The following is a 283747-nucleotide window of genomic DNA, read 5'->3' as shown; positions in this document are numbered from 1 at the left end:
TATTACCATCTTTCTCTACACTTGGCCGTTTTGACTCAGTGACTTCCTTTGGAGACAGATGCTGCAGTGCACCATCACCTGTGGACTCATTGCCCCAGGGGAAAGAAGACACTCCTACAAACATTGTGTATCTTTAGCATTGCTTCCAGGCCTTTTTTTGTAATTATTTGTTGAGATTCAATTGACTAAATACAGCACTCAGTGCCATCAGAGGAACGTGCACAGGGCCAGCAGGCCGTGACATTGGAGATTTGGAAGAGCCGTGACCTTCTAAAGAGGCCGCCGGAGACCATGTATGTTGTCTAAAATGGCACTAGACAGATGTCTTTGGAAAAGGAACGCAACTCATTTATTTTAAATATGTGCAGACAATACTGATTTATTGAACACTCAAATTACATCTTTCTTTTCCTAAAGGACACTGAATAAATGCAGCAAGACATATCAATCTTGTCCCATTTAAATCCACAGTAAAAAGAATCCTTGAATGCCACAGGGACTGGAGTTCAGCTATTATCTTGGAAAAGGCTAGTCAATGTTACCATTCTCCCAAAAATCTATGATGTAATTTGTCTGATCTAACTGCAAATGTCTACAACTAAGCTAGTAAATCAATCTGCTTTTGCCCTTCCCCAGAAAAGGGAGTAACATGCACTTCAGTACTATGGTTCATCTGACTGACTGAAGACTTCTGCTTTTGCATAAGCTGGATTGTGCCTCCCAAGTGCCTGTTTCTACCCATCGACAACCAAGGGAGCATTGGATAGCTGGGTCAGATGTAGACCTCTGCAGATGTACCATCTGTATCAGGGCAGAAAAATTCCTAGCCCTAATTTCTGGATGTATAGGTGTAACATATATAACTCTGTAACAGATACACCTGACTATCATGTGTCTTGTTCTTTTTACAGTTCCTGTGAAGTTACTAGTCATGGTTATTATTAGAAATGAGAAAAGAGGTGCATTTTTCCCCCCTTTTTCTTTCTATAGAGTTTCCTTTACTGGCTAGTGGATAAGCGTGGCTTCCTAAATAGAACATTTTGGATTTAAATACAAACATAACTTTAATATCATATAGAACTGATCCTATTAAGGACATTTTAATTTCAAATACTGAACAGGAAGAATACTAGCACGGCCCTATCCCTTCCTGCAAAAGTACTGACTGTCCATAAGTTCCAAGAGCAACAGTAGCATGTACTTACCATGTACCTAGGGAGGTAGATTTGTGTGTGGTTCATCTTCTACCAACATTTCACAGTGTTTCTGCTGGACAACATTCTGAGATGCTACAAACCACCAGAATAAATAGCATTGGCCTGGGCAATTAGACCCGGGTGGGTGTTGCTGTGCTCATTCATACATAACAAAAAGCAAAATGCAGATATGTATTTTCTATTCACTGGTGATATACTTACCAAATAGCTCATATAGCAATGAAAAAATAAGCATGAAAGAAAGTGAACAAGTACCAAGTATGTCAGGTTCAGCTTAAAAATATAAGGAGGGAGGAGTGTGAATGATATTCCCATGCATACTCCTTCTGTACTTTGCTCTACTACAAATAGGGTCAGACCAACACAAGTGTTTAATTTCATATTTGAGACATTTCATAAAAAATGTAGTCCCAAATTATCACCCAGATTGTGCGCACTACATTTTGTAAAGCAAGGAGACTATTTTCCCCAGTGGGAATATATGTCACCACAGCGTTGAGTTTTCCATGGATAAAAAGAATACCTGAATCTAAGAGGTACATGAGAGTTATTTTTAAAACCATTCTTTATATAGAAAATTGTTATGTGCCTGGAGAATGAACACTTGGCAGGGTCTCCACAAAAGAGACCCAGAAAAACTATAGCAGGACTGCTTCAGGTCAGCATGTATGTCCATCCCCTGAGTGGCTCAAGGAACTCTATGCAACACCTACCTAAATTAACATCATTTGTTCAATCAAATAAGCTTAAATTAAGTTCATATTTTATTTATGTACATACAGGCAACACATAAACATATATAGATATATATGTGTATCTTACATTCATTAACATCAACCCAATGGCAAGAGCACGTGCCCTTAAAAATCTGTCCTGATTGATTTTTTCCTTATCTTAATGTGCTCAACACCTAGTTAGGATGGTAATTGGTGCCTGATAAGTACTGAGACAGATGGCTATATGGACAGGGTAGGCTAGGCTTGACAAGTTTTATCATGTTAGGCAAAGCATATAACAACATATAAACCCAGAGTTACAGGCAGTTGAACTGCAAATAGGCAATACATAGAGCACAGTCAAGATACTCACTGCTCTGAAATGCATGTCATTCATCAGGCAAAGTTAGGATTGCATGCCGCATACAAATTGGCAGCCTGAAAACATTGTCAGAACAACGTGTAAATCATGCCTCTTTGACCTGGCTGCCTCACTATAATGAGATATTGAAAATAAAGAATAACTTCTTCTTGGAGGTCTGAAGGAGAGGAAGCCAGGAGGCATTCCTATGGGCTTAAAATAAAATTTTTTAAGCAGTGCTAGCCGGTCCCACATCATACACACCATGAGAAGGGCACATAAATTTACCTTCATTAGAATGAAGTAAATCAACATCTGAATAATTACTGTGCTTCCAGCGGTTTGCCAGCTGATAGGGTCAGAGGCTGACAACACAAAACTGAAAGACTGTGAGAGTTGTTTCAGCTTTTCATCACAAACAGGAAAAAAATGAGAGGTGGCTGTGGGCAAAATCCAATTTTTAAAAGAACCAGTGCAGTAGTGGTACCGAAGCAAACTCTTCTATGTGCCTTGCCTTTTCTGTGTAGCCCCCTCTCCCTGGCGGGGCCGGTCCGGGTGGCCGTGGCAGTGGCTCCCACCCTATGCTCTCATCCGAGGGCAGCACCGCAGGTTCATGGGCACAATTGCGGAGCAGACCTCTGGGCTGTTCCCAGCATGTCCAGCCCATGCCTGCAAAGCCTCTTTCCCACTGCTCTTCCTTCCAGGGATCATGCCAGTTTTGTTGCTGGCTGGCCACTGCTTGCCCTTGTGTCTGGCAGGAGAAAAATAACCAAAATTATCCCAAGCAAACAGAAGCTAAAAAAAGCAGCCAGCGTGGCAGCAGTCCCCAAAACCTTGGAGTCTGGCCTTCCTGCACATGCCTGCAGTGTTGCAAACTGCACTGCAGAAAGTGGTCGTTCTTTGTGCCTCCCTGCAACGTGTTGCTCCCCTCCGCTGCTCATGGTCCTCCTCTGGCTGGGCAGGCTGCAGCACCTTTCTCACCAACACACCAGCCATCCTCATTTTACACCCACTGAGTCTCACTCTCTGTCTTGCCAGGAAAAACCTTTCAGGCCCATCCAGTGCATCCGCCCTATTAAATGCTTGCTGTCAAGCAAGTTGCACCAAAAAAGGCAAGGTTGGCATTGGCCCTGCCTCAGCAGCCTTCCCACATAGGCGTCTTCTACAAACTGGTTGGAAAGCCTCATTCAAATGGATATGGGGCTGCTGTGAGCCACATCCCCACCAGCACTGGGTATGGAGAGGGTCCACTCCCATGTGATCAAGGAGGGAAGGGGGAAAACAGACGCTACCTTACTGTGACCCTTTGGAAGAAGTCTGGGTCTCTAAGGCCCAAGTATTAGGTGAGTCATACTAAACATGGGAGAACAACTTCTGTTTTCAGCCCATTTACATTATTTATTACTCTCTCCACATTTTGCCTCAAGAAATGCAAAGTGAATGCAATCTATCTCTTCTGCTCTCTCTTTCCCTCACTCCACATCCCAATCAGCTGCTGCCTTGTGTCTTTGTGCTCAGTCTTGCAAAGGTCTCCCCTCCCTGGCTTTTCTCCTCCTGCCAAAGGCGATGCTTCCTGTGGATATTGTCCAAGGTACAGTGAGAAATTCCCTCCTGCAGGATGGTGGGGCCAGGCTTTTCTATGTTGATCGTGTCCCCTGGTAAAAAGCAGTTCCCTGCAGACACCCTTGTTCATGCTGTGGACACCAACACCTAAGCAGAAGGAAGGGAGGGAGGGCAATGATCTTCATAAGCGTTTTTATTTTGGGCAGAACCTGGAGTGACTTTAATGTAAACGCCTGATCTCCAGCTGGACAGCATCCAGCCCCATTGCTGTACCTGTACCACAGTGGGGTCTGAAGATGGCCATCACAGCAATCCGGTTTGCAATTCATTCCTGCTGCAAGGTACTATAGGGTCCTGTTTGTTTATTTAAAACCATAGTAGACACTTAACCAGAAGTCACAAGACCCCAGATGGGTACTAGGAAGGTGAATTATTTGATTAGTGGGATTGAGTGTGATCAGGCTCCTAATCACTCACAGCAGACTCACTTGCCTCTTTCATGCTTGCAGGCAGGCCTGAAGTACATCATCCTACATTAGCAGTCACAGGGGAGATTAAGCTGACAGGACATGTGGTGTGTATTACCCAAACACAGCTATCCACATTACTAAGTATTGGCTGAATTGACTACACCATTTGAAGTTCAGTCCTTCCAGGAATGAGGTATCAGCTGCACAGGGAAGAAGTAAGCCCAGGCTATTATAGTGTAAAGAGAAGGTTACCCCATAAAAATAGCACCTAGATCACATGTGTTCAGTTTCTTGCTTAACCGTTACCAAGGTAATTCATCTAATGGTACTGGAGCTAAAATGAAAGTTAATACTGTGATGGGACACTCTAGAAAAGCACACTGGAGCAGAAATGTTTTTTCAGTATTTATAGAGTTTGCAGCATTTTATCATGTAAATAAAATGGTAAATACACAAAAATAGCCCAAGACAAAATTATTAGCTTACTCCTACCCATCATCTTACACGTGCACCTTTTAAACCATCTGCTGTAGTTTTTCTGTAGAGGTATGTACAGTCCTGTGGCCTCTAGAGGCTACTGTAATATGAATTATTAGTACAAATGGCAAGCAAATCTGCTTCACTGACATCCTGAAATTAACTCACAAGTGCTTTATGTAAGGAACAGAAAATCAGTTTAATTCCTGTACATAAATCTTCATTGGACAGTACGACATTTCCTACAGTCTTCCTTAGAAGGGCAAAAGGTCCCACATACCTAACTGGAAGAGACAGATTTCTTCTTGAAGACTGCAGCACCAAGACCATTGCCATCCTCCACATTGCCTGCAAGGCTCTGCTCTTTAAAGACCTCAGAGACACCACAAAGAACCTGTGCCAGCCTTCCATCCAAATACCAGGACTGCAATGGGACATGCAAGCCTGCACACAATGTTAACTGAGACAGTCTTTGTATCCTGCACACTTACATGCATTTTGTGCAAAAAAAAGGTGGCACGCTGGGCATATCTGTATCTACAACATGCTCCATGCAGACATAATGAAGCCTCGGTTGTAGGTTAGGTCTCAGCTGCTCTGAAGCACTGCTGCTGCACAGAGTGAATGTTAGCTGTGCAGAGAGCACAACTTCTCAGTCTGTGTTCAGGCCATGTCTACCTGGTGTTGACCATATTGTTTGCACAGGTCACGGTGCTCTAGCTTGGTTTCTCCAAAATCCCGGTGTCCTTTATCTTGGCTTGTGTGACATTAGTAAGGGTTGTAAAAATACAGTTTGCTTTTCTGCATAATGCCCCCCCAGCACACAAACCCAATTAACATAATGCGTCAGCTGAGAGATTAGATGCTGGAGCAGGCACACGGTTCTTCATCTGACAGCATTGTACTCACCCCTTAGACTTTGGTTACACAAAATCTGCTAATTGAGAAGGAAGCTCCATAATTTCTTGAGTTTTAAGAGCTCCTTAAGAAATCTTCCTGCTTCAGTGCCCCAAATAACCCCCTAATAGATTTAGCACACTTGTCACATTTAATGCTAGCAATTAGTGAAACAATCTGCAGCAGGCCAGAAGCATCAAAGAAGCCTCTGTGAGTGAACTCCTCTGCCCACCAAATCAGTGCAGCCATGGGTGGTGGAGGTAATAGGAATGGTCATTTTTGCTCTTGTTCCTGTAGGGTGGTTCCACCTCCAGATGAACCCAGGTCATCCTCAGCCCCAAAGAGTCATTTTTGCATGCAGGCATCACCAGATAGTGGTCTTCGCATGTTTTAACTTAAAAACCAGGGGGATACCCCTTGGCCCTTCAGAGTAATACCACTTTTACAGCCAGCTTTCAAAGATGTTGCCCTCTTCTAAGATTTTACCCTCTTTTAAGCAGCATCACTGGGGTTTTGGTCTCAGAGCAGTCAAGGAAAGACCTGACAAGTAGATGAAGCAGTGTCTAAGTAATGTTGTAGCGTCAGTCTCACCACGGAAGATGAAGATTCAGTGCCTGCTTAGTGGAAATCCAAACACAGATAGGGTAAGTGCCTTCCCCCCACTGTCTTGGGAGCAAGGGAAGGAACAGCTGTCAGTGCTAATGAGATATAGAGCAGGTGATGTAATTATCATCTAAGAGCCTGAGTAGGATGAGGCAGATGTTGCTTTCAGGGTTCATTGCTTTCCTAGTGACACCTGCTAACCAGCTTACATGATACCGCCCTAGCCACACCAGATACAGCCTAATATAAAATGAACTGTTTTGAGTAAAACCAAAACACTCTAGGTGATATCAAAGCCATACTTGAGGCTGCCCTTAAACAGTGGGAGTCCCAGCAGGAATTGAAAATGGGGCCATAAATTACTCTTAAATAAAGTAAATATGCCAATCCTGCTTCCTGAGAATCTGTCTCCAAGCTTGTACATCACCACAAGTCCCTTCTTCCACAAATGGGATCAGCAGCTTTGCATAGAGCTGCAGAGGACTGGTGACTCTCCACTAATCTGCAGGCTGAGAAATAAGCTAGTTAACCATGGATTTGAGGTTACTGTAGGAAGGAGGGCCCAGCTGACGTCCACCCAATCAGATTCAAGTGGTGCTGAGGAATGGAGGCAGCTCCCAACACGGTGGGAATGGCACAGGGAGACTTTGGGTATGTAAAAACCACAGTTCCATGTCAAACCGCAGTCAAGCACTTGAAAAAAGGCCCAGCATGACAGATCATCACTCAAATAGGGAGGATGTGTTTGGGAACTTGGTTTTGCTGTAGGAAAGATGAAGGAAAGTGGGAAGACCTTCTGGATCAATTTAAACCCCTGTGGCCCAAGTGCAATGGCGTAAGAACAACTGTATGCCATGTGATGCTTGGATCCATGTTCATCCATGCTACTGAGGGCTGAGAACAAGTGGACAAGGGTGATAAAAATCCATTAAACATGGGACAAGGTAAGTGAGTTAAGACTGTAAAGTGCTCTAAAGAGAATCTTGTACCACTGGAGCCCAAAGTGTTACCACAACACAGACGTCTGGCAGCAACTGGTGCTCTGTAAATCACTGTAGACTGAATTAGATTAACTCCAAGGGAACACGTGGATAGGTCTAAAATCACCCCCATGAAATGTGTTGCCCTTGCTCTTAGGCCTGGCTGGATTGCAGGGAGCAATATAAGATCATACCTAAAGGGAGAGGGTGTCAACAGGCACAGAAGAAATCTGTTTTTGCCACCAGTCCAACTTGACAAGAGAAGAGGACTTTTTATTTTCTAGTTGTGTTCACTCATTTAAATACTTTTCAGGTAATTAACACTGGGCACCAACAGAGCTGATGTTCCCTGAAGAAGAGTGAAACATTCATTACCCTTCTCCTCTTCCTTCCTGAAATGATTGAGGTGAAAGAAGGGTTAGGAGAGTCTTTTCTGGGTTGTCTTATTTCTCTTTTTTCTTTCACAGTAGTTCCAGGAATGGAAAGTCATTAATCACCTATCATCAAGATGGCAGATAAGAGTTGCATTGGGGTTAGTGAAGATTGGAAAAGATCATTTAAGCACGGCAATTAATTGAAATGAGTAAGATGGGGACAGATGCTTTATTCAAAAATAAGTAGCAGGTGATAGGCAACAGAGTTGAACTGGTATTAAGAAAAATTGAGTGAGGAACCTTAGCTGACAAAGGCGAAAAGTAGAAAATGAGTTATAAAGTAAAAAGAAAACACAGTAAATGCATAGAGAAAAAGGTTTATAATGATAATCCCTGTTTATTTATTGTTTTAAGTTATTCAGCTGGAAACTCTGACTCTGCCTTTCCTCCTAATTGTTAGCCATGTCAGTACTACATAGACAAAGCAGTGGGAGCCAAATACCAGCAACCTTTGACGCTCCAGAAGAAGAATGCTTCAGACAATTAGACTCCAGGTACACCACAGATATATATCCTGCAATGCTGCAGCTGCGGAGTTGCATGAGCTCTCATTATATCTTTTGCTGGTTTTATGCATCCTGTGCTTTTGGCACAGCCACCACCAATTCCACCATCCTCCTTCTCACACAAGCCTTCCTCTGTGTGACTTGCTGGGAAGCTCCTGCTGACCACTCACCTCTCCCAGATTCGCTGCAGACTCGCAGGGTTGTTTTACAGGGGCAGACAATATCACCAAAACCACCTCCCCCTTTTATCTCCTTTCTGAAGGAGGTGCCAAAAGCCAATGAAATAGCCTGCTTTGAAGAGCTAACACAACACAATAAAACCTGCCCACAACCTAAAAATACCTAAAAGATTCATGAGGCCTTTCCTTTGAAAAGTCTTACAGTCAGAACAACTAGGGATGAAACACTTTTTACCATGTTTGGCCATAAAGAGCCTGCATTCATAAAAGTCTCTTGGAGATATGATTTAACTGACATACAATCTTTTAACGGCAATCAGTTTCCATATGGGTTACTTCTACCTCTTTGTTAAGCTCAATACATTCTCTACTAAAGAAATTTGTTGTCCCATATCCATGCAAAAAATTTCCTGATGGCATATTCAGAGTTGGAATTTCATCAAGATAAGTAAAATCTTGAATCAAATGCTTCAATTTCCACAAATTGCAATTTCTATAAGAAAATGGCATTAGAAAAATTTTAACTCACTCAACAGACATAGCAACAAATGCTACTTCTTATATATTGTGGTGTTGTAAAGATGCAGTAGGGTTACGGGGTGTTGTGGTGTCCATTGGCAGGTTCTGCCATGATTCCCTCTTGAGCCTATTTGGATTTTCAGCAGAGATCTGGTGCGACGTGGTGAAATTACACCAGAGAGTAGGCAAAATCCCAGTTTGCCACTGGAGCAGCTGTCAAAAAAAGCTTTGATCTCAGAGAAAACCTGAGGAAGGGAAGGGTTTCCAGGAGGAAAAATTAATTAAATTCACTGATATTATCAGCCAGCTACAACTTGTTACTCTCTAGAAGAAAGGAGGAAACAGGACTGAAACTGCATTGCAGAGTTGTATGTTCAGAAGTCAAAATTTCTCTCCTAACTGTTACTGAACAACTCACAGTCTTTAAATTGGGACAGAGGCATCCAGGACTAAGTTTTCAGCTTCCCTGTGCCCAGAATGTCTATTACCTAGTGAATCCTGACGTCCAACCGCAAAAAGTCAGGGCCTCTTGGAAGTTAGCCCTTGGAGCAGACTTTTGTCCTGGACTGGTGGCTTCCAGATAAATTAGCAGCCCCTCAGTCATCACTCTCCCTTTCACCTTCATTAAAAAAAAAAAAAAAAAAAAAAAAAAAAGGTTTCAAAAGGGTATCCTTCCCATTGTGATAGCTAGCAAAATAAAAAAAACATTCACCTCCTGGAGCTGACAACTGATCCTTGTACCACGTGTGAAACATCCAGTTATGACTTTTTCATTCCTGCTGAATAAAAGGCCAATTTTAATAACTCTTTTATGCCTTCTAATCAAAGTTCAATATTTGGTGCAATATTTTTTTTGCATAAATATCCTGTTCAGCTGCCAGCTGGAGCACGCAGGCCAGGTTGATCTAAAGCATCAATCTTGAGGAAATTGGAGAAGTTCATAATAAGCTCTCAGTCATATTTGCAATGCAAGATTAACACCATTTCTGCATGACGGCTCAGTCTAAGTCCTGAAAGACCAATAACACCCAGAGCAGCTGTGATTAAAGTTCACACACTGGGCTGTCATTTAGTGGACGTTACATTAATTACAGTCCTGCTGGCTTCAGAGGAGAATTGTTCTGCTGTCTTTTAGGATACCAAGGCTGTTGTAATCACATGTATTCAAAACAAATCTCAAAAAATTGAGAATAAATCTCAAAAAAAACCCCAATGTTCAGGTAGCAACTTAATTAAGACTGGGAACTTGCAACTAGCTCTGCTGCAACAGGGCAGATTCAACTTTCTAAAAATGATGTTTTCTTCAGATATGCTGGCTGGCACAATTCTCTTTGCATTCACTATTACTGCTCAGTGTATGGGGCATGACTCATGATACATCACAACGCAGACTGATAGCTAGAGAAAATTGAGCTTCTGAAAACTGAGATTAAAGGGGAAAAGCCACAGGAATAAATAATAGCATAGACAGATAGGGCTGGAGCATACAAATGAGATGTCTCAGAATAAGTTTTGGCCAGTCATCTAACCCCTGGTAGTGGGCTGTGGACATGCTTTATCTTCCTAGCATCCTAAGGGATGTGTGAGGTAATTAAAAGAAGTCAAGTATGAGGCCTTCTGCTACCAAGTCCAGGTATGCTGGTACTTGAGGGTCAGAAGCTTGTGTATTTTCTAGCATCCCCTTGTTTTTAGTCATCTGATAAACAGCGCCAGGCCACCAGCCAGCTCTGCCCACCTGCAGCTTGCAAGGACAGACACTTGCAGCAACTCCCCTGTGATTCAGGTCTCAGCATAGCAAACCATTCCCACCATTCCCATCCAGCAAACCTCCCGCTTGGTTTCTGCAGCTCTGCCCTGGGTGTGGTGGGTCCGAGCACAGCCACGCACCTTCCCAGGGGAGGAAAGTGCAGTCTGGCTTTCCCCCCTCAGTAGAGACATTTGTGGTACAAGTGTAAGTAAGAACTGCACTCCCATCAATGTATTTTAATTTTTTTTTTTTACTTAAGAGTCTGACTTGAAAATTCATCTTGCAGTTCTTCCTATGAACTTCATATTTGTCAGGTGGTGCCTTTTATGGTGCTACATGATCTCAAGTGCTGCTTACAACTAATAAATCTCTTTGCAAACTTCACTTTGGTTTAAGGAAAAGACTACATGTTACTTCTAGTATTTCATACTTCTCCATACCTACAAATGCACATGTAGAGCATAGCGCATGAGCCGAGCAGAACACGCTTTACCACCTCTGCTGCTTACTTTTGGGAACAGAATAGACGGCAAGTTCGGCAACTGGAAGGAAAACAAAGAGGGGACAGAGAGATATCAGAGAGCAAAGAGAAAGAACAGCCCTCTAAAATCTCTTGCTGCTGTTCTGCCTCTGTAGATAAACACACATACATAAGTTGATTATTGGGCCTCTTTTTTTTCCAAAAATGACTATCTTTCAGTAGTAAGATGCAGAGACTGATGTTATAAAAGGGTGGATGGTTTTAAATTAAATTAAAAGAAGACAATAACTTCATAATGGCTTTTCCAGAACATAAGCGTCCTTCCAGCAAAAAAAAATCTGATATTATCGTAAGAGCCAAAAAGCTTTCACACCCAAATTGCTACAATATTGCAAACTAAATCCATGCAACTCATGTATTGTTTCTTATTTTTAGCCTTACTAGCCTTGCACTGGGCATGCCACCTGCCCTTTTGTTCTGCCTTGCTTTCCATAGTCAGAGGCGAGCTGCTGAAACACTTCTCAGAAATGCTGGGACGTAAGTGCCCAGGAAAGTCATCTTGTGTTGGTCCACCCACACACCCTCCCACTTGACAGACATCTTTTGTTAAATCAATACCACAGAAAAGCCAACAGAAAGATCATGTCTTTCTTTGTGCAAGTGCATATAGCACTTCAGCATTGATGACCCTTGAAACAACTGGGAGCAAAATAACACCGGCAACAGCCTCTATTTTCCTGAAGAAAACAGTGGAATCCCAGAGGAGTAAATGAAATATCTCTGCTCCATCATTGCTTTTAAATGATGGCCTTCGTCCCCAGTGAGGCGAGCCCCAGCAGTGCCGGAGGGGTTTTGTGTGGGCAAAAAGATTTAGCTGCCAAGAGCTTGCAGTGGGATGGGGGTCAGACTAAACAGGTCTTAATCCTGCTTCCATTGAAGTCAGCTGAAAGACTCCCACAGAGAATATGATCCAACCTCTCGCTGCCTGTGTTTTAGCATGGAAAAGAATTAAGGAGCAGGTTAAACAAGATGGATTAAGAACAATTTTTTTCAAAAAAAACGTGATTGAAGAGGGAGAGAAGGAAGGGACAGAGATTGATGCATTTGGGAGAAAACCTAAAATTTCAAGACAACAAGAAGAGATACATAAATGAAACATAATCATTAGTAAATAGAAGTTTTAAGTTTAATGCCTACATATGTATTCCTTAAAGAAAAACATACTGGATCCAGTGAAGGTCATATATGCCCACCTAAGGAGATGTTACAGCCAGGGTAACAGTGATGCTGTATAGACTGTCAGTAAAGAATAAGTTTCCAAGGCACTTCTGTGTGAGGTGATGCATCCTGGACAAGAGGATGCTAGCCCAGAGGCACCATCAAATCCCTGTCTATGGAGCAACTCTAGTGCAATGATGTGAAAACAATCCTTTGTTAAACATTCTCCCTGGTTCTCTGATAAAGGATGTAATTGCTGATACTACAAACACAAAAGAAAATTAGAAACCAATAGAAATTGATATGGAGCAAATTGCAATGCATAAAATTGATTCTAGATTTTTTCCTTAGTGTCTCTATTTTTCCTTTTTTATATGTTCTACACATTAAAACTTGGAGTTTATGCTGAAGATACCAGGGGAAGATCTACGACTGTCAGGACTAGGAGAGAGTTTTCAGAGTATGTTTGGTACAACAGAAATTGTATTAAGAACTGCCAACATTGATGCTGAAGTTCCGGTCCAGCACTGGACAAGTACAGCTCCAATGTTTTCAGAAAGTCATGGCAAAAGGTATTCACAAGAAGGTGAGATGCTTGTAAGCTGAGCCATTCAAACACACTGTGTGCTGGCACCTGCAGACCCAAGATCTCTCCTAGATGGATGAACAGAGACACTTTTTCTCTGAGACAGAGAAATCACAGACCTTCAGATCAGGACAGTCGCATCCTGAAACTCACTGAAAAGGATACAAGCTCTACAGGTTTCTGACCCAGCACAAAAGAAGCTTCAGCAGGATGCTGTAGGGATTTAAAAAACAGATCCCAGGATACATTAAAAAAAGAAATATGTGGCCTACTGTAAGGGAGAGTGTTACCTGTGCAGGCAACACAGATAAGATGAACACCAGCTACAGAACTAGTTGCAATTTAGGTGCTGAAAAACTTGGTGCTGGAAAAGGCATCAAAAATTATGCCAGACACATAAAAAATGACTTCCAGCTAGGTAGTTATTCAGAAGCTCATCAAAAGGATGGTTTCTGAGTAATCTGTTCACCTGTGTTATCACTTTCAGAGAGAGAGCCCAAGGCCAGTGATAAGTTCTTCCTTCCAAGACAGACATAAAAAAGCACCAAGGACTCAGAGATGAATGAGACAAATTCAGACCAGAAATAAAACCCATGTTTTGAGGAGCAAGGGTAACTGACCAGTTGGACAAGACACCAGAAGAATGGCAGAGTTTCAGTCTGAGAAAGGGATGACAGAAAATAATCTTCATCTTGCCCTGAAGCTACTAGCCTCAAGACAGCAGTAACCCTGCAAAACCAGGAATAACCCAGGAAATGTGGGAGATGGTGTAAGGGTCACATTTGAACTTAACCTCTCTGAACCATTGTTGAAAATCATTGTTATTAACCTGAAACATAAAATGGGAATGAATCACTGAAAGTCTTTGAGAGGCCTTTCATTATAAGTATCCTTGCACTGAGTTATTGAGTGTACTTCAAAGAAATGAAAAGGAGCAATTGTACTATCCAAGAACAAGGAGTGGAAATGATTTTAAGCCTTAAAAATGGCACTTACTTTTTTCAAGAAGTGTTGCCCAAGTGTTTGCAGCATTAGTCAGAGTTTTCAATTGTCTAAGCACAGTTAATCTCAACCTTGAACCTGGTTATTAGTCAGCCAGCCACTGGGAAGTGGAGGGGAGGAGGGGAAGGTTTTGGTGTCACACAGGTGTCAAAGCAACCCTAAAGAAGCCAGAGGAATCACAATAATGTAAAACACAAATACTCTGACTCTGGGGATTGCACCCATGCCAACGTGACTGGCACATGAGCAAACAGCACTGAGAAGCAGCCCTGAGTGCAGATAGATGCCTGCTGAGCCAGTCCTGTAATATGCAAAGAGCTTCCCCAAAACCCACGCTCCCAGATGGTGAGCGGCAGCAAGCACTTGTAAAAGTAGCGTTGGAAGTGAAGTACCAGAAAATAATCCAATAGCCACTTGTGCTCTCCTGTAGCCTAAGGAACTGGTTTTATGGAGGAAAAGATGGTGGCCTTAGGCAGGTTCCCTTGGTGGCCAGCCCTGTGACCACACCTGGAGGTATAGCCACCATTTCAGAGATCCAGCTGCTGACCTGGGCAGATGTGGAGCTGCAGCAGCAGGGCACAAGGGGAATAGCAGTCACTGTGGGTCAAGTGCATGCACATGTTTCTGTCACTGCTACTATGTGTGCCCTGAATAACCCAAGCTTGAGTGAGACTAATGTTTGGATAGTACCAGTGTATTAACTTTGAAGTTGCATTTTGCAACCCCAAATATCAATGACCACGCAGAAAAGCTGATCTGTGCTAATGGACCTACCACTGACTTAATCTTTTATCTTAAGGAGACAGTCACAAGGAAGTATGAGCCTAATTCTTCCAGAGATATATTTGCCATCTGGGGGGAGGGTTGGAAAAAAATAATTTTGAAGAACTACATCATCCATTTCTTAAGGGTGGACAGACTCTTAAAGAGTGCCATCCTTTTCTTGTGGGTGGACAGACCTGGCACGTAGTGACCAGCCATATGAGCTTATATGTCCCTGGTGTGAGCAGAAGACATGCTAGTGTATGTCTGCTGGCAATGGCACAGAACATTCCTGATCAGTGCTTTGAAAGCAGCTTTTCCCCTCCTCTACATAACTATGTAATCTTTTAACGCGATCCTGGGAATTATCCTTTTTCCAGTGCCCCATTTGACTTTGTTGTTGATGTCATGGAAAAAAAGCAGTCAGTTGTTTACCAGAGCATTTGATTTCTTATCAGCAGATCTGGCTATGAATAATTATACCACATATTAATACCATAGTAAGCCAGCTAATGGGCTACAGACGCCTAACAAATAACAGGATGAGAGAAGAAAGGGCAGATTGGCAGGAGGCTGTTTGCCTTTGCGAGGGTTGAGTTATAGAACTGGCCAGGCTTCAAAATTGTGAATCATTAAGAACATGCACACAGCAGTTTTACATCAGTGAGTTCTATTGACTGTAGAGGAGCTAATATTGATCTACTAAACATATGGGAGTGGGGAAGCAGGTCCCACATAGTTAAAAATGTGTTTTAATGTCTGTCCTTTGAATTCTGTTGGTTCCCTGAAACACCCATGCATTTCTGACATCACGACCAGACCTTTATCCAAAGCCTTTGAAATGATAGATGTTTCCGTTCAGGTTCACAGTGACAGAAACCTTTGATACATGACTGAAAATATATGATTGTGAGTTACCATGCTTATTGTACCTCTCTTATCATGTTAACCCAATTTGCAATACCTACATTCATGTCTATATTCATGGAGATGGTTTTAATATTAAAAAAATACAGAGTTATCTTGCCTTTCCCTAGTAGTTGGGATTTATCTTCATTTGCAAATGGGGCAAAAATATTGCCTCACTCATCTGCAGTCATATCCATTGTAAACTATGACATGAGCAGCAAGGAGCCGCTGTACAGCACTTTGTTCTTCACTCCTGCAAGGAAGGCAGAATGAACATTGCAGACCGTGAAGCCGTGCTGACACCAGGGAAGGGAAGTCAGATTATGATTGCTTTTCTACCCATACATACACTTCGTTGTCCACTATAGGAGATAGCACAAATTAGCCCACTGGCTATTAGAGGCTATTTCATGGGGCAACAACAAAAAAACTTAAGGAGAAAATATACTTAGCCTGTTTTATTCACAGGACTTAGAGACCCTGGACTACCATCAGTCAGATCATGACCATATGGTCTTTCATTGGTGTGTTCTATCACATGTTTGCATACAAATGACACACAAACATTTTGCATGCTGGCACATAGTAGGTAAACACTGAATTTAGGGATCTTAACTATAACATATGATTTTTCTTTACGTGCTCAGTTCATGCTGCTGGTCATACATGGATCTTTATTCAATATTTGCATCTCTCATCGAATCTTAACATTTTCTTGAATTTGTTCATAAGACCTCTCAGCAGCACGGTCTCCCGTCCCGTTACCTGTTGCTAACAGCCTCTGACTTTATTCTTCCAAATATCGCAGTCACATCCCTGTCACTGTGAGCTGTAGCACAGGGCTACAAAAAATGGAAGCTGAACACAGTCCTCTTCTTTCATTCTGATAAGCAGGCGCACATCCACAAACACTCAACTGTCTTGGCAGCCTCCAGTAATAATAGTCAGACCTGCAGTCTGTTGAAAAACAGAGAAGAATCTGTCTGCAGGGTAGAGTTACGTGAAATACAAGACATTCTTCAATTCAAATGCTGATTTTCCATCTCTCCCCTGTAAAGAAATAGCGAGTGTGTGATATGCATCTGTTTCAAGGAAAAGTCTGTTTGCAACATGACCTCCACACATTGTGGACTGTGTACCGGTAAACAAACTAGGCATAATGGAAATCTATCATTTCAGGTTTGGCTATTGAAAACCAAGAATATATGTGATTTAATTTTCAGCTGTTTACGAAGAGGATGAACAAGGCACAGAGCTCTTTCATTTCTCCTGTTAATCCAACACGCCTCATGGAAAACCTGAGCTGTGGCCCTTTGTGACCCTTTTCCTTCGCTTTTATGTAAGAGAAAGAGAGGGAGACCAGAGGAAATTAAAAAAGCAAGGGAGATAAAGTGATGTCTCAAATGACCAAGACATTGAAAAAAATTCAAAACCAGCAACTCCCCTTGAAGTTTCCAAGTCTCCGGTTTCCCGGACCCTTCTAGGGAACCAAATTTCATACCTTGCTGTGGGGCACAATATTATCGGCCTCTTCTTCTTCAGAGAAAGCACATGTGGTTTAAAATGATGAGAGACAAATAAATATTTACTCTAAGATTAATCTTGACAAGCAAGATCTCAGGGAAGGACCAGTTTAGGGCTCATTGGCTGCCTCCCTTGCAGAAACATTTGGTAATTTAAAAGTTGATCACTTTAAGTCATTCAGTCACAATCAAACTGTAGGTCAAATTGCATCTTTGTTTTCCCTGAAGTGCTTTTGGAAACAAATGAGATCACTGAAAATATAGATTTGTGCAGAATATATTAGATATTTACAATCTATCTATGTGCAGTCAATAGATGATTTCACCATAGAGAGGAGAGTGTAAGTTAACGCAAACAGACTGGGTGTGGCAGAAGCTTTTATTTAATATCAAGTGTATTTAATACAACCATTTTATTACATACTTCTGAATGAAACACAGTCTTTCTGACTGCTGTTGACCTGCACCTGCACAAATGAGAAGAAAATCTGGCTTACAGAGCAAGGGATAAAAAGATAAATAGAAACCCTTATTTCCCTGAAATAAGCTGTGAATACTTGAATGTTAAGGAAACTTGGCAGTTTCCAATAACTGAAAGTTATTTACGGTACTTATACAATGACTAGATTCACACCTTTTTCTTTATGATACATTTTTGATCATTATTATTCAAAACCAGTTTGATTAAAAAGCAATCTTTGGTGAATTCATTTCTTTTGCATGGGGCTTCTAATAATTCTAATTACTATTGTAATAATCCTAATACCTATTAACTGTCCTCCCTTTCAATTTCACATTCTTCAGCTCAGACAAAATCCTGTTAAAGTTTTCACATTGACTCTTCTCAGGCATCGTGGCTGTTGGATTTAAACCACTGCACTGCATTGTACATCCTCAGCTTAACAGGTCTTGCACCTGCTGGACCTTGAGCAAACTCTATAGAGGAAGCCAAGCAAGTCCAACAGGAATAGGAAACTTGCTCTCCCTGGGGCTGTGACTTATCTTCTGCCACAGTGCAATCACTTGGCTTGCTGGAAGGGAAGAACTGACCTTCAGGAATGATGGGCAGAAACCAGAAGAGAGTAGACCTTCCCTGTTCTGCAGCACAAAGCAATGCAGTCCTTTAATAATCACCGGGTTGGAGAAGACTCACTTTAAAAGGCATACCAGAATTTCACCTAAAGGAAGAAGCAAGCATTTGAGTGGTCATGAAGACATGAAAGAAAACAAGGCAAGGCACTTGCTCTGCCCCATCTGAGCTCCAGATACCATGAGGCTGCCCCATTTGAAGTTTTGTATTTCTCACCATCAGTCAATTTATTCAATGCTGTTTGAAGTAATAAAGTCCAATGAAATAATATATCCCCACTGCTCCTTTTCACACGGATCCTGGACTCTGCTTAGAGCTTGGATTTCAAAGTTTCATATGCGTTCCTTGCACAGAGAGCTAATTACCTTGGCTAGATGACAGACCACATTACTCAGGACACTGGCGAAGCCAGCAAATTAACTGAGGATCACATAACTTCACAATCCCCATTTCAATGAGATGTTAAAGTGAAAACTCTTTTCAGAGTTGTCATTCTCTGGTCCATCTCCACATCCCAAAATAATTTTGCCCAAGGAGGGGGCTACAGAACGGAGATTGCTATCAATAAAATCAAATTTGCAAGAGAAAGGGCTATACTGCTAGCTTCATAATGGGAAGCTGTGGTTACCTACAGTGTTTTGGTTTTTTAATAGCAATAAATAGGTGGAATTGGAATAGACATCTGATTCTAGGAACTAAACTGAAAATAGGAGCCTGTACAGTAAGTATTCATGTGGCATTATCCATAATAGAAGCAGAGATACTGCTGCTATTTGAATTAATGACCAAGAAAACCTGAAGCTGATCCCCCAAGGAAAAGGGTGTACAATGCTGTCTCTCCCTGCCCTCATTTTAAGACTCAAACTGGTTCAAACTGTTAATGCGATAAATATTCAGCAATTTCCTTTCCTCTACCATCTACCTCTCCTATTTTTACCTTGGTAGGCATCAGTACCATAATATAGGCTCATTATGTTGTGCATTGGGCACAATTTTGAATGCTTAATAAGAAATCCTCCCTTGTCCATGTACCGCTGTTGAACCCAACGGGACAATTTGTGGGGTGATTATTTACGTAATTAAGGGTTGTGCTACAAGATGTGGAGCTGACTTAGCAACTTGTTCTGTGTCTTTAATAATTTCTATTAACATATTTATTAACCAAGTCAATATGTTGAGGCGTATCATAATTGTTATTATTTCACTGTCTTACAACAAACAAGGGAGGCAGAAGGGAGAGGGAGAGAATCCCACACTTACAATAACCACAAGGCAGGTCTCAAAAAATGGAAGGAAGGAAAGGAAGGAAGACACCAGGCAAATGGGACACTGAAGAGAGTAGATATGAGGCAATACAAAAAAATTGTATGGATGATGGCAAGAGAGCAACTATGATATACAACGATTTTGCAAAGCTTCTAATATCATATCACAAAACCTTACTGTCAAAGTTAGTTCAAATTCCTTTGGATGTGAACACTGTCACCTGGACAGAAACTTGATCAACCAGCTCTGAAGTCAGGATGATGAGAGCAAGCAGCAACACGAAGCTGAGAGATGAAGCGTATGGTCAGATTCTGCCCAGATCTGAGGTTTTGGGAACTTGGATACTGTGGCAAGTACCACAGAACTGAATTCCGAAGATTCATTGAAAAAACTGAATGGCAATTGCTGATTTAGAAGAAGGCGCAAAAGGACGATGAGAAAACAGAGCAAATATTACTTAATGGGAACTATACACGCTGGTCAGGATGAAAGCACGCAAATTGTTCACCATGCAGGATTACGGCAGGCATGAGGTGGGAATGGCCATTTTGGGGTCTGACAATCCAGTGACACCAGTGACTTGTTTCCAGCATCGGTGAGGACCAATGAGAGCAGCGGTCGGCAGCCAGTCTTTGAGGAAGGTGGGAAGCTCAAGGCACGCAAGAAGTGGTCCTTGCCCTGACTTCAGCCCCACTGAATCAAACCTCTGAGTCCCCCCTGGACAGAGCAGTCCCACCTCTTACATGTTCCCAGGGAGGAGAGAGTTTGCAGCATACCTCCACCCTGGGCTGCAGAGAAGCATTTTCCAGGATGCACGGAGAACAAACATCTCTGGTGCCTCCTGGCCTCCCCGCCCCGAGCAGAGCTACCCTTTACAGCAGTGATTCTGCCAAGAAGAAGGTTTCTCTGATCCTCCTGAATTTGTCCCATTGCCTGATTCAGGTCTTTCTTTGAAGAGGGTTTGGGTTTGCCCTCCCAGTTGTCATTGTGCTTCTGGGGTCCCAGGCCCCAATGTTCACAGCCCAGTTTGAATCTGACATGTCCCTGTTGAAATCAACTCAGATTCCTGTCTACTGGTGGGAGTCAGAGCAACCACAGGCCCACCGCGACCAGGCATTGAGACCACACACACAGCTTGTACATGTACAAGCAGACCAGCTCTGGAGACCTGATCCACCCACATTTGCTCTGCGGTAGCTCTAATTAGGCTGAAACCCAAGAAACAACAACAGCTGTCTCTCCTGAAAGTCACAGCTCCTGGGCACAGTATACACTATTCACAAACATCTGGTGCAGGATTTAAACTTGTTGCAGTATGCTTACCAGTGGGTATTTTAGCTCTGCTACTATGACAGCATTACATCTTATTTAGTTCCGTAATTGGAAAAATCAGGATTCGTCTGCAAAAAAATATTTTACTATACACTTTAGTAAAATAACCTTTGGAAAGGGTAAATGCTCTGACATTGGGAGTGGCGACAAAACAGGTTTCTTAGCCAAGTTGCCTAATTACATTTCCATAGACACACAAGGAACCACCCCAGACCCGAAAGCCACATGGACACACTCTGGTGTCAGGGGTTTGTATCTACCTCCCGCCTTGGGTCAGCACTCACTGGGCCACCTCTCTGCTTTCCAGGTCAGCCTCACACCTTTCTGCCATGCCTCACCAACATGTTTCTTGCCACCTCTACTGTGCTTTCCCTCTCCATCACCACAGGTCATCCGGATTGTGTCAGTGCAGGAAGGTTCATCCTCCTCCTTGCCCCAGGAGATGCTGGCTGGGACAGGATGTCTTGACGAGAGCAGGTGTACAGGCATGTGCCCCTTTTCCAGCTTCAGCAACTTCCCATCAAACTGCGAGAAATACTCCTGACTGGCTCCTTCCACACCTGCCCACTGGAGGGGCAAGGAAAAGAAACAGAGAGAAAGCAGAAATTAATTCCAGCTTGACTTCAGTGCACTTGTTAAGAGTGTTCCCTGCCTGCCAAATAAAAGCACCATGGTAACAGCAACAAGCAAATTAATGAATTATAAAACACTGATCTTTGCAAATTGTAGCTGTAGCCATAAAGCCCCATACAAGGAAAAAATCATACAAATTCAGAGGCACGCGACACAGATCTAATACAACTGCACAGCTCCCTTGCCTAGCCAGATAAGGGTGCCGAATTACAGTCATATGCAGGGATCTGAAGGACTGATTTCAGATGGGGAGCTGGTGTTTTGTCCACTCTGATTTTGCTTTTGTTGCCATCGGACTTTTGCCATGGGAGTCCTTTGGGGAAAGAATTAAATCTATTGTTATTCTAACAGTGGGTGAATTTACAGTGAAAATCATGCGACCATTCTCTATTCCAAATCACACTGCTTTTACAAGTTCCAGCTTCTTGCTCAAATAGCAATACAAGCAAATTTCAGAAAGAATCTGAATCATCTAATCTGATAATTAGGAAAGCAAGCACAAGTAAAAAGTCTTGATATTTTAGGTATTAATGAGGTGCTTTTTATTTTTTTTCTTTTTTGAGGGATTGTTTGGCCTCCTAGCAAAAGAGGGTTTTACTGGGGGATTCAACAAAAGATTGGAGATTGTTTTTCTGGGTGCTTAAGGAGTATCTCCTAAATGTGAAGAAGCAAAGGACAAGCAGAAGCCCCAACATGTCTGGAAAAATATAAGAAATGGGCAACCTACCAAACAGCAGAGTTGCCTCAAAAGAGGGAGAGATTGTTGATTAACAACTGAGAGTTGTGATGAAGGATGAAAAGCTGAGTTTTAACTTTCTTGAACTGGAGCTGGGGATGACACATCAAGAGGAAATGCCAGACAGACACGCTGAGATTTCATTTGGACACAAGCAGATGGGTCTGGAGCAGAGAGACTGATCTGAGGCTTGTCCATATAAAGACAGTAATTAACTTTGTACTTACAGATGAGTCAGGTACACAAGAAAGGAGAAGGAAACCACAGGCAGACTGCTCTACTAGACTCAAAATATGAGCTCATGCTTTCCTTCCCTGTTTCCATGCCCGTGTAATAATGTGTGCACTTTCACGTCACTTGTTTAAGTGATTTCTTATTTTAACACAGAAATCAGATTTTCCACAGCCCTGGGCCTTCAGAGGCGTCCTGCAATACAAGAATATGGTACTGACAACAGCACACATTTTCAGAAAAACAAGATGTATTTCAGTTTGGGGAATCTACAGGGTTACTGACATATGTACAAAGAGTGAGTTATGTATTAAATATTGCAAGCGAGTGAGAAACATTGTATATGACACTTTGAGAAGAGAAAAATGAAGTCTTACTGCTATACCTTACTGACAGACCTGGAGACTGAAGCTACTGGCCTTCCTTTTTACTGACCAGATCTGCAGTATGACTTGAAAGTTGTCTCTAGAGCCTGCCAAGAGGGCATCAAGCTGATTTAGATGACAGAGGGTAATTTCTTTCAACACAGGACTTTGTACATGGGATGTAGAGGTTCTTTGGCTCCTGGGGCCAGTCAGGAAATGCCGTGTCCGGAGTGCTCTGTGGTCAGCTCATCTTCACAGAAATGCAGCTGCTTCAGTGTAGTTCCCAATAGGGCATGAAAGATGTGGGATGACCCTTCACACTAGCAGTAGGACACCTTGACTGCTACTTGAGCCAAGACTAACAACATATTCAGTGATGTTTCAACACCCCACACTTGCCACACTCACTGGTCAAAATCAGCGCTGCAGAACACCTTCTTGGACAGCTCAGAGCTGAAGACTGTCTTTAGGTTGGTGCTTGGAAATGCATTCCGCTTACAATACCTCTAAAAATCTGCCCTCTGTCAGAAAGATGCACATCTATGCCGACTCTCATCATTTCATTGTAAGCTTCTGACTGCTTTCTGTTTTTGCCAAAGCCCCAATATCCACCAACATGTAGCAGCCCACAGCTGATTTCGGCAGCTGCAGTCCTCAGTAGCCACCAGCTAGTCAACACCAATGAATATTCTCATTGCTGTTACCCTTCTGCCCATCCCCTTTGATGCCTCTTCCACTTGCAACATCTTCAGGTAAAGGCAACGCTGGTGCATGGGTTTGGTGCCCAGACCCCTGTGCAGACGTGCACAGCACACATGCACTGGTTGTTATCCAGGCAGTACCATAGCAGCCATAATGGCTAAGGGGACACTAAGGCTGTAGGGTGGATAAGGAAGTAGGTATATGGGTGCACCTGTATAGACAGCTTGAAAGGGAGATTCTGTTGCATGTGAATTTTTCAATGCAGCATCGTATCTTCTGAATAAACATCAGTTTTACCAGATCCAAATTAAGCATATACTGCTAATTTAGTTTGCCATTAAGCACATTTTGCAGTAATCTTTATTAGGATATGAAACATTATTACAGCCCTGTTGGCTAAATGTAGCTATTTTTCACTCAAGCACCAGAATTTTCTTCGGCTTCTTCGTCTCCTCTTTTCTCTTCAGGTCATTTGAGTGACAGCTCAATGTACTGCAAGAACATTGGAGGGTAACAGATTACTGTGTGCTGCAGTCAGAAGGTCCATGCTGCTGCATAAAAATGTATTCTCTTCATTATTACCTATTTGACAAAGATTTAAGAGGGTTTTGCAGCTGAGGGCCACATGTAAAAAGACTACAGATCATTTCCAATAGACAAATTGCAAAAAGCCTGGGTAAGTTACAGTGAGATATACTCACCTACATTAAGGAGCTGATGAAAGCACATCTTCAGGGTGCACACCGCATCATGGGAATGAAATTGGAAATAGCAGGCAGCAGCACAGCTGGTTGAAGATTCTAGGGATTACATATTCTTCCACTGGAAAATGGGATTTTGTTGAACTGGGAAACAGTAAAAACTCCAATGTTTGTTTGTTTCTCTGTTCATTTTACTGTTAGTAAATGGAAAAGCAGACTGTGTCTGCAGCTGTATGAAAAGGAAAATCTGCTGCTTTTGAGCTGCTATAGAGCACTGCTGGAGTCATAGTTCATTTCCCTATTGCTCTCACTTTCCCTTGGGGCCCTGGTCCCCAGCAGGATCAGACATACCTGGAGCCACATCAGCCTTCCCAGAGATGCCACTGATGCAGCACCTGCTGCATCATGTCTCCCCAGCAAGCCAGGGGAGCAAACATGGCATCAGAGGCACAGCACATCTGCCACCGGTGCCAGGAGTGAAACGCAACCTCCCTCCCTGCTCTCCTCTATCCTCACCTTCATACCCTGGTGCTGAGCCTGAACACTTGTAATTCATGGTAGACATGATCCTGCACAGCAGAGCCTGGGAACCAGCGCTTGGCCAGAGAGCTGGGAAACAGCGGGGAGGAGGACCGGAGAGCTGCATGTCCCATGAGGGTAGTTCAGGCAGATGGAGAAACTAATGACAGCTCATAATGTGCAAAGCACTCAGAGAGAAAGCCAGCTTTACATTCTTGTGTGTTGATCCAGATTATGGGAACCCACATTAATCTCTTATTTCATGCATGACTGCTCTGCAGTACCAGCCATCAGGAGCCTTGTACTCTCCCTGGTTCATCTATATAATCCAAAGGTGCTGGTAGTGATCTTTGATGACCTGAAAGGTCAAAGAGATATTAAACCACAATGCAGTAAATCACCTAATACTTTACAGAAGAAGTAAAATTAGCTGGTTGGTGAGTGGTCAGATAGCAGAGGCAAGAAGGTGCTATCAACAAGCTTTTGAATTCAAGCTGATCCCAGTGATACACACATCTTAGTCCGTGGGCTCCTTTGGAGAGTGTTCCTGTGTTTAAATAAGAGACGTCAAACGCAACCCGAATGCTCCATTAAACCAAACTCGCATTTGCAGGGAGCTGTGCAAGGGCTGTATTACTTTAGCCCATGCTTGCTTTGCTTTTAGAGTTTGGTTTTGAACAGCACTGAAAATGTGTGCTTTCACCTTTGCCACTTTGCAACACCAAACCAAAAATAACTACTATAATCAATATTATAAATAAATGCAGAAGAAAATAAGCATGTCATTAGGAAATTCCTTCTCTTGTCTAAGTGGGAATGATTCCCCTCTGAAAGTAATTCCCATGAACAGGGTTTCCAGCATCTCTTTCCCTTAGTGACTCTGATGTCTGTGTAGCACAAGCTTACTGCCTTTTCTCTGTGGACGCACCACTTTCCTCCACTCAGACACTTACTTTCATAGACCTTGTAGGAAATTCTGATCTTTGAGACAGATACACCTCTGTCAGACACATGTATGGACAGAAGGACTGGTAGATTCACTGCCTGATCCCACACACACAGCTCTCCCTGTGGTCCTGAGTGGCCAGAGCCTGTACAGAAGAGGGGCATTGGAGACCTGTCAGAGATGACAACACTTCTCTCCCTCCCCGCTTTGCCATGCCGGTGACCTTTCCCAACCCCAGCCGACAAACTGGGAAAGGAACATCTGCTGGGGGACTGGTGGTGAGAGCGCGAGCAGCACAGCCCAGCTGTGATGCCACTGAACAGCAGGGAGGACCAGCGTGACAAGCGAGACAGGCTGTCAGAGGACGGCTGAGCAGGTGGCACAGCCACCGGCTCTGGGGATGGCACAGGAGGCTCGCGTGCAGGTACCGTCTTGCACGTAGATTTGTGCAAGGGTTTTGCTTGCCTGGGACCTCATGCTGTTCTTCTGTTCACCTCTGACTGAAAAAAGGGAAAGCACATGAAGAAAGAAAGAGACAGGGAGAGAAGAACATCCCTAGTGCAAAGCAGTCACTAACTAACTTGGGTGTCCTCTTTGTAAGACAGAGGACCCAGTTCAACTCCCTCCCAAATCACAGGAAAGGCTCTCATGCTCTGATCCCCTTCTCCCTTGCTTAGCAAGCTACAGCTCTACAGCCTGGTTCCAAGTATTTCCATTCTGCAGGTTTTAGAAACTTCTCTATCACCTTGAAGTCAAGTCAGCAAGACACAGATGTATTCAGAATTTCTAAAAGTGTTACCCCACAAATCTATGCCCTTAGGACAGGCAAACCTCTATAGGGTCCGCTAAGGACGTTTCTATCTTTCTCATGTTGACTGTATTTCTGCCTAAGAACGCAATCCTGTCCTGCCCTTTTCCCCTCCCAAAGAGGTGCAAGTAAACAAAAATGGAGTGGTTGTTTTCTTGGCAGGAGAGAAAGCACATGTTTTCTGTGAGCCACCAAAACAAATGAAATTGTCTAAAATAACCCCAACAACTCTAAATTTAGAAAGTGTCAGAGCATTGTTTATGCAGTGCTCAGCTGATGGATGGGATGCTGAAAGCAGACCAAACCTCAGTGCCACTTTGAATACCACCTACTGAATAAACTACTCATGTCATCAGCATGAATAGGCAGCTGCATTAATGACAGTGCCTTGCCTTGCTTAAATCAGGGCCAAGCTTTAGTCAAGCAGGGGCAGGAAGAGAGATTACAGCTTGAAGGTGCTACAGCTTGGAGCCAGAGCCCAAGACAATGGCCTTACCATGCAATGAAGTAGTGTGGAGGTAATCTCCTAGCTTCACTCCAGGTTCAGTGAATCCATGCTCTAAATTCAAATTATATGATCCTGAGCTAATCTTGACAGGACTATTGCATGCAGGCAAAGGACTACACTAATGCAGCTATATTTGCTCCATTATTGGAGCATATAATAAGTGCTATGTAGAAACAACCTCATCTTAAACAGGCTTGAGTACTCAATCACTGCAACAGAAGGAAATCTGGAGTTTTCTCTGCACCCACATCACTGTTTCTTCTTTTGTCTTAACCCAGAATTCGGTAACAGAAAGTAGAAAGACATTAAGTTAGGTCCCGTGAAAGAAATATTGAGAATTATGAATCCTTTGTCGTTCCTTCTCCACCATCTTTGCTGGATTTGGGGTTCCATGTAACGCTGTGGACACATTGGCCTAATGGTTCCTCTGGACAGCTCTAAGAAGTTCCTTGTTCAGTGTCCAAATTAGTCCCCCAAGTTGGTCATCCAAGGGTTTCAGATGCTTTGCAAGAGAAAAATATGTCTGACTTCGGGTCTCTGGTAGAAAAAAGTGAAACAGAAATGCTATGTAAGACCATGCAGAGAGGCTGGAAGGGTGAAACAGAGGCTCAGATGTTGTTAGAGCAACAAGCCATATCTTGTCTGCATAGTTGCACATTGTCACATACTCTTCTGGTTCTAGAGCCCAGTCATCCAAGCGGTTTTTGCTATGCTTACAAAAAAAAGGGAATCTTGTAAAACTTTAGACTTTGCCAGAGAATAAGAATAAAATCAACCAGTGTTAAAGAGGAGTCCTACAGATAACCTCAACAGAGGGTGGAAAATAGGAATTCAAGTCAGTCAAGCAGTCAATTAGGATGGATCGGTGGGAAAGCATAAGCGGCTCACACTACTGCTGACAGTGCCAAAATTGTCAGAGCATGTGCTTGACCCAAGCTCCATGTCTGGGGCTTTCCTGGACTACTCCATTAACATATCAAAAACAGTGAAGAGCTGAAATAAGACAAGACGAGTACCAGAAGATTCACTTAGGAGAGGAGTAAAGAATACAAACATTACCACAGCAGTGCTCTCCATTGCCTAGATGACAGAAAAAAGACGGTGAGAGAAGTGGAGAGTTTTAAAATTATGTCAGAGAGTGTGAATGTCATGTTCTGTTTGTTAGAAACCTTCAAGTCTCATCAGGAAACAGTTCATTAGAAATTCCTCTGCAGCTGGTACAAAATGTCTGCTCCAAGTGACTCAACTATTCTTTAACCTTATTAATAACCTCTGATATAAGCATAGTGTGCCTAGAGTTGCAGTGGCAGACATTATAATAGTTATTACAGTGCATGTATGAGCTACTATGAGACAGGTATTGTAAAGTTAGTAATTAACCAGAGTGCTATTAGTGATGCATTTCAGACAATGTGATAGTTGGAGTTTGGTACTTCTAGAGAGCAATTTATCCTACTTTTACATAGATATCTAGGATATCATGATCAAAACAATATACCAACTAAAAACATGACTGGAAGTTAAATGGTGGTTATTTTTAACTTTCTTTTTCTTGGTACCAGTATCAGATTCTCCAGTCAGGCTAATTGTCTCACTCAAGTCTTTGACAGTGTGAACCAGATCTTAACCTCCTTGCATCCAGAGTAGACAGTGTGACCAGATCTTAACCTCCTGCATCCAGAGGAAGGATGTGGACAGCGGCTCGTACCCAAATAGTCCACATTCCTAGACACGTAGGTGTCAGCCGCATACGCTGCACACCAGGAAGTCTGCTTTGCCAGGTCATCCTTTCATCCTCTTTCCTTTCAACTGTGAAGGGGAATCCAAGTCTCACGGCCTCACTTCCTGGTACCTACCTCCACAGAGCAGATTTACTCCCTTCTTTAGCTCTGCTGGCATCTGCCAGATGCCTCTGCTACATTACTCGTAAGCGATCTCCAGGACTGCGACTGGTACAACTGCAAACTCGTGCATCTTTGACCTTCCTAGATAGTGCACGAGAACAGATCTCTATTTTTTATTCATCCTTGGGCAATGAAAGTAGGGGGGGAGTAATCTTCATAGGGTGGCATAGATTTAAGGCTTCTGCAGATTAACTTCTTCTGGGGTTTTTTTTTCAGTAAAATGCAGCACAAGGACTCCCACGCAGACATCTTCATGCATTAGAGCTTACAAAATCAGATCTTGTTGTCATTCATTTTATCTTTCCTTTTCAAAGGGAAAAATACAAGCAACAACTTGCTATGGTTAACGGTAGAATGGATTGCTATCCCTTGTAAAGAGCACTTTTTACACTGCATTCAGCCTTCTGTCTGCTACAATTTCATTAAGATTAGCAAATACCTGTGTTTTCAATGGAGGTTCATCTCATCAGCCACCAGAAAATTAAACGCATACTTACTGCTCAAAGATACGGGTCATAGAATCAAACATCTCCTTTGCTCTATCTAGTCATCGTCTGACAACTGGGAGCCATAGCATCAAATTTGAAGCTAACATTTTTCACATACCTGGAACACCCAATACTTATTTCTTCCCTGTAGACAGAACACAAGGCAACAGCAACATTGCAGCAGCTTTCACATGTTACCAGTCTCCATGCCCAGAGTTCAATGAGCTCTGGAACAGGCTGACACCTGTGCAGTGGGACATTAGACATCCACTTTTTTTTTTGAAGTGTATTCCTCCTCCATTTCAAATTATCTCTAAAACACGAACATTGCATATTTTACCTTCATTATTCATCACTAGCCGATTAGATAAATAGAGCAGGGGTATATCAACCAACATTCCTGTAACCTCTATGGAGACCGCTGGGTAAGTTTTGCTCCTAGATGTAAGAATTACCCCACCCAACACTAGAAAATCCAGGAAAAAGAATAAAACTCCTGTGAACGGCAGCTACATGACAACTATTTAGACCAAGACATGCGGAGGAAATTGGATACAGATGAAGCTCCAGGGGACGTTAAATATGGATGGGGTACCTTGAAAGAGAAAAGACAAGATGATGTGTCTTAAAAAATGCACTAGGTTGAAAGATTCACTGCTACAAAAGTCCAGGACAATCAGAAACCTGCTGCATTACCTTGTGCAACACAGCTTGACAGTCCTTTGACAGATTTCAGGCAAGACCTATTCATTCTGAAAGGGTGTGGCCAAAAAAGGGAGACAAAAAAACCCACAACAACCTGGAGAGGTTTTTTAGTGCTTGCCATTTCAGAATGATGACAGCTAATTATAGCAACTGCTCTCGTTATGGGTGACCTCTGCTCACAATGAGTGGTACCTTGTTACTGGAGCAAGCTGGGGAAATGAATTAAATCACCCGGCATAAGTCCTCACCCCTTCAAAGCATAGCAGAATCTGGCCCCTAGTCAGCTATGCAGCCATCCTGCCCCCAAAAATTTCCACTAGAAAGGACTTACTGCTGTAATGGAAAACACTGCAGCAGTACATCGCTGTGTGGGCTATACGTGACCTATCCGAGCCTAGAAAGCTACAAAAAAACCCCAAACCCTAACAAAAGAGAAGAGATAATCAACAAACCTATGGTCTTACTTTATGTTACTGTCAGGATACACCTGTGGTTGGTTTTTTGCTAATGCTTAAAGGAATGTCTGTATTCCTGACTTGTTTTTGTCTCAATGAATAAATTCATGTCACGGACAGCTTGGTTACCTGGCTACTCGCAGACATCAAAGGGGGTGAGACATCACTATGAAAGGTGGGCAAGAGATATTTTTATTGCATCTTTGATAAATGGTCATGGGAATAAAATTAAAACAACTTATCTTTTTTCTGAATAGAGGATGAAAGTTGTTCCTACCTTTCGGTGAGCTAAGGAATCAAAACCCTTCTATCACGATGTTGTTTGTGCATTCTAACACTTCATAAGAAAAAAAAATCTTTTCAAACCCCAAAATATAATTTTTCTTGGAGAAAAGTTAGAAAGATTATTTAGGCAACATGACATTTCTTTCTGGATTTTTTTTTTCCATATAGAAATTTTTCATCTCTGCTGCGATTTTTCTACAGTCCATTTTGGCCTCCATTTTTTTTCCATAAGAATCTCCATTGAGCTCCAGGCTTTCCTTTCCTATTCTAAGTCAAATAATTGAATCACGTTGCCTACCTGTAGCTTTTCTTCAATATGGCAAAAGAACTATGATAAAGCTAAAGCAATTTGAATCCCATGCTACTGCACACCAAATTACTCTGCTAGCAGAGGGAGGAGTTCAAAGGCTATACAAACACGGACTATTTTTTTTTTACAATTCATTAAATTGCTAAGAAGCTTTGTAAAATATTCAGTATCTGTATTCAGTGATAAAATAATCAAATATGATGATGCACACATGAACTTCAAAAGTAGTTTCAAAGCTTTGATGGAGCACTTCTCGCTTAAAAGACTCTGTGTGCAAGCAATGTGAAGGGTTTAAAAACTCTACCAATTTGATCAAAAAGGGGAACAGGAATGCTTTTGTATTTATTGAGTTGCACAACAAAGCAAAGTGTCTTCTCTTCTAGAAAGGCTGGGAGTATATGTTCAGAAAATATTAGCAATGCTGTCACCCCAAAAGGTTAAGAGAAGGATTTACTTATCTGTAATGATTCATGGAACTTACAAGACAGTGTACAAATGGGGCTAGGAAATGCATGGGCAGAAAATCTTAGAAGGAAATCATTGTGTCAGGGCACTGAGCAGATAGATCCTTTCGGTAATGAAACAAGTGTTCTAATTCATAAATCATGTTTGTCAGGAATAAAGAAAAACAGAATCAAAGTTGGTACTTTTTGCCTTTACCACACACTGAGCAAAAAGGTTCTCTCCCTGGAGCATAACAGAGAAGGAAGCATTATTTGTTGATCTACACCAACGAGGCATGTCTGAGTGATGTTTTCCACCCTTCATGTGGTGTTTGTGCTGTATATTATCAATATTGGCTACTTATGCCAAGGTCTCAGTTGTCATCTAAGTAAGTGCTCTGCTGTGACTTGAGTTTTAAGCAGCAAATTGTCAATGTCCCTCCAAGAGATGGACACTGCAGTAAAACCTGTCATTTACTTTAATGGCCCAGATGTCAGAGAGAAGTTTCGTCATGGCAGATGAAGCTGCCTGTTAATCCTCCCCCTCTGCAGTGAGACCAATGGGATTGCCATGCTTATCCATCTAGCGAAGCTTCCCACATAAATTAGCCCAAGCAATTTCCAAAAGTGTAATAAATAAGCATCGACCTCTCACTGATGTTCACTGGATGGCACTACAGATGAGATGTACCCAAGGACATAGTATTTTGGTTCAGCAGATTGCAACCTTGGGGCAAGAGCAATACTTGACGTGATGCAAGAGCTGACCAGAAAAACTTCCCAGAGACACCCAGGATAACCATGATTTGAGTAGCGTTCTCCCTACTTATTGTAAACTACAGCATTGATACAGCTTAAATCCCGTACCAGTGCTAGATCTTCCCCTACCATCAAAAGAGAGCAGCTAACACTACAAAAAGGTATCATCTCTCCTAACTTTTATGATCTAAAATTTAGGCACCTATGTTAAGGCAGTCATCTGGTTGCCCTCCATAGCTGACAGAGAGTCATATCCATACAACAGTTCACGTCACCCGTTTTAGATATTTATCCCAGAGTGCTCTTCAAAGATGCCTCCCTTTTACCTTTAGGGAGGAAAAAAATTCACCCACAGTGTTTGAGGTGATTTAACATAACAATGCAACTGTGCACTTGAGCAACAGACACATTTTGTTTGCCTGAGACTGCTTACACTCTAGAAGTCTTCTTCAAACAAGAAGTGCAAACAGCTATGCTGAAGCTATTAAAAGTGAAAGAACAAAGATACTGGGTCAGGCCAAAAGTCTAGCTAACATAATATCCTGAATCTAACAGTGCCCCCAGGAGATAGTCAGGGAGATATATACAAAACCAGGACATAGTGTGATATTTCCCTGATTTGTCTAACCTCAGTATAATCTTACATCTCCAGATTTCCTTTGTGTCACCAGAATTAAATCAGTGAAGTTTTAATCAAAGCATGTGCAGATTTTCTGTATATCTAATTCAGCAATAGTATAATTTCTTGTCTATACAGGCAGCCTGCACCCGACCCTCAATGAAGTTACACATTCAGGTAGGGTTAAATGGTGTGCAGATGTTTCTAAAGGTCCTTGCTTATGGAATAGGATTTTATTGACCTCCATGTCCTGACACAAAGCAGAGGTTAAAAAAGACCACCTATACACCAGACTACAGGGCAGTGTCATGATCTTATTTACATACATACATTCAACATAATCAGAAGTGTGAAAATGGGAAAACAGTCCTCACGGAAAAAGTTCAAAAATGCAACTATCCTGTGGTGGACCTTGGTTTGGAGCAAATGTAGACTTGAAGATGAAGATGTTCACTGTGTGTCAGTGTCTCAGATGGGCTCATCTATCAGAGGGAATGAAAAAAATAAGTCATTCAAAGTGAATCTCAGCTTCCAATTGGGAAAATAATTGCATATCATGCGAGCCATAAGTAACAGGGGAGAGGCAGGTTTGTGCCATTAAGAATGACCCTGTTTTGTAAACCTTGTGCCTGCATTGGATCTGCCATTCCTAGTGGGGGTATGCCTTTAAAACCAAAACTTTGCAGCTTTGGGCATCTATTTCATACATTTCTGTGTAAGGCAAGACTGAGAAAACTGAGGCAACGTTTCCCTTCATTGAAGGAAAACTCCACATGGACTCCTGTTAGCTTTGGGACAGGTCTGTCTGAGGAGTCACAGAAAATACTGTGAGCGCATACAGGTGTAGACCTAGCTTGAGTTGAAGGTGGTGGTGCATCCTGGGTTTGCTCAGGACATGAATATGTAAAAAAAAGGCACACGGTTTGCTGCATCACAGGGACAGCAACAAATGCCAGGAGCTGAAAAATGAGAGCTACTAAGGATTGGCACTTTTACAGGCAAGAGACAGTAGACAGAAGAGAAACCAGCTCCTCACAGAGTTAGAGGTGTCCTTGGCCTAGAGGGAGGAAACAGTTGTAAATCAGGGCACCGTCTGCGTGCTGTTTCAGATTGCTTCCTTCAGTAGCGGCAACCCAGTTCACAGACCCCCTGATGATGGTCCCACGGATGATTTACCGAGCTGTTGGCAGAGAGTATCAACACGCACACATTACACTTGTCAGTGCAGGACCAAGGGAGCCATTATGGAGAGCCATATCTGTCATCCTTCTGCAAGGCACAGAGCCGTGTCCAGTGTTCACGGCGAGGAGGTGAGAGAAGTGAGGCTTTTATTCCTTTCCTTCTCTTCCTCAGGAACTTTCAGTATTTAGCAAAGTCCGTGAAAACTGACCAAGAATAATGCTGGGAAGCAGAAGGGCTTTCAGTTGACAGTGTGCGGGAATGCTCTGTATTAGTCCTGTCACCAGTGTGTCACTTCCATTTTTTCCAGCTAAGAACTAATGGGCCAGAAAACTTTTAAACTATTCTAAAAAACTTTCCTTTCCTTTCCCCAGGACCACCAACCACAGATTAGCCCATACCATACAACACTGTCTCTCACTGGCCACTCTATTCCAAAGAGCACAGGCCAATTGCAAAGGTGACTTAGCCCAGTTAAAAATTCGACTCAGGCTTAAAGCTATTACAATACTATACATTTCATTGGAATTTCAGAGCAAACTAAGTTGATTGATGGGGGAAGCAAAAGATTCATCTCAAGTATAATAGTGTCTCTTCTCTACATTTCTCACATTTCCTACAATAATTTGTGTCTAGAGAACTCAAACTGCTTTTCAGATGTTAATAAATTATCTTTATTCATCCTAAATAATGTATCTTTCCCTATTTTGCAGAGGAATGAGAACATCAAACGAACTTGCCTGATTTCCACTTCTGAAAGAGCTAAGAACAAACTTGGACTATTCCAATTCTCAATCCCATCCTTGGTCCACATGGAAATATCTTTGAACCGGAGTACAATATAGGGTTACCCACCTTATATTTCACCAGATCAAAATGAATCCTTCCCTGTATGTGAGGAGTAGGCTGGAAGATTCCTTTGTTCCTTTCTATCTCTCTCATGTGAAAAGATGAAGGAAGGATAGAAATTGCTTTGTCTAGCCTGAAGAAAATAGTTCCAAGTCCTCAGGCTCGACCACACTCTGACAACAGTGGAGACAGGAAACTCTCTAGGTCCAAGACATTTGTTATACTTCCTTAATTTTGCTCCTATCCATGCACATGTTACATATGCAAGCAAAAAGAGGAAAAAAAGGAATAAAAGTGTTAAAACTAAAAAAACCCCTCTTTTAAATAAAGAATTGAAAGCTTTAGAATTCAGTTCATAATTCTCAACTTACATTGGTTCTCAGTATAGGCATGGTGGTTCATCCATTTCTAATCCTGCCTTGTGGACTAGTAGTGGCAGAACTTGCTAGCTTTCCATCAGTGGAAAGCAGGAATCAAAATAACTGGCAGTTTACATCTTATATGTGCTCTCCTTCCATTTTATACTTGAACAGTGGTAAATATGTAATTTTTATGCACAGTTCATCAGACAAAAACCATCTACTTGTTTGTTTACCTGCTCCCAAACTAATTGAATAATTAGTTCTCCAATGAAAAATGCAGTTCTGTCAGATACAAAGAAGTACAGACTGCAAAAACACTAAGATGCCTCCAAATCTTCCCTCTTGGCAAGTGGATGGGGACCCTCTTCCTTCTGTAGAGCTTTCTGGAGCCTTCACCAAAATGATATTGAATCAGGCTGGAAGGTACTCATAGCCCATTTTTCCCTGTGTGCTGGTTTTGGCTGGGATAGAGTTAATTTTCTTCGTAGTAGCTGGTAAGGAGCTATGTTTTGGATTTGTGCTGGAAACAGTGTTGATAACACAGGGATGTGCTAGTTACTGCTGAGCAGTGCTTGCACAGAGTCAAGGCCTTTTCTGCTTCTCACCCCACCCCACCAGCAAGGAGGCTGGAGGTGCACAAGAAGTTGGGAGGGGACACAGCCAGGACAGCCAACCCCAACTGACCCAAGGGATATTCCAGACCATATGATGTCATGCTCAGTATATAAAGCTGGGGGAAGAAGGAGGAAGCGGGGGACGTTCGGAGTTATGACATTTTGTCTTCCCAAGTCACCATTACACACGATGGAGCCCTGCTTTCCTGGAGACAGCTGAACACCTGCCTGCCCATGAGAAATAGTGAATGAATTCCTTCTTCTGCTTTGCTTGCGTGCACGGCTTTTTCTTTACCTTAAGAGGTAAACTGTCTTTATCTCATCCCACAAGTTTTCTCACTTTTACCCTTCTGATTTTTTCTCCTATCCCGCCACGGGGGGGAGTGAGTGAGCGGCTGTGTGGGGCTGAGTTGCTGGCTGGGGTTAAACCATGACACCTTGATATCTTTGTCATCCTTTGGCAAACATAAAGTTCTACATGTATATCTTTATGACTCAATCAAGGTAGTTCTCTGCTAGTACCTCCATATAAAACCCCACTCATAGTGCTGGAATAAAATAACAAATCCACTAACCACACAAAAAAAACCAAACCAAAACCAAATTAAACAAAACAACAACAAACCCAAAAACACACAGAACAAAACAACAACAAAAAAAAAGCCAAAAAAAGCCCCCAGAAATGTAAACAGCAAATACATTGTAGTTTTTGCATCTCTCTGTGGACAGCTCTAAGAAATGGTACTTTGTCCATCTCAGAGCTCTCACAACCCTGGCATTATTGCAGAATACTACGGAAACTATCATTTCTATCAGAGATTTGGTTACCCCACTTACAACCAGATGCCTTTATGCTTTTACATGTTATTTCACTTCCCAACCTGCTGGGACCAGTCACAAATTGTCTCTGTCTATTGTTGAACTTAATAGTTAACAGTATGACTTTGCCTAATTAAATAGGACAAATGCTCAAAGGATACATACCCTTCAAAAAAACTCAAATCAGTAAGTACCTTGAGAGTTGTTTTTATACATAAACTATGGATGAATTGTCCTCAGAGACAAATCCTTTAAATGTTCCTTTAATTGAATACATTTCACCCCCACCTCATCTCAGAGCTTGCTCTCTCCCTTTGGTACCTTCGACTGCCACGTCTCCAAGGTTTGCACCTCCTCCTGGGAAATAAAAAGCCCAATGTGCAATAACCTCCGATAGCCTCACAGTTCCAAGGAGGCTTGACGGCAAGCAAGGCGTGTATGTAACCCATACATGCATCAATCCCTAAGCTAATGCTGGGTGAAATGCCAGAGGTGATCAACCACTGCATTCTGGCTATTGCTTGTGGATCCTCAATTTCCTGAAACCTTCACATGCCCCAATTGTAACTGCAGCATCTCCCCAGCAATCCTCAGTGCGCTGGAGAGTGAACCCTGTCTTCGTTTCATGCTAGTGCCAGGCATAGGGGAGGCTGGGATTTAACACTTCACATCACCAGTTGCAAGCTGAGCTCCTCACACCTGGCAATGAAGCATCCTTGCTTATCAACATGACTGTGACTTTTACCTGCTTCCCACACAGGGAATCCCAGACCAGAGATTGGAAAGAGTTGGGTTTTGTGGAAGGGTCAAGTTTCCACGATAAGAAAATGTTAAAAAAAGTACTAATGTTAAGGTTTGGGGGGGGGGGGGGGGGGGGGGGGGGCGGGAGGGGTGGGTTTTGGGTTTGGTTTTGGGTTTTTTAAATCACCAACTGAAATGCCACACGAGGCCTAGGAGAAGCTCTGCTTTGGATATCTTGCATCCTTATTTTCTCCCAGAGCCTGTGCTGTCTGGATCAAGTTACAGCTCCCATGGTTCACTACAGTATCTCTTGCTGGTCTAGAGGGACTTGAGATCATAGGAATTACACAGCAGCTTTGGGAGACAGAGAACAACCGTGATGCTGGAGAGGAGTTTGGAGCAATGACAGCTGTAACATAGCATTCCAGAAATGCTTTGGGTTTAGGCTGAAGCATTTCAGTTTGGTAACAAAAATTGCATGTGCATGATTTCTAACTTTCAGTTGCTCCATTTTCTGAGTAAATAAAAGGTACTGAATGACATACATGGAACATTTCAGCCCAGCAGAGAGAAATATGTGCAGCAAATCAATATTTTTTAATAACGTACTTTCAACAACTGCTCTTCTGACAAAAAAAAAAAAAGAGATGGCAGGGCTGCCTTGCAGAACCTTTTCACAAAGTGGATCGTGCCCTTCCTCCTCCCCTCTGCATCCCATTGAATCAGGAAACTACAATTGCTGTTGGAGTTAAAGCAACACAGCTATCACGCTTAAGAAGGCAAAAGAGGAAGATATTTTCCTGAGCTGGCTCCCTTCAGAGCTACTGCCATGCCTGAGCAAACACCCAGTGCTCCCACAGCTAATCCCTGGGAAAGCTAATCCTGCCTGTGAAGTTTTACCCAGGGAGTTTGTCGGTCGGTGATGGTGCCCTTTCATTGCAGCTGGACGGGTAACGCCGTCCCGCTCTGCCCTCCACGCAGCCCACTGCCTCCACCCATGGGGACTGCCAGGTTTATTTCAGGAGTACCACTCACCATGTTTAAGAAAAAGCCACACACTGTGAACCGTAAAATTAAACCATTAAAATGAGACAATACTATTCCTCATAGTTTTCATGACACAGAATGCAATAAGATTACATTTAACACTGAGTTTCCATTCAGAAATTGTTAAAATCACCTACAGATCTTCTAAAGAGATGTTATGTCAGTAACATATCTATCTTTTGCTACTTTTATTACTGCAAGTTTACAAGCAACCCATCAAGTTACTAACTTTCATGCCAATTGACAACCTCTTATTAAATTAACTGTTAACTGATACGTTAGTAACAGGACTTTCTATGAAGTGATGAAAAATGACCTGTTGGACAAATGGTTTGTCTGGGAAAACTCTGGAAAATTTGGTTGCACACAATGAACAGTAAAAGTTTAGAAATGTTGATTAAAAAATCTGATTTTGGGAAGAGGATGTTGCCATCCTGAGGCTTCAGTACTTAAAAATAATATTTTCAAGGAATATTTCATTGAAATTAGGTTTATTTTAGACAATTTAGTGGCCCTTCTGGCCTTCTAATCTGTGAGTCAGAACTGATACTAACTAAGAAACTCATTGGAAAGCAAGAGGAAAAATTTCAAATTAATGAAATTGTGCAATAGATTAGAAAGCACTATTCTCAATTAAGGTTTTGAACGGTGATGCCGTCATCTCACATTTTTCCAGCTGGCTAGGACACTGATGTTTGAAAACATTTCTAACCATTAATACAAACAGTAAAATTAAAACTGAACTGTCAGGAAATATACAGGACACCCGAGGGAACACTGTGTTTGAGGCAAACGGCTGTGCTCTCCCTGCAATTCCTGTGAAGGCACAGAAGCCATCAGACAAAACAAAGACTAAAAATAAAGAGGCCCAGCTCAGATTTAACAGAGCAGAGATTATTTTCTTGCTGAGCTCAGATATTACAAGCTGAGTGAACCATCCTCCTTTAGAGGGTCATGTTGCTTTGGGGCCATGGCCAGCATCACTGGACCGATCTTGCACCTCAAGACCTTTGGATGCACCATGCTGCACCAACGGTGGTGGAAGAGGACCGCAGCACGCTTGGGTTTAAGACCTACTTTACTCTTCTTGCTCGACCCATCTTTTCCCCTTTCCTCTTTTGTGTGTGGTCAGTCCCTTTCCACTCCCCACCACAGACCACAGGGCTATGCCAGCCCCTTCCCCACTCATGGTTTTTGGGACAACACACCACCACTGCCTTCCACAGGGCAAACTTTTACTCCCAGGGCTGGAGAGCAAGGTAAGGAGAAACTACAGAAACTAAACACAGACTCTGATGGTCACACATTGGACCAGCCCTCGGACCTGCCCCGGTGGTTTAAGTGAGTTGGTTTGTTCAGATTTGTGCCTAGCAGAGCCAGGAGCACCCAGGGCTGGACAAACACCAGCAAGAAAGCAATGACTGGAGATTTTTTCTAAACATGAGCAGAAATGCATCAGCTTCTTAAATGTTTAGGGAGACTTTGTTGCTCTGCAGCCCATGAGGTAAGTATGATTTTGCTGTTTAACGCACACGTAGACAACTTGCTGCGAACAGCATCTCTTTTGCTGGGCATGAATTAGGTCCTTCCAGAGTTTTTCTTTGTAATGTTTTGTGTTCATTCAAATAATGAAAAAGGTTATAGCCTTCGTAATAATTATCTCAAACAGAGGCATTAATGAATCATTCATCAAATGGAAGGGAACAAGTGTTATATAAAATGCTTTAGAAAACTTGCCTTTGTTCCAGTAATTTAGCAGCTGGCAGCTGCCTCATCTTCATGCACACACACACACGGGGATTAAAACAAGAGAAAAATTAGGCTTAAAACTACCATGGCCAAAGGCTAGAGGGTAAAATTTTCAAAAGACCCAGCATGATTTATGCACTCACATCCTACCCAAGAGCACAAGTTTTGAATTTCCATGACACTTCTCCTCTTGCAAAACCATTATGCAGAAATCCAGTTCCCCTGCTGCTGCAGCAGCCCCAAGGCACAAAGGCAAATGCACATCCCCACCCACAACCCACAACACTGGCACCTAAAAGTGCTCTCCAGAAGGCTGGGCTTTTCTCAGAGACTGGTCCCTAGAGAGGTAAACCAGTGTGACCAGAACAAAAGCACTGTTACACTCCATGCCCAGTGCTGCTTCTCCAGGCTGAGTGTGGAAGCTCTCTTTTGCACACTCCAATCAAATACTGCAGCTGAAGTGCTCCTTCTACCAAAGGGTCAAACCTGCCCACTTGATCAGTCATATCTGCTTGCTTAATATATATGCTTTATCATCATTAGCCACTTAAACAGAAGACAGATGGCTGCTATTGGGCAGGTTTGGGGATTTTTCCATTTCTCTCCTCAGTGTGACGGGTAGCGTGTTATTGAATAAACAGACAAGCCAGATCCTGGGAAAGGTCAGGATTCATTATGAGTAAGAGGAAACAACTTATCCCCCACATGCATATAATTGGGCCTGACTTCCATTAACACGAGGCAAACAGGCAGCTTCCAACCGGGTACCTCAAGGGAGCGTTATAAAAATAGCTGCAGGCTCAACCAAGTTTAGCCAGACAGGAGTGAAGACTAGCACAACAGCTAACAGGGAACCACAAAGGAGATTAGAAAGAGACACAAAGGAGACTGCAGATAACTGCTTGCCCCCCAGACAAGTATTTTGCTCCACTCCTTGTGAAGCCCCCCAAGTTAGTCTGGAAGGGACAAAACAGGGAATCTTTCCAAGTATTTTCACCACATCTTTTGTGAAGATCTGACACTAAAGCAATACTGCTGCTTCTGACTAATACTCACGTTTTTGACATTGTTCTTTCCCTGCTGTTAGTTTCAGCCAGACAGAGTCTAACTCAATAGTCATTATCTCAGGAAGATCGGCTGGTCGGATACCGGTTGGCTTTAGGAAGACAGGAGTGTCAGCACGGTTGATGCTACAGCCAACTTTCTGCTCTGGTTGGATGAAGTCAACGGTAACCGATGTCTTCAAAAAGTTAACCAAAGTCTTGTGACCACCCTCAGGAAGACAGCCAAGAGCAGTGTTTCACCAGCATGTTTCTGCTTTGAACTGAGACAACAGACAGAGAAACGAGCACAACCTGCCACAAAAAGCCTGCATTGACATGCCCAAATCTGGTTCAAATCAGGTTGTAACTCCCAAGATAAACAGCTTCCCCTGTTTAAGCTGGTTTAATTTAAGTTTGCTCAGCAGATGTTTCAAAACAGTGCAAGCACTCAGTGTAGGTCTTTGCAGCACAGCCTGGCTTTGCACCGACACACCAGAACCATTCTCGCACAGCGAAGGTGTATTCAGTGTGTCGGGCAGTACAACCTGCCAGCCTTACCCTGCTGCTTCGGGAGCCGCCACCAAGTGCTCAAAAACCAGACAGCAACCACCTCCTGTGCACAGCCATGCCAGGCAGCCTTCACCTCCCTGCAGCCACAGGGATGGGGCAATGCAGTTAAGCATCTGTCACCTCTCTACACTTATGGGATGGAGCTATCTTTTGCCTTAAATTGTCCTGAGATGTAGCAATCTTCAGTTTGTACCACCACATTTTTAAAAAGTAGATCACAGGTTCCAGTGGAGACCCACACCTAGATTTACTCACATCTTGCATAGTTTTTCATCCCTGTGCAAGGTAGAGGCCCTACCACAGAACTGAGAGACTGACTTCTTAAGAATAAAGAATTTTAAAACCTAAAATGCATGCAGTTTCAGAAAATTCATTTTAAAAAAAAAGTGAAAGCCAGACATGCTTAATGAAAAAACTCTAAACCCATTTCAGATGAGATCAATAAATAGAAACGAGTACTGAATGCAAAAAACCAATGGCATTATAGAACAAGAAGTGGAAGTTCGACCCACACTTTAATGGGGCACAGTGCAATTTCCAGATACATAGAGGTTGCATCCCTCATCCAAACCTCACAAGGTATGAGACCCTCCTGTCTTGCAAAGTTAGTGTCATAATCTTCAACAATAACACCTTTACTACGAAAGACTGTGAATGAAAATATAGGCTCTTTGGAATATAGGTGTATGATAATACACAATATTTCTCAGCTTAATCTATCCCAAACCTGAAGTGAGGTAACTGCAAGGTTAAAGCCCAGTAGACTCACTCTTTTTTTTTTTTTCTCACATACTCGTTTTTTTCTTTCTTTTTTTTTTTGCTGCCCCTGGAGAGTTTAACTTTTTAGAACTTGATCTGATGGGTCTGCAAATAACTGCCCCAAGTTTTAGTAATCCACGTCTAATTGGATGAATAGCAATGCAAAGCAATATAATTGCTGTAAGCCAGTTGTGTTGGACAGTGAAGAATCTGCCCAAAGGAGTGAAAAACTGCACTGGTCACTCCCTTTGCTGACAGCAAGAATTTTTCAGATGAAAAATGCTTCCTTTTTGCCATTCCATACCCCTGAAATTATTGTAACCTTTTAATATGAAAGCAGAAAATGGCACCATTCAGGAATGCATGCTTGTTATGTAAAGTGCCATAAACATGCCATCAAAGTTAGACTGTGCTTAAGCCTCATCAATTTCAGAATAGATTTGGGTGCTCTTCTGAATGGACATCTAAGTACACTGTAAGATTTGCAGAACACCTCCATCCTTGGAGGACGTCTGAGCTGGCTGGAAAAGCACAGCCTTCCTGCAGAGGAGCAGCTGCTTTCTTCCCTGGGCATAGATGTGGCACCGAGGGAGAGCGGAGACACTAATTAATTAGCAAAACTGGTTTGATAAAATGAGTGATAAAATGATGGGACTAAAGAACATCACTAGCAGTACTAACACTTGCAGCTGAGGTGAGCAAGGTCCTCCCAAATGATGATGGGTATGACTAGTCTGGTTTGGACAGGGAGGAAAGATTGTTTGCTCCTGCCGATTTAGCAGAGAAAGGGATTAAAAGGCTTTTTATATCTTTTCTGTAGTTCCTCGTGAACAGTGTTGCTAGTGCTTTCAAATGAAGGGGAACATCCCTGAAACGCAATAAAAGCCCTGACTGTTGGCTTAGCTACTACAGGGAAGATTCTCAATATTAAGAAACCCAGGTAAGAGTTTCCTGCAGGTCTCGCACTGACAACAAAACCGGTAGGAAAAGAAAATAATGTATATATGTCTTACAAAAATACAAGAAATGCAACACAGTATTTTGCCAATAACAATTGATTAGAGACATTGCTCTGTCCTCCAAAACACTTTGACAGCTTTCCCAAAAGAGATGTGATTTTTTTTTTTTAATCTTTAATGACTCTCAAGTCACGCAACAGGCAGTTCACGTAATTCATTAAGCTACATTGCTGCTTTCCTTGCTAGCAGCAAGCAGAAAAACACAGACTTGCCCTTGCACCATTTCTGTGCCTATCGATTATATCATTAGGTAAGCAAATTGGTTACCTCACTTCAGACTCAGTGCTAAATTACAGTCACTAAGGTTTGTCATCACCTTAATAGGGTATCGACTGCCATGAAAAGAATACATTGCAAATCCCTGTATCCCAGGAGAAGTGATTGTGAAGGAGCATTCTGAGCTCTGATACACTCTCAAGCATGACACACATTGTAAGAAACTGTAATTCATAGCAAGGTCAAAATTCAAGCCATTGTATGTGTTGCAAGCAGTCATTTTAACAGATCAAATAGGTTACCCATCAAATACAGATTTCCCTAATAGTTAAATTGTCAATGAACAGCAAACTGGCCTCCCTGCAGACAGAAGCGTTCACGACGTGTTAGTGATGGCTGAACTTCCTAGGGGACAGAGATGGGGCAGATTTACAGGAGCATCCCATAGCAGGGGTGATTATCTGGTCCTGCAGGTCCGACTCCTGGGTTTTGTCTCTGGCTCTGCCATTCCCTTTACTGAGGACTTTGGGCTCTGCTTACCTCTGTCCTGGTGAGAAAAGGGGATCATATTGCTTTCACCCAGCTGCAAAACAGTCCCGATGGGGGGAAATAATTGGTCAAAGAAGTGACTAAACCTCACCAGATACAGGAGTAGGCTAACCATTTGTCTGACTCTTCCTACTCACAGAGTGTATGCTTTGAACAAGAATGACAGCCAGCAAAGAATCTACTCCAGCCTGCTCTCCCACTTTTCGCCTTATAACACAGATACAGTGAGAGCATTTTCTTTCTAGGCAGGTCAGCTTAAAATCCTCTAAGAGCCCCAGAAGGATATACTGAGCCAGGGCTGACAGCACATCCTGACTTCGGCCACGGGCAAAGTGCATTATCACCGCTCTGCAAAATGCCCCAGCCTGCATTAAAGGGGCAAAGTCCAAAGGCAAGTTTATTTAGGTCCTGAAAGCAGAAAGATGGGCAGATATCGCTCTTGTCATGGTCAGGGAAGATACCACGCACACTGGAGATAAGGTCTCCAACCCACGGCAGCCAATGTAAACATACACCTTATTTCATCTGCACTACTGACGAGTGAAAAAGTAGATACAGTCTTCTGGAAGAATCTCTTTGTTAGTCACAGCAAATGTTCATTGACTTCCATCGGCTTTTAGATTACGCCCTTAATTACTATTAACTTAGGCTGGGGGTTGCAAAGCAACTTAGCAGCAAAAAGACTGCAAACCCCTGAACTGCCCAGTCACTCTGCCAAACACCACGTTTAGGGTCAGTTCAGGTTTGGAGTGGCCATCCAGGTTCTCACCTACTTAATCTAGAGGAAACAGATTGCTTTATTCTGTATGTGAGAACATGTATGAGTATTCCTTCTCCACATCCATGTGCACTTTTCATGGGGTTTTGCTAGAAAAGAGAGTTAGGCAGCAAGTTATTCATATTTCTGAAGAAAGATTATTAACAGTATGTGACAGCTCTGCAGGCAGCAGTGTGATTAAAGTGCTCCCCAGAAGGCTGTGCAAGCAGATCATACAACGCAAACCCACAGTGGAAGGAGAGCAAGACACGGGAGGAGAGGAAGAAATGGAGAAGGACTCTGCACAGCTCTGGTGCTAGGGCTGGAGGAAAACAACCCCTTGGCCATCTCAGCTCTCATCTTACCTAAGAAAGAAATGGAGCTGTGCACTTCCCTCTGCAATGGAAAAAAAATTGATGGAGAACAAAGCACAAGGAGCTCCTGTCAAAGGAGAAGCCATGGGTCCAAGGCAGGACGATGAAACATTGAGACCAGGGAGGTTTCTTATTCCCTGCAGCTTACCTCCAAGCTCTGAATAGACATTATGAGAACCCATCATTAGGAAGGGCCTTATCATACCTACCTGACCCCCGAGCAGTACCAGAACAGTTCATTGAAGGATAAATATAGCCTTGGTGTAGAGCTCTCTGGACCACAGTAGCTGGATGGTTTTAGTTAGGTTTCTTTGTAAAGATATTAAGGAAGCTTACCAATGCCTGAGATGACGAATTCAATGAAAGATTCACTCAAGCACACACAGAAATCTAAGCAGGTCCAAGGAAAATAGATAGCTTGAAGGCCTGGCCTGGATCATGGGAATTAAAGAGTTTGAGGCATATTTATTCATGGAATATATACTCCCTTAAAAACAGTCTGATGTTTATTGAACTGGTATCTAAATAGCTTTATCAATACTGGATCTATTTGATGGGTGTCTTTTATGGTTTCTCTAGAGCAGGAACATTAGACTTCCATGCAAGGACCCATGGATACTCTCAGAAAACGGTTCTGTGTGGCAAGCTGACAGATCAGGTGTACTCATTCCCTACCATTTGAATTTGAAAGGAAATTTGGGGTTTATGCTCCTCATTTTGTTTGCTTCCATATTTCCAAGAAGTTGAAAAGCTTTTTCTGGCAGGGCTTCCTCACCCCAGAGCAGGAGGAGGCTCTTGCATTCTGTTTAAAAATGAAAATGCAAACAAGCACACCTGCACAGACAATGTGTAAACACTAACCTCTCTCTCAAAAATACACCAGGAGAGAGAAATTGTAAGGAGAACAGCATTTCTTCCTGAGGACCTGCTTGTTCCTCAGGGTTCAGTAACCCCTGTGTGCCTGAGCACGTGGGTTTTGTAAGGATGCCATCTAACGTACAGGTCCTTGCTGCACCGGAGTCGATGCAAGGACAGTCGACCCACTAACTGGGCACCAGCACAAGCAATCGCTCTCTGCTCCCTGAATGTCCATGAGCGGTTGTTCTGCCGCCCGAAACATGAGCGGTTTCCGTGAGCCATTGCCTGCAGCAAGGCAGCTCCTTCCCCAAGTTCAGCCATAGGACAACGCGCATGGACACTACGTCGCTCTGCTAACCCCAAACCTGCAGCAGCAGGGGTAGTGCTCTGGTCAGGCTGAGCTGTTTGTCTTCCGAGAGGAACATACCTCTTTACACCCTGCTGTAGGATGCTCTAGGATCCCATGCGTAGGATGGACGGATGGTCCTCCAGCTGAGACTGTAAAACCTGAAACTGCACACTCCGCTGGAGACCTCACAGAGGTGCTCTTTGCTGCAAGGGTCCTTAGAAAAGTCAGAGTGCGCAGCTTTTTCAATAGCACCTTGGGAACACGAGTCCCAGTTTCACAAAGTGATGTGATTTGGCGTGTTTAAGCCACTCAGGTGCTTTAACTTACTCCGTCAACAGATTTTATTTTTTTTTACTTCCAATTCTAGGAAGAAGCAGAAATTACAGCAACATGGGGATACCTGCACCTGGATAACAAGGGATGATGTGAGAGGGATGCAGGAGTCAACAGCGCTTACAAGTAAAGACGTGAGACATCTGTGCCGAGAGGGTGCCTGTCCCAAAATTCACCTTGCCAGAAAGAAATTAACAATGACAAAGTTTGCCTAAGACAACAATCAGATGGACTGAACAGAAACGGGTGAGGAATTTCCAAGAAACTTGAGGAAAGGCGTCAGCTTGGAAACTAATGTGAAAGGCACATTGAAATTTGCAGCAGTGGGGAGAAAAGTGGTAACAGCAGCAAGCAAACCCCAGTTCAGCACGGTCAGAAGGTTAGGAGGGTTAGTTATAAGAGGGAATTTAGGCATTTATAGGCATTAATTAACATCTTGTATCTAGTCCCATGGTTTACCTGTTGTATTGCTAATGCTGATGCTCAATATGCAGTTCACCAATTGCCAGTTCATTAAATGCCCATAATGAATCAACAAAATGCTTTGATCCTGGTTTGATTTAAATCATGCGAGTCAAGCAGTTTTTCCCTGCAACACCCAAGAAATTTTCCTGACTCCAGGGGAGAATGTAAGAGGAGGATCAGGCTTATGGGTCCAAATCCCAAATCCTTCGCTCAACTCTGAACACATGACTCACCCAGCAGTAATGGTCCCCATCATCTGGAAGTTTAGAGTACCATTTCAGTTCTTCACAGGGTGCTTTGAGATAAAAGATGCCATATAAAAATATTTTATGTTTAACACTTTGGCAGGTGTGACATTCCAACTCATAAAGGATAATCAGAGATATATATAGGATAACACATTACAACTTTATCTTATGAATCAACCCCAGCAGAGCTTAAGTGCTTATCCAGCAAATCAGACAGAGCAAAACCAGAAACCACCCAGAGGATTTTTTTTAAAATGTTGTATTTGATTCCCTTTCAAACCCATTTTGTTTTATTATTTTTTTAAGAGCTGAAAGAAGTCAGGTTAGATATTTAAACTCAGGTGCTTTTTCAAATGGGAACAGATAAACTCAAAGCTCAGCTATTTAAAGCCTACATAAACCTTAGGGGTTTCTGTAGCTTCGAGCAGAACCATATTGCCATTTATGCTCCATTCAAGGCAAGACAGATGCAGTCCCAAACCCAAATATGCCTGGATAATAAAAACTGCTATAAGCCAGGCATTTTCTGAACTTGTGCAATCAGCTGATTCTCTAACAGAGACTTTCTTTTTCCCAACAACAGCTTTATATATACAGATTAAAGGACCCAATCCTGAAGTTTTTATTCTTGTGAACTTGTGAATATGGCTGATCTCAACCCTCATAATTATGTGTTGAGGTTTTTTTTCCTTCAGTAAGTTTCTTACATCCACTGTTTTTTTTTTCCAGGGGATTTAAAAGCTAACATTAAAAAAAAAGACCAGGAAGAGAGAAATTTGTACACATAGACCAGTGTATCAACTGAGTATCAACCAAGATTTGAAATATGATGGGAATCAGTAAGTTTGGGGGTTTTTTTCTATGTAGGAAACAAACTGCAGGAGAAACCTAGCTCAAAGCAGTGCCTGTAGTGCAGGGACAGGGAGAGAGGTTGAAGAAGCAGTCGTCTCTGGTTTGCCTTCTGAAGATTCTCCATATTCTTGAAGGATGTAACCGGGCTCCAGGTAATGGACTGCAGCAAAATTTGTTTACTCCCAAGATTCTTTATTTAGCTAAGGAAAACTGTATAATCCCTAAAGCTCCTCAGTCTTGGGTGCACTTGCATAAAAAAGTCTCTCTCCAAAAGGCTTCCCTCCAAAATGTACTCCTTATAAGCAACACAGTGCTGTGCGTGGTCTGTAAAGCAGGCTATCAAATCCACCTTTCAGTGGTCAACAAAAGGAGCAGACCACCTACCTGATCACAAATGATCTATGCACACAGATGCTCAATAAATTCCCATTTTTTATACAAAATCAAAACCCTGCCCCTTGTCCCTGCAACCTCAGCCCTGTCACAAGGACGTGCCTGACACCTGACAGCTACTAATGAACTTTCAGGTGCTGCAGTGACCTACTTTTAAATAAAATCTTGTCCTGCTTTCAGCTGGGATAGAGTAAATTTTCTTCTTAGTAACTGGTACAGTGCTGTGCTTTGGATTTGGTGTGAGAATACTGTCGATAACACACGGATGTTTTGGTTGCTCCTAAGTAGCGCTTATACTAAGTTAAGTATTTTTCAGTTTCCCATCCTTTGCCAGCAAGCAGGTGTTCAAGAAGCTGGGAGGGAGCATGGCCAGGACAGCTGAGCTGAACTAGCCAAAGGGATATTCCATACCATAGAATGTCATGCTTGGTATATAAACTGGGGGGGCATGTTGGCTGGGAGGGGTGGATCACTGCTCAGGCATTGGTCAGCAGGTGGTAAGCAATTGCAGTGTGCATCACTTGTCTTTTCTTGGGTCTAAATTATCTCTGTTATATTCCTTTTCATTATTATTATTACATTTTATTGCTATTATGATATTTTATTTTAGTTATTAAACCATACTTAACCTACGAGTTTTACTTTTTTTCCCCCATTTCTCCTCCCCATCCCACTGGGAGCAGGGAGGACTGAGCAAGCAGCTGTGTGGTGCTTAGTTGCTGGCTGGGGTTAAACCATGACAAATCGGCACAGCAGGTCTAGGAAATTTACCTTCATCATTCTCTTGGCCTGAACATCCAAACCACATAGCAACCGCCTGTAGCACAAACACAGATCTTTTGTTCGTGGTTTCATAGAGTTCTGGCCACTTTAGCCTCAAGGTGTGCAAAGCAAATTACATTTCATATGTAGCTTTTTTCCTTAAGCTATGCATGTCAACAGCTCCCATAACTCTTTCAAGAGCATCAGAAGAACATAGTTTCTTGTTAAAAGTATGTTCTAGACAGGAAATTTCTTTTAAAGCAAACTACTTACCAACACCTCAAATCAGCCCATTTAGTTTCCAGGCCACCACATCAGTGCAATTAATTATGATTCTTTTCAGTACCCAAATGTCCTTTTACTTATGCCAGTACTGCACTGATGTATCCCTCACCTATGCGCATGTAGGCTCCCACCTCCAGAGGCAGCTTTTAATGCCCACCACGGGATTTCTCAGCCAACCCCCTGTTTAGAAACCCCAAGACTTAAATCTTGTACCTTTTACCAAGAAAGAGTCAGCAGTGCCAAGGAGACAAACAAGATGCTGTAGGACTCACACCAGGGAAGAGAAAGCAGTGCTAGCCCAGAGCAAACCCCCTGCCAGGTCAATGCCCACCTCTGGCAGAGATAGCAGATCACCCCATGGGCCTGGGGCGTGAGCCCTCCCCAGTGTCAGATGTCCACAGGACTCTGTCCTTCAGGCATTACCAGCACAAGAAGGGCTCCAACTTCCACCTACAGCTGAGAAGAGAAAATTCAAAGAAAATTTATTTCCATGCTACTTTGTTACGTTCATAGATTTTTGTCTCCCCTTGCTTACATCTTATTTTTGCAACGAGCATTTTCACAAGAACAAGGACTACCCATGAGGAGTTCATCAAGCCTTACAGCTCAAGGTACACCTTAGGTCACAAATCCTCACCTCTGACTTCATCGCTCCTGCAACAGCCCCGTGCGGGGTCTCTACCAGAAATGCTGATGGTTCAGGGTCTTGGGTCCTGCTTTTGGGCACATGCTGCAACCAGTAGCAAAGCATGAGGCAGAGACGCATGGAAAGAGCAAGCAGTATACGCAGAACTGTTTACAACCCAAACTAGTTTCAGCTGACATGGAGCCAGCAGCACTGTCATTTTGGTAGTTCAAGTTTCTGGGAATAAGACAAATATTTACAATTAAATTTTTCAGTTGCAGCTGAACAGTACATTCGATCACAAGAACTGGAAAGCCTTGATCTACTAGAAGGAGAGGGTCTACTAGATCCCATAACCTATTTCCTTCCCAAGCACGATCACTTTAATTCTATTTGATTTTAAAATCTAAAAATTCTAATGATATACTTTGCCAAAAGGGATTGCCTATGAAAAAAAGATCAGAGGGGTGTACAAAATATATCCCATCTCACTCTGTTACCATTTTAAGTATCCAAAACATTTTAAAAAAGAAATAAATCTGTGAAGGGGCTCCGTCATAGCTGGACTTTTTATTAGCAAATTCAGCTCGCCCGAGCTTTGGAAGACGACAGAGAGACCTCTTATGAAAGAGCGGTGTACTGCAAACACACATACCACACCACTTTCTTGGTACCTTTCTTCCTCTTTTCCCTCTTTCCATACTAATTTGCTCTTTAGTGAACATACCCATTTCCTCTTCCCCATCGATTTCATCTCAGCCACCAGCATTGTAGTGGGAAGGATACATCCAGGTCCCACAGCTGACAGGACACACAGGCCTTCTGCATCTTTGGGAGACCCAGAAGGGTCTGGTCCCTGACCAATGTTTTGTGCTCAAGTAAGAGAGGGAAGCACCCTCAGAGGAGCTGCTCCTGTGAGCCCGTTTGGAGGGTCAGTCTAACCCAAGAAGGAGAATGAATTTTCATCCATCATAAAAACTTCTGTTTATTTCAACAGACTTGAAATCAGATCCTTACATGTTATCAAAGTGCTTTACAACGACCTGGAAGTTTATATCTTTTATATTTTTTGGTTCTTAAAGAAGGAAGGACGTAAGAATATAAGCAAGTCAGAGACAGTGGAGGAAAATAAAACTATTATGACAAGCAATAGACACCAAAAAACCCAAAGATGATGTATGGAAAATTATTTTCTCTAAAATGAGAAGCTTTTCTGCATCTTACAGAGTTTCAGCTCCATTTGGTTGGTGGCAGAGCTGGGTATATCGCACACTAACAGTAAAAGTGGTTGACACAGAGTGCAAGTTGGCTTCCATGAGGGATCTCTACACATGCACCCTTAGTAAATAGGATACTGTGATAGCATCAGGTAAGTTGTCTGTATATCGGTGCTCTAAGCGCTTGTGTACCCTGCCTCAACTCTAAGAACAGCTTCATTCTCATCACAGCCTTCCTCATCAGAAAGCTTTTTATACAGTGCAAGGCTAATTCAACAAGCCTTGCAAAACAAATGTACTCCATCAAGCTCAGTGATAGATGGCCCTTTCTTCCACCGGCTCAAACCCCAGATTCAAGTGCGCACCCCCCACAGCCGGTGTGGGACAGGGACCTGCAGTCAGTACTGCCTCGCTGCAGCTGTGGATGGCAGCAGAAGAGGGATGGCTTAAATCCATGACTTGAGAGATCAAGCCTCAAAACTTGGGCTAAAAAAAAACCCAGCAGAATACCTGGCACAGCCTGAAGAATCAGGAACCAGAGGTGGCTGCAATTGTTTTATTGGCCATTGCAAGGGAAATATAAGTAGCTGAAATAAAGGAAGAAATAAATTTGCTGTCAGACACTGGCTTTTCGTCAGTTAAGAGCAGTGATGAGCCATTAAAGGATGACTGCACACAGACACTCCAGTGTTTCTTTCTGCTGTCTGTTCATTTTTAACAACAGTAGCACCAGTGGTCAGTGTTTTCTGTATCGGGGCAGCTGCTTCCAGGCAGTAACTTGGAAAGGCCAGTACCATTACGGCACCTGCAACATGCCCAAAGTGAAAGCTAGTGACCACGTGCTGGGCTGCTGTCTCCCGCGGTGGGGAGAGAATTGCTCACCAGCACCTCAAAGGCCTTTTCTCTGCCACGTGCCTCATCTTCTCAGGACGATGCTGGAGGCTGGTGGGGGAAGACGAGCACAGGAACTTGAAGAAGCAGAGTGCAATAAAAATTGTGTATTTGCTTCTAGCAGAAGGAGGACATCGGGGGAAAAAAAGCTGGGGAAAGGGAGGTTGCTGACAACCCAAGTCCTCCTCTGAGATCCTGCCTGGTGATAAACCCACACTTTCAGCTGCCTCTTGCCTACCCCAGCAGTTTCAGCTGCTTGCAAATGGCTGGTCCAGAACGACAGCATCCAAGCTGTAACAGCACAGGTCAGCCTTAGCACAGCACAGGGACAAAGGTCCTCGGCTCTGAGTCAGAGGAAAGAAAACAGCCCACAGAGCTTGGTAAGATACAGAACAAAATAACATGTTTTATCTCCAGCATCTCCATCCACCTTCAATCTGTTTATCACTCAGGGACGTGACTTACAAGACCATGCCCTGTTCACCTCTGTCTGGATCCTCCGTGGTATCTGATGGTGTCAGATGGCACATCACTGACAACTCTTCCACTCGTCTTGGCAACAGGCACAAATCTTGGTGCTTATCTCCACAACAGACAAGCTGAACAGGAGATGAGGGCTAGGCAGCGGCCAAAATGGCCAAACCTTCAAATTGTAAAAAACACAAGGTGTCATTCACTGCCAAAGGATGTTTGCTACATGCATGGTTTGCACCAGTGAAACCATGCCAGGAAAAAACAGGGTGTACAGTTTCCCAACAGGGAAACCTTGAGGGATATTGGTGGGAGAAGGAGAAAAGACTGCCTTCGCAACCACATGCAAGGTGTCAGCCCCGTTTCCGCAGAGGCAGCCGAGGAGTCTAACTAGCCGCTGGCACAAGCTGCTGGCATGGGTGGGACATCCCTGCTGGGACCTCCCCACCGGGATGGGTGCTGGGCAAGCTCCTCTGGGGCATCCCCTTGGGACCAGCAACGCGAGAGAGGCTTCCCAGGGAAGCAGGTGGAGGGAAGATGTCTCCTCAGCATATTTCCCCAAGGAGATTCAGAAGAAAAAAATCAAATTTCCACACCCGCTGCCCACGGTAGCTGTGGCATGTATCTGGAAAGCTCTGCCGGCACACCCAGTCCTCTCTTGTGCAGAAGTAGGGACATCATCAGAGCTGTCCTCTGGACCACACTCGTGCTGAGGAGATGTCAAGATGATTCCCATTTTAAAACCGGTCTTTTTTTCCCCTCTGGAGACACTATAAGAAGATGTCTATATTTAAAAGGCTTTTTCTGGACTCATTTCAAAGTCAGGGGAATTTTGTGCATCCTGGAGAGAAACAGCTGTTCGTGTCAAAGTTCATTTGCAAATAATCGCTGCAGCCAGACCAAAACCTTTATGTGGAGCTAATTCCCGTGCAGAGAGGAGCACCCAGCAGTGCCCGGGTCCCCCCATTTCTGTGCCAAGAGCACCACCCGGTGGCCTCCCCCGCCATGGCGCTCTCCCTCAGAAACCGTAATAAAACTAAAATACTTGAAGGGGAAGGAAAAATCAGAAAACTAGGGCTGTACAAAGAGCTGTATGAACAAGATGGGCAAAACCCCTGTGTGTTTATTGTATGAAACCCAGCCAGTAAATAAGCAATGAACAAAATCCTGTATTACAGACGTCTTGTGGAAGAGGGAAGAGTCACAGGGTGGGTTTTGCTGGGACCAGCTGAATGTGCAGGGCTGCAGAGGTTTTGAGAGACCAAGGTCTGGTCCCACTCATGGCAGGCACTTCCCGCCTCCTCCTCCTCCAGCACCTCACCTCCCAGGAGAGCAGCCCTGCTCCTCGTGGGGAGCAAGTACCAGCATCCCAAAGGTGTTGCATCACACAGCAGCATACCCCTGCTCCATGGGCAACTCCCTCGGGCCATCAGCAAGCCGATGCAGGTCCAGTACCACTGGCCTAGGCAGTGATGGGCACCCACCTCCCCACTTCTACCCTCCCTTCACTATCAGTTCACATCTACACAGGGTGTTTCACAGGCTTACTGCATGTTTCTCTGAAGCTTTGAAGACCCTGGGGCCTAAAACTGAGCCTTTAGCATGCACCTCTCAGTAGTTTTTTTCGCATACAGTTCCCAGGCTTTGGCTGGAGTCACACACTCGTTGGATTCCCTGGGGCATGCTCACCAGAGAAGACCTTCCTGAGCACAGTGAGGTTTCTGTGTGTATCCTCCAGCTGCCTGAAGCAGGAATCCATTAAATAATTCAGTTCTGGCAAGGGAGACAGCCCTGTGGGAAATAATTTGTACAAGTGTTATTGCCTGTTAATGGAAATCTTCAGGAAGAAAAAGAAAATCATAGAATCATAGAATGGTTTGGGTTGGAAGGGACCTTAAAAGATCATCTAGTTCCAACCCCCCTGCCGTGGGAAGGGACACCTTCCACTAGACCAGGTTGCTCAAAGCCCCATCCAACCTGGCCTTGAACACTTCCAGGGATGGGGCATCCACAGCCTCTCTGGGGCAACCTGTTCCAGTGTCTCACCACCATCACAGTAAAGAGCTGCTTCTTTACATCTGACCTAAATCTACCCTCTTTCAGTTTAAAGCCATTACCCCTTGTGCTATTACTACATGCCCTTGTAAAAAGTCCCTCTCTTGCTTTCCTGTAGGCCCCCTTTAGGTACTGGAAGGCTGCAATAAGGTCTCCCCAGAGCTTTCTATTCTCCAGGATGAACAACCCTAACTCTCTCAGCCTTTCTTCATAGGAGAGGTGCTCCAGTCCTCTGATCATCTTCGTGGCCCTCCTCTGGACTCGCTCCAACAGGTCCATGTTGTTCTTTTGTTGGGGACCCCAGAGCTGAACACAGTACTCCAGGTGGGATCTCATGAGAGTGGAGTAGAGGGGGAGAATCACCTCCCTTGACCTGCTGGTCACGCTTCTTTTGATGCAGCCCACGATACAGCTGGCTTTCTGGGCTGCAAGCGCACATTGCCAGCTCACATTGAGCTTCTCATCAACCAACACCCCCAAGTCCTTCTCCTCAGGGCTGCTCTCAATCCATTCTCTGCCCAGCCTGTATTTGTGTTTGGGATTGCCCTGACCCATGTGCAGGACCTTGCACTTGGCCTTGTTGAACTTCATGAGGTTCGCATGGGCCCATCTCTCAAGCCTGTCAAGGTCCTTCTGGATGGCATCCCTTCTCTCCAGGGTGTAGACCACACCACACAGCTTGGTGCCATCGGCAAACTTGCTGAGGGTGCACTCAATCCCACCGCCCACGTTGCTGACAAAGATGTTAAACAGCGCCAGTCCCAACACCGACCCCTGAGGAACGCCACTCGTCACTGGTCTCCACTTGGACATCAAGCCGTTGACCACAACTCTTTGAGTGCAACCATCCAGCCAATTCCTTATCCACCAAGTGGTCCATCCATCAAATCTATGTCTCTCCACTTTAGAGGCAAGGATGTTGTGCGGGACAGTGTCAAATGCTTCGCACAAGTCCAGGTAGCTGACGTCAGTTGCTCTTCCCTTATCCACCAACACTGTAACCCTGTTATAGAAGGCCACCAAATTTGTCAAGCATGATTTGCCCTTAGTGAAGCCATGTTGGCTTTCACTAATCACTTCCTTATTTTCCATGTGCCTTAGCATAGTTTCCAGGAGGATCTGCTCCATGATCTTGCTGGGCACAGAGGGGAGACCGACTGGCCTGTAGTTCCCCAGGTCTTCCTTTTTTCCCTTTTTAAAAATAGGCATTATGTTTCCCCTTTTCTGGTCAGTGGGAACTTCCCCAAACTGCCACAACTTCTCATACATGATGGATAGCAGCTTAGCCACTTCATCCACCAGTTCCCTCAGGACCCACAGATGCATCTCATCAGGCCCCATGGACTTGTGCACCTTCAGGTTCCCTAGATGGTCTTGCACCAGATCTTCCCCTACAGTGGGCAGTTCTTCATTCTCCCAGTCCCTGCCTTTGCCTTCTGCAACTTGGGCAGTGTGGCTGGAGCACTTGCCAGTGAAGACTGAGGCAAAAAAGTCATCGAGTACCTCAGCCTTCTCCATATGCCAGGTAACCAGGTCTCCTGTTTCCTTCCAGAGAGGGCCCACATTTTCCCTAGTCTTCCTTTTATCACTGGTGCACCTATAGAAGCTTTTCTTGTTGCCGTTGATGTCCCTGGACAGATTTAATTCTATCAGGGCTTTAGCTTTCCTAACCTGATTCCTGGCTGCTCAAACAATTTCTCTGTATTCCTCCCAGGCTACCTATCCTTGTTTCCACCCTCTGTAGGCTTCCTTTTTGGTTTGAGTTTCTCCAAGAGCTCCTTGTTCATCCATGCAGGCCTCCTGGCATTTTTGCCTGACTTCCTCTTTGTTGGGATGCATCGCTCCTGAGCTTGGAGGAGGTGGTCCTTGAATGTTAACCAGCTTTCTTGGGCCCCTCTTCCCTCCAGGGCTTTATCCCATGGCACTCTACCTAGCAGATCCCTGAAGAGGCCGAAGTCTTCTCTCCTGAAGTCCAGGGCAGCAAGCTTGCTGTGTGCCCTCCTCACTGCTCTAAGGATCTTGAACTCCACTATTTCATGGTCACTGCAGCCAAGGCTGCCCTTGAGCTTCACATTCCCCACCAGCCCCTCCTTGTTGGTGAGAACAAGGTCCACCATAGCACCTCTCCTCGTTGGCTGCTCTACCACTTGGAGGAGGAAGTTATCATCAACACATTCCAGGAACCTCCTGGATTGCTTATGCCCTGCTGTGTTGTCCCTCCAGCAGATATTGGGGTGGTTGAAGTCCCTCATGAGGACCAGGGCTTGTGAGCATGAGGTTGCTCCCATCTGTCTATAGAGGGCCTCATCCACTCGGTCTTCCTGGTCAGGTGGCCTGTAGCAGACCCCCACTATAATGTCACCTGTTCCTGCCCTCCCTTTAATCCTGACCCATAAGCTCTTGGTCAGCTCCTCATCCATCCCCAGGCAGAGCTCCATGCATTCCAGCTTTGGGCAGCACCCCCTCCTCATCTCCCCAGCCTGTCCTTCCTAAAAAACCTGTATCCTTCCATTCCAACACTCCAGTCATAGGAGCCATCCCACCATGTCTCCGTGATGCCAATAAGATCATAGCTCTGCAGGCGTGCTTACGTCTCTAACTCTTCTTGTTTATTCCCCATGCTACATGTGTTTGCATAGAGACATTCAAGTTGGGCCCCCAATGAAGATGACTTGCTGGCTGGAGTGGCTGGAATTCCTTTGTGCTGCTCTTCAGGTGCTCTCCTGCTGACCTGTGATCCCTCTCCAGGCTCCGGGCATCTATTACTGGCATCAAACTGGTAGGAGTGGGATGGACTAAGGTTCCCCTCCAGAGCAACTTTAGTTGAAAGCCCTCTTCGCTAGCTTGGTGAAGCTTCTATTAAGATGGAAAAGGAGTGTGTCCATCTAACAAATAATTCCCAGTAGCTATGCCACGAGGCCCACATGCAAAGGATAAGAAAGCTCCAGTGCTTTTAGTATAAAAACTCCTCAGAGCACTATAAGAGCTGAATGGATCCAAGGGAAAATTGAAAATTAATCCAAGGGTGCAACAAAGCCACACTCTACCTGGTCCAGGAGACCTTATCAAGAAGGCAAGTGGACACACCAGTTACCTGAAGTACTGATAAATAAAGACCTCAGAATGGTATGAGCATGAAGGAGGGAAGGGTCAGGCAGGGCTGATTTGAGAGCGAGCAGCCTACATCAAACACCCGCGAGCTCAGCCTGGCCACATGGCACTGGCTGACGCACAGGTTCGGGTCATCTGATGCACTCTGAGCTCACTAGGTCACGGGAACTGTGGCAAAAGCATTCAGTCAGCTTATGTAGTCCTTCACCTCTCTTTTTCTGCTATCATTTCTCTTTCTTTTCCTGTCCTTTCCACTTTCATTTTCCTTATGAGTTTAGAAAGAACCGTTTCTATTATCTGTAAACAGACCAGCTGGCAGGTCATGAAGCCCCAGCTGTGACAAATACTACATATGTGTGACAAATACATCCAGCATGTACTTGTGCTCTTTATCTTCTGGATGTCACTTCGCCTAAGTACAGCCACATCATGAGAGTTGGTTTTTTGCTAAAATATCAAAAGTGCTTTACTAAAAGGTAGAATTACCTACAAGGCTCTTCACTTCAAGAGACACTTCAAGACACTGCAGTGCTGTAAACCTTTATCATTTTAGTTAATAGAAAAATCCATCAAGTATTTTGTACTGTGAGCAGTATAGTTTCTGGGACAAGTCAGCATCACTAGAAAAAATAAGATAAGTACAAACACATACAATCATTACAGTCAACATGCACGTGCACACACGTGTTGTGTAACAAAATGTAGTGTCACGCTTTAGTTTCCTAAAATTGCAAAGGCCCAATTTTATAGGCAGATATTGAGAAGATAAGCCCACACTAAATCAAAACTAATATTACCTGAGTAGGTGCTTTCTCCAGGTGTTAGCAGCCATTTGATGAACATCATCATAGAAATTTCATCAGAATACAAAAAAAAGAAGGAAAACCCCAAAATTATCTGTCTCATGCTCTTTGGGAATTTATTTAGATGTTTTTGTTTTAAACCACTGTTCCTTTGTTCATAAGGAATGGGTGATCACAAAAATAGCATTTGCTTTTAAAACACAGTAACATTATTGGATTTTACTTTGACATAAACGTTCTTGATATCACAATCTGTAAAGCAACATTTTCAACAGGTCAATACAGTTTCCTAAGCCATATACTTTCCTAAATATACTTTTTCTTATTGTCATTTTTCCCCTCTGAAATGCATTTCATGCTGTAACACTTGTCAGCTTGAATCTACAGCCACATCTATTTTTCAAAGCCAAGTTTGCAGATTCTAGCAAAGGATGCAGGCAAGAAGATGGTTTCTCTGCAGCAACTGCAAAAATATTACCTGCTGCTCACTTTTCACTGTGAATTTCCACAAGGATTGGTTTCAGTAGTGAAATTTTGAAGAAAGGCATTGGATTTTTTTGTTTGTATGTACACATTGTATGCACAATAAGAGTCCACCCTGGACAGTCTCTGGATGCTGCTCCACAGAAGGTATTTTAAATAGTCCTTGTAGACCTCCTTTTTCTTAAATCTCATAGCACTGATCCAAGTACTTAAAATCGTCATATAAAGTGCCACTAAATCTCAATTCTCAAAAGTATTTCTCCAGCAGCAATATCCCAAGCTATAAAGTTTTGTATATGCTGCAGCCACACATAAAGAAATGAGACTGGTGCAAAGGGGGAAGCAAGACCCAACCTGGAAAGTGCTTGTAGCTTACACACAGCACTGAAATGAGGCATAGATAGTGAAGTGAGATGAAACATACACTTAAGCATAGGTATCAATCCCACTGTAGGCTTGATCAGCTAAAAAAAAAAAAAAAAATCTGAGAAAATGACAGTAAGCCTACTGAAGAACAGACGGATGTCCCCATCTCCCAAGGATTTTCTAGCTGAAGGCATGAACCAGCCCCGTCATATCTCTAGAGAGGTGACTGTGGAGGGAACAACCTTCAGGTGCAGAAGGAGAAAGGGAATAATCTGTTCTCCAAACGCATTCTGGCCATGAGCAGAAGCAATGAGCTAAGATTTTGGCAAGAAAGACTCACTTGGCAAGAGAGAAATTAGGAAACACTTTCTGACAGTAAGAAAATACTATTACAGATTGCCTGAAAAGCATACAAGATCTTTTTCTTCAAGCTTTGAAAGAACAGGCTAGCCATTGTCCATCAGGAATGCCAGAGGCATCTTACCTTGGAAGAAGATGGAGCGGTGACCTCCTGAAATGCCTTCTAGTCCCCTGGAGAGTCAGGGAAAACATCTAGGGGAGACTGCAGCAGATAAGCAAGCTCTTAGCTACCCCTTTGAGCCTGGGCTTTTCCCTTGGCAACACTTGCAAGCTCAGGTCTCCCATTTGTGACATTTTTCCCTTTCTCCACACCCCATGGTAGACAGCCTGGACCCACGGCACGTGGGCTCACAGCTCACGGCGCTGCATCGTGCGACTGTGCAGTGTATGGCCCAGGCTGCAGGGAGAGCAAAGGAGGGAGCTGAGTACGCAAGTCCCACACTTGTTGCACAAAGTCTGGTGGAGCTGTTCGGTAAAGAAATCTTCTGACCTGAGCTCACCACTGTGCCTGGCTGGCTAGGAAAAGTGAGTAATAATCATATCTGTTCACTGGACCCGTCACGCACATAATGCTTTTAATATGCATTACTATATGTGGTTATAACTAAAAATTGCCGCTTATCGTTTAATCCCCAACTGCCCTTAAACTCATGTGTCCCAGACAGAAGTTATTTCATCTTTTAAGTACCATCTGCCAGCACTTCAGATACTAACTACCATTCAACACCACCATAAGAAATGTTTGTGTTGGTACATGTCAGCCTCAAGCAGGTTACGTGCTGGCCTCCTGCAAGATGTGAAGGGAAGCTGTCATTCTCTAGCAAAACAGAAGTCCAGGTGAGAGAGTCTGAACCCGTGCTTACGCACAGAGCAGCCTCCCTCAGTCCCTTGCTGCTCTACTTGCTACTACCACTGCTCCTTGCTACTACTAGGGATTTTCTCTTTGCATTTCCCCTGTTGAAACAAACCCAGTTATGAAGGCTGACTTTTTAACTCCAGGTTAATTCAAGCTGCTTTGAAGATACTTTGCAGCAATGAGCAAATACCTCCTGTCTCCCTGGCTGCTTTTAAAACCACCACCGAGAGCTGCCTTTGCCTTTCCCTGGCTGAGGATTTCCACTTGCACTCTGTTTTTCTCCAGTGTATAATTCCCTTCTCCAGACTAACCTTTTTCAAACTGAACTTACTTGGGGGAATCTACCCAATTAGATATTTAAGTCAATTAGGCTGATTGACAGCAGGATTATGTCTAGCATATTCTTAATTGTGAATGCAAACACTCAGCTGGAATAAATACCTGCCTCATAAGGACTTGCTGAGGCTTAATTAGTTAATGTTTGTAAAGAGCTTTGAACACATGAAGCACTGTACAAGCACCAAGTGCTATTCTCACTGCTCCTAGTAGCAGAGGCTTCAAAGTTGGACGTGGCTAAGACAAGGTGGAAGGATTTCAGGGACAGAAGGTGACCCTGACCCAAGGCTGCTGGGGACCTGTCCTGGTTTCAGCTGGGATATAGTCAATTGTCTTCCTAGTAGCTGGTATAGTGCTGTGTTTTGGGTTCAGTGTGAGAAGAATGTCGATAACACACTGATGTTTTCAGTTGTTGCTAAGGAACGTTTAGACTAAGTCAAAGACTTTTCAGCTTCTCATGCCCAGCCAGCAAGAAGGCTGGAGGGGCACAAGAAGTTGGGAGGGGACACAGCCAGGGCAGCTGACCCAAACTGGACAAACAGGTATTCCATACCATGTGACATCATGCCCAGCATATAAACTGGGGGGGAGTGGGGCTGGGAGGGATCCCTGCTCAGGAACTAACTGGGCATCGGTCAGCAGGTGGTGAGCAATTGCATTGTGCATCACTTGTATATTCCAATCCTTTTATTATTATTATTGTCATTTTATTACTGTTATCATTATTAGTTTCTTCCTTTCCGTTCTATTAAACTGTTCTTATTTCAACCCACGAGTTTTACTTTTTTTTTTTCCTATTCTCTCCCCCATCCCACTGAGTAAGGGGGGAGTGAGTGAGCGGCTGCGTAGTGCTTAGATGCTGCCTGGGGTTAAATCACGATAGGACCACAGCTGCAGGAGTGAGAGGACAGACCGATGTCAGGTAGGGCTTTGCTCTAACTAAACATCACTGGTCTTCTGCACTCATGAAGCCTCTCTTGTTCCTCAGCAGGATGGCAGCAGCCCCCGACCTCCAGAGCTCCGCACCAGCCCTTTTCCTCCCACCGGAGCCAGCCTGGGATCAGCTTGGCTGGCAGGGCAGGAGTGAACCCCGGATCCCAGCTGTCCTGCACCCCCTGCTCCAACATTCCTCCCAGGAAGGAATTCAGGTTGCTGTGCTTTTATAGAAGGCCTATTGTAAAGCCATTCACAGAGGTGTCAAGGCACTAATGCCTGATAAATAAAGAGCTAAAGTTCATTAAGGCCTCTGAGGATCCCCAGAAGGATCACTGTTATTATTACTAGCTAACACAGAAGTAGGAAAGCTTCATGTTAACAAAAAACATCCACACACCTCAGCGATGCAAAGGATCTCTTTCCAAAGAAGCAAATCTAAAAATAAAGTAAGCGTCACCTTGAAAACCTAAATATCTGTGGTTATATGGGGTTAAATACAGATCCTGTTTTGCAAGTTGAATTTTTCACCTTAAAGGACTACACCTGAAAACCAGTAAAATATCTAAGTATAATAGCTAACATACCAACGAAAATAAAGCATGCTTTTTTCAGCCAACACAGAACTGTCCTATTCAAAATCGCAAACGTGTATGCATATGTGAACTGAAAAGCTTCTAGTCTGGGACTCACAAAATACAGTTTGGACTGGTATAAAGAAAAAATTCCCCAGAATCCAAACCATTGTAGCCTGCCAGTAAGAAGGCTTCCACTTAAAAAACAAAGCTGTCCCATCCTCACCCTTACTCTCAGTCCATTTGACACTGAAAACAAATTGAACGACAGCAAATCCGGGTTCCTTGATTTACCTTGCCAGAATGAAGCTGCTGAATTCTTCATCTGTTCTCTTCCCAGAATCCCTCATACAGGATCTGTCCAAGAGTTCATCCAAAGTATCCTCCTGGCAAAGGCTGTTTAGTTGTTGGTACAATTCATAGCAGTCCATCACCAATTCACTAAAACAAAGATCTGATGACACTATTTTTGATAGCAGGTTTTGAATAATGTATTCTTTTTCCTGCCACATGGAAAAGTAGTAACACTGGCAGACAGCTCCAAGAACTAACACTACAGAAGAGCCAGCACAGAATACAGCAGTTATCATTAAAATACACATGCACCCCGCATGGAAGCCCCTAACCTGAAAAGCTTCAAGCAATAGTTATGTGCAACTAAGGGGCAAAAGTTGCCATCAGTGTACACCAGCTCAAATCCATTGAAACACACAGGAACGCCCTCAGAAACACCAGCAGATCTTTTAATTTCAAAATGTACATTTTGGAAGATGTTCGTGAAGGAATCTTTGCTGATGGCAAGTATGTAGGAGCTTCATTTAATGTCATAGAAATCTGTTTGTTTTCCTTAAAAACTGGATTAACAACCAGCAGAAGATATTTTAAATGGAGGGTAGGATTTTCAAAGCTAATTACTGCAAAAGCCTAAATACCATTATTTCACAGAAAGTGATAACCTAAACCCCTTGTTGGTGGCTTTTAAGATCCCACCCTCAAAGCTTAAAATAAATAAGAGAAATATTTCATCATAAAAGAAATACAGGATCATTTTCAGTGACCTTCACATTCAGTGGTCTGTTTTGGCAATTAGAGAACCGATTCATTTTCCTCGTCATCAAGGGTCTTACCTGCATATCTTTGTTCAAGTTTCCCTCATATTTCCTGCAACCTTTCCCCAGGTGAACTGTGTATGTAAACACAGGTTTTAGAATACACTAATTTTACAACCTTACCAGTTATTTGCCATTAATTTATGTGAGGCTTCATCTGTCAGGAGAGGTTTATTACTGTTACATTCGAACATCCAGCTCTGACTGTTTATCCCTTCAACATTAACTGTGTGAGTTACAAAAGCTTTTAAAAAGAAATTTCCATAAAATTCTGGTGTGGCTGAATAATTGCTGAGAGTTATTTACATGGTGGAGCAGTTTTGCTTTTATTTCTTTTAAGGGATTCTCCTCCTGTCCCATTGCTAGGGAATTACAATCCAGGTAGGATAAAGCTAGCACAGAAATAACTGGGGAACCATCACAGGAATGTTACACCCTGGCAAGGGAAAAGACTTTTTTTTTTTTTTTTTTTAATTTCACTCATACAGCTTTGTTAGATTTGTCCACAGCATTGATTTACTTAAGAAAATAAAACATTTTGGCAAAAGTTAAGTTTTTCTTCAGCTTTTCCTCCTCTTGGTTTTTTTCCCCACTTTTTTCTTTTGTATCTTTTCTTTCTTTCAAACGGTGAGGGGCTATTTTACATGGTGTCTGTCTCTCTTTGTTTAAAGCAAACAGAAATAATACCCTATCAGGACACATGCTGACCTTTAGCCAAACAGCCAACATGCTCGCATTTTTAAGGACACAACTTCCATTTGAAATACTGGTCAATATTACCTCTTTCACCTATCAGTCACCATGTGAACATTATTTTGGCCAGTATGTTTCCAGCCAAGCTGAAATAAATAAAATGTATTCGACTGTGGTGGGTTGACCCTGGCTGGGTGCCAGGTGCCCACCAAAGCCGCTCTATCACTCCCCCTCCTCAGCTGGATGGGGGGAGAAAATATAACAAAAGGCTCGTGGGTCAAGATAAGGACAGTTTAATAAAGTGAAAGCAAAGGTCGTGCACGAAAGCAAAGGAAAACAGATTATGTTATTCTCTACTTCCCATCAGCAGGCGATGTCTGGCCACTCCCTGGGAAGCGGGGCTTCAGTACCTGTAGTGGTTGCTCCAGAAGACAAATGTAAATAATGAATGCCCCCCCCTTCCATCTCCCTTTACTTAGCTTTTATAGCTGAGCTGACATCATATGGTATGGAATATCCATTTGGTTAGTTCAGATCAGCTGTCCTGGCTGTGTCGCCTCCCAAGATCTTGCCCAGCCGCAGCCTGCCGCTGAGGGGCGTGAAAATGCTGGGGAGACAGCCTTGATGCTGTGCCAGCACTGCTCAGCAGTAGCCAAAACACTGGTGTGTTACCAACACCTTTCTAGCTACCAATGCAGAGCACAGCACTATGAGGGCTGCTATGGGGACAATTAACTCCATCTCAGCCAGACCCATTTAGTTCCACCCTTACACTAAGCACATAGGTTTCTTCTGAGCCTGTCAAATAATAAGTTTATATGCTGAAGCATTACAATGTCATTAAAACTGTCAACATTGCAGGCTGGGTAGTTGCAAATGCTTTGGATCACAAAATTGCATTCTTTTTGAAAATCCAGCAATAAGGTCTGCTTGACAGTGTACCATTGCAGTTAATGATCATACACTTCCATTTTCTAGAAAACTTGTCTTCATTGCTGAAATCCTTGACAAGTAAAGATTATCTAAAATGTTTTACACTGAAATTCTTCATGAGAAATGATGCCTTCTTATAATACAACAGTTGTCACTGAAATCGAGAAAGCTTTACCAACTAACACAGCAACGACGATGCAGGAATAACCTTTTGTTTATGATGCATCACATTTTCCCAGTGATTAGAAGGAGCACCCCTTATTCAGTCCTGCAGTCCCTATGCTATATAGCAATTTCAAACACTTTTGGAAGTTGACTGTTGTAGCACCTACTTATCTCTAGCAATGTACTGCATGGCTCAGTGTTCTCACTAGGTCAAATATTCTTATTGCTTGAATTGCTGAAACACTTACTACAGGAATAATCCTGCAGTTCTCTAAATCTTTAGATGGTTCCAGCTCTTCGTTTCATTTTCTGAATTCAGAAAACAAAATATATTTCCAGAGACAGTTTAAAGTTATTAACTTTACTTTTTTTGTTTTTCCAATTGCTACATTATCAAAACAGCTCTAATTTCAAAAGATAAAATTCTGCAGGAATACATCATCTGTTTGTAACTCAAGGCAACAGAATTAATCAGCAAATTGGATGATACAAGGGGTCATCTCTTCTTTTCCAAAGAAATAGCATGTAGCAGTGACAACTTTAATGGTCCAGTTTTTAAAAAAATATTGCTGGACTCTGACTTTAACTACTAGTGACACATGAAACACAGTTGAATCCCACTCCTAACAGCAAATCATTAAATCAGATTTAATTAGCTGCCTATACATACCGTGTAAATGCAGTGCAAAAAAATTGTGTGATTATCATAAGTCAGTCATTTCTAACAGTCTACAGTTATTCTAAGAGTAGTGAGGAGGCTGCCGCCTCTTTAAGTACCAATATGTAATAAATGAGAGCCTGTACTAATTCTCACTGGTAGCCACTTTATCACACATGCTGACATCCAGAAAACATTTTTTTTATTTCTACTGCTTCAGCTGATACTGCAGGCCTGCAGGAAAATACCATTTTTAATAACAGAATGAAAATATACACAAGCTACTAAGAAACTGTGTCCTTTGAAAAAGCCACTTTTGCAATCAACTCTTTCAACTAGGATGCCTGTTTCCACAAATAATGCAAATCTTTTTCTAAACAAACTTGAATTTTACAGAATAAGAATTAATGATGGGAGAATTCAGTTCTGTGTGCATTAAGCTTCAATGAAGCTAGCTCTGCTTGTCATGATTGCTCTAACATCACAGCAGACGTGATTAATGCAGTACAGGGACAAAAATGATGTTAGAATGAATCTCAGTTCCAGTTTTGCAAAGAATTGTGTTGGTTTTGATGGGATGACATGCAGCAGCAAAGAAAAACACATCTGTAAGTATTCAAAGGACTGCAGCACTAGAATGGGTCCTTCTAAGTGTAAATGAAAGTACACGCAATACTTAATGAAACTGCAAACCTTTCAAAACAAGCATTTCCCGAATAGATGAATTATCAGAAGAAAAGAAAAAAAAAAATCTCAAAATACTTGGCTATGCAATTGTTTCCCAATTTATTGGAAAGAATATTGAAGTATAACATCCACTAAATAGTTTGCCTTTATTGGGGTGGGGAGGAACAACCACTTTTCTGCTGAAGTCTATAACATATTTTAATTTAGAAAATGATATCTTCAGCCTAGTTGCAAATAAATCATATTGTAGAACAAACAGAGCTAATATACACTGTCAGCCCAGTTAAAGTGCCCATATTCCCTTCAGGAGCAAGAATGTCAACAGTAAAGATTTGTACTGGTAGACTCAGAGGACAGAAAAATGCATGCCCAGAAACATAAAAAACATTTTCCATACATTGCTTAATTTAAAGAGAACTCTAGGCGACAGAAGAAATGGTAGGAGAAAGACTTCAGACTGATAACTTACTTGTCTTTGGGAAGATCAGTTCATAAGCACAGCAAATTTACTATATTCTCAAGCAGACTGAATACCACCCCAAATCTGGATACTTGCAGAAAAGCAAGCAGTCAGCTCTGGAAATTTCACTTTCACAATAGGACCATAACCCCAAAAGGCCCAAGCTCAGAGGGTAACATCCCACTATCCCTCTTTCACCCTACAGCCAAAAAATTGCAGTAACAGAGATATGAAATGCCCACCTATAAAGCCAGTCAGAATAGAGATGGCAGATTTAATGGGGTTTGAGTTCAGCTATTCCACAGAGTAGCTAAACAATCTTAGATGAAGAAGAGGGATCCCTGAATAAAAGAAGTTAAAGCATCTGTGTCTCAGAGGAAACAGAGTCTCTGCTGTACTGCCAAGTTTCAATCACAAGCCTCTTGGGGACACATTTTTAGATATTAGGTGACTAACAATACAAGCAAGGACCAAATTCCCATTGTTCATTTTAAGGCAGTTATGCACTATGCAGTGTGAAACGCTAGTATCTCTTGCACACTTTCAGATGCCTAAATACTTTCAAAAATTTTTGCTCATTTCCTGCAGTGGCTCCATTCCTATTTCCCATTTCTAAGGCCAGAATTTCCTGAAGAAAAACATATTAATTTGTGAAGATTTCACCGTCTTTCAGTAATGGGAGTCATCCAAGAGAAGAGAAGTAGATGACAGTAGGTAGATGACTGGTAATATAAAATAGGTAGGTTAGGTCTAGGATCAATGAAATGTAATAGCATATATGAAAGTGAAGAAGTTGACCTTGGTGGACAAATGGAGGGGGACATCCAGGGACCACTTTATCTTTAGACAGCGGAAAGTCTACCACTGGAGGGAGCTACTACTTAGTTTGTCAGTCCACAGGCAGTCACTAAAAGCCTGGACTTAATGTTCAGAAATTCCTAACACAGCCAAGTAAAGTTTATGATGCACAAAGCTAGTAACATTGGCTTTCAAGGATGCTCAAAATGCTTCATAGGACTTCTTGGCTGATCTCTAGGAGTAGCACATCCTCACGTAGACCCCAGCTATCCTGCAGTGACCATCTTCGTCACTACTGTAGTTGAAATTTTTGACTATGCTTTAAAGTGCTGACCCAGTAATAAAAAAAAAATAATAATAATAAAGCAACTCTATGAGGCATGTGTGTCACTAGGAAATTAAATACAGATGACCCAATTCTATATGTTTGGATTTTGGTGCCTCAAAAGTCTGAGAAGTCTTACAGTTAGGGCATGAAAATATGAGAGTGTGCTTAAAAACTGCAACCAAGTAGAGAATAGCCAAGCCTATGGGTAAAGATGACGGAGAGTCAAGGTCTCTGGTTTCTAAATTGAGAAAAATTTTGGAATGTCAATACCAGGTAGTAATGAAATAACCCTGGAATAACTAGAGCTCAGTCAAGATCTCTGGTTGTGAGATAGGAAATCAACCAACACTTTTAAGAGGCATGAAAGGATTCCTACTCAGCTGATTTGCAAAAGCTTGCAGGAAACAAACAGGTTTTTCCCTTCTTTTGCCTTAGACTTAGCAAATCCTCTGTAAGTGGATCTTTTCTATTGAGGTCTGCAATATGAATTAGCTTTTGGGGGTTTTTTGTTTGTTTTTCTTGGTGGTATATTCTGACTTTCTTCATTGTTACTATCTAAGGAGCTAGGGACACTGTAACTTGTTTTACTTTCAGTGGAATATAAGGCCATATGAGAGTCTAAATCACAAAGATTTAATGAAGGGCAAGGAGGGATATTTCTTCTTCCTAAGGAATCAGCAAGAACTTGGTCTCTGTGAGACTTTAATCTTCCCCAGCTTTGAGCTTCCTCAGACTTCCTGTAGACAACAGAACCAATCAAGAAATGCAAGCGTAAGGGGAAGATGACTGTAGAACCCAAGGAGACAGTAATCTTTAGAAAAATCTCAGGAAAGGAAGTAAGAACAGCAAAAATTCTCATCCCTAGAGTGTGAATTTGGTTCATGTATCAGAAACTATCTTACAGAGCGTAAAGATCAGGTCTGTGTTGGAATGTCATACAGTGGGAAAAGAAAAGGTTGAGAAAAGGCAGTAGGAGATGAGGGGACACTGGAGATCTTTGAGACCAATAAGGGATATTCACCTTTTTTTCCGTCTGAGTCCTCTCTAATCTTAATAACTTTCAACATCAGCAAGCAATGCTTGAAGCTGAGCTCTCCAAAATTGTATGTGTTCTCACTGCTTCAAGCAACTTAAACCGTAACGACTGAGGACCTAGACTCCTTAGAACAGCGCAGAGGTAGAGCAAGAACTCTGCAAGCAATGGGAGAAAAGGAATATCTAAGTAGGAGAAAGAAAGAAAAAGGCAAAAACCCTGAGAAGAACCTGGAAACTTTTTCAGCCTCCAACCTGAAGAAGGAGGGCCTAATGCCAAATGCCTATTAGCAACACCAACAAACCAGTCCCTCAGCACTGCCACAGCACGGTCTGTACTTACAGATGCAATGCGGTGACAGTACACAGCACAGTCCATATTTACTCTGTCTGGGACCCAGAGAATGTGAGAGAAAAACAAAATCTTTGAAAAAATACTACTAGTATATTCATTACAAACAAATTCTCTATCTTCTGCACTATGAATGAGGCTGTAGACAGGTTCTTAAAGGTGAAAAAGGCAACTCATAACAATCTCCAAACTGTCAGATTCACTGCTGATAAAATATTCTTTTTGTCACTTCAAACTTTATTCCTAAATGACTATATTAAAAATAAGATAATTACAAAATATAATATTGCAAGTCAGAAGCTATTTTTCAACAGTTTCCTATCCAAAATAGACTTAAATTAACAGAGGAGAAGTTATTACTAGTACTCAAAGACCACGCAATGCTTTTAGAATATTAGGTTACACATAGCCTTAACTCAGGAAAGCACTTAAATCCATTCTTGTTTTCAGGAAAAGGGAAAGTCTTCCTGACTCAGGGCCTCTAAAGGAGAGGTATGACATATCATATAGATACTGCTTGGGCATACAGTAAAGATTTGACTGGTTTGTTCCACAAATTCTTGAACTCCACAGCAAGTCTTATTCCAATATGTATTAAAAATAAGCCAGTTCAATTGAAAGTGCAATTCTCCTTTAAGAGCCAAGTTGTCTCTACTTTCATCCATCATTTTTGCAGCAAAACAGTCACAAGTTGAAACACAAACATGATGACAGTACCCCACACATTTTGGTAATTCAGAAAGTTCACACAAAATATTAGCACTCACCAAAAATAACATTCTGGTTCATATAGTTATGAAAATGTTCTACTGATTCTGAAATGTTTCTGACATTTCTCATTATGAAATACATAGGCAGACCAGCAGCTCTGCAACTGTAAAATACCCTCATTCATTTCTACAAGCTATGAATTCAATGCTAATACCACTGATATTTTAACATCGATATTATTTGCTAGTGCGTGGAACTTGTGGACAAAGCATTATAAAACAGACAACTCAAGTGCTTTTCGGATTTGATTAGTTAACCAAAAATTCTGAGATTCAAAAGCTGTTCTAGGTCATAGCCCTTCTCAGGACTGTATTTTTCCCCCCAGGATTTCTTTAAAAATGCATCCAATCAAATTACAAAAAACATATGCAATGAAGAATCTGACACTTCCCCTGGGAGACCTTTCCATAGCCAACAAGTTGTTGTTTTTCCCCAAGTTGAATTTTAATGTAATTTCATTGCATTGCCCATTCTCATGGAAGCAAGGAGAAAGAGTTCCCAGAGAAGGTAACAGGGAAAAAAAACACAAAAAAAACAAAACCAAACAACCAAACAATTGCTAAACTACACTGAAAAAGTGTATAAAAGCAATTCAGCTGTGAAGTGTATTGATGAAAGGGGAACCATGAAGGTAAGGGTTAACTTAAGTCACAAAAGCAGATTCCCAGCTTTCTCTTCTCCATCACCACAGAAGAGCCACAGATGCATGAGGATGTCTCCTAAGAAAAAAATAAGTATGAAAAAACACTTGGGTTATCATTCCATAAAGACACCTTTGGGAAAAGAACCAAAGTTCCCTTAGAATTGCTTGACTTCCTACTTCCCAGAGTAGGAAGAAAAGCACTTTGAAAGCTGTTATTACAGTCTTGAAAAGGTATCAGCCATGATATCTTCCTACTTCTTCTCATAAACAAAACTACCATACTGGACAGCACTACCATAGTTTTCACAGAAACATTGTACAGTCTATTGCTCTGTCCATGAGAACATCCAATGAAAGATGTTGCCAAGTGAGATATCATAAAATATCCGATTTAGTCTATAAAGATGTTTCTTCCCTCACAACTTAATAAATAGTATCTTGCTGCTTATTTAACATATCCTACAGCTAAAGAATATATTTACTTTTTTTAAATTCCTTCACCTTCCCTATTGCTAGCAAGAATTGGTGAAAAGACAGTTTAGAGAATTAGTGCAGGATGTGTATGCAGACAGCTATTTTGAAAACATTATAAACACAAAACATTATAAACACAAAACTCCTGGAAGTTATCATACAAAGAGAGACAAAAGAAAACATTTCACAGTCATCGGTAGTGTCAGCCACAGAAGCAAATATTTGTCATCTAAAAGAGATACATAATGTAAAAGCCCAAATCAGTATTAAAAGAAAAATAATAGATACCCTCCAGGAAATATCTAGTCCCCACTGCTGTCAACAGAGAGACTCCTAAGTAACATCAGAGGGAAGTAGATGCAAATTTGATCTCTGTCCTTCAGAGACTCAGAATCAAAAAAAAAAAAAAAGGCATGGCAATGGCCAGCAACAGCTATACACTAAAGGCCCAATTAATTTAGAAAAGAAAACATAAATAATTTGTTAATCAATAAAAAGAAGACTAAAAGAGCTTAAAGACATTTCATGTGTCCTCATCCACAACTTCCTTCCGGCGCTGGGCCCGGAAATGACGCTCGATGTTTATTGTCACTTCCCTCTGCAAATTTCTGCTGTTAGTTTTTCCAGCTGTTCTGATCCAAGGGTGCTGAAGCACTTGTCGTGCTGTGTAGCGCTTCTGGGGATCCACTATCAACAGCCTGGTTATGAGGTCTTTTGCTGCTATTATGAAAGAAAGAAAAGGAGGGAGGGGAGATGAACAGTGATGTAACGAAGCTGACAGTTACACCTATACAAAAAGTCCTTTTTATTTTGTCTTATTAATTTTACCATAATGACTCTTGTGACTTTCCCCAGGAGATATTCTAACAACTGAATTTAGAACTAGTGACAGAAGATGTTAAATCTCCAGCATATCTTTTACTGATATCATTCTCCCCTTCAGAAAGAGAGGAGAAAGTGAAGGGAATTTAATCTTGAAAGCATGCCGAAGGCATCAGGCTAGGTGTTCAGATTCACAGGAGTTCGCATTGGGTATCTCATCCCTCAAGGAGCATAAAAGTCGTAGAATGCTATTGAGCATTTTCTTTAAAAAGACTGTATAGGAAGAGAGGGGTTTTCCGGTTTCCAATTTTGAAGAGTACACAAAAGACACTGTACTAGCCTATAAGAAGGAAAAAACTACTACGTGCAGACCCCGTTGATCTCAATAGAAAAATGCACACTGCGTTCTGCAGAGCAAGGATTTCATTCTCAGCTTTTAGGATTTTTGCATACAACTTTACAATCTAACATAAACCTGGAGATTATTTTGGTACCTTTTTCTACAGAGACAATTCATATAAGCAAGGTGAGGAAAACCTTGCTCTTGCCTCAGAAAGGGAGCAATCAATTAAATCAAAAGCAGACCTACTATTCAGATTCATAGCCATCAATACTACCAGAGGACTAAATTCAGATTTAAAGCAAACACAGAATCACACAAAGAGACCTGTAAGACACCCCCAAGCTCATTGAGCTCACTGTCCTGAACAAAAGGGCGTTCTTCCCACTCCAGGAAGAAGTCCGTCACTTCTCAGATCTGCTATACATGCTGAATCTTACCTGCAGAAATATTGTCCCAGTATGGGGAAAGGAACTCATAGTGACCCAGCTGTATGATCTGAAACAGCTCTTCCTGATCACGTTCCTGACTGCGAAAAGGGGGAAAACCGCAGAGCAGAATGTAAAGGATCACTCCAGCTGCCCACATATCTACTTCAAGCCCATAGCCTAAGGAAGAAAAGACAAACCAAAAGTCCTGTTTTAGAAGGAAAACTCACAACTGGTAGAGAACTTTCTTTTTCATTCTATTTTCCAAGAGACACACAAGCTCTGCTCAGTTTCTCAAAAAGATGAGGTCAGCAGAAGAATAAGTGGCTGGCACACCATGCTTACAAGCTGAGCTGCTCTGCCTGTTAATAACTACAGCTCTCACAAAGTGCCTCTCTTCTTCAACATGTTTCACAAACACTGTCTTACAAGGCCAGTGTCAACTGGAGACTAATTGAGAAAACACAGCATATATTTCTAAAATAGTTCTCCTCAGATTCCCTTTGAAAAAGCACTAAGAGTGCCAAGTTTCCATTGAAATTGGATATAACTGGAGATGTGCAACCCAGCTCCACAGAACAAAAACCATAAATACCTTTCCTTGAGTCACCAACAAAAATGACTCCTTTCCAGTTCTGAATCTTTTTGGATATGATATTTCCAAAATTTCATCTGATGCAAAACATGTTTTGGCTTCTTACATAAGATTAACATATATGTTCACAATGTTTTTGCATCATTAGGGGCCTTGGAAAGTTTTTTGGGTTACAGTCATGAAATGGGGCTGACTAGCCTCAGGTTGCAACATGAGCTTTTGTTCATTTCCCCACTTCAGCAGTTACCATCTATGATATTTTATGGCTTATCTGCTTGGAAATCAGTGTTATATTACCATAGACATTAATAATGCAAACATGACTGATGTCATGCTTGTGTTTATCAAAAGCTAAAAGGTTTCCTTTCCTTTCACAGATTACACTGCTAGCCAACCTCCTACCCTGTAAAGACATATCAGTAGGCTTAAACATTCTGGAATATATCCATGATTAGAAAGTGCAGAGTAATCGTATGATTTACAACAAATTACATGTATATGCACTCACCCTTCTCAGCAAGTATTTCAGGGGCAACATACGTTGGTGTTCCACACACAGTAAATATGGGTTTTGTAACTTGCTTTGCAAGGCCAAAATCTGCTAGTTTCAGTGTAGTAGACTTATCTGCATTATGCTGAACCTACACACAACAAAAAAATACATATATTTAGTCCAGATACATTTTAAGACAGCAAAAGATAAAGGAAGTAGTTAATAACAAACAGGAAGACATTCTAATAATAGCACCTTCAAGTAAAGCAACATGAAATGGAAACAGTATTTTGATAAACAGTATTCAGAAAGTGGTTTTTTTCCCCCCATATACTAAGAGGGCACATATATTTAAGAGGACAGGCAATAATGGGAAAAAAAAAAACAAAAAAACCACCTTTGCTCTACTAACTCTGTTACACTGTAATTTCCAAAAATGAAAAGGAGGAAGGCAAAAAAATAACCAAGAGTCAATTACATGTTATTATTTCCTCTCGGGAAAGTAAACTCTTCTTTTCCCCTAGGAAAACAAAGAAGAATGCTGTGGGTGTCTTTACACTTAGACATGATATTCCCAGGTAAACTACTGACTTTACAGTGTCACTTGAAAAGCATATCTCCATCATACCAGTCTAACAAAAAAGAAAAAATCCAAAACAAACAAAAGCTTTACTTTCTTCAAATTACTCTGCTACTCCACCTGCTACCCTGAAAATAAATAAGTCACAATCATCACATAATAAGAGTTGGAGAAATGGATCCATGCACAATGTCCTCCCAAATCGGTCTTTTCAGCAGTTCCCATCTCCTACATCCACCTGGAAAGTAATCAAAACACTTCTTCCCATTCTAATTTTGTATGCATGGGTCTTTAGCATTAATCTGTAATACAGTTAATGAAACATTATTTTCGGAAACAAAATACATCAATGACAGAGAGAGCGGGATCAAGTGCACCCTCAGCAAGTTTGCAGATGACACCAAGCTGAGTGGTGCGGTCGACACACCTGAGGGATGGGATGTCACCCAGAGGGACCTGGACAAGCTTAAGAAGTGGGCCCATGTGAACCTCATGAGGTTCAACAAGGCCAAGTGCAAGGTCCTGCACCTGGGCTGGGGCAACCCCTGGTATCAATACAGGCTGGGGGATGAAGGGATTGACAGCAGCCCTGCACAGAAGGACTTGGGGGTGTTGGTTGATGAGAAGCTCAACATGAGCCGGCAATACATGTTTGGAGCCCAGAAAGCCAACCATATCCTGAGCTGCATCAAAAGTATCACGGCCAGGAGGTCGAGGGAGGTGATTCTCCCCCTCTACTCCACTCTCATGAGATCCCACCTGCAGTACTGCATTCAGCTCTGGGGTCCCCAGCACAGGAAAGACATGGACCTGTTGGAGCGGGTCCAGAGGAGAGCCACAAAGATGATCAGAGGGCTGGAACACCTCTGTTGTGAAGACAGGCTGAGAGAGTTGGGGTTATTCAGGCTGGAGAAGAGAAGGCTCCGGGGAGACCTTATTGTGACTTTTCAATACTTAAAGGGGGCTTATAAGAAAGATAGGGACAGGCTTTTTAGTAGGGCCTGTAGCAATAACACAAGGGGCAATGGTTTTAAACTAAAGGAGGGTAGATTCAGACTAGATAGAAGGAAGAAATTTTTTATGATGAGGGTGGTGAGGCACTGGAACAGGTTGCCCAGAGAGGTTGTGGATGCCCCATCCTCAGAAACGTTCAAGGTCAGGTTGGACTGGGCTCCGAGCAACCTGATCTAGTTAAATATGTCCCTGCTCATTGCAGGCGGGGGTTGGACTAGATGACCTTTAAAGGTCCCTTCCAACCCAAACTATTCTATGATTCTATATTCAAAGGCCAAGTCATTAAGAATGTAGCAGTATAATTAAACACATCAGTATTCTTCACACTGGTGACTGATATTCAAATATTCTTTAAGAGGTAAAAAATGTCACGAATTTGCTTTAAATGAAAAATGGTCTGTCTCTGAAACTATGGGGAACAGATCAGCAGCTAAAATGTCTACAAGGAAGCCAAGGAAATCTGGACTCCAGTTTTGAATAGACAAACTGGAGTATAATGCAACAGGTATACTCCATATTTTAACGTCTCATACTTTGCCATCAGACAGTACTTGAGAAAGCAAAAAATTAAAGACAGTCTCTTTTACAAGACAACTAAGGGCACAGATGGGACAAAATTTGCTCTCCTACAGTGCAGCTGAGTAATCCCCATTCACCATCGTTACAGAAACTGTAAGCATTCATCCAATTTTCATTAAGCAAAAAGTTTTGGGTTTTTTCCTTTTTTTTTTTGTTTTTTAGAAAAAGTGTTACATTACAAAATAAAACATTATAACTTACTAATCACTTTTTATCTTCTTTATAGAAAATATAAGCACTCTAGTTTTGATTAAGCAAAACATTTTGGTTTTTTTTTTTCCTAAAAAAAAAAATATTTTTCAGTATGAAACTGAAAATAAAGTTTACCAACCATGCAGTCAAAACTTCTGCAGAAGAAAGCTAAAATGCCATAACCATTTTCTCTATTACATTAGTCAACTTCATGATGATTTTTGCCATGATGCACTGTGGACACAACAGCTGACAAAAATGAAAAATAAATTAGAGGTAACAGTTACTTTCTAGAGCAGCATCTATCCACAGGATGTATATTCTAACAACAGGGGTAATAGTGGTAGAATGCTACAAAACCTCACAATTTAAATACTCAATTTTATATGTATTATGAAAATATGAGCATGAATATATTGCCCTATTGTATAAATAACACTTTTAAAATTATATAACAAAACTAGGTCATGTGGAATTTCAACTAATAGCCTGCATGCTACTGGACTAAGACAAATAATACTGAAATGTTTGTATAAATTTTTAGAAACCAGCAGGGGGGTGAGGAGAGTGGAGAACACACTGGTCTTAATCCCAATTCCAAAATCAGCAGGAAATGTCTTGCTTTCTAAAATACACTGTGGTACTTTTTCTTTTCTTGGCATGCCAGATTCCTAATCTCTCATCACAGCACAAGGTGGCAACACCACACCATCTGTTCTTCCAGGACAAAACCACTGAGCTTTCATTTTACTTAAGAACCAAACAGGTAGGAACAGCATGCACCATGGGTATATTTTCACAGGTTTGTGACAATCATTTCAAAGACAGCATGTAACCTGTCAGTACACCTGAAAACCTCAGCCCAGAACTCCTCAGCATCTTCACTAACACTATGCTCAGATCAGCTCAAAGTCAGCTCGGGCAGAGTGAGCATTCCCTTCATCTCCAGCTTTGTACTCTCCAGTCTACATTTCCATCACCTGGCATCATCTTGAGCATGCAAGTATTCTTTACTGTAGAAACAAAAGCTTCTCAGGTTGCTTTTATTCCTTCCTGAGGCCAGACTACTTACTGATAGCAGTATCACAGAAATGTACAACCTGCTCAAGAGAAATCTAGCCTCTGACATCTACAGTATGTGCTCTGTGAAATGGTGAGAACAAAGCAAAAATGATAACATTAAATGAACACACTAGCCTTACTGTAACACCTAGAAGACAGCTATTACTGTTTCTGCATTCAAGACTACAAAGAATGGTTTCAAATGTCCATTTAAAAGTGTGGCCTTGTCTCACCTGCCTATAGAGTTAATTGAGATAAGGAAGACCAGTATTCAGTAAGCTTTCTACAGACAACCAGTTTAGGCCATACAACTACTTCTGTCCTTCAACTGCAAGGGAAGCCAGTATCTGGCAGTCTTAGATTAAAGGCAGTCAGAATTGCTCACTACTCTCTCAAATACAGACACTATAGCATAATATTAGAATATTGTCTGAGCATTTCTAGCTATCCCAGCCACACATCCAGAAGATTATAATACACTAATACAAAGCCAAGTTCATCTTCAAAGAAGGGATGAACTAATCTTTTCCTTTTCTCCTCTCTGTTGATGACTCCCAGTACTTCATACTCATGTATGTTTTCACACCTACCTTGTGAAATCCATCAGGGTGTTTAAGATGATGATTTCTAGCATTAATATTTCCCTGTATGCACATATATATGGTAGCACAGATTCTTCTTATAGACGTCATGAAAGCAAGCTAGCCCATGGGATGTTTTGTATATTAGAAATAGAGCTAAAGAAAAAGTACTGCCTACACGTTTTGAGTTTCAGGCATCCCTTGCTGCTAGCTAGAAGGATGTCTATGAAAAATCTTACAGAAAATTCCCTATGTATGTTTATCATACTGAAAGCTCTTGACAGGTAACTGGTTAAACAGGCTTTTAACTCAGAAACCTCTGACAATGCTTTGTGTATATGTAAATAGTGTCACAAAAGCAAAGTTAAAGGACAGAAAGGCTATACTTCAAGTTCTCATACATATATGAAAACTTGAGAGAGAGAAAAACGTGGGGCGGGCGGGGGGGAACCTCAAACACATAAAAAGCTGTAACACTGTGTCCTGGTTTTGGCTGGAATAGAGTTAATTGTCTTCCTAGTAGCTGGTGTAATGCTATGTTTTGGGTTCAGTATGAGAATGATGTTAACACCCTGATGTTTTCAGTTGTTGCTAAAGGAATGTTTAAACTAAGTCAAGGACTTTTCAGCTTCTCATGCCCAGCCAGCAAGAAGGCTGGAGGGGCACAAGAAGTTGGGAGGGGACACAGCCAGGGCAGCTGACCCAAAGTGGCCAAAGGGATATTCCATACCATGTGACATCATGCCCAGTATATAAACTGAGGGCGGGTTGGCCAGGGGAGGGTGTTTCACTGCTCAGGAACTGGGCATCGGTCAGCAAGTGGTGAGCAATTGCATTGTGCATCACTTGTTTTGTATATTCCAATCCTTTTATTATTATTATTGTCATTTTATTACTGTTATTATTATCATTATTAGTTTCTTCCTTTCTGTTCTATTAAACTGTTCTTATCTCAACCCACGAGTTTTACTTTTTTTTTCCCCCCGATTCTCTCCACCATCCCACTGGGTGGGAAAAGTGAGTGAGCGGCTGCATGGTGCTTAGTTACCAGCTGGGGTTAAACCACGACACACACTGATATTATTAATGAAGCTGAGTGTTAAACAACTACCACATTAGTATGTTTGGGAAGCATACAAGGAGATGAGTATACAATCACAAGTACAACCCTTCCCCTTCCCCCTAAAAGGGGGAAGGAGGTGACTTTATCTTTTACAGCTGTAACTTGGAAAAACACTACTACACTTTGAAATTAATTTTTCACTCACAAGTCAAGAAATGCCAACACCTGTAGAATTAAACAGTCCCTTAGCTAAAAACCTTGCCAGCAAATTCTGGTCCTCCATGTAGCATCAAAGAAGCAACTGGCTTCTTTTCTGGGACCAAACATACCACATTGCTCATCCTCGGTAGTAAAAGTTTTCTTGCTGAACACCTAGTCCTAAATGAGGTGATTCTGTTACCAGATGGGAGGGAATCAGAGCAGCTGTCTTCACACCAGCTGTCAAACAGATTTTGTTTCTGTAGCGCAAGTCACCACCCTTCTGCCTCACAGCTATGCTGCAAGGAGCCTGATCACTGTGGGCAGACACAGCAGTGAAAGAGAGGGGGAAAACAAAAAAGGATGGTGGTGCACTGTTACAGAAGTTTATAACCAGAGGACAGTTCCATAAGAGAAACAGTAGTGCAGTGAACTAATAATTAAACCAGGTTTCCAACTCTCTCCTGTGCCAGTGATTTTACAATTCACTAGACATGAAAGTATATTTCCACCTTTTCCTCTCCAGGGACAGAAACAGTTTTCCTTCTTTCCCCAGCTGGTTATTTTTGTGAAATTTATGGAAAATTTGTTTTCCCCAGTTTGCTGCTTCTCTGTCAACTCTGATGGAAATTAGCCAGGATGTTCAAAAGTCATTAGGAACAGGGTTAGATTCTCACACAAAGCACATTTACAGTAGACAAACACATTTCCTTAGTAAAACAGACCAAGGATCTTTTCTCTTCCATTTCCCATTTGCTGGAAAGGGTTAGGGAAAAACTGTTGACAACAAAAAACAAAGGACAAGATTCACCTGGCCAAAAGAAAGCCCCAAAGTAGGACAAAGAAGCCAACGGCCTAAAAGTACATACCTATTTCTGTCTTCTGTATACAAATAAAGTCTAGGAAGAATAATTCAGACTTAAACATCTGCAGTGTAGGAATCTGAAGAGAAGCAAGAGGTATCCCAGAACCATGGACATCCCCTGCAGGAAGCCAGCACTTCCAGAACGGTGTTTCCTCTCCAGAAGGCTGCCCCCAGTCCCTGAACCACAAACAGCAGAGGAACCCGTGAAATTTGCTTCAGTACTGTTTGTTATTGTTCAGCACTGGCTGACGTTAGGATTAGTGACAGCTCTCCTTCCTACTCCACTGCTACTGCCCTAGTCACTCTGAGGAGTCAGAGGCAACACATTAAAAAGTCAGAAAAGCCAGAATCTTGCTCAAATGCCCTGTATTTATAGGGATGCATATTAAATAGCACGTGAGCTATCCAACACTATCAAGAGCTTATAAACTCATTCGGCTTGTTGAACAGACTAACTTTTCAAAAGGTTGCTTTATATAAATGATATCTAATACAGGTGTTCACAGCCAATTAGCAGCAAGGTGAAACTGGAACAGGTACAATTTTCTTTCCCATAGTGTTTGGGTAACACTGTTCTCATACAACAAAATACCTGCAGGCTGGGGGCCAGTCTGTCCTTGAAAAATATTTTCTGTCAGAATGGGCAACATGATTATTTCAGTGCTACAGAACTTTGCCACTGCCCAGCAATCTCTGTTTTGCAGTGCTGTGAACTAAATGTGAAAAAAACCAGAATGGACCCATATCTTGCCTCTTTTTGCTTACCTGCATTGCTGCGATGATTACATATTATAGAAGGAAATGAAACATCTGGTCTCAGGTGTTTCACATGCCCTAGCTTATTTTCAACAAATAGGAAGGAGCAGCGCCTGGTCATAATGGAAAATCAGCTTCTGGAAAAAGCCCTGCAGTTCTAAGTGAAGCTTTGTTCTAATGGCAAAATGAGGCATGAAGGCAGGGCCTACAAGCCTACTTCTTCCTGCAGCAAGCCAGCCACTTGCCCTTACTACCTTCTATTTACACACAGAGCACATACCAAGGATTTTCATCAGACTAAGCAGGATGCATCACAAGACCTAGTACAGACCCTATTGGTTAGTCAAAAGGTTTGGGAGCAAACTGTTCAGGCCCAGCCTTGTTCATTCAACCTCTGCACGTCCTACAGGCTACACTGCTGCTCTTCTCCATAAATTCACACTGATTTCTTTCCAAAATTAATTCCCTTAAAGAACTGAATGGCACATAGGACTAAATCATCTATTACCTTTTTTTTCTGGCTAACTACAATCTTCCACCAGCAGATAAAATCTGATTTGTTAGAGACGGGCAAATATTTGGTATCCATCAGGAAATTTGGAACCCTAGTACAAGAGTGTAACACACGATTAGCGAGGGAGAGTTGCTTACTGTTACTGTTCTACAATGGGTGTCTTGTCAAGTGTCAATACTGCAAACATTTCTATGCATATTCACACATGTGAGTAACTATTGACTTCAGTGCTGGATGCAAAGAATGTAGCCTCAGAAATGTGATAGAAAAAAGAACTTTTTTCTTTGGCATGAAGTTAGTATTTGAGCTGACTTTAGTGCTGTATTTCACCAAAATACTCACATTTTACTGTCAGAGTATTTCAATCAACTGCATCATACTTATGCTCCTAAGAAAATAAATTGTCACAAGATAGAAATCACTACGGTAGAGGACCAGCACAGCAGTCTGCAGGATGTGTGATTGCAGTGGGCAAAAAGTCCACCAAATAAATAAGCTAAATTAGCAATTTTAATAAATTTTGGTCTGCAAGGAAGATGCCTTGTGATACAGTGCATGCTTCATGCAAAAAAATTCATCCTTGCATCCCTAAAAGTCAGATGCTAAGTAACAGGCCTGATTTCCAGAAAAATACAAATGCTCACTACCCCTCAAAGCCAGGTCATTTTAATTTGAATTTCTATCTGCAAGCACTGCTATCTGCAATGCACAGCAGATGTACATGAAGTAAACTGTAATGGTAATTTCACTTCAAAATTGTACCCATTTTCCTAAACAGTCCTGCCACAGCACATTATCTCTGCACAGTATTTGCTTAAAAATATTCAAAGATCCATAACTAAAAGAAAAATAAATTCAGCTCCTGCAGATATGCAATGTGTTTGCTAATACTTACCAAAAGATTCTCTGGTTTGAGGTCCCTGTGGACAATGTTCTTGCTGTGGATATAAACCAGTGCTTCACACAGGTCAGTGATCATGACAGCAGCATCATGTTCTGTGAACTTCACACTTTCTATGATTGCATCAAATAAGTCCCCTCCTGGGACATACTCTAGGATTAGGTAGATCTCAGCTTCTGTCTCATACACTTCAATTAAGCTTACTATATTGGGATGAGAGAGACTCCTAATGATCAGAATTTCACTTTCCATCATGTCCTCTTTCCCCTTCAGCTTGGATTTATCAACAATTTTCATAGCATAGATCTGATTGGAGTCACAGTGCCGACATTCCTTCACCACTGCAAAGTTCCCATCCCCGATAGTTCTGCCAATCTCATAGTGTTTTTCCACATCAGTTCTGTTTTTAATGGCATGCCTCCGGCTTGTGTTTTCCAGTCCCTGAGCCCTGTTTTCTTCTTTATTCACTCTGCGCTCCCCTGTTTTTTCTCGTCGCATCAAGTCACTCTCTCTACGCATGATATTCCCCTCTCTTCTGGCACCCTCCTCTTTAGCCCTTTGTCCCTCTCTGCCCTCCCTATGTGTTTTAGATGGTTTCTCAGCATCCCTCAGAGTGTCTTTCTTTAGCCAACCACTTTGGTTCATTACACAGCTACTTCCATCCTCTTCCTTTGTTTCATGAGTTAGCTGCAGCCCTTCTAGAGCATTCTTCTTGATTTTTACTACTTCCTTCCCATGGTTTTCATGTTTCTCCACATCCCTTTCCTTCTCAATGCTCCTTTTTTGCTTCTCCAGCCCTTCATTAATATTCCTATGTAGGGACTTCCATGTCCTCCTACAGCCATTATCTTTCCAACCAACTTCCTCACCTTCCAGACAAGTTTCTGAAGATTTTCGGCAATTCCTGATCTTTGCATTTCTTTCTACATGGTACCTCTGACATGCACCTGTGTTCAGGTCTCTGTTCTCAAACGAGACCTCAGCCTGCCTTTCCCTTTGTAACTTTTGTCTGGCCTGCCTTTCCTGTTCGCACTTCTCACACCTCACCACCTCCTCTGAACTCTCTTCTAATCCCTCCTCAGGACTCCTCTCATGGTTAAGGTACCTATCGCTTTCTCGGGTTTTTCTAGAAGGCTTCACTCCTTGCTCACTACCCCAGCTCTCTCTAGTCCACTTTTTTTTGATTCTCATTTTTTCTTCTTGCTTTGTCTTGGCTTGACTTTTTCCTTCATGTCCAACTACCAGTTTGGGAGACATGTCTTCACTGCAGTTCTTGGTAATTTCTGTCTCATCAAAGCCACTGTCCACTTTTGAAGCCTTGTCATACAGCCTGCTCTTCAGTTTTTGGGACTGCTCCTCATTCTCCTGAATGGCAGCACTGGCAGCATATGGATTTTCAGGATAAAGTTCTTGTAATACCACCTCCAGGTTCTTCAAAGTGAGGGGCTCCCTCCCCATGGCTATGAATGCATCACCTTCCCTGAAGAAGTCAGAAACGCTTCGGATTTCTCTGCCTCTCAGATTGTAAAGCTTTCTCACACGGTCATTCTTCCAGCGTGGAAATCCCAGAGCTTCTGATATGTCAGCCATCAGCTGTTCAAAGGTCTGAACCGATCTCCTGTTGAGAAGCAAGGTTATCCTTCTGAGTGTGTGTCCGCCAGGTTTCACCACTGTAATAATCCTTGGCTTCACAGGGCTGTGTTCTGAATGTATCGTGTGAAAACTATTACGGGGATTAAAAAATGGGGACCTATGAGTGCTTTCACTCAAACATGGTTTTCCATAGTTTCCACGACCAACAGGAGGACAAGTCCCTTGTAGTTTCCTCTCTTTTACTTTTGAGCTTGCATTGTGTAACGAATGGCCAAACAAGCCTCGGCGTCCTAAAGCAAAAAAAGAGCAGGCATATTATTCATTTTGCATCATCAGATCTTTCTGATGTGCTACATATCACTGTAAGTGACCTCAGAGAGTAAGGGTAGGTGCATTCAATGCTTATAAAGAACTTTAAATGCCACTAAGGAGTAACTCCACATACACGCAACTACAAATATTTTCAAGTTTGTGAGAAAATGTAAATGCACTTTGTGACAGAGAAATGGTATTAAAAAAATAATAATACTGGAAACAAATAGATCCTTCTCCTAAATCCTCCCATCTTCCAGACATCCTCAAAAAAAAAAAAAAAAAAAAAAAAAAAAGGAGTTACTCGTGCCAGGATTGCATCCAGATTGTTTAGCATTCTCTTATGAATCTACCTACCATGAACTCTTTCAATTCCTTTCTGAACCCAATTACAATTTTGGCTTCTGTAAACCCTGTGGCAACAAGTTCCACAATTACATTGAATTAAGTAAAAGAAACTAATTGCTTCTGTTTTAAAATTGCTACCAGATGGCTATGTGTGTGCAACCTTATATTCTTATAATTATCTCCTCTTCACTTTCCCTGGACCATTCATTTAGTTTCTAGACTTCTATAACAAATTAAGTAAATGAGATTCTTTTTAAAATGCATTACTTTAGCTACAATTTCACAGCAATTTTGTATTACATTTAAAAGTAATGTAATTTAATTTTTTCCCTTAAAGAAAGGCTATCTTAGTTTTGTTTGATAATTGGGATCCTAGTTTTCCAATATTTTGGTTTGACTTTTCTTTTCTAAAAATTATGTAAAATCAAAGTCCTTTATATCCTCTACGCACATTAACAATTTTCCCTCCAATATTTCATCTTAGAACACCAACCAAAGAAAACAGCACCATTTGTTACATGTAATTCTGAAAAGGAAGAACTGAAAACAAAACACGTGGCTAGGGACAAACCAAGCTATAACATAATTCACTGTCTATAAACACAACACTAACCTAAGAATAAAAATGTCCCCTTAAAGTACTCCGATTTCTTCTACTTATTAAGATTAAAACTTGATTACAATGCAAGTCTTTTCAGCATCAAGAAAAAAAACTTTCAGAATGAGATCACAGAGCGTTTCCAACTCCATTTAATAGTCTTGCAGTTCAGTTGGGAACAAACATTCAATATGCATGAACTAACAGGACCAATCCAAAAGAAAGCAGCCAAAATGATTACCAAACCATTACAAGGAAATTCCCAGACACAAATGGCTTATCTCCCAGAGAATCCCACCCATTTTCATACATTACTATGATTACATAGTCAAAGTACAGTGGACAAATCCACAAAGGAAAATCTGTGCATATGAGCGTTCCTCCTGGTGCTGGGGTTAACACACTTGTTCAAGAGTTCTGGCAAGCTTAAGCCTACTACATTTTGGTTTTCAACTGCTGAAAAGCCATTTTCAGTATTTCCAGCTATGTATTTTTATTTGTCCTTTTCATCAAGGCATAATAGAATGAAGAGGAAATGTGCCTCCTCACCTAGAACAACAAACAAAAGGGAAAACTACAGTAAGTGCTGCAGCATTCACTCGCTTTGCCTCAAAAATAGCATATCCAAAAGGCCAGGGGTTGAGTGGGGAAAGCTCACGAGGAGACACTGCTACAGACCTCCACTCTGCTGTTGACTTTGTTCAATGTACGATGATGGACACTTCTTAGCTGTAATACTCTCACCAGCTAAGTGCTGTGTGCCCCCCAGCATGTCCCTTACCTCTTGGCTTCATTTTCTTCCTCTGCCAAATGAGGTAGCCACTTCTTCTCCAAATAAATATTACAAAGAAGCCCAGCTGCCAGCTCGCTGACTGAAGACATAAGCATTATATAAGAGCTACGTGTGACTAATGCTTGGTGGTTGTACAAGTTATTTCTGTCTTAATTCTGCTTTTTAAGGATGATCTCTTGTTATCAAAAGATGACTACATATGTGCTAGTGATTTTTCAGTAATCAGATATTTACATTCCACCCAGAATAAAGCCTACTGTGAATGGGGAAAATAAAAAAAAATAAAAGAAAAAAAATCAGATGTAATAACAGTTCTCTGAAATCTAATTCAACTCCAGAACATGTTGGTTACCAGGAACTGCCGAAGCTCTGAATTTAATCAACATTTCCAGATTCTTGCGTACCCACTGTCATCAAAGCATTATCTTGCTTATGAGAACAGCGTGTGACATTTTTACTGCTTATAATCTTGGTACAACATAAAATCAATTCTGCACTAATAATGACTTTTCCCACGGATTATGTTTCTTCCAGCTATGCTGCTATTATCACACCTTTCTATAAACCATTCATTTTAAGTGCCTGGCTGCACTGTTGGTTGGTTCAATTACCCAAACATTAATTATGTTTCCTTTCTTCACTAAATCTGCTAGGCTTTAAACAGAAACCAAGTTTATTTTTTAATTCTATAACTAATGGAATAAGAGCAGTTTTATGTAATTACTAAGAACAATCCAGGAATGTGTTTTTGTGCTTTTTAAACTGGCTTCATTCCTAGCCAAAACCAGTTTGACACAAGCCACAAGTTTATATATAATTATTTTAGGAATAGGAATAATACTGCATATTTTTCTAAGATGAAAAAGAAAGTGTGAATGCTTAAATCAATGCATAAAGGAATCTCCTATGTTTTCTGAGAAAAGGTGAAGTGTCAAATTTTTCAAAGTCGTGGTCACAATAACTATATATTACATAAAATAAAAAATTAATTTAAATTGGCTATTTCAATCATAATTTCTGATATTTTCCAGTTATGCTATATTTATTTTAACTGATACACAGGGAGCAAGCCTCAATCTGTCAGGAAAGCGCACACACTTAAAGCAGTAACAAGCATTTCTAGAAAGCCTTCAAAGGTCACACACATACACAAGTTCTATAGCTACAATTTATATTGCTTCAAAATCTTGTTTCCATATTTATATGCAAGTGGGAGAGGGAGGAAGAGGGAGGTGGGATCAGAAAAACACTTCAATGAGTCTGAGTACTGGCAAATTATACAGCAGAGAATAAAATGTGTTTTTTCTCTTACTGTTTTACTCAGAGCTAATGGTTATCAAATATACCTATTTCTTATAAATGTTAATATGGATGGATGCATGCATCTGTCTATTTTTATCCATATACACATCTATCTAGATATGCTTGTGTATCACCACGTATCAATATATAGGATGATGAAAAAGATTAAGAAGGCAGAAAACTGTAGGGGAGCAGCATAGCCGAGGAGGCTGCTGAGGACTGTTGCTGTGGAAGGGCAGGGGTAAGGCAGCACAGCTGGTCAAGGGTACCATGCATGCCACCTAAGCTGTGCATATGGGCACAGAGAAAAGAAAACTGGGACTCACAGAGCAATACAGAGCTCCAGATGATGAAGACATGACAGTCTTGTAGGGTAAACAATCACACCAAGTCCCTAGAGAAGCAGGGAGGATGGGATGAACAGGGATTTAGGAGCTTGAACAGGCAGCAGGAACAAGAAGTTTAGCACCTACTGACCAGAGCACAGGTGCTCCCTGGAGAGAAAATGATTGCTGCAGGGAGCACAACTTCTGTGGTTCATTTTTTAAAAGCCAATTCACAAACCATTTGTGATAGTCACAGCCAATCCCACTGAGAGGGGGAGAAGGCATAGGGGGGAAACCACAAAAATTCCTCTAGAAGACCTTTCCTTATAGGGTTTTGGCTCATACTCTGCACCTGGAGTAAAATAAAGTGAGTTCAGAAGCTCTGAATAACATCTATATACAGAGCTTCAACCAATCTATATCTTAAGGAATTGCCTGGCTACACGCCCTACAGCAGCAGAGTAACGGAGCTTGCCAGAGGTCACATATTCTTGCAATTAAAAATGTATTGCTGCCATTTGTCCTTCAAAACTTACCCCTTTCCTTGACCAGTCTACAAGGTTTTGTTCATTAATTAAAGTTATTTCCATTCATCTTGCATTCCTTCTTGGCTCTCCTGCTTGAGATCACAGTTTCAGTAATTAACTGAATGGTTTACCCAGCAGCTAATTCTGTTATCAAGTCACAGGCTGCAGTAGAATTAAATTTTTTACGAGTATTACAACACAATTTAAAACAGAAGGCAACACTGAAATAAGATCTAGTTATGGCATTGCTTCCTGTGAATATGATGATGTTATTTAAGCCCTGCAATTTCTTTAGAGGGCCTTGGATCAATATGAAAACCTCCACTTACAAAAGCAACCGTGAAAACTCCCCAAAACATTAGCAGCATTCTTCACACAAGTAAAGTTGCACACGACAGAAACTGTGTATCTGGGAGTCATTTTAATATATTGATCCCAATATAGCATAAACGAAATACTGTTTCAAATGGGAAGGGAAAGAACAGCACTAAAAAGATCTGGTTTTTCCTTAAGCCCCAGCAATTTCTGCTGAGGCCATGCAAAACAAAGACCATAGGTTAAAAAAAAAATTAATCTTAATTGGAGCCCAAAACATTTAATTCTTGTCAAAGTATCAACAAGTATCTTAAAGTACTTGAGGATGAAGAACATCTCTGGCCTTTAACACAGAGCAACCAAGTATGTAGTTCACACAGGTTACCAGTGTGCGTCAGCAGTCGGCTCCAGGATGCAATCTAAGTCCTCTAGAAGCGTGCAATCTTGATCTCCTCTTCTTGCTGTAAATTATTAAATGTTGCAACTTGCAGGGCTAGTGCACACTGTTAGTGCCCAAGACTGAAGTAGTAGTATGACAAGTCTCAATGTACTAAATTAGTTACATGGAAACAAAACATGATCACAGGCATCCTTTTACCGCAAGTAAATTTTGCATGGGTATTATTTACAGCCCTACTGTTGGAAATGCTACTGGTGAATTTTTCTCTAAAGAGCCATAGCTGTAGCACTCACTCTTGCCTTCCCTCCTGTTCAACCTTACCTCCCCGCCATGCTTTACAGCATTTTAGGGCAGAGATTTTGGTTGAGTCAGGACTGGTGGTTATTTCAGCAACAACAAAAGGCAGTCACACTGTGTCAGTTTTATCCAGATAAAATCCTGAGTAGAAAAAGAAAATCAAATTTCACAAGGACTGGATCAAGACAGTGTCAAACATAGCAGGACAGGCCCTGCCAGTTCCAGCCTGAGCAAGTTCCAACGGCTCACACAGCTCAGAGGTATGGTGGACCTCGAGGACCCCAGCATGCTTCAAGCCAAGCTTCAAAAATGTCTTTTCCCCTGTAATAGCTACTTCAGTAACTGCTAGAGGAGGGTCAAGCACCAGAACTGAGAATACAGTTTGTCTCTCTGTCCTCTTGGCAATCCCATGGTGCTCCTCTGTGTAGAAGCTGTTTAATTCAGACAAAAGCAGACAGAGCAGATCACAAGGGAAAGGAACATCTGAAAATGGGGCATTCAGAGGTATTATGCAAGCCATTTTGGTGGGAAGTCAGTGTCTGGCTGCTTTCAAAAACCCCACCAGCTATCAGGCCGAGACAGTAATGTTAATTAGAAAAAGTGGAAGTTGAGCAGTTGAATCAAAAGTTTGGGACTGAGTAAACGTGGCTGGGCATCTCACACAGAGACTGAGAGTCAACAGGGAAACTGAGGAGACTGGAAATGGCATGTCAGAAGGGAGACTGGAAGAAAACACGGAGCACAGGAATTTTGCTACCAAAGGAAACTAAGACTATAGACAAACATATAGAGACAGATAAACAGGACTAGGGAGAAGGGGGTCACTCTGCCCTCCCACGTGTTATGGAAGACAAACTGGCCCAGCAAAAAGACAGGATTAGAAATTTCTTATAAAACAGGGTATGGCAAAGGGATTAAAATGGAAGCTGATTGGGGAAATGCCAAGGAGAGACACGATGCAGTAGGAGCTGGGAGAGGGAGCTGGAACTTGCAGGGAGAGACGAGGAGGCCTGCACATAGGAGAGGGAACTGGAAGGGGCATTGCTCTTCTGGTATCACTGTCCAGAAGCCAGCCAGCGTGTAGCAGGGCCAGACACTGAAACTGAAGAAGGAAACCTAGTGAAGAATTGGACTGGGAGGATAAGAGAAAAGAAGGTATAAGAGGTACTGGGACAGACTGCAGGGAATGGAGTAAATAGGGCCATAGTTAGACATTGTCTGACAGTAATTCCTATGAACTTTGACACTGGCTGATAGCAATTTCTATGAACTTTGCTGACACAGTGGAAGCAGATGGAGACTGTAATAGGGAAGCAGTAAAATGTGAGGGTGAGAATAAGAGCAAGTGGGGAAGTCAGGCTGGATGTTGAACTTAGGCAAAGGGATGGGACTGGGAGCCAGCAACAAAACTGTCTTCACATGGTCTGCTCCTTTGCAGTTTTTTGCAAAGGACATCTACCTGCTTTTGTTGCCACTTACCATATTACTTCCACCTGATTTTTTTTTTTTTATTATTTTATTTTTTTAAGTACAGGAAAAACAACATGCACACAAACAGGTGACTACATAAAGAGAACACTACCAAGGTCATCATTAAGACAGGACAAAATTAAAGCTCTCAGCATGACTTGAATTCACCTCCTCTTGCATACAAGATAGTTTAGAAGGGCATACAGTTTTTCCTATGTCTACTCCAGGGTACAGTGGATGCTCCTTTATAGATAAACTGGAATCAGGACTGTGCCCTAAAAAAAAATCTGTAATTAGAAGAGCTGAAAAGTGTGTAGTGAAAGAATACAGGAAGAATAGTTTCTCTGCATAAGGCAGTGCAGCCCTGAGGAACTGGATTTTCTCTCAACCAGTTCCATAGAGTTTCAAAGCAATGGACTTAATCTAGATTTCTCAGAGAGGATTACATTCTAGTGGCCAAAGCAACATCCTGAGACCTGATCTGCAAACCTGCTCAGCACTCACATCTGCAAGAGAATATACTGGAAGAGGTACTTCAGATGCAAGGTAATATGACACAACACATAGATAATGCTGTCATCCCTAAATTCATCTCAAGTTGCATTCTTCCCCTTTAAATTAAAGTACTTTTTACTTTATTTTTTGCACCTTGACTCCCACTGAACACTGTTCATGCCCTCTCTTTATAGGTATCACAGAGATGCTAATCCATGTTTGTTGCTGTAGCAATAACCACGACAGAAAAGCCCACAAGTTAATAAGCCTGTATTAACAGCAGGGTTCAAAAAGCATGCAGTGAAAGGCATGAACAGCCAGGGTAAACAGTAAGTAGATGCTCATTAGGTAAGCTTTGTCCATCACATACACTGATGGAGCCAGAGACCCTGGGGAAAAAACAGCAGCATCTGATAGTGTAATTAATGTTTATATCTTAATGCACAGGAACACAGGTTGCGGGGACAGTGCTACTAATCAATAGTCATAAAGGCTTGACTTTGTAACCTGAACAATGTTAGATTTTAAGTAACTGGCCTCGTAGAAATAAATTTTTTTAATACATTGAACAAACTGTATGTGTTCAGAAGACATTTAACAGTAAGGCAGTTGTAGAATATACTATGCAAGAAAATATTACTGTGAATAATATGGTATTATAACAATGGTTTACTAAACCAAATAAAATAAGCACAATCTAAGTATTTTTAGAAGACCAAAGTGTATTTTATCCAATTATGTTAACAAAGTAACTCATCATGGTATTTGCACAAATTCTTATCTGCATTAGCTACTGGTGCAGAAGGAAAACAAAACCATGTTCAGTATTACAAATGCCGTTTATCAGCCAGAATCTTTCAAGAACAGTTTTAATACTGTCACAATGGGGAAAAAAAGGCGGGGGGGGGGGGGGGGGAGAATGTGATCAGTGTAATTCTGTAACATCATTTCTGCTACCCTAATGGGCATTTCCAGTCACACTCATGCCAGCACATTCATGACATCCATGTCCAATTTGCACTAGTGTAATGGAGATCAATCGCTGACCTAGTCTAACAAAATTTGTAGAAAACTAAAATCACTTAGCAGCTCAGGCAGTATTCTAAGTTCACCGAAGAAAAACTAATTTGGGCTTATCTACAAAAAGGAAAACACCACCAGAATAATATCTCTATCTCATAAATATACAGTTCTAGCCCTAAAAGATCCTATAAAATCAGTATGACGGAATTCCAAGCTCATTATCTTTCACAACTTCACATCAAGCGTGCTTAAGTTTGCATGGAATATTATTTTTCCTTTAACTGTCAGCCCTGCAAACTCAGCTGTGTGTCAAGTTGGGTTCCTTCTGTCCCGCACGTCACCAACAGAACTGAAGTTTCTCCCGGCCAAACATGTCTGGTCCCATTAAGTGAGTGCCAGTCAGCTGCAAGGAAAGAAAATGTCCTTAGTGGCTACTCCTACAGTGCAAGAGTATGGGAGACACACACCTTTATACCCACTCCCTACCCTCATAAGGACAGGCAAGACGACTTCAAAACTTTACATCATACACCATATCTTCAACATATCTGCTTTTTATTTTAAGAATAAAATAAACATCCATTATGTCATGCAAACTGGAAACTAGAGATCTCCAAATCTTTCAATCCCATAAAAGTCCATTCTCATTCCTCCCCAGTCTTTCACTCTAGAAAGAAATAAGAAGGGACTCTATTCCATTCTCCTTACCCACTTCTCTTACTCCTTTTTCACTGCCAATTTTGGGACATAGACCCCTGAGTTTATGGGAGATCCTAGAGGGCAAAGAGTACCAGAGCAGCTAAAAAGCAGGCAGATGTTGTAGCAAAGGAGTTCCTAAGATGGGAAGGATGATCTGGAGGCACAGCCTGGGGGGAAAACCTTGCAGCTGGCTGGATGTCAGCACAGGGAGGGAACCTGAGGGATGTCCACATTGGATCCCTTGCTATGGCTGGATAAGCTCTGGATTTTTTCCATTCTGAGGATGGATGGTGCCTCTGTGTCACCCCCAGCCCCACTGTGGGTGCCATCGTGCAGTGAAATGCATGTAGGAGGCTCAGCATGCAGCAACATGTGACCGTATTTACTGTATGAGAACCACAAGGGATAAATGACATTTAGCAGCCACCTTTCCTTCTTTCTCCTCAAAGAAGATAAACTCAGGGTTTTCCTGGCCACCCCCTCCCCCCACCTTCTCCTTCACTAAATGTTCAGAGCCCCTTTGCAGCCTGCTCTGGCCCTCTCCTGTCCAGCTCCCCCCGGGATGGAGCAGCAGGGTCCAGTCTTAGCTCTCTCAGTCTTACGCTCCCTTTTCCAACCTGACAGCAGCGGTTGGGCAAAAATTACCTTCCCAGGCACTCACCTCCCTCCCCTGCAGGCCCACAGCCACCCCACTGTACGGTTTAAGATTTTCTAAATCAAGACATTTGTAATTAAAAAATAAAATATTTACAGCAAACACAGATGGCTATTACCATGTGTTAGTGTTAAACTGAGCTGAATCACCCCCAGAGCAGCAGATGAAGGTAAAGATTTCATGTAGTCTGGTAATGAGTCACAAGTGTCATCATTTTTACTTTTTTTTTTTTTTGAGAAGAACCCCACTTTCATTATCTTCTTTCTGACATTTTAAGGGTAGCAAATTAAAAAGTGAGCATAAAGAAAGCCCTTTAAAGAAGTATACAGATGCAGACTCTGTAAAGACCAAGTGAAATGTAAGACTGCACGTGAAATGAATCAGTGCCTTTGGAGGTGTGAGGCTCAGTCTAAGTTGTTACCCTGCATAAAACCAAAAAAAGAATATTATGAAACTGCTCATTTATTTCATTTCTTTCAAATATGACAGGCTGTGTATTTTATTGGGAACAGCCATGGCTGCTTTCTGCAGTTTGACAGCTTTAGGGTCTGCCCCAGTAACCAGGGAAGTGAACTCTGCAGTCCAGGACCTTCCATCAAGAATCTTTCAGGAGAGGGACAGAACTGACAGAGGGAAACAAAAACATCTTACACAACTGCGATATTTGCCAGGATCCATCTGGCAAAGCCCTCCATGCGTTTCTTAAGGCTCAGTGTATGGGGGGTTTCACTTTCACATTGATGCTTTTGACTCCTGAACTACCATATATTTCAAATTAATTATTCATGTTTCACCACAAAGTAAGCTTTCACTGCTTTTAATCCTGTTAGCCAACATTACCTCAGTCAAAGGAGCAGGATTCTGTTTCTTCTTGTGGGAGATTTTATTTGCATTGCTTCCTAAATCTCAACTTGATGACTAATTGGTTGCAACTGAGCAAACCCAGTGAAAATAAGAGAGCTTGCAGAGGTGTCACTGAGGGTTTAATTATGCTTTCAGATCCTTTATTACCAATAACCTTGTTGCATAACTAAAGGAAAGACCCAGCCAGAGTCTGATTCTCCATCTGGTTTGCAAAAGGGGCAATTACCCAAAAGTTTGCTTTGGAAATTTAGCACATTTAAGAGAGGTTAACTTGCATATAAATGTAGAATTCCCAACCCTATTATTACAGAACCACTTTTTCAGAAGAGACTCATATATTAAAGTCAACATTGTAAAATAAATTGTTTTGCAGAACTTATAAAAGAAAATGAGCTTCTCAGGGAAAACTCTACACCAGTGCTAATTAGACTTAAAATCATGATGACAAGCAGAAAGATCAGGATTTTCACACCACCAGACATTTCTCAGCATTTCCACTAACTACATTATTTGGGGTGACAAGAAAACTAAAAAATTGGAGTATATGCGCAGGCTAGCAATGCTGAGTGGGAGATGGTGTTTTTTAGAATGATTACTGAGAGCTTCTTCTAAGAATATATGACATAAATAATTGTTTTGCATTCTTACAGTAATTAGACACAGTAAACTATACTAGCGACAGAAGGAAGAGGTAAATGTGCCTGGCTTTCTTTTACAGTGAAGGCAAACTACTGCTAGGTAAGATGAACAATTTGCAAGCATTACCAAAACTCCAAATTTACATTAGAACCAATCGAGCCAGTAGCTCCCCATGCTTTTTTCATTGTTTCCAGTATCTGGTGAACACTCCAAAAGGACAGACCCTGTACCCTGAAAATGAAAAAAAAAAAAAAAAACCTGGAAAATGGTATACTGTTAAGAAGTGTCACATTCACTTTTCAACTACTACATTTTCAGCTCTGATCCAAGTTGCACTGAAGCTAATTAAAAGTCACATTACCTTCAGTGAGGTCTGGATCAGATCTAACTCAGGCTGCTGAAGCCACCATAATGTTCTGATACTAATTATATGCAAAAGAAAATCTATATAATGCTGATTTCAAACGTTGTTAAATGTTTAGGAATCATCAAGTCAATGGAAAAGAAGAAAAGCAGTAACAGAAACCAACTCAGTTCACCCTAGAGCTCTTGGAAAAGTAGGAAGGACCACCAGCTTCCCTGATTTCTACAAAAGTATAGATGTTTCTGCAGAAAACAAACTAAGCTAAGTAATCTTAGAAATGGGGAAATGAATCCCACACAACTTCCCTTAGTCACCACATGCTGAAAGTCCCGCAGATGCCAAAATTGTGAAGCTCTACAGAACACGACTAGAAAAAGCAGCAGTGCAGACAGATACACAGCATATAGTGACACTACCAGATCAAGACACATTCAAAACTCAGGTTAGCATGCCCAAGGTAATTAACTTGAGCATAAAAAAAAAAACCAAAACAATAAAGACAAGGTAACTTTAGCACAGCTCAAATTCAGAGGCTTGAACAGCTGCCAATACCTTGAATTAAAACCAAGTTATCTTATCTTTGCTGACAGTTTAAGTCCAATTAACCCATTCAGGTTAATGAACCACAGATGGAGATTTACCAGAAGCTAGCTCTCAGCTGATGTGTCCTAACATCCTACAAAAATTTTCATGGAAAGAGTCATGCCATTTCAGGAGATCCACACCCATTACACTACAAGAAAACCTCTAATTCTGCAGGATCAGTTTTATCCAGAGAGCCGCAGGACAACTTCCTGAGATACAAAATGCAGCCACCTCTTGAGAAAAGCATGACAGAGTTGCTATAATAACTGCACTTCTACTACATGAAAGTAGCTGTAACATGTTTTGTAAGCTTGTTTTGACTTACTGACTGTTTTGGGACTCTGCTGGCTCCCAACATTTTAAAGAGTCAAAACTGCATTTAGACCATATAAAAATCACAAGAAGAATCAAGAGGAAAAAGGGGGGCTAAAGAAAAAGGAGACAAGGAGGTAGGAAGATAAAACTGTATGCAAACACGCATACAAATACATTTTAATTTCTACATAAAGCGAGTAGCAAAAGCATGCATAATGAACTGTCAGGTTTGGTGATAAACTCTGAGATTATCCCCTCACACAATCTAGGTTGCAAGCTAAAACGCTCAGAGGAAGAAGCCAGAATTTTGTTATACTGTTGCAAGCAGTTTTTTTGGGCTGTTTTTTTTAAAAAAGGAAGGGTTTCAGTACACAGGGTAGCAAAAGTTTCAGTTTATGGGGTTGTTTCCAAACACAGCCTCTAACAACCTGAAAACTGTTCCATTAGCTCAAACCAGTGGCCCATCCAGTCCTGCTGACATTGTGTACTGAATGTTCCCTGAGGAAGGCAGAAAATAATGCTTTGCAGTAAAAAGTTATGGAATAGTTTTCCTATAAATATCTGTTCTGCTATTAAATAGGAGCAAACATAACCGACATAACTACAGAAGGCAGGGGACACAAGGGTGCAATCAGCATTCTTCCCCAGAGAGGTTTGGCTACCACATGTCACAGCATCCCCATCTGACACAACAGCCCTCCCCACCCTTTGAGCCCCTGCCTGTAACCGGTGTAGCTCCAGCTGTAGCAGTTTCCGAGCTGAGGGAAAATTCACCACCCTTAAGTGTGCTTTAACACACAGTTGTGCAACAGCTTAAAATCTTTGCCTCACATGCCATTTACTTTTATGCAGAGCATCGGTGCTCTCTGAGCAGCCCACGAGCATTCATCCCAAGTGAACTATACTCACACCAACTATTAACAGTCCAAGTTACTTCTAATCATCAATTTTTATTGCAGTACAGATGACGCTGTGCGTGCCTTTCGGAATAGTAAACACTAACTTCACACTCAGACTTCAAAGCTTGCTCTCGTACCTCGCACACCTGCTGAGGTGGTCTCTCAGCCTGGGAAAAGGAGCATAGATAGCCTGACCCCCACCCACCACCCCTGTGGGAAGCAGCACAGACTCGCCCTCCAGCTAGTAGTAGCCTCTTGTTCCGCTTCCCAAAGGCTGTGCAACGAATCCACTTCATTAGTTTCCCCTGCGATACAACGCGGGGGTGGCTGGGGGGCTTCTCTTTGATCGAAAATACAAGTAATTGAAGGAGCACGGTGGAATAGCCACCCCAACTTCGCCCCCCCCCCCTTCTTTAAAGCCTTCCTTCCCTCCCTTCGATCCCACCGCCAAGCTGTGTCCCTCTCAAGCCCCCATTTCAAGCCCAAACGCCACCGAAAGCTCCCCTCCACCCCCATCCGCTCACCGCAACCCCACAGACACGCGAGGAGCCGGGGAGGAAGTTTCGCCCCCCCCTCCCGCCCCCAGCTCGTCCCCCTCCTCCCAAAATGACACACACACCCCCCAACCCCCCCCCCGCTAACCGGCGACCTGCCGGGCAGGGGTCCGGTGATGTGGCGCGGGGGCTGCCCCCCCCCCGGGAAGGGGGGGCGAGGGGGGATGGAGGGAAGGGGGCACTCACCCGCGCAGTGACCGTAGGGGCAGCAGGAGCCCGCCGCGGGGTGGAGCGGGGGCGGCGCGGCGGCCGGCATGCCGCGGAGGCTCGGCTGGGGCTGGGGGCTGCCCGCACCGCACCGCGCCGCACACCGCGGTCTCTCCGCGCCGCCTCCCGGCTGTGAGGGCAGCGAGAGGGAGGGGCGGCGCCGCGTAACGGTCACACCAACGGTCACACCTCCACACCCCTCCCCGGCGCAGGCGGGCGCGGAACGTTCCGCCCTCCCGGGGCAGCCCCGAGGGACGGCACCTCCCCGCCGCCATCTCCTCAGGCGGCAGCCCGCCCCCGGGCCCGCCCTCCAGCCCGCCTTTCCCCGAGCCCCCCTTCTGTCAGTTCCCAGCGGAGACGTCGTGTTCGGCCCCAGCCACTGAAGAGTCCCCGTTTCCCCCCTCAGCCGGACGCCCACCCACCCGGCACGGGAGTTTGTTATGTGGTGGGGCTTCACGCATCCCCGCGGCTGTTGGCGGGAGGCGAGGCACAGCTGCAATCCCGCTCATGAGTGCAGACACTTCTGCTGTAGCCCCTTGCAAGCCCAGTACTCTTGATAAATTATTCCATTTGGCTTGGATTAAAAAACACAAGTGCTAAGCGATGTAAATAAAGCGTACCTTGGACACGCAAACAACTGGTTGCCCGACGTCTTTGTAAAGTATGAGAAGGTGAGGAGCAAGGAGTTAATTTCATCTCCCCGTGCTGCAGCATCCAGGCCACCCATGGGATGCTGGCTACGCATGTGGCACAGGTAGTCAGGCAGGGTTGAAAAATACATGAGAGTGAAGCAATGAGCCACAAAGCTAATTTAAGGATTGTATAAGAAGAAGTTGGACCACTTACCGTACTGAGAAGGAGATGCAATTTGATAACAGCATGTACATACCTTCATAGGGGAAAATACAAGGAATTAAAAGGCCCTTTAATCTTGTAGAGGAAAAGAATAATGAGTCAATGTCTGGAAGCTTAAATCGGACAAATTCAGATTAGAAATGTTATTGATGGGAGCGAGTAAACATAGGCACAAATTACAGAGGGAAGCCATGTTTTCTTCTCTGGAAATCTCCAGATAAAACAAGATATCTCTGTGGAAAATATACTGTATCCCAATAGAAGTAGTTGGACTTACCACGGTGATAACTGGATAAAATTTAGTGGCCAGGGATACCTAGTAGGTTAGACTAAAAGACTTAGTGTTCCATCATTCTGGCCTCAAATTGTATGAGCAGGACAAAGCAGAACATGCTAAACATATCCCTTATACTCTGATTTCTGTCTTTTACTGAAAGTTTTGTCCAGCTGCCCCATTTAACTAACTTTTCTTCTATGATTTTACTTCCAAAGTATTTAATCATTTTTGAGGCAACACAGTCTGACACAAACACCTTTTTAAATTTAGATCTTGATCAATATTTATCCTGAAATGTATTTCACTGCACTCTTAAAGAGTTGAGTGTACAGACATGGACAGAAAGCTCAAATACCTTTTCTGGCTCTTTGACACAGAGCAGTTATATTTTGCTAGACTATCTAGTGAATGAAACCATGTAAAATAAAAGCATAGACATGAACTGTCACATAAACTAGTCAAAACCCAGGTTGTCAAAACCTGCAACACATTATAATACCAAGTTAGCAAGTTGCTATCTAAAAATGTAGCATAACTTCACTTTCATTTGAAATCTTCCAGTTTGTTTAAAATATCAAAAACTCTCTGATTCCATGTTTATTTTCACCTTACCCCATTGTCTAGAGCGTGTTAATCCTACAGTCATCATTATCTGTTTGCCCTGAGTATTGAAGTTATTTTCAAATAATAGGTTTTCAGGATTAGACCTGCCTGGAGGAGTGTAACTGAAGTGTTGCTTTTCAGTCATTTTTTACATGTGCAGCTTATATGGTATAACAGGCTACCTCTTCTATCACACTCAATGCCCATGTGAAATCTCGGCTTCACTAAAGACAATGGGAGATGTCTTCTGCTATTCCCCATCTTTCAGGTGGTTCTTTAAACAATGCTACAACTTGGCATCTCAATGACTTAACACTGCGTTAAGAATTCAGGGACGGTGTTCAGTTCCTGGCTCTGGGACTCCTCCGTCAGGTTATTCCACATTTCTCTGTGTGACCTTTTCCACCTGTAAAATGTGGATAATGACACCAGTTAAAGGGATTTGCTGTCTATAGATGCAAAATCCTTAGAAGAGCTAAGTATCAATCCTAATTATCTGGTATTACTCCCTGCAGTTGGTTTCCAAAATGAGAATGTAACATGACTCAAAAATCAACCCTAAATCGGTAGTACTCACATCTCTTATAGTAGAATAAAAAACAGATGAAGAGTGAATACAGACTTCTGAAGACATTTCATTCCTACTTACCTCTAGAAATTTGTCACCTCTCTTCAACAGTCAGTGAGGCTGATTTCCCTTTAACCCACTCTTTAACCAGCCAGTGATCTCAACCATCTGCAACTTCCTTACTACTTCTTAATAAGCACAAACAAGAACCACAAGATTTGCTTCTCAATAATAGCCTTTTAACCTGTAAGAATGCTTAATTTCACAGACTGAAATTGCAGGTTAATGACTAATTAGCAGGAAGTTGTCAAATACATGTCTCCGTGTGTTGCACACCCATGTCATACCTATTATCTACTTATGCCTATGACTGACAACAGGTATGTTGGTACACCCTTGGAAATGGATATTTAGTCTCTTTTAGGAGGAAATCCTGCTTTCTTTTGACATTGTCCTAAACTCAGTGATTTCCTTCTGCCCTAGAAATCACCTGTTCTTGCTCTCCCTTTTCCCCTTCCTTGACACCCAGGATTCTACTGGCACCTGTTCTGTTTCAAGGGCTGTACATAAATTAAAGGAGATCTGTAAAATAAAAGGTCCTAAGTGATCCTTTTGAAAATTATTCTTTCTAGGTGATCATGCTCAGAGATTACATTTTGTGTGTTTCTCATCACATTCTTAAGAAAATACCATTAAAATAAAATCCACATTTTTTCATGGTGGATCTATTAAGTTGTACCCTAGATATGATCATCCCTTCCGATGTCACAACTCGTTGTTTTGAAAATTATAAATCACCTGTACACGCTTACCATACCAAGTGAGGAAAAAGTAGCAGAGCAGAGGAACAACTGAACCATATATATTTAGTTGCCTTTGTTTTACCTACATTAAAAGACATTACGATTGCCCATTGACAAGATAAAAACAGCTACTTTAAGCTTAATCAGTTTATTCACAAAGTCTGATGAGAGCTGTCTTCCTAATGTCCAGAAATCTAATCTAGAATATTGAAGAAATCAGCATAAAAGTAGCAGTTTCATAATGTGGTTTCAATAATAAAAATGTTAGCTTGTCATTTGTATGTGAAAGTCAGTCATTTTCCAGCTTGCTAATAGTCCTTGAGGAAGCAAATTAGGTTTGAAGTCTTGAAGCCCAGGGCTGGAATGTAATCTGTCCTTAGTCTATAAAGAAAAGTGTGCATATCCTTTTCAGATGAATCTGAATACCCCACGGCGCTGGGATATTCTAAACACCCAGGAGCCGATGGTTGCTTCAGGCACGTGAAACTTTGTCACATCATGTGGTGTAGAGTAGCTCTCACTGACACAGAGCTTGAAATACAGACATGTGTGACAGGCATCCTGACACTGCTGCTACTGGCAGAACTAACAGGGATGATTTCATATTTGCAAAAGTATCTATATTGTAAATAAGACAGCAGTTAATATGGCTCCCTTTAAAAAAAGAAACCCAATGCATTTAATATAAAAATAAAGACAAAACCCCTGACCTTTACAGAGGACTGAAAATAAGACTGAGTTCTCTCCAAACTGCATTTCTATCTCATGTTCTATGGCTTCAGTATATGAAATACAAGGGGCAAAAGGTGAAGAAATTAATCTGAATAAAGGTGATAGTAGTTAACAGTCAGCTGCTGTTAGAACTCTAGAAGCAAATTTTTCAGACCTCCTCAACAAGAAATCAAAAGCCATCAGTAAAATTATTCATTATTCAAAATTAGGCATTATTCAAACCACACACACAAAAAAGCTAAACTATATGTGGCCAATACAGGTTTTAACTCTCCAACTTCAAAAATAAATTTAAAAAAAAATCAAAGAATTTACAGCCATGCTACTCCTTAGATGCATGCTAAATGTAATGAAGAAAATAGCTCCAATGGAAACCAAGTCCTAATACCCAAGTGGAACCAAGACAATGTATCATTTTGCCAGAACAGTGATATTACAGTCATTTACACAACAGCAGCACTGAACAAATTCTCAAGAGCAAGAAAAAAGATCAGGATCCAAACCTTCCTCAGCCTCAGTCAGCAGACCAGCAGATACTCAAAGCAAAAACCAGACTTTGGCAACTTATTACGTAACCAAGAATAATCATAACGAACATAATTCTGTACTTCTTTCCAGAATTAACTTTTTGTTTAAAGGGCATATTTAGAAAAAAAGCACAGTAGTTTCACCAAAGTAAGTTGTGTTATCTTCCTCTAACATACTGCCTTATTTCAGTTTCTAAGTCATGAATATACTTAATCAGTGTCAAATTCAGATAATTAGAAGCTGCAATGGAAAAGGGCATTGATAATAGATGTATTATAAATGGCAGCGTTTTGATGATGTGGGATAATTCTCAATGACTTGTTTTAGAAACTGTTAATGTATTATGTTAAGAGAGACTCATTGGTATTAAATGGGTAGAAATTGTGACCGTCTGACATCTCCTGACACTCTGGATTTGTGCTTTACCTGTGCTAAACTAATACGTACAGAATTATGACTCTTACCTTCTAGGAAGACTCACAGAATGGCATGTTCGTCATTAAGACACTTTTCAAAGGAGATATTTTATATACTAATAATGCTTTTCATTCAAGTATCTCAAAGCTCATCAACATTCAGTGAAATCTCACACGATGTAAGGCAGGTAGGAACTTCATTAATAGGTGACCTGATCAAAACCTAGAGCTGGATAAAAATGGTTAAGGTACATAAACTTTATTTTATTTTATTATCTTAAAAGAATATTAGAAGTGAGAAGATTGAGGCACAAAGAGACTCAATGAGGGTCACGTAGCAAGTCACAGAAATAGAAATAGAAACAGAACCCAAAATGCCTGACTTTGTGTGCCTCAATATTTACTACTATTATTACAATATTTGATGCTGGTTGCATTTCTTGAAAGTACCCTGGATATTTAGACACCTACATACACACATAAGCTCCTTGTGGATTTTTAGGAAGCCAAATTCCCTGGCTGACAGCATAGCCTTAAAAATACACTCCCTTCCTTGCTTAGAAGTTTTGAACATTCTCCCTGCTGTGAATACCTCCACTTGCTATATATCAGCTTATTTCATGCCTCATGTAAAGTGAAGAGGAACATTAACTTATGGGAGACACTGATTTTCATTGCCTCTAATGGCTCAGGCAACAGAGAATTTTGCTACAAACAGTGTGAGACAGTGTTTGTACAGATACATTTTTAAATGACACAATTCATAGTATTTGGAAGCAGACAGTTTATACTTGCTAATCATGTCAATATTCTTACTGTAGAAATGGAATACTACCAGAAAAATAAAAATAGATGGGAGAAACAGATCAGTAAGCCAGAAATAACAGTGCCAGTCTGACACCATCTTTTACCTCAAGGTCATTTAATCTAACACAGGTCAGTACTGGTGAACATGACTGACTTCTGAGTGCCGCCAGAGCAAGGCAGCTGCTACTGACAAGGCAGAAGAGGCATCACTGATTTTCTGGGCGCCTCTTCAGGTAACTTGATGGGCAATATATCTTTCTCTCCCCATGTTCAGCAGCAGGGCTTGATGAGTAAATTCAATTCCTCACCTCTGTATTGAATGAAAAGGCTAGAACAAGGAAAGTGTTTCTGTTTCCAGAAGTGGGTGAACAGGACTCAGATTGCCCAACCTCCGCTGCATCTTTGGGAAATGTGGCCACAGCCTGTCCTGTTCATACATGTAGAATCATTGAGATTCTGCAGTCAGTCTTCTGTGTAATACAGCTGTAGCTCTTTCTTAAATTAATTCTCACTTAAAGCTTATATTCTGAAACAAGGATTTGTCACACAAACAATGCCCTGGCCTATGATTGGTGGGAAAAGCAAGAATTCAAAAACTGCAGAAGTGATCTGAGAAGCTTCCCAAATAATACAAAATGTGGGCTTTAGCATCATCATAAGAAACATCCCATCTTCTGTGCCTTCATTAAGAACACTTGAAAACTGCCTTTTTGCACAAGGTCCAGTCTAAATAATAATGCTTACGATTCTTAGGAGACATGAATAAGGAACCCATATTTTCCTCCTCACTCTTGAGTACATTGCACTGCAGTTAAAATTCAGACAGCAAACAGAGCACTATCACCTTTGCTTTCTGCTTGCTTGCAATATCACTTTTCCCTTTCTTCCCCAGGACAGAACTTGTTGCTTCCCCATGCTTTTGCGGTGCCAACCACAGCGGAGTTCCTGGTGGCCTTCTCAGTCTCTCCATAAGAAGCTCGTATGACATGGAGGGAACTCGGGCACACAGGGGTTTAGCATTTCGCCACCTCTCCCCAAGGAGAATTCATGGGCTAAGCCTACACAGGCGGGATCTCATGGACGCAGACCTCAGTGGGACTTCTCAGCACTCACATCAGGCAGGTCAACCACCTGGGAAGACAGGCTATGGGACCAGCCTGCTCTTACTGTACTCTCATGAGAGCTGAAAAGAGCCAGACCTCTGTACAGAAATATAAAGCCCCTGCAACAGGAGGTAACCTGTTGCTTTGTACCCAGTAAGGAGGAGAATTCAGAGCATGTAACTTACCTTCACTTGTACTACCCTAACCCCTAACAGATTGCCTTGCAATCCCGGTTATTCGATCCATGATCGTCATAGTACAGTAATACTGAGAAGTGATGTAAAATGGCATATCTGCACCTGGAATTATAGGACTGCATTGCGACACATAGGTCTAACAGTCTGATGAGCTGGGTCCAAAATTATGCTTGAATTAATCATGGTTTGTCAGTTATAATAGGAAAAAAGCTCAAGGTTACACCACATGGAATAAGAATGTTTCTAATGGATTACAACCCACACAAGGAGAAGTTAACATATTTTTGTTTGTATGACTCACAACCCCTTTCATATCCACAGGAACCTGCATTTAACTATTTAGTTCAGAAGAACAGGGAAATAAAGAACATTTGTGATCCAAGTCAGTAACAAAGAAAGAAAAGTCCTACAAGAGAGAACTGCCTACAAGATGAGGAAAAAAAATGTATCACTCTGACAAGGCCAAGAGACAAGACAAGCCTGTGCATGGTAAATGCATGGACTGTTCACGCATTTATACTCAAGATAACGTAAACAGAAATATACTTAATAGGAATATAATTCTCATGAGAGGTCACAGCAGCATGACAATTTATGAGTGCCTGAAAAGCATGTGATGAAGCAGAATCCTTGAAATCAAATGACCCCCCCCTTTTTTTCCCTTGTCTCAATAAAGATTTTAACAAAGTTGCATAAAAGTGAATGAATACTGCTCAGCTGTATCCCAAGACAGTGTATTTCAAGTGTTTTGCAGAGTTTTCTATATTTATTAAGTATTCATGTTTCCTTAAAACTTTGAGGTTTGTAACACCATATTAAAAATGCAACATTTTGTGTGGGACCTTGCGATGTGGCATGGGACTCCAGGGAAGAGATTCCAATGGGGAGGCAGGAGACTGAGCTTTCTCAGCACAGACAACACTGATCTGCTCTGGAGCCAGGCACAAGTCACCTCATTTTGTGGCACCTGTCTTTCCTCTTCCAGTCTTTGCCTAATTAGCTGTGATATTTTTTGGTGGAAAGGGATAGAGGGGAACTGGGGACAGGATAATCTCCTACAGCATGTAGATAAAAAATAGTACCTTCAGGCTCCACTTTCAGCTAGGACGTCCTGGTATTACTGAAGTATAAATAATAATATTACATTGCAAAACACCCTCTAGTATTTAGAGGAGGATTGTGTGTAAAAACAGTCACCAGCTGTTCCTTTTCTGCATGCTTAGAACGACTGGTGCCACTCCATAACTTTTGGGAGCCCTCGTTACAATTAGCTATTTATACTGGATTTTGATGGACAAGACACTAAATCAGCAAGAGAACCAAAACAGGAGAACCTGTTCTGGCAACTTTTTTTTTTTTTTTTTTTTTTTAAATTAATCTCACAGTATAATAATGATTTTTTGAAGCCCCAGCTGCAGTTATATGAGAATTTGTATTACCATAAAAAAATTCTCAGCCCTCCTGATTGAGAAACAATATCTTGAAAATACCAACCTTACAGGTTGAAGAAGGAGCAGACAAATACGCAATACTGGCACTAACTGTTTCAAGCCCGAATTCCCAAGGAAGAAAGACTTTTGAGGCTGTGATTTTCTCTCCAGTTTCTTATTTGTCACTTTCCCTCTCCTCACCCAATAATTTTGAAACCACTGGCTAATTTCTACCAAAATTGACAAGAGGGTAGACACTTGAAATATAACTGTCTTGTATGCATTTTGTGAAAACTTAAAGCCGGTTAGCACACAAACTGAATTATTTTCCCTCATGAGGGCAAAGCAACTAGGATGTAGCCGCTCTTCACATATGCAACTGCTGACAACCAACTGGCAGTCAAACATGAGTAACCATCCATGGGTAGCTTCACATTAGCCCTGGCCCTGTTTTACAGGACTAGCATCGACAGCTGCTGCATCAACAACACATGGTGGAGATGTGACATTATTCAAATCGAAGGAAAGCATAAGGGGGGAGATAAAACATGGGAGGCAAAGTACAATTCATAGGAAACCAGGGTTGCTTAGTCCCACTGCTCACAGGACAACTTGCTTAAATCTCACTGATTTTAAGATAGGGGCCACAGCACAGACGTGCTGTCAATTTTAGAAGAACGCAGTAATATGAGCACATGGCATTAATTTTGACCCCTCGGAGAAGCACTTTAAAAGTCTTGCCACCTTTTTTTGATAGCACTTTCCTTTGCTTCCTGTGCCAGTATGCAGTATTACATTATTTACAAGCTTTTGAGCTCTTTATGCTTTAATTTTATTGCTTTCCTGACTTAGCCTTGCAAAACAAGAATGCAAGAGATGCACATAACTGGACAAGGTGAAAAAAAATGAGAAAGTATGTGGATTTCCACTGGCTCTAATGAACTTTGCTCAACCCCAGAGAACACAGGGGAAGCTGAAGTACTGAAAGTGCTTCTATACAGCTGCCAATCTACCCATACACAAGTAAAGGAGAAAGATGTAAAAGGCAAGAGCAGGCAGTTAAGTGCTCTATTAGGATTTTGATGGAGATAATGTTTTAGCACACAGCCACATGGCAGCAAGCCAATTCTTTTCTGGTTTTGCCCTTCTCCTTGTGGTGCGATAAAAGGAAGTAGAGAAAAAGTTGAGGGGGGGTCCCAAACCATGGCTACTCAGCCAAGAGGACTGTACCTAGTATAGCCTTTCCTCTGCCATGTGTCCTTCAGACACAGCAATAAGCTCCTTTAGAGGGAGAGGGAAACAATCTCCTTTCCCTGCTTCTACTCATACATGTTACACATCAAACGGTATGGGCACAATCCCTCATCCCACGTCCCAGCTCAGTCAGATCAGAGCTGCCCCTATCTCAGACATATCTTGTAGCAACAGAACTTGGCAAAACATACTCTGATTAAGAAGTTTTCTGTCACTCCTTCGCAGGCACAGATTTGTGGTCCCAGGTTATTCTCCAGTGCTCTATCCAATGCTATTTGTAAGTGCTTGTTTTCACAGGAAGCTCAAATTGAAACAGTTAATGTAGGTGCACCGTTGCAGAGATGATGTTACAGGGTTAAATTAGCTGTTCTGCAAGAGATGAAGAACACCTTTCTACCAGACCTCCACACAAATTTAATTCCTAAACAGCTATACTAAGATTTTAAACTGCTTTGACCTAAGACACCTAAGACTAGACCAATTTTCCTCCTGCTGAAAGGGATGAAATTTTTCTGTACTTGTTGAATAATGAGGAATAGTGCATTGACGTGAATGCTTTTTCAGTCTCCCCAGGCAGAAGACATGGATGAAGTATTAAGTTTACAGACAATGCTATTTATTGTTATGGCTACAGATGGCTACAACCTTTTACTTATACTTTTCTCATTTGCCAGTGTTCCTCTCAGTCTCTGTCTAAACCAAGGAAAACTAGACTTGACATTTCAATAGTGAAAAGGTAAGAAAAGAAAAAGAGGTGGCAATTGCCTTCCCACCGAGAAAATTCAGACAGTCTCTTCAAAGCCATCTTAAATCCATTGCAGATCACTTCACAAAACCCCACGCGGCATCTCACTTCACACAAAGGCACCACAAAGCAATGAGGGCCAGCTGCCTGTGTCACTTCATCTAGTCAAGCAGTAGTTTGCCTAGAAAACATGCAAAGTCACCCCAAAATTTAAGTTCACTTCAAAAATGTCCCCTGCCAACACCACTTTTCCCTTCTTTAAATGATCCATAAATCTCTCTCAAGTAAGGAAGCAGGAGCGAAACAGTTCAAAGTAAGCAAAAGGTTTCTAATCCCTCTATACTTGTTAGGAACAGGCCTGCAGTGGAGTATTTGCTCACAGCCTGGGAGCCTGGGGACGATATTTTGCTACCCAGGCAACTTACTCACATCATCGGTAAAGCCCTGTGGATAGTATCTGCAAACTAATCTGAATGAAATATCCTGCATCTCACCAGCTATGTCTTTTATTTACTTAAGATACAAATACCGAATCTGTCTGATGGTTTTTGTGAAGAAAGGAGTGAAGTTTATAATGAAAACTTAATTGGCGTTGTTAGCCAGTGCTTTATCCTCCTGTGCCTGTGCTGAAGATCACCGTAAGACTCTCAAACGCACTCCAAGGATGCATTTCCCTTGCGTGAAGCTGGTGCTGAAATGTGGCATACCTTAACCTTTGTGTGAAACTGAAGATGTGATTCAAAACACCGTCTTTGTATCAGAGAGTAATTAGAATTATCTGTTGAGTTTTGCCATCAAAGATGAATAAAAGAGCAAGTCAGCCTTAACTAAAGATGTAAAAACTCCTAGCCCATTTGCTGAAACCAAGCAGATGAGATGTTTTTATGGATAACTTTGCTCATTTTAGGGACAAACATAGAGACTCTACTCTTGAAAGAGAAAACAGGATAAATTTTACCTACTTCAAGTAATTGATTGAGGCTAACTGGAGTTTCAGGTATTTTAAAATATTAAATATATTAAATACATAGGTCATACATGTGCCAATGCACACGTTGGTCATACATCAATATTGTCCAGTGTGTGACAACTTCCCAAGACTCAGAGCTGAGGAAATGAATTCAGTTTGTGCAGAACTGTCTTTAACATTATGTTCTGAAAAGAGTGCAGGTTATCTGGTCCCCTGCCCTTTTCACCGGAACATTTAAGGAGGCTATACCCGTTATTTCACTCTACTCAGTGCTTCATGCCCTGTGGTGAGTGTGAACTGCACTTGAAATCAAGACTGTAACAAAAAATTGCCTCTCCAGCAAGCTGATAAGGGAAAGAGCAGTACCATGTGAACAAATTATTGCTTTATATTTTAAACATTTTTTTTTTAAGGCAGGAATGGGAATTCATTTATTTTAGACATTTAAAAAAACAAAAGTTTCAATCAAATTTCTTTCTTACAGTAATACATGTACCTATATTGCAAGGGCATAGAAAATAACTGGAGGCAAGGTTACCAGTTTATCAGTTTTGAATATTCAGTGAGGACTACAAAGGAGAACAATTTAGAAAGAATCATGCTGTGGTAAATACTGAAAGTTTTCAATAACAGTTCTTTCAGAATAGAGTCTATCTGAGCCTGGGGCTTTTTTATAGCCACTTTTCCAGGTGAGAATTTAAAGGAAAGCTGAATATCTCTCTCTCTGTTACAAAGTCAATGAGTGTGTGCTGTTAATAACTCCGGTAGGTTGGGGATGATTGCACATGACATACAGCTTTGTTTATTCACTGCCTATTTTTTTAAATGACATGGCATGAATCCAAAAGGAAACAGTTATTATCCATGTGCTGAGAAACAAAGCAGTGCTGGCTCTTTTACTCCTAAACTCTCAGAGGAGTGACCAAGAACTAGATTTAAGAAAGAGCTGAAAGTCACAGAAGTGAGACTTAAGTTCACCGAACCAAAACCACATTCTTGAGCATCTCCCCTTTCCCTTAGCCACCTCTAAATGCTCTCAGCAGCTTCATTTTATCCAGAAGCTGTTTAGTGTAAAATGCATAACCACTGAGAGGTGAGCAGGCTTCATCACCGAGTGACCCCAGCGGTAGGCTGCAAGGTCTTGGTCCCTGTACCCCCTCCTCCCCTTCTCACCCAGTAAGTCTCTTAATGACTGTTTGCATGGACAGGCCAGGTCCAGGACGGAACCTTGCCTCCAGCTTGGCTTTGTGTCATAGTCTCAAGGTGGGAGATGTTGGTCTGAATATTCTGGGTGAGGAAGAGGCTGACCGTGCTCCCACTTCGTGTCCAAATGCTCCCACCATTTCAGTGGTGTCTTCAGGATGGAGCTTCAGGAGACGCTTTAGAGAGATGGATCCCATGTAGTCACTAGGGCATCTCACACAGAGGTTCATCCTTCTCTCTGCTCTTCCCACATACCTAGCTTGAGCCAGCTGTACATTTTAGCTGATCTCATAAATCAGTGTAATGGCTGCACCGGATCGCATCCTGAAGAGTTTTATTCTCTACATGAACTGCATATGTTTCTGAACAGAGGATTTGGGATTTCACTGTGGAGCCAAGCACCTAGTATTTGAGTGCCTAACACATTCACTGAACATTTGAGGTCACCACATCATTTGAGTGTAGATCAATCGTATCAATAGATTTGATAACAATCTATTAATTGTTCATTACTCAACTGATAACCAGAAAGAAAACCTAAAAAAAATTAAATTCACAAACACAGCTATCATCAAATGCACACAAAACCTACAAGAGCTCAAAGAGAAAGGTAACATATGGGTAAGGCTGAAAAAGCTAATTTTAACATGATTTAGTTCAGCAAAGAACACATCCTGATTCAAAATGTGGCTTTATTCTTATCTCACATTTGTTATACTTAGTTATTTTTCTGAAGATTGATTCTCACTTCTAGCAATTATTAAGACATGCTGTTTTGCAAGTAAAAGTGAGGTGTTTTTACTAAATCTGGTACTTCTTCTTTGGTAACTAGAAGAATGTATAATTAGGTAACTTAATTTTTAGACTGTATTCTATTAGAAAAAGGCAGATAATGCTTCTTATTTCTAAGGGGATTCCTTTTTATTCATGATCTGATTTAAGCTAACTTCGATGGAAATTTCAATTACATATAAAAGGCAAAAACTTGATATGCTTTAATCAATTAAATATAATTACATGGAATACTATGAATAATAAAAAAACATTTATTGAATTATATTTTGAAGTTAAAACTATTTGAATAAGGAAGTCTTTGTGGCCATCTGTCCTTCAACCTAGAAGCAGAGGAGGTTAACTCCTCTTCAAGGTCTTCTCATTAGGTTGTAAATTTTCTTCACGCAGGTTTCAACTCCCAATCAACTTGTCAAGTTCTAATGGTCCTTGTACTGAATTTAGTTTTTCATACAGCAAAAAGTAAGAGTATCTACACATAATTTATTACCTCAGCAAATCCTATGCACAAAATCACTAGAGGTGATTTCACCCATTTCATTGACTGGACTTTTGTGACTGACAGCAAATACAGACTTTTTCCTAGGTGTTATTTACAAGGATTTCATAAATAAACCTAATCTGCAATATACATTTTCATGGCAATAGTCAGGTCGTAAGCTGTAAACACATTTTAGTAGAAAATATTCATGATAGTGGACCCAGTTGCATGTCTTTTTTGAAGCCACCATTGTTTTATTCTGTCTTTCCACACCAAGGCAGAAGAATAAACCATCAAACTTAACATTTTAGTTTCTTTGTTAATCTACTCCTAAGTTAGTCTGGAAATGGGTCAGTTAATGCTCTTTCATTCTGCTTAAGATATTTTTCTTACAAATGAAGCAAAAGAATTCTCTATCTTTGTTTACGAAGCTGTGTTAGCTCAAGGCTCTTTATCTCTTCATATCAATCAGCCAAGACTAATATGTGTGACAGAAAGTAGGACAGAGATTCCCAAAGAGGGACAAAAAATGAAATGACAAATAAGCTGGAAAAGATGCAGGGTCATTTCCCTTTCAGCTTCAGTGAAATACCTTGCTTTATGAGTCAGTACTGAAGACACAAATAGTTTGCAATTATAAAAATAGTAAGATGATGAATGCCAGACATTTGCAGAATGTATTTTGCTACCCCAGTTTAGCAAGGCAGGAACAAACAGGACTGATTGGTCTGAGATATCACTGTTAAAAAGCATAAACCCATGAGATGAATCTATGTTTTGGATACCTAATCAAGCAGCCAGAACACCAGGCCCTTGTGCAACACAGGCAGAAATCACCTCACAAAGAAAAACAGCCAAGAAGTCTAACATTTCAGAAGCTTAGCTTAAGAAATACTCATATGCACAGAGGCACGCTCTCCTAGCTACAGAAATAAACACTTTCTAGAACCTGAGAAAGCAAGCAGAATGTTCGCTGCCCTGTAGCCTTCACCAGCAGTTCAATACTATTGACGACCAGTTGAACTGCCAGAGAACATCCCTTTTTTGATTTCTGACTAGATGAAAAAGTCAGAGTAGTTCAGAAGGTCCACCTCAGCTTGTGCATCGAGACCTGACTGCCCAGCAATAAGACTTGAAGAATCTGACTCTGGTTTTGCTTGTTTTCCTTTTGTACCAATGAAATTAATCTGATTTTCACCAGATTTACTTCACTTTCCCATCAGTATGTGTCTGGAAGCTTTTATGCTGGGTGCGAATATACTCATGTAGTTACTTCCAGTGCATGGACAGCAGAACTTACAGATCTCTCTGAGCTCATGTTTAAACATTTCACCCAAATACGTATCTTCACGTAACCATGACTTTGGCCTTGCTTTAAAACAGCAGCCCCTTTTTTGAGGAAATGTGGAAAGCTAATTAACTTACATTGCAACAAGTTATCAGAGATGGTTTTTTCCCCATTTAAAACAAATGTTGAGGGGGATTAAGTAAGATTTTGCAGGTGGAAACAGTACAGATACTCTCACTTAGCAATTCTCTCCCTGCCATTCTCAGATGAGAAAATTTGTTTTCCAGGAGAGCTTTAAAGTAATCAGTTCTAATGAAAGTGACAGGTAAATTAAGCCTGATCAAGGAAAGTAAATGACAGTGTATTCCAGGGGAAGGCTGGGTCAGGCATATACAGAATTGTCCACGTTGATGCCAGGCAGCTAGTCTAAGACTGAACAACATATATGGGGAGTGAGGTCCTATACTGGGAGCAGAGGATGCTGGTAGCATGAGGTCCAGCCCTACAAATCAATATTCTTGTGCACATAAAGCTTGTCATATACTCTCTATTCCCAAATCTCTCCATCTCTAAATAGGAATGATTGATACATGTCCACTGGGATATCATAAAGCTCAGCTGCCTAATGTTTGTAAAGCATTTTGACAGTCCCAGACAGAAGCTGGTCCACAGAGAGTTGCCTCTGCCTCCTCGATGCTGCTGCACTTTTTAATCCACCCTTTTATCGACTGCTATTTCATGCACCCTCCCTTGTAGCCGCAGCAGTGAGCGAACAGAAATGATAAAGTGCGCTTCCAAACTTCCCTCCCACTCACCTCTCCTCCATCTGTCGGAGAGAGAGATTTTATTTGCTGCAGAAGTGCTGTCTGGCTAAAAATGTGAGCACTTTTTGCAGCACGATCCCACTCTCTCCTCCACACACACCCACTGCCCAAGTGCTTCATTTTGAAATATGACATCGCTTCTTAGCTAACACCATGTGTAAGAAGAGGCTTCTGCAGGACATTTTACTAGGTGCTGCCTAAAAAGCTGCTATAAAATCCCACATGGTGTTCACTGCCGACCATCTTCACCCTACCTCTTAAGAACTGAAAGGAACAGAGGATATCCGACAATAAAGACTATTCTTCTTTCTCTTTTCCCTGTCACAAACAGTCCAATTCAGTCATATGCCTCACTATTTCCGAATTTTGAAGTTTAATATTGAGTTTTATGACTAATTGGTATTTCTCTTTAATACCTGGCTCCTGGAAGGAAGTGCTCACTTCAGATTTTCTGTTTCTTTGAAAGAAAGCAGTAAGTCGAGCAAGCCTGGCTGGGGAGGAAAATTAGGTTTAGCTGAAGACACTCTAAAAGATTCAGGAAATAAAAGTATACAGAACGCATCAAAATTCCTTAAACACACAACGCGATCCTTTGGTTTTAAGCCAGTGTGCAGCACTTCTAAATCTGTGGAACTGGCACTATGAGTAGGGAAAGCTCGTGGTCATGAATACAAGATTGTCCACCATGTGTCACTAAAGGGAATACAAAAACCTGTGTTCAGACAGTATTCTCATCCAGATCTCAAGGTCTGGGCTTGAGATACTGTTTGAAGACAAAGCACAAGAGTAATTAGATGAAAAAGGGAGATATTGCCTCATTTATCATTGAGGTAAAACCTCCGAACTTCAAAAATCTCCCAACTTCATTCTTGTTCTGAATATTGCAGCTTTCACAAAGAGAAAGGTTTGTACAGTTTGGGACATCTTTGAGTCTGAATGGTCAAAGGAAGTATCTTTCCCAAGTATGTATAATGGTCTGTCTATCAATCAAACCCGGTAGATAGATAATTTTATTCCACATTTTCAGCTAATTTTTTAGTAATCTTTGCAGAATGAGTACAAAATGGGGATGGCTGGAAGATAAGCGTCAGACAACAAGTGGCATTTTCTCTTTGCTCTCACCCCAATTTCGGTTAGCAGCAATGTGGAGATGGAGGTCCATACAACAGCTTTGAACCAGGAAAGATTATGTCCTTTCTTCCATAAGGATGCAACTTCTTCAGATTGTGCTCTAGCAATTCCTATCAAAAGGCTTCAGCTAGAAAAGCAGATGCATCACTGATGCCAATTAAAGGCCCAGGCTGTATTACCAGGTGATTACAGTTCATATTAAAAGCTCATTATACCTAGAAGGAAATGTTTGCTGGTTGGGGAATGGTGACCAGTCCCCAGTGGAGACCCCAGCCTTGGACAAGCATCAGTCAATCCTGACAGCTGCTCAAGAGAGTTATATCTCCTCCTGACCAAAGAGCGTTGTCTAACCTAGGTCCCCAAAACACCACTTAGTGAAGATTCAGCATCTTTACCCTGATGACTCACAAGCCACAAGAGCTTCAAAAAGATCCTCCAGCAAAAATAGGCAGAGATAGTGATTTCTGAACTAGACAACACAAAGTGGGCAAGGTGAGGGGATGAAGAAGGACTTAGGTCCTTAGGGCTGGTGGTGGAAATAGGCAAAATTCTCTGCTCCACACCCATACTCACAGTTCAGTAACAAACAGCGATCTGATTGTAATTCCCAACACAAAAAATATTCCACAGAACAACCAAAGTCTTTTCTTCCCCCCTACAACAAGACTGCTGCTGAGCACGGAGCTATAAATACCTCAGCTCACAGGTACAGTTCATTGTACTACAAGATTATTCCTTTTTTAAACATCAGACTCCTCCAGCCAAAGTAAAGAGTGGTGAAAAACTGGGAATGTAACATTGGGAAATTCCTTCATATTAGCTGGTGTTTAATCTTGTCTGAACAGCATCCGATTGAACAGCAGACACATTCAAAGTGACAGGGTCAAGACAAAGTGAGAGTTGCCCAGGCTTGTTATTTACAGAGACAAGCAGAGCATCTTGGAAGCTGACAGTTTTTTCATTACTTAATCACTTCAGCTTGATCCCTCTGTTCCCTATGCAGGTCTCCAGCCAAGAGTTCCTTGTTAACTGCTTAATGTGCATCTTTAAGGAAACCTGACCATGTTTTATCTAGGAACTGTGGAAAATTTGGTTCTGCATGACTTGTTAAAGTATTTAAATGCTTTATATCTGCCTGATAATCATGGTTCAAATAAATACAGCAGCACTGCTAACTTACTCCAGCACTTTTCAGTGAAAAATTACAAGATTGCAAAACACCAGTTGTCCTAAAACCTCCCAGCTCTAAAAACTGATGGACTGATGTAAGCACTATTAGCATCTGCATTTAATGGACATAAGGGTAGGAGCAGCCTCAGCAGCATTCCTCGCCTTGAAGGTAATGTCACTTTGAACTTGGCCCTGTAAAGGAGCAGACTGACTGGGGGAAGGGAAAAGGCTTCAGAAGAAAACGGGTGGGATTAGCAATTGGCCAACACCAAAGCCAAGATATCAGGCTGCACCACCCTTGGCCTGACCCAGCACCTCCATTATACACCCAGAACTGCCGTATTTTGACAAGGTTGAGCAGCTCAGCACGTTACCTACCTGCAAGTCCAACCAGCATCCAGAAAATAGGCAGCTTTCTCATCTTCTACCTTAGTCCAGTAAAGTACACCCCAAGGTTCTTGCACACCATGGGCATCCCCGTGAAACACAAAATGGTCACGATTGACTAGCTTCTGAATCAGAGCATTCTCCCAGGGAACAGGAGAGCCAGGTTTAATTCCACCTGGGCTGCTGGCATTTCCACTTCTCCTGCTGAAGCTGTTTCACTGTGTAATGAATTCAGAGAAAGGGGGCTCAACCCTGCCCTGGCAACCAAGTGCCACTAACACTGGAGCTGCAAGTCCCCTTCCAAGGGCTGGTTGCTTTTTCACATGTAGGACTAGTAGTGTTGACAGTTGCAACTGCAATGCATGTCTTCCCTTCCTGAACGGTCCCTCTTCCACCCTTTCACTGGCCCAAAAAAATCCTGAATGAAGTCACCTTCAGCAGCAGCTGCAGTGAACGCTCCTGTGGGCAAATCAGCACACGGCTCAGAGTATCCTCCTGGGAGGGCTGAGTTCGAAACCTGGCTGTCTCAGCAGCCTAGAGTACTCCAGCCACTCGGCTGTTAGAGAAGTACTCATCATCACATCCTCCTCCAAGGAAACTTTTTCTGGCTGTCTCCTGGTGATGATAAAGAATTCCGATCTGTTCTTTTGACAGAGAGACTACTGAAGGTTGTCTGAAGTGCGCAGCATGGAAATCCCCTGCTCCCAGACTCCCCCAGTCAAAGCTCCAACGATACAGAGGGTCTGAAACTCACCTGTATTCAGTGTTTTCCTTTCTGCATGTTTTTTGACGTCTGAAACACCATTTCAGATCACCGGTACCTCAGTGCTCAGTGCTCTTCTGCTCTGTATCCCATACTGAGGTACCCAACTTTCTGCATAGGACATAGGCACCTGATCTACCCCTGCTTCAGAGTCCTTTTAAGCAACTCCATGTTCAAGGGCTCTTCTACTTTTGGGGACCCTGCCCAAAACTACTAGAAATGTAAACTTCCTCAAAGAAAGGCTGTATAATGCATGTAGAGTGCTCCAAACTACACAGATACTGACCTTGACTGAGACATCACTAATACTGGAGGAACTCAAAGCTCAGCATATCTAAGCTGACAAGGCAAGTCAGCAGCAGATCTCCTCATAGTGTTTTGCTCTAACTTTTCTATTTCCAGGGAAGCAGCCAACATTTAAACAGCTCAAATGTTCTATCCTTGATTGTTCGAAGGCAAAAACCTCATCCCATGATTTCATAAAGCATGTCTAGCACAAGACAAGCAAATGTTACAATGAATAGTTCACAGAAAGGCATATAGCACTGAACTGGTGTCATGTAGCTTCAGTAAAGCCCTACTCACCCCTTCACAAGAGGGAATTTCAAGGATTTACTTCTACAAGACTTAATGAAAAACTACTTTCTGGCATCACTATTATTTATTTGCCCGCAAAATGTCTTAGAGGTAACCTAATTCTGTCAATTGTTTGCTAAAGTTTCAGCATGGATTTACACAGGACAATTTAGAAACCAGTTGATCAGAAGCCCAAGGAAAGTAACTTATAAATGTCTGGAGTATTGATATTATTTAAATCACTACAATTGCATCTTTAAACCATGAAACTTTCTGTGCAGACTAAACGGAAGATGGGCTGTAGGTAGGCAAGAGTCTTCTACCAATTTCTTTCCAAACACCATTTCCACAGATCCAGCAGCACAGAATGATCGTAACAGACTTCAAAGACACTGTAACCCCTTATCTTGCAACAAGGCAGGATCAACACAGCAATGATGACAGCACGAATACACACCACCTATGCACAGACACATACCGTGCTCAGATCACACGCTGAAAACAGTATCGGAAGTCCTTGTCTGAAAACCAAAATAAATGCTCTAATTCTCACAGAGTGTTTCTTTGTAAAGGCTATTAATCTGAAAATTCAACTGCTTTGGTGTTTAAGTATCTGACTCTAAGTGTTTCACATTGACTTTGAGTCTATGTACAGTCAGAAATCTTGGCGTACGAATATAGTCATGAAAACTACAAAACAAAATACATAAACTCTTCCACTCCCCGCCACACCAGCTCTTACAAATGGGCATTAAGACACTCAAAACTTCTGACATCTACTACACCAAGATAAACAAATAAGGAGTACGGGTGTTGCCCGGTACTTTGCTAATGTATTTCTGAGTTACGTGCTAACCGAAAGCCTGAATGATAGATGTGCCATAAATCTAATACACAGCAAGACCCGGAGACACTTTAGTAAGTGCAGGTGTGAAGGTTTTCATGAAAACTGAATGCTCCAACCACAAAGGTAGAAGCTCAGCAGCAATGGCTGTGGCCGCCTTTCATATAAGGAAGGGTGCTTCATAATCGGTTTTCAGCAAATAATGTCACAGGGATTGCCAGCAGGAAAACCTCTTATGTTATTTACACTGAGATAAGACAATTTCTTCCCTCCTAGGTTTTCAGTGAGCATAAAGGCAAAGGGCTTCCCTTTAGGAATGAAAGCAAAAAAACCTTAAAAAACTTGGAGCATTTAAATGTTTTGCTGAGCCAGAGTTTGTAACAGCTAATTGTTAGGAAAGTGTTTTGGAATAAACTGTGGGCAATACTATGAAACAATGCTTTTAAGAGGAATAAAGGAAAAAGGTGGAAAGTACCCATCACTTACCACACAGTCCTTTGTATTAATATGAGGTTCAAGCAAGCAAGCAATTTTTTTCTGGAGGATTTTGGAATTTGGAGAATTGTCATCTTTTAGACCACACCCCTGTCTTCCAACTACAGTAAATAGTTCGTTCTTCTTTCTCATTTAGGTGTCATTTTTGTATCACCAGGGAGCGAGATTTTAAGTCACCAGCTTCTGTGGTTTTGAAGCCTTTTCTAAATTCTTTTCAACTCAACATGGCTTAGACAGGCAGAAGTGGGTGGATTAGCTTGACAGCCTGCATCCACTACTCAGTTCCAAGGTTTCAGTGCAATATGCATCTCACACGTACCAAGGCACCTGTCATAGCTCCTAAGCCCTTTGAGTCAAAGGCGTTAGCTGGTGCCAGAACACTGGAGCTTCCACCAGGGGTGAGAAAGATTTTTAAGTAAACAGCAAAAAACCCCAGGGTATATCTGGGCAATCCCTTTTTGCTAATTAAACATTCAAATAGGATTAATGTACACAGATCATTATTATCTGAAGAGCCTGCCATGGAAAAGAAAGGTTTATGTCTATTTATGCATACCATCATAGGGGAAAAAACCCTTTAAGCACTGATACTGGACTGGAGATCCAACTACACTTCCCATCTCTGCTTGAACATTACTGAAATCTTGGCCTAATATAGCTCTGAAACCACAAGCCCCGAAATTTGAATTGCCATTAATTTTGACTAACAGTCAGTACTTCAGATGCTATTGAAATTAAGTTCCATCTGGGAGTGCTGACTCAAAGTCAGAGAATGACCAGTGGTTTGTATAGAACCATACCAAGGATCATATGTCCCTGTACCTATGGAAATGTACCCAAGATGAACTTCTCGATGCAATATACTTCTGTTCTTACTTCTCCTTTGTTGCTTTCTCTTTGCTTGGTGTTTTGCAATAATGCTTTTAAAGCTTCATTTTTCACATAAAGAGAAAGAAAAAGTATGATCACTAGATCTTTAAACTGTGGCCAGCAAGGATTTCTAAATTGTAATTGTTCTTAAAAAGTTTAGGTAGCATTTACTGCCGCAAATGTAAATACTCAAGCTGAGAAATTAATCAGGAAAGCTTCTTGGGGTAATCTCAAATGCAAAATACACATAATTATAGAAAACAAAGCCAAATAATGATCCAACTTTCTTAATTCTTGATTTCTATACAGTGCAAGTGACTAGCAGTACATTTCATCAATGCACGTTTTTACTCTTCTAGATGCTTGCTTAAGCAACAAGGCTTCTTTAAGAAGCAGCACTTAGTAAAGAGTCTTCTGGCAGACAAAAGCAATTACAATGAAATAGATAACTATTACTGCTGCCCACGTTGCTCTATTCTACAGTAGCATTTCATTTTTACCCATGTAAAGGGTCCCACTTCCACAACATTGAGCATAACAAGTTACTAAGTTTTTGGCAAAACGTAATTATTCAAACAGTTTGTTATGTGTACAAAGTGGCTCCCTTTTCAAGACAAAACATTTCAACAACTAAATAATACTCTAATTATGTTTAACATGCAAATGCATTAATTTAAAAGGTTGCTAAAGGACACTACAGTATGTTGGCAACATTGAAATCCCAGAAGTAAAACAGTGTCAGTATGAACGGATACTCTGGACCCAACTTGTAAATCTCAATCATGCAGTCAGTCATATACAGCTTTCAGAAAGCATTGAAAAAATAAGACAAGATCAAGTGATTTTAAAAATCTTACAGGTTTTATAAAAATGTTATTATACATTACAAAAAGCCTTTTATCAATTAAAACTTACAAAACACTTAAAATGTCTAACAGTCTTTTAAAGAAAGATTATCTGTAATTCAATATGTACAGGTAACAGTTTATATCAAAACTTGATCAAATAGAAGACAATCTATAACTTTCATACCTATCTAATTAGAAGTATGAACACTGTCAAAAAGACATGTTTAGAAATTACTGTCCTTGTCTATAAAAATAGAAAAGAGAGATACTCTAAGTATCTCACCTGAAGACTCAAAAATTTCCAAACATAACAAGACTCAGAACACAGCAGGTTTACAGTGGTAACCTAAAAACACCAATTAAAACCTCTTAAAATCAGAGAAACTAAAAACACAGAAACTATTTTTCTGAGTATTCCAGCTCAGAAGAATGATGATGTAAATTAACAGGGAAGAAGAAAAAGAAGACCGGAAAAATACCCCTGAGATAAGGCAGAAACATTATTATTTTTTCTACTTGTTTGTTTCTTTGGCTTTTTGTTACTCTCAAGCTACCACATAGGTTTGAAAGGAAATTTGTCCTGTGATAGGTTTTAACAATTACATCATCACCACATAGGTAATTATTCTGACACAATACAAGTGATACAAAAAATAGCGTAAGTTGCTCTTTTTCTTCAGACTCTTCCCATTTCTGACCCCATCCCTCTATTTTTCTTTTTAACAATTTTTTAATCCTGCATATTTTTTCTCATTACCATTTCCCACATCTTCCTTTTTTTCTTGAGGGTTTTTTATAGACAAGTTCTTCAAAAGTCATGCTTTCATCTTCCACTTCATTTTCCAAGTCTCTGTCATGCACAAAGCCTATATTGAAAACAAGAAATTAATGCAGAATGGAAAAACCCAACACCTTTTCCTCTTAATAATATGACAAGCTATGTCATTGCTATTTTATATGTCAGCAATATACCTTCATGTGTGTATAATCATGTTTCAGAAGTATTGGGCTTAATATGACAATGTGCTTAAGAGCTCTGCTAGGAAGCAGAGACTGCTAAGCCACTTGCTGCACTCGTAATTAATTTTTACACTGAAAATCTGTTTCTATTGTCACTGCTTTTGACTTTTTTAAGAAGTATGTCTCTCCTCTCTCAAGGTTCAGATTCAGCAGAAAATACATTCGCTTACTGACTTGAAGGACAGACTGTATTGTTGCTTGTGAGACTATGAGAGCGCTCCTGTGTAGTCTTATTAACTATATCATTCTTGGAATAAGGCGGCGTTAACACAAGACTTTATCACAATCAAATTTTCTAAAATAGAGCTACTTTAATGCTTTACATATAGTGCAATTTGTAAGCCTGATCACTTCATTGCTGCCTTTTTATGCAACTGTTGCAATCCCACCACCTAAATATGTGCTTAAACCTAAACATACTGGTAGGCACAATGAAGGCTTAAACTTGTCCTCAGAGGTCTGTGATGCAACAGACTGCATCAATGTATGTTACTTTTAGTGTGAAACCAAGTGAAATGGAAGTGAAAACAAAAGAAAACCACCTGCATATAATATTTTTCCACAGAACTCTTAAAAACAAGCTAAGGATTATTTTTCTGTTAGGAAGCTAGTTTCTGAGAACTTGGACCCACACTGCCCATAAATGCACTGCTGCAGCAGAGTTAAGAAACAGCACTGTCTTATTGGTGAAGATGAAGATAGCTTCTCTTCTGTCCCCACCCCGCCCAGGTTTCTATCCTGAAGACTGCACTTGAACCATAGTTACGTGTGCATCTGTGTGTGCCTGTGTGCACAAACGCACGCATACTTTATGCAGGCTGGGATCCACTGAGGGCTGGGGAGGAGGCTTGCTCCATTCTGGCCACCCTGTAACCAGCTGCAAGGCTCATGCTCTGTTTTAAAGAGCCACTGAGGAAGGACTGGTTAACTCATGTTTTCCAGAGTGCCCCGATGGAGGTGCCCGTTTCTTGTTGCCTAGAGGGTAAGTGAATATCCACAACACTGCTGACTTGGAGACTAAAGTGATGCTAAGAGACCGTTACGGAACAGTGATCTCTAGGGGGCACAGAAACCTGTGTAATTTGAAAACATACCTTCTTCTTTTATCCTGTGAGAGTCCATTTTCTTCAGCCACTTACGAGCTTCATCAATGGTGGCAACCAATTTGTTGGCATGTTTGGTTATTATTTCTTCAGCTGAAATGGAGCACAATTAACATTCTGTAAGAACACTAGTGGAGAGATGGACAGCGGCTAAAAGCCAAGCACAAAACCAAGTTCCACAGAGCTGTGTTGTATGACGATGCTGCAAAGCAAGAAGTCTCAGCCACCAGTGATCTCACAGGCAGGCAAATTCACTACTGGGGATGAAGATGCTGTATGTATTACTCCCCATTCCAATGAACATTACTAGCACTATGAGAGGAGAAGCTCTCCATCCTTGTGCTGTCCCTTTTAAGGTATACCTGAAACCCCTGCAAACATTCTGGTTTATCTGGTTTGGGTATTAAAGTTCCTGGCTTTCATTGCCCCTCCGAAATTATATGAGTCAAAGTAAAACATGGACCCAAAATATTGCAGCCCTTGCTTAACTGCGCCATTAAGGACCTGAAAAATGCTTGTTATAAAGTGAGGGAAAAGTAATCTCAAAGGCAAATAATTTCTGTAAATATATTTTCACTGAGTGGAAAAACAAGGTAACATTCATCAAGCAACTGTCATAACAAAATCAACTATTACCTAATTAAGCCTACTACATCTATCATATTCATCACCATCACAGTTCATTGACCCTAAAGCCAACTAAATAATAAGCAAAACTTTATGGAGTTCATCCATATGTAAAAGCTTTTCACTAGGAGTAAAGATAAAGCTTACACATGAATACCACGATTTAGTTACAAATTTAACGTATTTCACTGATCAGAGCAGATGAACATATCAAATATCACAGTTTTTCACTACTGTCAGATATCACAGGCAAAGTGACAACTTGACAGGGTTGGTGGATTTCTACAACTAAAGCCAGTGACAGTGTTTTGATTTAAGATGTCACTTTCCCACAGCAAGTACCCCAAACAATTTTGCTCCTAGGCCACTCATTCAGTGGTTCAATTTCACTTGCAAAAATCAGCATAGAATAATGCTTTAAGCTTATGAAGGGAAAAAAAAAAACAAATATCAAAATATGTATCTCTTAAGTACCATAGTTTACTGGACTTTATAATACCAGGGTTGCCTTTGAGTGCCTGACACCCCACAGATTTGTAGTTAAGTATCCACTTTTATTCAGCCCTAGCAAAATTACAAGTTCAAGGGCAGACTAGTCAGAGATATCCTTAACCAAAGACTCCAAGTATTCATAACACTCTAGCCCTACATTTCCAAATTACTATGGCTGGCAGAACTAAGTAAGTACGAAACAGTATTCACTTTACCCGTAGTATCTGATGTATTACTTTGTGTTTGGAACAGGTGAGAAAATATTTTTTAATATTTTCAACTCTTTCAGTTCTTCTTTTCCTCAGCTACCTGAAATACCTGGACACACCTTTCCCTTGACCACATTAAGATTTTCAAATGGAACTTTGTCAGGTCTAGAAGTTTGGCCACAAATGACATACTAAATTGTTTAAAAGAAAACTGGAAAGGTCCTACCTTTAGCCCAGGCTTTTCTCTCATAGATTTCCTCTACTGCATCTGAAATCTTCTTAATATTCTCTTTGATTTTCCTCTGGCGTAAGTTGGAACCTTCTTTATATGCTAAGTAGTCTCGGGTGTAAGTCTTTTCTGTAATGGCCTCCACTACTACCAGTCCATCATATATTATTGGATCTATCTTTCTTCTAAAAAAGTCGGCGTAGTATTTGTAGGCAACATTATTATTTCTGTGTTCATCTGTGTTTCTGTGCTCTACGTAAGCCTCACTGGCCACAGAAAATGCATTTCCTTCTGCATGCAACTTTTCCTCCCCGCTGATCTCTGTTGGTGTCACGGCTTCAGAAGTGTCTGCCTCCATGTTTTCTGACCGGCTGAAATAGTTCTCAGAGCTCTGGATAAATCTGACTCCACAGAGGTCACACTGGGTTTGGTCAATATCTGCTTTTTTGAAGATCTCTGATAAAAATTCCTCTCCTTCCATTGCAACAGGCTCAGCTTTGGAGCAGGCCTTCCTTTTCCACTTCATGCATAGAAAAACAAAATGGAAGACACGACGCAGCTGGCGTTGAGCAGATGCTTTCTGCTCTTGCTTCTGTTGCTTGCTGAGTGCAATGACTTCCAGGGGATCCTTTTGGTCCTCTAAGCAATGAACCCTTTCAAGTTCCTTTTCTAGCTCATCAGTGTATTCTGTCTTATCCAAAGAGGTCATAAACCTGTCAAGGTTTATGGTTTCATACAGGATGCCCCGTATGGGTGGATGCCCCTGAGTGTATGCAGAGTCCCACTTCCATCGGCAGTCAACCAAGTACTCTGCATCTCGCTCTGTCAGCAGCTCTTGCAGGCCTGCAGCGATTTCTCTTACGTGTGTAGCATCACTCACTTGTTCCACAACCCTTAGCAATCTTTCAGGCACTTTAGAGGGAGAGTCTTTTCTCACTGATTTCAGCATCACCTTGATTTCAGGGAAGTGGTGGCGTAAGAGGGCTCTATATCTAGAATTCTGTACCTGGTCAGCATTCAGTAACATCACTAAGCACAGCACTACGGTCCGCTCAGCCTCCCCTGAAGTTATGCAATCAGGATCCTCGAAAGCATCCAGAAGGACATTGAACTTTCCATGAACTCCACACAAAACTTCTGCTAGATAACAGAGATGAAATCTGAAATTCTGTACAGCTACATATGCATCCTTTGGTCTATACTCCTGTATAATAGAAAATGTGTCTCTAAGTTCTTTGTTATGGTCCTTGCTTCTGAACAAAAACTCCCAGTAATGAATGAGAGCAATGTAACTCTTTGGAAAGCAGAGAGTAATGTTCTTGGAGAGACGCATCAGGACAGCACAACAGAGCATATACTGGAATTCCAACAACATCACCGTGTTTCCTATGCTTGGAATCAGGTATCTTGTGCATTTCTTGACCAGGACATTCATAAAACGGAAAAAAAACCTTTTACAGTTTTCCGGGTTCTTATGAACATAGAATTGCTCAAGTGAATTTTCAAGAAGTCGAATGAAGCACAAGTGCGTTCTTCCTGCATTTTCGGCATTTTTGTCAGGCAGCAACATACCATGTCTGCCCTCTATTCCTTTGGCCTTTCCTCCTTGGCCTTTACTCTTTGGGGAGTTTTTTGCCTTTGACAACGCAAAGTTTAGCTCTTTGTTATAATCATCCTCTTCCTTAAAAAGAAGTTTCTCAAATTCCTCAGGATATCCTGAAGATAAGATGAAAACTTGCATGGCACTTAGCCACAAGTCAGTTGATTCTCTTCTGGCTGCAGTGTCTTCATTTTTAAACTTAAATGTGATGTACTCCTTCAACACTGCTCTACAGGGTTTGGAAATAATGTTACTGAATTCCAGTATTTCTTTGCATGCCTTTGGGTTCTCAGACAGTATTCTCAAATGAAAATGATTAGGAAAAAACATTTCTAGGAGGGCTTTACACGATGCATATCTGTCAGCAGTCAAAATATCATCAAAGCTTTTGCACTGATTCAGTAGCTCTTTAGGGAAAGTGCGTGTGGCTTCCAACAGCAGTCCGTTTATTGCCACCAGATGCATTTTACACTGAAATATTGTCTTTGCTTCATGGCGCAACAAGGGCTTATGGTAATCCTCACAGGTTTTATCTTCACAGTTCAAGCCAACAATGAACTTCATACAAATACCAGGGTAATGCCTGTTCAGTAACACATGGGTGATAGAGCACAACCTGCTTAACAAGTGCTGCTTCAAAGCTGATTTTACCTCCTCTGTGCTTACTGAGAAATCACCTTTTGTCTTCCTCTCTTTTAGACTTGGCTTGTCTGGCAAAAACTTGAGAATGGGTTCAGCTTCATTTTGAGACACCTGGCAACTGTCACCTGTTGGGACAATCCCAAAATAAGCAAAGCATGACTTCACCATATCTTTCTCCGCATTGGTGGCTGCTTTCTTCAAACCCCTAACCAGACTCAGAAGAGCCATTAAGCCACGCGTTGCCATAAAGAGGATGTTCTGGTTATGAGTGCTGCAGCGAGATAACGCAAAGAGAGCTTCAACTGCACCAGCAGAGTGATTCAGAGATAGGAACTGACAGTATGCATTGCTCAGCTTTGCGAAGTCTCCCTTCAGAGTTCCCTGCAAAAACACAGCCTCAGCAATGCCAGACTTTTGCTCAGTTTGTTCACAAAGTTCGAGGGCTTCTCTTAGGATGACCTCCAAGTCCACCACGTCCGATTCTGAACAGCGAGTCACACCGGCACGTGCTGCAGCAAGCAAACACAATGCACGAAATTCTTTTATAGCTGTGAGGTTGGCTGCTTCCAGAGCAAACCCGTGTTGTTTCATTAACTTTGCAGCTTCTTCCTCTCGACCTTCCCTTTTCAGCAAGTCTGCTGTTTGGCGCAAGCATCCACGAGACTTCAGAAACTCAAGCTGATCCTCTATATCAAGTTTTGAGAGGACTTGCATCATTTCCTCAGTTCTGTTCATACTCAGGTACTTTGCAGCTGCTTCCAAATACAACTGATTTGCTGTACATGAGAGTTTGGAAACCATTTGTCCTTTTGTGTTTAACATCTCTTCATATCTGAAATAATAGATACATCAATTTACTACCATAGATGACTAACCTAGGCAAAAAAACACTGCATTTTTAAAAAGCCCCTAGAACACTAAACGAATAGCTGCCCCCAGAAGCCCTTCCTTCAAAAAGGCCAACAATTTCAAATGATATGTCTGTCATGTGAAAAACAATCACAACATCTTAAAAGATCTAGGGAAAGAATTTAGTTACAGCATGAGGCTGTCTGAAGCAAGATCATTAAAACTTCTGGTACAAAAAAGATCACAAGGTTTATGGCATTAGTGAATCTTTCTCCACGCTGTCAAATCACTGTACTAATTATTTTAATCACATTTTGCCAGTGATAATCTTCTGTTTATTAAAGTTATCCTCAATATAGAATGGTTGTTTACACAAACAGAAGCCAGAATGAAATAAATGCGAATTTCAGTGAATTCTCCATGGGCCAATATAGATAATATTATGTAAAATTTACATAAACCGGTCAGTTTAGAGAACTCTTTCAATTGTGTCATGTGTATCTACATATACTTTGCTGCTTACTGAGTGCCTGAGCAAAGTACCTGGTTGCATCTTTCAAAACATGCACTTTAAAACACTCAGTTATTAATTATTATTGGCTGAAGTGAAATTGTTAAGATATCCCCTAAGCCCGTCTTGCAAAAGCATTCTCTCCTGCATGCTGAGAATGAGTAATTTTTTCCTGATGGATGAGTAAATTATCATTAGCCTTTTATTATCACCTTTTTCATGATATACATGGGAGTGCAGAGTTTTCTACCTATGCTGAAGAATTTGCATGAATGATTTGGGGATGCTGACTTAAAAAATCATTAGCTGGTAAGGTATATGTCTTAAACTTTAATGCTTGAACTTTTTGATCAAACTATCTCTACATATTTAACAAGCTTTAATCCTTCAAAAAAAAGTTGCCATTACTAAAGGCACTTCACAAAGGATTTCAGTGAAGGTGTGTAACTGTAGGCCTTGCTAGAATTCTAATTGGTGTACATATTCTTTAAAAGTCATCAATCAATTTAGGTGTAAAGAAGGGTGTGGCCAATAAATTAACCTTTTATGCAATAATGTGCTAATGAGGTCACAGGGATGGTGCCAGATGCAACGTTTTTTCAAAAAGATACTAATAAAATCAGTTTATCAAGCACAGTGCAAGGCAGTTCTTAACTGCCCTGAGCCAGTACAGGGGGGATGGTACAGAAAAGTTCACCTCACAGAGTGGGGTTAGAGATTTTGAGACAAATAGTTCATTTGCCACAACGACTGCTGCATTATATACCATACATCTAATAGTTATAATCCTACAGAAGTCAGTGACTAACTGGCTAAATCCGTTACTATTTCACCAAAAAAAAGAGAAGTACTTAATACTTCCATTAAATGTTTTTGTCATATTTACCATGAGAACCTAGTTCAGAGGGCTGGCTGAAGGAGACCTTGTGTGACTAGTAATACAGACTGGAAAAAATTCCCAGGAAAATGAAGCTAGTCACTGCTCCAGCTGTGAATACAGTACAATGCTTTCACCGTGTTATTATTACCCAAGTAAGAATTCTGACAAAGTTAACTTCATGTAAAACAAAGTCACCAGCCAAGACTCTTGTGAAAATTTTATGGTGAGCCAGCTGTATTATGCTGAATCTGGAAATGGAAAAGAGAATTATATTCCAATATCATCTTGGAAGACATACCTTTCAACTGCCTTTGCTGCCTCTTCATAGAGTTCTTCCTGACAATACATTTTAATTGCCAGATCAAACTCCTCAATTTGTTCATAACATTCAGATGCTTCTTTGTAGCACTGGCTTTTCTGATAGTAAACTGCAGCATCTTTCATCTGCAATGTAGAAGTCAGTAATGAAACTGAAGTGCTCTAAACAGTCAAAACTACAGGAACAGAACAAATTTAGTAATTCCATCATGTAGGTGTCTCAGAGACACACACTTTGATAAAATGTAATTAAAGTATCTGAACATAATCAAATACATATTAAAGTAACTATTCTGGTTTCAGCTGGGATAGAGTTAATTGTCTTCCTAGTAGCTGGTACAGTGCTATGTTTTGAGTTCAGTATGTGAAGAATGTTGATAACACTGATGTTTTCAGTTGTTGCTCAGTAGTGTTTAGACTAATGTCAAGGATTTTTCAGCTTCTCGTTCCCAGCCAGCGAGAAAGCTGGAGGGGCACAAGAAGTTGGGAGGGGACAGAGCCAGGGCAGCTGACCCAAACTGGCCAACAGGGTATTCCATACCATGTGACGTCCCATCTAGTGTATAAACTGGGGGGAGTGGGGGAGGGGGATTGCCGCTCGGGGACTAGCTGGGTGCCGGTCGGTGGGTGGTGAGCAATTGCAGTGAGCATCATTTGTACCTTCCAATCCTTTTATTATTGCTGTTGTCCTTTTGTTAGTGTTATCATCATCATTATTAGTTTCTTCTTTTCTGTTCTATTAAACCGTTCTTATCTCAACCCACGAGTTTTACTTCTTTTCCCGATTTTCTCCCCCATCCCACTGGGTGGAGGGGTAGTGAGTGAGTGGCTGCGTGGTGCTTAGTTGCTGGCTGGGGTTAAACCATGACAGTAACCGTCATTAAAACTGAACAGATTTTAAAAAAACCTTCAAAATATTTGTGTCTGAAAAACTAGAATGTAAAATTAAAGGTATTATACAGGATTTCCAAAGTACTTTTTATTCACCCAGCTCTGCCTGTTGTTAAAAAACACCACACACACTTCTGCTGACTTTCAAATTTCTCAGAATCCACAGGATTAAAGTGAAACAGTTATGGATGCAGAATGGGAACCCTAACCTTGTATCTTAAATATTTGGGAACAATTACTTTACATTCTTGTAGTGGAAATGCCCTGCAAATAAAAAATGTTAAATATCCTCATACACTTAGAAAATTGTTAGTACATTACTTAACCCTTGCAAGTTTCAAGGTTTCATTTAGATGGCTGTCATCAGTGAATTTTCAGTATCATCAGAATATTGAATGAAGTAACAGCTTAAGTTTCATGAAATCAGTCATTGATTAACTTTCAGCTGCAAAGCAGAAATGACTGATGGTGACATCTGAGCAAAGCCAAAGAAATAAACCTAGACTGAGTAATTGCATCATTGTCCTCTTCCTTCCTCTTCTGGCTGTTGTGTGACAAATGCTCCCTCTTGAACAGCCCAGCTTAAAGAGCTGTTTTAGTTCAGCTACTACCATGTCACAGAAAAGTACTATTACCTTATGAGTAGTATGAGGGGAAAAAAAGCTGTAGGAAAAGGAAAGTGGTAAGGAGAGGATAGTTTAGAGGATATAATACCTTTCCTAACTTTCTACACAGTTCTGCACAAAGCCGGAACTCCTTTGACTGAAACAGACATTTTAGTGATAGTTTTGGTTCTCCACATTCCAAGTAAGTTTTAGCCAATGTCATATATTCCATCTGTTTTTCCCTGTAGAAAGTAAGAGAAAATTACTGCTTACATCCAAATTAGCTTTAGTATCACATTATCTGTCACTGAATCCAACCAGCACTAACATCATGTGTTCTTCTTCATACATAACCTGATGAGGTATTACCTTACAATTAGTTATATTTTGGGCTGACACTGTTATGTCCAGAAGTCTGTTCCAGAATCAAACTGCTCTGGCAGTAAAAACCTTTTTTGGTTTGTTTTTTTTTTTTAATTCTCAAACTAAAGTATACTAGTGCGGTTTTGTGCTGCTTCTCTTTTCTAGCTTAACTTGCTCCTTCTTCCTTTCTGCTGTTTAGCCCCAATGCCATTAAAGACAAAAATCAAATTCGTTCTCAGCCTTTGTTCTATATAACTAAGCAAGCCCAGCCTTTCCGGTATCATTGTAGCATGTCTACTTTCTTTCCAGACCTATTCTGAATTCATCATCCTTGAGCCTGGAGGATCAGAACGGTAGAGAGCATTTCATATCATAGAGCACACAGGAATCTTACTTATGCTTTGTACACCAGCATTAATACATCTACTAAAAAAAAAATGCCACTTTCACAGCTTCATTATTAAATATGTTCTGTCAACTTAACACATCCCAACATACCCAATTTCTTCTCCTCAAATTTTATCCAGCTGACAAGCACCCCAGCTTACAGCCAACTGAAAAAAAGTTTTTTCAGTCCCATCAACAAACTCTCTATGATCATGAAATTTTATGAGTATCCTTATACTTCTAGCCAGGGCCACTAATATAAAACAGGTAATTAAAAAAGGTAAAACCTTGATTAACTCCAGTAATAACACTTCTCCAGGCCTTCCCCTTTATCCTTTGAGTGCTAGCTTCCTCTGCTCTAGTCATTCCTTACCCACTGTGCTATCACTGCTAGTTTTTGGCCTCCCCAGCATGAACAGGAATTAATTCACTTAGGTCTAGAGTACTCGCCATAAAGTTTTGTCCTGTCCTATTTGAGACAAGTCCCAAACAGTTTTTCAGCCTCTTCAGGAAACTGCAAACTTTCTCCCTTGTCAAACCCTTCAGCTATTTTGCCCACCTGACAGCATGAACTAAATGATTCATCTCACAATCTGTCCCTTTAAAACTGCCCTTTGGTTCAGAGCTAGTTCTGCTTGTTTAATTTAGATTGACTCTAACACTAATTTTGCCTCAAAGCTCGCTTTTTGTTAGCAGCTTTCCTTCCCAAATGTACAACACCATTCCTTCTTCTTTGTTAAATGTATATGCAGTGCGATTAACTGGAGTTGAGCACTGCTGATGGCATATGCTCTTCTATCTATATCTAAGAATATAAAGCTTCTTGAGGTAATGCAAATCCTGTTGCTTTTCTCTCACATAACCAGTAAGCCCTTTCAAGGGCCACATTTGGTTTGGACAGCCTATGGCATACAACTGCTATCACTACTCTCCAAAGGGAGCAGTGCCCCAGATCCTGTTGGAGCTGTGCTAGACTTTCCAATTTCTTAAATCCCTTTTGCCACCCACAAACAAAGAGATGAAGACACCTCGCCTGTGTAGTTCTCTGATGTCTCCAGTCCGGTCCTGCAACTGTGGTGGGAATCTTCCCCTGCACACACTCATGAGGTCTGGCACTGCAGAATGACACTTGTTCATCTGTGTTTACACTTACCTGGGGCTGCTTTTCTTTGAGTGCACTTTGAGAACAGCGTCGTGTGCCAGGGCCAGTTTTGACTTCTCAGCTGCTCCTCCCTTTTGGTAACATTTGGCTGCCACCTGGGGTGAAACCATACACAGCATTCACACGTGTGCATCCAGCCCATGGCTTATCACATAAAAGCAATACTTTATTTTACAGTCACTGTAATGGAAAACAGAAAGACTGGCAGGGTGCCTGGAAGAAGGAAAAGGTAAAACACTGCAGTGTATTTTTAGGACAAAAAGAAAGGCTTTAAAGTCAGTCCACATGTGACTATCACAATTAGAATTTTAATTACAATGTTTTACATGGAAGTAGTGAAAGCAAAATTCCTGGTAGGCTGATAGAACAAATAGCACGTGCGATTTGAATGATGGCCTAAACCATTAATTGGTAAGTCACCAGGCATCTACCACATAAATTCTGTTAATAAAAGTTAGGAAAACCAATGTATGCAAAGTTAAATCGAAAAGCATGGAACATTTATTTGTGCCTTTACCATACCAGGCCCTTTCTGTGATAAGCTAAAGGGAATCAGCGGGAGTTACCATGCTCCTAGCAAGGTTTGCTTCATTATCACCTTGCTCATTCTGCAACACCATTATTTCTTTATTCTATCCATTAATTTAGTATTTGCTTCTGTTTGGAAATTGCATATTGCAAGCCACTCTTAGAACTGCCAAATTCATCAGATAATTTCTTCTTAATGTACCAATGATAAGCAAAGATCAGGGTTATAAAGAAAAGAGAACAGCAGATAATGCAGCTAATACATTTCAGATTTCAAGATTAAATTTTTTCAGCTGTGTGTTTTTTATCTTAGCACTTTTCTGTCCATTTAGGAAATTGCCTTTTTTTTTCCAAGGGGAGATAAAGACTGTCTGTATAGTGGCAGGTGATTATTTTGATTTTTGCCTTGTTATAAATATCTATTTTCCATACAAAAAATTATATGTTGCTATCACCAAAAAATGGAAGCTTTCCTTCTGCCATTATCAAAAAAGGCATCCAAAGTTTTATTTCATAGACTCACAAAAAATGTCAAGTTGGAAGGGACTCACAAGGATCATCGAGTCCAACTCACTGCTCCTCCTTACCTAAAACTAAACCATATGACTGAGAGCATCGTCCAGATGCTCCTTGAACTCTGATAGGCTTGGTGCTGTGACCACTTCCCTGGGGAGCCTTTTCCCGTGACCGACCACCTTCTTAGTGAAGAACCTTTTCCTAATGTCCAATCTGAACTTCCCCTGATGCAGCTTCATTCCATTTCCTTGTGTCCTATCACTGCTCACCAGAGGGAGGAGGATCAGCACCTCCGCCTCCACTGCCCCCCCTCCCCGTAAGGAAGCTGTAGACTGCGATGAGGGCACCCCTCAGCCTTCTCCAAGCTGAACAAACCAAGTGACCTCAGCTGCTCCGCCTAAGTCTTGCCCTTGAGACCTTTCACCATCTTTGTCACCCTCCTCTGGACACACTCTAATAGTTTAATGTCCTTCTTATATTGAGGCACTAAAAACTGCATGCAGTACTCGAGCTGGGGCTGCGCCAGTGGAACGTAGAGTGGGACAATCACCTCCCTTGACTGCCTAGCTACACTGTGCTTGATGCACCCCAGGACATGGCTGGTCCTTTTTGCTGCCATGCCAGGGCACACTGTTAACTCATATTCAACTTGCCATCAACCCAAACCCCCAGATCTCTTTCCGCAGGGCTGCTCTCCAGCCTCTCGTTCCTCAATTTGTACATATAACCAGGATTACCCTGTCCCAGGTGCAGAATCTGGCACTTGCTCTTGCTAAATTTCATACAGTTCGTGATTGCCCAGCTCTCTAGTCTATCCAGATCTCTCTGTAAGGCCTCTCTACCCTCGAGGGAGTCCACCGCTCCTCCTAGTTTAGTATTGTTGGCAAACTTACTTAATGTACACTCAATTCCTTTGTCCAGATCATTTATAAAAACATTAAAGAGCACTGCATCTAAAATTGAGCCCTGGTGACTGGCCACCAGCCTGATATAACCCCATTTACTATAACTCTTTGAGCCTGACCTGTCAGCCAATTGCTCACCCAACATATTATGGACTTGTCTAGCTCTGTGCTGTACATTTTGTCCAGAAGGATACTGTAAGAGACAGTATCAAAAGCTTTGCTAAAATCCAAAACCACCACATCTACTAGCTTCCCTTGGTCAGCTAGATGCGTGACCTTGTCATAAAAAGAAATTAAGTTGGTTAAGAAGGACTTTCCCCTCGTGAACCTGTGCTGGCTATGACCAATGACTGCACTGTCTCTCAAGTGTTTTTCAGTAACTCCCAGAATTTTACCAGGCACTGAAGTGAGACTGAGACACCAGGATCTTCCTTCTTACCCTTCTTGAAAATTGGGACAACATTTGCCAGCTTCCAGCCAATTGGGACCTCTCCAGACTCCCAGACTGTTGAAAAATAATGGAGAGAGGTCCCGCAATAAAATCAGCCAGCTGTTTCAGTACCCTGGAATGAATCCCGTTGGGACCCATAGACTTATGTGCATCCAGCTGGAGCAGCAAGTCTCAAACAAGTTCAGTCGGCTGGGATTTTATCATCCCCACAGTCACAGTCTTGCAACACAGGGCTCCAGGAGTCCCAGGGCCCACCATCGGTGTTAAAGACAGAGGTGAAGAAGGCATTAAAGTCTCTGCTTTGTCTATGTCCCTATTTGTTAGGTGACTGACCTCATCAAGTAATGGACCAATGTTATCTCTGATCCTCCTTTCACTGTTAACGTATTTAAAAAAAGCCCTTTTTGTTATCCTTCACAGTGCTGGCCAGCTTGAACTCTAATCAAGCTTTGGTGGCATGAATTTTCTCCCTACAGTGCCAAACAGCATCTCTGTAGTCCTCCCGTGCCACCTGTCCTTCCTTCCAATGTCCATACACTTTCCGTTTCTGCCTAAGTTCTAGAATAAGATCCCTGCTCAGCTAAGCTGGCCTTCTGCCTCACTTGCTTGACTGCTGACACTTTGGAATTACCTGCTCCTGTGCTCTTAAGAGATGGCTCTTAAAAAGTCACCAGCATTCATAGACCTCAAGATCTTCAAAAGCAGATTCCCAGGTGACCTTACTAACTAGCTCCTTCAGCAGCCCGAAGTCTGCTCTCCCCATATCTAGGGTCAAAGTTTTGCTGGCAGTTTCTCTCCTATCACGAACAATTTGAAACTCAGCTACTTTGTGGTCACTGTGACCAAGACAGCCACCAATCACCACTTTGCCCACGAGTCCCTCTCTGTTTAAAAACAACAAATCTAGGAGGGCACCTTTCCTAGTCAGCTCCCTTAGTACCTGCACCACGAAGTTATCTTCAGCGTGCTCCAGAAATTTCCTGCACCTGTTTGTGTCCATTGTACGGTGCTCCCAGTTGCTGTCTGTCCCAAATCAATGCTGGCTTCCCAGTTGATGTCTGAGAAGTTAAAATCACCCATAAGGACAAGGGCAGTTGGTCTGGAGATATCCCTTAATTCTTTGCAGAATAATTCATTGGTGGTGTTGTCCTGACTGGGTTTTGGTTCCATTCCATTAAGTGTCATCCCATATCTGGATTGTATTAACTATCAATTTAGGAAATAAAAGACTGTAAAATCTCTATGTTCTTTAAATAGTGAGGGAATGAAACCATCATTTTGCTACTCTTTCTGTGGTCTTCTTAGTGCTCCCTTGGTTCTTACATGCTGTTCCTTAATGTGTTTTGTAACCATCCCTAATTACTGTCCAAAAAACCATAAAAGGGCTCTGAGATCATCACCCAAATCAATATACTTCCAAGAAATGTTTTCATTTTCCTGCAGTAATGTGTAATGATATTGTCAAGCACGTGGTTTAGATTCACGAATTCCAGTCAATGCCAGTTGTTGCTAATAATTGTTTTTTCCAACCATTTTTCGTTCATGCACATTAAAATGTTTTTTCCTCATTGAACTGCAAATTTCGAAGCAGTGGATTTAAGATTACAGGCAATAGGCTTGCTCTCCCTGCTTACTTCTTGCAAGTCATTTACAAGTAGTCTGTAGACACCTACACAACTACAAACCACAAACTAAGACTGCTACAGAGCAACTGAAGGTATACAGACAATTTTATAGATGCAAAGAAAAAAAACAAAAAACAACAACAAAAAAGGTTTCAGAATAGACAAGAACCCTTATTTCAGATAAAGATATGCTCCTACCTCCCAGAACTGATGTTTAGCATAGTAGTCTCCCTGTGCAATCCATTCTTCTGGAGTTGAAGTTTTAGCAAACATGCTGTCATCTAAGTCTAGAAGGTCAGGGGTAATCATTTTATGTTAGAATGGATAAACCACAGAAACCACTTACATACCAAAACTAAGCATTAACATCTCATAATGCTCCAAACTCTAAGAATTGTGCTCATGTCAGTAATGGTAACTATTAGTTAAATACATTTCATCCTTCTCAATCAGCACTGAAAATCAACAAATTGAGTTTGGTTTTGAAAGACCTTTAAAAATCATGCTTGTTTTTTGGACAAAACTTTGAGTAAATCCACTGCCTTTATAGAAACCAAATTCTTTCATTTGATAAATCTCTTTTAGCTGGGATGGTTTTCCATGAACAGCCTTCATTACTGTGCAGATGTGACAGATGCACTCCTGTTCAAACTAACTGAACTTTGGTCCAGGCAGATGCTCAGCAAGTAGGCCTATTAGTTAACCCTATTGTGTGAGGCTATCCGTGAGAACACACCATCAAAACAAACAAAAAAACCCCAGTTTGGCTGGAGACTGGGATGGTAAGTGGCTGAAACTGTATAAATACAGCAGAAAATCTGACTACAAATCAACCACTTTATGCTATAAATATCTGCACCCATCACGGTCCATTGAGCTCTGGCTGGCTGAGTGGCAGTGATCTCCTGTTGAGTAGGGACACGTCTCAGGTAGGGTTACCCCTCGAAGCTGAGCGATCCCTTACCTGACAGCAGGCATCGACAGGTTGGTAAGTGACATTTTTGCATGCATGTAACATTTAAGATACGTATAGTAAGCTTATGTGACAATTTTTGTATCCCATACTAACTTTAAATGTAGTAAACAGTAGAGTATTGACTGCCAATCCATCTGTACTTATTAAATATTTTACATACCTAAATTTACTGGTTAGAACTCAATAAACTAACTACTAGATCAGATCTGTCTGAATGATCTCTGACTCTTCTCCTGCGACAGCAGGAAAACTTATATTAATGAATTAGCAATGAAGTTATGTATTAACATATACAACTGACATTTACAGACAAAAGAAATAAGACCCACTGAAACCAGTGGAAATTTGCAAGGGCAGTTATCGACGCAGACTGTTAGAAGGATGAAGGAATTTAACCTTCTTTATTATACAGCCTAAAAGCTGAGTAGACTGTCCTGTTTGAGTCTTGTTTTAGGATAACTTTACCTTTCTTTTCATCTGCTTTGACAACCTGAACAAATTCTCTTTTGATGAAATACTTAAAAGCTGGAGCCCGTTTATCACTGTCTTCATCGAAAATCCAAAGATTGACTCTGGCCCTTGTAACGGCAGTATACAATTGCTTTAGTTCTCCATTCAGCATCTGAAGCAGAACAAAAAAAAAAAAGCAACACACTGAAATAAAATAAAATAAATGAAATGCCAGATGAGCTAAATTGTTAGAAAGAAACATACTTTGCAGTTATAAGAAAACAGCTAATATATACAGAATGAATAAGAAATAAGAAAGTATCTTTAAGTAAGCAAGTCTAAATATTAAAAATGTGATTTTTGAACTACATAAACTATTGTCCAGCTAATTTGCAAGCAACTACTGCTACAGCAAATCTAGCAGCTGTAGGTGTGACAGTCCTTTTTCCTTCTAAACACTTGCACATATAATTATTCATTTTTTACCATACAATCCTGAAAATATCTGACTCACTAGATTCTAAGAAGTTTCATAATTTTAAGAGTGACACCGATCCGAAATGAGACTGAAGTAATAATAAATATTGACAGGCTGATTGCTGTTTGCTTTAACCACAGCTGTTCTGTAAATACACCTGTCTATTACAGATAGTTTTTGTTCTGTTATCAAATTATATTTGCCAAAAACCTCTTATCTTTCAAAATCAAGATTATATTATACAAATGTGAACAACTACCAAAAAGATAAAGCAACCTCGATAAACACAGAACTACAGAATGAAAGGATTTCTTGAAGAAATTTCCCTACTTTTAAGATTTAAGAATTTAGTTCATCCTATTCCCAGTGTTACCAAAAACTCACCTTGTACATTTCTACATTAAAAGGAGTTCTTTTCTGCATACCAGTAGCATCCTCTAAAGGCATTTCAATTAGCAATTTGCTTCCTACTTGCACATCCAAATCAGGAGTATAAGAAGAAATTATCTTCCATTCTTTACTAGCCTAAAATGTCAAGAGAATGAGGTTTACTCGTGTGCAGCAATCACTACTAACCACATATGGAAAAGATAAGGTCTTATGTTGTGATCGACCAATGCATCCCCACAACTGAAGAAGGCTCAGAGGAAATGAGTGGGGGAAAAAAATTATCTCAGGGAAGAATGTAAAGAATAACCACCAATTTTCATCAACAAAGCTGAACTTCATCTCAACGCAAGTGGGACTCTAGGGTAACCTTTGTTTGAGATACATGTCTGTACCAGGTGGTCATCAAGTTGAATAAACAACTTTCCCTAAAATAGCTAGTAGAAAGTCATGTCCTCCTGAGCCACCCAGACCAACGTGGGGGAAAATGAATACATGGCTCAGTCCAACAGAATGTGTAAAAACTGAGCAACAAACAAACACCTGGAAGAGTGCAACTGGCTTGAGCTGGCTTCAAGCTCTGTATTACTTCCCGGGGACTGGGGATGCCCAGCATCATGATGGTGGAGCACATAGGAACCGCTAATGGGAATCATGTTTGTATTGTGATTCCGCTGTATATTGCCATTGTTATATTATGCTTGCCTTCTGATTAAGGGATACTGCTATATCACTCTTCTAAATCCAAATCACATGCAATGCCTAATATATCAAATAACTAAATTTGATATTAAACATGAAAACCTCCTTGGGTGAACTATAAATTTGCAACTTGAAGATACACCCCTACATGGCCCACCTATGGGGAAAAGGAGGAAATCAGGTTACCCTCACCATGGATGAGGCTCAAGGTTTAGTCCTAGGGCCAGGGATTCTCCTACAAACCCCAGTACTGCAACAGGCGGGCTCACTGTGGGGGTGCACTGACTGCTGGACCAGGCAGCTCCCTGCCAGCTTCGGGCAGGGTGAAAGGTAAATGGTGGTGGGATAATGCTCATGAGTTGCAATCTGTCATGCTGAGATCTGCTATCTAAAACATGTTGGATTGATCTTAGCCTGTAGGTCAGGATGGGCAGCCACCAAGTCTCCTTGGCACTAGAAGACTGATGAGCTCGGTGAGTTGCAGACCAGTTGGCGCACAACTCACCAACCTCCTTGTCACTGTAGCACCAAGGAGACTTGGAGCAAGGAGGATCCAGACAAACAGAGCCAAGTGGTTGCTGTCCTTTGCCTGGTGCACTGACAAGGCAGTTCTCTGAACAGGGACCAGATCGTTCACCTTGGCAGGAAAAGGCAGTGGATTAACAAGAGGAACATTTGAGACATCATCTTTAGCTTGCAAGTCACCACCAGCGCTTGTGTAAGCCATGACGTGGTAGAGCCCATGGACAAAACAAAGGGGTTGAAGCCATGGAGGTGGACCCACCAGTATCCCATACAGGCATATATACTCACCCTCATGGTGCCCAGGCAAGAGGGCTGGTGATTCATGCGATTAATGTATTAAAGGTCACTGTGCAACACCAGTAATCACCAGTGCTGGTCTGAGCCAGGGAGCAGAATGGCATCTGCCAACACACCCCGTTGGAAGAAGGCTCAGAGATGAGCAAAAACCTGCTCATGGGGAATATCTAAAAAAGCCTGGTCAGAGAATACTGGACTCTGACATGTGTACGTCTGAGAAATGTCTACAGATATGCAGAGACATACTTAAATATATGTTAAGTGTCGCAGCAGGTTGGTGGTGTGCACTCTCATGCCATGTAACAAATGCCAGCTCCTGATCACACCATTATGCAGGTTCCTGAACCCCCCCAAAACTAACAACCCAGAAAATCCTAAGTATATTTTAAGTTGTTATGTTCATTTTTTCCCCTTTTTGGTATTTAATTGAAACCTGATTACATAGTGCCAAGTTTCTGACAAAATGAAAAATACTCATAATAAGGCTGAAGCAGCTTCTTTTTTAATCTATGTAGTTCAGAGCTTTAAGCAACCTGATACAGGTTAACTGTCTTCCTATGGGGAAAAAAATGTAGGAAACTTTTCTTGCAAAATGTATTTTGAAGTTAAGATTGCAATAAATCATCAATCAAAACATTCCTAAGCCTGCCATAGATTACAAAATAACAACCAGCTACTGGTATCATTTTGGTCAAAAGCTTGCTGGGTTTTGGGGGTTTGGGTTTTTCTTGCTTTTAGATTCTTCATTCAAATGAGCTTCTTGAAAGAAGACTAATTTCAAATCTCATTTTCAAGCCCAATAAAAAGAAAACCCAACACATTACAAACAGCACACAGCCACACTTGCTGTGTTTACAACAGTTCACACATTCAGCTTTTCAAAACCAGAAAACCTCAGGGTGAGCTGCTTTCTTGCCTGCTTGTTTAACTGCTCAAATCAACTCAGTTTCTTGGGACTCGCAGGAAAACAGAAAAATTGTATGAAAACAGTTCTCCAGGCCTGACATACATTAGTCTAGGTTAAAATGCTCTACACAACTCAACTCAACTCTGTTAAACTGATTTTGCTAAATTCTGGTAAACGGTTCACTGTTTTTCTGAGTACAACTTGCATCACCAACACCAAATCAACTTTCAGAAATCTACCATGACAGCCAGTATTGTACTGTCCCCGAATCTCAGACAGATACAAGGTCATTTACCTCAAGCTCCTTCCTTCTGCCCTCATCACATAACGTCCACTAAGCTCCACGAAAAGCCACCAGTAAGCTGCCCTCACTCAGTTTTCCTGTGGTTTTCATCTGTTGACAACCATATCTGAGACACTGTTTTGAGGGCTAGAGGCAGAGATGTTCACACTGAAAGTTTAATTGCAGAGCAACTAAGTAGTGGGCATTCTCGAGTCTCTGCAGGCATGTTCAGTAAGGATGCTGCCTGCTGCCTGGCTGGGGGCGGGAGTGGGGTGAGGGGGGCTCAGTGATGCTCCAGCAACAACAGGGAGGCTGCTGTGGTTGATAGCTCTTTGCAAGGAGCCTTGAGGACCGCACCCCTGCCAGGTCTGGAGTTACAGGAAACCCTGGAGAGACAGGGTCTGAGCTCCCCAGACAACCACACAGGGGGAAAAGGGAGTACATAAGAAATACAAAATGCAACACCTCCAGGAAAGAAAGTCTTCTTTATCTGAGGCCATTCTATGGGCGATGGTCTCCACTATAGACTGTGGGACCTTCTCAAGTTTCCTGACAACTCCTGAGCTAGGCCAGAATGAGTTTTCTGGAGCTAAGTTGTGGATGGCTACACAGCACGCTCCTCCCCCGCCTCAACCACATACACACACTATTTGATTCTAAACATAATTGTTTTACAAGTTTGTGCTGATGCAAAGCAAGGGGTCTAAGGTGCTTTTTTGGGACCCAGAACTCCAGTATAAGGTAAAGAGTATGAGAGGGTGATGGAGTGTCCCTCCACTAACTGTTCTGGCCTGAACAGGGAGCAGCCAGGAGGGACATGCCATAAGCTAGTGTAGTCTTGGTATGGAGCAGAAGTGTGTGTGCGTGCATGCGTGCATGAACTGCTGTGTGAACCCCAAGGCTCTCCCTTATATTGCAATAGCCAACATGAAGGAAAATGCAGCACTAAGGGAAGACAGTCTCAATTCATAAACCTATGAGCCCTGTTTTCTACTGTGATGCAACCACCCATCTTCAGAGGAAACAGGGAATCCTTCCCCAGCTTAAAGCCAGTTAGACCACATGTAAAATCAAGACTTAAGAAAAAATGAAAAAATGCAGAAAATGGCTAAGAATTATATACCTCTGAGTCTGTGAAAAAGTTGTAAAGGAGTACATCATCAAATTCCAAGCCCTTTGCTTCATAAACTGTCAGAACAAGTGCTAAACTAAGTTCCTCGGGTATCTTCTCCTTTGCAGTTTCATTTGCCACTAATACCACCTGTCATAAAATACATTAATAAAAAGAACATATTAGGAAGCAAAAAAAAAAAAAAAGGTAACAGTTGCATAGAGAAAGCATACAAACATGTCACAATAATGCAAGAGCCTTCTCAAAAACAGGCAACATTTAACTTGGACATTCCAGCACACTCCGCAAAAAAGGTCACAAAGCTGCCACTACAAGACTGACAAATGCGTGGTATGTGCAGACAGCTGCAGATCTGGTGTAAGTAAATTTGGAGTTAGAGAGGAATGGGACAGGCAACACCTGATGCAAAAAAGAACAGAAAGAGCCAGACATGTATTAAGAAGAAACAGAAACCAACACAACAAAGGTTTCTAAGTTTAAAATGCATAATTTATCAGTGAGATACATGGGCTTAAAAAAGAAAGTTGTGGGCAGTCCATATAAAATGATGATTTAGAAATAGAGCTGGAAGAATCTGCAAAAAGCCATATACCCAAGAAAAACAAACCTGATGTGCTCCAAATTCAATGGGCTGTGTTTTCCTTTTGTTGCCCCTCAGCAGAATTGCTAGGTCACTAACACTGCAGGACTCCAAGACCGTAGGTTTCGGTCCATCAAAGAGACCGCAGTCTTTAGGAAGCCGATCAAAAGATTCTGGGAAATAATGCTGAAGCAAATCAACCACTCCAGATGCTAAACGGAGAATACCTGTAATAAGCAGAACAGAGACTTTAAACTTCAGTCTGACTGTCTCATACACTCTCGCAAACACACTTTCAAAAGATTTTGCTAGAATGTTGAAATCGAGAAATATCACGACAAAAACACTAATCAAGAGAAGAGAGAAGCTGTAAGGTCCACTATGATTCTGCCATTTTGAGTGGCCTCATTCTTGGGCCTGGAAAGACCAAAAGCATGCTACAAAGGCTTAGCAGCATCCTCACAAAACGAAGGTCATAAATAAGAAAAGCAGAAGTAGCACACCAAATGCTGCAAAGTCTAGCAATTTAGGGATGGGACAACAGAAATGGGTACAATTATTTCAGTTTTCCTTCAAACAAATGCCATCAAAACATGCAGTAAGCATGAGTGTTCAAAAAATGACAATTTAAAAAATGTTCATTCTGGGTTTTCCAGTTGAGCTATCAAAATACAGAATTTGCATGTCAGAAAAAGCTGACCATCTGATCTCTTAAAAAAATAGGCCGCTTAAAGATGCTTTGAATTGGCCAGTAGAAAACTTCAATCATTAGTGATATCTGAAGAGGCCAGGCACAGACCATAAATAAATTTGTTACTCTACCTGAATGGGACCTGTAGTTCTGGTACAACTGATATATCCTTTTTGGTTTCCTAACACGCTGCTTCTTGTTCATGGAGTTCTTGCTTGCGTAATGAAACAGTGACCTCAGATCACTAAAACGAAAAGCAACTCCTTTCATTATGCTCTGGGCAGTGTCACCAGTTAGAAACATGGCATTAGGGTCATTGATGCACTTCATTAACAGCGCTAGCTCAGCTTGGGTGAAATCCTGTATCTCGTCACCATAAAACTCATGGATGGACCACGGAAGCTCCCTGAGCTTTAAGAGTCTTTGAGATAAATTATACAGCAAATCTTCTTCATCGAAGTAACCTCTCTGTGATCGTATCTGTTGATAAAGACAAAAGAGGTGATAGATTTCACTCCTGTCTTCTGTGAAGTTTGGTGATCTCTTTCGGCCTAGCTTTTTGTACTGCTCCTCAGTAAGTTTACCTCCAGAGCAACTCAGTGCCTCAAAAGAGCCTTTCAGAAATGATTTTATTTCTTTCCAAACCAGTGCTGGATTGTACAAGCTTTTACCTTTTATCATTTTTGGCCATATTTCATTTGCAAATACATCGTAAGTCACAAAAGTCCGAGGATCACTTTCCCTAGAGTACACATCTGCAGCTCCTTCATCATCACCATGTTCTGCTTCAAAATTACTTTCTTCATCCTCATCTTGCCAATTTGGTACAACCAAGTCTTCCCGAGGACTCCAACCAACAATGATTCTTTTAAGGCTTCCATCCTCATTTCTTGGAAAAAATGGGTCAGGCATGGATGCATCCAGTAACAGCAATAACTGCTTGGAGGTGACAAACAGAGGAAAATTTTCATCTTTAATGTCTTGTAGCTTGTGAACATTTGGCTCCAGAGGCTTGAAGTGACTGGTTACCTTGGAAGACTTGCTAAGTTCAATGAAATTTTTCTGAACTTCCTGGCACAAGACAGGATTTTTTGTCACAAAGATCTGGTGCAGGTGCTCCAGCGTGTTCAATGCTTCTGCACTACACATTTCGTCTTCTTCATGGTCATCACATGAATTCATTTCTGCACCAGCTGTGCCTGCAGGAAAATTTTCATCCTCACTGTCCCGGTCTTGCTCGTCGCTCATCTGTTCCTCACTCGAATCATCACTGTCCTGTTTTAGTTCACTCTCTTCCTTCTCTAACCTAGCTTTTTCAACCTCACTGCACTGTCTTTGCTGCCACGTTTGCCTCTCCAGCAGAGGACCATTTGCCAAGGTGGATTTTTCCCAGTACGAATAGAATTTCTTCCAAAGCCTATACAAGCAGCAAGTCGTCTTTCCTGTCCCACTTCGCCCTATTAAAATGATTGGTTCCATGGGCTTTGGATTGAGATCAATTACTGCGTACTCCAACTCCCCAACCCTGAAAGGGTATTCAACAGAAGAATGTACATCATTTATAATGTTAAGCGCCATGTTAGTACTGAAGCTGTGAAATTTCATTATATTGTATTCCAACTCTGCTGCACTGGCTGGAGGGAAATACTCAGGTATGGTATGTTCTTTTGACATTTCTGCCTCTGGGTCTTCAACATAACAACGTGGAACACGCTTCTGTGTTGTCACATTGTGGTTCTGACGTCCTTCATTTATGCCCTTGAGCTTTTTCCTCAAGATGCAGGATAAACCACGATTGTAGGAAATACATATATTATCTAAGACACGGTTCAGCTTGCAGTGGTCAAGAACAATGGCCCAAATTCTGATTATTTCTGTGTAAACTCTACCAGATTTTTCTGGAAGACATTTTCTCTGTTCTGTCTCCATGATCTTTTCCGCACTCTCGCTGCAACGAGGAGAAAAGTCAATCGCAAGTTCCCATAGCATTCTTGCACCTTTGCCCAACTTGGCCTCATACAGCTGGATATCAGCTTTCAAGTGTTTCAGTGGCTTCTGAAGGCCCCTAGTCCATTCCCCATTGCCAAGATGCTTAATTGTCATTATAGTTTTAGTTTTCAGATAATGAGGCACAGCTTTGCTGCCCAACGTCTTCAGCATTTCAGGAGTGCACTCTATTTCCCAGGTCATATTATCAAACTCCTGCACATATGCCTCAATATCCGGAATCTTCCCCTTCTCTTCCTCTGGTTCTTCCTTCTCTCCATCAGGCAGGTCCATACTAAATTTCCCTGCTCCCTTCTTTTTCTCCCAATCACCTCCTTTTCCTTCAGGATAAGCTATGCTTCCACAAGGTTGCAAGGACTCACTTCTTCCCTCTTCCACATTAGTCTTGGCTGAAGATGGCTTTTGTACCAGAGGATGATCCTTTCTCAGGGTGTCACCCAATTTTAATTGCTGAATTAAAGCTGTGATTGCCTGCACTAGACTTTCCTGCAGCGTTAAGGGGCTATTTATTCCTTCTGTTTCCTGCTTTGCCAACTGATCTTTTTTTGTCTTTACAGAACACGGGGTTTTTAAATCATTATGCACTGCACTGCCAGATGGCGCCTTTAATGAGGACCCAGATGAAGAACGCCCTGTGCTCTTTGGCTGTGAAATCTCAGAGGCTGGAATGGGCTTAGATGTTTTAACTGACTGCCCTGCTATATCCTGCCGGTACTTCTTTTTCTCCAGTGTAGCATTATTCCAGGCAAGTAGCAGTGGGTCATTTTTTTTAATTCTATGCCTCACATCTCTTCCTAATTTGTTTTTTATATTAAAGTTAACATCAAATTTTGCCAATGACTCCATTATTCTCTTAGCCTGTTTTGAAAATCCTCTCTGAAAAACAACATGCATCACTGTATTTCCATTCTCATCTTGTATGTTTGGATTAAGATATGGAAAGTCAGAAGGTCTTGAAGCAAAGAGATCAAGCAGATAGTTCAGGATGTTTAAACCAGTGCCATCTGAAAGCAAGAGAGCAAATAAAAATTAAAAAAAAAAAACAAAAAACCACAAACCACTTGATTTACAAGGCTGCTTTGTAGGCCAACAATTTTTGATACTTTTTTTCTGCAGCTATTAAATGAAAATCAATTTATTTTCAAAACAAAAGAATCTACATTTCATGTTTGTAAAACATGCTTATTTGAAATGGCTCAAAACTGAACTTTTCTAATATTCAGGGAAAACAATACAACGGCAGCAAAGCTTTAGAAATCCCTAGTGTTGCAATTGTTCCTATAGCATTGGTCAATTTTTAACCTCCGGGTGCAGACAGATTCGTTCATCTTCCAACATCAGCCCCGACTGCGACCCAAAGTAGGCTGGTGACTGGTTATCTGGACAAGCAGCAGCTCTGGGTACTGTTCTGGGGTCATTTGATTCATTTTAATATGCCACCCAGAAGTAATCTGCTGCAGATGACTCTGATTTACTAAAATAACCTGTGGCAAATCTCAACTATTTCCTGATATCTGAGGTCCCTAGAGCAACCTCCTACAAAATAAGATTAGTCCAATACCACCCTGGGGAGAAAAAACGGAAAGAGATATTCTACAGCTTTCTTGATTTAATCCAGATAATGTATGTGATTTAAACCAGATAATATATGTGAAACATTTCTTTCCTAACTGTAAAATAGTGACACAACAAAATAACTGTAAAGAAATTCCACCTCAAAAACTTTACACAGTGAAAAACACTTAAGAGAAGATACTGTCATTGGACTTCTTAATCTTTTAATTTAAAATTTACAACTGGCAGTATCTATGCTTTTAATCTCTCTAAAGCTACCAAATGAAATGTTTGTGCTTTAAAAATAAATAAATTCAGTATTTTTAATCATTTTAATCCTTCAACTCAAAAATGCATTTTCCTTAATTTAAAATCAAACCTGACTTTGAGGCTTAGTTTGACAGTTTATCTTAATTTCTTACATTTTTACGTAAGCCCTACAGTCCTCTCTTACTCCTCCTCTGAACAAAACTTTGCTTGATTTACAACTAAACAAAAACTGGGAAACAGATTTCAGGTGTCATTGTAGGATTTCCTTCAAAGTCTGCTGCCATTGCTCTGCCTTTACCTTTGTTTCTTTCTAGATCCTTCCTATTTACTTCATTCCCACCCAGTATGCATTTTACCAGGTTTCAAAGAGGAGCCTTCCTTTCTACATCAGCTTGATTAAACAAGAATATATTCACAAAACAGTAACATTACAGCTGCTTGGGTCCCTCTGGTCACCTGAGCTGCCATTAACTCTCCTCATAGTACCAGCCACTGCAACCAGAAAGCAGAACACATCAGCTCAAAAAAGACCAGTGCGTATCCTCTGGCCCGCAAACTTTGGGCACTGAGACACAGTCAGACATCCAGATCTGCTGCCTCTGCTATCATATCAGTAAACAGCAGCAGAAGGGGCAGTGGGCTGGGCAGGTAAGAAATGGGATGTTTTCAACAGCTGCTGTGAAATCACACCACGCACATACGCTGGAGCTCTCTGTGTCCCCTAGGCCTGGGCACACACAAGCCTTACCTCTATTATTTAAACAGATGGAAACTGCAGCATGCAAAGGAGTATCTCCTTGTGCAATGGAGACATTTTGAGGATCTGCACCTTTGGTCAGCAGCAAATACACTAGTTCAAAATAATTCTTTTTGAGGCATATTTGCAGTGGTATTTCAGAGTTGGTTCCAATCCCATCTGGCAGAGCTGGTGTGAAGGACATGAAAATATCAGGGGTTAAATATAATGGGCCAGATCTGAAAACTACAGAAAGTTCCAAACAGACAAAGGTATGTGCTGACTGCTGAGCAGGTGGCTTTTTTTTTTTTTTTGTCAGCTTTTTACATGTATCTGTTAAAGAGTTTTTGACTACGAAAATCTTCAGAATCTCTTCTTATCTCCTATTAAGCTGAGCAACCAGTCCTTCTGTTGTGATAGGAAGACAGAAAGGCCTGAACATATCTGCTTCAAGTCAGTCAGTCACTGATCAAAACAAGAAGCCTCCTTGCACCTCTGGCACTCACAAGGCTGCAGCAGGACTGTGTGTCCATAATTTATAGCTAACATCAAGTTATACGATGAAATGAAAAATGCCAGAGTAATCCTAGGAATAAACCTCATGCAAAACAAGAAAAATGATGATGTCTGCACTAAAAAAAGAAACACATCTGGTCATGCCTTTGAAATCACTGAAGTAGTCAAATACTTGTAACATAACAACAGACTGAACCCAAAGACTGTGGCTTACAGTTTCTATCAGGATTTAATATTGTGGCTGAAGACAGAGAAATTAAAAAACAAAGAAACTACAAGTGAAGGAACAACAATAATCTTTGGCCTTTTACCAACCCTGACAGCCAAATTTAATTTGAAAAACATCTTCCATCCCATGTAGCCTTATTAGCTTCCCCATGTTGCACACAGCAGATACAGCCAATGGACTGCACTCCACAAGCTGCTGCGCTTACACAGAGCCACAAAACACATGTGTTGGTATTTCTGAAACTATGTTGCTCCAAACATGCCAAACAAAATACCGGATCTTTTATAACACATTAATATTGCACAGTTTTTCACCTCCTCGTTCAATCAAGCATCTTATGAGGTGCACTTGCTTATCCGATCTGTCACACTGTTGGATAACGTTGCCGATGTCAACATCTGAAAGACTGCAGTTTTTGAAGAGTCCTCCACCTGACGGCTTTTCCCCACTGGCTTTCCCTGTTAGCAGCAGCAAAACTTTATGCCACATTTGCTTCTCCAGCAACTGTTTTATGAAGCTGTTAGCGCAGGCATGAGAGATGTTACAAACCACCCCTTCAGGGATTTCTGCAAGACAGACAGTCAAGACAACGTAACTCACTCAAAGCCACATAATAAAATCCATCTCACTGTAAACTAATTTCAGAATAACGAATGCAATAAATTCAAAGTACAGAGCAGCAAAATGCAACAGTTGCATCTTTACATCCTTATGCTGACAGCCAAGTAAGTTTGAACATTTTGATTCATCATACTGAATTTTTGTGCATATTCCGGTGGTTCTAAGTTCAAAACACAACAGTAAAAATAAGTAAAAGCACATTGTTCCAGTAATATCAGTTGCAGAAACAGGGAAGAGAAGGAAGGGTAAAAGAGCAAAAACTGTATGTTAGCATCAAACACATTTTTCACAGCAATTAAGTTTTGTGAAGGGGAGAAATAGCAACTCACTGTACCTTTCACAGAAGATAGCAGTTTCAGAAATCGCTTAACTGCATCTTCCTTCAAGACATTTTTATGATATGCTCCATTTTCAAACTTGTAGAACTGGACAAACTGTTCAAGAACATCCAGGAGAGAATCTGTATCAGCTATGGCTCTGCTTTCATTCCCCCCTGCAAAACATTACAGAAATTGAAAATCCAGTCCCTTGGTGGCATGTTTTCAGGGCAGGACTTTAATACATTGCATCTCAGGGCTCCAAGAAATGTGTAGTGGCAGGTTAAAATCAGATGGCTGAAACTCTTACTGCCAAAGCCAGTCCTGTGATGGATTTCATATCCCGAAGGATATTTGATACACTCATCAAATACATTCTTTACCATAATACACTAGGTTGAAAATTGTAATAGTTCACAAGTTGATCTGCATGCAGGCAGGACACTGCTGCCTTGTAGTGATATCACCATTCAAAATTTTTAGAGTAGATGACTAAAACCAGTAATGTTTTCAGCATACAGTTTTAATCAGATGTCCTGAGCTTGTCTGATTCCTCAGTGCCATTTAAGAAATACAGCCATAAAATAATTTGTCCTCTTAAAAGAAAAAAACAAAACCATAAAAACCCACCACACCAAAATGATACCTACAAGTTTAAGAGATACTAAGGTAATGGGCAATGGCAGATTTTAAATTATGTCCCCATAAATGCCCTTAAATGAAAATTGAAAGACTTGGCCTGACTTTCCTAAAAGCTTTGAAGAATTCAAGTACATCAAAGGCCAAACAAAACAGTAGCTTTACCTCTTAGGACAAAGAGACAGACAAGGCTGGTCATCTTTTTAGCAACAAGGATTAACCTCAGACTGTTACCTGTAAAGCAGTGGCTTATTCTCCAACCTCTCATTTTGCACCAAGCCTAGAAAACTCCTGCAGGCTGTGCATTGCAAAAAAAAAAAAAAAAAAAAAAAATTGACCATAAAAGACAGGCTGAGCTACGTAGAACACCAACCAAAGCAATTACAACCACAGGGGTATTGGTGTTAACATCCTAACTGAGAACCACTGGGCTAAGACCTTCTCCAGGGCAGAGATCTCTACAGTAAAGGAAGAGAAACTGTGGGAATATGCTTGCCAGGAGCCATAAGGTGCAAGTGCAATGAAACGCAGTGCTTTCCAGTAAACTTACATGCAATACACACATGAAAACAGAGATGTAGCCTAAAAACTTTGCTTTTTGCCAAGTTTGGTCTACCTGTGCAGTCTTTTGCTCCATCTGTGCTTTGAGATTTGAATGACACAAGCAAGTTCTGGTTTAAAAAGGTTATGTTTTGGGCTAATACAGGTGTTACCTTAAAGTTCTGGCTGGTTAGTGCCAGGGAAAACAAGCAGATCAGGCACCAAGCCATCTCAGAAAGACTGTACAGAAGAAATGCTTTCAAGATGAACAATGTCCATGCTTGGGACTTATTTTTAAACAGCAGTCTAAACCATGGCTTGAAAAGATCAGCTGCAGGATCTACCTCCTCAGTTTGTGAACCTCAAAGTCCTGCAGGAGCATCTTGCCTCACTGGCCAATCTGTCAGTTCTCATGTGGATACTCCCAAGAGCTTCTCCGAATGACCTCCTACGACTGGATCCTCTGCTGGAAATGTCTGTGGCCCACTACAGTCTCTTTCAGAGCTAGGATATAAGTAGCAACTGTAGTGCCATACTGCCAAGAAGGTGCATCCTGCAGGGACCCTCCCAGTCCTGAGGGTAGACAGCTCCCTATCTCCTGCCCCAACTAGCATCTCTCTGACCATACTGCAGTTCAGGCAGCTCAGGCTTGCTCCATTTGTTAGAGCAGACAAAAAAACTATATAAGGGTTAGCCAGTCTGGATACTGTCACACTGGGGTGGTATTGTACAATTTGTATGTTTTCTCATTCTCATTTATTGGCATGGAAGAGGAAATTCCCATTATTTGGGCAAACACACTTGATACAGTAGTTTCCAGAATGGAAAACTATAAAAAAACAGATAAGTCAGAACCCTTTTCAGAATGACAGGCTATTATAAAAAAGCAGACTGGAAACCAATTTATCACCCCAGTTCATGAAATTTCATATTAGCACTGGGACAATTAAGATTTGTGCCTTTCTGTATGACAACAGGTCGTTTGCAAACTGCCTAGAAATATCATTAATAATTTTTAAAATGCACTTCGACGTTTCCCCATATTTCAAGAGTGGAACTAAATTTTAGCTCCCCTATTTTGGTTATGAGAGGCTCTCATAGCTTTAGTTTGACAGTCTGCTCTGCTACTCTTTTCCCTTAACATGTGCAGAAGTTAAAATTTTCCAAGTAATACAGGAGTTTTAGCTGCTTATTACCGACATAGGTCAAAGATGGCTAAAACTTTGTGAACAAAGAGCTCTTACTAAAAAGTTATTTTGTTTTTTAAAAATGTCAGCAACTTTTCACTTACATTTTCATCATTTCAGAGCTTCTCTTTTTTTGTCAATATTTTTTGGTATTAAAAGCATTTTAAATGTGCCACCAATATTTTAACAAAATGTTTCATTTTCCAAAAAATAAAGTGAAGGTAAAAAGTTAAAACTGAAAAAGCATCAAAAAGAAGCAGTTTCTATGGCAGGGGGAGCCTCATGTTAAGGGAGAGAAAGAAAAACAGTGGCTTAGAGTAACTTAGAGCAACTTGTAGTTACTTATTGCGTGATATACTAAGAACATCAGTTGGACAGCAGTCACCTTCAGGCAAGGATAAAATGTTCATCATTGACTGACAGGAGATCAAGGTGACAATATGTAGCAAAAGTTACATAAAAAACACCTCCTACTACGAATTACAAATAAAACAATTTTGTATCTAAAGTATAAAATTTTAAAACAGGAAAAGCACACAACCCACGTAGTACCTGTCCATTTCTCAGGGGAAGGGTGTTTCTCAATGTGATTGCTGACTGCTTTTACAGCATCGAAGTTTTTGTTCTTTTTCAAGATATCTATGACGTATCTTGACCGCACATCTGGAACAGTGGGATCAACCCCAAAATTCAGGAGCATGATCACATCTTCTGTTTGGCCTAAAACATTACATGAATAAACATTAGAGGAAGAATAATTCTCATTGTTCAGGGGTTTATGTTCTGTTTTCCTTTGTATTTTTTACTTCCTGGCACAATTTCTAGTGTAATTTTAATTAAAAAAAAAAAAATCTAAATTTTTCAGCATCATAAGAATGAGGTATTGTTAGGTATTTTTCCCCAAAAGAAACCCCTTCAAAAAATTTAAAAGTCTATCTTCATTATTATTAATTGGGAAATGGGAGCACAGAAACACAAAGTGACTGGGTGCCTCATGAACATCTCACCGGCCAGAGGCAGTATGTGGAATTCACCTCCTCCCTTATGCCCCAACCCTGTTCTCCAGGCTCTAGGCAAACTGCTCTGTACATAAAGAAAAAACAAAACAAGGGATTTTGCTACTGTTTGGAAGGTGACTCAATAAACCAAAATATTTCACATATTCAGGCATGAATATACACAGCTATGCACTGAGTTTCTTTCCTACGCAACATAGAACACATGACTTTCTTGGTAATAAGCCTTATAATAAAGATACCTAGTTTGACTAATGGTAAGTACCATTGCCTTCAACAGAAACCACTATCCTCTAAAGCATTTCACAAGTATTACAGATTATGCACAAACACAATAAATATAATAGCGATTTAAAGCCTTGACACAGTATCTAATATTCTGGGAGAGGACACGCTTGCTTCTTAGTATGTCACACTGTGCTACTAGGGGAAACTTTACAGCCCTGCAAGTAGCTGCCTGTACGCCCCTTGCCTCAGAGGCACGTTTGCTATAAGCCATGCCCTCAGAACAGCTGGGAGAGCGCAGGAGCACCAAACCACCAAGTCATGCAGGAGAAGCCTGAGCGATGGTGAGCAAGTTAAGTGTCAGACCACCACCCATCCCCTAGGCACACCGCCGCAGCACACAGCCTCTGTTACTGCATGTGCCAAAGGCAAAACCTAGATGAGGAAAAAATCATGCAGGCTAACACAAGTGTCTTGCTTTGTTTGTCTAAGCCTTACCATTCAAGCTGCTTTAGGGATTATTTTTTGTTAACAGATGGGTGCAAGGGTTTATTTTTATATGTGTATTTATATATATTTATAAATGTACTGTATAGTTTATATATTTACACTAAATATAAACAAATGAACTTTAATAAATACATATAAAAATACATGCACTATATACAATATATATGCTATATAAATATAATTATACATAAATAAACTTTTTTATATATATACACATACCCACACACACATACATGGTCTCTCCTGGAATGCAGGAGTCATTTAGCAACAGATGGAACTGCTGCGAAAGATGTGTTACACCTTTCCAGAAAATGAAATTATTTAGCTATAGGTTGTGCACATTTCATTCATAGTATTGAAGAGAACCACCAGAATGTCATCGCATTTAACGACCTAAAAGTCTGGTGTTACCTTGGCATTGATGCTTATTTCTTCTTGCCACCTAGTGGGCAGAGTAAGAAATACAAGAAAAAAAGCCAGGCTAAGTTAACATTAAAGAAATCCCACAGAAAACAAGAAGGAAAGCATTTCATTTTCCTCCTCTGACAAAGTATGCTGCTACTTAGGTTTTAAATCTTCACCTATTTAAAAAAACAGGATAGGTCTCCAGGTGGCCTACTATGATTTTAAGGGCACATCAAACTTTAAAAGGTAACTTCTATGATTCTAAAAACTGCAGCATACTTGTGGGAAAATCATAACCAGTCAAACCAAAGAGCAAAGAAAATGGTCACAAATCAGGTATACAATTTTAAAAGGGAATTTTTGAAACGTTTAAATATTAGTTACTATTACAAAGTCTACATTCAGATAAAAGGACTTTCTCATCTTCTTCCTTTGCATGAAATAGTAAACACCAGGGTCTGAAATCTTCTTCCATTATTAATTTTTTATATGAAAACAAAACAACACACACACACACACACACACAAAAAACCAACAAACCCAAAAACTTAATATTTACTGCGTTTCTGGGAATATTCACTGGAAGATGCCACAATATGCAGGAGGGTACACCCATCTCTGTCTTGCTGGTTGAGCCTATCCTTCAAGTCTGGCCTCTGAGTCAGTAACCACCTGAAGAGATGGTTCTTTCCTGGAATGATAAAACCCCCCCACTTGTTATAAATGGTAAACAGATACAGCAGAAACAGATGCTGGTTTTTTCGCCTATGGAGTGGCAAGATGCATCTGTATGAAACCTTTTCTCAAAGACAGGGAGTAGGAGAGGGAAGAAATATGTGAAAGAAATCATGGTAAGAGCCAGCTGCATTGGGGGAGACATGATCCTACGTTCTCGCTGACTCGCAGCAAGTGCAAATCTGAGGTTGACTCACGACTCCTTAGCACATATAGAAACTGTTGCTCCACACTGAGGTGGCAGGAAGAAATACTGTATTTTTGTCAAGGCTGATATATTCAGGTTACGAAAGACCCAGATCAATCACACTTTCGCTTCAAACCATGGAAGAGAACAACCAGATTAGGTTTGTACCACTTTTAAAATAGTGCCTTATTGGCACATGCAAGGTTATACGCAGATGATCTAATCTCATTAGTTTTAAAAAAAATAAATTTAAAAATGCTCTAGCTGTCAGTTCTCTGATGAAGGCCACCACTGTATTATTGTAGCTGCGGACGTCACTCACTTGCTTTGATACACAGTCTGATAACAGCATGAAGCGGATACACTCCAATGGTTTCAACTTTTGCCCCAATGGAAATTAGCCACTTGACTAACTCCGCTACTTCTTGCATCTTCTCACCATGCCCATACAACTCAGAAGTCTGATAACAAAGAGAACAATTACAACACATTATTTTTACATACACAAAAGGCATTTATTTTTTAATCCTATTTCCATGCTTTTTATGACAAGAATCAGTGGAACAGTAACAATCAAGCTATATCCATGTAAAATGAAACATTTCTTATATAGGTAACAATTCCAGTAGAAGCTCAAAACAAACACTCTTCTCTTACGAGATGTTCAAGAATCTTAAAAGAATCTTGTCCTGCTCTGAAGAGCACTGAACCTAAAATCTATTTTATAATATGTTTTTCTATATTTCTTCTCTGTAATTGACTGCAACTTTCTGCCTGATGCTTGTCTATTAAATGTTACTGTATTTCAGTGCTGGATATTGTGCCTTTTAAGCTTGGATGAGGCAGCTTATGCAGGCAGTTACCCCAAAGCAAGAAAAGGCTGGAGAAAATACTTGAAATTGGGAAAAGGGAGTTAAACACTGAGGGAAGGAGGTTTAGGGAACTCAGGTAACCAAGCCCTACTCTCATCCAGCTCAGGAAGCATCTGGCATTAAGATGATAAGATGACTGCTCACACAAAGAAAAGGTGTTAAGCCTTAGGAGACAGATTTTTGGCCAAATAAATTCCTAGGTGGTTATCTGATAAAAGTATGGAATTTACAGGGAAGTTCACAGACCAAGACTGAAAGCACACAGCCTGAGCAGAAGGTAGCTGAACTGAAAAAGGATGTTCTAGCAAGGACGTAACATGAAGCACAGTCTACAAGAGGTACAGTAATGTGGGGAACTCTGGAGGTGGGCAGAGGAAGCTCAGATGGAAATTGAGACAATATGCCAGAAGGATCAGGACATGAGGGGGTGGTCGGAAACAGTGCTCAGACATAATTTCTCCATTTGTGCCAGTCATCTTTTTAAATAGCAGTCTTCACACATGCTTCCAACATCCACAAATAAGTCTTTTTTTCTAACACTTCATGCCAAATTTTGACTGGCAAGAATTACTGTTTGTGCAGTTACAAAATCAAAATACAACAAATTACAGGGAGAATGTAGTGGCAGCAAGGGAAGTTCGAGTTGTCAGAAAGCCACATTTTCTAATTTTTGCAAAAGAGAAGCAGTGCTTAGGGATCTTTCATCTTGATTCTTTCAGTCTTCCACATATACAACAAAGCCACTAGAACAGCTAAGACTGGTGGGGTCAATTCAACAACAAAGGACATACTATTTTGCAAAGGCAACCCACTTTTATCCTCCTCTCTCAATGAGGCATTTTGATTTGTTCGCCTAAGGAGGAAGATTTTTTGCTAAGACACCCTACATGTGTCCTCTACTGTGTTGCCATGCTTTACTGTCAGTGTGAGGAACACGTTGACCCCTTGCAGGACTGCTTTGTTGCTGTGCTCCAGGCCAGGGTGCTGCTAACCACGTGCAAACCATGGCAGTGGCAGTGGGCACCTTCGCTTGGGAGCTGCTTTAAACTGAGGCTCTTTTACCTTTTTCCACACCACAGTTATGCTGCCCTAGCACCACAGCCATGTCACCGCCTGGCCATGGGCCTGGCTGATCTAGGACTGAACCCCGACCCAGCCTCCCCTCCCGCAAAAAACTAAGCAAACACACAAGGGATGATGGTAGGTAGCATAAAGTCCCGTATGGGCTACTCTGCTGTCACTAACACAGCACACCTGCCTAATGATAGCTAACCAAGGCATGCTTGCATATATTCATCCAGTAATTGTTCTGCTGTCACTATAAACAAGCCTATGAATAGATGTCAGTTCATTTCCTTTGCATTATCCTTTTTCAGAATTATTCCCCTCACTCTGTCAGGCACCTAACTGTAATACATTTATGGAAAAAGCCCCAACTTGAAATTATTATGACAAAAGTACCACAAGCACTGCAGCAGCCAAATGGCGAATTCTGGCATATTGCATCAATATATATGCCCTAAACTGTCAATTTGCCAGCCAGTAAATGCCAAGCAAATGTACTGTGTAGCCTACATTTAACATCTTCTAAAGCTTCCGTCAGGAAAACCACAGTGCTGTAAAAAACCAGCATACTTCAGCATAAAGCCTAACGAAATTTCTCAATGAATGTATAACCGTATCTTTTAAAAGTAGGTTACATACAGCAGAACTACAGTTAATTAATTTACACACACAAAGAAATGGAAGAATAAAACTGAAAAAATGTACACAGAGAAGAATTTTTTAATGATCCATAAGAAATGCTTTACTTAACTGCAGTTGAAACAGGCTGGGCATCCACTGTGGGGTAACAGACACATATATTGTGAGATGCCTTTAGAAAGTTGGTATGTTACTGCTACAGACACCGGCTGCTCCTGAGTTGCAGAGCTGGTGAACTTCCAGCAGCTCCTGGCTCACAGTCAGCCTCCAGCTACACCCTGGTTCCCATGGGGCCAGAGGCAATGGCTGCATACCCCTTCATGCATTCAAAGCATTTTGGTGGGATACCCATGCACAAAGGCAGGGGTTAGCAGCAGCGAGCCCTACAAGGCCACCTAGCTCACACAGCGATGTGGGCAGAGCCTCTGGGCTGTACCAGTGTGTACGGCACGGCACATGCACCAGGCAGGCACAGCCAATTAGCAGCAAAGTATGAGTGAGCATGGCCTTTTCTGACAGCTGGAAGATTTTATTTTATCCTGCCAGCATAGAAAGCTTTGGAGGTTCCCAAATGCTGCAGAACACAAGGCATCACAAGATAAAGAAAAGAGCAAGTTTCAGAAAAGCAACATACAGATCAAATTCTGCTGCCTGCAGATGCCATCATCTCAGCGATAGGCATTAGGAATTGTGGCTACTTGGTCTACGACTACATGTTTCCATCTTGCCAAAATCCTCTAAGTCATTTGGAAAGTGTCAAAGCCTTTAGGGAGAAAGTTTAGCAGTTGCTGCCTAGGTATAAAGCAACCTACCAAAAATTTGAGGCACTGAGGGAAGGGAAAATTTCAACACTGCCCCCCAGCTCAACTCCCTGTAATCATACTCAGCACCATGAAGCAGACCAGAGACAGGCTAGCAAAGTGTAATAATATCCTATCCCCAGGGATATCATAAATTGTCCTGGCTGGAAAACATATCCAACTTAACTGATGTCAGACATTTTTCTACATTAAATTCTCAGGTTCCAAGCCTGACATGAATAGCTTGCTGTACTTGAGAGGAAGATGACTTCTTTTGATCAAATTACAGGAAACATTACGTTACATACAGAAGTTACGCAAATTAAAGATTTTTTAACGTTCAAATGAAAAGGGACAAAAATAGATGATTTAACATAATCATACAAAGTCCATGTATTATTTTCCATTTTGTTTTTCTTCAGTCTGTTTTGGCTTTGCACACAAGATGGAAAATCTCTCACTAAACTCAACAGGAAGAAAAGAAATAGACACAGGAAAAAGAAAAGGATGCTACTTTACCTCAAAGAGATTCTTCAGTGATAACTGGTTGACTCTGAGATTGGCGGGCAACTCTTTCTTCTCTGACAACAACAACAGACAAGACTGGAAAAAACCCAAACCATTAGTGACCTTATAAGCACACTTAGAAACTTTGTTTTTCACTGACTCATCAGATCTTGTAGGAAAGCAAATGAGGGCTAACAATATTTCAGATTTTTTTTTTTTAAGATTGTAACAGATTACTGAATCTCCCTTTCCATTTTTCAACTGAATTAATGTAATATATAGTGGACTGTGGGAAGCTACGACTGACGAAAGCTTCCTCAGAAATAAAAACCATGTAGAAAGGTCAGGCTCTGAAATTCTCTCCCATACACCTTGTAAGTGGCCCTTCGCTTTAGGAGTGGACCTTTATGTTCATGGGGATGAGACTCCCCAGCTACACCAACATCCTGAGCAGAAAGCAAGAAATGCATACTGTATCTTTTCCCATTTTCTCAGTTTCCCTAAAAACTTTACCTTGCTCCTTAAAAACCCACCTGGCTTCATCAGAGGACAAAGGAAGAACTACAGATGTCATCTACCTGGACTTCTAGAAGGCCTTTGATACAGTCCCCCACAACATTCTTAGCTCTAAATTGGAGAGACATGGGTTTGATGGATGGACTGTTGGATGGATAAGGAATTGGCTGGTTGGCTGCTTTCAAAGAGTTATAGTCAATGGCTCAATGTCCAAGTGGACACCAGCAACGAGTGGTGTCCCTCAAAGGTCTGTACTGGGACCAGTACTATTTAGTATCTTCATCAATGACAGACAGTGGGATTGCGTGGTGCACTCAATCACTCAGCAAGTTTGCAGATGACACCAAGCTGAGTGATGCAGTTGATACACTTCAGAGAAGGGATGCCATCCAGAGGGACCTTGACAGGCTTGAGGAGCGGGCCCATGAAGTTCAACAAGGCCAAGTGCAAGATCCTGCACCTGGATCAGGGCAACCCCCAGTATCAATACAGGCTGGGGGATGAAGGGATTGAGAGCAGCGCTGCAGAGAAGTACTTGGGGGTACTGGTGGATGAAAAGCTCAACATGAGCCGGCAATGTGCGCTCACAGCCCAGAAAGCCAACCGTATCCTGGGCTGCATCAACAGGATTGTGGCCAGCAGGTCGAGGGAGGTGATTCTCCCCCTCTACTCTGCTCTCGTGAGACCCGACCTGCAGTACTGCATTCAGCTCTGGGGTCCTCAGCACAGGAAAGACATAGACCTGTTGGAGCAGGTCCAGAGAGGGGCCACAAAAATGATCAGAGGGATGGAATACCTCTCCTATGAAGAAAGGCTAAAAGAGTTGGGGTTGTTCAGCCTAGAGAAGGTTCCAGGGAGACCTTATTGCAGCCTTTCAATACTTAAAGGGGGCTTATAAGAAAGACTTTTTAACAATGCCTGTAGTGACAGGACAAGGGGCAACAGTTTTAACCTGAAAGAGGGTAGGTTTAAATTGGACATAAGGAAGAATTTTTTTTACAATAAGGGTGGTGATACACTGGAACAGGTTGCCCGGACAAGATGTGGATGCCTCATTATTGGAAGTGTTCAAAGTCAAGGTGGATGGGGCTTTAAGCAACCTGATCTAGTTGAAAGATATCCCTGCCCACAGTAGGGGGGGTGGATGGGGAATGTGGGGCTGCAGTCAGTCCATAGCAGTCCCTCTGTCACTCCCTCCTCCTTATGCTTCTCCCCTGCTCCAGTGTGGGTCCTCCATGGGCTGTGGTTCCTGTCAGGAGCCTGCTCCTGCATGGTTTCTGCACAGGCTGCAAGAGAACCCGTGCTCCGGGCCTGGAGCACCTCCTCCCCCTCATTCCTCTCCTTCTCTGACCCTGGTGCTCAGAGGGCTGTTTCTCTCACTTTTTCCCCCCCTCATTCAGCCAGGCAGGGTTTTGCCCCTTTTTAAAACACCCTTTCTCAGAGGCACCACCATCGTGGCCGAGGGGCTCAGCCGTGCCCTGCAGAGCGGCCATTGCAGCCGGCTGGAACCAGCCGTGTCCGGCACAGGGCAGCCCTGGCCTCTCCTCACAGAGGCCCCTGTAGCCCCCACCGCCAGCACCTCACCACTGACATCCAATACAGGTGTAATCATGACAATGAGAGGGGTTTTGGTTTTTTTTGTTTTGGTTTGAGAGTTTTTTTGGGGGGGGGAAGGGGCGGGGGTTGTTTGTTTGTTTGTTTTGTTGTGGGTTTGTTTGTTTGTTTGTTTTTTACACAGTCACTATACAAAAGAGGATTAAAATTATTTCAGGTGAGTCACCTTCTGATGTTTCTAAATGATCTGGTTTTGTTTACCAACCATGTACTTCCACTGAGATGCTCCTTTATTTGTGGGTCTTTCACAGACAGCTTCAAAAATCCAGCTTGTCATACAGAAGGAAAAGTAAAAGGGACCACAAATAAAGATATTTTTTTCCCCTCTGATTTCTTTAAGAATAACGACTCTAGATGGCACCGTAATTATAACAGAGACAACAGCAAGAGACAAGCAGGATTTCAAGTTCATCGTATCCCTTCAAGAACTGAATTTCCGAAATTATTTATCACTAAAGTATTTTTCAAGTCTTAAAAATCAAGACATTTGAAGCAGGGAACGATAAATATTCACTGTTTTGGATTTTACAACATAATGCGAGCTTACCCTGAAGAGGTAAGACATGAGTGCCTACTGCACAGCAGTAGGTAATGCAGTGACAGACTTACCCGCCACTTCCCTTTCTGGGCCAACCTTTCTATCACCGCTTGCCAAATCAGTGCATCAAACCTTGCACTGAAAACATAATCATATGCAGGGGGAAAAGTCGGTGGAAAGACTCGTTCATCTGCAAGAATAAGCAATTGAGAAAACTATTTAGTATACACGAGAACTATTTAGTATACACAGCACTTTTAAAGTTGGGGTCTCCAACTAAATTACTTCATTGCACAGTGACAATTTTAGCACTGATTAATACCCAGGAAAACGCCAAATGTGCGTTTAAATATCCCTGGCCACCCAAGTGATAAGGCACCTTGTTATCAGTAGCCAGTTTTTATTAAACAAGGGAAAAAAAAATTAATCCCTGCCCTCCAGAAACACCTCTAAGCCCCAAGACACTGTGAACCTTGTGACTGTTTTTCCACTTGTGGGTGAACCCAGCTATGGACACTACTAAAGCTAATCATCATCCTTAACACGGGGCTACAAGCTCAATTAAATGCAGCAGGGACACAACCCAAAATCTCCTGGCATGCCTGCAGGCCCCATCAGACAAAGCCTGTGAACTGGATGAAAAAGCAAGTAGAAGAGGAAAGACTGAGGAGACAGCAGGGAGACATAGGGTGGACATTGCTCAAAAAACCCCACACCATACCACAGAAAAGTCAAATTCTCTCTTTTCACTGCTGCCCATTACTAGCTAGGGGAAAGTCCCCCCATGCTGGAACATACTGCACTGTAAACTCAAGTTTAAGCTGAGTGTCTTCTAATTATTTTCACATCTACGGAGCTAAAAGAAAAGCTGAGTGGTCTGGACAAAAACCACTAAAGCCTTAGTGTTTGGGCTCCCAATCTCCAACCTTGTCTCCCTGACTCTGAATTTCGACCTTCTCTAACTGTTCCACAATTGATGTGCTCCTGTGAGACAACACACTCCCCTGCACAGTGTTTTGGGATTGTTGGCATCTGCTGTATACAAACTGGACCAAGTTCACCACATCCTTCTGATTATGCCACTCAACATATTCATGATCCTCAAACAGACCTGAGGCACCAAGGACCAAATGAACGATCTCATGAAGGACATCCTACCAAGGACTTGTGTTGTCATTGCTACTGAAAGGCTCTTAGAAAAAATAAGCTCTTAATCTGAGTTTACCGTTGACACTCATGAAGATTCCTGCTACAAAATCAGCAACTTGAGTTCGATCTGCAGAAGCATTTAGGAGAATCAAACCTTTATGAAACATAGAAATTGCCTCATAAGAGTCTGATAACATGATTAAGGAGTGGCCAGCTCTGTAATAAGCCTGAGAAAAAAAGGAGAACAAAAAAAGACCATTGTTGAGAAAATATTCAGAGATCTTTATTACAAAGCAAAATGTTACCATTTTTTCCTAAATTCTCTAATTATGCTATAAAAATGAAATGTAGTGCTATTTTTACAGCTTCTTACACACAAATCCAAAAAAAGTGCAGTAAACATCCCTTGAAATTCACAATATGCTACTGATGTCATCACAGATACTAAGAGTGATAAATCCTGGAAAACAAAACTTGGAAAATAACTACGGGATGAAAGACATACTGTTAGCAACTTCCTCTGGAAAGGATGGGGTTTTTTTGGCACAGGGTCCAGAATATATATTTACGTCCCCATGCCACTGCATTTTGCAATATTTACCACAATGCACGTATTCTTCAGCCAGTGGCACCTGAACATGTTCATATTCACCACTGAACTAGGTTGTACTGGCTCAGAGTCACAGTGGAATCAATTTGTTCAAACCAGATAACTGGCATGCTGCAATACAGCGCAAGTTAAATTGGTATCTGCATGCAATTTTACCATATCTAAATCAAATACCTTCTACTAAAGTCTCTGGGAATCTGTAGTGGTTAGTCCAGAAGACTATTTATTGTACATAAAAGTCAATCCAAGTGTATGCCTCCATATCATAAATACTGTACAACCACTACTTATTCCTAACAGATGAGTCTTTGAGTCAATGTGTACTTAATGTGTAGTGTATTGTTCTGTCCACTGGAAATACAATATGACCTTGATCACCACACGCTTTTCCCAGGAACTGCAGGCTTATTAACATTTAAAGAATATTAGGGCACACTGCCCAAGGGAGCCTTCAAAGCTAAGTCCCCATCCCACACCTGACTGCTGTCCGTGACTGATGAATCTGTACCATGAGCCAGGCTCTGCAAGACTACAAGTGAACACAAAGCTGGTGAACCTCACCACAGACAGGATCTGTGCAGTGTGCCATTGACTGACCGGAGACCTGGCCGGTGCTGCATTATTCCCAGGTCTCCAGCATCACAAGGGCACGTAAGATTTTATTCCTTGCTATCGCCTTGTCTGGGATATTAATAAAATAGTTATCTTTCTTCAAAGCATTGGTGCCTCTCTTGTTGGGACCCAGAAAGAACCAGCATCTCCTGGTACAAGAGAGCTGCTTCGTTTTATTAAAAGTACTATTACAGTAGTAATTTTGATGCTCATGCACAGAGTCAGACACCAGTTCCGGAATTTTATGCTATATTTGCTTATCACACCTCAAAATCAAAACACAATAAAAAGCAGATATTCACAATTGTTTTAAAAAATAAGGCATGCAAAAACTGCCAGCTTAAACATCTGAATACCTTAACATACTCCCGATCCCAGTGTAAGCTCTGGTAGGCCGAAAACACTGCTTCTCTCCATTTACCAAGACTGTACAAGGCAGTTGATTTGTTGCAGTGTAACACAGCTATGTCCCTGGAACACCTAAAAATATGTTTTTAGCATAACTGTTTATTTGCTTGAAGAAGAAGGCATTGTACTTTACAGTTAGCAACAAGAAAAAAAGAAAAAAGTCTATGTCCTGGTTTCAGCTGGGATAGAGGTAATTTTCTTCCTAGCAGCTGGTACAGTGCTGTGCTTTGGATTTAGTGTGAGAATAATGTTGATAACACACAGATGTTTTAGTTGTTGCTACGTAGTGCTTGTGCTAAGCTAAAGATTTACCTAACAAAATTAGAGGTAAAAATGGAGTTGTAAAAAATAAAGATCATTTGAACGTAAGCTATAAAATCTCTTAGTGACATCCTAAATGATACCATAGTGATACCCTTAGTGATATCCTGGTCTCCTCTGAAGCAGAAAGCCAACCCACAGGAATAAAGCAGTATGAGGATTTAGAAAGAGTTTAGACCATCTCGACACACCTAGATATGGCTCAGTGAAAACCAGTGGCCAAGAACGGGAGAAGAGAGACACATGAATGGAAGCTGCTAGATGGAAAGAATGCTAAACATATTTTGGTCACCAAAAAACAACCTAAACGCATTTTACTGTATCACCAGTTGATGAAGTCAACAGAATTATCCACACTTACACCAGCTAAGAAATAATGTATTTTAGAGAACAGAATGTACTAAGGTATATAAAACATCTGCTGGATCCAAGAGTTTCTGGAAAAAGCTGCACACAAATTACAGGACTACAGCCCACGGCATACTGGGGAGCCTGGAAAGTCTGTCTTTCCTGCACTCAAACAAACAGCACATGCCACAGAGTGGCATCCTTCATCTTATTCCTATCTACTAATTTACACTCAAGAAAGTTGTTCAAATTACACTGACTGTGTTCAGAGCACACTCTTGCATGCAAGCAAATCCTGACAAGGCAACCTATGGCAAGGGGAAAGGAGACGCTCGGGAGCAGGTCCCTGTAGTATAACAAAATCCCACTGCTTGCAATGGGCAGGCGCTGGAGGTAGAGGCTCTGTCCTTGTTCGGTCCTCCACCCTGCACGTGCTCCAGACTTATTTGACTACTTAGTCTAAATGGCTAATAGTCAAAAGAAATGAATGGCTGGTGTTAAATTAGGTTAACAGCAGTGTTAATACACGGTAGTAATGAATATTTAATAGTTAACATAATACTCAACTATTTAATCATTAATAACATTAGCAAATGATGTTAACTGATAAAAACAAGCACTTAACATTTGGAAAGAAATACCCAAAGAACTCTTCTGCTGAAAAATTATTTTTTAACAAATCTGAGAATACCAAGAAAGACCAAAGAACAATAACAAAGTAACTTGCATGAATCATTTTAAAGATAATCAGAAGACCCATGTTACAACAGGCCATAGACATGACCAGTACATGGCAGAATTACAGCAAGATTAATCCACAGCATGTCAGCTAAGAAACAGAAGTCTTTTTAACAGAAACCAACACAATTTATGGAAAATTAATTTGAGCTTTAATTACACTAGTTTATAATGGATGCTTATATAAAAATATTCAGATTACAGTCACTAACTAATCTCCCACATATATGTCAGGAAGAGCAATTCCTCTTTATTTATAAAACTGGTACACTGAAGAGTGTGACAAAAGATAAAAGAAAATCAGGTGTCAGGGCAAGAAATACAGTTCTGAGCTAACTGTAGTACTGTACAAATTTCAAACTTGTCTTACGATTTACATCTGGTCATTCAAGAATACTTACGGGACCCACTGCATTAAACAACCGAGCATATGTAGAGCTTGATCATACTTTCTGATGGCCAAAGAGTAATTTCCATTTTTAAAATCCTGGTTTCCAGCTTGTCGCATAAGCTGGGCATATTCCATGGCATCCATGCTAATTAAGAGAAAAAAAAAATAATCAAACAAAAGCACTGATTTATGAGACACTTCTTTCCCTAAAATCCACTTAAATTTTCACCTTAGTTTTTGCATATTTGAAAAGGAGGACAACAGAACACATCTGTTTTGTTTGCTGCAGTTGGAACAGTAAAATATAAGTCAGGTGACAGCCTCATCTTTGATGCCTCAACTTCCCATCTATTTTTTAATCAACCTCAGCTAACCAGATCTACCACTGCCATGCAATTTTTTCAGTTTTTCTCCTCATGTCTTAAACCATATTTTTTAGATTAAGATTTCAAACTATTTAAATATGTGCACACACACTGGATGTGGGAGGAAATATCCAAGAGAACAAACAGATTTCATATGCTTAAGAAATACATGAAGCTATACATCTCAATTAAACACAAAACTCATTTATTACCTTTTAATTTATCTTTATAACTTTTTTGTCCAGCCTCTCTGGCTAGACATTGAGTAATCCAATGTATACAAAACTGCATTGAAATTTGATTACTTCATGAAAATACCATAACGTAAGTATATTAATAGTGCATGAGAACCTTGAATCAGATTTAAAACAGTTGTTAAAATGAATATAGCAAGCACCTGAAGAAAACAAAGGTTGAAACAGGCATCAACTGCAACTGATTGAAAAAATATGTCACCATTAAAATTATGAAATTACATAAAACTAATCACATGGTCAGGCAGCTAGGTGAAGGAAACAAACACAAGATGAAAAACAGCTATGTCTGTTGAGAAACAGCACATCAAAATCACAGACCAAGAGAAAAATCCAATGCTAAAGCCTTGTGTAGAATCATTCTTCATAAATGGATTTATGATTAAAAGCCATTTCCATTACCTGCAATAACCTGTATGAATCTCACAAATCTCAGTACTATTAAATAAGATTAATTCACCAAAAAGGAATGCACAGATTTACTTATTATCCAAGTATTAGCAGGCCTGGAACAAAACCAGTAACAATGTGTAACTTCACCACCTGCTAACATAACGTTGTGGTTTAACCCGGCAGGCAGCTAAGCACCACACAGCCGTTCGCTCACTCTCCCCTCCCAGTGGGATAGCAGGGAGAGAATCGGAAAAAAAACATAAAATTTGTGGGTTGAGATAAAGACAGTTTCATAGGACAGAAAACAAAGGGAAAATAACAATAATAATCATAATAATAATAATGCTAAAAGAATTAGAACATACAAAACAAGTGATGCACAACGCAATTGCTCACCACCCGCCAGCCAATGCCCAGCCAGTTCCCAAGCAGCAGCCCCCAGCCAGCTTTCCCCCAAATTTATCTACTGGGCATGACATCATATGGTATGGAATATCCCGTTGGCCGCTCTGGGTCACCGGTCCTGCCTGTGTCCCCTCCCAGCTTCCTCTGCACCCCCAGCCTCTGCTGGCAGGGCAGTGCGAAAAGCTGAGAAGTCCTTGACTTAGTCTAAACATTACTTAGCAACAACTGAAAACATTAGTGTGTTATCAACATTCTTCTCATCCTAAATCCAAAGCACAGCACTGTACCAGCTGCTAGGAAGAAAATTAACTGTACCCCAGCCGAAACCAGGACACACAATCTGTAAGATCTCTTCCCAACAAAGCAAACTAGGTATATGAACCTATGGACAAACCAAGAAATACTACTGACCTATTTTCTCTATAGTACTCCTCATGACAAACCTGAAACGTCAAGAATCAGCACTGTATTGTGAACACAGAGGTACGAAGAGACTTGCTATGGATGGCACTGTGCCTCCCTCATTTATCCAAGTGCAAGAGGCCATCCTGCACTAAGCAGACAGGAGAGCAGCAGCCCACAACTCTGAAGAGGCAACTGCAGAAGAACCAGGTGCAACCACAAAGCTCAGATCCAGACTGCTTCAGGCTGGCTGGGAAAAGGCCTGTTGGATGTTATGTTTTAATTAAACAAATAAACACTCTGTGATGATGTCTGCAATCCAAACAACACCTGCTAATTCTAGGGAAGCATCAAGAACAGATGAAATTCCTGGCTATAAACTAAACTGAAGAAAAATAGGTCCCATCTACATTGGGGAGGTACGAGGACCAGTCACACGAGAGGAGTAATTATGAATTTACCCTAGGCAAATTAAATCATCACTTCATTGAGCAATGTGCATACAGCATGTATTTTAAAAATACTGCTTATGCAGACAGCAAATTAAGTGTACTCATAGCGTAAGTGGGACTTTTTTTTACACTGCACAGTATGAGCACTACTGAGGTGAAGAAAAGGAAAAAAATAGAGCAACAGTGCAAAGAATAAAAAGCAAGTGCTAAAAGATGGTTCTACCTCATATTTTTGTAATTCTTTCAGCTTTCAACTTTTTAGCATCAGAAGGTTAGATAAATTATTTGCACCAAGAATAATACCAAAGCAGTTCAACTACACAGGAGCTTCTTCATGTAGGAATACACATGAAACTGTGGTTTTCTAAATCATAGTTGAATTTCAAGCTTTTTCTTATTTTTAAGGAGGCTATGCTTCTACTTCGGGTGAAATTTTTACCCAGAATTATATTTACCTTACTTTTCCCTGGAATCTACTTAAAGTACAATTACAAATAAAAGGTATTTACTTGACGTTTAAAGGATTGTTTTTCCCACAATACAGCAATACTTCCAAACGTGTACTGTGCTGGGAAATTTTGGAACTGAGCTCCCTGTTTCAGATCGGGAGGCAGCATCCCCTCCCTGCTCCAGGTGGCAGGATTTCAAGCAGAACACAGATTCCCATCCTTCTCCAGCACTGGAGTTTCCCAGCTAAAAACCCAAAGTGTCAGTCATTTAAATAACTGGGATGTGTGCTGCAGGCTTTAGCAACTACACCCAAGTTTACAGACCCAAGAGATACACAGACATGCAATTCTGACATCTAAGTTAATGATCCGAAGAATCACTGTGCTGACTAGCACAGCATGTCTTGCTATTGCCTAACATCTTCCTGAAGTATAAACAATTTTAACTCAAAACTAGTGGACTAACTGAAGACCTATTGTATAAAGTCTACTGAGCATGGCAAGCATTAAACAAAAATGTTGTCTATTACTGTGGTTTAACCGGCACTGGTAAAGGTCACAACTGCATCTGAATACAACTACAGAAAGATGTTGTCCTAGCGAGTGCTGTGGGTTAACCCTGGAGAGCAGCTAAGCACTCGCTTCCCCCCCATCCCCAGTGGGACGGGGAAAGAGGAAAGGATGAGTAAAACCAAGAAAACTTGTGGGTCAAGACAAAAATTGTTTAATAAGCAAAAGAGCAGTCGAAGAAGAGAGAAAGAAAACAAAACAAGTGATGCAAAGGCAATCATTCACCACCTCCCACACACAGACTGATGCCCAGCCAGTTTGCGAGCTAGGGATAGCTGATCTCCCTAAGCCCCCTCCTCTCCCTTTTTATTGCTGAGCATGATCTTACATGACATGGACCATCCCTTCAGTCAGTTTGGGTCATCCACCTGGTTGTGTCCCTTCCCAGCCCCTTGTGCACCCGCAATCTAGTCACTGGGGGGGCAGAGTGACAAACAGAGAAGGCCCCAACGCTGTGCAAAACCTGCTCAGCAACAGCTATCAGGGTTGTTTTGGTCACAAATTTAAAACACAGCACCATATGAACTACTATGAAGAAAATTAACTCCATCCCAGCCACACACAGTAGAGTAAGACAGGTTCCCCTCATTAAGTGGGGACTTCTCCTAAGCTATGGAGTCCATGAAACACATAAATGTGCAGGTGTTACTGTAAGTCGGCACTTCAGAAACTCTCTGAGACTCAATTTTGGAGTTTTAGAAAGCAGGCATTCTTTATTGCAGCGCTGGGTACACGGGGCATTGCTCCACCTATTGTGCACACCCGCTAGGTATAGTCATATAGTTTATATACAAGTTCTATATGCATATTCATTAGATTTCCAAGAATTGTTATACATATTCATTAATTTTCTGGGAAATTATTAGCATATGTAAATGTCCTTCAGGCTCTGTGGTGGTCTTCAGGAGTCCTCTGGTGGTCTTCCACAGTCTTCCTCACTTGTCCGCTACTTGACCCCTCTCGACGGATTCTGTGCAGTATGGTCCTTCATATATTTTGGAACCAATTATCCTAAGGAGTGCTTGTTAGTACAATCTTATCATAAGGAAAGCTTGTTAGTGCTTCTCAGGTTTACATTAGTGATGCTACCCATATGGTACTTCAAGCTAAATTATCTACAAGGACAGAAGCAAGGATAAAAGTTCTTATCTTTTCCGGCCTTACCTAGCAAGCAAAGTCCTAGTTGTGCTTTTTCAGTAAAGATCATAAATTCACCAAGCTCCCAGTTTAGTTTTAATTACTTATGCTTCTGTTCAGCTTTTCTTTTTCTAACCTTCAACCTCCATTATATCACAGGGACACCCTAAGGTCTGGGACACCCTTCCAAGTGCATTGTTGAGACCTTGTCCTTCAAAGAAAAAAACCAACCAAACAAAAAAACCCAGACAAGATGGTCTACTCTGTTCACTTTTTTAATGGTTCCTGAGGCCACCAGCACGACGGTGACAGCAAGATGAAGCAGATTAATTTCTACTCAAAGAATTAAAACAAAAGATTATACAGTTAAGTCAGAAACAATCGGCTCCAACCCCTACCGCTGCCAGTGGGCAAAACGCCCATTTACTTCACATGTTGCCAACTCTTACATTATTGTGATGGTCGGTGCCCCACTGAACGGCTTCAGTCAGACTGTCCTCAGAAGCAGGGCAGTTTGGGGAGTTTACAAGTTTGACTCCTCTTGCTTCAGCAGATAAGCTTGAAAACACAAACTGAGACTACCCAGAAAACCCATTTGTCATTTTTGAAAAATGTTGTGTTCCTTATGCCAGCTATCAGTCTCAAGAGGCCAGCTTGCGCTTTCTGAACATCTGAGGTTGGCAATACTAAAAACTTTATAAATCTGAGAGTGAACCCAAGCAGTTGCTTTGTTCTGTCTGCATCTGGTTTACACGATTTAAAAGAGAAACTGTGTGACACTGCTTATTCACAGAGAAAGAGTGGAAGGTCTACACAGCCATGCTTTTAATTATTGTTGATACTGAAAGTTAAGCTTTAAGGTTCCGTCCCTATGGCATCACTTGGTGGTAGAATAATGTTTTTATTCTTGAGGCACGGTAGCTTTCCATAATGCAAGCAACAAATGAAGTATAGCAATCTGGGGAGCTCTGCATCTGAATTAACATGGTGGTAAAAATTAGCATCCTATTTCCAGGAAATCTGACTTCTAAGGGCTGTGCATTCCTCATTCCTATTAAGCAGAGAAATAAATAATCTCTCCTTCTTCCCCCTTAACCTAACAGGAAGACATTACCAGGTAGGGAGAGAAAAAGTCCAACAACATATCTAAACTGTGGTTGAGTGACAACTAAATACATTTCATCAGCATTTGAATAATGCATGTTTTCTCATCAGGAAACCTCCAGGCTCTCATTAGCTTTTGCCCAACAAAAGCACGCTGGCTCAGAGAGCATGGTGCCACCAAGAAGGAATTGCCATGTCACCTCAAGCTGCTACATCAGAGGGACCCCTCCAGCCACATGCCCACCACTGGCACCGTCCGTCCAGGCAGTCCTGCAGTCATCCAGCAAAAGAACACTGCATATAGGTCTTCCGAATAACATGTTCAGTATGTCCTGGTATCGATGTATGTGAATCTCAGGGCAGGCCCAAGAAAAGAGGAAAAATATAGGATGAGAAGGCTCTAGCCAGCCATAACTTGAAGAGGCAAGGCTCTGCCTGCTAGCCAGTTTTATTTGCTTTCCTGACGACAACAACAGCAGCTACCAAAGACATATTTACAGAATGCAGCCTCCTTTGAATGCAGATAAGCATAACCCTGACAGTGAAAAGCAGAAAACTGTGCTTCTTTCAGGAGCTTTGCTTTTCCATCAAATGCTGAAATGGTGAATGAAAAATCTTGAAATCACCTGTACTTTCAGAGGAGGTCTTGAAGAAACAGCAGAGACAAAAATACAAGTTCTGCAATCAGGATGAACAGCTTATAACTGGTCAGGCCATAAGCTGACACATTAAGAAATCTCATGCAGAAGAGGGGAAAGAAGTTGAGATTTAGACACGGCCATCCACATGGATCTGTTTAGTCTGGAAAAAGTTGTAGCAGTATTTGTGAGATTATCTGAACATTTTAATTGAATGTTCAGCCAGTATCTCCTGAAGAATGTGTTCAGCCCTTGTAAAATATGTCAGGTCACCTTGGAGAAGCTGGTCAACTCAAATGAAAAGCCTATCATTTAGGTAGCTTCTCATCAGACATCCCTATCGTTAGGGATAGATAGATTCAGATAGATAGGGATAGCCTATCATTAGATAGATTCTCACTCTGCCCTACGAAACAAACAAAAGCCCCCCCACCCCCCCCCAAACCATTTCTGTACCCAGTGACATTACCAGATCTGTACCAGAGCTTGAAGTGCTAAAAGACCTTTTGCTCCCAGTAAAAGCCAGTATCACTTTCAAAATGAAGAATGAGATTCTAGAGCAAATTTGAAATAGAGTAGGGCAAGCAGAGAGAGCAGCGTTGTGATAATAGCTTCTTATCGGTGTATGTTGCCCTAAACTTAGCACAAATTGGACCAAATGAAGTTTCTTTATTGCTTCTGGGCCCTACAGCTGGCCAGTATCCTATGCATCGCAGTACTCCAGAGGTGAAGACAGCATGCATCTCTCTAGCTGTGTTCAGTTCCAAAAGGACAAAGAAAATAATTTCCTAGGTGAACGGATAGAGAGAAAACTTTATCAGGTTGTTTCAGTCTGAATTGGAGACCTGAACACAATCTCCATAACTGAAAACAAACAACCCTAAACACCACTGTCGTGGTTTAACCCCAGCCAGCAACTAAGCACCATGCAGCCGCTCACTCACTCCCCCCCCCAACCAGTGGGATGGGGGAGAGAATCGGGGAAAAAAAAGTAAAACTTGTGGGTTGAGATAAGAACAGTTTAATAGAACAGAAAGGAAGAAAATAATAATGTTAATAATAAAATGACAATAATAACAATAAAAGGATTGGAATATATACAAAACAAGTGATGCACAATGCAATTGCTCACCACTCGCCCACTGATGCCCAGTTAGTTCCCCAGTAGTGATCTGCACCACCCCGCGAGGCCAACTCCACCCAGTTTATATACGGGGCATGACATCACATGGTATGGAATACCCCTTTGGCCAGTTTGGGTCAGCTGCCCTGGCTCTGTCCCCTCCCTACTTCTTGTGCCCCTCCAGCCTTCTTGCTGGCTGGGCATGAGAAACTGTAAAATCCTTGAGTTAGCATAAACATTCCTTAGCAACAACTGAAAACATCAGTGTGTTATCGACATTCTTCTCATGCTGAACCCAAAACCTAACACTATACCAGCTACTAGGAAGAAAATTAACTCTATCCCAGCCGAAACCAGGACAACCACTTTCAGAGTTTTGCTCCTCCAGATACCCTTCTCTCCTAAGTGTTCAGGCAGAACTAGTACTAGGGGAATTCAGCCTACCTTTTTGTAGCTCCGCCAGTACAGTACCACGCTGAATCAGTGCATCTTGCCAGCACAAAGCACGTCTCACTCTTGAGACGGGATTCATACCTGCACTGGGTCTAGCATGCAAGCACTACATCTGTATTTTGAAAGTCAGCTGTGAGACTTCTCAGTTCTGGCTGTGCTTTCAAGAGATACTAAATGGCTGCGGGTGCACCGAGTGAGACAGAACATCCCAGGCTCCTCTTCGCTTCATACCAAGTTTTCCCCTGGAAACATGCTCTGTAGTAAACTGATGATTGTACGGTATAGACATTGTCAGAAACAAGACACACATACTTACCAACATTTGGCAAATGCACCCAAGGATATGATTAACACAGACATCTCAATGGCCTGTTAATACCCCAAACACTATGTCCAAACCAGAAAAGGAAGAGAAGTGTGCTACATAAGCGTAAAACAAGGGGAGGGAGCAAGTGGAATACAAACACAAGAAAACTCAAGCTCTGGCCCAGGACCCTGCCCTGGGCAGGGCTGGCCTGAATGACCTCCCAAGGTCCTCCTTCTGCAGATGACCACTGAACACTGGTTTCTGTTTATGCAAACTGTTATAAAGCAATTATTACTAATAACTAAGCCTAGCTGCCTGACGCCTCCAGCTAGCCACATACCAAACTCACGTAGCTGATGCTGCTTAGCAGCTCAGTTCCTCTTCAGATGCATCACCAGCAAACAAGACCACAGAAACAGGACCCAAACCCGGCTAGAAGTACTGGGCCAGCCCTGCTGACTCGCAGTAATCCAAGCAAAACCTCAAGACAAGGACGCTACTAAAATGTTATAAATAAATCCTCTAGAGTAGGGATTTGTAGTTGACTTGCACACAGGAAAGGTACTAGGCCAGGAAGCACCATAGCAAGGAAATGGAAATCAAAAGCACATCACCAAGAACAAGACAACACTTTCCACAAAACGAGATGGGTGCACACACCCCAGGACACGGGTTCTTTATCTGCTTCATACCATGAGCGCTCCCAGTGAAACCAGAGTTTTACATCCATGAAGAGAGCAACAGAAACCTGACAGACTGGCTCCTACAGACCACTTGGGATGTCCTGAGCCTGTCCATAAGGTATCTTCATGTGTCGTGTTTTAACCCAGCAGGCAGTTAAGCACCACACAACCGTTCGCTCACTCTCCCCTCCCAGTGGGATAGCAGGGAGAGAATTGGAAAAAAAACATAAAATTCGTGGGTTGAGATAAAGACAGTTTCATAGGACAGAAAACAAAGGGAAAATAACAATAATAATCATAATAATAATAATGCTAAAAGAATTAGAACATACAAAACAAGTGATGCACAACGCAATTGCTCACCACCCGCCAGCCAATGCCCAGCCAGTTCCCAAGCAGCAGCCCCCAGCCAGCTTTCCCCCAAATTTATCTACTGGGCATGACATCATATGGTATGGAATATCCTGTTGGCTGCTCTGGGTCACCGGTCCTGCCTGTGTCCCCTCCCAGCTTCCTCTGCACCCCCAGCCTCTGCTGGCAGGGCAGTGTGAGAAGATGAAAAGTCCTTGACTTAGTCTAAACATTACTTAGCAACAACTGAAAACATTAGTGTGTTATCAACATTCTTCTCATCCTAAATCCAAAACCTAACAACACTATACCAGCTGCTAGGAAGAAAATTAACTCTACCCCAGCCAAAACCAGGACATCATGTCATTGAAATTACACCCCATTTTGGGAAGCCCCCTAGAAAAATTACGAGGAAAAATAACACTACTGAAAGACAAAAAAAAAAAAAAAAAAAAAATCACAGCTCTCTCAGTTTATAGTCAAGACCACCTCAACAAGTTGCTGATTAATTTGGCAACAAAGGTCCTGACACAAGGCCACGACACATCATCCTGGATTTAAGGTGGCATCTCGGAACATCCTTCTGCCTTTCCTCGCAAGCTGAGCTCACACTGAGCACATGTGGAGTAGCTTTCCTTGAACACTGCTTCACAGCTTGCACTGGTGACAGTTTGGCCTTGTTCCCCAGCATATCCTGTTTTGGTAAGTGAAACAAAACAGGCTTTTTTTGCTTTCAGTTTCAAATGAATTCTCCCCTCTTTGTAACCTACCAGTAACAAGTTACACCTAAGAGAACATACGATTAAGGCAAGTTGTAGAGTTGCATTTTCAAGAAAAACTCTGTGTATACATATATATACTTATGATTTCCATAATCAGTAAACTAAGAAAGGACTTGCATCTCCCATTTTACATAGAGAAAAACTGATGCAAAAACATTTTCAATATTCTATCTACACAGCATCATTACTGCTTTCCAAAACAAAAAAACTCCAAAACCTCAGGAAACAGTGGAAGAAGTTAACCCTGCTTCTTATCCTCTGAAATAACAACAATCTTGAAATCCCTAGTCTAGCTCAGCCATGTAAGACCTAACTCAGTCCAAGAGGGAGGTGTTTACACTGCTACAGTTGTTTGCTCAGCCTAGCAATGTTCCTGTCATCAAACAAAGCTGACTGCGTATGAAAGCAATGGCGACAAACAGCCTCAATATTTCCTTTGTATAGATTAGCTCAAGATGGTATCACATCTGGAATGAAAAAAAAAACACTAACCCAAAACATCAAGATTCTGCTAAGAGCAAGGTTTTCAAGCTTGTGCAGTTCACAGCCAACGCTTGACAAGTTTAATTGCATGTTGGTAAAAATACTGGTAGGAAACACTCCCTCATGTATGTTTTCATGGGAAAGCAAAGCCTCTTCCCATTTGCAATAAACCCACTGTATCAGCCTGAAGTTCATTTTCTGTAAATTGGGCAAAAAAAATACAAAGACTGATGAGAGAGACCTGTTTGCTTTTTTCCCCTCCTGAAGCGCACACCGTGCCCAAACTCCTCTTCAAACGAAAAAGTCTGTTTTTTTAAGTGAGCACTCCACGACCTCGTACAAGAGTTTCTCTCTCAGGGAAAGGATCCCAAACCACTGGAGACAATGCTTAGCTCACGGCTGTGCCAGAGGAGTCCTCTTTCTTCTTTTCAAGCACAGATTCATCACCACCTCTCCCCCACCTCCTCCCCGCAAGCCGTACCAGGCCAACGCAACCTCCCAGATGCCCGGCAGGAGCAGGAATGCACTCTTCCCTTTTTCTCCTCCAACCACCCCCACGCATTCCCTGGCAGGCTTCCCAACCAGCACAGCCACCCTCGCCGCCCGCCACCCCGCAGGCCAAACCCCGCGCCCCGTCTCAGGGAAGCACGACCCCTTCTCCCGAACTGCCGGAACCTCCCGGCTTGGAACTTCACGCCAGCTCGACCCGGGTGGGAAGCCGCCCCCAAGGGGCAACGCCTCCCGCTGCGGTGCATGGAGAACCGCGCGATGCATGCATGCATGCCTGCGTGCAGAGTCGGCAGAGCCGCGCAGGGCGGGCGGATGCACCCCCAAATCCCGCACGGAGCGGTGGCTTTGCCGTGCCGGCGGGTGGGCACGGGGCGGCCGATGCCCCCGATGCCCCCGCTCGCCCACGCACATACTCGGGGAGGGTGGGGAGGGGGGCGCTGCGCGCGCGCGCGCGCACCTACCTGCCCGCCGCCGCCGCGCGCTGCGGCCCCCGGGACTCGCGCCGGCCGCCGCCCCTAAACACGGGCGCCCCGCGCCCCGCCCACACCCCGCCCCCCCCCCCCCCGCGCTCGCGTCACCTCGGGAGTGGGGAGGGCGCGCGCGGGGAATCGAAACCGAGATCGCGGCCCCGCCCCCCGGGGGTCCCGGGGAGGGAGGGGGGCGCGGCGGAGAGTGGGGGGGCGGTAGCAGGCAACCAGCTCCTCAGAGCACACTCGGAAACCGGCAGGCTGGCCGCGTGCTCCCACCGCAGCGGGAGTGTCCGTGCCATCTTTTTTAAATGACGTAGCGGTGTCTTCAGCGTACGTGGAAAGTCGGCGTTCGTCCCCTCCTCGGTCACCCCTTCGTCCCGAGGCGCCTTACTGTCACCGGAGATTTCTCAAGACAACCCCTGCTCAGAGGAAGGAGCCACTACTGCTTTGGTCTTCCACGGTTCGAGGGAAAACTAGGGAGTGAAGTCTTCTGCTGTTGTAACATTCTTCCCTAATCCATCATTTCCCCATGTCTTTTCACACGGGGGAAAGTGGGTCAATAAGCCAAAGATGAATACTTTACAAGAGAGCGTTCAATAATTCACTTTTCTGTGAACCACATTTCTAATCGGCTTTTTCTCTGTCGTCGAGTATTGTCGTCTGCACGTCTCTGTGTTGGCTCTGGCAGGGACGGCGTTACTCCACTTCTCCCCCCCGGTAGCCCCCGCAGTGCTCTGCGGGTGTCCTCCGTGTCGGTGACTACAAAGGTGTTGATAACCCACCGGTGTTTTGGCCACGGCTGAGCAGTGCTCACACAGCCTCAACGCTGTCTCTCCAAAGTCCGACCCCCCCCCACCAGCAGGCTGGGGGTGGGCAAGATCTTGGGAGAGGACACAGGCAGGACAGCTGAGCCAAGCTGACCAAATGGATATTCCATACCATATGACATCTGCTTAGCAGTAAAAGCTAAGAGAAAGGAGGAGGAAGGGGGGGGGGGGGGCATTCGTTATTACAACATTTGTCTTCCGGAGCAACTGCTATGCATTCTGAAGCCCTACTTCCCGGGAAGTGGCTGGACATCGCCTGCTGATGGGAAGTAGAGAATAAACCTTTTGTTTTCCTTTGCTTCCACACGCAGCCTTTGCTTTTACTTTACTAAATGGCCTTTATCTTGACCCATGAGCTTTTTTCCATCTTATTTTCTCCCCTCCTGTCCTGCTGAGGAGGGGAGTGATAGAGCGTCTTCCTGGGCACCAGGCATCCAGCCAAGGTCAACCCCCCACATTCTCATATAAAAATGAATTTCTGCTAATCATCCATCTTCTGTGCCGAGTTTTCACATAAATTTTACTGCTACCCATTTAGGGACTGGAGAAACAAAGTAACGTTAACCTTAGCGTGGGTGTTTTTATCACTTTGCTCCAAGTGGAGTGCGTCAAAGTGATGGGCAAAGCCACTTTAGAAAAAAAGGTAGTCAAAAGTACAGCCACAATTGTAGTTTTGGAGCTGCATCGATACGAGGTGGGAAAACTGCATGCTCCCCAGTGTAATCTTGTTTGATAAGTGACTTGAAGTCAAAGTCCATGGGTGGGATTTTGCAGTTCTTACTCAGGCAAAAGTGCTTGCGTGAATCAACAGAACATAAATGTTGAGAGGAATGAGTGGCTGATGGGGACTAATGTATCTGGCATTTTTTTGTAACCTCCGAACTCCCTGTCATCGTTATTTAGGGGTGTTTCACTTCAGTGCAGAGAAACCAAGGACCAACGCACCTCAATTCTGGTGCAGAAAGTGGAAAACACTGCTTTTCAGCCTGGAAGGAACTCAGACTGAAACACTGGCACAACAAACAGTCTTTGCTACATCTGTTTGCAAGCCAGGGGTGTGTTTGTCAAACTAGTCATGAGACAGAAAATGAAACTTTTTTTTTAACTCAGCTGTAAAAATGAAACTTGGCCACTTGTAAACCTTTCACGGGTACGCAGCGGGGCGTATCCTTCTCATGCAGAGCAAAATACTTCCAAAAGCTGCGCCCCTGCCACATGCACACATTATCAGTGAATTACTGAGTCTGCAAATTATTGCGTCTCCTGATTCTGAACAAGTGGAGAAGGAACAGAAACTGGAAAGGGTGGACCCGCGTGGGGAGGTAGTACTGTGTGTACTGCAGTTGGGTGTATGGGCTGATACGGGGTGCTTCAGCACAGAAGGAGCACTGGGAGGAGGTTCTTTATAAAGTCCAGAAAGGCAGCATAAAATGATATACAAAGCCCTTTCTACCTAGCTCCTACACCCCTTCAGTTGCAACTGTAGTCCAGAGGTGTTGGTGTGGGTACATTTCCAAGGGAAAACATTTCTACCCTCCACTTCCTTGTCACTCCACACATGAACCTGCGCATCAGAGCTCATGATGGAGGTGCATCCATTGCATGGAAAGGATGGGCCTTGGCACAAGGCTGATGCTAGAAATCGTGTTTTTTAGCTCTGCTCCTTTTTCAATGATGGGAAAACCTCACTTTGAGGGGAAGAGCACCCTTTGTAACACATCCAGGAAAGAGAGCTGCAGCACGTGTCGCAAGCCCTTGGCCGTGCTGAGCTTGAGGAAGTTACTCCATCAACAGCTCTTGCTTTCCTGAGCAGCCAGCATCTCCCGGCTCCTGAGAGCACAGCGCTGAGCCCAGGTCAGATACTACTATGTCTTAGCAGAGACCTGCCTCTGGTGGGATGCAGGCTCAGCTCCCAACCGAAGGCGTTGCACGTATCGTAGTGACAACATGCACCCGACACTGACACAACCTGAACTGGTAAATCGACATCATTCTCTCTCCCTCGAGGACCCAAGCAAACTATACCGTATGTCAGGGCCCTGGGGACATCAATCAGCCTGAAGGGCCCTGACCAACCTCACCTGGGTCACCCCCCAGCCCATGGGCCCAGCGATCACGGGGCTCTGTCTGATGCTGGTTCCCCTCACTGGGCCTGATCCTGACCCCCAACCGTAGGCTGACATCCCAGCCTGGCCTCAGCTCATCCCCATCCCCATGGAGCTGCCCGATGCCCTGCGCTGGGGGGTGTGCCTGGCTGCCCTCCAGCCTGCCCAGCTCCCTCACTGCGGGCGGTGGGACAGGCCCTGGCTGGGGAAGCCCCTACCCAGCCGGTCCCCTGGGGATCCCCATGTCTCCCCATCCCTTGGGAAGCAGCTGGCCCTTACTGCTCCCTGACATCGTACATGGAAAAACATGTTTTTCCTGGTATAACTGCTCTGCATGAGAGAGTTAGTCAACAAAAATACGCTGGCCATAAATGATGTCGCCAGCTATTGCAGCTATGAGGGCAAAAATTTGTGGTGTAGGTGTGGTTTTGTGGAGGTATCCAAGCTGCAGATATAATCAGGGTGATTATTTCAGGATGTTTGCTTGACTTTAAAAGCATATCTCCAAACTGACGTAGTAATACTGGTGATGAACTTCTGTTTACCCTAGTTTATTTCTGAGGTCAAGAAACCTGTCCCAGAGAAATCAGCTACTTCAGAATAGTAGCTTTAAAAGAACTTTTAATGGAACCTTAAGCACATAATAAGTGAAGGATAACACAACACAACTGACAGCAAATACATGCCTATTCTATTACTTAGTTGCCCTAATGCTGAAAAATCCCTTCACATCTCTCCTGTCTAATGTATCTTGCCTATTATCCTTTCCTGTTACTCCTTTTCCTTGAAGCCTGACTGCTTAACCTTGCCTGTGTAAGCTTCATATAGGCTAGCATACTTGTAAACCATCTGAAAGTCTATCAAGGCATTTTATAGCCCCCCCAAGAAGAGGTCTGTATCCTTGTACAAGCAGTTGTCAGTGATCCACACACAATTATTGGTGCTCTTTGCAAAACAAGGGGTTTTGTTTCTTCTGTGTTTGCCATCAGCATGGTCCACAGTCATCTTCTGTTGTTATTCTTTATACACTTAAAAAAGTAGTGGCACGGTATGTCCTGAACTGTGGCTGAAGTCCTGCTCTAGGGATGTCTCAGCCAGACTTTAACATGGCTATTGATAGCAGCATTAAAAGCTGCAGAAGCATAAAACTCATTTAGTACTGCACAAATAGTTACCTTCCTTTACTATCTCCTTTTATGGCTGCTAAACAATTTGGAATAACCCAGCCAGTTCAAGACTGTTTACATGAAGTATAGTCACTCCTGCGAGAGCAGTTCAAATACTCTTACAAGAGGCAGAAACTTGAGCCAAGGGAGTGATGAAGGATGGGTAGGGAGAGCAATAGGTGTGACCAGGGTAAAGAAACGTGCTCCTTCTGTGCCTGCCATCTCAGCCTATTTGTTTTGGGGGTAAAACAGCTGAGCAAGGGGGAGTGGCGGCAAAGGAGGAAAGAGAGAAAGGTGGAGAACAGAGAAGAAGATGAAGGTTTTGGGAAAGGCACTCCCTGAGGCTTACTGGTACAGGCGGGGACCGGTGAGTCTCCCCAGCAGCAGTGCCTGAAGGAATCCGGAGAAAGGGTAACCAACAGCTGGCAGCAACAGAACATACAAAAACACAGGGCTTGTCATCAGAGATGAGTAATCCTGGGAGAAACCTGTAATAATAATAATAATAATAAAACAAAGATTCATACTTTTGTACTCTTTTGTTTTGAAGTAAATCTGTAAATTTGCCCCAGTTCTAGTTCAGGTAATTTTGAGCCAATAACTTCAGATCTGTGTCCCTCTGCTTCCATACCAGTACGTTTTAATGGGGTGCAGCTGCCCAAGGATGGTGTGATAAGGGAACGCCAACCCCCCGAGATAACTAAGATTGCATGAAGCCAGTCACAATAACAGTAGCAATGAGCCATTGGCTGCTTTGGAGCACGAAGGCAAAGCTTTAATCAGCAAAGAACATGTCCATCTACAACACCAAGGACTGGATGGGATTTCAGCAAGAGAAAGTAGCATTGAGCCTTACTTCATGAGAAACAGAGGTGACTGGCTTGGTGACAGAGAGGAAGAGGAATGCTCCTAGGAAGAGCCCCTCACTATGGGAAAGACATTGAGGTGTCAGAGTGTGTCCAGAGAAGGGCAACCAAGTTGGTGAGGGGCCTGGAGCATAAGTCTTATGAGGAGTGGTTGAGGGAACTGGGGTTGTTTAGCCTGGAGAAAAGGAGGCTGAGGGGAGACCTTATCACTCTCTACAACTACCTGAAAGGGGGTTGTAGTGAGGTGGGCGCTGGTCTCTTCTGTCAGGTGGCTGGAGATAGGACAAGAGGAAATGGCCTCAAGTTGTGGCAAGGGAGGTTTAGATTGGATATTAGGAAAAATTTCTTTACTGAAAGGGTTGTCAGGCATTGGAACAGGCTGCCCAGGGAAGTGGTTGAGTCACCATCCCTGGAGGTATTCAAAAAGCGCATAGACAAGGCACTTCAGGACATGCTTTAGTGGGCATGGATGATGGTTGGACTCGATGATCTTGAAGGTCTTTTCCAACCTAAATGATTCTATGATTCTAAGAGGTGCCCAAAGGCCAGGATATGTTTGTGCATCAGGAAACCAGCCAAGAATCTGCACAGCCTAACCAGGACAACTAACTTAAACAAGTTGCCATCCATGTCTCAGCACTAGCACAACCCTAGCTGCACACCAGAAGAGACTGGCAGGATTTTGTGTGTTTGTTTTTGTAATGAGTCCATGCCAAGTTTTAAGCAGGAGGTATTTGTTTTTACTGCCAACAGTCGGCACTGCCATCATGGGTGCAGAGGAGCAAAGAGCTTTTCCAAATTTCTCTTCTCCCCTTATGTGATTCAACCTCTCAAAACCAGCTCATGGCAGTGACTACTAAAAAGGACACCTTCTGCCACCCATCCTCCAGGACCTTCCAACTGAGCTGGTGTGATCCCCTCCATCCCAGGGGTACAGTGTGGCTGGCACGGCCGCTCCTGCACAAAACTGAGCATCCAGCCATGCTGAGCATCCAGCCCTGTGTCTGTTCCAGCCCTGCAGGATGTTCCCTCCAGCTGCAGGACTGCTTGTTCGGTCTGTATTGAGACTTTTGCCTTGTTCTGGAGTTGCTGGCAGGATTTCTCTTCCTGAATTACTTACTCCTTACCAAGCACTATACCCAACCCTCTCACTTACATAGGAAGTGGTGAAAAACAGATTGCTTTTGTGTCCGTTCCAGTCTGTGAAGAAAAGAGCCTTATCTGCAAAAAGGCACGTCTGGTTTACACATTTACTGTCATACTATTAAAAGAAGACAATATATCTGTGATCTACTCTGATTACCTTCGAAAGTGGCAGGGATCTCTTTAAGTTAATGTCTGAATACTACTTACACAAATGTCTCAGCAAGCTTTCCACAGCACTTTTAACTCTCACAGGCTTACAAACCTATTTAATTATCACACAAGCAGGCAACAAATTCTGAATGACATGCTGCAGATAATATTATCTAAAAGCCCCAGAAGTCTCTGCAGAATGTGATGCAAATTTTACGCAATTCTGCGGGTCACTCTGCTCTTCTGGTTACGTGGCTCCTCTGAACAACAGCCACATATTGCAGCACAGGGTCTGCCTCTGATTGGGCATGTAGCTATTTGCTTTAGACTTCTTTGTCAGTGGGAGAAAGATCTCTCTGCAGAAGTGAAACTCAAAACTGAAAATTCGGCAGAGCTTCAGCAGCCCATTTGCCCTCCACTAACATTAAAGCTTCTTTTTACCTCTTACGATTTCCCCCTCCTTCCTCTCTTCCCCCTTCCCAATTACAGCACAGTAAGAGGGTAAACGACATGCAAACCCCAGGTCATGTTTATTTAATTACTGATGGCAGCACAGTTGCTGCAGTGGTGCAGAGGTGCAAACCTCGGTGCATCCAAAACCCTGCATGTGTTCTCAGCTGACTGAAGTCCATGGTGCTCTTGCTAGTCTTGATGTCCATCCAACAGAAACTAAATACCCCGAAAACAGTGGTGGTAAAAATTCCCCAGACCCTGCCCAGTAACTGAATAGTTACATATTTACTAAAATGTGACTTCTGAATTTTAGAGCATGCAGGTCACTGACTGGAGGTGAGAGACTATGGTTTATCCCCTGTTGCACTTCTTTCTGGAAATTAAGCATTTTGATTTTTTCTTTTTTTCATTTATTCTACCTTAGGAAGTTCAGGAATGTAGAGATCATTAGAGAGCTCTTGGCCCTCATGAGCTAGTTCATCTACTAAAGGAAAGGCTAAGGTGTTGAAACTTCATGTCGTGGTTTCAGCCCAGCCGGTAACAAAGGACCACGCAGCCGCTCGCTCACTCCTCCCGCCCCCTCCGGTGGGATAGGGGGGGGAGACGGAGGAGAGAAAAGAAAAAAAACCTGGAACCTCGAGGGTTGGGATAAGGGCAGTTTACTGGGACAACGCAAAAAAAGTTACAACAACAACGACGGTACTAATGAAAGAGTATACAGAAAAGAGTGATGCACAGTGCAACTGCTCACCACCCGGGACCCGACGCTCCGCCACTTCCCCCACCGAAAGTCGAGAGCAGGAGCCCCCTCCCCCCAGCCCACTCCCCATGTATATACTGGGCATGATGTCACATGGTATGGAATAGCTCCTTGGCTAGTTCAGGTCAGCTGCCCCGGCTATGCCCCCCCCCACCTCCCAGGTTCCTGTAAAAATTAACTCTATCCCAGCTGAACCCAGGACACTTCAGCATATGTATCTGGTCCATTTTTGTAAGGTATTTAAGTAAAAGGGCAAAATCAAAATGGGGCTTTTTCATTCTCTAGTAATCACAACAAAAATTAGGTTAAAACACCCCCAGTATTTACTGCCAAAGCAAATATTAGAAAACAATTATTTTTCCCTGCAGTTCAGTCATGCAATAATCAGAGAACCACAGAAGAGCCCAGGTTGGAAGGGACCTCCAAAGATCATCTGGTCCAACCTTTGGTGGGAAAGGGAGCCCAGATGCAATTACTAGCACCCTGTCCAGTTGCACCTTGGAAACCTCCAGCGGTGGGGGCTCTTCCGCATCCCTGGGGAGGTTGTTCCAGTGATTGACTGTTCTCATTGTAAAAAATTTATTTCTTATAGCTCAAGATGAGGACAGCTGTATATAATTTAAAATATGTTTATTCTTCAATTTATTTATATTAATATATATAATAAATCTATATAGTTAATATAGTTCTTTTAAGTTCATCTTAAGCTTCCTCTAACTGAGACTTTGCCAAAAGAACTGATCTTTAAGAATATACTAAATCCCAGAGGAAAAAAAACAGTGACAGAATACATACGGTGTTATGCAGTAGTATTATACCATCACACAGAAGTTACCTTCCAGAGCTCACAAAGTGTTTTACAAAGATAAGTCTTACATTCTGCAGAATACACAGTCACACAGAAAATAAGTTACAAAAATGAAGGAAAAAACTAGGGCTTTTGTATCATACTCCCTGACTGGCCCAGAAGATTTTTTGTTTCAAAGGAAAAGGTAAGTAGAGTAACAGAAAAACTAGCATCATCATGAACAGTAGCTTGGAAAAATCTAAACACTGTGGAACGATGCTGTTACTGGAATGGGAAAAAAAAAAAGTTGGCATGAATTTGGTCTCATAAACTCCATCTTTATACCATTTTAGGAACATGGAAAATGCTGCCTCTGAACCAATGTGTGATTAATTTACATAAGCGTTCTGCTTGTGACAGTTTTTAATGTCAGATGAAAAGAAGAGATAACAAGTAAATGTTCTGGTATGTTTGCAAAGGACAGTTACAGAATGCCTTGCCTACAGCAGTCTCCTCCCTAAGAATCAGGACTTAGTCTGCAGCCAAGTAAATACCATTTTTGCCATTATAAGAGAAAGGCTGAAGGATTTGCCCCGTCTTGACAGTGCAGGGTCTCAGCACTTGACTGGGTTATGCCAACCTAAGCTGATTTTGCCTTATTTTAGTGGTGATAGCAATTATCTAGAGGCCAGGTTGGGTTTAGGTTAGTTTTAGTTTATTGTGACAACATGTAGTTATTTTTTGTTGACCATGTTGTCTGTTACCCTAGAACAAAACGGGAGGTACCAGAATAAAAAATGGGGTGGTACCAGAGGTCCCAGGCTACAAACACAAACCACAGTGATCATTACAGGAGGATAATCCTGTTAAACCAGTTCAGATAAAAAAGAAAGAACAGGTAACTGAACAACTGAGAACCAATGAAGAGCAAGTTCAGATCCACAGACTGCATTAAGAGAATATGTAAGAATAAAAGCAGGTAGTCCCCAAGACCAAGGAAGAAAGGACCTCCAGCCCAGCATCATCCTCCTCCCAAGGAAGAACCTGGGATGCTGGTCTCTCGGTGACACCCTCTGCAGCCTCTCTGCCTGGAAGAGGGAGCATGACACCAGAGAAAGAGGGTAGGTGCTAGGAAGACTTTTCTGCAACTACTTTAATGGTACTAGTGAGACTTCCCTGTATTAATCTGGACTACAAATGGTAGTAGTATTGCAACTGGGCTAACAATAATGCTTTGTTGGATGTTGGTTAGAATGAGACTGACAATAAATGCTTAACTCCACATGTACGGTGTGTCCCATTTGACCTGCAAGACTTGGAGTGTAACAAGTCTTCAGCTTGTACAGCGGAGTAAATTTTTTTTTTTCTAGGAAATGCGACTATGGATGTTTTAAGGTCTATATAAATAAATGCCCATATTCTAGGTAGCAAGTGATTTTATGGTTAACGTATGACAAAAAGAATGAACTCTGATTCCAGATTCTATCAGGCATGTCCTATAGGGCCTTGCACAAATCATCCTGCTCATCAGGGTGCTCCAGGGTCCTATAAAGTGGACTTAATAATTCCTTACCTGACAGGACTGCATGCACAGGGTATGATGAGGGGATATAAATACATAGCATATGGACTTCAAAGTTATTTTCGCATCATGAGCTTCCAGAACCTGCCTTCCTTCAGAACTATAAACTACGGTAAAAAATCTTAATTGGGACAATATTTTCTAGCAAAACCTCCTCTTGCAATATGTAAATGCCTGAGGCTATGTATAAAGGCATGCAACACATATTCTTGAGCAGCTCTTCTACCTGCAGAAGCACATTTTCACCTAGTCCTGGACCGTGAGATACCGACTCAAAATATAATTACTGCAGCTTAACAAGTGATCCTGTGTCAGATGAGCAATAGTAACCTTCTTGAACTATATATGGGATAACTTGATTTCACTGGAACATGAGTCTGATGCTTTTTTCTGTCTTGGGATGGGGGGTTTTGTGTGGGGTTTTTTTCAGGTAGGAACTGCATTAACTTGGAGCAGCTCCTTCTCTGTAAATAGCTTTAGTAATGTATCAGTACTGGCAGTGCTGTTGCTTCTGTTCTTGATATATAGCCAACCACTGTAGCACAAATTTTGTGTTAATATTTTATTCTGCGTTCTAAAGCTGCATGAAATTCCCTGCAAGACAAGTGGGTCTGTATTCAGCAATGATAAGGGTTAAAAGAACTGCCTGGACACTCTGGGTGCTTGTCAAGACAAGCTGAAAAGAAGCAGAGGTCTGTGAATCAAGGATCTGGTTTGCATTCTTTCAGTTATCTCTTTCTAGCCAACTGGAGACAGTTTTAAGAAACTATCATAAACTTAGCTGCTGTTTGGCAGTAAAAACTGTAAGAAGGCTGAAAGATACCATTTCCCATTAACATGCACCTCAAGGAAAATTATTTAAGGGCAAATGAGAAGACATTTCCAGAGACTGGAATAGCACCTATGAAAAAAGCTGTTTCTTACAAGGAATTTCATAAAAGTACTAGCTTAGAAAAAAAACTCTTACTTACTGGAATGCTGCTCAACTTGATTCTCTTTAAAAACAAACAAAAAAAACCCCCAGGCTTTTTTGGTCAAGCAATCCTCATCTTTTAACCTCCTATTCTGCTTGAGCTGCAGTCTAAAACCCTAATAATTTTAACCCTTTAAATTGATTTCACCACTCTTCAGTCCTTTCTTCAGTGTAGCAGGTCCCTGCCTTTTTGTAGCCTTGCCTCATGTTACAAGGTGTACTCTTGGGTTCTTGTTTCGTAAAGGAGAAGTTAGTGTTGTGCCAACCAGGATTTACTTGTTTCCCCTCTGCTACAATCCCATGCTCCAACTCTTTCTTAAACCTTATTTACCATTTCTTAATATTCTCCCTTAATTGCTCAAGCCAAATAAAGCAATGTTGACTTTGAATGGGTCACTAACAAATTACAAATAAGTTTAAAAACTGTTTTCAGGGCTTCTTAATACACTTGAGTTGGAATAGTAAGTACATGCTGCAGATAATAAGTGGGTAAAACTTGAAAATGGTATACAATATAGTAGATTATCAGACCCAAAACTAGACAGATCTTTGCATTTTTAAAAAAGCAAAATAGATTTTATAATAAAAATCAGCTAATTCAAAGTCCATATTGTTTACTGGCACCTGGGCCACCTCTTCTCAGCAGTGAGAAAGATTTTGGTAAGATTGCAGTTCTTCCACTGTATTTTTTTTTCTTTTTAATTAAATGGTTATCTGTGTCTCCAGGGGAAAAACTCACTACATTCCTCTAGTGACTGTGAGGTTGTTTCAGTTTCGTGTGTTTCTAAGAAACTTTCTTGCCTTCTGAAATTTCTTAGCATTGATTGCTAAATATATCAGCTTTCCTCTTTGGGATCTTAAAAAGCATTGAGATTCCAACAGGCTTTCACCACTTCTGTTGCCCTGACACCACTTCTGAGCCCTGGCATCAAAATACACTGGTTATATCTTCCTAAACTATTCAAAATGAAATCTAGATCATTTGTTTTTGATTTGCTTTAACAAAAAAAAATCCTATGTTCTTTATTTTCTTAGTGAAAAAACAAATATCTAAAAATCAAAGAAGTATTTTACCATGACACATATGTCTCTACCCTCTGGTGAATTATTTTTAGTGATTAAGTTCTTACTGATGTTTCCCTTCTTTAACGGATTGTCACACAAAGCAACAGTTTAAACTTGAATGTGTCGGAGCAAAGCTTGTAGGGTATGAACAGGCAGGGCTGACCTCCAGTTGGAGCAGTTTTGATGCAAATATGAAAAAGTCTTTTGATGGCTACTTGCAGCCAAACAGAGAAATAGACTTATTCACACCAGCTTCAACATGGAAACTGGGAGTTTGGCACAGACCGCACAAGATTTTAAAGCTTCATGCAAGCAACATCCAGTAAAATGAACTGCATCTGTACGATACAAACTCTAACACAGGTATAACTAATAAAAGGTGGAAATTTTCCTCCTGGCTGGTCTAGGGCAGATACTGACAGCACAAATAGCTGTCAGCAACAACAGGGACGACTTTGGGTAAACGTGTTCTGTCCTAGATTGCGTGCCGAGCTCCAGCAGATGCCTTCTGCTTTCCCGCTCCTGTTACCAGCTGCTCTGGTTAATGCTGGCGGCAGACTGCCCGAGGCCACCGAAAACAGATTCCTCCCCTGGGTTCAGGTCCTGAGGGAGAGCCAGATTCATCTGCTCTGAAGCTCAGTGCTCCCCATGCTCCTGATGCTCCCCAGGTCCCTGCACAGTCCAGGTGGGTGCAGAGTTGTTCGCCCTCTCTTTGTGCCTATTAACCCTTTGCCACCTGCCCCTCTCCTGCTAACAGGGGGGCTTCTACCAAGGTCCCGAACCTCTTCCTGCGAGTCAAAGCAGAAGTGTACCATGGCCTGGGTAGTTGTCACTGCAACCAGAAGGTTCGGGATGCCGGGGCCAGGAAGGTGACAGGGCAGGACTGCTGGCCTCCGCCCAGGTAGTTTGCCAAGGACAACAAGTGGGGAACCCGAAGTTGGCCTCAAAAGTGGCTTTTCTGGAGATCTTTCATGCCTGGGGGCACTGCAGGCACCTGTCAATCAGGATAGACAGAGTGACACTTTATAGCAACCACCCTGGACAGCGCTGAGGACAAAAATGTCCTCACAAGGCAAAGCACCTTATAGCGAGGTGCCGCCAATTCACATTTCACGCACTTAATCCTTAACACTCACAAAAAAATGGTTTTGCTTTATGCTTCACATGTTCCCTGCAGGGCCCGTATCTTCTTCATGTCCTTGGCTAGGGCACGGCTGTGGGCATGGCCATGAGCCTCTTGTTTAAACTGACACCTGTGAAGGCGTACTTCTCAGGTGTTTTTTTTTTTTTTCCTTCTGCAAAGTGAAAACTGCTTTATTGATTGCTGTCAACATTTTGCAATTAATGCATGATCCCAAACACAAAAACAGGTGTTGATGAAGAAGGTGAGAAGTTGCTGAAGTTCTATTGCACTAGATGAAGAGATGCCAACAGCAGAGCATCTGCAACCGGAATGATGTCCACTTCTTGGCATTGCAGCTACCAGCAACTCATAAATGACATGACTATACCGCGGTGTTTTACACAGCGACGTGCCAGCTACACCACCCTGACACGGTGCTGCGGTGACACTGCCCTCCTGGAGAAGCTCTTGCTTCGCTGAAGCTCCGTTTGCAGCCTGCCCGAGAGAAGCAGTGCTTACTGCGCTTAGGGAAATGCAGTGAAGAGCTGGTTTGCACCAGAAGATGCTGCTCTGTTACGATCCCAGCGCCATCTCTTACTGGAGATGGCACTATAAAGAAAAAGACAATAGTACAGGTAATTTTACGTTGCTTTTGATACTGGGAACCTCAAGTTGTGCAGCCCTCCGGTGCATGTGCAGCGCACCATGCAGACCCTGTCTGCAGAAAGGGTTACCTCATTTTGGTCATTCCAGCTATTGTAGGATTTTCTTGCATGAAAACAACTCCGTTCATCACTTCTGCTGTCAAACGGAAAGGATGTTCACATGAGAATGTCTTGCTGCATTTCTAGATAAGGGCAAGGCCATGCAGGTGCTGTAACGGCTGGTGTGGAGGGGGAGCTGCCCGCAGGCTCCTCCGTTACCATGAGCTGAGGTCGTCCCGCAGACAAGGGATATGTGCAGCACAACACGGGCCCGAAGGCCACACGGTGTGTGCAGCAGTTTGATTCTTACGTGCCCGCTAACTCCTTCGCATGCAACCATCTCCCGGCCAGGATCGCTGCCGTGAGCCAACGGGTTTCATCGCACGGTGGCTACGGCCCCTTCCTCCGCTGCCACCAAGGGATGAGGCTTCCCGCCTCTGCCTGTACACCCGCCACGAGACCCCGCGCAACCGACGGGCCTGTACGCGCTGGTGGGGGAAGCGAGAGCTCCGCAGGACCAGCGTCCCCACAGCGCGAAAGATCCCATAGTGCGGGGCTTGCTGCCAGCTTTTAGCCGTGCTGTGGGTAACGGTCCGCTTTGTGGTCTTGAGCAATTCCGGAGCTTGCGCGTACTGTGACAGCACGGACGTGCGTCGCGATGCACGCGGTGACCGGGGATATCAGGGAAAGCTTGTTGTGATCAGAGACATATCGTGGACACATGGGGCAGTCTGCGCTGCTGCCGCAGACGCGCTGCACAGCCTCAACTGCCACCGTAACCACATGCCGCGGCACATACTGCCGTCACAGACATAAGTCATGGGGGTGTACGGTGACACAGACGCGTAGGGAAATGCGTCCTGCGGGCGCAGGCTTGTAGCGTAACCTCCGCTGCGACCGCACCGCGGCTGCAACGCGCGCCCCGCTCACAGCCACCCTTCGCACGGCACGCTGCCGTCACGCACCGCAACGCCTACGTCGCAGATGCACGACGTCACGCGCGCCGCAACCCCGCGCGCCGCGCAACCTCCTTGCCGCCAGGTGGCGCGCTCCTCCCTGTCGCCGCCTCGCGTCATCGCTCCGCCCCCGCGCCGCTCAGCCAATCGCAGTGGGGTCCCGTCGTCTCCCTCCCCGGCCCCACCCGCCCCCCGCCAGCAACCGCCTTCCGGTTCGCCGCCTGTGTTTATTTTTGCCGCGGGAAGGAAGGAAGGAAGCGTGATGGGCACTTGCCTCGCCCAATCGGAGAGCCGCTCGCTCGAGGAGGCGGGCAAGCGGCGGTTTGGCGCCAGCGGCGGCCGTGGGGCTCTGCGGCCTTTCCTCACGCTCTCCCCCCGCGCCGGTCCCTGCCCCTCTCTTCCCTCATCCGCCTCGTCAGCATCTCGTACCGGTCTCCCGGGTCTCCCCTTTCCCGCCCGGCAGCTGCCCGAGGCGGGCTCCTGTCACGACAGCCATGGCCGGCGTGATCCGGCGGCTGGATGAAGCTGTGGTGAACCGCATCGCGGCCGGCGAGGTCATACAGAGACCGGCGAACGCCATCAAGGAGATGATAGAAAACTGGTAACGCGGGGGGGGAGACACGGAGTGGGGAGGGCTGCGGCGTGTAAGGAGGGGTAAACCTCGTTTTGGGTGCTGAGGGGAGGCAATGCCTGTGTGCTCTCCTATGGAACGCGCGGGAGGATTCAAACTCTCTAAATTTGCGTCTGGGTTCGTTTTGTTGTCGCGTGGTAGGCTTAGGAATCGTTTGCTTTCAGTGTCAGGTCAGTAATTCGGTGGTTCGTCTTGAAGGTAAAGCCTGGCTGGGCTCAAAATCGCTGCCCTTCGGCCAGTAAGCGCAGGGAGCTGTATGGGCTGTGTGGAAGCAAGCCCCAGGGTCTGCAGTAAAGATCTATTTGAAACAGACTGAATTCCAGTGTGAGTGACAAGTAGAAACAAGTTCTCACTCGTGTGAGAAAAAACTACGTTTTCAAGTCACGTAGTGCTTTATTCTCTAGAACTGCTGTTCCCTAGAATGCTTTCTTTGTTTCTGCAGTTTGGATGCTAAATCTACAAGTATCCAGGTTGTAGTTAAAGAAGGTGGTCTGAAGCTCATCCAGGTCCAAGACAATGGCTGTGGTATCAGAGTGAGTAAACAAAGTCGACAGCTGTGTGCTGATGTCTAATACTACCTTTTAAAATTTAATTCAATTTCTAAATGTTTCTGATCTTGAAAAAACTTGGAAAGTGACTATTACTTGTCTCTTACATAGAAAGAAGATCTGGACATTGTATGTGAGAGATTTACTACCAGTAAACTGCAAAAATTTGAAGATTTGGCTACCATTTCTACATATGGTTTTAGGGGCGAGGTAAGCTCTTCATCAAGGTTTTGAAACTGTTCATTGCTCATTGTTACCCTATTGTAGTGGGGCTTACATACTGTCTCATTCCCAGTACTCTTTACAGAAGCTTCCATTTTCTGAGTCTGCCACGTGAATATAGTTCAAAATACATTTCTATGTCTTTCAAGATTAGATGGATGCCTAGGGAGAGGTATATGTTCTTTTTGCATTCTAGAGTAAGTTGGGGGTTTTTTTTAAGTCTTCTCAAATGCTGCTTCAGGAACCTACAGGTAAAAGACAATGAAAGACTCGAGTGGAAGGTGAATCTTTGTTGTCAGACGTTCATCTAAATACAATACTTAAAGCTAAATGTTTGAAATGTACATTTGTCTTCCTTTGCTTTTGATCTTAGTTGAAGTTAGTATCTCTGACCCCTCAGATACACTAGTTCTCCATATTCTCATAGGCTGTACCTAGACTTGTCTGAAAGAACAGTCCAGGATGAGTTCTGCTTTCCTCTCCAGATGGACAACAAGCGACAGAAGTATGTTGCCTGTGCTCAGATACATAGATCCTTGCGTGCTCCAGAGGGCGGACTGCTTAAGTCCTCTCCTCACACACTTTCAACAGAATCGGTGCTCCACAGCCAGTGGAGTCTGGTCCTGAGGCTGGTTTCAGCAGGCTGTATAGACATGTCCATTGAGTTTTCCAGGAAAACCATTGTAATGTAACTTTGTATTATTACCTACAGTCAGGAGGAGGACTATATGGGTAGGGATGAGGAAGTAAGGGCTAAAACCTTCCAGCTGTTTCTTGTTAACATGAAAGAAGGAAAAGGGCACAACTGTAATAACTTTGCAAATTTCTTTTAGTTATGTTACACAGTTAGCTGCTTGTAATGTCAGAGAGAATGAAATGTTAGAAAAGCCTAAAGAAGGTCCTGGATAAAAGTCAGCATTATAGGGACTAAAATTTGTTAAAGCTTTACTGACCTGCAAGGTTTTTTATGAATGACTTTCAAGTGGTATAATAAAATTTAGTGATGCTGTTTAAAGTGTGGATGCTCCTTCAGCAGTCAGTGGTCTCCAGAGCAAGGTTTACAAAGATGCTTTCTCTTTCTCTAGGCATTGGCTAGCATCAGTCATGTTGCCCATGTTACTGTAACAACTAAAACAGCTGATGCAAAGTGTGCATACAGGTATGCTACCTATTATCCAAGTGACTTCTGCTGCATGTAATAATGAACAGAGGTATTTAATTCTCTTTTCAGTGCTCTTATTAAAGAGGAGTGTGGGATATTTGTTTCTAGGGTAGTTACAAAAAAGACCTAGAATGTCAGAAAACATAGTTCAAGTGTGGTTTTTTTTTTTTTTTTTTTTTTTTTTTTTTTTTTAATTCCAAATTGTAAAGGTAAGCTTTTAGCTAAACCATGTATTTTGGCTGCTGAAGTCGAATTCCTTTTAAGATTATCTTTTTTCCCTATTTTCAATGTAGGGTAAACTCTTGTCATCTTATTTTTATTTTCTGCCTAGAGCTACTTACAGTGATGGAAAAATTAAAGCCCCTCCAAAACCCTGTGCTGGAAACCAAGGAACTCAGATCACGGTAGGCTTTTTGTTCCTGTTCTGTCTTGTCCCTATTCTGTTCCCTGGTCGTTATGCTTCTACCACTTATTGTTACGTGTTAAATTGTAAGGTACGTGACATATCACCTCGTAGGATATTTTCTAAATTATGTTGTTCTGTGGTTTTGTTGTTTTTTTTGTTTTGTTTTCTTCCCCAGAGACAGCAAGGTAAACTTCATAAGAGCCTTTTTGTTTTTTCCTTCCTTCTGAGGATAGCATAGTTATATACTATCAAAAATATTTTATAATCCTTCTGGACTGCTGAAAGCCTGAACAGACAGTTAGGACTACAAGAAGGTCAGAATATGGAGGACTGGTCTATATTGCGTGAGCCAGAGTGGGAAGATGAAGGCTGGCACAGGAAACTGCAGAACCGCTGTTTGTCTTTCAGTCATCTTTCTTACATCTACCAAGCTTTGAATGTGGGTTGGGATTAGGATTGGCATTAGGCTTATGAAGAATAAGGAGCTCAGGATGGGAAGGAGTGTGCGTGTTGCACAGTGTAGGGTGGAAAGTGGAAGCCTGGCCCGGGAGTCTGCAGGTGTGGGTTTGTCTTGCAGTGGGAACATACACCCAGCTAGCTTCACACGTCAATGTGGAGGATAACGTGTCTTAAAAAAGAAGCTGAACTTTAAACTTCTACCTTTCTCACTATAGCAGAAAAATAATTTGCATATTGTTTAAATAAATAGTGAGAACGAACAATTTAAGCTGCTGTTTTAACTACATTAATAGCTTTGATTGCAGCAACTGTTTTAACATTTACTTGCATTTCATTGAAACGGTGTAATCAGGGAATCCATTGTCATCTGCAATGGAAAGCGCATAACTTCCACTGAAAAGTGAGTTGTAGAGTTGTTATTGGTAAAAATACTGATATACCAAAATACTTGAAAACATATGTTTTTCCGGAGTTGCATTTTGTTAGGTGAACCTAAGCAGGAAAGGAATAAATTGAATGTTGATCCTTCATATGCTAAAATGTTTTCAGAAAATTTTGTAGTATCAAGTTAGATGAATTATATAGTGAGAGAAGATTTTTAAAATTACTTTTAATTGTGATCTTTTTCTCTGTAGGTTGAAGATCTTTTTTACAACGTAACTACAAGGAGGAAAGCTTTAAAAAATCCAAATGAAGAATATGCAAAAATACTAGAAGTTGTTAGCAGGTAAACTGAAATAGGAGGCTCCATTTTTTTGTGCTGCCTTCGAGAGTACCGGGGTTTTTCAGAGGGACTGGTGTATGTGTGTGGTGTCATTTTTGTTGATTTTGAGGGGTTTTAACTGTTTGTTAGTATACAGTGTCAGGTAACAGTCCCATTTGATACAGAAAATCCAGCAGAGAAACAGTGTATTTGGTCTATGACTATTATTAGTAAGAATTCCAGCAAACAAACAGTGATATACTTGAATGAGTGAACTCTCAATGAACTTGGGCTGAATAGAATCCAAGTAAAAACTGTGCAAGAGCATTGAGATTGGCTGAATATGAAGAAAAAATAATACCACTTTAGTTAACAGATGTTCCTTTCTGTGGCCCTTTGTTGCATCTTTGGCCATGTGCAGAGCCTTTGCAAGCAGGATCTACACAGTTTAACCAAAATAATTGCTTTACACTTCAAGTAAACACAAAAGCTAGCAAGGCGTAGCAAGACTGTATGCTAAGCATTAGCCTGCTCCCCGAATGAGCTACTTCAGAGTCTTTACACTGACAAGGCAGGCTTTAGCCAGGAGGTGAAGGGTCAGGTCCCACTGCTCCGTGGAGCAGGCTGGTCTGACATCTTGCTGAGTTACAGGCTTCCAACTCATTGGTTTTTTTGTTTGTTTGTTTGTTTTTCCCATTAGGATTTTACATCTTGTTCATTTTGGGTTTTTTTTCCCCTCTTGAATTTTTGAGTTACTAACTGTCCCGGTCACAACAGTCTAACCTCTGTCTGCAGTTTTACGTTTCTCATCTTGCAAGGTTCCACAGTGCATTCTTTCTCAGAACTTAGCAACTTCCCTAGAAGTTTGAGCCAGGGTTACACGGCTGTTGTGTATCAGAACTTGGCCCTGGGGTCACAGACAGCTGAACCATCTGGGTAGGGTAGGTTAGAAGGGCGAGCCAGCCATTTTTCAGATCCTTCTCTGTACTCGATTCTGTTACACTGAGGAGGTTTTGCTGCTGTTCTAGTTAAACCTACGCAATGAAACTGAGCAAACTAGGTCTATAGAAGTTGATCAGGTTTTTTTGAGAAATATGCCAAGCTGATCCTTGAATTTCATATGGTTACAGGTGAGTTATAAATAGAAAACATTTGTATTTATAGCTGTTTAGTCTACAGAAGCTCAATTTGGCTCAAATCACATTACTGTGTAACAGTAAATTGTTTGTCCCTGTTAGTAGCTGCTTTTCAGCACTCAGGAGAGTAACTTTTTTCTTTCACATACCGCAGTCTTATGTTTACCTATTTTTCAGGTATGCCATCCATAACTCGGGCATCAGCTTTTCAGTTAAAAAGGTATGTAAATAAAGTCTTTATAACTTCTCCATGTGTCTGTATCTCTGTGTGTGTGTGTGTGTATATATATATATAGTGTATATCTGAAAATGCCAGAAAATTTGCAGTGCATCTTTTGCAATGGGAATAGTGTATAGAGCCTTCCCTTGTACTGAAATATTGAAGTGTAGTTGATGCAGTCTGGATAGAAAACACATTAGTTAAAGTAAACAAGACAAAAATATATTTGTCAGGAGTTTTCTATGTGGTCAATGTTTTATTTTGTTTTAGCTTCATGAGCTGTTTCAGTTTCTCTTGAGAGTCTGGTTACCAATTACTGTATGAAAGAGGATGGGTTAGAGTACCTTCATTCTGTGGCATTCTTGATAATTATTTACAGAACTACTTATGTTCCTCACTTTCCAAGATGGAGCTCCTAGCCTGAATGGGTCTGATGTGATCTAGCAAATATTGTAATCCCGTGCCATTTACCACCTATTGTTTTTCTGAACACAAATAAGTAAATAATAATACAAAACATTATAATGATGTTATGTCCCATGCCTTTGTGTTAGAAATGTTATTGTTAAGTTTAACCTATTTCTAAAACTTCAGCCAGAACTGTGAATTGACTGATACTCGTTTATGCTCTTTTTAGCAAGGTGATACCGTGTCAGATGTTAGAACCTTATCAAACGCCTCAACAGTGGACAACATTAGGTCCATCTTTGGAAATGCTGTTAGCAGGTATGTTGATGTCAAGTTTCCTTCTGACATGAAGTTTTCTAGTAAATCTTCCTCCCCTTTTTCTTTTAAAGAACATGGGCTGTGCTAACTTTTCCTGCTTCCTTCAAGGCAAATTACAGAGAAGAGGGAGCGTTGCAGTAATAGAGCTCTCCCTTGTCTTGCAGAATGTGTGACTGTTTTTTTAGTATGTCAAAGGAAAGAGGGAGGTTGCAAAGCTGTTCCTTTAATGCACTAAAGGGGACCCATCTGGTTGTAGCTTTGTGTGCTCATTTAAACAGAGCAAGTTGTACCTGTGTTCTCTACAAGTTCCTAGCCTCTTCCTACACCGTGAAAATCTTACCACTTCTTACTGCAGTCTGCTATGTGATAAATTTTGAAGTCTCCTCAAATTTGTTTTTCTGAAATCTTACAGTTCCATATTTTGACAAAAGCTACATTAGCTGAGGCTGAGTAAACCAGGCAGAAGAGTTGAGAACAAATAAAACTAAGCATCTTTTGAAAATTTATCTGCCACTTTAGGAAAAATTCTCTCTTTATAAGACGTTCAGCTATAAAGAATTCATTGAATGGACTTGTGGAATGGTTTTGTTCTATGAATACTTGGGTGTCAATTTGATTTGGTTACTAAAATCACACTTCACGTATAAGGAATATAACTTTTAATACATATAAACACCTTTATGAAACACAGAAAATAGAGAGGCTGTTTAGTGATAAGGCTTGCAGTTGTTATAATATTATGGATACTGTGATACATTAAGGTATTAAAAAGATATGGTGAATAATTTTACAGATGCCAATCATACTGTATTACTATTTTACTTAGAAGAAACAATGCAGTTCAGGTTAAATAATTTTTGTGACTCAGCAATAGATGTTTGGACTCTAATAATTCTAATTAACTGTGATATAAATAGAATGTAGAACTTGTACTGTTTGAAATTTGCATCAACAGAAAAATTCATTTTTTATATGTGCTTCTGTCAAACTCAACAGGGAACTGATAGAAGTGGCTTGTGAAGATGCAAGTCTGGCCTTTAAAATGAAAGGCTACATCACAAATGCAAACTACTCTGTGAAGAAATGTACATTTTTACTCTTCATAAACCGTAAGTTTAAATAAAATTAAAAAAAAAGCAGCATGTTGTACAGTCATATGTTGCTTACATAATGCTCAGAAGAACAAAACTTTTTGAAGAACTGAAAAATGTATGAGCGTTCTTAAAAACATTGAAGAATAAGCATTACAGTTAATTGTAGATCTTAAGGTGTTTTTCTATTTGTAATGTGCATCATGCTTTGCACTCTGAATAGTGAAAAGCAGCTAAAATGGGGCCTAAAGAAGCTTGTGGAGTATCAAGGTTATGATTGTGTCCTGCTGACTTACACAGAATGGTCTCTCCATGCTCTAGCAACATTGGCACGGGGTGCAACAAACCTTGACTGTATGAAATAATGAAAAGGTAGTCTGGTTATTTCAGTATTTGTGGGAAAAAATACTTCTAAATATAAAACATACTAAGAAGATACTGCCTATTCCTGGGTTTATATGAAGAATAAATAGGTCTCGGGAAGAACGGATATAACAGATGACCTTTGAAGATAGAAGTGTGAAGAAGTTGGTCTGAAGGAGTAGTTGGGCACTGTGCAGTGTATTTCAGTGGGGCTCTTTGAAAATAGCATTTTGTTCTGTGTTTCAGATCGATTGGTAGAATCAGCTGCTTTGCGGAAAGCCATAGAAACTGTGTATGCTGCTTATTTGCCAAAAAGTACGCATCCATTCCTATACTTAAGGTAAAGTAATAGGAAGAAGTCGCCTTTTAATACCATCTGGTGGGATATAGCTAGGGTGAGTAGGTTCAGAAGGACATTTGTGTTCCTGATAGTAGTGGTAGGCATTGCCAGACAGGAGATAAGATTTCTTTAATATGATTTAATTATGACAGGCCTTATTTTCAGAAGTAGTGAGTGTCTGCAGTTTCAGCTTAAGTCCTTTCATATTAACACGTGAGACGCTGCAAGTAAAAGATACTTCTAAAACCTGTTTTTTGTAGTAGTGCCATGGGGAGATTGGTTTAAGCTTGCCTATGTAAGCTGATTTTGGTGAGTTTGGAATATAGGGTTCTTCAGATTATTTTAATATATGAAACAAATCTGAGTGTAGTGTAACTTTAGCAGGTTTCAGGACCATTTTGACTTCTTCGCATGGAGTAATGGCCCCAAGCCTGAAAAATTTTGTACTGAACCAGTTTGTGCCCTCTCTGCCATCCGTGGGAAATTTTAGGTTATCTTCTTTTAAAATGTTTTCCAGCCTGGAAATAGACCCCCAGAATGTCGATGTAAATGTGCACCCTACAAAACATGAGGTCCATTTCCTTCATGAAGATAGTATTCTAGAGCGTGTGCAACAACATGTAGAGAGCAAGTTATTGGGGTCTAATTCTTCAAGGCTGTACTTCACTCAGGTGAGAATATGTGTTTGAAGTGACTAAAGCTCTGCACTATTTTAACTACTGTGGAGTGATTGTTAGTCATCAATGTTAATACCGGTAGCTTGAGATTTTTGCTCTATGTTTCAGGGATGAAATTGCTTTAATATACCAATGTTAACAATGTGGCAGCGAACTTACTGGAGGAAAAGTGCATGAAAATATTTAAAATACTTTTCTGTCAAGTATCTGTTCAGTCTTTTTGATTTTACAAGTGTATTAGTCTTGACATGTGGTAAATTGTTTTTATTCTGCCCTGGTTTATGTGAAAGATGTATGACTGAGGAAATTGTTCTATGTATTTGAGAGCACCTTGGATTTAATCTAACCGGAAAAAAAAATCAGGAAGAAGAATTCCTAATATCTCTTTATATAGAGCCTAGTTTAAAATTATAACTACAATCTTTAAAAAAACCAACAATTTTCTGTTTGCTTTTTTACGTTAAAGATTTTCCCTTCGAGATAAGGGAATGCTAACTAATGATTTCATTAATTGCCAAGATGATGACATTTATGCTATGGGTCCAGTAAGTGCAAAGCTGGTGGCCTGTTTAAGCAAGTGACACTGCCTTTGTGGGACTTGAAAGTTACTTGCTGCTGAGCAGTAAGATGCTGTGTGAGAAATGTGGCTGATCTTTGTGGGTTTTTTCTTCTTGTTTTTGAATCTCTACTCTTTACTTCCCCGTATCTGAACGAAGACATTGCTTCCAGGGGCCGACTGTTCTTCCAGTGAGGTTGTAAAAGCATCAGCAAACTCTTCTGCGGTTACCAAAGGAACCAGTGATAAAGTTTATGCACATCAGATGGTCCGCACTGATTCCCGAGAACAGAAATTGGATGCTTTTCTTCAGCCAGTGAACAACCTCCTAAGTACAGGCCCCAGTGAAGTGATGACAGAGGTTAATGCAGGACCTCCGGAGGGTGCGGTCAGGCCACAGGATGCTGAAATGGAAGATGTCAGTGATCTAGTCGAAATGGCCGATGTGGAGGACACAGTGATGCCTGGGGGGCTGAGTGAGAGTGGACACTTGTCTCCTGAGACAGTGCCTCCTCGGTAAGTCTAATCTTCCCCGAGGTCATGCAAGGCTACCTGTTTATTTCACGGTATGGCCCTGAAACTGAAGATTTTTCTGAGCTCTTTGGACTTCTGCTTTTTCAGAAGGAAAAATTTTCCTAGAATAACTTTCCATGGCATTTTATTGAGAAATCAGACTTCATCTCTGAACTGTAAATAACATAACTTGTGATAAATTTTGTAACTGGAATGGGCTTTCCATGCATACTGAAAGTATAAATAATGATACTAACTTTACTTTAGGGAGATCATACTGGTCTGTCTCTCTTTGGAGGCCCTCCTTTTGTGGGGGGGATAGAAACTACATGACTGAATTTTGCAGACATTACCCTAGTAAAGATAAAAGTGCTGTAATATTTTTATAGCTCCTGCAGGAGCTGTTATAAGACGCCAAAGTCTTCAGAGGTAATCTGATCCCCCTCCCCCAGTATAACAGAAAAATGATCATGAAAAAAATCATTAGAAATAGCAACATTTTTTGATGTGTTCTTTAGAGCCCAATTCGCTTGGTGCTTAAACAACAGATGCCTGATATGATTGGTATTAGAGAGTCATAAATTGTCTTATGAACTACCTTTTCCAAACAGATTATGCCTCGGAAGTAAAAGAAACCAATCTTTCTTTCTGGGAAGCTTTGGGAAACATTCTGCGTTTCCTGGGTTAATGTACAGCATGTGAACTGAGCATCCCATCTATTGGTGTGTTTTGCCTAAGTGATAGGAGAATTGAACGTAATTCCTTTTGTTTTGGTATTGCAGAAAGAGACCACGGGAAGATGCAAACGTAGAAATGGAGAAAGTTGACACCAGAAAGGACATGACTGCTGCCTGCACCCCTAGACGAAGAATTATCAACTTGACCAGTGTATTGACTCTCCAGGAGGAAATCAGTAACCAGGCACATGCAAGTAAGCAAGCCTTTGCTTCTCAAGATTATTGTTATTCCACCAACTAAATATGATTGTTTGAACTGCTGAGGAAAAAGATATTTAGAAGGCGGCCCAGTCAGCTCACTGTGCTGCTAAGCAAGCTTTTAACAAAAATGCTTGTTAAACGTCAAGGGCCAAACTTGGCAGCTGCCATACTGAGCCACACTGGAGGACTGTTTTAAAAACTTCATGTACCTTGTTTGTTGACAGACGTTTTATGCATTCTTAATATTTTGCAAACCTTAACTTGCATCATAACTAATAACACTATAAAATCACAGCTTGAAAAGCTAAGTTATTTTGTAATTTTCAAACAGAAATGGCAGCTACGATATTGTCATTACAAAAATTTTGCTTAGTCACATGATTGTGAAGTAGACTGGGACAGGCTTGATAATCATAGTTTTTGTTTACTGCTTTTGCTTTTCATTTTCATTTGTATCTGTCCCACTTATATGAAATGATGAGACTGGTGAAATATTATTCTGTCTTCTGGTAAGTAATTTTAGAAAAAGGGAAAAGGTTTGCAATTCTTCCTAGAGTTGTTTCCCTTTTAACTCTTTGAGTTCCCTTCAGAGTCATACTGAGTCACATAAGCCATATTATTCAGTTAGTCTAAATGTTGGGAATCTCATGTTCTGGGGGTTTTGATGAATTTATTTTGATTTTTCTGGTAGTAAGAATTGGGGATGCTCCACAGCTAAAATGGCTAGACTAACAGACATCTGTAATAAATAACTTTTTTATAAATTACTAAAAACCTATCTTTAGAAAGCATGTACTCACACCTTACTTGCACTCCAGAAAAAGTTTTGCATTAGGCTGGTAATTCTGAGCCGGTAATTGTACATCTGACTGTCACTGGTTAAATACTGAAATCAGAGTTGCCCCCGAGCCATAAAATGTACAAAAACGTCCCAAAATACATAGCAGAACTTGTGCAGTTGCTTGAGGTTGTGTCTTGTCTTCATGTGTGTAAGAAATACCTACAAGAGACCTCTGCAAGAAAGAAATACTCTCTCAGTACCTTTCCTTTGGAAAAGGTAACAGTGGAGTTTGGGTAGCATAGTGCTTTGTACATGCTGTGACTGCAGTGCCAAGCTCCTGTAACGAAGCTGCTCCCAAGGACTGCAACTAGTGACATTTTTTTGTGGAATGCCTAAAATGAACTCTTATTATGGAATCTGACGACTTTTTTTTTTTTTTTTAAATACTATATAAATGAGAATGCCAGAAAGTTATTTTGGGAGAGAAAAATATGTGGACCCATTCTATCACACTTTCAGAATTCAGTCTGACAATACTAGATTTTGTTGCGAAGTTGTTTTACATCTGCAGTTTTCTTTGAAGTATGTCTGTGCTCCCTTACTAATCTCCTGTGGCTGGAAATGAATTTTGAAAGGCTATTCAAGTCAAACAGAGATTTTTATTTTTCTGTGTTTGTAGTTTAACTGTTATATAACTATTCTCACACTTTAATATATATGTGTATGCACACAGATGATTAATAGGTAGTACAGGCCTATAAGAAGAAGCAGGGGTGTAGCAGTGACTGAACAGTAATCTGAGACTTTAATGCTAAGCAGACCCAAACCACTCAACTAAATAAATTAGGGCAGGGTTGCAAATATGAAATCATATCCTTTTGTTTCTTCCCCACCCCTTCAATTGTTTCAGACCTTCAGGAGATGCTACATGATCACTCGTTTGTTGGCTGTGTCAGTCCTCAGTGGGCTCTGGCCCAATATCAGACAAAACTGTATCTTCTCAATACAACAAAACTCAGGTAAAGAAGCTGCTATACTTGTTGGCAGTTGAAATAAGTACCAGTTACTAAGCTAATTAGAAGAAGGAAGGAAATGACAGGAAAAACAACATCGTTTTCTTGTTGCCTGTCTGAAAAGTTGTGAGGCTAAAGATGAAGCAATCGGTTCAGAAGAGTGGAAAGAAGTCTGGTGTCCTCAGGGGAAGTTGCAGGGAATCAGTGTAATTAAAATGCCAGCTACTGTATTGTGTGCTCACAGGCTGGGGGAAGGGAAAGACACTTGATTGCTTCAGTACACTGTATAAAGGTGAGGAAGCAGAGGCTTCAAAAAAGTCATGTAAAATGTTATATCCAGTTGGGTTAAGAGAAGCTGCAGGACATGATCATAACACAAAGTTTCTATCTTTGCATATGCAGCCTTACAGGGCCAGCTACAGAAATTTTGTAACAAAAAAGAGAATGTACTTAAGATAGACATGTCTGTCCATTTCCAAGCTCCTGTGCGTTTCTTGGAGTGCAGCAAAGGAGTAAAGAGGTTGAAATATAAGGTATCGGGAATAAAGTGATAGCAGCTGCATGTTTGAGTATGTAAAATTTCTACGCCAATGTGGCTGATGATATCAGAAACCAAGAAACAGATCTAATTGTAAACATCTAGATAGTGCATGTGAATCTTTAACTAAACAGTTTAAGTAAGATCTTTGTTAATATGAATGGATATATATGTCTGGTGTTTCCAAGATGACCCTTACTTTCCCCTCTTAATTATGGTAACTTGGTGATACGTGATCCTGTCCATATAACTAGTCTTTGTACTTCAATTTAGCCAAGAACTCTTCTACCAGATACTTATTTATGACTTTGCAAACTTTGGAGTCTTAAGGTTGTCTGTAAGTATAATTTTACATTATATCCTATATAAAAATTTTTAAAAAAAAAATTATTTACAATAAGCCTGTCCTTTCAGACAAATGTATGGTTTTACAGGTTGTTTTTTGTCCACAAGAGCGATGTTTTGTTTCTTTTACAGTAAGAATACAATGTAGAAAACTCTGTTAGTAATTTTGTAGCTACTACTGTAAGTTATCATCCTGGCTGCTTGTTATTAGTGTCATCTTCTAGATATTCACCAAGTTTTGCTGTTGCTCATTACATTGGGACAAATAATCAACTTCAATACACAATCTATCAGAAACATAGTGTTGATTGCTAGCGTTTATCCTGTAAATACCACAGCACTTTGCAGGATTGTGGACTGCACAGAAAATTACATCAGAAAGAAATTAATACTTTTTAGACTGGTTATGATAAGCAGAACTTTGCAGGCCAGAAATGGTATATTACAGTTAGTTTGTATACGTGAAGGAAGGAGCTATAGATTTCCAGTAGAGCATGTTGATCATGAGCAACAGTTTTGCCTTCTCCATTTTTAGGAGCCAGCTCCTTTATATGAGCTTTCAATGCTTGCTTTAGAGGATCCTGAAAGTGGCTGGACAGAAGATGATGGCCCAAAAGAAGGACTTGCAGAGTACATTGTGGAGTTTCTGAAAAAGAAGACTGAAATGTTGAAAGATTATTTTTCGCTTGAAATTGATGAGGTGACTGCTGCTATTAACTTCTGACAGTAAATGAATGGTGGACCAGGCAGTGTTAGCTTTACAGTTGGACTCTATGATCTTAAAGATCTTTTCCAACCTAAATGATTCTATGATTCTACATTTTGGTAACAGATAACTGCAGTAGTTTGCTTGCAGTACTTGCTATCACTAAGAACTTGCTCCAGTAAGATTGAGGTGGCTTACCCCTTTCATTAAAAATGCTCAGGCCTTATGCTGCTTTTAGAAGGGTGCTACACAAAGAAGTTTATATTTAATTAGTTACCAAATAAAATAATTCAGTTATTGCTTCCATAACTAGAATGCAGATCTCTTTTCCAACAAGGTGTGCAGCTTAACCAGCTCTCTAGCCAGGCAGGGCTACAGCATCACCATTGCTCTCAATGTGGTGTGGTTTTGGTTTTGGGGTTTTTTTGTGTGTGTGTGTGGCCTAATACCTCCCTTGCTCTATACAAAACTGAACAGCTTCACCAGGGGTCATATATAACCCAGACATTTCACTCAGATATTCTCTGGGGAGGTGGGATCTGTGTAGTCAGCAGCTAGAGGTAGAGGAGGAGGCTGAATTCAGGTCTTCCTGAGCTAAGTGGCTTAAATCCAGGCCTTGTGAAGTTAAACACCACCACTAACCCTTTTCCTGCAATGTCTGCCTAGCATCAGGCTTTAAAAACTTGTAACTTCAGATACCCCTAAGGCTTACTAAGTTCCATAAGAATCAGTCTTACAATATGTAACAGTTCTGGTGCATTTATTGCAAGAAAGAACTTTTTTTTTTTTTTCACTGAAGCAGCAGCATTGCCTTGCAGGAAGGAAACCTTATTGGGTTACCACTTCTGATAGACAACTATGTTCCGCCGCTGGAAGGACTGCCTATGTTTATCCTTCGCTTGGCCACAGAGGTATATTCTCTTAATGATTTTATTCATTAACAAATGACTTTTTCTATTTAGGAGATAAGGAAGTGAATCAAATTAATTTATCAGAATCTGGAAAGGAAAAGTTGGAGTTGGTTGATGTACTGTTAGCTCCTGACACTGGCTATGGTTACTGATAAGCTGTGCTTTGCCTCTGCATTCATAACCACTGATTGATGAGTGAGGATATATTTTGATTTGAAAGCCTGCACTTCTACTCTTTTTTTTTTTTCTTGTTCTGTACCTTTCCCTTATCAGCACAAAAATGGCTGAGACATTATGTCGTGGTTTAACCCCAGCCAGCAACTAAGCACCATGCAGCCACTCACTCAGCCCGCCCCCCACCCAGTGGGATGGGGGAGAAAATCGGGAAAAAGAAGCAAAACCCACGGGTTGAGATAAGAATGGTTTAATAGAACAGAAAAGAAGAAACTAATAATGATAATGATAACACTAATAAAATGACAAAAGCAATAATGAAAGGATCGGAATGTACAAATGATGCGCAGTGCAATTGCTCACCACCCGCCGACCGGCACCCAGCTAGTCCCCGAGCGGCGATTCCCCGCCCCCACTTCCCAGTTCCTATACTAGATGGGATGTCACATGGTATGGAATACCCCGCTGGCCAGTTTGGGTCAGCTGCCCTGGCTGTGTCCTGTGCCAACTTCTTGTGCCCCTCCAGCTTTCTCGCTGGCTGGGCATGGGAAGCTGAAAGATCCTTGACATTAGTCTAAACACTACTTAGCAACAACTGAAAACATCAGTGTTATCAACATTCTTCACATACTGAACTCAAACCATAGCACCGTACCAGCTACTAGGAAGACAGTTAACTCTATCCCAGCTGAAACTAGGACACATTATTAGGACTTTTTCATATTAAGAATCTCTAGATAAAGTCTCTGACTGCTACCCAGATTTGATTAAGTGACTTCTTTTTCTTGTAACAGGTAAACTGGGATGAAGAAAAGGAGTGTTTTGAAAGCCTAAGTAAAGAATTAGCTATGTTCTACTCCATTAGAAAGCAATACATAATAGATGAAGCCAATGTGACAAACTCTCAGGTACAAGAATATGTAACTAGTCATATGAACAAACAGCTGTAACACCACCTAGAAAACAACTTCTTTTTCAGCTATAGACTTCTAGTCCCAACTCTACTTCCAGTGAAGCGAACCAAGTAGCAGCACAGCAAGATTCTGAAATAATGTGGCTTAAATTTTCTGAAGGATTATATGTATTAAGAGAACCTTTTAACTTTGGGTATCGCAGTGTACTTAATATTACAACAGTCCTTGGCCTCTGGGTTTGGGATGTATTTTTTAACCTGCTGAGCTATGATAAATTTCTATAGAAGAATAAGTAATCAAGTTAAAAACATAGTCTGCTTGTGTTTAAGTATCTGCTTAGTCATTCAGTTAAGCTAGCCCATTCTGCAAGTGACTTTCCAGAGCTTAAAATTAACTTGACTGTATAGAATGAACTACTACTTCAATACTAGCATAATTTTACAATTGCTGTAGTTTTACATAATGAAGTTTCTTAAGGAGTGCTCTCCTCTGGTAAAAGAGAATTTCAGTTTAATTGTTTGTGCCTTCCCCCCCACCCCGCCCCTCTGTATTTCAGAATGAAGATTCTGACTGTGGTTCAACAACGTGGAAATGGACTGTGGAACATGTAGTTTACAAAGCTTTTAGGACTCATCTTTTACCTCCCAAACACTTCACAGAAGATGGCAACATTTTGCAGCTTGCTAACCTGCCTGACCTGTATAAAGTTTTTGAGAGATGTTGAGCAAGTATTGATGATAGACTGGTGCATATCTAAAAAACATTCACCCTACATTGTTTTACTTAGTAGAGGATAAACCTGGAATCTTGATGGAAGAAAGAAAAAGAGGGGATTTAATATCATACTAACATGACAGCAAATTGTCTGTTTTCCTTCTGTTGCTCAAAGAATAAAAAGAATCATTTTGACTATGTCTAAACCCAGCTGAAGTTCCAAAAATAAAATTTCCACTTATGCTTTGAGTTTCACTATTAAGCAATATGCTAATAGAATACAGCTTCTGCTGAAGAAAACTAATTGGGTTAAGTAATTGTGAAAGAGGATAGAGCTTAACTTAAAGTACTCATGTTTCAATTAACTCGGCTTGCTTCTTGAAAGCAATATAGATAAAACAAAAGGAGGTCTAAGAATGACTGTTGTGTGACAGTACCTGCAATGGGAATGTAAATGCAAAGCACTTAAAATCAGCTGTTACTGCAGAGCTAGTCCTGTAATAGTTCAGAGCCCTTGCTGGAATAAGGCAAATCCCCTCCCTTTTAATCAAGGAGTCTGAAAATGGAAACAGGAATCTTCTGGGAGATAGCAAATAGGCATGCACATGGTGTTCATCTCAAAGAGCTGCAGCTGACACTACAGGCTTCAGTGTGAAAGGAAGCCATTAGTCTTGCTCAGGCAGGAAAAAAAATGCTGGAGGTTTAATTTGACCCTTAACCTTCCCTGAGACAATCACAAACTTGAATTGTCACAAAGAAGCCCTTGGTGCCATGCTGCAGCTTCAGTGGGGTGGTTTAGAGGAAGTGAACTACAAGCAGGTGTGCTCTCCACCATATGCCCAGTGAGGTTTTAGCAGATGTTTTGCACATGTGAATGCTCTCAAAACCCCCAAAGTAGTCTTTATCTTCAGAATAGGCACTGTAAGAACAACTAATCAAGACCCTGATGGTTTCTTCTGAACAAATAGACAAAGTGAATGCAAAGAGTCAGTGGCACAGACAAGGATCAGTGATCACTGAACTACAACTGTCTCCAATTTAATGAACAATTTAATGAACAATTAAATAATAATAATTTACAGGTAGGTTTGAGAGGAGTGAACAAAATTTCAGATTGAGTGTTTTAACTCCTTTCTATACCATAACTGATGCCTTTTAGATTTCCAGGAGATAGAACCTCTCACAGCAGCAACTAGAACTGTTTGTGGATGTGCCAAAGGCAAGCTACCTTGCTGGCAAACTTTCCTTGGCAAACTACCCATGTATGCAAATGGGGCATCTCATTTAACTCTATATACAGAGAACCTGAACCATGCACCACTGGAGAAAAACATGCTGGTTTAGGAGAGGCTTGCAAAATCTTTACCTTACATTTGCCATGTTTATGTTTGGTATAACAAAACAAACTTTTGGTTTGTGCTTTTAGTAGAAAAATCCTGTAAACTGAAAGAGTCACTACTGCTTCAAGGAAAAGCTGTGTTTGGAACAGATAAGACCACAGCCCATCCTCTCTTCTAACCGCTATGCTTCTGTTCCACAGCAATGGAAATATCACAAAGCAATATAGTCCATCTGTATGAAGAATACGTTGGTACTTAATATTTGCTGTGCAGATTGCTAATAAAACCTAATGGCCATATAAGGAAAGCAACAACACTTATATTCCTCTTTAGGTAAGAATTAGTGCATTACCTAAAACTTTTTTGATCAAGTATCAGTTAACACTTAATATCTGTATCTGAAAATACATATCTTATACTTACACACCTAAATTGAACGATTGACTACCTTCCTTTCACTCCTGGGGTAATACCAGCGTTTGCAAATGCTCGCTTACTCCAGTTTCCTCCTTGAACCTGAAGAACATCCACCACCAGTACAGGAGTGGGAACTAAGTTCTTTCAAAAAGCTCCTAGCATCCTTTTGATATCGCATATGCAACACAGAAATGATGTTCCAATACCGCTAACACTGCATCCCTGCAGGCAGCCAAACAACCCTGTAACACATCCTGCACAAATGCTGTGCAAACTGGAATCCTTACCCCACAAGAAATAAAGGAGTGGTATGTGCAGATTTCCAGTCAGTAAAGCAACAAAGTATCATAATGCATTACCCTTGTTTTAAGGTTTTTATTTTAGAAAGTGAACATATCCATTAAAAAAGAAAATGCATGGAGTTAAAAAAAAGTAAACATTAAACTAATGACAAATTTGCAATAACATAAAATAATTTTACCTAGTGAGTCCCAACAATCATTAAATATACTTCCACCATAGAGAAGTTTTACTTCATTATATTACCAGTCTCTTGATTAGGTACACAAGACAACACTTCCCAGTAATTACCTAGTCATTAGAAGATCAACTTCAGGAATCACTGAATAATAAAATACATCGTGGACAAATATTTTCATACCACCTGGGAGGCAACTTAATATACATATGTCAACAAGGTACTTTGTGAGGTATTACAGTACATGGGAACCATTCCCTTTGCTTTCTAATGAATAAATTCTCCTGTCAGCAGCTCCACCAGCAAGTCAGCCACAGCCAGTTTTCAAACCCCAACAACTTCCCTCAGAGATTTCTTTCTGTAACAGATTACACAAGTCAGGATGAATGAAGATGCAAGTCGAGAAAACAGGTAGTGAAAGCAGGGAGGCTGAAAAAAAGTCATCCAAAGTTTTCAAATCAGAAGCTTCAGCTTCTCAAGAACATTTAATACCTCCCTTAGCTTGAGCTTTGCCACGTGTGGTGAAGTGAAAGCATGGAGCAAGATAATTCCAAAAGTACATGAAGTAATTTCCAAAATAAGGAAATCATCTCTCATATTTAACCAAAGTACACTACAAAAAGTTTAAGACGCAGGTGCTCCAGTGTGACCCATTTCTGGTATTAAGCAGACTGAGGAGGGGAAATAGCAAAGTAGTTTTGCCCATGCAATCTTCAAGATGAGTATATTCATCCTAGACCTAAATTAAAAGCAAATCTCTTCCTAGCACTCTTGCATTGCCATCTCGAAAGAAATCTGTTCTCACTTCCAAAAAAAAAAAAAAAAAGGAGCTTTTACTCATCTGTTCCACCGTTTTCCCTTCCAAGACAGCCAACAAATAAATGCTAGGGGTGTTCCATCCCAAGCCTGCAGCCTTTTACACTACACTCCAGAACAGCTCTCAGACCCCTGGGCCCCAGGTAATGAGAACTCAGCAGCAGAGGACCCCAATTAGAGGCTCTCAAGAGCCTGGCAGGACTTCCTGCTTGAAGGTTGCTGAGACAGACAGACTGGGTTCAAAGACAGTGAACTCCTAAGAGTTAGCCCACCGTTCCAATTATTTGGGAAGGAACTGAGAAGAAAAAGATATTTTTGGGACTATTCGGGTTTGATGCAAAGGAACATACCTGCTTTTTCCATATTTGCTACACAACTGGTTTTTCACTGTCTTGTTTTTCTTCAGAGTCTTCATCAGATCCTGAAAAGGAAGACAAGAATGCTATTAGATCAGTTGAGAGAAAAGGGAAAGAAAAAGGCAAAGAAGCAATCCATCACTAGTAATGGCTTATCAAAAGGCAATTCAAAGCAACTATTTTCCATAAAAATATTTACTTTTAATTTTAGATTTCTTATCTTTTCAGATGTTTTGTATTGAAGGGTTTTTGTTAACAGTTATCAAACCCAAACCCCAGCACTGGGATCATTCTTGAAACACCTACCCTGTCAACAGATTCAGTTAGCAAGTGCTTCAAGTTTTCACACTACCACACTCAGACAATCAACTCCACATTTGCTGACTGAAAAGCAGATTTTCCCAATTGCTACATCCTGCCCTTTGGAAGACAACTTCAGAAGACACTTTAAAAGCAGCCAGAAATACTGCTTTACAGATTAATAATTTCTGTATCTAGTGTTCTGGCAAGAGATTGTCTCACTCTAAGCCAGAAACCAAACAGCTCCCTCTGCCTCTCCCTGCCCAGTTCTCTTCTCCTTGGTCTGTCCGCTGCCTGTTCTCAGCTCTCTGCTGTGACAAAGCCCTGGATGGCCCCGAAAAGAAAGCTTAGCTGGTCACAGGGCTACGTGCCCAGAGACAGCTCCTGCTGGAAGCACTGCTTTGCAGGAAGGTGGCTTGATGGATCAGTTGTTTCAGGGAGAGCAAGAAGATACCAAGCAAGCAGGGTGAGCAGCGCTGACTCACACGCAATTCTGGAGATCCAATCCAAGCTGCAGATGTCTCTGCCCACATCAGAGGTGGCAGTCAGTCCTTGCAGCAGTCAGCCCTTGTCAGGGATGACTGAGAAAATAAATTATTTTCACCATACTGGTCTTGGGCAGTTTAAATGAGGCTCCCACAGCGGGGGGTGGGGGGGAAGTTGAGTAAAGAACTGTCTTTGATAAAATGCCTGGGAGACTTACTTGGGCTTTTGCCATCAATTTAAAGCTGAACTATGAACCCACATTCCCTCCCATAAAGAAATAAAAAAAGAAAGACAAAGGTGTTAAGCGTTTTGGCAGAACTACTCTGAAGTCCTTTCCTTTCTTGGAATAGCGTACCTGCCTTTCATTTTGAAGCTCAAATTGTATAGAAACTGTAGAAATTTACTCTTTCGAGGCTGATTTTCCACTTGCTACCTCCGGAATGATTACTTGGCAACCAAGTCTAACGTTGAAGATGAAGGGTCAACCCATATAAAGAAGTGGATGGAAAAGGGTATGGCCCTGCATATGCACATCTTCAAGGAAGACAAAAAGATAAATATGCTGAAATTTCCAACAGAGCCTGTTTTAAATGTCACCTCCTGACAGCAAAGATTTGTTTTTAGACATTTTGCCATATCAGCAGAGGGGTTTATTCCCCTCTGCATGATCATGGGGAACAGTTTATCTCTAAATATTTTTCCAATCAATATGTAAGGCAATTGTCCAAAAATTGCTCTTTTAGAACAATCCATAGTTTGTCTTATCTGAAAGAAACACAGAATTTTGAAAAAAATATTTTTAATTGTGAGCTATTTTTACTGTACATCACCTCGCAGTTTCAGAATAATTTGTGACTATCAGTGTGTGTGTTTAGTTCAAATATATTAATTTGACTGCTTCTTTTGCTTCTCATATCCATAAAGGGTGCTTAAACAAATTTACTTGGCAGTTAGGGCAGACTAGGGAAAAGGCACATGAGCTGTTACTGAAATCCAGGTGACAAGCATCCGTTCAATAAGCTGAAAGCAATGGCACAGTCATATACCTGTAGTCACCACACACACCCTGAAGCATGATAGCTCACTGCACATGCAACAGTGACCCAGCCAAACTGCCAAGGACAATGTGTTAGCTCCACTTACACTTCCTCTCACACTGTATATTCTGTTGCCAAAAAAATCCCAGGCTGAATCCAGTGTAATACTTCCAACCATTATTCCTCAAGATAGACTCACCGCTTTAAGTAAAATACATTTTAATTTTGAATCATTATACTCGACATTGTCTTAATGCTTTGTCATCCCTAGATGGAGCTCTAAGTCATTTATTATGCCAAGACACTCAGCAACCATAGAGACAGCCATTAAACTGAAAAATATCACCAACGTGTACAACTTTATAATGCAAGACAGGCAAATGTATCTGTAGCAATTAGCAGATATTAATATTTTAAATATATTGCATAATACAGCACAGCTTTACAGAAGAGATCTACATTTTAGGGTAAAAATGCTGACATAGGATTTGGGGGTTCAAACTGCGTCCTCGAATAACTCAAATCCACTCAACCCATACAGAAATGACTCATTTCCTTGAAATGCCTGCAAACACATTCTTAAATCTTGCAGTATTTATTTACTCAGCTCATACCTCAACTAGAACAAAGCACACGATATGCAGAGCTAAGATGTCATTAACACTTTCCCTCAGTTTAATATACCCACACAGCTAGACTTTTTATACAGAGAGGACTTTTTGTTATGAGAAAGGAAAAGAGCCTATGACTAACATTTCAGTTTGCTTTAGAGCAGTTTCAGGTTCACTGCCTATCCCAAGATACTGTAAAGCTCCAAGTTTAGGCTGGATTAATTAGTGCATTGCTGCATAAACACTCTTGCTAGCAGATAAGAGATCACAGGATCATAGAATATCTCAAGTTATAAGGGATCCATAAGGATCGATCATCGATGGCAGAAGCAAACAGTAACTGCCTCCTTTCAGTTGCAGTACCATTTTCTTTCAGACTTACCTTGATTTTAACACCTTTGGGGCATGTCAGAAGCCGCACTAACTACATGTATTGTAATTCATCTGATAGGTAGTAACTAAACTGAATTACTGAATAAAAAAAGAATCTTTCATTTTAGGATTGTAAAGTACACTTTTCATTTAAAAAATTAAAATATAATTTTTCCCTTCACCCTTCCTCCGCCTCACCCTCTGAAGGAGGTGAAATATGCATTTTAATGTCAATATGAAAAATCATTTACTACACGAACGTAACTACCTGCTACAGATTCAGGAGGAGAGTAGAACTGCCCATCAGAGAGGACTCCTGGGTGAAGAAGAGCTGCTCGTTCAGAAGCATCCTGTGCTATCAAAAATCCTAAAAGGAAGCAAAACAAAAAAACAAATCCTCAATGCTATCACATAACCTCTTAAAGATCAAGTATTGATGAAGAACCTTAAAAATTGATGTATTATATTAGCATTCCTAACAAGTTACTTCTACAAATAAATATGTCAGGAAAAAAGCAAACTGTTAATTTAACATTTATGTCTTCTATATAACTTCAGGCAGCTAAGGAGACACACTCTAGCAAAACAGAGGTACTGTACACATGAATTAAGGAATCCTTTCTTCTACTATGTGCAAGTGCATGATTAGGATGCCGTATGTAAATTCATCAACATTCACTGGCTAACTAAAACTCTGAAATATATTTTTAATGATCAGTGAGCTGTCATGCCTAACAAAATAAATTATCTTCTCACTTTGCCACTATAAGACTCCTCATTAATGGCTTGCTTTCACCTATCTGTCTCAACATACCTAGCTACTCCAACCTTCAACTCCTTTTGGCTCGATTTCATCTAAAATCAGGAAGATTATTTGGAAATGACATGGGGCTATTCCGGTGTGTTTAACAGAGGACAAAAAAACCAAAAGGGGTTGGGAGAGTAGCTAATTCATCTCATCCTTACTGCCGTCAACAGGTCTTCTGATAATAACAGGGCAAAGATGGCATTTTAGGTCAACAAGGCTATTGAACTTCCATCCTTTACTCTCTGCTACATGAAGACTGATTAGAAAAAAAAAAAAGAAAACCTTGATGTTTTACTGAACCAGAAGAGCTACTTGAGGTAGCCAGCAGTTATTAAAAAAAAAAAAATCTCTTTCCAACTCAAACTATTATTTCTACATACCAATTTATCTTATTAACCAGTTCAAAGTCTCCAAAGATGACATCTATTTTACTTTTATTTCCACTCTGTCCAAAAGAGGAAGGTCAGTCTCCATACTTAACAATGAGTCACAAGATACTAGAAGACAGATACTGGTTGGATTTTAGCTTTAAATCCTGCTCACAGAAGGAAACTTTTAGAGCTGGAAATCTTCAGTGGAAAGACAGTTTTGCCCTTTTTTCTTCTTCTTCTTTTTTTTTTTTTTAAGTTACAGACAAAACATCTCCAAATTATGAGCACTGTTGCATTAGGCAGAAAATCGCTGTGGTGGGGTTTTTTTGCTGTTGTTTGGTTGGGTTTTTTTAAAACAAAACAGTAAGATGGAAAAAAGTCAGCTTCCACTCCCACTAGAGATATGACAGAAAAATACCTGGTCAAAAAGCAAAAACTATTAAACTCTGTTTTCATTATCTGCCTCAGATTTAAAAGCAATAAGGCACTATATAAGTACCACCACACAACAAAATCCAAATGTGCCTATCATTTATCTAACTTAATTGCTTAAAATCAGCACTTTTCAGTGAAACCCCATCTTTTTTTAAAAATATGCAGAGTTCAACTAAAAAGCATATATTTCTAATACCATCTATTTCAAGCTCAGCAGGAATGAAGAAAAAGAAAGTGTCATTGAATCCCACAGGGATTTAACAATAATATCTCAAATTTATGAACATGATCATCAAGTACTTACATGTGTATGTATAAAATACTTTCTTTGTCTATGAATATTCAGTATAAAAAAAATGCAAAAGTCTCTGAAATGGTTAGATTTCTTATCTATTGAGATAAAAGTGTGATGCAGCTGTATTTCCTCACCCCATCAAAAGAGAAAAAAAATTTACCCTAAGTTTCCCTTTCTCTAGGCAAAATCCAGTGTACTCATTTAACCAACTTCTTTCTTGGAGTGGTAGAAAGGAAGAGGGTAGGGATCAAAGTAAAAGATTGCATTTCAGAGCACTAAAAAAAAAAAAAAAAATGGAGGTATCCATGCCTGCGTAAAGTTTTTGTTCTTACCTAAGAGGAAAACATGCCCTTCCAGCAGAGTTTCAGATTGTATTTCAGGTAATGATGCACAAACAGGTTTGCTGTATAATTACTCTCCTGCTGTTGAAACTAACAAAACATCGGTAGCAGAAATCTATGCTTTCTTTTCCTCACCACTCAAGCAATATTCTCTTTCAACTAAGTCAATGGGTTTCCTCCATTTAGTTGAATACACCAAGCGTCAGATGACCTGCTGCCTCATCTTGAAGAGTCTGAAATTCATACTTGCTCTGGTCTCATTCTGTCTGTGCATGAAGCAGACTCTCCACAACACTTCCTTGCTTTCCCTTTTCCACCTCAAAAGAAGAGCTAGTGCCACTGAGTTAGTTATTGTGTCTAATCTTCCTAAAAGAGGAACCAGACACTTATTCTATGTATTAGCCAGAAAATAAAATTTTGCAAGCCCAAGTCAGTTAAATTTTTGTCTTAAGAATACAAAATTATATACGTTCCTAAGTGCTTGACAGATTGCTGCTCTGGCTCTTGTAACTTTTAACTTTGCCTCCCTAAATTAATTAAAACCCTACTTCTTTGAAGGCATATGTTCTTTTCCAGAAAAAGAAAAATTATGCCATATGATTTAATTTTTCCCACAGCTCTTCAAATTCTGAGAAGCTGAAAGAAGCATTCTTCTGCCAGATAACATGGGATCAAACGTTGCCAACTGCAGTGATTGAGGGGAAATATCAAAAGCTTACTGTTTTCTTCTTCAGCTTCTTGCGGTAACACTTTAAAGTCCAAAAACCAAGTTTCAATCCAGGCAAGTATGAAGGATATGATGGGCAGCACGTAGCCAAAAGCACCTTGTGAGAACAGCTTGAAGGAAACAAAAACACACAACATTACAGAAATTACCCTGAAGAATCTTGCTTTCAAGAAAACAACAAAGTAAAACAAACATTTGATTAGAATATATACCTTTGAAATAATTACTTTTGCTAATAAAAAGGCACTGGTCACTGCTGTTGTAAACTGAAAGAGACAGGGTAAGAACAGTTAAAACTAATAAATGGATTTACTTTCTCACTTCTGCCATTATCTATCAGTTGCAACTTCAAATATTTACCAACAGCAAAGTCATAGATTAATAAAACATAACAAGTATGACAACAATTAACTTGAAAGTGTTATGAAAATAACCTCCTTAATAAAGATAACTTTTAATAAGGACATCTCCAAATGTTGATTTCCACACAGCAGATAAGCAGTTTAGATGCTACACAGATGCTAAGTTATATAAATTGTGATTTTACTGTACAATGAAGATGCAGTATTTTATTCACCAAGTCCTTTAAAAAAAATATTCTTTCTATGTATTTGGAAAGAAGCAAACAGCAATTGCTCCTAATGTTTTTCACTACCATCCAAATCAGAAGATCCATTTCAAATAACAAAACATTGTTGCAGGAGTAAATTTGAGTTAATATTCTAATTCACATACTGATATTGTGAAAAACGAATCACTACGAAGACTTGATACTCCCTGAGATATTTAAAAAATGACAGGCTGAATAAAATGTCTAAAAAACCAAAAAAAGCAGTGGACAAGTACTGTTCACTTAAGCAAGGCTTCTAACTCTATTAGTACATTTGGGTCCAGCAATTCTTTAAATAATAGCAGAACCTAACTAGCTTCTGGTAAGCACAGGTAGGATTCTAAGATTAATGGCTTCTGCAAAACCTTCAGTGAAGCTTTATATATCTAATTGCTGACTACCGTGATGGGTTCACTCTCACCACCTCAGAAACAACTGCATCAAGTTGGAGGATGTCATTGAAAGAGATACTCTAAAGCTACACAACTAAGAACAAGGGATTTTGAGAGGCGTGCACTTAAAAATAAACACAATCAGAGCAGCAGTTACTATTACATGTTTGTGCCATGCTAGTAACACAATTTCAAAGAAACCATGGCATGTAATCTCAGACTACTAAACAAACTGCATGCTATTCACTTGAAGAAAGTTACACATAAATACGTTCTACATGCACCTACCACAGTGTAAGGGAAAAAAAGTCTAAGATTTACAATGCAGTAAGCCAGCAATATGCCTACTGTTTTACAATCTACAGTACTGACTGCTGAAAGTATGAATTTGTCATCAAGTTTTGCATTATTTCTCATCCACACTGTACAGCTGCATTAAAGATATTTGCTCCAATCCAGTGTGATTGCCTGCAGTTCTCAAGAACGTCCTTTCTAAGAATGGATACATACTCAATATTTTGTATTGGAGCATGAAGCAATACAGGTGCTTGTGCTCACTGGGTGGCACCTAGAACTCTAAAAAGCTAAGAATGTGGGAGTTAATGGACAACTGGATCTCCGATACAATAACGCCAATTCTTCTTTTTGAATACAGTTCACTATTTCAAATGCAAATATATTTCAAACATTAATTAACAAGTCAGAGGTAACAAGCAGTTACAACTAGCCATCCATACTGGATTCAAAATAAGTCTTCAATTTGTATTAACATGATGCCTAATAAGGACCACACCCACTGTGCTATTAAATTCTTGTCTTTAGGCTGAAAATCTTCCAGAACAGAAGTTTTAATCTGTTACTGTACAGTGAATTTTTATATATAGCATCAAGATGATTCTTAACATACAAGCGTTAAGAGACATCTAAAATTTTGTCTGTTTGATCCATTCTAGTTAAAACTCCATTATGCTTGGCCACTACTCACAGCTATTGCCCACCAATGGCGCAGTCTGCACATTGCATATGCAAGTATTAACACCTTAAATCGAAAGACTGCCAGTAGCTATAGAGAAAGGAAAAAAATATTTGTTGGTTAATTCAGAACACAGAAGAACCACAAGATTCTCAGCTCACTGAAAATACTAACTGCTTACAAAACAACTTAAAACAGGACAATCTAAGTTCTGTTATTGAGAAACAAATTTGAATGTGTGCTTATAAAACAGAAATAGAACATAATTTCCCATTTGTAAAGCAAATGGCACCATTCACATGCCTATATAGGCTCAAATATGCAAGCATGTGCAATTCCACAAATAAGTTAGAAACATAGGAAAGCTACACAAAGTATGTCCACGATCATTTTACCTGACTGGAATCTAAGCAGTTAAATCTAGATGCAGTTAATCCAGCAAACACCTTGAGCATCACTGTGCATCTCACTGATCTTAGTGGTATGGTACTGCACAAGAACATCATTAAAAACTGTAAAGACTTCACAAATGCATTCAGAAAATGGGAAAAACTTTTAAAAACAATTTTCTGCTTACTAATTTTTTAGTATTTATTGAAATATTAATGTTACAACAATCAATTATTCTTTATGGAGATGTCTGCAATAGCGAGCTGTTCCAAATACTCTGCAGTAAAGAAAGGTAAGTTATGGTATTTCTAGGCCAGAAAATTAAATCAATAGCAGACAGACAAGATTTCTGAATCAGGGACCCTAACCCTCAATTTCCCTATTTATTCTTTGATATTAGATTGCCTCCAACTTGTTTTAAAAGATGAGTTCAGAATCTAAAAGCTGTGAAACAAATGCTTAAAATGAAGAGAAATCAAGGACAGACATGGCCAGAGGTATAATGAACCCATTTAATCTTATGCAAATATATATGTTTCAGTGATGTGTAGCAAAAACACAAGAAATCCTGTATAAGCCCACAAATCATTTTGCAGAATTCAACGACCTAGACCCTTCCCAAGGAATAAAAGTCTATTATTTTGCATTACTTGTTTTTAACCCTTGGTTCAACTACAAGGCAAAATAATTTCCAGAGCATCAACACTGACAGATAACTTTTTTTGCTTTCTGCAGTAACGTGTATCATGGAGAATGTGCCAGCAAAATAATGAGAAAGAAAGGGAAAAGTAGCATAGTTTGCTAGCTTATGACATTTTTCTATCTAGTACCAGTACCTCATTCCATTTGACACAGCAAATGGTCCAATGCAGAAGCAAGGATGGGTTTTTACATCAGTTTGAATGAGAGATTCTGGATATAGTCATCAATATAAAATGACTGATACCAAACCAACTCATCTCGGCCAGGGAAACAAGATCTGGTAGAATTAATGATCTTGCAAAAACACGGGGCTCTTTAGAAGAACTGTAAAGAAACAGCTTTTACTTGAGATCAGTAACTTTGTCCATGCAGTGCAAAATGCATTGCAACTACAGAGCTACAGCGTTGCTGAAACACAGAGAAATTTCCTAATGCAGTAGAGCGCCTCCCATGTGCCTAAGGTGCTTATACATAGTAAAGGAGAATCATACTTCATGTCATCTGTTTTTAATACAATGTTAAAAAACCCTGTTTTGAGTTGAAACACAGACATCTGAAAAAACCTGACCTATACAGGCCAACCTTGGAACAAGTCTCTCCTCACTGCAACTCACTTATTTCTGTGGAAGGACAAAAACGTCTGTTTAAACAAAATGATTTTACAGCTGAAGGCCTATTGGTCTTGTTCTCTTAATGAATTATCTTTATGTTACATCAGTCTCACATTCTCAACTGAGGTTTTCATCTGCTTTTCCGTGCCCCAAAAAGTAGAGGATGCAATTTAAATGTGCCTGACCATCTCTATCCACAGACTCCATGAGCCTGCTGCCAAAGCAGAACTGGGCAACCCTTAGAAGGGTGAAATTTGGCCCAAGTCCTTCCAGTTTCAATTATCAAGAAAAGATCAACCCTTTCACAGGACTCAAACTAGGAAACATCTGTGGAAGGAGAAACGTGGGAAAACTATATGTTTGCTGCTTTTTTTCTTTCTTTTTTTTTTTTAAAGAACACTTACAAATATATCAAAATATGAAGAAGAGTAGTCATATTGTAGGACTTCTTTCTCTAAGGTAGTCTCAATGCCTCCTTTTACCTACAAAGAAACAACACCACACACAGCTTTAGAACAGAAGTTACTGAAGCCAAAATACACACAAATCTGAAAGGTGAAATTAATAGTTCCCCACTGATGCACAAAAAGATCGTTAAACTAAGTACAGAGGACATATATGCTAAGAATGTCAATTTCAAGATTAGTGTCCTTGCTTGTTTTTCATGATTATATACAAATTTCAAAGTGGAAATTTAGGATTATCACCTGGCCTATGCAAGCTACATTTCAGACTGTCCCAAAATAAAAGTGAACAAGTTGTTGAAGAAAGAAGAAATGATTAAATGTAAGGTCTGTTACACAAATTCACAGAGCATTTTATGTCTCATAAGGAGGATCAAAACAGCTGATCAAAAAACCACCCAGAAACTAGCTCTAGTTAGTCACATGTTAGCGTATAGGAAACAAAACAGTAACTGAATTAATACTCCAAATCTTTTTCTTATCAGCACACATGCTATTTAAAAGAGCTGAGCAAAAGAAGCCATGGCAAAAAACACATAAGCTGCAACTATTAGACCATTCTCCCACAAATAACTAATATCCAAATTTACTTCTTTCATTTGCTCGAGAGGATTCAAAATTACATCTTCCTTAGTCACTGTGTTTCTTTCCAGTGGAAAGATTTGTTACTTTCCTGTCCAATCTGGGTTAGTAAGAAAATAATTTAGCATGTATTGGGTCAGAAAAAGTGAAAGGAGTATATACCTTAGTCAGCAGCAAAAAACCTTAGTGTCCATATCCTACTGTTTTTTATATTAAACTCAATTAACTAAGCACTGCATGAAATAGTTATGTAAAGCACTGGAAAACAACACCAACAGAAGGCTTAATATTGAGGTTGACTACTGTCATCGTTTTAAAGAAAGGAGGTACCAAAGCACACCAACAACATACGCTCACCTTCTCAAAGCAATGTAGCCTAGACTCTTCCACTTTTCCCAACCATACTGCTGGACAGTGTTTTCCTGAGACTATTCACTCCAACTCCAAATTTCTTCTATTTCTTCTCCTCTCCCTCCCCTCTTTGGCTACCTGACAAATAACTTTCTAAACATAGCTTCCCCTTCATTGCTCTACTGCATCAGGTGTGATCATCTGTTTCCAGCATAAATAAGGAAGATCAATGTCCCCCCCTCCAAGCTGTTCACTGCGTGGCTGCATGAGCACCATGTTAACATAAGGATGAATAGAGAACCACGACAGCCTTGATTTAGCGTTTGCTCAAACTGCCATGGAGCTACTCCCTGAAGTGTTTAAAAATAAATTACGCCTAAGCACACTGGATAATGGTGACAAAGAGAAAACAATACTTACAGAAGTCTGTCAACAATTCTGAAGTCCCACTGTCCCAGTGACGGACAGTCCTAATGCAGTGCTATTTGACTTCCCAATGAACTAAACTTAATTTAAAAAACAGAACAAAAAAACCCTAACCAGGCGTCAGATCCCAGATAGCAAATGAGGGCTTCTAATATTATGACTTATAAAGACAAAAACCTGTTTTTCATTCTCGCTGACATTTGGCAGTACAGGACTCCAGTTCATAATATGTTCTTCTTAAAACAAAGCTTTCACAATGAAAACTCATAGGATCTTGAGGTCCCTTAATGCTACAGCACTCAAAATAAAACATCATGAGTTGGTAGCATTTTCTATACAAAGTCTTAAACATTCTGAGAGCACTAGTTTAATAACCTGTACTCTGAATCCTTGACAAGAGATACAAACCCAGACTCTGCTCCTCTTAGTTGAAGGTGCTATTGAGAAACTGGCCTAAAACAAGAAATGCATCAGAACACTATGCTGCTTTTCTGAGACAAGCTAACTTTACGCACTAGATACAATAGTCCTTCCACCTAGAGAGACAACAGAAGTCTAGTCCAAAATTACACCATTCAAGCAAGCAAAGTCTGCTTTCTCAAATTAAATCGTAAAGTGTATTTTTCACTATATCAATGAACTACTTGAACAGTCAGCTTCTGAAACTTCATAATGTCAGATCAATAACCAAGGTTATTTATCTTGTAAAAGAAGGCTGACAAAAAACATTTACTCAAGATTTTTCTTGTCTAAAAAATGGATTCCTCCCATTTTCCCTGTGTGTCCTTTCCTAAATGCATACTTTAGATACAGCTTAAAACCCTGCTCAAAACTTGGATGCTACTTACGAAATAATAACAAATCAGCTATCCTATTACTTTCTGGAAATTTCAGAACTGCCTCGTTTTCCAAATAACAAATGCTGGTGTTAAAAGGTGGCAACTGTGGGAGTTTATGTCATTTAAATGCACCCTGCCATAGACAATGTATAGCATACTAAGTTCGTCTCAAAGAAAATCCATTACAGTGAAAGAAAGGTATTGGCCATTGGAAGTCTTTCCAGAGACTAGCACGTCAGTGAAATATCACTGACTTTTGAGTTACTCAGAAGGCAAACTCTGGAATCCTGTTTGAATTTGACAAGAAGTGTGAATTTTAAGACATACAGTAACATTTTTGTTTACTTGCTGCCAGATTTTCAATGGTTTCTTCAGCGTGGTTCATAGACTACAGGAACATCAAAAGGTTTCATGATAAGAAGATAATAAACAATGTATCCTAATGACTAAAAGTCAATGCAGTTGAGTAGATACTATGTTCATGAAAGCTTAAAAGTAAGAAGCTGCTTTAATTTAAATAGATACAAAAAGCATGTAATTTGGGATAGAAGAGAGCAACTTATTAACCACTCCTGAAGTGAGTGAATAAATTAATAAAGTCCAAGGGTACCGAAAAGACAACTCACATTTAATTCTATTATCCACAGCAAGGTTATGAATAAGAGATCAAATGTAACAAACAAACAGAAAGTCCTTCTGACATCTGATATGCCTTTCTTCTCTCTGCCTTCATATGACTCAATCCTTGCCATCAGCTGTGCTGGGTTGATGGAGTGGACATCGCGCAAGGAAGGACAGGATTCCACACTGCTACTGTGAGCATTTTCTGCATCACCTGGCACCCGATTCATTCTGGGTTTGCTTAGAGTGGTCTTCTTCCAGTTTCACCATCACTAGAAGGCTGATCCATATAGGAAGAATTTCTAAACAAAGAAAACCAAAACGCATTAGCCACCAAAACCCCACAATTCTGGTAGGTATTTTCATCTTACCATGTCAGTTCTCTTTTTGCTAAACTGATGACTCAGGGAATTTGGCAAGTAAGCTCTAAAAATTGTTTCTAAAATAAGATATATCTAGGCCCTCTTCATCTCTCAGAGGATTGTGAAACAAGAGAATTAATGTTCAATTAGACCGGTGGGAATAAGGGAGCACTGTCTAGATTTAGAGGGCTCCACTCTCCACACTGTTAGAGTGAGATCATTAAATGGGAATTAATAAAAAGCCTGATGCCGTGCATCTTTAAGGTTTCCAATTCCGATTTAAACACTCTCAACAGGAAGCCAACTTAAAGGAAGTTCCACAAACAGTTCCTGAAAACTGGCAGTGTTAGCTACCAGCACATGCAGAGCTGACACAACCAAAAGATTAAAAGTCCATTAAAACCCCTGAATATCACAGTAATCATTCTATAAAGCAAATACACTGCTACTTGCTCTACAGACAAATTCAGCTGCTATGACAACTTACGTTGCCAGACAGTGTCTCTCTGAAGAAAGTGTATGCAACCCAGTGGTTAAAGGGAATGCAATTACTCTAAGTCTCTTCTGACTACAAGGTTTTTTAAAAAAAAAAAAATCAGGTTAAATTTCTTATAAAACTGGAGCAGTTTGATTCACTACATTACTCCATGAGAACTTCTTTCCAATTAAAGCTTCTAGAAAGAGTTGACTAAGAAGGTCACAAAAGTTTCAAGGAAACACACAGAAAATTTATTTTTAGGCAAAATACTCAGAAGATTAAGCCATACATCCTGCAATACAAATCACATCAGACAAGCTTCGATAACACTGGGAGAATAGCTTTTTGAAATTCAAGAGCAAAACTTTGTCTCTTCCCATGTGGGCTGTCTTTCAGTAAACTGCGAAACAGAAAGAGAAACCCTGTCCACTCTTCTATTCCAACAGTATTTCAACTCCAAGTCTGTAAGAACACAGTCAGTCAAAGAACAACAGGAAAAGCAGACAGGGGATCTCTAACACACCGCTAGGCAAACATTAGGATACAAGGACACAGGGGAAAAGGAAAGTTTTGGGGCAGGGAGTTGCCAGTGCATAGCTGAGGAAGAGGCAGGCCAGCCACGGATGGCCAATGCCTAGGTCAAGTCACACATGGCCTTCAGGTAGTTCAAAGTTTGCTTTTCTTGGGCTACGTCATGAGAATGGTAACAGACCTGCACGAGACAGAAACTAGTCTGCCTGCAGGGAACAAGCCATCAGAGGCAAACCAAGCCAGTAACAATCACCATCTCATTCTGGGATCCAGCTGTGGGCCGAACCAAGCACGAGACCAAGCACAAGCACAGGCAGGCTACTGCCATTCTGCTCCTGCCTGGCAATCAACCCCAGGATGCTCCTGCCTATGGCTTTCCAAAGCCAATCCAAGGTATACGTCTTCTAGTTCTCAGTCGTAAGCCATGGGACCAGGAAAGCTGACAGGCCTTTTGCTGGGCCTAATCTCCTTTAAAGAGGTGTTAGCAGAGCACACACGACCAAAGAAATTAAGAAGTGGGAATATGAGATTAAGATAATCAGTTTCTAGTGTTTCATCTCTTCTAGCTTTCCCAGTGTCTCATCTGATTGGGCACTTTCTCCAGCCAAAACTTCCACAATGGAAGCTCAGTTAATGTCTGCTGTGGATATTCTCTTCCCTAGGAGGCAGACATCCATTTTGAAAGTGACTGGACTGACACCACCAGCTTCCCATTCAGAGCCCACCCACACAACCCGTCCATTACTCAGCTGGTCAGTGGAGGGCTGGATCTGATAAAGAACAAAAAACAACGCAAGACTTCTTTCCAAGAAGACAACCTCACCATGAACAGTGTAGAAGCAAATGTCCCCTGGAACGGTGAGGAAATCGTGCATGGTCTCTATGTCTCTGCAGAGTTCGTGCAGATGGAATCAAACCCCTCTCTTCCACCTCTGGCATCACCACAATCAAATAAACGTAGAGGGCATAAATTCCCTTTGTTACCTGAATGTACATAGGAGTTTCGGCGCAAACGTACAAAACGGCAAGAACGCTACCTTCCTTAGTCTTTCAGTACTCAAAATACTAAATCCTAAAGGAAAAAGAGATTTGCCAGGGTTTTAGATAAGATCTGAACATCTTCCCACAAATCGAGGTCGGCAAATAATTCTCAGGAAGGTCAAAGTCACAAATGAGCTCTGAAAGTTTTCCCCCGTGGCTGAAGCGCATTTTGTATCCCACATAAACACGGCAGAGTGTGCAGCTTGCTTTCAGCGGGAGAAGGGGATGTGACGGCGATAGCAGCAATGGGCTAGTTTTGCTGTTTGGAAGAGTTGCCATTTGCCTGGCTGGGCTTTGGGCATGGCTCCAAATGTTCTAGGTCTGAAAATGACTGGCTTTTCCACCACACCAGGGTCACTTCTGCTCACTTGTTTTTCAAAGCCTCTGTTATTTCTATGGTGGTCTTTTGGCACCTTCCATCCCAGCCTATGGCTCTAGTTACACTTTGGCTTTCCTCCAGGCTGAAGCTGCTGAAACCATCCCCTATTATCCGCCTGGAAAAGGGCTTGCGTCCCTGGTCCTCCTCTCCGCGTGGCCTCACAGCCGTTAGCTCTGGCACAGAGAGAGCACGGCTAATGGGGTGGTCTCTGGGCTGCAGGGTTGGTTTCTGCCATGGCCTGAGAGAAGAGTAACAGCACCAGGTTTGTCCTTGGGAGCCGAGCGGCAGAGGATGCCTCGGGGACACCCAGCAGCTGGGCCCAGTGCATGGCCACCAAGGGCAGGGACAGCCCCCGGGGCCAGCACCCCAAAGGCCTTCCTCCGAAGGATGCTGGGCGGAGGGGCTGTGCGTGGGGGGCCCCGTCACGCCCGTGTCACGGTGCCACCGCCCAGCAGTGCAGCAGTCACAATGCCCCGGGGCAGTATAAAAGGGGCAGCCTCCCGTGTCCCACTGCCAGAGCTGGCCCCGGGGCCAGCCCCAACACATCCAAGAGGAAGTCTTTGAGGAGCCGGTGGAATTACTTGGAGGGGGCTGACGGAGGAAGACTGGAGGCTGGGCCAGGCTTGCGGGAGGGACCGTGTTCAAAGCTCATCTGACGGATGGAAATCCTTTTCAGCTGGACAGCAGCGGCAAGACCAAGGGAATGCCTTCTTGAGGAGCCCTGCAGAGCCAGGGGCAGCAGCCGTAAGAAGTGGGATGCAGAGATGTTGCCAGGGGTCTCGGTGCTTTGGAGCACCCGCTGGCATCCCGCCAGTTGCGGGAAGGATTCTTGCCCCCAAGGTCCATCAGGCCAAGGGCATTTGGCCACTCAGAAGCCCCTGAGATGGCTCCAGTTTGAGGGAGAATAGGGCTTGGGCATCTCCTGGGAGGCGTGACCAGCCTGTAGGAGGAGGAGGCAGGTCTTGCTGACATGCTCAGGGAATAGCCGATCGCCAGATCTGGGGTCAGGAAGGAATTTTCCCCCGGGGAAGATTGGCACTGGTCCCTGGGGGTTTTTTGCCTTCCTCTGCAGCATTGAGCATGACCACTTGTCAGGGCTCCTCCGGCCCATTTTGGTTAGGTTACCGCCTGCTGCGCGTGCCCCATGAAGATGGCCTCTCGTGCCCTGCAGCTGGGGGGAGGAAGGTTTTTTTTTCCCCACAGTGGCCTAGCAAGTGTCCCTGGGGTTTTTTTGCCTTCCTCTGCAGCATTGAGCACGGCCCCTTGCCAGGGCTGCTTTGGGCCATTTTGGCTAGGTTACTGCCTGCTGCTCGTGCTCCACGAAGGTGGCCCTCGTGCCCCGCATCCGGGGGGAGGAAGTTTTCTGGCCCCACGGGAAGTGCCCAGGGGTTGCTGCTTGTCCTCTGTAGCACTGAGCACAGCCCCTTGTCAGGGCTCTTCTGGGCCCTTTCAGCTAGGTCCTTGCCTGCTGCCCTTGCACCTCCAAGGTGCCCTGGCTCTCTCGGGCTCTCTTGCCCGGTGCAAGTCTGTAGCGGGAGCGAGCTCTGCTCTTCCCTTGGCTCCACTTCCCCAGGGATTCGTGCCTGTGCAAAACAGCCTGTGCTTGGAAGGGCTCCAGGCTTGCTGCACCTTTTCAGCTCTCCCTGCGTGCAACACAAGAGCTGGGCAGGTACGAGACCGCTTTTCATGCATCACTGCCAGAGAAGCACAGCGGAGCGAGTTTTGGAAGGCAAAAAGTACGCTTGTCATCGACACATGTCATACTTTTGAAAATGCCACATACCACTTCTTCTTTTGTGTGTGATTGGTACTGATCCTCGTTCTCGCTCGTCAGGAAACAGTGACTGCTTGGCCTGTATTCATGCTGCCATATTATTTGAGTTTTTGCATCCTACGTGAAACAGGACATTGGTTATAGTCCTTTCTTCTCAAAGGCAAAAAGAAAAAAAATAATTTAGAAACAAAAGAGGAAAAATAATTATAAACCAGGTGTGAGAATGTTTGGGATTTGCTCTTTCTTCAATGCCAAAATAGAAATCCATGTGAAAAAAATCCTTTAACCAAAAAAAAAAAAGAGAGAAAAAATCACATTCTTAAAATTTTTGAGCTTGTTCTAGAAAGAGCCGCCTTTGTGCATCGGTCAGTTATCTGCTTTCCTGTTTCTGGCAAAGGTCAATATTCAACGGTTCATTTTTGCTTCTTCAATATCAGTTACTGTGGGTTGACCCAGTGTCTGCCTCTGATTTGAAGGAGGCTGGGTTCAGCTGGCACCCTTTCTTTCGGCTCCAGGCAGTCCCATTGTTTGGGTTTTTCTATATGGCAGGCTTCAGGAAGGATGTGTGGTCAAAATAAAGTATGCCCTATGAAGGAATGATGTTTACAGACCGGCATGTTCATTCTCTGCAGCACCTGGGAGAAGGGATTCACCAGGAAGATAAACAGTCCGCAATTCATGATACTGCAAGAAACTCCATGGCAAACTCGCCTGGAGAGCTGGAGTTCATAGCAACTGTGCTGGACACTAACCATGCCATTAACTCCTTGTCACTAGAGACATGTCAGTGAGCTAGAAATCGGTATTCCCCACGCAGTCTCAATAGCACACGGCTCTCCACAAGATGTAGGGGATTTGTGACTTTCTGTAGCTCTCTGACTTTCCTTTGCCAGACTTCAAGTGATGTTTTTTCAAGCTAAACTAAGGATTGCATCAGCCTGCTCCTGGCTACGCTTGCGCATTGTGCTAAGGCTTGTGAGCACCGGCTCTGAAACAGAGTCAGAAAAATAAAACAAAATCCTGTTGCCACTTGTATCCTTCGTGTTGTCTGTCCTTGAAAGTGTTTTCGGAGCCAACCCCCCCAACACCCCCCAGGATTTCAGGCAAATAACAGTCTCATCGTTGACTTATCATGAGTGCAGGAGAATAGAATAGTTCAGCTGGGCGGGACCTACAATTATCATCTAGCCCAACTCCCTGACCACTTCAGGGCTGACCAAAAGTTCAAGCATGGTATTAAGGGCATTGTCCAAATAAATGCTTCTTCAACGCTGACAGGCCTGGGGCATCGACCCCCTCTCCAGGAAGCCTGTTCCAGGGTTTGACCACCCTCTTGGTAAAGAAATGTTTCCTCATGTCAAGTCCGAACCTCCCCTGATGGACGCAGCTTTGAGCCATTCCCACACGTCCTGGCACCAGGTTCCAGGGAGAAGAGATCAGCACCTCCCTCTCCACGTCCCCTCCTCAGGAAGCTGTCGAGAGCAGTGAGGTCGCCCCTCAGCCTCCTTCTCTCCAAACTAGACAAACCCCAAGTCCAAGTCCTCAGCCGCTCCTCAGAGGACATGCCTTCCAGCCCCTTCACCAGCTTTGTTGCCCTCCTCTGGATGTGTTCGGGTACCTTCACATCCTTTTTAAATCGTGGGGCCCAGAACTGCACACGATAGCCAAGGAGAGGCCGCACCTCACTAAATACAGTGGGATAATCACCTCTTTTGACCAGCGCATTATGCTGTGTTTGATGCACCCCAGGATGGGCTTTGCCCTCTTGGCTGCCAGGGCACACATTGCTGACTCCTGTTGAGCCTCCTGTCAACCAGCACCCCCACACCCCTTCCTGCAGGGCTGCTCTCCAGCCACTCCTCTCCCAGTTTAGAGATGTGCAGTGTTACTGTGTCCCACGTGCAGAATCCAGCATTTGTTCCTGTTAAACATCATGCCATTGATGATTGCCCAGTGCTCCAATCTATCCAGATCCCTCTGCAAGGCCTCTTGTCCCTCGAGAGAGTCCACAGCACCTCCCAGTTTAGTATCACCAGCAAACCTACTAATGGTGCATTCAACTCCTGCCTCCAGAGCATTGATAAAAGCATTGAACAGAACTGGCCCTAAAATCGAGCCCTGAGGAACACCACTGGTGATTGGTCGCCAGCCAGATGGAGCCCCATTCACTACAACCCTTTCAGCCCTGCCGCCCAGCCAGTTCTTCATCCAGTGCACCATCTACCTGCTCACTTCACAGCTGGAGAATTCGTCCAGAAGGATGCTGTGAGGGACAGTATCAAAAGTCTTATTAAAATCCAGAAAAACTACATCCACCACCTTCCCTTCATCCACTAGACGCGTGAAATGACAGAATTTACAAGCCTACTGAAATGTCAAAACTTTTAAGAGGGAAATAAAAAGTCTGAGATAAGAATCAACATTAGTATATTTGTGATCTACTTTCTCCTCACTCCTCCTGACTTCAAGAGGAGTAAGATTTTATCTTTTTTTTTCTTTTCTTCATAACTGCATACTTTCATTTTCACTCTACTCCTACCACTCAAATATTTAGCTAATTTAGCTATTTAGCTGACCTCTTAAAAGTTATGGGCAACTGTTTTTTTTTTCCTGCAAAGAAGCAAAGTTTAATGTGTGGTTTGTTTCCTTTTTTTTAAACGCTTAATTTTTATGGCCATAACTCGGGCTTCCAAGCGGAGCATTATATTTCAAAACTTATCCTAGAGAACTACAGATTTTACTTATTAATAGTATTAACTAGTGTAATAAGTGAAAAGTAAAGGAGTTTACTAAAATTAACAAGGTTAGGACTGTGCTCCTTCCCTGCCCTCAGTTACTAATGAAGACTTTAGTAATAGATGGTGAGAGCTAGCCCATGATTTTTCAGGTTACACTTACAATTAACACCATTATTTTCACTCATACTGACAGAAGCAGATGGCACACATTGTATGTGTCAGTTTTACATATATTTTAGAGATGCAGGATCAAATGGTACTTCTCTTTTCTATCATTATACTATCCCTATTCTTCCATTCTATCATCCTTGTTTTAAATTATATTTATGTTTACTATGTATATGTAATGTTGAGCACCTGCACAACTTATGTTACTTTTTTCTTTCCAAGGAAAAAACACACAGCAGAATTAACTGAGAAGAGATAACAGAAGTAATTTAAAAACAAAAACAAAAACAAAAACAACAACAAAAAGGGCTTACTCAAAGGGCTATCAACAGCTCAGCAAAATCAAAAGTGAAAGGGTTCCATGAAGGCTATTTTAGGAAAAGGCAACAGTGTTTTAGTTTAAACTATCAGAGAAATCATACCTGCGTAAAGGAACTACGCACACAAAGTAATATTGTGTCATGATTGCTGTTGAAACCTATCAAAAACCTAGAATACTTTTTACCTATGTCTCTGACAACACTGAACACTGCCCAAGAATTCCTACCATAAATAGCTTTTCTGTGAAGGTTAAAAAAAAATAATCTGAAAATATTTTTTTTTTATTTTCAATGAGTAAAATAAGATGACATGGCCAATACCGTGACCAAGATGCTAAAGTGCTGTGAAAACTACAAGGTTTTCCATATTAAATGAAAGTCTTTCCTGATGAGAAAGCTGACACTGAAACAGTAGTAATAAAGTTTCCTCATATAGAGATAAATAAAACACGCCAGTTCTTTACCTCTCCCTCTCCTTACGAAATCCGTTATTTTCTGATAAAAGGACTCACATTCCTGCTTACACTACCTCTTAGTCTGTAGGAACACCCTATGTGGCATAGTAAAAACAAAATTCCTTACAAGACCAGAACTTAATACAGTAACTGGTATTATAATCCTAACGTTCAAACATTTAAGTTATACTTAAAGACAATTTCAGATAATTTTAATCTACATTTATGTAACATAAAACACAATGATGTATAAGCATAACAGGCAGCATAATACCTACAGGAAAATGGTCTTCAAGTCAGCAAGTTCTGAGTTGGCAACTGTTCAAGTGAGGAGGACCCTGGGCAGTATCCCACCCCACACCCAGCGTGGGCAGCATCCACCACACAGTGAACGGCCTGTCACAGATACTCCAGGATTTACCCAGTCAGCATAGCAAACTATGCCAGACCTGAGTTCACTAAACACATCCTCTTGAAGCAATAAAGGACCTCAGGGTCTGGGAACTAAGTGTCATACCAGTGTGCTCTCCCACCATCACAAACTCCAACTTCATTCTCTACCTAAGCATAGACACAAATTGGTCCAGCCAACATCTCAGACAGAATCTACAATTAACTGTAAAGACTGCTTTGGTACACCACATATAGAAAGTCTAATAAACTGAGAATATCTGGTATAAACCTGTATTAACCTGCAGGAGTATTAGCAGAATTCTCTCAAAGTGTTTTCTGACAGTCCCAGCATAAACCCAGATTAAGAGCCAACACAGATAAACCCAACTTCTCTGAAGCTGAGACAATGCTGACTGTAAAGTAAGGAAAAAATAAACTCCCAAAGAGCTGGAGACTGCCTCCAATGCTTAACTGGACACATTTTTTGTACCGTTCTCTACTATAAATGAACCAAAACCATTCTGCTGACACACTCTCTCCCTCTTCCGTTTACATAACTGAAAAAACTAATTTTCATGAAATCCACTTGTAGTGAACACATTACTAGTGACCTCCTGATAGTCATTGCTCCCTTTCCTAAAGGGCACTTAAATCCTTTCCAAGCTGCACTCATTCTGTCTCTAGCTATAACACATCATTGCCTCAGAAGTATTTTCAGGTTTCAATTCCTTTAAAAATACTTCTCAGTCTGAAGTAATGTTCTGTTTGAAACAAATGTTCCTTGGTAAACATGAGGGAATATTTAAAAAAAAAAAACAAAAAAACCCAGAGCATACATTTGGGGAAATACACCATCTTAATTTCAAAGCTGATTCAGTTACCTGATATTATAGCCTGATCTTGAAAGTATAAAATTTGGAAAATGGAAATATCTCCAGATGCACTTCCATTTTGCAAATTTGGGTTTTAGCTAAACAAGAACCAATATTATAAAGCCCTTGAATTTCACTACCACAAAACGTTAGTCTAGAGACTGGTCAACAACAGTCTACTGCCTCCTGCACATTGATGTGAATAGCAAAAGCAGAATAAAAGGAGAAATTCATATACAATCTGGCCGACATGAAGCAGGCACACAGAAATAGAGAGAATGAAATCTCAGTAATTTGTGTAGCCACAGAATCACAGAAGTGTTGGTTAGAAGGGACCTTTGGAGGTCATCTAGTCCAAGCTCCTCCCAAAAGCAGGCCCAGCTCTGCATTTGACCAGTGCTAACATTTGATCAGTTCAGGCTCTCAACAGCTGAGTCTTGAAAAATTCTAACAGTTTCTCTGGGTAACACGCACTAGTACTGCACTACTGCCTACAGAGAGTTTTCCTACGGTTCAACCCAAGTCTCCCAAGCTGCCCCTTGTTATGCTACCTGCTGCTACTGCGATGAGTTTGGCTCCATCAGTCACTGCTTTAAGACTCAAGCTCAGCTGCCAGAATTCAGGCATGAGAGGAAGCCATAAAAAAAAAAAAAAAAAAAAAAAAAAAAAAAAAATAGACATGCCATAGCAAAATTTAACCTGCAATGATTTTAAGGCAATTCCAGCTTTTCCTGAACTTTCAGTTTCAGGAAACTAGCTAAGGCTTGTTGGGAGACCTTACTGGCATAACTCTGATATTCAACAATACTCAGAGGTTTATACGACCACCTGAAGACACCTGCCGTACACACAGTAGCTGCCTTTATAGTCATGAGAAGTTGCCTAATGAGTGATGCAACATGTAGTTTATAACCCTGCTTACTCCTTGACACATTAGATAGGCACAACATCTGAATCTTGAATCAGATGAAACAAAAACATTTGATGCTGTACTTACTCAAGTTGACCCAACTTTTCTGTTTTTCTATTAATTACTTCACAGCATATTTGGGAATTTTAAGACTACTCTGCAACCTTTCTCTATAGATGTTCTTATTCTAGTTAAAGAACAAAGTCCACAAAAATATTTTGTTTTTATAATCTCCAGTTTTAAAATAGGGAGGCAGAAATCTTTAAACTATACAAATAGGTACAACATGGTACTGGATATGCCTATTCAAAACTAAAATGTGCTGAGTAACAGAGGACTACAAAACAACCAAACACAAGCTAAAAGAACAGCGGTTAACATTTGGAAAGGAGACTAAAATAGGAAAGATATGTCATTTTCATTGACATGCAATGTTCTAGTTAATATTCAGGTCACACTATATCATCAAAAGGCCCAAGCATAGAACCACCATTTACAGAATTAAAAGCAATTGCTTCAAGTCAATATTAAGCCGGTTGTGTCTGAGGAGCAGGCACAACTTAAAACTCATGGTTGCACACTGCACCAAGAGGCCCAGACTCTGGATAATGAGACTAATTAGTATGAACCAACATGAAGGTACCAAAGACCACCTGAAGAAGCTGAATGCTAAAAAAATGGTGCCATAGATACCAATTCTGATAACCGTTCAGTCCAAAGAAAGTTTTCCCTCAACCAAAAAGTCTGTCCTTTGTTGCTCCTGGCTTGCACAGGTTTGTATTTCCTTTACATTTCATTTGTCTTCTGTGGCTCCCTTCCTCTCCTCTTCAGCTTTATTCTCATGAAATTCCTGCAAACTAGTAAAGCACACCTTCCTACTCTGTCTGTAGGATATGGTATATCAGCTCCACAATGCCTACTCCAATGTTCACTCCAACAGAGATTTCATCTAGTTACACAGATATACCTTATCTTACAGTCAATCCTCTAGACTGAGTTCCTAGCTAGTTATTTACTAAAAAAAAAAAAAAAAAAAAAAAAGCATTTAGATGGAGTTGAATTTGACAGGCACTATAGATTTTAATCAAAATAAGACTGAAAAATTCAAACTGATGCATGCCCACAAAATTCCCCAAACATAAGCACAAGATATTGTGTGTAACTTTTTGGCAATACTATAGATTTTCAATTAAGCGACACAGCAGGAATTGCAAGTCACAAATATGCACCACATTTAAAGACCAGGAAGACTTCCCATCGGGGGCAGGGCAAGACTTATCAGCATACAGGAGAGAACTACTTACTAGCCAGCTAAAGTTTGGCTTTAGCTGAGTGTTCAGGACTACAGTAGCTCTGCTTGACCCTGAAGTAGCAGCTCTTACCTACCCCTCAGGTCAAAATAACATTTCTCATCCAACATGCAAGAGAAATACACAAAATATACTTGAGTACAGCTTGTACGGCATACAAATTACTCTTACATTTATAATGCACATCTGGTTTCATACCAATGTGCCCTGAAATAACTTATCACCAAGATTTTGAAAGATATGCCACCAAGTAGATGGCTAGATGTCAGACAAAAACAAAGCAAGAAGAGCAATTAATTTGCCTTGGTCAGAAAGTGAGTGGAAACACAAGTATTCATGCTTTTGCTAGCAAATTGATGTTATTTTGTTTTGCCTACTTCCTATTATTTCTTTCACATGGGGTTTAAGTTTTATTTTCTACAACATGATTATACAACTTAATTCTAAAGTCATGCTATTTACTTGAGTAAGAACTGTATTTGAAAAAAATTTAGATAACTTCTCCCTGTAAAAAAGACAACCCACTAATTGTTTGGGGTTTTTTTAAGTTTCCTTAAGAAAGATGTATTCCCAATTTCCTATCCCCTAATGGTGACCTAGCAGAAGTAACAGGGCAGTTGCACACATCCCACATTAGTACTGAGCAATATTTTTCTGAGAACATTAGAAGAAGGTGCTGAAGAATGCAGGGGACAGTTTGCAAGCTAAAAGGAGAAAGAAAAAAAGTAAGTCAATATTTTGGGTCAGCAGGACATCTGAGGGAACAGCAACATCACCTTCCCCCGTCCCAAAAGTGAGACTCACAGATTCAGAAAGTCAAATCCACGTGCTCCAACCTTGGATTACTTTTTCCCTTGCAGCTGAAGAAGCCCTGCTACTGAGCAGTGTCCTGCAGAACACTGCTGTACTTTCACAATCACTTCACTTCTTGCTCTACAAGAGCTGAGAAAAAGGCAGAGTAAACAGCTTGTAAATTCAGTATCGGCATTGCCTTACTTTTATCTCCATTGCCACTTTCCCCTCTGTGTTCCTTCTTAACAGCGCATCCCAGCCTTTTTTACTTCTAAAATGAGCAAGTAAGACTTTGTGCCTGCATACGAGCATGCTCAAACCAGACACAGGAAACAGCATATGAAAGAACAGTTCTTCAGAGCTAAACCAAAGTGACCATATTGAAAATATACTCCACACTGAATTCATCACACTTGAAAAGACACTTGCCAGAACTCAAAAGGTGTGGACTTCAGCTTTTGTTTAATCAAGAGTGTGATCTTAAATATGCAACTATATTCTAAGAAAAATACTAAAAACTAACATACAAAAAGTATGCACCATAATGCATTCCGAAGGCATGCCTCAGATCTCAGCTGCACTCAAGATATTTAACCACTGCAAACTACAAAACTGAAGTGTCTGCGTTTTATCACTGTTACCTCCTTAGAACATACAAAGAACAAGCATCTCAGTTACAGAATTGACGACAGATCATCCCATTTGAGACCCATACATTCCGACTGTTAAGTAATTACCAAAACTAAGTTATTGTTTTCTTAAAAATAAAACATCACCCCTTTTTTGGTTTATATGTTCTAGACTAGTCTTGCCAAAGACCTGAAACTACATCAGGATTTTAAGGTTAAATGCAATCAGCTCCCCACAGTTATATTAATGTATGTATACAGTATTTTTGTATGCTTTAGGTATACGTACACACACCAGTAACATGCAAAATAGTTGCATGCAACAAAAAAAATTTAAAAAAAAAAAAAAAAAAAGCCGCCACTGATTTCTTGCCAAAGCAGGGAGATAGGGAGAAGCGGGCGTAAAACAGAAGTGGTACAAAGATAGAGAAAAGACAAAACCTCTGTCAAATCTGGTCTTAACTCTTCTTCACGCCTATTACCCGCTCTCTGAAGTTGACTTAGTAGCCAACCCAATATCAGCTCACAGAAATAAAGATTTCACTGCAAATTTTACTCCACCACGCACTAAATACTAAGCAACAAGGGTCTAAGCGCCATTCAGTTTCCCAGAGTTAAAACAACTGTAGGCCAAATAAACCTTTTAGGTATCAAAAGCATACCTATTTTATCATGTCAGCATTTCTCTAAATATAAAATACAATTCTTTAAAGAGACCAGACATCTTACTGATTGCCTGGAACATCAGGCACAACAATGGTTTATTACATAGGATACTAGTACACATTGTTTGCTTTCGCCAAGTCAACAACAAACATATGCCCCAGGGGGTTAGCCAGATACTACTTGGACAAGAAAAGCTCTTCTTTTGCTAGCACAGAATTGTGGGACTCTTCTTGAAATATGTCAGTCATTTTCTGTATTAGTGGGAAACACTCAGGATTCCATCACCCCCTCAAAAACTAGTCAACAAAATGGTGCGAAAGTTTTCTCCAGGCAAACTCAAGCCCTGGAAATTATTCAGGGCTCCTAAAAAATACGGTATTTTGAGAAACTAACATCCATTTTAGAATACAGAATAAACTTTTGTAAGATTTTTCAGTCTTTAACTCCTATTTTATAGCTCTTGAAGATATAAAACAAAAGGAAGTATCAGGTTTTATGTATTATCTCCATTTTTCTCCTTACAAGGCTTAAAGGACATTGTAAGGAAATAATTACCCAGTCCAAGCAGCAGCAAATTCTAGCAAAGATCTACATCTGAACTTTGAGCATAAAATATTTATTCTAACACTCCTCCATGAAATCCATCTAGTTTTCCTGCCAGTGCTAGGTAGAAATTAACTCCTGATGTCTGAAGTGATGCTGTTTCAGGGCTTCAGCTGATGACTGAGTAGCTTATCTTAGCATGAAAAGCATGATGTCATTACAAGATATTAGTTTGGTTCTTTACTAAGATTTTTCTTTTTTTTCAGCCCTTCATTTTTAATCTTACTCCTAGCTAAATTTAACACAGCAAGGCAGAGAGGTAATACACAAGTTGTCTTTTAACATGATCACTACGGGTTTCAAATTAAGAACAGATTTTTTAGCAGATACAGTTAGAGAACACTTAACAAGCAACACATCTGTGATTCTTCAAAGTGACTCAGCTAACTTGCTGGATGCTGCTGGCTAACCGTGAGAAATCACAGTTTCTGCTGTCACAAGTGTGATTTACCATTACCATGTCACCAGTCTTTTCTGCAAAAGCACTGATAACATTGTGCTTGCTGACTTAATTCACTGAATGAAATCCATCAGTCCTCCTTACTAGAAGTTAGGTTTGGCCCTGTAAAACATTTCAATAAATACAGTTATTAAAACATATGTTTAACTAGGATGGTCTGACGAAGTTTAAAATGGTAAAGTCTAAATACAATTTTTTCGCGTGAATGAAGGCCTAGGACAATTGAGCTAAACTCATTTTGAAAAACTCATGGCTAAACGCTTGAGAATTTAGGAAAAGTAGAATGCATCATGTGAAGAAAAACACATTCTAGCCCAAATGCATCAAAAAGAACGCCTAATCCATCTGAACTAAGAGTTTAGCAATTCACAAATTTCAGCATCATTAAAAAGGTCAAATATTTCTCTTTCTCGACATACCAAGTCTACAAAGAACAACATTCATCCTGAAAAAGCCTAATACACAAATAACATAAAAATACTTAGAGGGCAATGTCATAACAACAGGACCACTACTGCATTTTACCCAAAGTATCTGGCCCTGAACACTATCAACAAACAAACAAAAACCCAGTCACTCTGCATCTGGCCTACTTAAAACTGCAAAGCTGATGAAAAACATCTACTAAAAATAATAACCACCCTATTGGCTTATAAATAGAAATGAGCCTTCTCACAATGTTGGATTGACTAACAACCCCCCAAAACACTAGGATTTCCAGAACAAAATGACAGCCCTCATAGCAATGCTCAACAAAATCCTACATCACATTATAAAAGCCAAGATGACAAACACGCATAACAAAATGTACTGGCAACACTGTGCACAAATACTGTGATGGCCTTACACCTCTAAGCACACTAACATGATTTTTTTTAAGAGACTCTTTCTTCATGTTTAGTATTTGTGGTGAATATTTTCCATGTTAAAGTCAATCACTGTATCTACTTACACCTGACTACCACGAAATTGGGAACTGACTCAATGTTAGCACTTCATCGATGACTAACTTTTAACTGCTAGTGCAGATCAAACTGCTGTAAGCTTAACCAGCTGGTTCTGCAGACGTACCAGTGTAACCCTTAAGAAACATGCAAAACGTTACATTTCAAGAATGAATGACCCGCTTTTAATTCGGGATGCTGAAATCGGGCAGTGCGTCTGCAGAGTTGCCTAAATTCAGCCCGACGCTAAAATTAAACCTCAGCATACTTCCCATGATGGAAACCAGAGGTTTGCGTGCCCTGGGTTGTTCACACCGCTATCAGCAGGACAAACGGGAGCACTGTACCCCCGTGAAGATGTATTTGCCGACCGAGGATCTCAGAAAAGCAGGGAAAAACAATCCTCCTCCAGCCTTCACGTCCGCCAGCAGAAGAGAGGTGCCGGCCGTGCGGGAGGCCGAGGCGCAGGAGAGGCGGCACACGCAGCTCTGCCGCTGAGCATCCCCCGAGCCCCCGCAGGCACACCCCTTCCCGGAGAGGGGACCCCCGCCGCCTCCCGGCACGTCACCTCCTCCTCCTCCTCCTCCTCCTCCTTCTTCTTCCTCCTCCTCCTCCTCGCCCCGCCCCGGGAGAGCGGCGGCGGCACCGGCGCGGAGGGGGGGGAGCGGGGGGAAGGGGAGGGGAAGGGAGAGCAGGGCCGCGAGGGCGGCGGCGCCACGCGCTGCGCCCCCCCCCCCCGGCCGGGCCGCCCTCGCGCCGCTGCCCTCAGTCGCGGCCTCCTCGCCGGAGCGCCGGCACCCGCCGGAGGCGAGGCGCGGCCAGGCCGCCCCTCCGCCAGCAACGCGCCCCGCATCCCTCCCGGCGTTTTCCCTCCCCTCGCTCCCCGCTGCCGGGCGAGGGGGCGGCAGCAACGCTTACCCTGGGCGCGCCGCTCCGGCCCGAGGGAGAAGGCCCGCACCGCGGCCAGGCGCCGCCGCAGGCCCCGGAGACTGGCGGGGCGGGGCCGGGCGCCGGAGGGGGCGGGGTCTGCTCCCGAAGGGGAGGGGCTCAGCCCCCCGGCCCCTGGGTGGCGCGGAGGCGCGTGGTTTTGATCTTAATTAAGTGTGAGGGATGCGGCGGGGTGTCTCCGGGACGGTCCCGGTACCGCCATGACCCGGCCTGGCCGTGGGGCGAGGGCTCAGGGGACAAGCAGAGGGCAGATGGCCCACGCGTGTCCCTGTGCCCCGCGGTGGGGGCTCTTCTCTTTAAAGGCGAATACCCCCAGCATGGTAATGAAGCGATCAAAAGGAGCAGTGACAGTGATTATCTGTCGTTGGCCTAAATTCCTCTTAAGCTCCTGTGTCTGGTCATAGCACGGTCCTTATATTTACAGAGACTAGCACCAGAAAATCCAAGCGTGACTGGCATCATTGTGAAAATATGACAGAAACTCAAGAAACCAGCCGCTGAAGAAAACCTTCCTTTCCTTTGGGGAAGCATGGTCTCCATCCTTACTGAACCCCAAAGCTTGTCAACTGCTTACATATGTCATAAGGTTTGTCTGCAGTTCAGTGTTGCAGGCTAGACCCATGATGCATCTCTTCTAATAAAACATGTACAGAAGTGATGTGCTCTGCTGTACATATCAAGTTATACAGAGAAAAGAGCAAACTAAAATTCATCACAGCTGTTGCATTAGAGCAGGGAGACGGAGGAAGGAGGATTAAAGGAGAAGTCTAGGAAAAAAGGCTGCAACTATCTGGCTAGTGGTCACCCACCCACCCCCCGCCTGGCTCCGCAAGACCCCACGTGTCTTCAGGGAGATCAGTGCATGGCAGCTGCAGCAAGGGGATGCTGACTGCTGGGGTGTTTGGCCTGGAGTTAGAATACAGCTGGAAACAGGTGCCCTAAGCATTTATTATAAAAAACATTACGGTGAATGGTAGTTGAGATGAACTGTTTCATCCTTGTTCCACAAACCCAGAATTTGCAATGAAATGCCCTGTTGCTACTCCCTGTCATTAATGGGAAGGGAGAGGAATTCCTTTAGCTGTGAGGAAAATCATGCAAGATCTTTTTTTTGCTAAGCATTTTTTCTTAATCAAAGTCTGTAAACACACAATCACTTTATGTACTTTTATGCTTTTTACCCATGTTAGTTTACTTTGATTATCTTTCTTTTTTACTTTGATTATCTTTGATTTCTTTCTTTTTTCATTATCTAGCTCTTTTTTCAGAGCTATTGTACTAAAGATCACCTCAGGCTTTCAGGCAGGTAGCTATATTTAGGAATTATTGTTACTTTTCATACAAATGCAAAGAGAAAGACTTTTGAATCTCAGTGGCAGCCTGTATTTGAATTACCTGTCACCAAATAGTTTTGATACAAGTTGTTTAACACTGCAAAACAAAAGCAGCAGCCCTCTGTCACTGCATACATTGAAATAAATGTATCTTGAAATAAAGTGTGGTTGACATTTAGCTGAACAGATTAGGAGCATAATTTGTGAAAACACATGAAAAGCCATTGTTATTCAGGCCTCATGACTGGTTATCAAACTATAAAAAAGCCCACTGTTACACCTTGAAAATATAGCCACAGAGGCTAGCTTTCAGCTAACTAAAGCCTATGCAGGCTGCATGTAACCACTAACATCACAAGTAAAGCAGAACTCTCAATATTCCTGCACATTCCTGATGGAATGAGTTGTTATAAACCAATAAAGAAATATGATAGTTATAACCAGCTGACACTCAGGCCTGATAGCCATACGTGTTCACAGAACCAGCCAGCTGGCTGGTTAATGGTAAAAAGGAGATCTGGCTGCAAGGAAAGGACTAAGTGGAAGGCAATTAGATTGTAGCTCCAGAATGGCTCTTTTATTTTGTAGTTCTGCTAGATATAGGATTAGAAGAATAGCAAAAAACCCCAACCCTAAATTCCTGAAAATGTAGAAGTAATGTAAAGTAGTACTGAGATCAATAGAGAAAACGCCTTTTTTAAACTCTTCTTATATGCTAGTACAACTTGTCTTTCTCCTCAAGCTTCTTGTCCTGTTGACAGCTCTTCTAGAGTACTGGCTGAGAACTGGGAGATGTTAAGCTATAGAGAGGTGGAAAGCTAGAGAAAGAGGTGATTGACTTTAAGGGAAACGCATGAGGCAACTATGGAAGGGAGGGGGAAAAGGTAATCCAGATCAGATCTAGGAGGGAGAAGAAATTGCTGTCTTAAGATAACAAATTGACATCTGAAGACCTGTTGGATAAATGTTTGAGTCTTTTCCTCCTTCTAGGTAGCCTAACTCCTCTCTTCTGCTAGCTTTGTCAAAATCCTACCTTACAGAATCTCACTGAGGAGAAAGCAGTGTTTGTTCTGCTTTTCCTGTTCTGCAGGGTGCATGGAGGGTATCCTGATGGGTGAAGAACTGTTTCAGTTCCTACTGCAAGGAGTCAAAGACATCACGTCCCCCATTATTCAAGGAAATTCCAGTAAAGTTTGTTGAGAAGAGTTTACTAAGCTTTTCTAAAAATAGTTAGCAATTAAAGTGCTTAGCACAATATGCTACGGCTATGTTTTAAAATTTACTGAAATTCTGAGAACCAAAATATCTTCTTGTGGATCACACAGAGTGTTATTACTGGATGTCTTAATTTCAGATCATCTTAGTGAGCTAAATGACACCTTAATTTGGGGAGCTGATAATCAACTTCTGCTTTTGGATAAGAAATTGAGAGATTTATGGATTTACATTCAGTAACCGCTCAGGTAACTTTAGACAGATTAAATTATATAGAAGTTGGCTCTGAAAGTCCTTATGACCAAATTTAACCAAGCAATCTTATGATTGCAATGCTGTCCAAAGAGAGGACATTTAGCAGTGCAGACCTGGAAAAAATAAGCTGAGCATGGGCTAATGGGCTAGTTTTTCCAGGCTGTGCAGAGGTATTTTCCTAACCTTCAGTGGATCTGAATGTAGGGAAGGACAGACTTTACTAACAGAGGCATGTTTCTCTCTCCTGACACCGAAGTTTGAACATGAGCAACTGAGTCTTGTGTGCAGGTAATGGAATGCCTGCTCCACCTTCCAAAGGAGTGGAGCAGGTTGCACATAGGTCTCGGAAAACATTCCACCTAAATTGTTACGTTGGACTGTGTTCACACGTGCCTATTACAGGGCGTTAAGGAAAGAGTGTGTGTAATCTTCTGGAGCAAGAGAAATGGAAAGAGAAGCACAGGGTCAGGATTTGTAATTTACATCCTAAAGCCTTCCTCATTTAGTTTTCCTCTTCTATATAATTTCCTATTTTCAGTCTTTAGTTCTGCTCCCACTGTAAAAATTGTGTGGCAATAGGTTTTTTGGCAGAATAAGCAGCCAGCAGTAACCAGGACAGGTTAATATTTGTGTTTTGTTCTCAATATGTTTATTCTCAGCTTTATATTCTTTCTTTCTGGGGAAAGACCATTAGGGTTCAGTGCTTCTCTGAGGGCTGAAGGAATCCTAATTCCATATTCAAAAGTGCTATCGCTACTTGACCGATAATAAGTAAAATCTAATTAAAGCCACTGGATTTAAGTTGCTTTCTAAAGATTCCTCAGCCTTAAGCTGTGGCAGGGGTAGGGCAAGAGGGATGCCAAATGGAGGCAAATATGCCTGAGCTCTTCCTAATGCTGCTCTTTAGAAAGAGGATGTGTCAGTCTGCAATAGTGGTAGAGGGGAGTTTGGGAAGGAGCAAGAATGCCTTCTTGTCACTTGGCTTTCCCAGGGGATGGGTTGTAGTATAGAGCTTCCTAGCCTGCACTGGAACTGAAATATGGGTTGTCGTTCTCAGTTAAGGCAGGAGACTGCTCTTTGGTGTCCAGGCTGGCTTTGGGACATCAGTTAATTGTTCTCATGGCAGCTAATGCTCTAAAGTGAAGTCTGGGCACTGCAACAGTTATCTCTAATATGCCTCATTACATCAAGTAAATGGATGTAAGATGAACCACTTTCAGATGTAAGAGTCTTGAGTATTTCTTCCTGCTCTTTCATGCTGCAGTAAACAGCCAAAATCTGTCGGTGGGTTCCTGAAAAAGAATATACACATATAATCCTGCAGTTAAACATAGTGTCTCAAGATAGACACTAAGATGCACAAAGTCACTACACCCCCAAATCTCCTTTGAAATCAAAGGAACTGATCTGCTTAAATACATTTAAGGATGTGATAGGAGGTTCATATCCTGTGCATGACTGGTTCTCAAACCTCAAGCAACAAACCCATGACCAAAGACATCCCTGGCTAGCTGAGTTAACACCTCTGCTTCTCTAGCTGGTCAGCTCTTAATATCTATTCCTCCTTCAAGAAAAGTGAGGTAGGTTGCACTGGGGGCAATCAGATTCCCTCCCAAATAGATAATATGGGTAGGATGTGATTAAGTATTTCTACAATAGAGCAAGAAGCAAAAAAATCTCTTGACTAAGAAATTATGACGTGGGTATAGAGTTAGGATTCTCACATAACTTATCCATTACACTTGAATGTTAAAGCTGATGTTAATGCTTTCTTCCATGATGTGGTTCAATTTAAGTGAATGAACCACCCAGTGTAGGAACTGTAAGCTCACCCTGTGGCAAGAAAATGACTAAGTGAAACCGAGAGCCAAACTCCAACTATTTGTCAGGCATTGAAATAAAACACTTTCTTTTTTAGATCTTTTTTTCAGGATAATGTGATGGTATTAGTGCAAGCAGTAATTGCTGTTTAATATTCAGAGCAGTAGCTGAGCAGCACTGCTTGGCATATTTCATAACAATACCGTATTAAAAAGCTGACGTGCCACTTGTGCAGGCACCTTTTGCATGCCATGAAGTTAGATAACTCCCACCTACACTTGTTTTCCTAAATGCTGAAAGCCCCCAAATTTCTAACACGTGCATGAATCAAACTTTATAACCCTGTGCCCTAAAAAGAACCTCTCCTTCCCTAGAAAAGAAATAACCCCCAAATCCCACTCTCTCTGATGTTAATGGGAACTTTATTAGACTGAAACTCACAGCAGTTTGCTAGTCAGCTTAGTGACAGAAATGTTCTTCCCTGAGCTCTTGCCTGTCATCAAAGCAAGACAAATCCTATCTTAAAGATAAGAGCTTATTCACTTGGGAGGAAGAAAGAAATGCTTGTACTTTAAACAAAAGACCACTTTGAATTTCTGTTGGCTTTTGGAAAGTGCTTTGAGCACCCAGAATGCTGCCGAGCCATTTCACAGCCGATTTCTCATTTTTTGGCCAGGCACACTCATGTTCTATCTCTCTGCAAACTCTTTGTTTTTTCCACTTCTACTGCCTTATCTTTCTAAAGTGTATTATTATTTTCTATTAATTTTTCCTTGTCAGTTCCTCTCCTTTCCATCTACAGATGCCTTGTTTCTATACATGACTTTTTCAGATTGTGCTTCCCTTTTCTTTCGCATTGAGTTTCTCTGTCCCAGGAAAAGTGCTTTCACGCACAGTTAGAGTTTATGAGTTTAATGAGAGCAAAATTGAGCAGTTTCAAACATTTAATGGAGTTTTTTTACAGTTTCTTTTCTCTAGAAACTGGTGATAAACCCTCTGCCTGTACCTAAAACTATCTTGCTATCTTTAGGAAAAACTTCTATATGCAGTCCTTATATACATCAATAATTACCCCAATTTTAGCATGTTTTTGTGCATAAACTACTTTATGTACACTCGACTCTCGATCTGCTTTATTCTTTTTTATCTGTTTGTATGTATTTCTGGGTTTAACAGTCCATGATTTCCACCTAAACAAGTTCCTTTATGCACAGGAATATATCTAGTAATGTTAACCTTAGGTATATGTGTATATGCTTGTAGGACCAAATAAACATCTGGTAGTTTCACGAAGCTTTAAAAGGAAGGCATTATTTTTGTCATTCTTGTGACCAGACTTAGTGAAACTAAAACATTTAAGTGAAAAATGAGAAGTAAAAATTAGAAAAACAAAAAAACCACCACCCTAGGCCAGAGATTTTAAGTGTGACCCTTTGGTATATTTTATTCTGCTAAAAGAGGAAGTATGTCCAGATTACTGTACGGAAACTGCCCTGTAAGCAAGACAGGGTTTTTCACCAAAGTGGACTTTACCCAAGAAGTATTTATAATGCTCATTCTGCAAAGCCTGAGACAGCAGACCAACAGAGTTACGTACAGCTGCAGCCTTCAATAAACAAATTTACAGTTATGGTATTATCAGTATGACTATCATCATCTCAGTAGACAGTCAATACCTCTCAGATTTTAGACTTATGTGGTTAACAATGTAGTACTAACAAGACACTAACTGTTTCCTGGATAATTTGCATATGTGTCAAGTCCTTTGCCCCCAGTTATGTTCAATAACATTTTCTGAACATAAATGTACTGAACTCTAAGGAAATAATGTATATTGAAAGCACTGCCAGTTCTAGAAAGGTTGAAAATGCTGGCATGTTGCTTCAGCAAAAGGGTTACTTAAAAGGGTGTTTTGACAAAAGCTGTGCAAAACTATTTGAAAGGAGTGCTGAAATGGCTGCTGGCCTTCTTCCATCTTAAATGGCCCTGGAGTGAGTAGGTCCCTCTAGCCCTTGTTTCCTCTTCCTCCTCTCTGTTTTGCTTTAAGGATATTCTGATAGGAATACCACTAATGTCAAATATGTTATTCCTTCTGAACGACAAATACTTTTCTGAAGAAAACATTTGTGGGGAATTCTAAGTAAGTGGATGAAAAAGTACTAAATCATGCAAATAAAAAATGAGGCAAGCAGAATTATGCAAGTGGCAAGAAAACCTGAAAAATTCAAATAACTACACCTTGTACTTTATTTTTTTTTCTCCATGCTTTAGCACATGACCACATAAGTGGGTATCACCTTTTAAAATACCTACAGTCCTTTCTCCCCAAACAATCTACACAAATCCAGCAGAATATACTGCAGAATCCACTTTTTAATTTTCTCTATCCAAATTTAATGAAGCTTGTGTATTCTGTTCTTTTAACTCACTCCTATCTGAAAGGTGCCATGTAATCCTTTCCATCTCTTTTACTGTTCCCTTGTCAAATTCCCACACAGTTTAGGTTTGTTTTCTGAAATAATATAGATGGACCTCATGCAATGTATGGGATTCATTTTCAGTGGAATCTAGTTAGGTGAGTCACTCTAACCGGAGAGGCTCTTTTTGAAGCTCCTGCTCAGGACCTGCGCTGGCATGGCACCTCCTTTTTCAGCTTAGTCCCTTGCAGAGCCCCTTTTTAGCTCGCAGGGGGACATAAAGTGTACCAGAGCCACACTCCAGGTGTGCGGTATCCAGCTGCTCAGAAACTTGGTGGTCTCTCACCCTGGCTGGGTACTTTGCAATTGCCCTACCAACAACAAACTCGGGGAGATGCTTTTTTTAACGGGGTGGGTGGGTGTGGTTTGGTTTTTTTGGCCATCAGCCCATTTCAGGCTAGTGCAGACCAGAGGCTGGGTGACGGGCAGGGCGGGGGAACCCTGAGAACTGGTGTCCCTGAGCCCCAGCTCAGGTGGCAGGGAGGGCTGGGGGGGTGGGGGTGGATGGGGGGCTCTCCCCCCTCTCCCCGGGGGCAAAGGCGCCCGAAGCGCTTTTTGGGGGTGGGAAGCCAGCTCCCTCTTCTGGGCAACCGGCATGCTGCACTTTCTGCTAGCGAAGCCGAGAAAGGGCCGGCGGTGCTTCTCCTCAGCCTCGGGGTCGCGGGAAATCGGCGTTTTCTCCAACCCCCCACCCCCCGGGCTTAGCCGGTTTTATCTCCGTATGCGGAGACATTTCTCTCGTCCGTGGTTGGAAGGGACCGTTAAAGTCACTTGTGGCTTTGCACGGCGGTAAACACTAGCTTTCAAGGAAAAAAAACCCCAGCCTGTTTCATCAAGCAAAAGCTATCCTGGGAAGGATGGAAGTCAGAAATTCATTTGGCCCCGAAAGGGTAGAAGCGGGATGCTGGAGATGAGGCGAAGATGCATAAGAACAGCGTACGCTGACAAAAGGCCTTCAGATGCGTGAAATGTCTTGTCAGCGTTCATTTGGTTGTCAGCCAAGCTAAACCATGGCACTATTCTTGTTCTTAGAGTTTAGTCGAGCAATCCTGAACCATTGCACTGTAAAGAGAAGGAAAAAGAAATCTATGAAAGTTTAAAAAATAGTGTCTGACCCACTATAGGGCTGTATTTGAGCTACCTCTTGCAGAGGCTTTAAAAAAGAAACATGATTTCCAGGTTTTTTGTCCAGGAGTGTTTCCTTCTTTCCAGGAAATAACACACTGCAGGGGAAACTCCTTGTTTTGTGCAGCCATCTTTTTATCAGAGAAGGCATTTTTGTTATCTGTATCACAGTGGACTGCAAGTTTTGGAAAACAAGGCTGAATGCAATAGGTCAAGTTCACGTGCATTACAGACATTAAAGGATTCTTTAGTTAGTGAAATGTAGATATGAAACATATTGAATCTCATCATAATTCATACCCATGTAGATTAACTTGGATAAAGAAATTCATTCAAGCAGGCATCGAGAACATTATCTTTCTTCACCTATGTATCAGAGAAAGGTACTTCCTATGTAAGAGTAGAGACCCCATTTTATTCTCTTTTATGCTGAGGTTGCATTCAGCTGTAATTTATTTGCAATAAATGGTTCTGCAACTTTAAAATCATACAGATTTTTATAGTGATGTGTTTTGTAGTCTTATACTGGTGCATATTGGCAGTAATAGAAGCGAGAGGACACAATTTATATAGACACTATGTACGTAAGAGATACAAGTTAAAGAAGAGGTAAGCAAACCATCAGCTTCAAAAATCTAACCTTAGCTTTAGAAAATGAAGCTTTTCTATAGCTTAAACAAATGTTGATAATGATTTGTATTTTTAACTAAGAATTCTTAAACCTGATGAATAAAATTCCTAAAAGAAAGTACTTTGAGTTTAAAGAGACTTTAAACATAAAGTATTGACAGTTTGAGACACTTTATATTAAAGCTAATTATTTTGGTTGCTAAATTATGTGCTTGGTAGAGCTACTTAAAAGGGCAGACGGGCTACTGTTCTAATGCTGTGTTGAACTCTGCCCTGCGCTGCAGAAACGGGGAAGGAAATGCTCATGTTCTTCAGTCTGTGATATGGAAGCCTAAAAGCATCCCTCGTTATGGTAGGAAATCCCATCCATTAGGTAGGGACCGTAGAGCGGCCCTGGCAGCTGTGGGCTGCAACCTCTGTCACTGACTCTGTGGGAGCTGGGTTTGATTTTTGAGATGTGTTTTGACTGGTAGTTCATTTAGGTAACACAGCCAATTCCCTTTCCAGCACACAGGAGAAACTCTTGAATCGTCATCTCGTGGCACTAAGCCCACAAAACTGTGTCCCCTGTGGGGACAGGCTTTGATTTTGAACTTATTAACACCTTATTAACGATTGGCGTTGGTGCCAGGGTTGTGACTTCATTCGCACAAGCCTCTTTTGCTCAGGAATACCTCATGGAACTTCTCTTGACACCCTCCTGCCCTGGGCAGTGTTACGCCTTGCCACACGCCAGGAGGCCAGGGCAGATGTGGTGGGTGCGTCGCTGCCAGAGTGAGGGCTGATGGAAAAGGTCCCTTCCTCCTGGCTCCGCTGACTTCTTTCCTCTTGTTTACGGTAGGACTGTGCTGCAATTATCATGCATTTCCCAACTGGGTTCACAGTTATGCGTTGTTACTTCCTTGCTGGGAAATACTGTCTTGTTCTCTTTCGGCGATTGCCCTTGAGGAAGAGACACGTGTACACTATTAATGGGTGGTTATTGAGCTCCAAGCTGGTACCTGTTGCTGCACAATGGCTTTGACAGCTTAAACCTCTCCCACACCGGGCAGCAGCTCTGCCAAACCTGGTGTCTGACCACGCGTGGCAGCAGATGCTGTCTGTAAGCGTGGTGGGCACCCAGGCGAGTTACCATCAAGCCTTCGAGGTTCTGCGGATGCATTGCCCAGCGAAGGGATGTGGAGGCTCATTCATCCTGGGCTCATTTCAGGTCTTGGGAAGCTTTGGAAACCATCTGCACCTCTGTTTTGTTAATCACTGTGTTGGCAGGGAATGCTCCTAGGACCTTCTTCAGGGACACAGGATTTAAAAGCCACTCTGTTGAGCTGTTAAAGGTGCAAAGTTACTGTGTTTCAGGATGGTAGCTAGATTTCAGGGGGGCTGGAAAAGGGACTCCCAAAGGTGGATTTTTTCCTGGAACAATGATTTAGCAAGTGAGGTATCAGGTGAAGAGCAGAATAATTAACTTACTCCTGTACCAAATAAAATATTGAATTTGAAGGCTACATATGAAGGCTGCAAAGTTAATAGGCCACACTTTACACAGTTCTGGGACAGAGACTGAGAGGTGGGGGCAAAAAGGCAGTTCAAGGACATTAATGCAAGAAGGGGGTTAGACAAATTAATAAACCACGGGCCCATACACAAATAGTAAATAAGTAATACGTAGAGACCAAATTTTATTCCCTTTTATGCAGAAGTTGCATTCAGCTTTAATTTATTTGCAATAAATGGTACTGCAACTTTAAATATCTTACAGATTTTTCTAGTGAGGATACGTAAGGATCTGTGAATGGAGAGGTGCAGAGACGTACATACACCTCTATCGGTAAATGGTTTCATAAATATCCATAGATGTGCTCCTGTTCAGAAGGTGGCAAAGAGCTCAAGGCTGCAGCCAGAAGCAGCGGGACGTGTCCTGAGCATCAGGTTACAGCCTTCAAAGGGAAGATCTTGGCTTCCAAAGGAGAAAGTCTTTCTCAGACATATGTTTGTTTTAAAAGTATTATCTGCCTGAGCCTCTATAAAGAAGAACTAGGGCTGGTTGGTTTGTTTTTCTCCCACCCTTTGGGATCTAAGCCTAGATTTTTTTTAGCATGGTACAGGGAATGGGAGCAGTTCTGCTCTGGTTAAAGCTAGTGTTTGCCTTTAGAAAGAGATTTCAAATGAAGCAAATAGTAACAAACACTAAAACAGGGGGATGTATCAGGGCCAAAGTAAGCTTACTTAATGTTCCTGTGACCTAAGCCATAAATGTAACCAAAACCTTTCTTCTTCCTAATTTTTGAAGACATAACTTATGATACATTTAGGGCTAATTAGAGAAACATTTTATTTTCTTGAACTGGTGGTGAAGTGTGAACTAGTTCCCTTGCATTTTGAATTCTGTTAGTTAATTCTGAAAGTCAATGAGAACAGCTCACTCGGCATGAACACGGTAATGCCGTTGCTTTTTGAAGGGGGATCAGACTGCATCGGGTGTGTGGCAACACATTTGGAAAAGGACAATGGTAGCTATGAAAGTGCAGGTGAGGCACAAAGTACAAACCCCAAGATACATCTCCAAGAAGTGCTGCAACTGCAAGAGCAAGATACTAAACCAATACCTCAAAATCAGTTCATAACTGACTTACTGACTTTTGACCTGTATGCAGATCTCCCAGAGATTATTGTTAGGATCATTCTGATAGTGAGAATGAAAGCATCACAGCATTACAGCAAATTTGTTATCTGTTCCCTAAATTCACAAGGTTAACAAATACAGCTGAGGGTCTGTTTAAGGATGGCAAGGTTGCCAGAAGTACAGAAAACAAAGCAGCAAATCAGTGGAGAAAAAAATGATAGTATGGGTAAATGGAAATGTGTCAGAAACTTTTCTATTTGATAGGTAAAGAGGAATTCAGCTAAGCGTGTTTCATCAGACAGGTGCCATACAAAAAGACAGTCAGGAAAGGGAGCTTTAAAAGAGATGGGCAAGTCAGGAAAGTATGTTCTGCAGATGTATTAGCAGTATCCACTAACAAAGCAGACTAAGCTAAGCAAGCCATGTGTTGGGAGAATTATGGCCGTGTTTTTATACAGTGTTCTGCTTGCAACTGAAAAAAAAAGCAATAAAGGCTTGAAAATATGTGTTTTTATTGATCAAAATCCTGTGTATTGGACACTAGTGCAGAGTTACGGTAAGCCTGAACTTTTCACATCTCATTCACAAGTGATGGGAGGGGATAGAAAGCTGATGTTTCAGTTGTGGCTTGGTTCTACTCTATTGTATTTTATTATAATTGCACTGGTTTGAGAGTGAAATTACTGATGAAGTGGCGCATGATTCCCATGTCAACATAAAACCTCTACAAACAAGGATTTGGTCTCTAAAATACACACATCACAACATACTATCCTATCATTTACATCTGACAAGACATATCCAGTGTTTTGGTTGGCCATCAAATACAAGGGAATAGCCAAGTTTCCAATAGCTTCACTTTCCAAACTTTAAATGAGACTTCAAAAGCTGTAGAAATGCAATACAGGACCATGAAGTCCTATACATACAATATCAAATCTTTTGAGAAGGAAGAACTGTGGGTGCAATTATTGTTATGCTAACTGACATAGTTTCTGGAAATTGCTTTGGATTTGTTATGAAGACTTTAAAAATCTTTTCCATCTGTTCTTTCTCTGGGTTATTTTAGGGTGCATTTATAGAAATGCATCCGCAATATATCATGGCCACAATACATAGATAATATTTGAAATATGCATTTCCACTATAAAGCTATGTTTAAAGTAATATGAACACTGATTTCCCTAAAGAGGCATCCAAAGTAATGCTAGGACTGAGAGTGACTGAAGACTCAGACCGATAGTCTTGGCTAAATGATAGTCTGAGAAAAGAAAAATTCACTTGGTCATTAGTATCAGAAGAGTGAACATTGTCTTCCTGTTCAATGCAGGTCTCAAGCCTGGGAAAGGACTGAGTTTTTCTTCACACAGGCATACTGCAGCAAAACAGGATCCAATCCACGGAAATACCCATCCTGAGAAAACTGATCATCTATCCCACAAAAATTAGGAGGCTGCACATCCTGTGGTAAGAACAGGATAATTATTACAGGTTAGTTATTAGCTAGCCAAGATGCTGACACTATGAAAAACACTCTCACTGCAGTAAGTCTTCGGCTGTGGACCAGTTAAGCACATGCTTTTCTCTTGCTGACCTGGTTATCCAAGAGGTCAGGCACACCAGACCTTTTCTTCAGCTGCTTTTCAGGATGGAAGTGCTTATAACACTAATATGTAAGTGAGATACAGCAGTTCAAGTTGCAGATGAAAAAAATCCCCAGAGGACCAGGGCTCCAAGTCATGGTTTAGGCAGTAGGAGTGTGAGACACCTGGCCTGCAACCAAAGATGTCATCTTTAAGGGGAAGCAGTAGACCTCTTTCTGGAACAGCTATTGCATGTTAGGCACTAAATTTTGCAAGCATTGCTAATCCCATTGACAAAAACTGTACAGCAGGCTGAGGATTGATGCAGTCTCTAAAGTGCTATAGCCTCATCAGCAGTAAATTAACCTTGTGACGAGTGGTGAAGGAGTTGAAAGTAGAGACACTCAGCTGACAAATATGGAGAAATGATTGTTTTGTTTGTTGGGATGCTATCCATAAGCTACTGCTAAGTTTCCATCACGGAAGAAGGGAAAGTGGAGGGGCTTGTAGCTGTTTCGTTTTCTCATAATTAAGGGCATTTGTGCACTTCTGAAGAGAGAGATGATTTTTTCCTCCTGGGTATGCCTTAAGTCTTGAAGAACCCTACTATTCCCGTGCACTGCTGAAGCTCCTGCAGAGCTGTGGTGCCAAGAGACTATCTGCATACCCTCAAGAAATTTTCAGAGTAGGAGTGGCAAGTTGGCACGAATCTTCCTCAGTCGATAGAGGATGAACATTGCTCCACCTGTCTGGAGGACTTCTACAAGCAAAGCAATCATAAAATATAATTAGAAGCTGGCAGGATCTTGAAAAAAATCACATTCTAGTCTATCATAGTTTGCTTTTACAAGGATGTGTATATGAGGAAAAAATTGCATTCCCTGGCCCTTGATCTTAGGCACAGGACTAACATCCTCAAGCTACGGGCAGGATGTGTGCGGCTGCTCAGTCCCGTGACAATGGCTCAGTTTCTCAGCCTCAGCTTCTTCTTGTCCTCTGCCATCTCCAAATATAGTGTTGAAGCAAATTGTTATTTTTCTTTTTAGACACCAGATGCAAATCTAGGCATGCAGCCAACTTCATGTATCCTTGAACAGAAATAATAAGATAGACCTTCTGGGAAGAGCAAGCGAGGAGTTCAAAGGGCAGATATGCTTCCAGCTGCATTTATGTTATGCTTACACAAGCCTCAGCGTCCACAGCAAAACTAAAAAAAACATTGGAAAGTAAAGTTAAGCCCAACTGCAGGTAGTTAGACTATCATCACAGAGGAGCAAACTGTTATTGATGCATTAATTACCTAAGAAATGCCAGCAGCCATCATTGTTTGCCAATCATGCTAATCACAGCAGTAAGCGCAGCATCACATAGTGTGGAGGGTGATGCATCCCCGCAGAGTGTGTGAGGAGCATCCAGGCCCAGCAAATGGCCCTTGGGCTGCTGAGTTCACTCCACCCCGTTGAACTGTGAATAAATATCAGACACGGAGGGAAATGAATGAAGAGGAGAGCTTTATTTGCTCATGTGTGGGCCATGAAGAAAAGCAGACACCTCCTCTCTCCACTTGTAAGAGAAGCCCCATGGGACGGATGAGGACTAGAGACTGCTGCTACCAGTTTCTCTGAAGAAATGAAGCACACAGAATGTTGTTAATAAATTGCTGTTGGTTTGAGCTGCTTATTGCTGAAACTGATGGTGATAGAACTGCTTTTCCTGAAGAATGTAGCAACCAATATAAGGTCTGTCTTCTTTTTGTGCCAGCCTGGGAACTTGCTAGTGGAATTTCCTAATGCATTTCCTAATGCTTATTTATTTGTCCTTCTGGCACATCCATCAGGGTGGCTGGTAGAATTTAGGGACGTGGTGAAATCTGTGAGGGCTGAAGGGGTTGAAACAGATGTTTCTTGATATGACTGTGACTGCTAAAAAAGAAATGCCTAGAAAAGAAGGCTGGAAACCAAACTTTATCTCCACAAAGCTGTCGTATTGGCAGTCCTCAATGTTGCCTGTTGCATGAGCTGGGGTTGTGCTACATTGTAAGTCTGGATGGGTGGGAGGCCAAGCAAAGAATGTGGACCTGCGGATGAATAAGCTGGTGACCAAGTGGTTGTGGAGTACTGGGTAGCAAGGGGATAGTGACCATGTCTGCATGGTAAGTGGCAGGCTGAGAAGACAGTGGATAGGTACACAGTCACATGGAGGGTTTGGCAGGCACCTAGTGGCTTTTAGACATGTTGTTAGTAGTTAGTAGTAATTAGTAGAGAGGTGCAGATGTAGCTAAGTCTCCATTGCAACAGCAAAACTGGTTTTGATAATGATTTGAAAGAGCTATTTTTCCCCACATTGCTGACCCCTCTCACTGCACCAAAAGGCTTAGTTCTGAGGTTGTCCTGGCCCACACCTTTGCCAGCACTTTACTAGCTGATTTATTCAGTTGAGCCTCAGAAGGGAAATACACCCAGAGGACCACAAGGAAATATAGCAAATGATACCATCTGCAAGGCTGCTTAGCAGAAAGAGAAATGCTAACCAGTTTTGTTGCACACAAAGTCAAATGACCAGAGCAGCACACAATAGCAACCTACAGACACTTGCATCCTGCAGCATTGTTGTGCCCTACGCTGAAAGTAAATTCAGTATGACTAGTGAGGCAATAGGAGTGGCCACGAGAAAAAAGAAGTTGCATTTGGGGAAGTCAGCTAGACTGTTCAAACTTGTAGCAGCTTGGTTTCCACTATGACAACCTCCATGACCACAAAACTACGTCTTGTAAGACCCTGAACCAAAGAATAACAGCCTAATTGCAATAACATTCTAAAAGCAAGGTGGGGTTTTTTTTTCCATCCTGGAAGACCTACTGACACATAGCTGAACCACACCAGACAAAAAAGCACAAACCCATAAGCAGTACATATTCCACATTAGATGTACGCCAAGTGATTGTCACTGAATGCAGTACTTGTGTTGTTTTTATTTTATGAGCACGGGGCAAATATATCTAGCAGGGACTGTTGATGTATTTGAGTTTGGATAGAATGTGTTGGGATATCGAACCTCTCTTAGTGATCACCCTTCTTTGTCAACAGGAAATTCAACTGTTCTTTAAGCATTAACACTACTACAGAGACCTATTTAAGTAACTGAAAACAAAACAATGTTCATTTGCACTGAAGGATAACATTTACTGAAATGACACCTGTCAGATTATCTGCTATTTCTCAGTTGCAAAGTTTTGGTTGATGTATTGAACTCCAGATGGTAATTATATCTACAGCCCAGTGAATCTGGTGAAAGTTTAGTGAATCTGGATTGAATGGTGTGGTTTTATGTTCACAAGCGCGGTTGAGGCACCCCAGGGCTGTCAGGCCCCTCTGTGGAGCTGACAGCTATGCTCCATGGCTTTCCCTCTATCTCTGCACAGGCTCCTCAGTTGCATAGAAAGACGACAGACCTGCAAGAACAGTTTTGTGCCTCCCCAAGTCCCGAGGTCTTCCTGTTTGAGGTCTGGCAACTCCTGCTGCCGTTCAGTGAAAGGATTAGGGAGCAGAGCAAGGTTTTGGATTAGGAGCCTAAAAGGAGAGCAAAACCATCAGCATCTGTATTTTGGCAGCCAAGGTCTGTAGCACCAGTTGTCCTTGACTGTTGTAAAGTTGCATTTTGGGTTTCACAGGATCCCCACTGATGGATCCCACTGAATGGAGCAAGCCCATGGACGGTTTCAGGCTTGGTGAGTTTATTTTGACCCTCCAGGTCCAACTCGAGAACTCCTAACATAAGCAACTGGATCAAAGAGTGCCCATTGGTGATGAATACTGAGGACTTCAATCCTTCCAAGTCTTATTCTTCTGGTTACATCTCTGGGGCTGAAGAATCTGAATTACTTATTTCTAGAAGCCACTTCTGACCAGCCTTTAGAAACACCCTGGTTCAGATTTGCCAATAATTTGGCAGCATGGTTGTCTCTAGGAAGTTCTGCTGGCACCCATCCATTTGACAGAAGTTGACAAACCATAGCAGGTTTTTTCAGGGTCTTCTGTGCTTCAGATGCCTACATAAATTTTGGCAGGACTCAGATATGTGAGATCTGAATTCTGATGTGGAGTTTCACTTTTGTCTCTAAATCCTGCCCAACACTTTCACTGCTGAAGCTTTTAAGCCAGTTCTCCAGGTCTAGCTTTCTATGCCTTTCCAGCCTAAGGGTGCTGAAGTTGTCTGGGGCCTCCACAATTTGATTGTCCTCTTGAATCTCTTACATCTTCATGGTTTGGGCAAGGAAACTGAGTTTTCTTCTTTGCCCAAGAAACCCATAGGGTGAGGACTACTGTCACACGTGAAGCTTGTTGGTACTGTTTTGGGATTTGTCCTGGCTGAAGAGGACTTTGTCAGTTTTGTATACGAAAATATTTTAATGCAAATCTATTTTTTTGTCCTTTTTTAAGGCATATGCTAAAGAACCTCAAATCCTTTCATTCAAGAGAATGTAATGCACAAACTTATCTAAACATGTGATAAAGTCAGGGACTATAAACATGGGAAATGCTGCAGTGAGAGCAACAGGGTTTTACTTTTAGGTTTTTAAATAAGGGGTTTGGGGTTATGTATTTGGACTATATGCTTATAACTTCCATGAAGTCTAATTAACCAGCCACTTGTAAGCTTTAACCCTTTCTAGATTAACTGTGCTTCATCCCATCATTTGCTGTGCAGGAAACCAGAACAAAATGTCACTGTGCAGACACAGGGTCTTGTTACAATGATTAGGCATAAAATAAATGTATTTGTTTTCCAGTGGTCAAAGTGGGGTTTGAAACTTTATATGTGGCCAAAAAATGTTTCTGAGAGGACTTTTGGTCACAAAGGGAGACTATGTACTCACATGGTTGGTATGGCCTGGATATACAATAGAGTGTGCAATATAAGCTTTTCCTTAGCTTATTAAAGGTTCTTATGCATAAAATGCATTAATATTTTTTAGTTTAATAAAATTGAAAAACTTAAATGTAACTAAGAATTACATAGCCATTTTCTTGTTAAATGGCATATAATGATTTTTTTTAGTGCCTTTTTTCTACAAAAATGTATGCCAGCAATGAAATACAATATTATCAGATTAATATGAAAGGATTGCTTAACATTACAAAACCAGTAAGAATCATTCTGATATTATGTTAAACCTTGTACAAGAGAAATTTTTGTATAATGAAATACAAAAATAACAAAGGTCTTTGATGGGTTTATAGATGGTACTTGTGCAATTGACTCTTTAAAATATGTGCTATGTTTGTTTGGTAGACAGCAATAGCCCAGGTAGCTGCTACCTTAGTTAGACACAAATCAGTACACCAGACAATTGCAGGGGAATTTTCTGAAATGACTCACTGGGAGAGCAGGGTGTTGAACGATGAGGTGGAAAGACAGGCAGCAGAGTCATCATTAAATTTTAAGCAAAAGGCAGATAAAATCCATGAAATTGCTGGTCTTCAGAAATAATTGTTAACCCAGACTATAGAATAATTTGTTTTAAATAAAATAGGTAGCTCTATTTTCCGTGGAGTCAGCAACTTGAACTGTCAGGCCAGGATTTTAGGCTGAATTTTGGCATAAACTGAATGGAGACTTGAAACTCAGGGAAGTAAAATTCTGTAGATAAGCACAGCTACAATGAAAATCCTGAATAAATAAAAATATTAGAGTAACTGAATAGTTATGATTAACTTTTTAAAAAAAAAAATCTGTATTATTTATCTTCATGATGTATGTTCAGTGGGCTGGCTGTTGGGCTTTGCCATCTTTGACCGTCCTTCGCTAGGGAAGTGATTGCTCAGATTCCGTGAAATTAGACTTCAAAGCCAATGGCCTGAAAAAAACAGCTTTGCTAACAAGGAATTTTAAAAGGGTGTTCAAGAACTTGCTTGGGTAATCTTGTAATCAGTGGCATGATATATGGTGTTTATGTCACACAGTGAATTTGCCATGTTTTCTTTGCTGCCAGAAGGCTCTTCCTTTATTCCAAGTGTTCTCATAATAACTAAAACCCTGTAATTTGAAAAAAAATAAGTACTGCCACTGCAAAGCATCAGGGATGCCAAGTATGAGATTCAAATTTGAAGCATACTACCACTGCTAGGGAAAGGAACTGACAACCAAGAAGGAGAAAGAATAGAAGAATTAGGAGGATTCATAGCTCATAACCACCAGAAGTTAAAAGACCAAACAGCACAATGTATGGATGGACATGGATTTAAACTTGGGTATCTTTCTGATGATCACAAGAACAACCCATATCAAGTTCTCAGTATAGAAAATGGAGAGAAAATATATTCCCCTCACCTTGCTGAGATGCATCAGCTGAGCCTGCAAGGCTTATCCAGCCTGCACAGAGGGAGATTGCCAAAGGTGATGGACTGTGTCAGGCAGCGCTACTGTGCTAGCAGTGCAAAATCGGAGGGGCTGGCAGCAGGGAGGGCAGTGCTTTCTTTTCCTCGATGCCAAGATAGAGCTGGAGGAGCAGAGGCTGCTGAGCCAAGCCCTGCTGTGATGATGCAGGGCTGTGTTAATGGTAAGCAACATGGAAACACAAAAGGAGCATGAGAAGCAAAATACAAACCCTTCCAAAGCCACCAGAGCAGCATCAATGAACGCCCCAACAGTAACACCTGGTTGCACATGTTTTCCCCCAATAAAGCTCTTGGTGACAACTGACCTACCCAGCGACTGTCCTCCAGCAGGATACATCCTGCACCGTGTGTCATCCCACCCAGTGAAGATAGGTTGTGGAGGACATATGGCTGTAAATTATTCTTTTTTTAACTCTAGGGTACTGTGGTGGGGCAAGAAGGTGACCCCAGGCCATTGAGACCTGCTGCTACTAAGCTTTTCTATGGTAAGGTTCCCCACCAGCTATTGCTTTGCACCATGAATGCCTATTTTGCCCATTGAGCATGTTAGCAGCTGGCTGGCTTGCTTGCTCTGCCCTCCTCTAGTCATTTCCTCTAGCCATACTGGTTGGGGTGGACCTTGTAGCAGCCTATTTCAGTAACTGATTTCTTTAAAGATGGTGCAGTGGCGTGCAGGATCCACACAGAGTCCTTGCCACATAAAAATTGAAGGCTTCCTAAGAGGAGTCTTTTCCTTTCTTAAAAAAACCCTCTTTGCCCAATGTTTTGCTAGTCTATGGCTTTAGCCTCTAATTAAGGTGGCCAGGCATGATGTGCACAGTGGAATTGCCTATGGCTTTCCCCACAGGGTAGTGAATGTCTGAGTTTCCCCACCTTTAGGAACTCAATGATTTTTAAGTGAAATATCCCAAAATATGGTAACAAGGGACATGGATTAGATCTACGTAGGATGCCCACTGGTCTGTGTGCATCAGCTCTCTGAAGGCTCCTCCGTGAGCCAGACAGGGCTCGGATGGAGGCAGCTGCTAGCCACCCTGGGAGCTGCTCTTGTCCCAGGCCATCAGCCAGAACTCTGCAAGGCAAAGGGTGCTTGCTTAAGCCAGCAGTTCTGAAAACTGCATGTGCTAGATGCAGAGTTTAAAAATATATACCTACATATCTATTTTTGCAAAATTTACAATAACCATTGTCAAGCTAAGTTTCAGGTAATAAAAGTAACAGCTCATGTCACTGCATGTTTATCAAGAGGAATAGTAAATTCACTTTTTGCTATATTAGGGGAAATTTTCAAAGAACACTGACACATGCTATCTGAAGTCCCACTGTTTTTTCTTCTGTTGTTCCTGGGATTTATATGATAACAGACCATAAAGTCTTCCACAAGTTATGTTTCTTTAATGAGTATTATCATGGCACCTTTAGTGGATATTTTCACTGTGTGAGCCTGCATGGTGCTTTGCAACCCCCCCCCCAAAATCTCAGGGCTACTTTTAAGCATACTCATAGGTTATGAAAGAATGTTTTTCTAGTCTCCTGTTCTTACCTTTTGGCCCTGCTGTCTGTACACAGGACCCTTAGATACACACCTGCAAACACACATACAAACGCATACACTCATATTTATATATGTATGCACATCTATATGTAGACACAGAAAGACACACACATTAACTTGTTTCCCAAGAAAATAAAACATATCCAGGATATGTTTGCCTTTATTATTCTCTACTTCTTTTCTTGCATAATATTCCTAAGTAAAAGTCTGAAGGCAAAACCACTTCACGGTAAAGGCAGAGGAAGGGGGAGAGCAATGCACACCTTGGACAACTGTCTGAGCTACAGGAATTGCCAACAACAAGGTGCAAAGGCTGTAGAAGACTTAATAGCCCAATTTACTGTGCTTGGTGAAAATAACATCGGGACAGGGAAATCAGAGGATCCATTAACTCACTGTGCTAAATATGCAGCCACAGAAAATGGCCATATAGATCATTGTATTGGGAGTAAAGAAGAGCAAGCCCACTCCTTTTGCACAGCAGAATGAAAAGTAAAAACTTCAACCTTTAATCTAAATCTTTGGTTTATGGGCTTTAGTCATAAACGCAGACACCCTAATGGTTACTATGATTTTCCTTTGGGGAGGTGTGTGTGGGGGTGCATGTATTTAGAGAATTTTGAGACTAATCTTAGAAATGCTTATTGTCTTAGTGACCAATGTGGCTGCTTTTTTGCTGTGTTTTTTGTTTTTGTAGAAGCTAAAAATAATTTAATTGCTTTGTGCTAGCAAGAAATGCTTGGTTTTTCTTCTGTGCTGCCATGTGGCATAGTCTGGGATGTGGGTTTTTAATGGCCCAAGTAGTTTGTGCTTTGTCCCCACAGTATCATCAACACCACATGCTCCAGTGTACCCTTATGTTTGTGCAAGAAAACGAAACCTCCAGGCACTGCAGCCTTTCTCTTAATAACTCTTCCACCTGCCGGACCTGAGTCAAACTTAGACTATACAGCTTTCTAGTGTTGTATAATGCTTTGGCAGAAGGCAGAGTTTAAAAACAACAGGGGCTGCTCACAGGTGCCATTCACAGGTGCCTTTGATACTTGCAATACACTTTTGTGATTCTGTTTGTTATTAATTTTTCAATACTCCTCACACTGGACCTCAGAGATACCACCTTCATATATTAAAAAAAATATTAAAAGACATTCAGGTGGAGGACAAGGCTTCCAATGTCTGAGTTTAAGCAGATTTATGGACAAAAGGAGGTGCGTGACCCTGGTGCTGAGTTATTGTTCATTGCAAATAATAAGCCTGTGAAATTGAACAAGAGTTGATGGCTTACACCGCCATCTGTAAATCTTTTAAATTCTTGTAGTAGTTGTTGAAATTATATACTTGATGCTACAGGTCCCTAATCAGCTAACCTCTTGGACCTGGGAGGGAAGAAAGGCAGGGATGGGGAGGAAAGAGGAAAGATCACTCACCTGGTAGTTGTATATTACCTGGCATGTTTATTCTAGTTGGTATGAATCATCCTGTAGCACTATTTCAAAGTTTGGAGGATAAGGCAGGATGTGTCTTATCCCAGAATATATGAAGACCCTTATGCTATGCCACTGGTTTGTATTTCTCATCATCAAGACAGATAGTGCCTTTATGTTTCAGTCTGTAAAATTCTGGGTTCCAGCCTTGTTCAAGGAGCAGATTTCAGTTCAGGGAGGAAACTGGGCAGTGTGGCAGAGCCAGTTGTATTACTCAGCTCATTAGTGTGAGTGTCTCCAGTATCAGGGCCCTGTAGAAAAGTATCTTTTGCAAGAAAAGCACAGCTAATGATATATTGCAAAAAATCCCCCTTCAGCTGTATTGTCTGTATGTATTATGGACAATTTGGAGCGACAGAGCTTCTGAGCAGGAACTGTTTATGAAGATGAGAGTAACTTTCTCCTTTCTGTTGCTGCGCCTTCCTTCCCTCTCCAGCTCACAGTAAAACTCCCCTTGCAGAAAAGGATTTGCTGCTGTCTGAGATGCTTAAAAGAGCCTCTGCCTGTGCACTTTAACTGCATATTAAAGTTTTGTGTCAAGATTCATGCTGCTTACAGGCTTCCATCGTGCTCCAAATGAATAGACAGCAAGGCTTTTATTATGGCTGGTCCAACCATGTGAAGTTTGCTTGCTGTGATATCAAACTCCTTCCATGTTTTTCACTTACAACTGAAAGAGCTCTAGCCACGTCTTTTTAGGGGCCTTTTAAATCATGTTCCACTGATTTTATTTGCTATGTGCATTTAATTTGCGTATGGGTTGGTGAATGTTTTAAAAATTTCTTTACCGTGGGATTTTCCATTGATCGAAACTCAAGTATCCCCATAAAAATGTCTCAATTTATTGTTCCTTAAATAAAAATGGCAATTATATGAAATGACTGATAGAAAAAGTAATCCAATCTCTATCTCCTCTGAATGTAGTAAAGCACAGACTTATGTGTGGATGCTCAAGAGCACGAGGGAGGTTTTGCCTTCCCCTTTGTCCATGACCATCATCTGTCCCCACTGAGGAGGCACAGCTAGGAGCTCCGCTGCCACTGGCCTCCTGTGATTTCCCTGCAAAATGGTTATTTTGTTGTACTCTATCCAACACCTTAAAAGCCTATCTAATAACTTTGTTAATCAAAGCACGTATTTCTTTTAAATCAGTCATTCACCAGTATCCATGCTAAGTTTTCTCTGTGCTTATCCTAAGTTTTGCTTTAGTTTTTCTAGGTATGTATATAGTAACTGCAAGCAGGCAGAGTTGGCAGGGTACAGAACAGCTAGAGGAAACAGTAATCTACCACGATAAGACATGAACTATGGATCTGACTCAGGGACCAAATTTATGAGTGAATGTTAGAATGTGGCTAGGAACCAGGGTATAAAAACCACCGTAACCAGCCAGTTAATGCCACTGAACGATGAAAACCATGATAATTACATGGTTGTATTTGCCTTTACAGCCATAGGAAATTTGTGGTAAAGCACAAACTGAAAAGCCAACACAAAAACACTATCAGTATCTCCAAAAGGGTGTCAGATTTTTACAAGAACATAAAGAAGTCATTTTTCAAACCTCTTTTTAATCTGCTTTGGTGTCCTAAAGAATAGGAAGGCCAAAAGCTGTAGTTGATAAGTTTGTGAGCAGCCCCTAAGATGCAATCCATATTGCCCTGCCCCAAGAGGAGATGGGGAACCGCTGTCTGAGCCGCTAATAGGCACAAAATAGTCCCTGAAAATGCAGCCTGGGGGACTCCCTGCAAGCCCCGCTGAGACCTGAAGAACATCAGTGTCAGCAGGAGCAAAGGGAGAGGGCAGCAGCCACATGTCCTGTAGGTAGCCCTGGAAGCAGGAGTTTGCCTGCTTGGCCCATCAAGGCAGAGTGCTAAGGTACGGCGTGGTCTTTGAGTTGTCCCAAAACCTTGACTCATCCTCCAAAGTTTCTGAAGTCAGACCATTTTGCAGGTTTAGGCAGCAAGAAGAGGGGTTACGTAGTGCTCCTTGAATTCTTTATAACCTTCTAGCTATACTCTCAGCTACATCATGTTTTCTAGGGAAGAAAGGGAAGAAGGGGGGGTAAAGATTTTGTTAAATAACCTGGGCTTTGTCTGCAGATTGTTTTGGGGGTAGTCCTTAGCCATTTGCCTAGAGATCAGTTCTTTTTAATAAATCAGCTAAGGCTTGGGACATATTTATGACTGCTTTCTGAAAATCCCCAACTTGATGTGAGCCCTGTTGTTTGCAAAGGTGCACCTTGGGAAGAAGGTGCAGCTGGAGTGGGAGGTGGTAAAGACAAGCACTTGTTCTGCTCCCTGTCAGCCCTGGCTGTGTGGATCCAAAAGGAGCTGTTGTAGTGAGCAGTAAAACTCCCTAAAATACCAGTGGTTTTTGCGGACAGACTGTTACCTTTACAGCAGGCTGGGATCCTTCCCATAATGTATTAGGATGCTTTTATAGAACTTGTCTCCCTTCAGTTCTCTGGGCTGGAAGTTGATGTCTCATGAAGCTCCTCGCAGTGTTTTGTTTTGTTACTGGGAGTTTGAAGCTCGGGGCGTGAAGACGGTGACCAGCGGCCCAAGGGATTCCCTGGGCTGCAGCCGCAGCAGCAACCATTTGTTTTCTTTTGACAGCCTGCGGGGGCCCTGAAGGCAGCTCAAATCCACCAGTTGACTACAAGCTACAAACCACAACCCCTCTCCACTGTTTTAGAGCATGTACCTGATGGGAGTATAAGCCTTGGAGGACCTAGCTGTGCTTTCCCAACTGTTCTCTTGCATTTCACAGTTTGTTTTTTTTTTTTTTACACAGGATTTGCCTGAAGGAACTTGCTTGTATTTTGGCATCCCTGGAGGCGATGGCAGCAGCTCCAGCTGCAGCCTTCCCCTCTGGGGGTACCTAGAGGGAGAAGTTTTCAGAGGGGTGGGAGGTCTTTTGTACTCCTTTAAAGTAACTTGGGTACCATAAGAGGTCTACAGAAAATATGTTGTCCCACCCTACAAGTGTCAAGAAAGAGTATGTGAACCAGGTTAGGAATTTATAGAAAGGATATTTCATCCATGAAGCTGTTTGCAAGATTGCTGTTTTCACATCTGAGAGCACTTCCTAAAAAGCACGTCTAGAAGGAATTTTAGATAAATTTGAACTGGAAGAAGACCATTTCTTCACTTTGTTCGGTGAAAAATACTAGACCCCTATGGCCTGTTCTGTCACCCCAGTAGGTTCAAGCAAAGCAAGGCCGAGCAGGTTGCTAGCACAGACACCATCACCTCACTACTGCTAAAAACTCATTTTCTTTCCAAAACATACAGGAAAAGTCTTGAAGCTCCTACGAGAAGCAGATAACTACTATGGAGATGTGTTCTTGCAGTGATAGTGGATAGATGTTGTAAATGAAGGACCCCCTCTTCTGCACCCCTCAGTTTTCGGTAGATTCAAACCTTGTTGAAGACAAAGAAATAATAATTTAAAAAACCCCAACCATACATGCCACATATGAAGGTGGTCTGTAAAGCCCAACACTTATTTATGGATAGGGCCAGACACCATGGATCCTGCCACATCTGATGTCTGACCTCTCAATCTCTGTGGAAGACTGGGAGTTTTCCGTAGGCTGTCTGGTAGACAATAATCTCCCCCAAACTCAGCAGTCCAAGGCCTGGGTCAGCAACTGTTTGCCTGCTCTACCAAAGGCGCTACTTAGCCTATACAACCAGGCTGGAAGGATAGTTATTATTGCACTGTGGTGGCTAGTAAGATGTCTTTTCAATCTGCTCCATGATAAATTTACCCAGGGGATGGATGACCCCCACCTCAGCTGTGGTGCATGGTGCCTTTTACTCTAAAACTCTTACAAAACTATTGAAGAGATCTAAACACAGCTGAACATCAAAATGGGTGGGTGTCCCATGCTCAATCTACTGCCTGTTATGGTTAAGCCCTACCGAGGTCAGTAGAACATATGTCCTGCAAGGGGACAGGGGGGCAAAACGTGACATAGCCCTTACTGAGGGATTAAGCATGCCAATTTCAGCAGGAGAATAGAAAAAAAGCAGTTGCTTATTGCTTGGGGCTTTATCATAAACAGGTATGTCCGAAAACCATTTTCTAGCAGTGCACAGCTACAAACACAATATTATTTCTAGAAACCACCCGTGGCCTCAGTGCTGAAAGATGCAGAGGGGCCTCAGCATGAGGAACGTCAAGTTCTTGTGTTCCAGACTGCGGTTTCCTTACACCTTTCCATTTTGGCATAAGTTTGCAAAGCCACTCTCCATTTTTAATATTTAAAGGTTAGCTGACGCACCAAGCATATTCTTGGGAAATGGTGTAGCTGCAATTCCAATAGGCATAGCTGAAAGTGGGGAAAGTAACGTGGTTGTGTATCTCACAACAAATGGGGTGACAAGCTGCATGAGCCAGGAAATCCATTTTTGCTTCGCCTAGGGAGTAAGTCTTACTTTTTGCTTCAAACTATAAAGATGTTGGTTAAAATTAGATGATTCATGTTGATTCACTACAGGTTTAAAAACAAAAAGCCTCTCTGACCAAATTCTTTAGTGGGCAGGAGAGCCTTCTTTGTTAAAACCAAAAAAACCTAAAAACAAAAAGCACAACACACATAGACATTCACACATGCTTAAAAGTTACTGTTTTTTCCCTGGAAAATGTGGTTTCTCTAATTGAGGGTTGTAAAAAAGAAAAAAACCTTTTCAAGCATCCCACTCGATTAGTCATTCCAGGGTGGGTCAGTCTTATCATATCACGTGATGTCCAGTAATGGTGATGCAATAAAACAGATGCTGTCCGAATTTCGTGCCACCAGTCAGCAGCAAAACTATGCAAATCAAACCACCATCTTTTTCTAGAAATTCCAAAACATCATATCTCTTCCAGGCCCTGTGCTTAATAGTCTTTGCCTTCCCAGAAAAACTAAATACATGATAATTTCTTCTTCAGCAGCACATGACAAGAATGAGGCCCAGACTACTGGGAATACAGCTGGGTTGAAATCCTCCTTGTGTACAGAGGGGTACTCCACCTTCTTGGAAGAAGAGGTGGGAAAAAATAAGATTTCCATAAATCCATTACAATCTGGCAATCCATACTGTCTGCAACCACTACTGTAGATAAAATCTCATACTGAGGCAGGATCAACTCAGTTCTTCCAAGACACTGTATTATCCCTGGAAGTTTTTACACAGGGAAAGAAAGACCATGACAAAGTGGTATTAATTCTGTTTCTGTTTTGTGTATTTTTCATCTAACTGATATGTGGATACATAGAAAGTAAAGGTAATGTGCTGTACTGTCAAAGTTCATAGTTAATTTATTTAAACACATTTCTATTAAGTAGCCCTCCATGATAGAGAATGTGACTTCAAGTCATAATCAGCTTTTACACAGTAAATGAGGGAAAGCCTGAGGTAGTGTTAGCAACATATGAAGAAGTACAAGGATGCAATCAGAATGACTAGCACTAAGCACAGCCATCCCTATAAATCAGACTATCTGAATAAGTGATAAGGCATGATTTTTATGTTGAATCTGGTTTTACTTGAAAAAGTGGTAATATTTCTGCTAGAACATGAAGCCTGGAAGTTATTTATGACTGAAACTTTTCTTCATTCTCCACCCTACAGCAACACTATCATCTCCCTTTAAATACTTTCTTGAGATACATGTCCTGCCAAGTTATGGATGAGTTTTCTACCTTATAAGTAAAGTTCTCTAAAAACTTCTGAAGCTACTTTGGGTATAGAAGTAAACCCTAATGGGAATTTCCCTAGTGGGAAAATGTGCTCCATCTCCAGTTGCACTTCTAAAGTTTGTAGACATAGAAGTTGTACCAGAGATTAGTTTGGTTGTGTAATTAATGCCTGAATAATGAAAAACAGAGTTTTCAAAATACGAACCCAGCTGTAGTGAAAAGACAGGACACGATGGCAGTGTCCACGTGGCAAGCGCAATTGGGCAAAGAGCTTGCTGCTGATCAGGACTGGCCAGTGTACCCAGAGAAGAGACAACCAGGGTCAGGAGGTGCCGTGCTAAATAAAGCTCTGAAAAGGTGTGTCGCTATTAACACCAGAAGTTCACTCAGCCACCATAGCATGTACACATCAGAGAAGTCAACCAAGCTAAACACAGAGCTGTGGCAGAGCCAAATCATCCCAGGACTTACCCTCTATGCTTGAGGAGCTTCACAGTCTTTTTGCTGCGGGCAGCGATGGTGACCCTGTGAGGCTGAGGCGTCAGAAGCTTACTGTGAGACAGCTCTGTGCCCTCCAGCATCCAATGAAGCCAGCGTGTGGTTTGCGGGAAACAATTCAGGACTACAAGACATTTTGAAGGGTGTCCAAGTGCTGGCCCAGGAGAAGGGTTTAGAAAAGACATGGGGTAAAATCCTCTAGTGACTGGTGGAGTTAACTACTTGGAGAAGTTGAGGTTGGGGCAATATAGTGTTTGGCCTGAGTAAGGGAAATAGGGAAACAGTCTTCTGGCACGTTTTCAGTGGAGGAGTAGTTGAGGAAGCCTAATTTGCAACAGACTGACAGTGAAGTGTGCTTAAGGACTGAAGGCTGGTGAAGGAAACCATAACAAAACCATTGCTTTTTACAGGACAGCACCTTTCCAAGGTGTTCAAGTTTTCCCAGATCAAATGTTCAAAAAACTTCAGCAAGGCTTGCAAAAGACCTACAATGCCACCGTTTGTACCCTGCTGCTGGGTTTTATGCTCAGTCCTTTCTCCACCAGCACCACGTGGAGCAGCTGATGTGTGAAAGCTGAGTCTGACCTAGTTACAGCCTTGAGGTGCTTTGAGAGGCATGCCCAGGCTGGATACCTGGGAAAGGGCTGCCAATATTGGGTCTTCTTGGCCAATACCTCAAAACAGAAAATATCATTCAGTCTCTGCAACCATGTGCTCCCAGGTCCTCCTTAAAAGAGACTCCCCATCCCCTGCATGATGCATGGTGCTCTAGCGTGGCAACTTGGAGCAACTGAGCAGAAAACAGCAGTTTTCTGAGCTAGGATGGAGGGATGCAAATGGCATTTGGAAGAGGAAGAGCAGGAACTGAGACCTGTCAAATGAAGACTGAAAGAGAATGGAAATATGAAGATCATTTCCCTCCAAACAAGAACTTTGAACCAAATATTTCAATATCCCTTATACAACAAATTGAGGTAACTTATTGCAGTCAGAAATGAATATGTAATCTTTATGCATTCACAGGAATTTGAGAGGCTTAAAAGCTCCATAATATTATAGTCTACAGCCTTTACTGGAGACAGCAAAGGCATGCAATGGTGTGATGTTTAATTTGGGAAGAGAACACAGTTTCTGGATCTTTTTTATTTTTTATTTGCATTTTTATTTGAGAAAAATAGTCTAGCCTCATTAAATATTTATGCCTTGTGAATTTACCCAGGTGAATTGTATGAAACAAATACAGAACATGTGATCACCCATTCTGCTTGGAAGAGGCATTAGCATGAGAGTTTTGGAACAAACTGAAAGAGTGTTGCAAATGCACTGCATTGTAGTGACATGCATTGTCTTTTACTACTATGCTGTGTGATTAAGTAAGGGCCACTATACATGCTCCCTGTTAGGCTTAGCTTTCTGATTGCAAGACTGAATACAATGAAGGAGTAATTCTGGAGTAACTTATTTTAAACGCTGCCGTGTCAAAATGGTTAAAAAAATTATCAGCTTCAGAACAGACCATGTAACATGTGAGGTTAGCAATGGCAACACTGGTTTTACTTGTTTCTCTGTGATATTTAGTAATTTTTGAACTTTCCTGCCTGCAACATTATGAGTACAAAGAACTTTTTGGAGAAGTCCTGGAATCTAGAAACATTCTTTTGGGTAATTATTTGGCAGAGAACAATGGTACTGTGAGGAAATAAAATGCTTTTCTAGGCTTAAAAATAGCCAGCGTTAACAGGTCTCTAATCTTGCACAGATCTGTCACTTGGGCAATGTAGTCATAAAATTGAGTACTGAACACTTGCATTCTGATGTTTCCATTTCTTAATAATTCAAAGTGCTTGCCAAACATAAGGAAACTTAAATTCCAAAGATGGTCTGATGCTGTGTCAAAGAGGAATCAATCATTTTCCAATAGATGATGTCCAGGAACGATGCCTGCCAGAATCTCAGTGGGAGGCTCTGAAGGCATATTTTCTATAACTGAAGGCAGAGGCCAACTTATTTCACACAGCTCTTCAGCATGATTAAGTTTTCCAATGCCTGGTACCTACTTTGAAGTAACCATGGCTGTTTCATCTTGCTTTCTGTATTTCCAGTGTTGGATTATTTACCTTCTTTTGTCTCCAGCTCTCAGTTGCAGGGCTTCTTAGTGGCTGACGCTTGGCAATTTATATGTGTGAAGGATGTCAGCCAGTGAGCTGGTTATGAATTAGATCACCCATCTGTGTCTTCTGTGTGCATGGACTCACGGAGTCCCTCAGACAGGAAGGGACCTCATGAGGTCTCTAGTCCAAGAAGAGTCAGAGCTGAGTTCAGACCATGTTGCACAAGGCTATGTCCACTTGGGTCTTGAAAGCCTCCAAGGTGATGACCTCTTCTTGGTAACTTCCTCCTGCACCCCAGGTGGCTACAGTGAGGTCCCACACCAGGTGACACTGCCAGGTGATTTTGGCCTGAGGAGCTAACTTGATGGTGCCATACAACTGAACGCTTGGGCAGCATTAGAGCACAAATGTTCAAAGACTTCTCCTACCTCTGGGTCGTGCCTTCCCCTGGTCTCATATCATTGTTACTGTTCACCGCCCAGTGGAAGGGTGTCTTGTGGAGGGCTAGCAGAGACCTATGGATTCTCCCTATCGACCTAAAGAGTTGTATTTAAGATGGGAAAGGCATAGGAGGGTGCTAACACACCCCGGTCATGATAGTAGCATAGCACATGTAAACCCTGTGTGGGAGAAGAAAAGATTTTACAGACCCAGAAATAAACACAATTTCTATTATCCATCTGCTAAAAGTGACTTGTCCTTATGTTTTCCACTCTTAGAGCTGTGGACTTGGACAGGCAACGGAGGAAACCTTCTCTTCCCAGAAATTTTAACCAAGCTGGATGAATTTCTGGGAGAGAGCTTAAGTGGCTGACACTGATGGGAAAGATAATCTGTGCTAGGGTGAATGCTTTGCTTCACTGACTCAGACATTGCTCAGTTAATGTTACGTTCAGTACTTGCAAGATCCCAGCACAACCCTTGTGGCTTTCCCCATTGGTTTACTTCACTGAATATCAGTTCCTGGTAGGGCCAAAGTGGAAGCGGGAGAAGAGAAGCATGCAGCCACAGACGCAAGTAATATGGGCCCCCACAACTAAGCTAGTGCTCTGTGATAAAATAAAGCAAAGGGGTATAAAGTAGGCATGAATAAATTCAAGCTAGAAAGTAGGTGTCTAACTATTAGAGTAGGGAGGTCCTGCAACACCCTATTCATAGGAGCAGCAGGAGGCAAAACGAAATGATTATTTTTAAGATGGAGCAACCCTGTGCTTGTGAAAGGGAAGTGTGGTAATAACAGGACCTGGCCTTGGTGCTCCAAGAAATCCTAGTGCTCCCTTGATCCGTAGGAAAGGTGAGTGTAAGAAAGCTGCTTATTCATATAGGGCAAAACAAATTAATTTTTCTATATTCTGGAGATGTGTTATAATGGACGCCTGTAATGTGAGTGAGCGAGGAAACACTCGTAGCTTCAAATGCATGGTACTCCATCAAAGCAAGGATTGCAGCCTCTCTGTATTTTAATTTGACATGTGGTTAATGAAGCCCTGGGAACATTTTCCTTGCCCAATTAATCATCGGTTATAACTAAATGTTTGAAGAGAAGTGTCATGTTTCTGGGTTCTTTGTTTTTTACAAAAAATCCCAACAACAAAACCTTTCAAAAACAGATGTGTTGCCCTTATCTACTATTGGGTAAACAAGTCATGGATTTGGGGGTTTGGGGTTTCATGACCTGTTTGTGCCACAACAGCTACCAGCATCTAGGACACATCAAGTGGTTTCAGTTTGGCTCATGCACACATATAAAATCCACAAATGTTAAAAATGTGACTGCCAGAGCGCTTACCCTCTCCTCTCTCACTGCCAGCCCTGGCCCACTTCAAGATGTGCTGCAATAACCTCCCTGTATTTCTGTGTGAGTGTTCAACAAAACCTCCTTTATGTCTGGCTGACCTTCCACTGAGGGTGGTCTTCTGCAGCCGCTGAGCTAAAAATCAGTGATATGCTGCTTACTGTCAGGGTAGACTGTTGGGAATTCAATTTGTTTCCAATCTGAAATACCGGTCCAGATAGTCCTTCTGCAGAAGGTCTAACTGGTTACTGTTCACCACAGCTATTAGTTACCTTTCTCTGCACTTGTCTGTCAAGCCCATTTAATTTCCTTCTGTCATGGACTTTGTGGGCAAAGCAAAAGCAGTAGGTGTCATATATCTTAACCATGTTTCATATAACACTCATAAATAAGCTAAGGAAGCATGGTCAAGATGAAATATTCTGGGGGGGTAAAGCTTCTAGAAAACTGTATCATCTGCAAAGTCAGAGGGATGCAGTGAGCAGGGTTTTGCAGGGGCTTAATTTGAGTCTAATACTATGCAACATTTTCATGAGACACCTGATGATAGAATAAAGTATTGTATTAAATTTGCAAATGACACCAAGCTGGGGAGGGCAAGGTTAGAACTGAAACAAATCTTGCCAAATTGGAAATATATGATGGAAACAAAATGAAAGAAAACGCTTTTTAATAGGGACAAGTGTGGGGTGTGCAGACACTGAGGAGTAACAACTGGCTAGGCAGCACGTCAGTAGGAAAGGGACTACAAGCTGAACGTGAGTCAACAAAGTTGTAGAGCTACAAGAAAAGCAAAAACTGGGCTGCATAAACAAGCTGATGACCTGTAAGACACACAGATGGAAAAAGCCAACCATTGTGTTACAGCACAGCTGCAGCTGAAGCTCTGTGTCTAGCTGGGGGCGCTGCATGTTAAGAAGGACATAACTACTTGGAAAGAGTCCAGAGAAGAGTAATGACAAAGAGAAGAAGCCTAGAAAACACAGTCTTTGAAGAAAGATTGAATTTACTTGTGTTTCTCCTGAAGAAGGGATGGCTAAGCAGGGACATCACAGGTTTCTAAATCATGAAAGGCTGCTGCAATGGTGAAGGGAACAATCATTTTTCAATACCCATAGGGTAAGACAAATGACTGTGGGCTAAAAATTAGCTAGGACACTCCTAGGAGCCTGGGAAGCAAAGCATGAGATAATGATCAGAGGAGGTGGGGAGGTCTTCAGTTTTGGAGGCTGCTAGGAGCAGACTGGTTAAATGCTGATCAGGAATGATGCAGATAGAGCTGACCCAGCCATGGGTCAGCAGAGATGGGTTAAACAGCCTGCCAAGGTACCATCCAGCCCTGTGAGCTGGAAGTCACTGACCTGGTAAAACTACACTGGGAAATATGGATGAGGGCTCAAAGCTGTTTTAAAAATGAGCCTGTACCACTTCAAAGAAACTACAGCTTCACAGCTCTTTTTCATGCCTGCCTGGAAACACTGGGCAGTTGTGTTGTGGGGAGATGGGGCTGTGTGATACCACTTGAAAGCAGTTGCCAGAAAGCAAAGGTTTAATGCTTACCATCCAATGGCAGCAATAAAAAGTTTCTGCGTTAGTGTCTGGTTTAGTCTCTCACTTCTCACCATTGCAACATAACCAGGAAAGCATTTATCCCACATGTCTTCGGTTGCAGCATTTGACCTTAAGATAAAGAGAGAAGCAGTAAAAAGGAGATACAGAGTTCAGTTCGGGTTGGTTTATGTCTCAGAGTACATGCAAAATAAGGTATCTATGCCAAAAGGGCCCTGAACTACCCAGAAATCAGATCCTTAGATAACTTCAGAGGTTGTCATCAAGCATTACCACTGCATCAGATACATTCAGTGTGCTTGAGCTCCTTTCAGGTACCATTCAGGCACCTCCTAACAACTGCATCAGTCTGGGGGTTATGAGGAAAAAAATGCAGGATCAAAAGCAGCCCTGTGGATCCTGTGGTCAACTGATCCAGGTACCCATAGCTAGAGCTGGTCCTGGCACTGCTTTTGGAAGTGGAGAGCTGCTGTTCCCAAACGTTTTGTTAGACAGGGCTCTCTCATGGTGTGAAAGGACTGAGAGGGGGACATTTTCCTGAGTAAGCCCCAGTAATACATCTTCTGGGCCATGTTTATGTGATCTGTGATACATGACGTAGTGAAACGCTGTCTCTCAAAAAGCAAATGTGCACAAGCACATAACAGTGCTGGTGCTTATGGTGAAACAGCTTTTGATAATGCCTTGGGATAAAAGGCAGTGTCTAAAAACTGTGGGGGGGTTGATGTGAAGAATAACATGTCTAATAGCTTTTGGTTAAAAATACTCTGTTGCTACAAATACCTGTTATTTTTTATACTATTTTGATGGTTAGATACACAGGAGATGTTTCAGTGAGAACTGGAATTGTGCCTGTGTTGAAAATTTACTATGAACATTTACTTATCAAGGTTTTACAAGCAGTAGCTCTGAAGTTTAACCTCCATAATGGCTATGAAAAGTTCTGAAAAGACAGAAACCAATCTGTCATCAAAAGTTGCACAAAGATACAGCAACATGGAGAGGTGGAGGTTAATCACAGAATTATATTGTCTCGGGGTCTTCCTCATCCATTATGCCACAGCAGGCTGCTACAACATGGATGAAAGAGATTTCCTACCTGGTACTATTTTCAGTCTCAGCAAAATCAGCGAACAAAATCCTGCAGGGGAAGGTATTGCTGAAGTGTTCATGATACTAATGATCTAACAGATTTGTAGAGCTGCATAAGCAGGTTTTTACATAAGATTTCTGGGCTGAGAAGGCATGCAAACCCCTGGAATGCTTTCATTGCAACCAGATGGTACACAAGACAGGGGATATGTCAAGTGGGAAACCATTAAGAGAAGGAGGTCAATTATCAGCCACTGAGGTGGTAACATCTGGATGTTTAGTAAGCCTGTGTAGGAAGAAATTCAGAAGTCTCTTAGAGGAAGTGCTTCATTTTCAAGTTAAAGAAGTGCATAGATGATGGAAAAACTCCTTCACTTCTTACACTAGCAAAATCAAGCAAGTTTTTTTGTCTGAATAACAGTTCTTGTCATGATCAGCACCTTTTATATTCGAGTGTTGAAATTTTTCATCTGCTTGATGATTAACACAGTGAGGCAGACAAGACTGTCTTTCAGCTCCATAACACACTGTATCTCCTAGACCTTAATGTGGTGATCTCGTCTTTTTCCCCTGCTTTCTTTTAGAACAGTGAAAGCAGAAAAAGCTGTTTGCTGTAGTGCCAGAACTGAGTTTAATGAATTTACAACAGCTAATGGAAAGAAACCTTATTTCACAGGTTTCTGTGATCAGAAATACGAGGTGATGTGAATAGTTCTGGTTGTACATTTGCTCCAGCTTACATTGCTGCTGACAGTAATAACACCTTGACAGCCCTCACTCAATGCTTGGAACTTGAGAACATTTTCACATATTACATGACAATTGCTGTCGCCTTTATTCTTGTAAACATCAAGGCATAATGAAAATTATTTCATCAGCTTGAAGTTTGACAGTGATTAGTCTGAGTGTCAGACCAACAAAAACTGGAAAAATGGTGATCAGAAGAAAGAATATTGGGTTTTTTACAAATCGAATGCTAAACCAGAGATCACTCACCTAATCTATCATGGTAGATTTGGGAAGCCAAGAGGACCCTGAGTCATCCAGGTCACCGAGGTCCCAAATTGTATTTCATTTCCTAACTTCATGCTGAGCTCAATAGGAAATTAGTTGCCTAAATAATTGTTCTTAAATGTTTTGTAAAATCTCCAGACTTTTTAACAACCACATTCTAGATAATGGAAGAATTAAAAAAACGTCATTTTATATTAACACATAAAACCATCTGCAGACAGCCTGCTACTAATTATTTGAATAGTGGTAGCACTATCAGACAACAAATCCTTTGCTGCCATTTCAGTTAAAATAACCCCTCTCTCCCAACCAATGCAAATGGACTGTTCAAAAGAAATAAATATATCTCTGAGGAACAATTTTAATGCCTTTCTTGGATATGCTACATTTCTCAATAGGTATCTGAAGGTGAAGTCCTTACATGTAATAGATACAAATGAATAGAAAGAGACAGAATGAGATGGAACGACAGAAAGACACAAGTTTCTCTAAGTAACTGGGAAGAGAAGGGTCAAGAGAGAAAACATTTTGTTGTCTTGAAGTTGGTTTGAAGCAGTTTTTGAAATGTTTTATGCTTTAATAATATGGCTGGGGGAGTGGGGAGTTTTTGCCTAGAATAAAACTGGAAGAATGATTCACCTCATGTCCGCAACTGTTCCTTGATCCCAGTTAAGTTTGACACCACTAACACCTATGAGTCAGCGGAGGCTCCTTGGGATGGGCTTTGCCTGCCCTGTTTTGAGCCTGTTACAGTAGGATCTTTACCCAAGGCTGGAAATTGGCTTCCAGCATTGCCTGTGTCAGTTTTTCCTACCCACTATCAAATACCACCGGCCTCCACTAAGAGCAGGGATCTATTACTACATCCCATGATCTCTGCAATACAGCCATAATAGTCTATACTTTACCGTTTATGTCCAGGACCTCAATACTGTTTATCATCTCTCTCTAGCCAAGATAACAGATGTTCCCATAGGGACTTTGTGAACCAACGTTGTAGATGAACATCTGGACTGGTCAACTTAGCCTAAAAAAGGATGGCTGTCATAAACAGCAGCCAAGCTGTGGGAAGGATTTGCGTGTAATGCTTGAGGATCCCTTACTCTCCTTGAATTTTTATGTGCTCTCTGCTTAGGTTTAGAAAACAATTCTGCTTCTAAAAAGATATGATGTAATTTTGGGATTTGACAAAGTAGAAAATAAGGGATCTCTTCCACATATGATGCCATGTTTTTCACGTCTTACAATACATCTTTGTCTTGTTCGTTTCCAAGATTGCTCAGCCTCTGAGCTGCTTCATCTTCCTATCTTGACTTGGCCTACAACTCCCCAGACAATGGTTACAGCATTTAAACTTTTGGCTAATGAAAAAGCTTCTATCTTCTGGAGCCATTTTCCAAAAAATGTCATGAGCAAATGGTAATGGGAATACTTGGAAGCACATTTGATTGATGTACTTGCTACATTTATCCAGAATGAGAATATTTTACAGTAGTTCCCATGATTTCTTTTAGTTCTATACCTAAACCTAGTTGTTTGTCGGGGTTTTTTTTCTGGGGGGTGGTGAGGTGGTGGTGTTAGTGAACGTCTTACTAAACAGTCTTCTCTGTACTGCAGCAGGATGTACTGCTGGCTGTTCTGCAAAATGAAATAATTTCTGAGAGCCATTTTTCTCCAGATTTAAGTATCAGCCACCACCTCCCATCACAAATATTTTATATACACAACACATGGGCTCCTTCTTAAAAGATAAACATTAGTGAGCAATATTAACAAATAATTCAATAAATGTGGAAGCAAGATCAGTTTAAGCTATTTGCCAATACTCACGGCAAGTCAGCAACAGGCCCGGAACAGAAGACAGATTTTTTATGTGAAAGCAAGTGTGAATGCATCTTCCAGATTTCACTTCAAAGTATTCATTGCAATGTGAGCTGTTGAACAGTGTTAATGGATAGTCCAGATAAAAAAAAACCAACAAGTTTTCAAATAAATCCCCATGTCTGTAATGCTTGCTCTGCATCTGTTGATTGTAACAAATTGACACCTAAACTAAGACCAACTTTGGAAATACAGAGTAAGGTGTTTGGGAGGCATTTGGCAGATGTTTAAACAACTCTGCAAAGCTCTTCAGAGGGAAGATTATCTGCTAAATTTTTCACTTTGCAAAAGGTGATGAGTAGTTTTCCATGTCAGTCAGTCTGAGTAAGCAATCTCTGCAGTGATATCACCTGGAAAAGCAATGATTAAGGGGTTAGTTAACATCTATGTCAAGCTTACAAAGTCATCATTGCTGCTGGTGATCACAGGTTTCTGGTGTAGAGGAATGGTTTTGTTTCTCATCTGTTAACTTAGGACTGAGTTACTGTGACATACTTCACTTACACCTGATGCTTTTCCTGAAGTGGAAGGCAGCCCAGGATTCAGGTTGTAGCTTGGTACCGAAGGCTACGTCTTTCCACAGTACATCGTGCCCATGTGCCAGGAACCGAAACACTCGTCTGTTGAATGCTGAATAGAGTTTTGTCATATTGGGGTTTGTTCATCAAGCCTTTAACGGGGTTGTAATTATTTATCTTGGTCTCTGTCTCTTCCTGTGCCGTGCGGTTTACAGTCGTGGTCAGAGCTGGATTCCTTTTCACTGATAGATGATACAGTTTTCTTTTGGAGACAGGCTAAAAAGCCACTGGCATTTAGCTCTCTGACTTTCCTGAAGGTACAGAGTAATTCTGTTGCATCTGACTTCAGGCAATGCACTAATTTTGTAGCTGCTGTTTCCCTGATTTATTATTGACTGGACGAAACCAGAGTTTCTAGAATGGATTACTTATTTTTAAAAAACATTTCAACAGAAAAAAAGTGTGTTTTTTAAATGCTTACATAAAAGCTTTATATTTGTCTTTTTTGCTTCAAAATTTGCAATCTCAAAGCCTGACATTGAGCACATCCTGCCTAAGCTTACACTGCCCTTGAACTTCCATCATGTCTTCAAAAATGAGGGAAAAGTACATTGGTTCCAACAGCCATGCTCCCTTTCATTAAACAACTGAAACAAAAAAAAAAATTTAAATGACAAATGTATTGTTATTTAAAAAATATGCACAGGAATGATTCCCATCTTGTCTGCTCACCACTTGTAGATCTAACACTCTTAGCTTAAGTTCTCTTTACAAGCCCCCAGAATTCTAACTGTAGAAGGTTATATCTTTACCCAAGCATGGCCTTACAGGAAAAACTGAGATCAAATTCAGAAAAACAGTTCCTGTACTGCAGTCTGGGATTTTCAGACTTCCTCAAGCCTGGCCACCCACCTCTCTACTCCTCTAGAGCTTTGAGAGGAAAAGATTGGAGCACCCTGAACTATTACCTTGGGATAAGGTCTTTTAACCTTTAAGGTAACTTTGCCAGTGTAAGTACTGTTCTTTAAGGTTGCACTATGTGATAATTTATATGCAGGAAGTTTGGATGTCTCCATCTTAAAATATTGTTTTTGTTACAACAAAAGACCTCATATGATTGTTAAATTTGCAGGGAAAAAAAGATTCAACAAACTGGTTTGTTTTCAAAGAGTATGTAAAAATAAAGTTAAAATATTATCAAAGGGCTATTTGGGAGGAATTTCAAAATACTTCTGCCAAGAAAAATACTTTTGCAAGCTGATGGCAAGGTCAATATTTGAAGTTCATATTCTTTAACTTTCTTAACAAAGTCTTTTCAGTACAAACAAAGATACCCTATCATTAGCCATCCACTCGGACAGTCCTGCTGGA

At 41.6% G+C, this 283747-nt stretch overlaps 4 protein-coding genes and 2 long non-coding RNA genes across 23 annotated transcripts; 2 read left to right on the top strand and 4 right to left on the bottom strand.

The window, feature by feature from the left end:
- Positions 1-67556: 67556 nt before the first annotated feature.
- On the bottom strand, positions 67557-99019 carry DCLK3 (doublecortin like kinase 3). Of its 4 annotated transcripts, none has more exons than XM_030009835.2 (5): positions 98875-99019; positions 83310-85198; positions 75026-75158; positions 73935-74102; positions 67557-73052 (listed from the first exon to the last, which is right to left on the bottom strand). In XM_030009835.2, the coding sequence occupies exons 1-5, from the start codon at positions 98942-98944 to the stop codon at positions 72856-72858; spliced, it is 2457 nt and encodes an 818-aa protein (XP_029865695.1). In that variant the 5' UTR covers positions 98945-99019; the 3' UTR covers positions 67557-72855. The 4 variants fall into 4 exon arrangements, with proteins under 4 accessions (XP_029865695.1, XP_029865696.1, XP_029865697.1 ...); XM_030009836.2 differs by having other exon boundaries at positions 67557-73049; XM_030009837.2 differs by lacking the exon at positions 98875-99019 and adding an exon at positions 98170-98189.
- Positions 99020-121846: 22827 nt separating this feature from the next.
- Positions 121847-179365, bottom strand: TRANK1 (tetratricopeptide repeat and ankyrin repeat containing 1). 3 transcript variants are annotated; one of them, XM_030008482.2, is made up of 24 exons: positions 179317-179365; positions 168009-168143; positions 166149-166272; positions 164647-164797; positions 163493-163611; positions 160766-160849; positions 157193-157331; positions 156508-156639; positions 154345-154512; positions 151444-151602; positions 150803-151054; positions 149756-149932; positions 145308-148187; positions 144513-144712; positions 143897-144034; positions 140057-140197; positions 139210-139366; positions 137967-138055; positions 133735-133838; positions 131941-132073; positions 130316-130461; positions 125533-128609; positions 123970-124071; positions 121847-122721 (listed from the first exon to the last, which is right to left on the bottom strand). In XM_030008482.2, the coding sequence occupies exons 2-24, from the start codon at positions 168140-168142 to the stop codon at positions 122609-122611; spliced, it is 8919 nt and encodes a 2972-aa protein (XP_029864342.1). In that variant the 5' UTR covers position 168143; positions 179317-179365; the 3' UTR covers positions 121847-122608. The 3 variants fall into 3 exon arrangements, with proteins under 3 accessions (XP_029864342.1, XP_029864341.1, XP_029864344.1); XM_030008481.1 differs by having other exon boundaries at positions 179321-179358; XM_030008484.1 differs by lacking the exons at positions 160766-160849; positions 163493-163611; positions 164647-164797; ... (1 more) ...; positions 168009-168143; positions 179317-179365 and adding an exon at positions 154800-154875 and having other exon boundaries at positions 157193-157320.
- An 11565-nt stretch (positions 179366-190930) lies between these two features.
- LOC115339933 lies at positions 190931-207902 on the bottom strand. Its single transcript, XR_003922871.1, has 3 exons — positions 206743-207902; positions 195739-195748; positions 190931-190940 (listed from the first exon to the last, which is right to left on the bottom strand). It is a non-coding gene; the product is annotated as an uncharacterized LOC115339933 (long non-coding RNA).
- MLH1 (mutL homolog 1) lies at positions 194209-211028 on the top strand. Of its 8 annotated transcripts, none has more exons than XR_005931985.1 (19): positions 194209-194593; positions 195066-195156; positions 195283-195381; positions 196479-196552; positions 196887-196959; positions 198056-198147; positions 199437-199479; positions 200117-200205; positions 201202-201314; positions 201906-201999; positions 202517-202670; positions 203393-203748; positions 204528-204676; positions 206375-206483; positions 207289-207352; positions 207896-208060; positions 208869-208977; positions 209946-210059; positions 210622-210859. XR_005931985.1 is itself a non-coding variant. In XM_030010570.2 (19 exons), exons 1-19 carry the CDS (start codon positions 194487-194489, stop codon positions 210787-210789), a joined length of 2247 nt encoding a protein of 748 aa, XP_029866430.1. In that variant the 5' UTR covers positions 194211-194486; the 3' UTR covers positions 210790-211028. The 8 variants fall into 8 exon arrangements, 6 of the variants coding, with proteins under 6 accessions (XP_040978019.1, XP_029866430.1, XP_040978018.1 ...); XR_003922870.2 differs by having other exon boundaries at positions 208866-208977; XM_030010570.2 differs by having other exon boundaries at positions 194211-194593; positions 208885-208977; positions 210622-211028.
- Positions 211029-211038: 10 nt separating this feature from the next.
- On the top strand, positions 211039-212418 carry LOC115339934. The gene is made up of 2 exons (XR_003922872.2): positions 211039-211861; positions 212320-212418. It is a non-coding gene; the product is annotated as an uncharacterized LOC115339934 (long non-coding RNA).
- STARD3NL (STARD3 N-terminal like) lies at positions 211812-243787 on the bottom strand. 6 transcript variants are annotated; one of them, XM_030010576.2, is made up of 9 exons: positions 243674-243787; positions 226936-227232; positions 224052-224129; positions 221957-222034; positions 220182-220235; positions 219962-220079; positions 217261-217359; positions 214186-214251; positions 211812-213376 (listed from the first exon to the last, which is right to left on the bottom strand). In XM_030010576.2, exons 2-8 carry the CDS (start codon positions 227158-227160, stop codon positions 214199-214201), a joined length of 705 nt encoding a protein of 234 aa, XP_029866436.1. In that variant the 5' UTR covers positions 227161-227232; positions 243674-243787; the 3' UTR covers positions 211812-213376; positions 214186-214198. The 6 variants fall into 6 exon arrangements, with proteins under 6 accessions (XP_029866436.1, XP_029866434.1, XP_029866435.1 ...); XM_030010574.1 differs by lacking the exon at positions 211812-213376 and adding an exon at positions 239466-239603 and having other exon boundaries at positions 214181-214251; positions 243674-243776; XM_030010575.2 differs by lacking the exons at positions 211812-213376; positions 243674-243787 and adding exons at positions 236087-236090; positions 243024-243233 and having other exon boundaries at positions 214181-214251.
- Positions 243788-283747: the final 39960 nt, after the last annotated feature.

The sequence above is a fragment of the Aquila chrysaetos genome, chromosome 3, assembly GCF_900496995.4.
Source record: "Aquila chrysaetos chrysaetos chromosome 3, bAquChr1.4, whole genome shotgun sequence".
Taxonomy (NCBI): Eukaryota; Metazoa; Chordata; class Aves; order Accipitriformes; family Accipitridae; genus Aquila; species Aquila chrysaetos.
This window is presented reverse-complemented; position numbering and strand designations above follow the sequence as displayed.

What these genes read in the sequence shown, in the direction of transcription:
- STARD3NL (XM_030010576.2), bottom strand. Translation starts at nt 227,160, where the DNA reads ATGAATCGGGTGCCAGGTGATGCAGAAAATGCTCACAGTAGCAGTGTG. An exon ending in TGTGGATAATAGAATTAAAT is followed by an intron (nt 224,130 to 226,935) that starts GTGAGTTGTCTT and finishes GTTTCTTTGTAG; the next exon opens with GTAAAAGGAGGCATTGAGAC. An exon ending in CAAAAGTAATTATTTCAAAG is followed by an intron (nt 220,080 to 220,181) that starts GTATATATTCTA and finishes GTTTCCTTCAAG; the next exon opens with CTGTTCTCACAAGGTGCTTT.
- DCLK3 (XM_030009835.2), bottom strand. Translation starts at nt 98,944, where the DNA reads ATGCCGGCCGCCGCGCCGCCCCCGCTCCACCCCGCGGCGGGCTCCTGC. An exon ending in TCAAACCAGAGAATCTTTTG is followed by an intron (nt 75,159 to 83,309) that starts GTAAGTATTAGC and finishes TGTTGTGTGTAG; the next exon opens with GTTCAGCATAATGCAGATAA. An exon ending in TGAAATACTTGCTGAGAAGG is followed by an intron (nt 74,103 to 75,025) that starts GTGAGTGCATAT and finishes TTTCTTCCTTAG; the next exon opens with GCTATGGGCTTGAAGTAGAT.
- TRANK1 (XM_030008482.2), bottom strand. Translation starts at nt 168,142, where the DNA reads ATGGATGCCATGGAATATGCCCAGCTTATGCGACAAGCTGGAAACCAG. An exon ending in TGAATATTCCCAGAAACGCA is followed by an intron (nt 154,513 to 156,507) that starts GTAAATATTAAG and finishes GTAATGTTTTAG; the next exon opens with GCCAAACAGAAGATGTGATC. An exon ending in TTGAATTTGGAGCACATCAG is followed by an intron (nt 144,035 to 144,512) that starts GTTTGTTTTTCT and finishes ATTTTATGACAG; the next exon opens with GTGGTATTAGTGGCAAATGA.
- MLH1 (XM_030010570.2), top strand. Translation starts at nt 194,487, where the DNA reads ATGGCCGGCGTGATCCGGCGGCTGGATGAAGCTGTGGTGAACCGCATC. An exon ending in CATCCATTCCTATACTTAAG is followed by an intron (nt 202,000 to 202,516) that starts GTAAAGTAATAG and finishes AATGTTTTCCAG; the next exon opens with CCTGGAAATAGACCCCCAGA. An exon ending in TTGGAGTCTTAAGGTTGTCT is followed by an intron (nt 207,353 to 207,895) that starts GTAAGTATAATT and finishes CTCCATTTTTAG; the next exon opens with GAGCCAGCTCCTTTATATGA.